The 243,793-nt window shown below is 39.0% G+C and overlaps 1 protein-coding gene across 2 annotated transcripts; it reads right to left on the reverse strand.

Annotated features, from left to right (window-relative positions):
• Nucleotides 1–12,771: 12,771 nt before the first annotated feature.
• Nucleotides 12,772–243,485, reverse strand: TPRG1 (tumor protein p63 regulated 1). Of its 2 annotated transcripts, none has more exons than XM_073231920.1 (6): nt 243,250–243,485; nt 219,970–220,200; nt 210,961–211,052; nt 184,609–184,785; nt 130,731–130,884; nt 12,772–12,926 (listed from the first exon to the last, which is right to left on the reverse strand). In XM_073231920.1, exons 2-6 carry the CDS (start codon nt 220,189–220,191, stop codon nt 12,852–12,854), a joined length of 720 nt encoding a protein of 239 aa, XP_073088021.1. In that variant the 5' UTR covers nt 220,192–220,200; nt 243,250–243,485; the 3' UTR covers nt 12,772–12,851. The 2 variants fall into 2 exon arrangements, with proteins under 2 accessions (XP_073088021.1, XP_017507956.3); XM_017652467.3 differs by lacking the exon at nt 12,772–12,926 and adding an exon at nt 120,177–120,658.
• Nucleotides 243,486–243,793: the final 308 nt, after the last annotated feature.

The following is a 243,793-nucleotide window of genomic DNA, read 5'->3' on the forward strand; positions in this document are numbered from 1 at the left end:
AGTCCTTAGTCAGCCTCCAGAAGTTCATCAAAATTACCAGTTAAGTTTTCCATCGGTTAAGGCTTCCAGGTGTTTATAGCTTCAGAGCTTCTAGTTAAATGGATCTTGGCTATATATCTCTGGATGCACCTACCTTTCCAAATATCAGAGTGGTGGGTTGTCCTGTTCTCTCACTTCTCTGATGGTTCCAAGAAAAATCAATCATTTTTGGTTTGCAGTTTTTTCTTGTTTTACAGTGATAACTTCCAAGCTCTTTACATATCAGAGCCAAAACATAAAGTTGATATACTTATTTAGAAACCAAGATCTGAATCCTAGGCGTGCTCATTGATACTGGGTTGTCACTATTTCTAGGTCATCTCAATGATAGGACTAAGAAATGTATGTAAATATACTACTTCCATATATACATACACATCTGTAGTTACTCATTTATCATATTGTTATTTTGAATCTATGTGTCTTTACATTTAACATTCTTATAGACAGCATATATTTGGTTCTCATTTTTTATCTGGTTAGACTCTCCCTGGAATGTTTATACCATTTACTGCAATTATTAATATGATGAATTTTAAATCTATTACCTTGATATCTGTGATCTATTTTCCCTTTTTGTTATTTTTCTGCCTCCCCTTAGATTAAGTGAATTCTTTTCATCTGTATTATTGCTTAATTAGCTACATTTCTGTTTTTGCTTGTTTGCTTGTTTCAGCAGTTCTCTGGGGGTTTCAATAAACAGTTTTAATTTAATAAAATATATCTTGAGTCAACAATAAATCTCTAAATGTATGGACCTCAAAGTATTTATGTTTCTATTTCATCCCCTGCTTTTTGCTATTGTGTTTATACTGCTTGGGTGCTTCTTGACATCATCAAATTTGGGGGTTTGTAGATTTCATCATTTTTGGAAAAATCTTAGTCACTAATTCTTTAATTATTTTTTTGCCACTTCTCCACATGCCCACACACTTGGAGTTACAATTACATGTCTTTCAGTCTTAATTTTGCCATAAAGATCACTAATGTTCTAGTTTTCTTCAATTTAATTATCTTTGTACTTTAGCTGAAATAATTTTTACTGCTTTATCTTCAAGTTCATTAATCTTTCTTCTTCACTAAGCAGCTATTGTAGTTGTGAGCTTTGTGACTCTCATTTGGCTTTTTTTTCTTCCATTTCTTTCCTTCTTGTGCTTATGCTTTTGTTTGTTTTAAAAATCCTAGAGCATATATATTACAAATATTTTTGAATACTTGCATAATAAATCCATCATCTTCATCATTTGGAGCTTTTTTTTGACTGATTATTCCTCTGGTGATTGCTCATATTTTCCTGCTTCTTTGTATTTCTATTTTTGCTTGAATGTCAAACATTTCAAATAATATGCTTTTAAGTGTTCAAATTTTATTATCTTTAAAGAGTGTTAAAGTTGGTTTTGGAATGCAGTTCAATTTTTTGCAAATAAGATTGATCCTTTCAAGAACTGTTTTTAAACTTAAGACAATTCTAGAGTAACTTTTATTCTAATATTTCATACTCCTAAGGCATGACTTTTCTGTGACCTCTGATGAATACCAAAGGTGTTCTATAAAGCCTCTCCACTTTGGCTGGCTGGAATTTGAACAACTTAGCCCTCTGTGAGTTTTTGCAGTAATTATTTTTCAAGCCCCATGGGATTTTTCACCCTGCAAATATAAAACAGCAGACTTAAGGGGATCCTCATGAATATATCTAGAGTACATTTTCTGTACAGATCTATCCTATCTAGTAGTCTGCTCCACAAATTCTAAATCCCTCAGTTTCCCAGAATTCCATTTGTTTTTTTCTCCTCAATTCAGCAGGACTGCTCTCTGCTTGGGTTTTCCCTCCCTACTCCATAGTCCAGAAAGTCAGATATCTGGGGCATACTGTAAAGCTTACCATATATGTTTTTCTCTCAGCATCACATTCCTGCACTGCCTGAGGTCTAATGCCTAATAGTAGTTGCCTCATATATTGTGTCTAGTTTCACAGTTGTTTGTAGAAGGGCAAATATACAAGTTACTTCTTTGGAGGTAAAAAAAGAAGTCTCCAAAATGGAATTCTGAGGCAAGACAATAGTCATGAATTCACACTTAAAGAAAACATTTTAATTTATATGATTCATCTAACTCTAACAAACATTAGTAGGCACAGATTATTATTTTTTATAATACTGAAAAAGTAACCTGTTCTTAACTATTCCATGAGACTTGATGCTTTACTTAAAAGAAAGGTAATAGAGCAAGGGGGACATTTCTCAAGCAAAGGCATATATAGAAGGAAGAGATAACAGAAGATGTCGGAGTTCAAGTACTCACTTTACTAGCTTGTTTTCCCACTTTACTATCAGAATTAGCAACTTAATGGCAATTAATCAAGATTTTAAAAACACTATAGTAGGATGAAGGAACCTAGGAACATAGAAACTTTTGAGATAAGACTTCAAAGAGCATAGCGGGAATAAAGGCTCCTGGAAGAACCCAAGCCTTCAGCAAAGAACACCTTTCAGTATCGCACATATATGTACAGGAGCAATGACATGGAGGCACTGTCCAATAGCGTAAAGAAAGACAATAAATGATGCTCTTGCTTCCTCAGTCTCAATGAAAAGAATCTGCCTGCCTTGGAAATGGGACACAGACGTACCAGGTATAAATACAAGGGACAGTTACCTAAACTTCAGACACCAGCATGTTTCTCCATTGAAAATAAAGATACACATAGAACAAGTAATATGTCAGTTGTCATCAGTACAAGAAACAGCACGAGCCATCTGACTTCACTAAACATATCAGCATGAATATAGATGATGCTACATCAAGTCATATTCTTATAGCCATGAGATTACTTAAACTATTCTTTTCTCCATCATACATACACATCATTTTGGATAGAATCAAGGGTGGGAGTGGCAGACTAAAAATCTGAAAAACCAAGCATGTTCCTTAGTCTTTTAGGCAGAGACTGAGTTCTCTTAGAGAGAATGCTTAAATTATTAAGCTCTCAAAAATTTTATTTTGGATATTTCATTTCTAAAAGTAGTTGAATATAAATAAATATAATAAATGATATGAATATGAAAAAAGAGTTTTGAAAACAGTAAAGAGTAGATGCTATAGAAACACAGGAGAAATATAAATTAAGCCTACCCAGTACACTTGGAAAATCTCCATGAAGTGGGTAGGGTCTAAAGTGGGCCTTAAAAATATTTATGATGGAGATTGGGGGAAAAGATGGCGGTGTGAGAAGCCAGAAACCTCCTCCCAAAATAGCATATAACATGAAAAGTACTAAAAGAGCAACCTTAAGAAGACTGCCTACATCTGGGGCAAAGAGAAGACCTCACAGAAAAGGGTAAAGTAGAAAAGCAATGATCCGGTGGGACCCAAGACTTCCAACAACCCCTGCTCACAGTCAGTAGAAAGTAAAATAGAGGAGGGAGGGAGGAGAAGCCCAAGACTTCTACTCACCCCTGGAGATCTGCTCTGGGAGCACAAACCCACATTACATGGTGCTCTGGAGATTAGAGGGGTTGGAAAGCAAAGAAAAGTCAAATACTTGGAGAGACTGAAATTCTAGTTGCTTATGGAGAACAGGTACCCAAAACTGGCCACTCCAGGACAAAAGAAATGTGGTCACTTTGAAAGACTTCCCAACAGCAAGAGGGGTGCTAAAGGCATAAGGATTGCACATAGCCTGCTGCTCAGGAGAAAGGACAGGTGGACAAGATCATCCTGGCACACTCAGTCCAACAGGTTAGGAACTTTCAGGAGCTTCAGGTGCTCCATTCCCTGGCTGGCAACTCAAGCGTTGAGGGATCCTAGGAATACCAAGATATATAACAATTAAAATCCAAATATCAAGGACAAGGATAGAATATGAAAGGCAGCTCAGGAGAGAAAAAAGATCACATACAAAGGAAAATCCATCAGGCTCTCTTCAGACTTCTCAGCAGAAACCTTAGAGACCAGAAGGGAGTGGCATGATATATTTAATGCAATGAAACAGAAGGACCTCCAGCCAAGAACACTCTACCTAGTAACATTATCATTTAAATTTGAAGCAGGGATTAAACAATTCCAGGTAAGCAAAAGTTGAGGGAATTTACCTCCCCAAAACCATCTCTACAATGTATATTAAAGAGGCTGCTATAGATGAAAATACTCCTAAGGCTAAATAGCTGTCACCAGAGAAAACACAATCACAGTAAAGGAAGTAGACCAATTAATTACTAAGCAAATGAAAAATTAAATCAACTACCCACAAAGTCAGTCAAGGGATACACAAAGAGTACAGAATATGACAAATAATATATAAATAGACAAGGAGGAGGAAAAATAAGGGATAAAAAAAAAGAACCTTTAGATTGTGTTCGAAATAACATAATAAGCAAGTTAAGTTAGACTGTTAGATAGTAAGGAAGCTGCCCTTGAACCTTGGTAACCATGCAATGGCAATAGGCACCTCTTTATCAATAATCACCCTAAATATAAATGGACTGAATGCACCAATCCAAAGACAAAGAATTACAGAATGAATAAAAAAGCAAGACCCATCTATAGGCTGCCTATAAGAGACTCACTTCAAACCCAAAGACATACCCAGACTAAAACTGAAGGGATGGAAAAAGATATTTCATGCAAATAATAAGGAGAAAAAAGCAGGAATTGCAGTATTTGTACCAGACAAAATAGACTTCAAATACAAAGAAAGTAACAAGAGACAAAGAAAGACATTACATAATAATAAAGCAATCAGTACAACAAGAGGATATAACCATTATAAATATCTAGGCAAACAACACAGAAGCACCTACATATGTGAAACAAACACTAAGAGAATTAAAGGGGGTAATAGAATGCAACGCATTCATTTTAGGAGACTTTAACACACACTTACTCCAAAGGACAGATCAACCAGACAGAAAATGACTATGGAGACAGAAGCACTGAACAATACATTAGAACTGTTGGTCCAAACAAACATCTACAGAACACTCCGCTCAAAGGCAGCAAGGTACACATTCTTCTCAAGTGCACATGGAATATTTTGCAGAATAGATCACATATTAGGCCATAAAAAGAGCCTCAGTAAATTCAGAAGGATTGAAATTGTACCAACCATCTTCTAAAACCACAAAGGTATGAAACTAGAAATAAATTATGTAAACAAAAAAGACCACAAACACATGGAGACTTAACATCATGCTTCTAAATAATCAATGGGTCAATGAACAAATAAAAACAGAGATGAAGCAACATATGGAGACAAATGACAACAATAACTCAACATTGCAAAATTTTTGTGACACAGCAAAGGCTGTGCTAAGAGGGAAGTATATTGTAATACAGACTTACTCAGGAAAGAAGAACAATCCCATATGAACAGTCTAAACTCATAATTAATGAAACTGGAAAGAATGAGGCCTGAAGTCAGCAGAAGGAAGGACATAGTAAAGATCAGAGCAGAAATAAGTAAAATTGAGAAGAATAAAACAATAGAAAGAATCAATAAAACCAGGACCTGATTCTTCCAGAAAAAAAAATATATATATATACCTCTAGCCATATTTATCAAGAAAAAAGAAGGTGTACACACATAAACATAATAAGAAATGAGAAAAGAAAAATCATTATGGACACCACAGAAATAGAAAGAATTACTAGAGAACACTATGAAAAATTATATGCTAACACATTAGAAAATCTAGAAGAAATGGACAACTTTCTAGAAAAATACAACCTTCCAAGACTGACCCAGGAAGAAACAGAAAATCTGAACAGACCAATTACCAGCAATGAAATTGAATTGGTAATAAAAAAAACTACCTAGGAACAAAATCCCTGGACCAGATGGCTTCACCACTGCATTTTATCATACATTTACAGAAGACCTAATACTCATTCTCCTTTAAGTTTTCCAAAAAGTAGAAGAGGAGGGAATGCTTCCAAACATATTCTATTATGCCAACATCACTCTAATACCAAAATCAGACAAAGACACCACAAAAAAAAAAGAAAATTACAGACCAATATCCCTGATGAACATAGATGCAAAAATAGTCAACAAACTATTAGTAAACTGAATTCAAAAATACATCAAAAAGATCATGCATCATGACCAAGTGAGATTTACTCCAGGGATGCAAGGACTGTACAATATTTGGAAATCCATCAACATCATAGACCATACCAACAAAAGGAAGGACAAACATCACATGATTATCTCAATCGATGCTGAAAAAGCATTCAACAAGATTCAACAACCATTCATGATAAACACTCTCAGAAAAATGGGTATAGAGGGAAAGTACTTCAACATAATAAAGGCCATATATGACAAACCCATAGCCAACATCATACTGAACAGCAAAAAGATGAAACCTTTTCCTCTAAGATCAGAAACAAGACAAGGATGCCCACTCTCCCCACTTTAATTCAACACAGCAGTGGAGGCCCTCACCACAGCAATCAGACAACACAAAGAAATAAAAGGCATCCAGATTGGTAAGGAAGAAGTTAAAATGTCACTGTTTACAGATGACATGATATTGTACATAAAAAAACTAAAGAATCCACCCTAAAGCTACTAGAACTAATAACTGAATTCAGCAAAGTTGCAGGATACAAAATTAATACACAGAAGTCTGTTGCATTCCTATATACTAATGTTTAAGTAGCATAAAGAGAAATCAGGAAAACAATTCCATTTCCAATTGCATGGGAAAAAAATACCTAGGAGTAAACCTAACCAAGGAGGGAAATATCTATACCCTGAAAACTACAAGACACTCATGAGAGAAATTAATGAAGACACCAAAAAATGGAAATACATCACATGCTTATGGTTAGGAAGAATTAATATTGTCAAAATGGCCATCCTGCCTAGAGCAATCTACAGATTCAATGCAATTCCTATCAAAATGCCAATGGCATTTTTCAATGAACTAGAACAAATAGTTCTAAAATTCATGTGGAAGAACAATAGATCCCGAGGAGTCAAAGCAATCCTGACTAGGAAGAATAAAGCTGGGGGAATTATGCTCCCCAACTTCAAGCTCTACAATAAAGTCACAGTAATCAAGACAATTTGGTACTGGCACAAGAACAGACCCATAGATCAATGGAACAGAAAAGAGATCCCAGCTATAAACCCAAGCATATATGGTCAATTAATACATGATAAAGGAGCCTTGAATATACAATGGGAAAATAACAGCCTCTTCAACAAATGGTGTTGGCAAAACTGGACAGCTACATCTTAGAGAATAAAGCTGGATTATTTTCTAACTCCGCACACAAATGTAAGCTTGAAATGCATCAAAAACCTGAATGTAAGTCACAAAACCATAAAACTCTTAAAAGAAAACATAGGTAAAAAAATCTCTTGAATATAAACATGAGCAATTTTTTCCTGAACACATGTCCTTGGGCTAGGGAAACAAAAGCAATAATGAATAAATGGGGCTACATCAAACTAAAAACGTCTGTACACCTGAGGACACCATCAGTAGGATAAAAAGGCATCCTATAGTATGGGAGAATAACAGTAAACAACATAACTGACAAGGGGTTCACATCCAAAATATATAAAAAACTCACACTTGTCAACACCCAAAAAGCAAATAACTTGATTAAAAAATGGGCAGAAGATCTGAACACACACTTCTCCAAAGAAGAAATTCAGATGGCCAACAGGCACTCAAAAAGATGCTCCACATCACTAATTATCAGGGAAGTGCAAATTAAAACCACAATTAAATGTCACTTCATACCAGTTAGGATGGCAACACCCAAAACAAGAAAGAGCAAATGTTGGCAAGGATGTGGAGAAAGAGGAACCCTCCTCCTACACTCCTGGTGGGAATGTAAATTAGTGCAACCATTGTGGAAAATAATATGGAGGTTCCTCAAAAAACTAAAAATAGAAATACCTTTTGACACAGTAATTCCACTCCTAAGAATTTATCTAAAGAAAACAAGATTCCAGATTCAAAAAGACATATGCACCCTTATGTTTATTGAAGTTCTCTTTACAATAGTGAAGATATGGAAGCAACGTAAGTGTTCATCAGTAGATGAATGGATACAAATATGGAACATAAACACAATGTAATATTATTCAGCCATAAGAAGGAAACAAATCCTATAATTTGCAATAACATGGATGGAGCTAGGGGGTGTTATGCTCAGTGAAATAAGCCAGGCAGAGAAAGCCAAGTACCAAATTATATCACTCATTTGTGGAGTATAACAACAAAGCAAAACTGAAGAAACATTAACAGCAGCAGATTACAGACTCCAAGAAGGGACTAGCGGTTATCAAAGGGAAGGCAGTGGGTAGGGATGGTGGGAAAGGAGGGAGGAAGGGATGAAGGGGCATTATGATTAGCACACATAATGTACAGGAGTCACAGAGAAGGCAATACAGTACGAAGACAAGTAGTGGCTCTATAGTATCTTACTACACTGATGGACAGTGACCCCAATGGGATGTGTGTTGGGGGGACTTGATAATATGAATGAATGTAAAAACTCTTTCCTCCCAATACACCCTTCCCCTTGTCCTCCTTTTAGTTATTGGATTTACAAGGAACATGCCCTGGGTGGGGAACCCCCTTACTCCTTAGCCTCACCTATCCCTGATATGTACCCCAAGTTTGGTGATCAGAGGGTAATAAGTCTGAAATATGTGGACTGGGGTAATGGAGCTAGCTAGCTTCATATCTAAGTTACATCCCTTTTTTCTTCCTTACTAATAGAATATTCATATCATTGGGACCAATAATATGCCCAGCCAAAAGACCAAATTTTCCAGTTTTTATAGATTAGCTATATGAATAAGTCAAAGTTGTTGAACAGATTTCTTGGAAATTTCCATGAAGATAGCAGAACAGATATCTGGGTGAAGACCCAATTTTTCTTTCCTTATCCAGCCTGCAATATGAATGGAATGTGGGAACTCTTATAGCCCTACTGGGCAATAAAATTACTTTGAAGATAGAAATCCTGCCTATACAGTCTAGATTACTAATGATGGCAGAGATACCATACAAACTCTGAATCTAATTCCAAGCTCAATTCCAAACTTCTTTTACATTAAAAAAAAAGAGAGAGAGATAAATTTCTACCTAGTTTAAGCCAGTGTTACTTTGAGATTATTGTTATTTATAGTTAAATCTCATTCTAACTGATTTGAGATGAGACTCTGAGATGCACTGAGAATCATGTATAGACTAGGAGTATCTACTTCAAAATAGACTTGCCATTTTTTAAAACATTTAATATTTTTAAGCCATTATTTCCACATTAAAGTAGGTAAATCAAACTGGCCATAGCAAATGTAAGCATTTGAAATTTCCCTCTCCAAGCCACATGGGTAAATCATATTTTTGAGCCTTCCTTGCAGATAGTGCAGCGAAATGACTGAGTTTCGATCAACGGAAAATGGGCAGAAGTGATGTATAGCACTTCCTGGCTGGCCTATACATTTTCAACAGATAATTCCATGATCCTTCTTTTTCCCTATATCAGCTGAATGGAGAAGACTATGAGGACACAGAGGAATGTGGTATAGGAACAAGATGAAAGAAGCCTGGGCTTCTGAGTGTCTATATGGATGACCATCAGCTTTAAATTTTTATAGGATGACCAACTTCCACTCTATTAATTCTTTGAGATTTAGGGGTTGCTGTTATAGTAGTTTGCCTTACAATGACCAATTCAGCTGAATTCATGCACTGGTATCAGAGTCAAAATAGTTTGTAACCATAAGCATATTAAGTGCTGTAGTGGGAAATATGACCTTTGAAACCAAATAACAATATAATCAAGGGGAAATAACTTAATCTCTCTCATCTTTAGTTTCATCATTGGCAAAATGGGGGAAATACAACCCATGCCAGAGGGTTACTGAAAAGACTAATGTAATTTTTATGCAAACCTGAAGCAATTACAGAATGATTAGTACTAAGAGAATGGTAAGGCTTATGGGTCTGAGCAAAGTGCAGGAGCCAAGGGAATGGAAAAGATACGGTGTACAAGCAGCCCATTACAGAAGCGGGATGGCCACTTTGGACTACTCTGAAGTGAACTCATGGGTTCATGCCACTTAAATTCTTATTGAAAAAATAAAAATAGAAAGTATTCTGACAGAAAGCCTTAATTTCTCTGGCTTTCTCTTGAATTTAGGGAATAACTAAAAATGATCTTCCATGTGTCGCTGTTCCAGGAAATGCTGCAGGTTGCAAGCATCAATGCATCTTTTGGCATATATGGATGTGTACAGACAGTGATTCCCTCGTATTAAAGCAAAGCCAATTCTGTTTGCTAAATATTATCAATGACTAGGGAAATAAATGAGAACAGTCACCAAACCCAGAGTACTGCCTCTTGTCTTTGGTGAGGCCAAACTGAAAACAAGGTATCACTGCCTTCAGACTGTGAATTGTGGCTGTGATATGTAAATTGTGGTGTCTTTATCCTGGCACAGAGCTACGAACATCCTAGAAATTTCCTAAGTTATGAGAACAATAAAGATGTGTTTTGTTATGTTTATAAAGCATATAAGGAAGGGAGCTAGATGCCAGAACAGCCAAGTATGTGATTAGGGAGTTGGAATTTGTAGTCTCATCCCTGACCTCTTTGGAGGATGAGGGATCAAGGGGAAGAAAGAAGGCCTGGTGATTGAGTTCAACTACCAATGGTCGATGATTAAATCAATCATGCTTATGTAATGAAGCTGCCATGAAAACTGAAAAGCATGCATTTGGCGAGCTTCTGAGTTGGTGGTACATGGAGATACAAGGAGAGCAGTGCCCTTGGAGAGGGCATGGAGGCTCCACATGTTTTTCCTATACTTTGTCCTGTGCATCTCTTCCATCTGGCTATTTCTGAGTTATATCCTTTTATAGTGAACTGGTAATGTAGTAAGTAAAATATTTCTCTGAGTTCTGTGAGCTGCTCTAGAAAATTAATTAAACTAAATGAGAGGGTCATTCTGATTTCTAGCCAATCTGTTGGAAGTACAGGAAACAACCTGGACTTGTGATTAGTACCTGAAGACTGTTGGGAAGAGTCTGGTAGGACTGAACCCTTAACCTGTAAGATCTGACACTATCTCAAAGTAGATAGGTTCCGGAACTCAGTTGCATTCACAGACACCCTACTTGTGTCCCAGAACTACTTGGTGTTGTGTGAGAAGCACCCCCCAACCCCAACACACACACTGGAATTGGGTTCAGGAAAAAAAAACAGTGGCCAAGGGAGACATTTTAAGTAAGATACTGCTTAGATTCAAAGGTCTTGGATAATGAAAGCAGATAAAATAATATATACTTTCCAACTCTAAAAAATAGTAAAAGGGAGGTAGGTGTATTAGGGTTCTCCAAAGAAATAGACCCTGGAGAATACATATATATATATATTTCAGTCCAAGTCTGAAGGCTTGAGAACCAGGAAAGACAATGGTGTAAGTCTTAGTCTGAGAGCAGAAGACCCAGGTCTCAGCTCAAACAGTGAAGCAGAAAAGGTGCAAATTCTCCCTTTTTCTGCTTTTTGTTCCATTCACATCCTCAATGGATTGGATGATGCCCACCCATATGGAGAGGGAGATTTGTTTTCCTGAGCTCAGATTCAAATGCTAATTTCATCTGGAAATACTTTCATAGGCACATCTAGAAATAATGTTGAGCCAAATTCCTAGGCATCCTGTGACCCAGTCAAACCAATGCATAAAATTAATCATCACAGAAAGCTTGTGACTTTAGAGGATAAGACCAGTGTTACACATGGTCATGGCTGACACATCCCAGGCAATTATGGCCCTAAACTCTTTCTTGGTATTCTATTCTGAATTCTCATCTTCAGGCTGTGTTGTGTTCCATCACAACACAAGGTCAACATATCTAAAAGTGAACTCATCATGTTGCCTATATTAGTCAGGTTACACACTGCAAAATATATATATATCTATATATCCAACACAAATTGGCCTGAGACAAAAAGGAAAATAATAGATTATGTAATTGGAAAGTCCAAGTAAGACATTAGGTGTGGCTTGATTTATGGGCTAATATAATTAGATATTGCTTTTTCTCTATTTCTCAGTTTTACATTGGCTTTATTCTTAGGGAGACTATATCCCTGTTGACAAATGATAAGCAGCAGCTCCATCCTGCATACCATTTCTTAGTAATGTCAACCACAAAACAACACCTTTTAAAAGTCAAAAAATTAACATGTAATGCAATAAAATTATAAATCAGTATCAGAAACATTGAACTCCCCATATATTAGTACACTGAAAACACACACACTTCAAAATAAATTATGGATTAAATAGTAATCTCAGAATTATCAAAAGTGAACAATACAGTTCTGCTTCTGATTAGGATATAGAAAGTCAAAACTTTCTAACAAGTAAAACAGGCTATATAAGCTACAAAAATCAGTTTTTGAAACTTATCAGAAGTCTAGTCTGAGGGTATAAAAATACCAAAATAAATCCAAATCCTCTAGGATAAAAGGGAGCAGCCCATACCTCTATGCCTGGTAGGTTGGCAAGAGGTGGACAATTTTTCCATAGATGAAGGTAAGCACCCTTTGTGCTTTTATGATTTATTTAATATATAATATATATATATGTAAAAACCATACTATATTATTTTTGTCCTAATTAAAAGTTTCTAAACAAATGTAAAGATAAATGTTTATATGATAAAACTAATAGAGAGTTTTCATATTTTCCTGGATATTTACCTTTTTATTTTTAATTCATTCCTGAAGATATGGGCTTCCATCTGGTATAATTTCCTTTTCTCCCAAAGAACTTATTTTTTATCATTTCTTTTGGTGCCAAAATAATGGTGTTGTATTGTTGGTTTTATAGCATGTATTTTATTCACCTGAGAGGAGCCATGGGAAAAGAAAGAGAAAATCAAGAACAGATGACCAAGATAGTAGATTTAAACACAACTATATCAACAGTTATATTAATGGTAGAGAAATTAAACAATTCAATTAAAAGGTGGAGATTGTCAGATTGAATTTAAAGTATAGGACCCACTGTTTGCTCTTCACAAGTCTATAAAGCTATAAATTTATCCCAATTTTAACTGTGTGTGTATATATATATGGACAATGTATATACAATTACATAAATATAGATATTTATATATATATATAAATTCTAATAAAATCCCATAGGAATATATTTTTTTAATAAATGTGACAAGCTATCCTAAAAGTCATATAAAATAATAAAGATCCTTGAAAAGCTAAGACAGTTTGGGATAAGAAGAAATACGAGGGACACACCCTCCCTATCTTTTTTACAGCTTACTTAAAGCTGCAAGAACAATGTTTAAGTGTTGGTTAATTAACATAGTTCTGATTTTAAAACTTCAAAAGAAGTCTGCTGGAATAGGGATAAAGGACCTGTTCTTTGCTCATAAAAGGGAAAAGATTCAAGAGGAGAGTCATATGAAGAATTTCTCCCCTTCCCCTTTTTCTATCAAACATTTACTTGACATAGTGGCAATCATCTTACAACCATAAGGTGATATAAGCATGAGGATGGAAAGACAACTTTCTTAGGATAATGCAACGTAAAGATGTCTGAGCTTAATTTTCTTGATTACATTAATGATTTGCAAAACCAATGCTAGCAACTACTTAACACCATACTTCTTATGTGAGAAAAATAAACCTCAATTATGTAATCACTGTTATCAGGAATTCTTTTGATTGCCATCATACCTATTTCTAACTATTCTAATTTCTAAAAAGAGGACTGTAAATTAAACAGCACTTTCAATTCCTCTGCCATCATATTGACAAAATTAACAAGTTTGGTAAGGCCAAAGAGTGAGGCAGAGGGCAAAAGGATTCTCATGCTGTGCAAGAGGCATGCAAATCGGCAACCATTTTAGAGAACAATTTATCAACCTTTAATAAAGTTTAGAATGATGTCTATCCTAGAACACAGATACTAGTATTCAGTTCTCTAGAGAAATACTCATATTTATGTGAGGAGATATGCAAAAAGATGTTTATTATAGATTTGTTCTTGAGAATGTGTAATTGGAAACCATCTATATATTTACCAAAGACATGTTTAAATAAATTGTAGTATAGTCCTGTATTATAGTAGTCAACAGTTAAAATGAATGAACTAGATTTATATGTATGAGCATAGATAAATCTTGAAAACCTAATTTTGAATTTCAAAAAAGTAAAATGCAGACGGATGCAAGCAGAAAGATACTATTCATGTAAATTCTTAAATTACAGTCATTATATATAATTTATGGACACATAGATTGCATTGAATTACTAGTTGTTCCTCCAAATTCATTCTCCCTTCTTCATAGTAGAAGAGTATTAGCTGGATATGGCCATAAACTGTACCCTTCATTTTACTACTTTTTCTATTTAGGATCACAAGAAATTTTAGTTATGCTGGAATAACTATTGATAACTATTATCTTCAAAAATCAAAATTGAGACCTGAAAAATGTAATTTCTTATAAAACATAACATTATCTTGTGAAAAATAACTTTAAAAAACAAGTTTAGTGAAAAAGCAGCAGCCTTACATTTTTGAAAATCTTTTTAATGTATGACTTTATCCAAGACATGTAGAGTCTCATCTCTGTTTCTGCTTTCAATGTATACTAATAGTGCTGTACACTCTATCTATATATGAATAATTATTTTTGTTATGTACATGAAGAAAATCTGCTCTCACACAGATATATATTTGGGAAAAGGAGGAGGTTAAAAAGACCTTGAAAGAGTCCCAGAGACCCCAGGAGCCCTCAATTGTACTTTGAAAACTGTTGCCTTAAGAGATAGTGAAACAACAACATCTAATGGATCAAGCTGACTGCCTACTCTGGACCTTACACCTTCTTATGAACTGCTACTTGGGAGAGGAATACTTTCTACCCTCCTCTGAGCCACTGTATTTTGGGTACTCTCAGTTACGGAAACTTACTTAACACACAGATACACAAGCAAAGTAGAGAATGAGATCTGTAAATACACATACCCACCACAAAGTATAATTTAGAAAGGGTACAAAGGGATTTTAAATGTATCTGTAATAATTTGTTTATTCTAAAAATCTATCTGAAGAAAATATGGCAAAGAATCAACATTTATTAAATATGGATAGTGGGTGCTTTGTGATGAATACGTTATTTTACTTATATTTAAACATATTTTATGAAAAAATATTCATTTTGGGGGGCTCCCAGCATAAAATGTCTGACTCTGTACTTACTGCATTTGTCATTATACTCTCAAAAGGCAGAGGTGAAGGTGTCATATTTTTTCTTTATAAATATGAATTCATTGATCCTTATTAAATAATATAATTCTAAAATATACATGGCTTTTGAGAAAAATTAAGATAATGAAAATGAAATACACACACACACATAAATGAAAATCAAATATACACATATAAATGCATTGGAAGTCTTTTGCATTCTATTATGTTTACCTTAAGTTTCTTTAAGTTAGAAGCATATTTTCCTAGGACTGGCATATTTGCATATACTTTCATGGTATCACTGATTTATTTGTGTATCAGTTTTAATCTAAAGATTTCAAAGTGATTGATAATTACTAGCAATCATTTACATATTATAGGCATTTACAATTTGAAAATTGTGTTACCATCCATTATTTTCTATAGTATTAATAATAACCTTATTAATTAGATAGGCCAAGAATGATTAATATGGTGTGATAGGAAAACCATGACCTGGAGGGTAAAGTGATGTGCCCTAGGCCACATGGCAAGTTATTTTCTCCAAGTAGATGTCAAATACATTTTTCATATTAACATTAATTCTCAAGCCCCTTTATTTGAAATTTCCCAACACATTTCCCTCACTTGCCATTAGCAAGAAAAGGGTTGCATGGCACTACGAATCAATCACGGGCAAAAGGGAGAGACGCCTACAAAATTGTTAGCCGGAAATAAATCAAGGTCCCTTTCTGGGATTATTGAGGGTTGGTAGCCACCTTTCCTAAGCACATTTCGACTTCAAACCAAAAATGAACTGTGTTAACAAAAAAGAAATATAAATGGCTGCTGGATGGGCAATCTGAGTGTCTTCCACCACAAACATAATGTACTTTTATTTCATTTAAACTCTTCCTTTCTGTGCCAGGTAATGTAGAAAAAGGATTCCATGATGCCGATGCTGCTTCTAAAGACATTAAATGAGGAGAGGATGTCCACCATTCCCTTAACTCCTTGAATTTTGTTCATTTTTCTTTAGCTACTCTAAACACACATACCAGTTTGTATTATATGCATACTAGTGTGGCTAGGATTTTGCATAAAAATGGGAGATATTACACTCATTCACATCAGTTAAATTTCATCTTCTGATTGTAAATTCTTTGAGGATGGAGTTTAATCTATTTTCTTCACCATTTTATTCTAGGAGTCTTTCAGTCAGTGCTTTGCACATAATGTGTTCGACATGCCTTCTAAATTGTCAAATCTTGTTATTTCATACCATTTCTTATCATCTGTTAGACCCTCCTTGTCTCCACCAAAACTATCCCTTCTAGACAGAAAGCTTTGTTCCTCCATAAAATGTCAAAGAAATAACCAATATTTATTTAATATTGATTTTATGCCAAGCACTCTTCTAGGTATTTTATTTATGCTGTATGTATATTCCCTTCAATTAAATTAATCAGAATAATCATTCAGAAAAGCCCCATGAAGTCACTGTATTTCCTGCCTCCATAAGCCTGGAGCTAGCAATCACAGAGTGAGGAAAACAAGAAAACACCCTACCAAAAAAATCCTACGTATGTATTACTGTCGCAGTGGGCAGACAGTACAGAAGACAGACAAATGTGATTGAGAACGATACCCCCGCACCTCAATCTATAAGCCCTGGAATGCACCCCTTCACCCTGTGATTTGGGTCCGGAGAACTCAGTGAAACAGTTACCTCACACTAGACACAGGACACCCACGGCTGTGGAAAGTCCCCTGAAGTCACTGGAACATACACAGGAGTGTGTGTCTATGGATATAAATATAAATGCTTCACTCACCCCGGCCCCCAAATCTGACCTTATTTGTCAGCTCTACCTTGGCTGGGTCTGGAGGGCGAGCGAAGAGAACATCTTGATCAGCTAATGCTTTGACAGACGTAGGAGAGGCGCACGGGTGGGGGATGCTAGGGAAGCGGGTGTGCTGTGCCCCGGCTTTGCTGTCCATGCCCTCACAGCCCTGGTGTCAGGTGAAGCCGTACTGGCTCATGGGGCTTCTTCCTCCTGGAAGTTTCGAAGACCTGTTGTTTTTTTCTAGCATGATTGTTCCTTGCGGAAAGGATTTTTTAAATGGAAAGAGGAGAGGAAAAAGGGAATTCACGGTCTCCACCACCTACCACAATCGTTCACACATCCTCCCCTCAAAAATTCCTTGTAGTCTTTCCCTCTGCTTTTAAAAATTGAATTGTGTTTTGTCTTTTGCCTTTGTTCTGGACATAAACAGCATAAAGGAAGAACGCCTCTCCTATATCTCGAATGGTCATATAATGTTCCATCCAGGACAATTTGAGAATAAAAGAGGAGCTAAAATTAATTATACAGATGTTTGAAATTTTAATTTATTGACTGATAAACTGGTTATATGACATGGATGTACCTAAAAATAGTACTATTCAAAATCTGTTTTCAATAGTAAAATTCATCCTAAAAAATTTAAGTAATATTCTGTGTACATTAAAGCATTTAAAGTTGCATTTAAGGTTACATTTAAAGCATTTTTTAACATATTTATGTTAATCGTATGAACTCAACAACCTAACTGAACAATCATTGTTTGCCTAAGTTCACAACTTTATTATCTTAGTTGTATGTACTTCTAATACCATGACTCTGGTGTTTTGATGTTTTGTTCTGTTTTGTTTTACCCAATTTGGGCTTTTGTCATTTATTTTCTTCCTGTCTTGATTTATAGGAATAAATTTTGAATAATAACATTTCTCTTAAAGTTTCAAAGCTGAAGCTCTTTATTGCTTCATTAACTGAATACTAAAATTAAAAATTCCCAGTTGATTTTGAAAGAAAGGAAAAATAAAATGTATGGGCCTCATTTACAAGCAGTGTAATACCATTGCAGGACATGTAGGTTTATTTGCAAAATACTTCTTGAAAATTCAAACATTTCAAAAATCAGTGGGTGACAAGTTGTGCTGAGAGAAAAAGCTAGGATTCCCATGCTTCAGTGTTTTTTTTATATTCACTGTCAGTTTTCTCACAAAATTCTCTGTGAAGAGGGGGCACTTCCACTTATACACTTCTTTCTTATTTGACATGTCGGCCATGTGGGCATCTTTGCCATTGTAAGCAAAAGTGTAATGGACACACTTGTGTTACCTTTGGCACACTTACCTTCCTGGGTCATCTCATCCTCACTGGTTGCACGATTTTGGAGGTGGCAGGTGGCTCAAAGCTGGAGTTCTTCAGTACATTAGTTTCCTGAATGCTATGTGTATGAAAGCAGGTCGTTGTTCCAATTGTCTTTGGCTTTCTCCATGCTTAGCAGGGTATTTCTAAAGCAATCCTCACATCTCTTTGCTCCCATCAACATAGCTGGTCCTCAGGATAAGGAAGAGAGGACTGGTATCTTACCTTGGTTTCTCTTCTTCCTCTTAGAGTCACTAGGGTTGGCAGGGAAGAGTTTCCCCCTCCTTTTTCTGGATGATCAGTATCTTCCTTAAACAAAAAGCCATCAAGTCTTTCAGGCTTTGAAGTAGGAGTTGGGGAATTCAGAAAACCTTTCTGTCTCTTAACAAGGCTTGCTTTGGATCCCACTGTCCTCCTGGAACTTAAAATCACTATTTTGGTTGTCAGACACTGAATCTTACCTTTCCCTTTCTGTGTATGTCTATTGTACCAACCCTAATTAACTTCTCTACTTGATGACTGTGCATCCCTGCAAATAGTAAATTAATGTTTTAGGCTGAGCGAGGTGAAATAAAGGCTATGAAACAGCAAAAGACAAACCTATATCTCCAAAATTAGCACCCCCCTCTTACAGAACATTATTAAAAGACAATGAGTGGGTCAAAAGCAGGTATGTATCAATGTTGCTATCTGATAATATTGACATATTGAATCACAAAAGAATTTCATATTGCTACAAGCTGTATGTGAAGCACTAGTTTCATAGCTTCATTGTAAGGATTATCATTTTGAAAAATTTTGCTAACTTAAAAGCAAAGAACAATTGAGGAACAATCTTCAGATTTTCCTTAGTTTCATTTTTTATTCTAACCTCTCATTCTGCAGGCATGTACATTTTAACCCACAAGAGATGCAATTTAATAACTTCATGTGGGATGTAAATGACAAGGCATTGAGCAAAACCAGGACTGAGAGATTTTTGCTTCTGAGATCGACAGCCTTCATTTGAAAGCAGGATTTTGTTACTTGGGCTACTTTTCTGACTATTTAGTAATGTGATAATCGTTTAGATTTACTTGAGGTTTCCAAAGTTGCTGCCGTTTCACATACATGATTTAAATTTTCCATGAATACTATGAAGTATTATTAATTGTATTTTACAGCCAACTGAGACCCAGAAATCATAGGTGATTTTCTCCAAGTGGACTGTGAAAGGCCAGAGTGGTGCAGGAGGTCATCTGAATTAGAATTCTGATTGTAGCACTAACTGGTTCTGTTGTGACCAAGAATTTCTTAACTTCCCCAAGCTGCTTCCTTATCTGCCAATGAAAATTAGCAAAGTTCACTTCCAGGTTATGAAAGGAACACAAATCTTAATACTTAACACAGGACTTCTCAGTTCAGAGCTCAGGAAGGAGCAGCCAATTAATGAATGAGTATTCGCACTGAATAACAGTGCCATATTTTCTATATATTCCACTGCTTTTTTTCTCCCCCTTTTAAATAAATCCTTTTAAATTTGGAACAATGACTGACTCCTTTGCATCTTGTTTTGCCAAGGATCAGCAGAGATAAAGAGACACTGAACCAAAAGGGATTTTACATTTGAATTTACAAGTTAATAGAAATATAAAAAGCAAGAACTGTAACAATATGTTAACCCCTCTACCTACCTATAGAAGCACAAGTGTGGAAGGGAAAGACTGGCTCAGAATTCCACGGGCAGTAAATGGCAGATCTGCATTTCTTTCAGAGCCCTGATCTCTAAACTAAGACGAGGGCTTTTCAACACAATGTGCATTTTATCCTCTTCAAGCTGGGTAAGACCCACAGGTTTTACCAATGAAAAATGAAGAGGCCTGCCAAAATACCAGCCAACTCTGAACACTTACTGGGCATCTACTGAGGGCCAGGGCCTGGGCCAAGTGCTCTGGGGGATAGATTTGAGTAAGGCATGGTCACTGCTCTCTCATGTTGTGGCGGAAGCAGGCACACACATAAGTAATTTGATTCCAAGGCAGACTGTGATAAGTGCTATCTTAGATCAGTGGAGGAGACAGGTCACACGACTGGAATAGCATGAAGTCAGGCCTGAGGCCTATCAGGTTCATCTTGCAGCTTGGCAATGGTCCCAAAACCCTGTAGCTTTGTGTCCTGGGTGTGCTGGGTCAGAGGATGCTTCCACTGCCTCTCCTGGCATCCACTGTTAAGGCCCCTGGAGTCTGAAGGTGTATAAAGACAGGTAAAGACATAAGTTTGTTCCACTTCTTAAAATTAATGATTCTAGGATGCCTGGCCTTATGAAAAAATGTCCTGCTCCAAAGTGACCTCTCTTCTTTCCTAGCATGTTGGGGAGGTGCCAAACATCAGAGCCTCCAGTTTTCAAGGCATTCAGGAAGTGAACAAAACAAAAATATTAAGTTCGTTTATTTGTCTAGGGTAGTTGTTATCGCATTCAGCTTTGCCTTAGCTGTTGCATGTCTGTCTCCCCAGCAGGGACTGTGGGGTCCTGGAGGACACAAGCCCTCTGCCCCCTCATCTTCCACAGCACCTAGGGAAAGCATTAGTGCATTAAATAATCAAGTGCAGCTGAATTGAAAGGAACCTTCTGTTACTCCTTAATCTCTTTTCCATTTCCCAACTTCAAAATGTCCTCAAATTCAGAATTAAACGTGAAAGGGAAGAAATAAGACCTTTCTCTACTAAATATTGCACTGCATTAAGTAGACTGCAAAAAAGCCAGGGTTGGGGGAGGAATTAATTTGAATGAAAAAAGGAAAGAGGGCTTGCCTGGAAGCCCAGAGGTCTGAGCTCTCCCGCCTGGCTCTGTCTGACCTAGGTCCCCCTGGGTCTCTCTGCAAGCTGTACCTCTCTCTGGGTCTCAGGCTCCTGGACTGCCACACATGAGAGCTGGATAGATTTATTGCCGAGACTTAATTTATTTTGAGTGATCTATCATTTTAATTATGGTTATTCTTCACAGTATCCTCAACAGTAATAATAATGGTACAATGACTTATCATTTACAAAGCATTCACAGATGAATTATACTCACTTATATATGTATATACAGAAATTGTGCTTTTGACATTGCAATTCCATAATTAGGACCCAGTGACAGAGAAGAGAGGACAATGTGAGCTGAGGAGTCCCCCACGCCATGCCCACTCTGGAGCAACGCTGCCCTCCAAGGCTTCCTCTGGCCTAGATCAGATTTCTGTGGTCACACTCTCATCCAAACCAACTGTCTGGGCTTTGGAATACACTCATCACTGATGTGCATGTCTCTAAGAAACCCACAGATTTGTACTTCTGCATGTGCTGGCTGCAATCACCAACCAGAATTCATGGAAGGCTTTAGGCAGAAGAACCTTCTCTCCTCTTTCTTGGGTTTACTCGGTCTTCACTGCCTACCTCTTATGTACACTTACAGCTTCAACCACCACCTAACAGTGATGATTACCCACTCAGGAATTCTAACCTGAACTGGGTATCTGGCCCTAATCCACTTTCCTAACTAACTGATCAACATTGTGTCCTTGAAGCTCAGTGTGATCCACTCCACTTCTATTGCCTTCCATCCTATCAGCACCTCTTCCTGGCCTCCCTGGCTCTTCCAACATCTACCTTGCTAACTTGGCTCAAAACTTCCATTTGAGCTCTGGTTTCTCTTCTTAGAATTCTCTTGCTGATCAGTGGCCAAGACCAGCATATTTCCCCCTGCAATTTCTACCCCTCTAATACTTAGGCTTCATCATTGCTTACTTAGACCAATTCCTATCTTTTTATTTTCCCTGAGCTATTTCACCAGGTACACACTCCTTTCTAATTATGACACATCCCTAATCTGAAACACTCAGAGGCTCTCTATTGCCTACCACACAATCTACTTTTTTAATGCTGGCTTTCAAGGCTTTCCATGATGTGGCATAATCAGCTCTCTCAGATGTCTGTCCTGACACCATGTGAACTGTGCACTCTTCTCTGTGCATGCCACTTTGCACATGCACATGCTTTTGTAACTTAAGTTGTTCTGAACGGCCTGTCCTATTTCTCTATACTATTGTTGATAAAACATGATTCCATTCTCCAAAGTGCAGCTTGAATGGTCCCTCTCCCATTACACCTTTTACATACCAGAAGTGTGTTCTTCCAAATTCCACATTTTTGCCTTTTCCTTGTACAAAAGGGTGCTGATCTTATTCTGCCTCATTATTTAGTCATTTGTGTATTTGTTTGTCGTTGCTGTTCTGCAAGACTCTCAGCAGCCAGAAGGCAAGGTGTGTCCTATACTTGTCAGCATGCCCCACTGTATATGCATTGGACTGGATGAAAACAGGCCTACTTAAGCAGAACATAGTCAAGCACAAAGAAACTGGACAGCAGATAAAAGGTAAAAGGGCTTTGTCAGCCAACTTTGGAGTCTCTAGTTTACTTGTGGGAGCACATGTCCAGAACTGGTTTTGTTATTCCAGATTGAATGTCAGTGTGCATCACTGGGGAACTTGACACAGCAAAGAGCTCAATACAGCTTAGGTTGAATGAGGCTGTAGTGAGAAATCAAAAAGATGAGGGACAAGAAAGAGACAGAAGACATCAAGGGGTAGCTTACCCCAAACCATAAATTTCAAACAGCAGCTGAACCAGGATTGGGAATATTTATCCTGATATCTGGGGTATCATATATCGACTATTTTCCTCTAGCTATCTTTTTACCAATTTACACAAGAATGCAGAAGGACAGAGTGTCTAAATTTAAATAGGATTGATCTTGCAGCAATGGGCAACTTAGTGGAACTCCAAAGCTTACCCCAGGGTCTCCCTTCACCATTGTCAAATCATTTGACATTTAGCTGTTTGTATGTTTGTCTCCCAGGCAGGAACTGGAGGTTCCTGGAGAATAGAGTCCCTGTGACTCACCTGTTTATCTCACAGCACCTTGAAGGTGCTTTGCCTTATCAAATACCCAATCAATGATCAACTGAATTGATGCACTCTTTCCATAGCTTTTGCCGACGTCCCAGCTTTTTCTTGGTCACTAAAGAGTCTCTGACTTGAACTTGCCAGGTAAAATTCCTCTTGCAAAACAATTAATTTGCTCTATGCATTCCTAAAGCTATTCAACCCCACAGCACAAGAATCTGGCTCCTCAATCCAAACACTCTGGCTTTTGGACAGGAAGTGAGTACACTGTGCCTCGCCAGCCCTCAGTGCAAGGACAGCGTGTCCCCTGGGCCAGGGCCTGGCCCTCTACCGCAGCAGCTGCAGCCAGTGCCAGAGGACCAGGACCATGGCCACCTGGTCCTTATCCTCTCCTTCCACCTGACAGGAAGATGGTTTAAGTTTTCTCTTGCACAATGCACTGGAGGCGGAGGAGGAAGGCAGACAAAAAGAACTGGTCAGGTTGATTTCACCAGCCCTAGCAGCAGTTACTCAGTATTTCTTTGAGAAAAGATGTTTGGCAGCTTAAGTACTGCATGCTCAGGCAGATTCCATTAAACAGGACATCTGAGCAGTCTTCGATCTCCTCCTTCCCTTTTTCACCTCTTCTCTTTCTCCTGGCCCTAGGCAAGGAGTTTTTCTTTTGGTAATCAGATGTTAACACAGAGTTTATGGATTTAATTTCCATTAATGTGTACTTTTCCTCCATACTGAGTTCTTAATAGCAGATCTTTAGAAATAAGTATGCAATGCATTCCCCCTCCCTTTTAAAAAATGTCTGTGCTTTTTCTCTTGACACAAAAGTAATATGCTCATTTTAGGAATTCTTGAAATTATATTATATATATGTATATATACATATACACAAGCATACTTGCTTTTAATGAATCATTTGATAGAAGCAATTTATAACTTTATACTTCAATCTATATTAAAATTTTTTTTTCATGCTAATTTTCTTTCACAGCAAAATTATTTGGTCACATAGTGCTACACTATAGAGCCATAACAAAAGGTATTAGTTCTACACTGTTAGACATTTGGCTCTATTTCTTGGTTACTATATACAGCACAGTGATAAATATCTTGTACAAGATTTTCTGTTGTGTATTTCATGTTGATTTTTTTAGAATGAGTTCTCTTTCCATTTTGTGAGATTTGACACTGTGTCTGGTTTCCCAGACTTAGCATTGGACTATGGCAGGTTTGGGAAGCTGAGCGAGACTGAAAAAGTAAAGAAGTCTAACTACAACTGCCAGGGCCCTGGTTCATTACAGACCTCACTGTATTGTTGCCAACATTCCTGCTTATTAACAACCTGCCCCAAGACTCTCTCAGACTTTAATCGATCCATCGTTTCACCCATCCCTTTAATTACAGTCCCAGGGCCCACAAAAGGCCATGTGGATCGGTATGTGAGCCATGTCTAGTTCAACCAGCAGGAATTAACAGGGGAAAGTAATTAAAGAAATTTCAGTCTCTACCTTTATCCGTATGTAGACTTTAAAAGGGGCCCAAATAACCAATCCACTGTGACACATAAAATTGTTGCCAATCTCCTTAAGTCATGCTTACTTTAAAACCACTCTCAGGCCCTTTAATATATAGATCAACTTGGTCTTCAGCAAGAAGAATCTTTCCTCCTTAGAACAGAGTACATAGGAGGACAAGTAGAGGATTTCATTTGGTAGATTAGGGTGAAGAACTGGATGTTAGTAATATTGGTGCCCTGTGACATTATCACACCTCAAATATTTACTGTAACTGGACAAGCCAGGAACTGCGCTAGTTCCTACAGGGAATATGAGTTGAAGGTGAAACTCTCCACTCTTAGAGATGTTATTCTGTTAGGTAGAAATAGTTGAGGAGGCTGGCAAATAGTGCAATAACAAGATGTTTGGTGTTACAGAATACAAGAATTACTGCTTACTTGTGCCTTGTCTCTGTTGATTCATATTGGGTCAGGAATAAGTCCCAGAACTTTAATGTTATAAACATCAATTAATTTAATAAGTATGGGTAAGGAAAACCCAATGTGGTGGGGGGAGAGTGTAAACACATTTGACCCCTAAGCCTGTACTCCAGGAATTTACAATCTAGGTAGATTAATGATAGATATCTACATGAAGTAGTGAATAAGTGGTTATTAAAAGAATTACATAGACAGCAAGTGTCAACATAGTTTAAAATAGAAAAATAACATGTTTTTTTTTGTTGTTGGGTTGGTCAGGTAGAGTTTCAGAAAGGAAAGGGAGGGAAACTGGACTATGAAGGATTTTTCCTTCCTTATAGTGCAAGTAGAGTTGCTACAGGATATGAAATTGGAGTTGCAAGAATAATCTTGAGGTGACATCACTTAATGGATGAATTTAAGCTAGACTTGGGCTTATTTCATAACTGTTCGGTGAGTACCTATGATGAGGGAGAAAATATACCAAGTTTTTGTGATATGATGATTTATAAGACATGAAATTCTCTCCAAGTTACTGTGATGGGAAGACAGTCCCTTTTGTTTTTACTTTACAGTTCACAACCTTTCATGCTTATCCTTTCAAGCTCAACAAAACCTTGGTAGGGTTGATATTGCCATCTTTATCTTAGGCATAAAAACAAAACACACATTAGGCATAAAAACAAAACACACATATAAACAAAAACAAAGACCGAGTCAGCGTTTGTTTCTTGCTGTAGATTACACAGGGCTTCACACCATGTTATTTATCCTGTACTACAGGGGCTGCTGCAGAATATTCTGTACACATGAAATAAACTTTTGGTCTTTGATCACCCATGATTAGTTATTCAGTTTAGTAATTACACTGATCATTTTCATAGTTTATTTCTTAGGTATTTGTCATTTTTTAATTTTAGAAATTCATTATTCCAACAATTAGGCAGCAGAGATCCAAGCATCTGGGAATAAATTGTCTGCTTTCTATGACATTTACTAAACGCCAAGGAGTTGGATTAGCTCGTTAGTCAGCTCTGCATAATTTTCCATGTATTTTCATTAAATTTTGTACTGAAACATTAACTTTAACTTATTTTTCAACATTTTGTAACTTTAAATAAGCTTTCATCTATTATTTTGACATTATCAAAACTATATTAACATAGTATTTAATATACCTTCAATATATAAATACTATACTGATATATGGTTATGTATTAATTGTAATATATTATTATTAATATATGAAACATGGTAATATTATATCCTACTGTTTGTTATAATGTGTGATATGAGTAATTCTCTTTTAAAAATATGTTGTTAATGTCTGATAGAAATTAAATGATTATATATGTATTTTCCAGATTTATATTAAAAAATGAACAAGACCTATGATACCCAAAGATCTAGAAATCACTGTAAAAGTTAAGAACAGGGGTCACACAACTTTTAGGAAACATTTCTGGAGAAACTATTGTTTCTCTTTTAATATTCACAGGTGGGTGTCACCATAAAGACAGTCTGAACTGAAAAGGACCACACCCTAAGTTATACAACTAGTTACTGATAGAACCTGATGCAGTCTGATCCTAAATTTAAAGAATCACTTACTAATTATAAGAGCTTAAGATAAAGCTATTGATTAATTTTCCCCAATTTCAAGCCCCTCACCTTTAAAAAGGGACTGTAAATAGTTGTCCTGCCAGCTCCACAGGCTGTTTGAGGAGAAGGAAGGAGTTAGTGGATGGAAGTGAGAATGCTCTGCACAAAGCACAAAGCACTACAGAAATGCAAGGTTTTATCAGCCTGTCTAATGCAACCCTCCTGTAATTGAGTAGGAGCTTAATGGAATAGGGGCTTTAATTGTGTTTGATGCAGCCATCTACCTTGCAAAGGAGCGCTGGGACAACAGTTTAGTTTCAAGCTCAGTTTAAGTGTAAACAATGATATATAATTAATCTTTGGTGTCTTTTACCTACCTATCTCATCCCACTCACAGTAGCTAATCTTGGATGATGTTGTTGTATTGTTGCAAACCACAGGCACTCAGTATCTCCCACACCTTCAACTATGTACAGCTCACCTCACCCTCACAGGAGATGGTGGTATTGTGGAGAAGCACTTCTTGTATAATTTGAAAATGGTTAAGTGGCTTGGACTATTAGAAAGTGCACTATAAGAGCCAAAATCTAAATTCTGTATATGGCTTTGCTATACTTTGCTACTAGTTGTATGTATTAAGGTTGTGATCCTCCTGGACTTCACTTTTCTTATCTATAAAATGAGAAGATTGGGCTGGATAAGTCATACGTTTTATTATTTAAACGTCATTTCTTCAGACTTACCAAATGCCAAGACAAATGCTTAGAATTGGTATTACAGAAATGGATGAGACGATGATCTTTGTTTCTAGGATTGCAACACCTAGTGAGGGAGAGATATAAACCAGTAATGTTAATTAAATGTGACAGGCCTTAATGACTCTTCCAGTTCAGAGTCAAATGAATGTGTTTCTCTTTTCCTCCTGATATGTGTGTGTGTGTGCATGTGTATGTGTGCACACATGTACATCTTCATACAGATGCAAATCAATTGCAGAAAAGGTCTAGCTGAAACAGACGCCACAGGAATAATTGTTCATTGAAAAAGAGCTATCACAGAAGATATAAAGATGATAATATTTACTCATTGGATTTAATTTACAGTTTCTCTGTCCATATGGAAAGAAACTGACTGTGGGAGGTTTATAAAAGGTCTGATGAAGTTCAATAAGCCTTAGTGAAAAAGTTTCCACTCTGTTTCATAATTATTGGGTCATTTCTGAGGGGAACTGGATTCTGATGCAGAGCTTTGCTCTGGGGTGTTGCCCACCATCACAGGAAACCAAGAGACGACTTTCCTTGGTGATTGTTTTCCTCGTGTGTGGAAAGGAAATTTGAAGATTCCCTAATAACAATCACACGAGAGGTTATCAAGTCCCAGGATTCAGACTCAGAATTTCTAAGGTGCAACTGCCTTTGTTGATTACTACATACATGTCAGAGCTAAAAAAAATGACCTTACAGATGTCACTTGGTGCTTCTGGGCAAGTTTTTTTTCAATTGGAAATGGTGTCCACTTTGTGTGCCTCCTAGGAGGATGGGAAATTCAAATGCTCTCAGTCTTTGCAGAGGTTCACGCATGTTAGATGGAGTGGGGGAGCATATTTATTTGGGGAGATAAAACGGGAAAGAGCCATAATTTTGGAAACATGAAGTTTCAATACATAAACTAGCCATATCTGTTCAGAGCAGACCTGTGGGGACCTTAGAGATAACTTAGTCCCATATTCTCATTTTACAGATGAAGAATAAAGCCCCCAGGAGAAGTGTTAAATAAGACATACCATATTATAGTTGCACGTACTCTAGACAGATCCTAAGCACTAGAGGTGACAATTAGTCTTACAGATACTTCATGACTTCAGGGATGTTTAGGACAGTGATTTTTTCAACATTGTCTTGTGTTTTGGTATTTCTACAGTGAGGACTTACGCACTCCATAAATTCACTGGGCAATTCACTTCCTAACATGGTTTTCTACTCTAAAAGCATATTCTCTCAGGGCAGTGAGGGATAACATTTTTTTTAATTAAAGCTATAAATATATGCTTGGGAAATGTCCAAGCTTCTGAATTCCAGTGACTAGATTTCCTCCAGCTTCTTTTAAGCTTTTACACTTGAAAGACTATGTTGGTCCTTTGCAGGAAGAGAGTCTGCCTCTAAACCACATCAGGCATTTCCAACTTGCCCTCATTCACTCTTTTCATTTATAGGCAATTTTGAGACAGAAAAGTTGCATCATTCTTTGGAGACAATTCTCCACCGGTCTCCACATTTCTGTACTGCCTCTGAGCAGATGCACTAACAGACCTTAATTCCAGAATATATTTTCATGGATGTTCATGCAGTGAACAGCTTTGGAAGATACTGAAAGTCTCTCTCTTTCAACAAAGGGAAGGCAGACTCTAGGTCATTGTAAAATATTCAGGTCCCCTAAACTGAGAATTCCTCTCCTGTGATGTGCCCACTGTGTGCAGATGTCACCTGACTCTCCTGCCCGTGGGAAGTTAAGCCCCAGGGAACCAGTACAAAAAAAAGCTGTCGCTAGTTGTTCTTTTGCTGTGAATAGGAAAATGTCCTTTGTCTCTGGGCTAGTCATCTCGTGTCTTCTCTTGGCACCCATCATACACTGTGGCAGGCTAACTTGCTAGCTGACAAGTAAAATGTCAGAGCATTTTTAGTTCTCAACAGTAGTTATGGTAAATATTCACCAACATGCCTTCCATCAATGAAACTCAACTTAATACCATTCCTATTTGACAAAGATTGGTTTACAAATATGCAAATGGTGATGCTAAGCTAGTCAAAGTAATGTTAGGGGAAGTATGGGAGAAGGTGTCCTAGATCTTTATAAATCAACGAGGAAGAGAAAGCCAAATGTGATACTTGTAAATATTTCAGCTCTCTTGCTTCAACACTGGGGACAACAAAAACCCTATGTGGAGAAACATGGGAACAAAACTACAGAGAAAAGGAACCAGCCCTGACTTGAGGAGTTACGGCCACCCAACTGTTATGTCAGAGAATATATTTCCTTATTGTTTATGCAATTTGCTTCAAGTTCTTCTGTTTACTTTTATCCAGATGCACTGTGCTGACAGGCAAGGCTATGAACAATGTCTTTTACTGACTCACCATATATTCTCTCTTTGACTTATTACAATGATGATACTCCCAATTCTGCCACTGCAATGACACAGATAACCAATCACACATTTTATTTTGTTTTAATTTGTGTTATATACATATGGAAAAGACAATAAAACTTTTAAGTACAATTTGAAAATTAAAAAGTAAGCAAACCCAAGTCACCACCCATGTTAAGTAATAGAACATTGATAGCATTCCACTCAGAGGCCCTTTCACAATTATAATTCCTCCCTATCCCCAGAGAGATAATTGCCCTTCAAAATTCTGTCTCAACATTTTCCTGATTTTCTTTATAGCTTCACTCACTAAGCATGTATCCTGAGTAAATATAGTTTAGCCTTGCCTGTTTTTGAATTTTCTATAAATGAAATCAAAGCCTATTTATTATATTTTGTATAGTTTCTTTGCCAATCTTTGTGACATCCATCAATTTATTGTGTAAAGCTTCCATGATTTTCATTTGAATTCTTGCATAGTATTTCTCTACATGAATATGACACCATTTATTTATCCATACTACTGTTGGTGGACATTTAGGTTGTTTTCATTTAGGACAAGGAATAAAATTCTGATATCCACATTCTTGTACAGTTGTTTTGGTTCTTATCTCCAAGATATTTTTTAGGTTATATATCTAGAATGGAAATTTCTGGATAATAGTATATAGATATTTTCAATTTCACTATATAATACCAACCATTCTTTTTATCAAAATGGCATACAATTTATATTGTATAAGATATATGATTACACAAAAAATTTATGAGATTACCCTTTGTAACACACTCCTTGCTACACTTGGTATAGTCAGACTTTTTAATTTTGTTACATAGTTGAGAAGGTAATCTCATTGTGTTTTTAATTTTTTTACCTCTTTCTTTGTTGAGTCATCTTTTTTTTTATTATTAAGGTGTCATGGATATACAGTCTTATAAAGGTTTCACATGAACAAGATTGTGGTTATTACATTCACCCATATTATTAAGCTCCCCACCCCCACCCCACTGCAGTCACTGTTCATCAGCATATTAAGATGCTATAGAGACACTACTTGCCTTCTTTGCGCTACACTGCCTTCCCTGTGACCCCCTACATTATGTGTGCTAACCATAATGTCCCATAATTCCCTTCAACCTCCTTCCCTTCCCTCCCTCCCCACCCCTTTCCCTTTGGTAACCATTAGTCCCTTCTTGGAGTCTGTGAGTCTGCTGTTTTTTCCTTCAGTTTTGCTTTGTTGTCATACTCCACAAATAAGTGAAATCATTTGGTACTTGTCTTTCTCCACCTGACTTATTTCACTGACCATAATACCCTCTAGCTCATTCCATATTGTTACAAATGGTAGGTTATGTTCTTCTTATAACAGAATAGTATTCCATTGTGTATAGGTACCACAGTTTCTTTTATCCATTCATCTACTGATGGACACTTCGGTTACTTCCATATCTTGGCTATTGTAAACAGTGCTGCGATAAACATAAGGGTACATATGTCTTTTTGAATTTTGGATCTTGTTTTCTTCAGGTAAATTCTTAGGAGTGGAATTACTGGGTCCTATAGTATTTGTATTTTTAGTGTTTTGAGGAACCTCCATATTGCTTTCCACAATGGTTGAACTAATTTACATTCCTACCAGCAGTGTAGAAAGGTCCCCTTTCTCCACACTCTCACCAACATTTGTTGGTCCCTGTCTTTTGGATGTTGACCATCCTAATTGGTGTGAGGTGATATACCATTGTGGTTTAAATTTGCATATCCCTGATAATTAGCAATGTGGAGCATCCTTTCATGTGCCTGTTGGCCATCTGATTTTCTTCTTTGGAGAAATGTCTGTTCATATCCTCTGTGCATTTTTTAATCAGGTTATTTGCTTTTTGGGTGTTGAGGCATGTGAGGTCTTTATATATTTTGTATGTAAATCCCTTATCAGATATGTTGCTTATGAATATATTCTCCCTTATTTTAGGGTGCCTTTTTGTTCTGCTGATGGTGTCCTTTGTTGTAAAGAAGGTTTTTAGTTTGATATAGTCCCATAGGTTCATTTCCGTTTTTGTGTCCCTTTTCTGAGGAGATGTGTTCAAAAAAATGTTGCTCTTGTTTATTCAAGAGTTTAATGGTTTCATGACTTACATTCAGGTCTTTTATCCATTTTGAGTTTACTTTTGTGTATGGAGTTAGAACAGGAATCCCGTTTCATTCTCTTACATGTAGCTGTCCAGTTTTGCCAACACCATTTGTTGAAGAGGCTGTCATTTCCCCCATTGTATATCCATGACTCCTTTATCATATACTAATTGATCATATATGCTTGGGTTTATATCTGGGCTCTCTACTCTGTTCCATTGATCAGTGGGTCTGTTCTTGTGCCAGTACCAAATTGTCTTGATTACTGTGGCTTTATAATAGAGCTTGAAGTTGGAGAGCATAAGCCCCCCAGCTTTATTCTTCCTTCTCAGGATTGCTTTAGCTATTCAGGGTATTTTGTTGTTCCATATGAATTTTAGAACTATTTGTTCTGGTTCATTGAAGAATGCTGTTGGTATTTTGATAGCAATTGCATTGAATCTGTAGATTGCTTTAGGCAGGATGGTCATTTTGACAATATTAATTCTTCCTATCCATGAGCACGGGAGGTATTTCCATTTATTGGTGACTTCTTTAATTTCTCTCATGAGTATCTTGCAGTTTTCAGGGTATAGGTCTTTCACCTACTTGGTTAGGTTTATTCCTAGGTATTTTATTCTTTTTGAGGCAATTTTAAATGTAACTGTTTTCCTGATTTCTCTTTCTGCTAGTTTTTCATTAGTATATAGGAATGCAACAGATTTCTGTGTATTAATTTTGTTCCTGTAACTTTGATAAATTATATCATTAGTTCTAGTAGTTTTGGGGTGGATTCTTTAGGGGTTTTTTTGTACAGTATCTTGTCATCTGCAAACCATGACATTTTAACTTCTTCCTTACCAATCTGGATGCCTTTTATTTCTTCATGCTGTCTGATTGCCATGCTAGGACCTCCAGTACTATGTTGAATAAAAGTGGGGAGAATGGGCATCCTTGTCTTGTTCCCAATCTTAGAGGAAAATCTTTCAGCTTTTTACTGTTAAGTATGATGTTGTCTGTGGCTTTGTCATATGTGGCCCTTATTATGTTGAGGTACTTGCCCTACTTACCCATTTTGTTGAGAGTTTTTATCACAAATGGATGTTGAATTTTGTTGAATGCTTTATCAGTATCTATTGAGATGATCATGTAACTTTTGCCCTTCTTTTTGTTGATTTGGATATGATGTTGATGGATTTCCCAATATTGTACCATTCTTGTGTCCCTGGAATAAATCCTTCTTGATTATAATGGATGATCTTTCTGATGTATTTTTTAATTCAGTTTGCTAATATTCTGTTGAGTATTTTTACATCTATATTCATAAGGGATATTGCTCTGTAATTCACATTTTTGTGGTATCTTTGCTTGGTTTTGGTATTAGAGAGCTGCTGGATTCATAAGATGAGTTTGGAAGTATTCCTTCCTCTTCTACTTTTTGGAAAAATTTAAGGAGGATGGGTATTAGGATTTCTCTAAATGTTTGGTAAAATTAGGTAGTGAAACCATCTAGCCCAGGAGTTTTGTTCTTAGGTAGTTTTATGATTACCAATTCAATTTCTTTGCTGTAATTGGTGTGTTCAGGTTTTCTATTTCTTTCTGGGTCAGTCTTGGAAGGTTGTATTTTTCTAGAAAGTTGTCTATTTCTTCTAGGTTATACAATTTGTTAGCATATCATTTTTCATAGTTTTTCTAGTAATTCTTTGTATTTCTGTGGTTTCACAGGGATTTTTCCTTTACCATTTATGATTCTGTTTATGTGTGTAGACTCTCTTTTTTTCTTGATAAGTCTGGCTAAGGATTTATCTATTTTGTTTATTTTCTTGAAGAATCAGCTCCTGGTTTCATTGATTATTTCTATTGTTTTATTCTTCTAAATTTTATTTATTTCTGCTCTGATCTTTATTATGTCCCTCCTTCCACTGACTTTGGGACTCATTTGTTCTTCCTTTCCTTGTATCATTAACTGTGAGTTTAGAGTTTCATTAACTGTTCATTTGGAATTGTTCTTCTTTCTTGACATAAGCCTGTATTGGTACATACTTTCCTCTTAGAACTGTCTTTGCTACATACCAGATTTTGGGGTGAAGAGCTGTTGTTCTCATTTGTCTCCATATATTGCTTGATTTCTGCTTTAATTTGCTGTTGACCCATTGGTTATTTAGGAGCATGATGAGAAGCTTCCATGTGTTTTTGGGCTTTTTTGTTTTCTTTGTATAATTTATCTGTAGTTTTACATCTTTGTGGTCTGAGAAGCTGCCTGGTACAATTTCAATCTTTATTAATTTACTGAGGCTCTTTTTGTGGCCTAGTATATGATCTTTTCTTGAATATGTTCCATGTGTACTGGGAAGAATGTGTATCCTGCTGCTTTTGGATGGAGTGTTCTGTAGATGTCTGTTAGGTCCATCTGTTGTAATATGTTGTTCAGTGTCTCTCTCTTTACTTATTTTCTGTCTGGTTGACCTTTCCTTTGGAGTGAGTGGTGTGTCAAAGTCTCCTAAAATGAATGCATTGTATTCTGTTTCCCTCTTTAATTCTGTTAGTATTTGTTTCACATATGTAGGTGCTCTATGTTGGGTGCACAGATATTTATAATGGTTACATCCTTTTGTTGGACTGACCCCTTTATCATTATGTAATGTCCTTCTTTGTCTCTTGTTAATTTCTTTGTTTTGAAGTCTATTGTGCCTGATACAAATACTGCCAACTCCTGCTTTTTTCTTCCTATTAGTTGCATGAGATATTTTTTCCATCACTTCACTTTTAGTCTATGTCCTTGGGTTTGAAGTGAGTCTCTTGTAGAAAGCATATAAATGGGTCTTTTCTTATCCATTCAGTGACTATATATATTTTGATTGGTGCACTAAGATCATTTACATTTAGGGTGATTATCGATAGGTATGTAATTATTGCCATTGCAGGCTTTAGATTTGTGGTTACTAAAAATTCAAGGGTAACTTCCTTACTATCTAAGAGTCTAACTTCACTCACTTAGTGTTCTTTTACAAACACAATCTAAAGGTTCTTTTTTTTTTCTCCATTTTCTTTCTCCTCCATTCTTTATATATTAGGTATTATATTCTGTACTCTTTGTCTATCCCTTGACTGACTTTGTGGGTACTTGATTTTATTTTGCATCTGCTTGGTAATTAATTGGTCCATTTTCTTTACTGTGGTTTTGTTTTCTCTGGTGACAACTATTTAGCCTTAGGAACACCTCCATCTATAGCAGTCTCTCCAAAATACACTGTAAAGATGGCTTGTGGAAGGTAAATTCTCTCAACTTTTGCTTATCTGGAAATTGTTCAATCCCTCCTTCAAATTTAAATGGTAATCTTGCCAGGTAGAGTATTCTTGGTTCAAGACCTTTCTGCTTCATTGCATTAAATATATCATGCCACTCCCTTCTGACCTGTAAGGTTTCAGTTGAGAAGTCTGATGATAGTCTGATGGGTTTTCCTTTGTATGGGATCTCTTTCTTTCTCTGGCTGCTTTTAATACTCTGTCCTTATCCTTGATCTTTGCCATTTTAATTATTATATATCTTGGTGTTGTCTTCCTAGGGTCCATTGTTGAAAGTGATTTGCACACATCTGTGGCCTGAGAGACTATGTCCTTCCCCAGATTTGGGAAGTTTGCAACAGTTATTTCCCCAAGGACACTTTCTGTCCCTTTGTTTCTCTCATCTTCTTCTGGAACCCCTATTGTTCCTTTTGGATTTGTCACACAGTTTTCTTAATATTCTTTCATTCCTAGAGATCCTTTATTCTCTCTGAGCCTCAGCTTCTTTGTATTCTTGTTCTCAATTTCTATTTCATTTATTGTCTCCTCTACTTTATCTAATCTGCTTTTAAATCCCTCCATTTTGTTTTATTTCAGATACTGTATTTCACAAAGTTTCTATCTCTTTCTTAAAGTCCTCCCTGAGGTATTGTCTATTTTTCTATAGCTCAGTGAGCATGGTTATGATTTTTATTTTGAAATCTTAATCTGGAAGATTGGTGATTTCAGTTTCACTTAGCCCTCTTTCTGGTGTTTGAAGGATTGTGGTTTGTACCAGGTTCTTTTGCTGTTTTATATTCCTAATGATTACTATGGAATAATAACTTTCTGTTGACAGTGCACTCTAGTCCCCATAAGCTCTACTCTCTGGAGCTGTGCAGCTCCTGGAGCAATGGTGCGAATTTCAGGCACACAATGCCAGTGCCTGTCAGGAGGAAAGAGCTCTTTCCTGCTTCCCAGCCATAGTGCCTTCCTCTACTGCCAGGGCCACACACGCTCTGCCCTTGTAGCTGCTGAAGGTGGGGCACCCTCTGGCTGGGCTGGCATGGGCAGCATGTTTGTGAACTCGTGCGGGTCAGGAGGAAGGAGCAGCAGGCTGTTTATCACAGTGGGATCCTCAGAGGTGCATTGCCAGCATGAAGCTACTGAAAGTTCTCAAACTTCTGGGCTGAGTGTGCCAGTACAATTTTGTCCACCTGTCCTTTCTCCTGAGCAGCAAGCTCTGTGTAATCCTTGCCCCTTTAGCACCCCTCTTGCTGTTGGGAAGTCTTTCAAAGTGCATCCTTTCTTTTGTCCCAAAGTGGCTAATTGTGGGTACCTCTTCTCCACAAGTCGCTGGAATCTCAGTCTCTCTGAGTATTCTGCCTGTCTTTGCTTTCCAACCCCTCTAATCTCCAGAGTACGATGTAATGTGGTTTCATGCTCCCAAAGTAGATATCCAGGGGTGGGTATTTAGTAGTTCTGTGTTTCTACTCCCTACTCTCTCCATTTCTCTTCTTCCCATTGGTGAGCTGGAGTGGGGAGTGTGCTTGGGTCCTGCTGGATAATGGCTTGTTACTTTATCCTTTTCCATGAGTTCTCCTTTCCCTAGATATACACTGTCTGTTGCAGTTTTCTTTTGGTCACTCTTTCACAATTAATTGCATTTGCGTTATTTTCATGTTAAACGTGGTTTTGAGAGGAGATTTCTGCCTCACTTCTCACACTGTAATCTTGCTTAATCCCATAGTCAAGTCGCCTGTTTTTTAAAGTTTATTTGTAGGAGCTCTTTATATATTCTGGGTACTGGATCCACATACTGTGGTACAAATATCTTCTATCATATGAGGCTTCCTTTTATTTTTCATGATGGTATTTTGGTGACATAAGTTCAGAATTTTAATATACTGATATCAATTACTTTTTCATTTGGGGACTACTTTTTTCCAAGTAGCCAGGGAGAACTTACCCATTAACACAAGGAATACAAAAATTGTATTTTGTCACTGAGTGTTCAATTCAGCATATGGTGCTTCAGTTTGCAAAAGCAGTGCTTCAGTCTTGGGGTTTCCATCTTATTTCTGTTACACAAGACATCTATATGGAGGTCCTTCCTCCCACTTCACAAGTAAGGCAGAATGGTCTTGTGACTCAAAAGGCCCTTGTTAGCATAGAGCTAGAATACAATACTGGTCTTCTGGTTCATTGTCTGGTTCCTGACTACCAGGCTGTCTCAGCTATAGCACCACCTATACCACATAGCATCAATCCACTAAGGAATCAAGAATCCAGAGTTACAGCAAATGCGGTACAGAGTTGGGCAGTAATCAGTGGTCTTGTGACACACTGTGTGACCCAAACACTGCAGACATAGCAGAGTCATGAAATGTATTTTTTAAAGACATAGTTGATGTACCAGCTTAGAAATGGTAACTGGGAGATAGGGGTAGCATCCTTCAGTAAGACATATACATATAAATGAATAACCATTATTTTGTACTGTCCTCAGCAGACAGAATACAAGAGTGGAGGGATAAAGAGGGAAGTAAGTGTGACTTGGCTTACCACTGTTGCCAGTGACACACTTAGGGAATTTGTATTTTATGTCTCTACAACCTTAGTCTTTGTAATTCTAGAATTAGCATCAAACAAGGTGCTATTTGAAATAAATTGTAAACAAAGAAGATATTACAGCTTATAGTGATTGAGAGAGAGCAAAATTAAATAATAATAACAATAGTAGAGAGTATTATGAAAGCACAGAGAAGAGGCTCATAAATCAAATAGATGTGTTTTTTTTTGATGGTCAAGGATGAAGGTAGGGATTCAAAGACAATTGGAAAAGGCTGGGAAGACTTGCTGAGAGATAGTGATTGAAAAAGGTACTTGAAAAAGGCAAGAAAGCAATTAATCACATAGATGTTAGGGGGTGAAAGTAGTTCAGGCAAAAGTCAGAGAAACATAAAGACAAGATGTATGGATTTCAGTAAGTGGAATGGAGTTTGAGAGGAATGTGCCAGAAGGTCAAGCTGCAGAGGCAGACAAAAGACAAAGCAGAAACCTCTAATGCTAAGGATGCCTGCAGGCAATGGGGAGTCATCAAAGGGTTTTAATTAGGAGAATGAGGTGATTCTAGGGACAATGAGCAAACTGAAGTGAGAATGCCCACTCTTGCACACCTTTTCTTCACCCCATGTAGAAAAGAAAATCTTTTGACAACAAATCCATATCTTCAAAAGATTTATAGATTTCTGGAGAAGTTCCAGTGTAATACTCCAAGTTCAGGACCAACTGTTCTTTTGAGTGAGAGAGGGAAAAACAAACAAACAAACCTTTACTTTTGAAGTTGTATGTCCTTTGCTTTATGGGGGAGGAAGATTTCCAGTCAATGAGACCCTGATTACAGAGGCAGAGAATATAATTAGTTCAATAATGAGGTTGTTTTTGCAACCAGAATTTCCATTAAGAAGAGAGAACAAGAAAAGCTACAAGAAAAATCTTCCTTGAGCCAGAACACTGGGTTTCAGTTTGTAGAATCACAGATTAGTGTAATCAAGAGCAAAAGTTTGCTAGAGATTCCACTCAGGAAATAAATAAATAAGATCGCAAACATGCACTTGTTAATAGACCCCCAGTTAAGAGTGACTCCATTTCCATGGACAATTAGCTCACAGACAGCGTTTTCACATCTACTTTGGGATTTCAGATTTATAACCCAGGATACATCAGAACCCTTGTTCTACTGAATATATTCTCTAGATATGCTGGCTTCCCTTTGGACATTTGATATTTATCATTAATTTCTCCTTTCTCACGGCTTATGCAGCACTTTCTCACAACCAATCCTGTGACTGCCTTAACTCACAGAATTGTGACCACCCTAGTCAGTAAGCCCTTTCTGTGAATTGAAAAGAAACATGGATTTTTAGGAAGGACTTTGAATTCCAATTTTGCCACTTGCCAGTGGCCTGAGGCAATGAAACCTTACTGGGTCTCAGTTTGCTACTTTATGAACTGGAGAGAAGGCTTCTGACAGAAGGTTCTTTCTGTGTTCTTTTAACAAATGGTTCTCAGCCCAAGTCAAACAGTAGAATCACTTGGAGAAGCATTTTAGAAGGCCTCTGACATGGCCTCATCTTCAGAGATTCTGATATAGTGGGCCAGGGCATTAGTATTTTTTTTTAAAAAAAGCTTTTCAAGTGTTTCTAACATACAGCCACAGTGGACAACCACTGTCTTAAGCTAAGCCATCCCAGCTACACACCAGGCAACAGGTGCAGAATAAAATGGACCATAGGCCTCATTGTACTGCTCTTGACACTGACCTGGTGAACAGATCGTAGACATAAGTTAGAGGCTCTCTTTTATCTGTCTGTTGATAGCATTAGAATGCCCCAGTGGCAGGTAGGACAGGGGGATCTACACTTCAGTCTGGCAAAGCTTTATTACCCTGAGGACAGAATACGAGAAACAAAGGAAGGAAGGAGTCAGACCTCTTTACTTCATATGTGGAGGTGGAATCTTGTGAAGAGTAGTCAAAAGACCTAGAACTGATGATTTTTGGAAGTCACCACCTCCTACTCTTTTACTGCATACAAGGGCCCCCTAACCCCCAGTGGGAAGCTTTTCCTCTTTCTTAGAAGCCTAGAAAAGCATCTCATACTAAGAATGGGAACTCATATTGCATGAATAACGTGGGTAGAGTTGAGAATTCTCCTAGGCACATGTCCAGCATTTAGACCTCCAGTGTCAATCTGTAAAGGAGACTGTCTGCTCTCAGTGGAATTGAGAGGACTTGAAGGGAAAGCAGGGCCTCTCCTAGGGACTGTAGAGCAGCCTTCCTGTCTGCCGCACATTACAATCTCTCATTTACTGCCCTACTAGGTCAAGTGGTTCTCAAACTTTAGCATGCATCAGAATTACTCTGGGAACTCCTGTTTACTATATATAAAGCCACAAGATGAGCTTAATAAGTTTCAAATATAGCAAAGAAATAATGTTCAACAACAAAATATAAAATATAAACCTGTAGAAAAACAAAAATACAGATTAAGACTAGCCTCCTGTTTCACCTCAGGATTCCTGATTCAGTAGGTTTGCATTTCTAACCAGGCCCCAGGAGAGGCTGCAGCTGCTGGTCCGGGCACCACACTTTGAGACCCATTCTTGCAGCACCCTGCAGCTGGATATCAAGGATCTGTTATGTTTGTTCCCAAATCTGTTTATGATTTTTTTAATGTAAGTTAATTAAATAATCAGTAACTAATGAAATGCAAATGTAAATAAAAGAGTTTATTCTATTTTTCTCTGAAAGTTAAGTAGAGTATTTGGGAATAGCCCATAAGGAGTGTTACTCCTTTAAAGACACTATCAAGTTAGTTGCCTGTCAGGTGAAGATACTAAAAGTTGAGGATGGCGAGGGTGAGGAGAGAGAATTATAAAACTCTTTAAATTTTGCATTCAGGGTGCTTCATGGGTGTTTCATAATTTCTTTGTTCCACTTTAAAGATATGGAATCTGGAAGAGGCCTTGGCACTATGTCAAAATATCACTGATTCAAAGTGTTTATGTACTTTTAATTTAAAGAAGTATCATAGTAACCTGAAAAAGTGTGTATATTTTATTTTCCTTCTTAATTCATATATTTTCTTCATTCTTATTCATACATGATTAATTAATAAATCAACTGACCAATTGTTGATAACTTTAACTGTTAAACTTAGATCATACTAATTTTTTGCCCACATAGAAACAACCAAGATTTCTCTTCATTCTAAGAACTATTAAGTAGAAAAATAAATTACCTTGTGAGGTATGGAAGTATTTTGTAGCAAAAGAAAAAGAAGGAGCTTTGTTTTAAGGATTTGGACGAAAGGATTTTGACACACACACTCATATACACACACATGCACCCCCCGACACACACATCCCCACACATATAATCATGTTGTATACATCTATGTCTCTGGCTACATTACAAATACTGTTACATAGGATTTTTTTTTAGTTCCTTCTTTCTCTTTTACCCAATATTTAATTAGGTAAAAAATTTTTAGCATTTCTACATGCTGTCATTTTATATTTGTTTAATATAACAGTTTCCCCTTTAAAATTATTATTATTATTATTATTATAAATGATCCTGGGAGACTTCAGAAAGCATTTTATCTCTTGTATTAAATGTTGGATATAGATTTAATAATGCTGCCTAATTAATGGCCTTGTGTATTGTATTTTATTTTATTATATCAGGAAGGATAATATTATCTCTTGCTCTATTATATATTTATAATGTTACATTAAAGTCTCTCATTACAGATGTGTCTCCTGTTCTGCCTGAAAAGCTCCAGGTAATTCTTAAAGCACTAAGTAACCCTTCTTCTTTGAGCTCCTCTAACTAAAACTCACTTCTAGTTTAGTACTATTTATTCTGTATTACATATGCTTGTTTATTGCTTATGCTTAAACCAAACCCTGTAATATATTTGGGCAAGGTTTTTCCTAATTGCCATTTGAAAGAAATTATTCTAAAAACTATGAATAATTAAACTATTCTTCAGTAAGTGTTTGAATGATGATATATAGTACTATACAGTGTGCAGTACAATAAGCACTCTTACAGATTACTATTTAAACTCTTTGGAAAATAGATTTAGATTAGATATAAAATATTCATTTGTAGTTCTTAACATTTGGGGAAATTTATCTTAAAAATTTTGTAATAAATGTGAATTTATGAAGAAAAACCAAGCTGTGCACCTGGTATTCATGCTCCTTTCCCATAGGGTAGAGTCATACTGGAAAATGACTTCCCGGCCTGTTTTGCATTTAGATGGAATCACAGGGGCTAAGTTTCAGTGAATGAAATGGGGATAGAATTAATCTAAGCTACTTCCAGTACTGGCCAGACACTAGGTTCAAAGCTTAAATTTCCATTACTGGAAACTTATCCTATGCTCCTGGCTAGGAAGAATTAATATCGTCAAAATGGTCATCCTGCCCAAAGCAATATACAGATTTGATGCAATCCCTATCAAATTACCAACAGCATTCTTCAACAAACTGGAACAAACAGTTCAAAAATTCATATGGAAACACTAAAGATCACGAATAGCCAAAGCAATCTTGAGAAGGAAGAATACAGTGGGGGGGATCTCGCTCCCCAACTTCAAGCTCTTCTACAAAACCACAGTAATCAAGACAATTTGGTACTGGCACAAGAACAGAGCCACAGACCAGTGGAACAGAATAGAGACTCCAAACATTAACCCAAACATATATAGTCAATTAATATACAATAAAGGAGCCATGGACATACAATGGGGAAATGACAGCCTCTTCAACAGATGGTGCTGGCAAAACTGGACAGTTATATGTAAGAGAATGAAACTGGATCACTATCTAACCCCATACACAAAAGTAAATTCAAATGGATCAAAGGCCTGAACGTAAGTCATGAAACCATAAAACTCTTAGAAAAAAACATAGGCAAAAATCTCTTGGACATAAACATGAGCAACTTCTTCATGAACATATCTCCCCGGGCAAGGGAAACAAAAGCAAAAATGAACAAGTGGGACTATATCAAGCTGAAAAGCTTCTGTACAGCAAAGGACACCATCAATGGAACAAAAAGGTACCCTACAGTATGGGAGAATATATTCATAAATGACAAATCTCATAAAGGCTTGACATCCAAAATATATAAAGAGCTCACGCACCTCAACAAACAAAAAGCAAATAATCCAATTAAAAAATGGGCAGAGGAGCTGAACCGACAGTTCTCCAAAGAAGAAATTCAGATTGCCAAAAGACACATGAAAAGATGCTCCACATCACTAGTTATCAGAGAAATGCAAATTGAAACCACAATGAGATAACACCTCACACCAGTAAGGATGGCTACCATCCAAAAGACAAACAAGAACAAATGTTGGTGAGGTTGCAGAGAAAGGGGAATCCTCCTACACTGCTGGTGGGAATGCAAATTAGTTCAACCATTATGGAACACAGTATGGAGGTTCCTCAAAAAGCTCAAAATAGAAATACCATTTGACCCAGGAATGTCACTTTTAGGAATTTACCCTAAGAATGCAGCAGCCCTACTGGAAAAAGACTGATGCACCCCTATGTTTATTGCAGCACTATTTACAATAGCCAAGAAATGAAAGCAACCTAAGTGTCCATCAGTAGATGAATGGATAAAGAAGATGTGGTACATATACACAATTGAATATTATTCAGCCATAAGAATAAAACAAATCCTACCATTTGCAACAACATGGATGGAGCTAGAGGGTATTATGCTCAGTGAAATAAGCCAGGCAGAGAGAGACAAATACCAAACGATTTCACTCATATGTGGTGTATAAGAACAAAGAAAAACTGAAGGAACAAAACAGCAGCAGAATCACAGAACCCAAGAATGGACTGACAGTTACCAAAGGGAAAGGGACTGGAGAGGATGGGAGGGAAGGAAGGGATAAGGGTGGGGAAAAAGAAAGGGGGTATTACAATTAGCATGTATAATGTGTGGGGGAGGCATGGGGAGGACTATGCAGCACAGAGAAGACAAGTAGTGATTCTACAACATCTTACTTTGCTGACGGACAGTGACTGTAATGGGGTGTGTTGCGGGGACTTGGTGAAGGGGGAACCCTAGTAAACATAATGTTCTTCATGTAATTATAGATTAATGGTAATAAAATAAAAAATAAATAAATAAATGAATGAATAAATAAATGAATTTCCATTACTGGTACATAACAACCTTAAACAAGTTATCTAATACTTTGTGCCTCCACTTCCTCATCTATAAAGTGAGTTTTATAATAGTGCCTACCTCATAGGGTTAAGGGTTAAAAATGAGTTAACACATACTAAATTATTAGACCAGTATCAGGAGACCAGTAGTTGGGAAGAGTATAAGCATTATCAGGTCCAACAAGAAATGCCAGCATAAAGGTTCACCCCACGGCCGTGGTCCATAGGGCAGGCAGGGGTCTCAAACTACAGGAGACTCAGACTTTCCAGGGCATCATGTCTCTGCCAAAAGTTAGGACAGCAGTGTTGAGATCCTTCGGCAGCATTCACAGTGGCTTGGAATCTGTGCTATCATCTGGAAGACCCTTTTAAAGCCATCTGGTCACCACGAATCTGGGACGACCATTCACCCTGACCTCTCCAGGCTCAAAAAAAGGGTCATCTGGTTGCAGCTTTCCAGGGAGTTTGGGTGTGATGTTACTTCCATAAGTAAAGGCCTGTAGCTAGAAATTGCAACAGGACAGCTAAAATGGAACCTCTATTTGCCCTAAAGTAACCAATATGGTTTTTGAAATTATTTATTTAACAACCAATTACATAGCATTTTGTATGCAAAAGGCATTGACCAGAGAACTCTACACACATTAATCCATTTAATCTTCATAACAAACTAGTGAGGGATGTTCTGTTATTACCCATATTTTACTGATGAAATTAGGTAGCTCACCGAGGTCACACAGGTAGTAAGTGATAAAACCATAATTCAAACCCAGTGGGACTCCCAGTCTGTTTTCTGAGCTGCTAAGCTCTCCTTCCTGTCTCACCATACCAAAGAAGAGATGCCCATTAATGATATTTTTAACACTCTTCATTTTAGTCTAGCAAAATTTAAAACTTACAGAAAGCAGTCACAGTGATTAGCCATAGATTGCCACCATAGTCCCAGGAAACATATAAGACGGTTATTAATTCTCACTTACATAAGAAGAAACTGAGGTTCAGATAACCAACATAATGCTCAGAGGAACACATATCTGAAATTCAAATCCTGGTTTTTTAACTACTGATCCATATTCTTCCCTCCACACTAGTTTTCTCAATTCTGAATTTCCACCTGGGGGAGAATTTAAAATAAGATTTTTTTTTTCTTTCTTCCCGTTCCCGCCAATGTTGGCAGAGTGATTACTTCAAAGAGGTGAACTTTTTTTCTTTTAACTCAGGAGGTTAAGTAATTCTCAAAATTACTAGTAATGTTTGATTTTGATCTTTTCAGGGAACCCATTTACTTATTAAGACTCAGGAGGGCTTTTGAAGCTCAACACAATTACACAGGATGACCGGGGAGGACATGGCAGTCCCTTTCCCCCTTCATCTTCAGCCAGCACACTGGATCTCCCCTTTGCCAGCTAGTGAGACAGGCAAGTTGGGACTGTGTACAGGCAGGAATTGTAAGATTAGTAAAGGAAACCCTGGAGCTGCCAGAAGGGGCCTTGGGTTCAAGTCTCACATGACCTCATGACACACCGGGGAGCCTCTGCAGATCACTTAGCCCTTAGGCCTCAGTTCTGCCATCTGTTGAGTGTGGGTTTTAGACCAGGTAATTGCTGAAGTCCATCACATCTCCCCAGCTCCTTTAGTGGTATGAGTCCATATGACTTGGGGCATGTTGTGCCTCACTGGCCTCATCTGTAAACTTGGAGCAATGACATTGATCATGATTATCTCTCCAGACTGATGAATGCAACCAAGAGCATGCTAAATACAAATGCCTTTAAAAACAAGTATACTTTATAACAGTGTATAACAAATATACTTTATATTTATTCAAATATACTTCATGCCATTAATTAAGCAGAAAACAAGTTAATATTTCAGCAAGCAAAAGCATTGCTACTGATCTTCATAAAGCCCTTAATGGGTTAAATGCTTGGACATCTGGTGAAATACTAGCCTCAGCTGTTTAAGTGACATCTTGTTGGGTCAAATTTCTCTCCTCTCTCCAGCCCATCTGCTCACAGCTTGTCATGATAAACACTTCTGAGTTACGAAGCCAAGAGTACCCAGCAACAGGAGAGGGACGGCATCTTGGCTCTTAACTAGACAACAATATCAGAGGGAAAACAGCCCCCAGTCATCTACTTTTCACTCTTCCTACCTTTATTCCACACTGTCTCCCCACCTCTAACTCCACCCTTCTTTGCATCAGGTGTCACAGCCACAGGTCAGGCTGGAGACAAGCTGAAGGCAAGAAATCAAAGCCCTGTGTGAGTTACTGATGAGGACAGTATTCTACTGTGTCAGAATAATGCCAGGTGGAAAAATCTAGGTGTCACTTGTCTTCAGTTCAATGAAAGTAGAATGTGTTATGTAACTGATACTCCCTAGAATAGAATGATATCAATATTGTATCCTAAGGACACTTGGCTCATCCAGGCACTGTGGCGATCTGTTCAGAGATTTTGAACACAAAATTCACTGAATATTCTACCTCAGTTTCTTCATTTGTAAAAACAAGCCAGAGCAATGAACAACTACATCACTGCCATCATTAGGCTTAAGTCCAAACGTCTCTAACAGAGCTTGGCACAAGTGAGTAGTAAACATTTTTTATTGCCTCTGAATCTGGTGTAGTGAAACAGCAGTATCGTAAGAAGTTCCTTCATGTCCAACTGAGGACTTTTACTTTTCAACTCATTTGCTGCCATCTGAGGTTTCAGAGCAAGGGAGTGCGATCATCAGAGCTGGGATTAATATTCCTAACTTTGTTCCTCTCATGCAAAATGAGGAAATTATTTAAATGTTCTGTAAATTTGCTCCTTGCTTTGCTGTTCTGAAGTTCATGCTGCTTTCTTGTATGTCTGATTACTTTTAAACCCAAAAAGTTGTGTCATTCCTTAAGCTTTCTGTGACAAGCACACTTCCAACAGCTCCTTTCTGCAGTCTTATAGGCGGTACCATCAAAATGACCTCGGTAACAATTAAGTAGTTTAGGTGCATCCATCCAATGCTAATAGTGCTGATTTCATTATGGTGCAATTTCAGATAATAATTTTTAAAATTATCCTTGACCATAGTTTCTTATTCATCTTTCATAAAATGCTGACTCATGAACTAAAAATGAGTTTAAAAAAGAGAGTATTGTCCAAATCAGGAGGAAAGGAAGAAATGTTGTTAACAGAGTCATAACACAAGTTGAACATTGACTCACTACTTAACATCTTAACAGGGTAGGTGCAAAAAATGAAATTTTGTCTACAAATGCATTCTTTATCAATAAGGCCATCCTCTCATTGGGAAAAAAAAATGTGTGCTCTATAGCAATCCCCAAAAGAACCTGCATCACCTTTCTCTGGCTTTGCTAAGCATCAGATCTCCTCATTCATTCATCTGACCAACAAATATTAAAATGTGCCCACCATGTGCAAGTGCTGTGCTATGGGATCAGAGCACATAAATGAATTAGATGTCTTCTGCTTTTGAGTATATGAAATAATAGGAATTGTGAAACACTGCTAGTGGGAGAATAAATTGGCATACCCACTGTGGAAAAGCAGCTTCATTAGTGTTGCACTTAAAGATGTGATCGTATATGTTAGGACCTAGCATTTTCACAGCTAGACAAAGTTCTTGAACATAGGAAGTCTCCCATGTGTGTAACTAGCATCACATACAAGGAGGTTCATCATTGTTTGTAATAGAAATGAATAAACCAGAAACAACCTAAACATATGTGGGAATGAACTACAGACACGTGAATCAATATTCATGAATTTCAAAAACATGTTAACTAGAAGTCACAAAAGATCATGAATAATATTGTTCTATTCATAAAAACTCAAAAGAGTCAAAACTAAACAGTATATGATTAGGGACACAAGAGAAGCAAGAAAATAAACAATAATTAACATTCAAGTTAGTGGTTACCTCTGAGAGTAGGGGAAAAGATTCTTTAATAGATCAAGAGCACTGGGAATATTTCAAGGTATTGGGATATAATGGGTATGAGTAATAACTAACTGCATTATTAGTCTTTAAGCCATGTATACAAAGTTTTTGTATAGTTTTTGTATATATAACATTTCAATTTAAAAAACTAAAATACACCAAAATGAGAGAAAGTACACACACACACACACATCTTATCTTCAAAGCCTAAAATCAAACATTTCCTGCTACATGGACTCTCTCCTGACCTCACTAATTTTCCCTCCGCCTTTCGATTGCTCTTCATATTTTTATTATACTTTTCTTATAGCTTTGAACTTCTACTATATGAGGGCATAGTAAAAATAAAGATCTTCTCTCTTAGAGACCGTAAACATTTTGAATGTAGGATCTGTTTCTTATTCTCTCTGCTTCACTGGGAGCTATCTTGGGAATCAGTTGTGGTGATTTCCCCTATAGAGTTTTTAGTTTAAATCCTGATTTTATGACTTGAAAGCTACAAGCCATTGAGGATCAGTTTCCACTTCTATGAAATGCTGTAACCTCTAAATATCAGCATCATAAATTCAGGATTTTTTCTGAGAATTCATTGAGATAATGTTTGCTAAACTGCCTTATATAGCATTATATAAATGCTATTTGGGCCCTTGAATATAGTAGGTTCTCTACAAACATTTGCTAAATGATTTTTACACAGTCTTACTTGATTATGTTTCAGGCCCCTAACCAATATATTAGGAAGAGGCATGCTGCAAAAGGTGAAATTATTTGTTCAAGGTAAGGAAGGCCTTGAGTCACTCAGGAATACAGAGATCACCAAAGAGAGTGGAAATTTTTCAACACTGAATTTTCTGAGAGGGAAGAGGCTGTTGATCACTTTGCTTCTCAACCCTGTCTGAGAGGGGAGCTGTCAAAGGGCACCACATTTTAGAATCATGTAGCAATGGCAAGTCTACTCTAAGATGTAAAGGAGGGTAGATCTGAAGCTGATGCATGACTAATTTGGTAGCAATTAAAATAGCATGAAGTGTTTTACTTGAAGTCATTATTTGTCAACACTTTTCTTAAAAAACAAAATTGGAATGTTTCAGATTCATTTTTCTAAACACTAGTCTAAAAATTTGAAAATTGAATTTCCGTTTGAAATATTTTAAAATATGTTCTAAAAGTGTATATTAATGTTTTCCTGATAAAAGATTTTAAAGAAAATAATTGGGGAATGTTGGATTCACTTTTATTCAGATCTATGTATGTTAAAATGTCTACTTTAACTAGTATTTTCTTACTTAAAAAATGCTTTAGGAGGTATTGTGTTACTGAAATATCTGTGAAGTGAATATTATAAATCCCATTCAACACAAGACAGGGCTAAGGTATAGACAGTAAGTGACCAAGCCAGTCTCCAAACCTAAGCTAACTGACTCTCATTCCAGGTATTTTTTACACTAGTATATTTGCCTCTCATTCACCTTCATCATTTGCACTGGGTAAATAATTTCTCCTTGTTGACACTCAGGTACTTTCTTCAAATGTAAAAGCTATGCCTAGCACATAGTGGGTGCGTTTTATACACTTAGTGAAAGAATGAATTCATTTTTTCATTTGACATCTTCAAAGATCTACTCTCCGTAAGGCATTGAGCTAGGCACTAAGGCAGAACCACAGCATTTTACCCTCACAGACATACCACAGTTTTCATCTTTTGTGTGCATCTTCTATAGGTCAGAAACTGCTTGTTAGTTAAAACTTCAAAGAAAAGACAAGAGTTTTAGTCCTTCACCTAGAAAGTGGGCGCTTTGATTTATTCCAGTATGCAAAGGTGAGGCTATGGGGTTAGGAGATGTAAATTGGAAATTATAATTGACATTCATGTCTTTAAAAATGTGACTGTGTCTACATGTAAATGGAAATGTCTTTTACATCTTTATATCCCCATATTTGCTGCTTCATAGTTGTTTCATAATATTTGATATAGAAGTTGAAGCCTTGACAATTTTGATGAAATTGCCAGTCAAGAAATGAAACAAAGAAATATAATGTTTGTGTGTGTGTGTGTGTATAGTAAACTTTTTATTTTGAAGCAATTTCAGAGTTAATGAAAAGTTGCACAGATAGTATAGAATTCCTGTATACCTGTTATCCAGTTTCCCATAATGTAAATATGCTTACATATTTGTCAAAATTAAGAAATCAACATTAATACAGTTGACCTTTGAACAGCACGGTTTGAACTGCACGGTATACTTATACATGAATTTTTTTCAATAAATGCAGTGCAGTGCTGAAAATGTAGTTTCTTCTCCTGTTTTTTCATAACATTTCTTTCTCAAAATTACATTATAAAAATACAGTATATACTACATATACAAAAATATGTTATTGACACATTATCAGAAAGACATCTGGTCAACAGTAGGCTATTAGTAGTTAAGTATTAGAGGAGTCAATAGTTATTGACAGATTTTTGACTGTGCCTACTAATGTGGTCACTGCCCCTAATTCTCCATGTCATTCAGGGTCAACTCTACATTACTATCAACTGAACTTCAAATCTTCTTTGGATTTCACTAGTTTTTACACTAATATCCTTGTTCTGTTTCAAGATCCAAACCAGGATACTATATAGGAATTTCTATTTACAGAAATGATTTTTATAATGTGAAGAGACTTTTCCATTTTATGAAGCCTGTTGGTGCACTGAGGAATGTTCATCAACCCAAAACAACAAACTGTCACAAAGAGGAACTTCTGTCAGGATAGAAAAAGTGGATTGGCCTCTGCTGTATCTGACAAAGCTTGAAAGAAAAGCACTTGACTTACATTTTCTAAGCCACATTTGCATGCTCAGTCTCGGTAAATCTGTATGTATAACTAAATAAATACATGAGTATGTGTTTATTTATGAAACAAAAAATTTCTTTTAAATAGTTTTTTTTTTTGAACATAAAATCATACATAGAAGATCATCTTTTCCACCACCCCAGCCCTTACAAATACACCATGAAGGAACCTGAAAAGCCTCCTATACTTTAAGTCAGCTTCCTGTTCCACAGTAACTGGAAGACATGTATTTCTATCTTCCCCTGGAGATTCTGCTTAAATTATAATATAGAAATTAAAAGAAATGACAGACTCATAGTAACATAAAGAACAGAGAAGTATGGGAAATGTTAAAAAATTTCTGGGTTATAGAATTGCGTAGATGGATGAATCAAAGCAGACAAAGCCTCTGCCCATCGTACATGTGGCAAATAGTCTTCCTGGAAGCAGCAAGAAGATTCAGGTCAGAAGATTCAGAGGTTAAAACTCTTTAATCAACTACTCAGATGATAAAATCCAGCCAAAAAAAAAAATTTATTGGAGCAATTCTCCCAAAAAAAAAAAAATCCTGGAATGACTAAGTCCTCCAGTGGGGCTGCTAGTCGACCCAGAGTAAGCTCCTCCTTTCGCTTGCATTTGGAAGTTCTTAGTTGAAAAGTTCACTTAGGCCTACAACCTAAATATAAAGATCAGCAATTTATAAGCTTTGCCAAGTATACGTCCTGTCAGATTTCTATTCAGAGAAAAACCTAGCAGGAAAAGAGCTCACATGCACAAAAGAAAATGAAATTCACACACCTGAATAACCAACTGAATCCCTCATATTTATCTATGAATAAAACAAAGTAGCATGAGCTCTCTGGGAAACTTCATTCAATAAAGGACAAGTATGAGCAAAGAACAGCAGACCCCAAAGACACAAAAATGACACAGAAAATAGGAATAATCTTTATATTTTAATGATATTGTTAAAGAGATCTAAGAAGATATTTCATCAGTGGAATAAAGAATGAAGACAAAAAAATGAACAAAGAATTAAAAAGACCTGTTGGACATTAAAAATATATTCATAGGAATAAAAGCTTAATAAAAGTATTAGAATAGTTTGAGAAAATAATACTGGAATGTAGGGGTAAAGAAATAGAAAATATGACAGAAAAATACAAAGGGCATGGCAAAACAATCAGGAAGTATGGTATTCCCCAAAGAAGTTTCAGAAAGAGAAAACAGAGAAATAATGGGAACCAAATTACCAAAGAAAATATAGAATAATCTTCCACAGAAATAACATGGATACCAGTCTTCATTTTCAAAGCATTCATGAAGTATGGAGACAGAAGGGATGAATGAAATAATATACCAACTACCTACACCACTATAATTTGAGAATATCAAGGATGAGAGAAAATTCCAAAAGTAGACAGAGAGAAAGAATGAAAAGTATACCTACAGCGCAATAGACATGAGACTGACAACTGACTTATCATTATCATCTTTGTAAACTAGAAGGCAATGGAAAAATGCCTTCAAGGTTGTGAGGGAATATTATTTTAATATGGAATATCCTGCCAAACTGTTCATTCAGTGTTCCCACACAATAGATTTTCAGGCATTCAACAACCCCAAGATTTGTACCCCATATACTTTAGCTGAACAAGTCAATGGATAACTTACTCCAAGAAAAAAAGGAAACAATGAAAAAGAAAATATGACTCCAAGAAAGATGGGTTCTGGTCCAGGGCCACAGTGAAGCCCCAGGATGATACCCTTCCAAGCAGATCAGAGAACAAGCAGTCTTGATTAGAGTGGTACGTCAGAACGCCTGAGAGAGAGGATTACAAGGGGAAAAAAGAGAACAACAGATTTCCATGTAATTGAATGATTGAGAGCCTGAAAATGTGGAAATGTGCTAAAGCCAGGCTATCTTATTTTCAAGAATAAAGGGATGTCAATAAGATGGAAATTATACAGTGAGTAATAGTATAAATACAAGGTAAACTAAATAGAGCATATGAGCAATTGATGGCATATAAGCAAAGTAAATCCAGTTACCACAGATGATAGGAAAATATCTACCAAGTAACAAGGGAAAATTACATCGGATTTTTTAAAAAGGAAATCAGTTCTAAAACATTTTAGCATATTTAGTCTTGAAATGAGAAAGATTTATAGAATAATATGAATGCTATCTGTTTACTGGTATTCAACATTTAGAGTCAGTTTATATACAAAGTACAAAATTCATTATCTTTAGTTTCAGAGGATCATGAAAATGTTAACCTTGGAATTCATGTGCAAAGGTGTGGCTGACATGAGCTGGGATTTGGCAGGGGGTGGGGGTGGTGTGCAAATGAGGATAGAGATATCAGCTTCCTGACTTTACATAGTGAGGAGCCGCACAGTACTGCCTGGAGTTGGTGAGACAAGAAACACGCACAAGTGTTTATATGACCTTAAATAGCACAACTTACACTTAAAGGTACAAATAGTGTCAATAGAAGACCTAAAAATAATAATAAGATTATTTAAATATTGGGGTGAAAGTAGAGAATAGTGTAATAATGTTAAATTCCCACCTTATAAAAATAGAGAGTCAATAAGTGCATTATTTAGGGTTTTGGTACTAACTGACAGATGGTTAAATGGCCTGGACAGTATGAGAGGATAAGCAGAGGGTTTGTGATTTTCATCAGAACTCTTTGTGTATTTTATTTTTCATGATATGCATAACTTTTTTTAAAATGATAAATAATAATAACTGTAGGCATTTTTTTGAAAATTAAAAATGATTAAAAATATACCCATAACCTTTTCACAAGGATATTGGTTTCAGTATGTTCATGAAGTTTCAAATTGGATTAAAAACTCTATCCATAAGTCAGTAAGAGAATAATGTATAGCTTTTTATGGAGTTTAATGCAGTCTTAAAAAATAATGATGTAGGGAGAATTGTAATGATATAGATAGATTTCTAGCAAATGTTGGTGTGGGGAGGGAAACTACAGAATATTTTCAATGTGATAACATGCATAAAAAGCATACATTTCCATTCTATAGATACAAATGCATAGAGGACCTCAAGGACTATGTCTGGAACTGACAGTAGTATTGACTGAAATCATGAAGGGGAATTTAAGTTGTACTGTAAATTTTTCCCATTTTATTTTTAAATTCAAGATACTTTTCTACTTTTTTATTGTGGGAAAGTAGACAGACTAGTATAATGAACTTCTATGTATGCATCCCCCAGCTTTAATAATATCAACAAAAGCCAATATTAATGCATCTATGCCCCTACCCATTTCTACTCTTTACAGATAATTCTGAAAAAAATCTGATATTATATTATCTATAAGTATTTTAGTATATTACAAGATAGTTATATAGCTTAAAAACATCATTTAATGTCATCAAATATCCAGTATTCACTATGCCAACAGACTCATGAATGAACTTTTTTACAATTTGTCAGTTTAAGTCATTATACAATATGGCTTTTTTAAATGTTTTAACTTGTGTCATGAAATATCTAAAGTGTACAAAAATACAGAAAATAATTAACAGATATGAATATAAATACCTACCACATTTATATGTTGTTTATGTTTTGCAATATTGCTTTTAGAATTTGAAAGAAATTGAAATATATTTTGGGAGATAAAGTACAATCATACTTTAAGAAGCACAGCATGTTTTTAAAGACATAAAAATACTATGAAATAAATGTCATGATATAAATTTATCTTACACCTCCCTGAAATCCTATTCCCTTTTGCTCCTCAAAGATCATGTCTTAATATGTATCCCTCCCATCATATTCTATAAGTTTCATGTATACATAAGCATTTACAAATAGTACCTTGTACTGTTTTCTTAATTTTAAATGTTACTATGTTGTATGCATCCAATTTTATCTTTTCTAAACCCTTCACATTATGTTTCTGATATTTATCCATCTTCATATATGAAGATTAAGTTATTTATTTTAGTTACTGACTAGAATTTCACTGTATTTATATATGCATTCTCCTATTGATAGATGTTTAAATTATTCCAACTTTAGTTTTATACATTCTATCACAATGATCATTCTTGAAAATATGTAGATCTCATATAGACATGTGAGTCTCTAAAGAATATTCTTAGAAATGAATTTCTCAAACATCATATAGCATTTTCAAATTTACTTGATATTGTCAAATTGTGTTTCTTAGTGATTTTTCCCAATTTACTATCCCACTAGCAGAATACGAGCTTCCTTTCACCATAAACTCATCAATCTTTCATATTTTCCAAGTTTTTAATTTGCTAGTAGCCTAATGGGTGTTAAGTAGTATTTCATTGTGATTTTAATAAACATTTCTCTGATTGTTAGAGAAGTTTCATATATTCACTTGTCTCTCAGATTTCTTTTTCTTTGAAATTCCTATATTTAACATCTGTTCATATTTCTATTGGATTATTTGAAACATTCTCATTAATTTTAGTTCTTCAGAAATCCTGGACACAAATTTATAAGTTATTTTCATGTATTGAGTTACAAGAACCTTCTTCTAGTTTTTTTATTTGCTCTTAAACTCAGTGTCCTGTCATAAATAATTTTTAAATTTTAATATAGTCAAAATTAATGTTTATCTTTTACAGTATGTGCTATTGGGGACTTGTTTATGAAATCCTTCCTAATGTCAGTATCACTAATACATTCTATGTTTTCTTCTAAAAAATTTTAAAGTTATGATATTCATATTTGAATTTTTCTAATAAAACTACATGTATCTATTACTTCTATAAAAATTAGTATCCATTTTAATGGGACAGAAACATAAAAATCACTCATAATTTTAGACCTCAGAAATCAAGTACTATTAACATTTATTTTAGTTTCTGCCAGTTTCATTTATAAATATGTATGTGTGTGTGTATATATATATATATATGTCCTTTTGCTATATAAGTGAGATGATTTTTTATTTCAATTTTATACATTTTTCATTGAAAAGCACTTGATCGTATTTTTTTCAAGTTCAATAATAATTCACAGAGAAATGGAAGCTGGAGAATCCAGAGATACAAGTATTGGAGCAGGAACTGGTATGAAATTTTCCTTTATGTTACGTACTTAGGGTATGTGCAACCCCAACCAAGTGCAGTAATTAGCTCTTGTTTTCATATAGCCTCCACGTGTCCCTCCACTGTAGAAACTTACATAATCTTCCCAGTAACTGTTATTCAATATCTTTTCCTACTCTGCTGAACCATACGCTTCTTTAGTTCATTGATTTCATTTATCTTTCTATCACTAATTGGCCCTGTACACATTAAGTGTCCAAGAAATGCAGAAAGGAAGGTGATGATATGGAATGAAGGGATCTAGGTTCTAGTTCAGTGGGTAGCTACCAGTAGTGTCTTTGGAAAAATTTCTTCTGAGATGCAGTCTCTGCCTCTGCAAATGGAGGGGAGGCAACTAGATGACCTCTAAGTTTCCTGGCTCCTCTGACATTCCAGACTCCGATTCTTTAAAAGGAAAATTATTATGGGGCCCATATATATTCTTTAAAACATTTATATCTCACGTTCCTATTAAGTAGTGCAGTCTTTCAACAGCCTATGACATCTAACACTAACAGGTGTTTACTTAAACACAGATGGAAATTGTGTGGGCCCTTAAGACTGCCAGTTTTTCAGTAGAGATGTCCTTGCAGGTTTGGATGGATGAGCTGTTTTCTGGTAAGTAGCCATCAGAATACCAGAGAGTGAGCTTAACGTAAGATAGCCACTGGAGTCCTTACCACCAATATTTCTGGCAAGATATAGGACCATGTCATTTCCTGGCTGGTTTGCCTTTCCATCTGTCCCATGGACTCCAACTTGATAAAGGGAGTTAGTGATTACATCTCCCTCTAGTGACTAAAACCTTTGCATAGTAAAATGTCTCCTGGGGCACAAGAGAAAGAATATTTGTCCAGAAAAATGTAAATAAAAAGATAATACAATAGGCTTCTAATAATTCAAGGAACAGTCTCTCACTGTTACTGTTGGGAAGAGCAAAGGTCATCAGGTATTCCACTTTTCACTGAGATAACTAATATTCAGGAGGTATCGTGTGTGTGTGTGTGTGTGTGTGTGTGTGTGTGTGTGTGTGTGTGTCCAAGAACCAAATAGTCAGGAGTCTGCTCCATTAATATAATATACCAGACCACCCATTAACCAGTCTCATATAAATATGTGATAGAATCATCTCCTGTGCAAATATACAAGAAAATAATCTCCCTTATTTTATATATAATTGTCCATGAAACTGGTTCTGGTTGAAACAGCTATGGATATTTTTTAATACTAAGGAAATTAAAATACCAGAAATACAAATTTTCAACACTATAATGTACATTCATAAGAGAAATTAAAAATAGTAATTAATCAAGATTAACTCAAAATCTATAGTTGAAGAAATAAGATAAGTAGAAAAGAAGGCAATTCATCTTCTATAACTACGGTTTCCTCCAAGAAAGCTGGCAGAAATGACACCATTTGTATTTGCACCATCCCTTCTGCAATAGTCTGTTGTAGTTCAAGGTAAACATTAGGTAAACAAATAGTTATTTTGAAAATTTTTCTCCTTATTTTATTTGTAGTAAGAACTGGACAATCAGAACAGTACTTATCACAAACAAAATCAGGAAAATATCTCCCCTACATTGGCATAGAACTTGCTAGAAGTCTCATAAGTAAGGGGCCAAACCAGTGATATCACTTTGCAACTCTAAGCTCAGGACATCTCACCTTTCACACCAAGTTCCGTAATCCCTCTATTCAGTACAACTTCAGGTCAAGGGATTAGGATGTCCTGGACCTTAAGGAAAGTATTTGCCATCACAAACAAGTTCATTTCAAGAGCTTTCTTTTCATTAAAACTGTTATGTCTGAAATGGAAGCTAGGAACTGAGCTCTGGAGAAGGGATTTTCACCAGCTCCCTGGGAAGTCCCTCCGGTTTCTAAGATCCATTTCTCAGTTCATTTTACGAAGCTCTGAATACAGCTGGCCCTGTCACTTTAGACCAGCATGGTCAGGATTTTTTGTTTGTTTCACTTTTGACCTTGCCACTGGACAATGGAAGAAGTAAAGTTTGCAATTTCTATATAGTTGTCTCTGAATTGGCCCAGATGTTACAGATTAATCTGTCAAACTTCTTAATTTTACAGCACAGGAAACTAAGGCCCAGAGTGAGTAAAAGAGTTGCCAAGATCACACCGAAAAGGTAAGACTAGAAAGTAGATCTCAAGATTTCAAGGACAGTGTCTTTCACATCATGTGGTATTGTTTTTTTCCCCAAAAATAGACCAGAGATCACATATTCAAAAATATGTAGATTTATTTTTGTCCATTCAAAATAGTTTTAGAGGTTTATAGATATTCCAATAATGCTGCTATTATCCAAAACATATTTAGTATTCCCCTTTGGGCATTATACCTAGTCTATGGCATGCCTGCCGCCAAGCTGCTAGCTCAGTAAGGCCCCAGTCTATGTTTAATTTGCCTCTATTTCCAGTGCTTCACATAATACTTGGCTCCTAATATGTCACTGCAAATGTTCTTTCATTAAAATTATCCAGTATATATCTTTTGATGAAATATTTAATTATCAGAGATATTAAATATTACAATGAAAAAGATCAAGTTCATAAAAACAGTGATAGAGTTATCTGCATCATGTGATTCAGTCCTTGTCTCAATCCCTCCAGACCAAGAATAATTTAAACATAGAATCAATGTCTTATTTGCCTCAAAATCTCACAGCACCACTCCCAATTCTTGTGCAGAAAGAAAACTCTCATAGATATTCAATAAATGTTTGATGACTAACAGAGCAGTAGTAAAATTTTGGATGAAGAGAGAGACCACTAGTTTACAGGCTGCTGAAACAAGAATGTAATGGTAATATTTATGGGTTGGAAAATAAAAGATAACTTGGGATATTCTTGAAGTTCTAGCTCTCAGCTAGCCACTTTGAATCTTCAGCTGGGGTAAAAAGACATAATGTGGACCACAGATTGTACCAGTAAATGGCACCCCAATACTTTCAGCTGTCAACATCCTCACCCCAGAGTGTTGCTCAAAAGATGGGGTTTTCTCTTTTGCAAAGATCTCATCTTGTATTCCTTCCAGTATGCAATATATACTCATCACCAGCAGATCTTATACATTAAATAAAGAGTACTCATGACTATAGTAGGTTCTCGGATACTTGCCGGTAACAGTTGTACTTGGTGTTCAGAATTGCATATATTTATGTTTACCTGAGATGTCAAGCTATTAACAAAAGCCAACTGGGAATAATGCACCATGGGAACATTTCTGGAAGAAACAAACAAACAGAACTCACATGCACTCTTAAGTAATCAAAGCCTGTTCAATAAACATGCTTGGACGAAACACTGAGACCTAGCTACCCAGGGGTGTCTCTGTTTAAACCCATAGTTGAATAATGAGACTCAGGTTCATCCTTCCATCTGATCCCATATTCTTTTAAAAATAAGAGTTGGTGAAGCTTAACTTTTGCCACACATGATCCTGGTAAGTGAATTAGCTCTGAAAACAAATAAATTTCAGGGTATTGAGATTCCATAAAGCTTAATTAAAAGTATAGAAAAAAATAACTTCAATCTTCAGAGTAATTTCCAGTATAGTCAACAGTGCCTTGGGAGTCTTCTAACCATCCAAAGGGATTGTGCTTTATGGAGAGATATGCTTGAAACATTATATTTCATTCCTGAAGGGGAGTCTTCTGTATCTGAGATTCTTAATATATTCTAGTTTAATATGCAGGACTTAATTTTTACAAGATGTGTTTCATCACTCAACTGGTTTGTAGAGGAGACCAAGAGCTGATAGCATTCATCCTGCTGATATGCAAATGTGGGTATTTGGTGGGGAAGGGAAGGAACTTAATCTTCCACACCCTCTACCCTTCTAGTTGTCCCGACAGAATGCACCATCTAAACTAAAGTTCTTAGACATATTTTGGCACATTAAAATGAGTGTTCCCACATGGGACACATCAGATAGGAACTGAACAGTGTCAGGACAGGATGAATAACACTTGTATTGAACAGTCAGTGAGGCAACTTGCTAGTTGTCTTGCCAGCTAGCTGCCAATAAAAAAGCCAGACAGCAAGCCCCTTAGCCCAGGCCATCTATATTCCTCATTTCCAGTGAAAAGTGAGCATGTGGCTCTGGCTCTGATTTTACTCCATGTAGAATCCACTTCTAAGCAACAGTCAACAAAGGCCACGTGTTGAGTGTGAGCAACAGGGATGACTGGCACTCTTCAGTCCAGTCGAATGCTGCTACTCTGTCTGCCACTCAAGATCAATTTCTCTCTTCCCAGGACCCACTGACCTCCCCACTCACCACATCTGCTCAATCTCCCTTTTTCCCCCACAACCTAAGGGATCCATAGGTCTCCAGAATGGGAAGCAATTCTCTTACCCCATCTCATATTCTCTCAAATCTGATTTTAATCATGTGAATCCTACCCAGCCCCCTAAATTATGGCTTTCAAAACTCAAAGCCAAGGGCTAAGTCTATTTTTATTTTTTATTTCTGCTATGTCATCTCTTCTTTGAGGTCACCTGGCTGAATGGAGGAGGAGTCAAATAGGAAACAGAGGACTAAAACTCACATCATAAGCTTCAAAAAATATTCTCACGATAAGCTGTACATGCATGAAGAGAGAAAAAAGGGATTCAAGCTTAGAGAAGTAGACTGGTAGTGTTTTTTTTTTAAGACTTTAGAGGCAAAGAGACGTCACCTGGTTGAATCTTTCCATTTATACCAGGATAACCAATATCCAGGGGAGGCAAGTCCCTTACTCAGTGGGAAAGTGTAAGTTACTGGGACAAATGAAATTTTAGAGCCATATTCTTATTAATTTAGTTTAGAGAAAAGAAAATGGACTTTAATAATAGTCAAATCCATATTTTAATGCATATCTGAGAGGAATTTTTAAAAAATTAGTGTATGAAATTGATAAATTCTGTCATTTACTAGCATGTGTGGTCATTGACAATTGCTAAAAAACTCTAAGGGTTATCTGTAAGTGTGGATAATAACATATTTTGTAGACTTTTTATAATCAAATTGCATGTCTAGTATCTAACTAGGTGGCACATACTAGATGCCCAATAATTCATAGTTATGATTTGTAGCATGATGCTAACTGTAACTATAATATTTATAGTTGCAGATTATCATGTGAATTTGTAGGTGAATGATGCTAATTAGATATTTAAATAGACATTTAATAATGCAACCTCTTGAAGTCTAGAATATCCCTTAAGAGGCAAGGCTAAACCAAAGTATTCCTGAACATCTATTATTCACCTCCCAAAAACATGCCTTACGTTAGGAGCACTGCAACATTCACAAATACGATTTTCTGACATTTTAGTTAGCACAGTTCAGCTGTTCAGAACACTTGTCAATTGCAAAGGAGTAGGCATAGGAAGGGGAAATTAAGTATCTAATACCTTGTTTTTACACAAAAATACTGAGCCTTACAGAGGGAACTGACTTTCTTAAAGTGGCAGAGCTAGTTCCTTGTAAGACTAGGCTCACAATCCTAAAGTCTAGGTTTACCTAAACATGTTGCCCTCTCTGTCTCTTTCATAACTAACAGCTGGGAGACATACACCTAGAGGTGCTCCAGACTCTTTCTCTGCCTTCATTCTACATCTGATACCAGATGTACTGCAACTTGCCTTACATAAATGTCGGGACTCACTCCATAGTAACAAAACATAGATTATAAAATCACATCTGGCTGCACCAACTTTTCGTCAATGGATCCCTTATTTCCATAAGCTACTTCTGCAATTCTACTTCTTTAACATTTGCTTTTTATTTGTCCAGCTCCTCAATTAAGAAAAACAATAAAAACTGGTTGATTTACCAGAGTTTCAATCTAGTCCTGAAATAAAGAAGACTCCTTTTCTGATTACTTCCTTTACTTAAGTTGAAAAGGTAAAAATAAACAAATGCTAGAGTGATTCAGGGATAACAAAGGCATTTTTACCTAAACAATACCAGTCACAAAGACACAAAAATACTAGTTAAACACACAGGACAATGAAGGGCAGTGGAAACTGCCTTTATTATAGACACACCTGAAATATTCTCAAGCCAGCCCTGTTCAACTTAATAATAGCTAATGTAAGCTGATGCATGAGTATTTTTATAACGATTTTTCTTTATTAAACCTCACCCATTTGCAAGCCATGTAAACAGACATAAAGACAAAACACACAATTCTCAGCATCAGTACCTGGTGTAAGTACAGTAAAAGTCAAGTGAACACGCACACCAATAGTGAAACTTGGGGGCAGGTTCAGATGCCATTAACTCCGCCTTTGAGACTGAGAATTGTGTCCCATGGTTTAGGGAAAGGGGATTTTTTTATAAATAAAAAAACACCTTCATCAGCATGAAGCACAGTCAAATATTATTATGACAAATGTTTTTGCTATGAAATCACAGAAGGGAATTTGCAGGGCAGGGAGGAATCTGTCTAGCCAATTATTTTTCAGTGCACATCTTCTAATTTTTCAGAATACATTCCTGCTGTGTGCATCTGGTCCTTGTCTCCACAGTCTCAAAAAAATAAAATAAAGTTGAAACTATGTCTATCTCACCTGTCATTTAGTGTAAATTTTGAAGAAAAAAGCAACAGGGATTCTTAAAGTTTAGGATGTAATGGTGAGAGAAATAGAGGTATCAGGAAAAACCTCAAAGTTATGTTTCCTGAGGTTCTGGAAAGACGGTGTTGCCATCAGTGGGGTTGGTGCTCCCCATGAATTCGGGAAATGTGTGGAGGCAACCGGATTGAGATACATTCACCTCCAGCAGACAGTGCCCCAGCTCACTGAGCACATTTAAAAGCTAAAGATCAGGAATCTGAAGCCATCAGAGTTCTATCTGATTTGTTTTTTAGCCTAGTCCTAGCACATGTGAATTTTGTTTTGTTGGATCTATGGCAACATATTTCAATGCAGCCATTTTAGAGGCTTCAATATGAGAAAAGTCTATTTCTAAAAAGTTTTTTATCTCCCTGTAAGATTACCAGCAGAGAAGTGGGTCACAGTTACATAACTGATATTCTGTTTCATAGGATTCTTCTTTTTCCTGATTATTTTATTATTTAATACATTTTATGATTTTGGAGATAAGTTTGACATGTATCAGGAATTATACCCAAAATACTATTTTTTAAATGCCATAGACTTTTATACATAATCAAGATAAAATTCCAACTGGAATGGTGGGTATAATGATTGGAGGATCAAAGTCAAAAGCAGTTTTAATATGATATTTCTCTTTTAATAAGTATAAAAACGCACAGCTCCTTTCTGGCTGACAAATTCCTTCCCTTAGAAACTGTAAAGGTGTTAAATTATTCATCTTTCCTATTAGGAAGTCAATGGATATCTAAAACGTATAAATAATGAGATAGAAATTACAGTCTGTTATTTAGAATTATAAAGGTATCTAACAGGGCAATAAAAAATTAAAATTTATAAATCTGTGAGTCGATGTTGAGAGGAAGTATAATTTTCATAGGAGGGCATCATTAGATACTATGTTAGTTGGAATCTGAGCAGAAAACAGATGGCACACTGTTGTTGAAGAGTTTAGCGAAAAACAATTTACAAAGCTGTGGACTATGTTTAGATAAAACAATGAGGAATGATAGAGTACCCAGACAGTAACAAGGAGCAGGAAGAAGGAGCAAGTACCATTCCCCGGTAGCTGCAGGCGAGGTTACCTCACAGGAGCTGTGGCTGAAAGGAGGATAGCCATAGGTGGGAGCCACTGCCCACACATGGCCCGACAGAAAGGGAGCCCAGGGACAAATCCTCTGCCTTTGACCTCCTGATGATGCCTCCCATTGGACAAACCCACTGGAAGATGTAGTGTGTGGGAGCCTAGACAGTGACAGCCGGTGGTCTGCCTCTGGGTCGCAGTGCAGGGGGGAGAATGACAGAAAAGAGACTTGGAGAAGCACAGGGAATTCCAGCACAGATATGCTCTAAGATGGGGAGCTTAAATATGTACATATAGGGTTGCTTTGGAAATCACACTGATGTCTGCAAAGAAACATCATTATTTTTAAAAAAATTTATCTTATGAAGAATTATACTAATAAAGATTGTGATGAAGAAATATGTAAATCCTTTCAGTTCACTTAAGTTGCACTGAATATCTTAGATTCAAATTCCACTGTGTTCAAGTAATATTTTACGTAGACATGTAATACCATTGCCATGCAACACCATCTTAAATGTCTTCTATCATTCTGTGTACCTACCTATTTATTATAATTATCTATCTAGCTATCTATCATCCATTTTGTATTCTACAAGAGAGAAACTGACAGTGGAGATAGGGGTCAAGATCAATTACTGAAAGAGGTCACTGGGAGATTCTGTAAGATAAACAGGAGAAAGTGACAAAACACACACTGAAGAACCTGATTTAAGGAGCAGGCAACACCAAATGGCCAAAATAACTGAGAAACAAGAGCATAGGGAATGGTCACTAAGAAAATCCAACAAATTTTGGCAATGGCAGTCATTACCTTTTGGGGTAATTTCTGTGGGTTCCTGTTACGTGTTCTATTTGTTTACTGCATTGTCCTAAAGGTCTTAGCTGGCTTCCGATACAAACTAATCTTCCAGAGCATTTGATTTGTACTTTCATCACATTTTGCCTAGTTTTCAAATGTATACTTTATGTGACTCATTAAACCCTCCTTTTAATAATTTATTCATCTCTGTATAGATTCATAGATGTTTACTTTATTTCATGGCTATAATACAATCTTATCATTAATTTGGGTGCTTAAATTATCCAAGATTTGGCCAGTGGGAACCCCCTTCAAGCTGGCTTCCTACCCTTTGGACTTACCTCCTTCAGGCTAAGAGAACCTCCTTATTTTCTAGCATTGCAAAATGTTCCCGGCCCATCTTGTGTTTTCCCTTCCCAAGACCTGGGAACAGCCACTACTTCAAGGATCTCTGGTTCTTTTTAGTGGAGAATTCTATTTCAAAACCAAAATCTAAGAGGTAATTACACTCATTGACAGCATATCACTGCTCTCAAGCCCTCTGAGTATATAGAGCTGGGGAAAGCACACTCACCCACATACATACGCACCTTATGTTGGTTTATGGATCTGTTTGAAAAATCATCAGTGCACACTGGTATCTTCAAATCTAATCTACCACCACAGTTTTCAATGTGGTTTTTCCCTTTCCATAACTATAACTCCCTTCTCTAAGAGGGAGACACTTGGCTATACTTACACTTAATGGTTTTTATTATACTAAATAGTTTTGCTTATCTGATCAGTCTTTCTGTATGTTAAGAATTGCCCTTCACGGCTGCCACACACACGCACCTTCCCCTGCCAGGGCTCCAGTATTCCACGCTGAGCTCTTCCTCTTCTCACACATAGAATCTCTCCCCAACCCTGCTGGGCTCCAGCACCTGTTCTGGGCTACGAAATGTGCGCTTGGACACCTCTCTCACACTAGCTGGGCTCTGAAATCTCACTTCGGTGCAGCACAGTTCTCCCTGCCTTCCCTATATAGACCCCATGCTTGCTTTGGACTGGATTTTTCTCCAGTAAAGAAGGGAAAGAGGAATAAGAGAACAGTTTGTTTACTATTTTAAATGCCTATATTAGAAAAAAGAGAGGTGTAAAATCAATGAGCTAACTTTCCATCATTAAGAAAAATCTCAAAAAAGGAAAGCAAATTAAAAGAATGGAAATACTAAAAAAGTAAATAAATGTGGAAATCAATAAAATAGAAACTGGACAAATAGGAAAAAAATCTACAAAGTAAGAGTTGGTTCTTTGATAAGCACTTGAACAGGAATGTTCAAAAAAAAGAAATCCAATTAACAAAAGCAATGATAAAAGAGGGAACACCACTACAATTAAAGGATAATTTGATGATGTTATGAATAATATTATGCCAACAAGTCTGGCAACTTAGATAAAATGGTAAAAATCCCTTGTTAAACATAACAACCTAACATGGATATTAAGAAGAAATAGGAAATCTGAATGCTTATATATCTATTAAGGAAATTGAGTTCTTAATCAAAAACCTTCCCACAAAGAGATGTCTGGTTACAGATGGCTTCATGATGAATTCTAGAAAAATATTAAGGAAGAAATAATATCAATTCTGAAAAATACTGAGAAGGAAGAAACTCTTCCCAAATTATTTTATGTGATCAGCATAATCCTGATACTAAAATCTGACAAAAGTTTTATAAGAAAATAAAAATTACAGACCTATGTAACTCATGACCAAAATTCTGTACTAAAACATTAATGAATCAAATCCAGCAATATTTTACAAAGACAATAAATAAGGTCTAGGTGTTTTTTAACCTAGGAATACAAATCTGCTTTAATTAAAAAATCAATTGATGTAATTTATCATGTAAATAGGACAAAGGAGAAAAATGATGCAATTATATCAATAGATGCAAACAAGCATTCATGATACAATTTTCAATAAGCAAGAAACAGAACTTCAATCTGACTACGGGTATCCACAAAATAATCTATAGTTAGCATTATTCTTAATTGTGAAGGACTGAGTATTATCTAAGAATGGAAACAAAGCAAGGTGTCCCACCTCATTCTTTCTTTCAAGTTTTTAGTGAGAGTCTTAACCAGTGCAATAAGACAAGAGAAAAAAAAAGGGATAAGAATTTAAAAATAGGAAGTGAAATGATTATTATCCATAGGTGACATAATTGTTAACATTAAAAGTCTAATAAAATCCACAAAAAATACCTTTACAATAAATGTACTTACTAAATTCACAGGATACAAAGTTAGTCAAAAACCAATTGTCTTTCCTGTATAAGCAATGAACAGTTGGAAAGTGAAATTTTTAAACTATCATTTAGTATATGTTCAAAATCTAGGAATAAAGCTAACAAAAGATGAGGAAGATTTTGTCACTGAGAACTGCAAAATACTTCTGAAATAAATTAAACCTAAAAAATAGCAGACAGACAATAGTCACATGCTGGAAGACTCAAAATCATTAGTATCCTCCTACCCCAAATTTACCTCTAAAATTACTGCCATTACAATCAAAATCTCAGCAGGCTGTTTGAAGAAATTGACAAGATGACTCTAACATTTATATAGGATGACCAAAACTTTCACACCTGTACCCTTAGCATTTGTAAGATTCCAGAATCAGAAAGTGACAGTTATCACAATGATACGGTACCCTAAGTAAAGAAGGCCAAGAAGAGAGATTTAAAAGTATAGATTAATAGCTATGTTCCAGGTATTTGTAGGTACTTGATATGTATTAAATCTTTTAGTCCTCCCAATAACCCATGAGGCAGATATAATTGGGACTACTAAAAATGAAGAAACTGTGCTAAATAACTTGTCTAAAGTCATGAATTTGTTAAATGGCCGAGCCTGGAGCACAAAGCAAGGGCTTTCATATTTCAGGTATCATCCACAATTGAGAAGGAACAGATAAAAATGACATTTATATATCCCTGTATTAACAAGCTGAAACATGTTCACCTTTCCAATGTGTTATCAATATCGCTAAATAAGAGCTGATGCTTCATTACAAAAACCTTGCTCTTCAGGGTATAGACTACACATATTTACTTCCAAAATGAGTGAAGAATATTTTTATATGAAAATTGAGTAACAATTTGACAAAAGGAATAATATTGAGAGATGCTGGAGACTGACTGAATCCCAAGTGACTATTCCCGGCAGTTATGCAGTAAAGAGAATAGACAAAGACATTCTCAAATGTCCATTCATTCCAATAATGTAAAGTCATGAATTAAAGAATTTTGAAGGAACAGATTTTTCTTATTCTGCAAGGATTATTCTCAGAAAAATAAATCATTAAGCAGGCATCTCCTATATCATTCAGTAAGAAAAAAGAAAACAGGAACAATTTCCCTGTTTTCAGTAAGGGAAAAAATAAATATATATAAATATATAATATTCACTCTAATTGTATGTGTTGAGTCTTCCTATAAAGAAAGATATTAAAGCCTCGCTATTGCATTTGAGGAATCCACAATTTAGTAAGTGAAGAAGCATATATTCCAAACACTGAAATTACTGTAAAATCAGAACTAAAAAAAGATTGTATAAATTGTCAAAGGATGTATGGACAGTGGAGACCTGAAGAAAGGAGCAATCAAGCATGGATGCAAGGAGAAGAAAGTTATGAAGGAAGTGTGATAAATCAGTAGCAGGGCAAGGAGAAATGCATTCTGAATAAGCGATCACCATATAGGAGAGGTTTTGGCCTAAAAGAGCATACCATGTTCAGACTGCAAGTAACTCAATATATCTAAGGAAATGTGTGGTAGATGGGCAGGTGATGGAGCTCAAGAGGCAGACTGTGCAGGATTTGGAGTTTTATCCTGAAGGTACAGAACCACGGGAGGCTTTATACATCGGGGTAATTTATTTGTAGTACATTTGCAGTCTGGCCCAGATTGGAGTCTGGGTGACGATTAGAAGTTCACAGGAAATATGACGTGCGACAAACCTTAAGACAGAGATGTGAGATTGAAAAGTGAATTTGAGGACATTTAGGAGGCAGAATCCATACAAATGAGAGAGTAAAGGCTGACTTAGTGACTTGTGGCCAGTAGGAGGATGAACATAAGCCTTGCTAAATGATGACTTTGATTTGAATTGTCCTTCAAACTGTAGACTTCTATAACTAAATTAAAGAGAGGCCAAAGTTCAAGGTAAGCAGAACCTCTAGTTTCTTAATAGGAATTTCACCCACACACCTTCTGTGAATTAAGCTTTGGTGAAATAAGAGCAAGCCTGAATTTTCTAAGCTTTGACTTTCACCCAATGACAGAATGGCCACCACCAACTTTGTCTGGCAGTCCCAGTTTTGCCCAGAACCTGAGATGTCAAGTTTCCTGGGCATAAGGATTCAGACATGTAATTTCTTTCTAAACATTGTGCATGATTCACCCTGTCTGCCTAGTGACTTAAGTAGGTGAAAAAGAAAAAGAGGTAAAACACAGGAAGGTGAGGCCAGACAAATACACTGAATGCAAACACCTGCCATTCCACACATAATGACTGATTTTAGAAGTTTCAAGTTGAATGAGCACAAAATCCCCTGCAGAAACTAAAGCATCTCCACCCAGAATGCTTTCCTCTTACCTCGCTCTGGGGTCTTACCCTGTGCTGCTGAAAATGAGCTAAGCACAGATATGACTGTGCGCTGTTGGCATTTGCATATAGTCCAGGATACAATGGGCAAGTGACCTTTCCTCACTCTCCCCCTTCCCTCTCCACAGTTGTCCATACCCTGACCTCATCCACAATCTCAAAACAAAAAGCTCCAGAAATCCAGCTTAATACCCTACATCTGACCTCAGGCCATTGCTTTTCAGGAAGCTCCGGTCCCTGGGCCCCTGCTTCCTTCTGAGGAACACCAGCACAGATTGGTGGTTTATTGAGAAGGTCCGGGATTGAGAATCAAGAGACCTGAACTATTATCACTTCATCTCACCCCTCGTCAAGTTTCCACTCCTTTAAGTGGAAACAGTCATGACTCGGCCTGTGTATTATAGTGAAAAACAAACAGAATGATCTTACAAAACATTGTTTGGAAGCTTAAAATGCTATACAAATTGAGGGATTATAATTGTCATCTAACCTTTCTCAGCCAGTTTATATATTTTGTCTTAATTACATCAACAAAGGACTTCATTTTCTTCCTCTGTATTATGAGGACAAAAGCACTGCCTTAACAGACTGGTCATGAGAACAAACTGAGTAAACAGCAGAACGTATTGCACAAGGTGTGGAAGTGCCAAACCTTGAATAAAAGGTGGTACTTTTGGCAGAAATGTTGTTGTTATTAGTGTTACTCCTATTGATCCATTCCAAAATAATCACTGTTTGATCCCAGCCTGTCTACAAGGTGCATGGTAGCACTTGGTGGGGGCTCCACACGAGACTGTGCAGAGCGGATGATGTAACCCCCCATCGTGTGTGGAATGTACGAAAGCCTGGCTTGTGTAAGTGGCAGGTACACCTGGGCTATGCCTCTCGCTTGGTACTAATATAGCACTACCCACTGCTAATCATCAGGGTTTGGTGAGACAGTAAAGTTAAGCTTGCTTAGAATCAAGCCTCATAAGATGAGGGCTGAAGCAGGATCTTGTGTGCATTTGGAACCATCACTGGCATTGAGGTTAAGCTCTCTCTTCCCCCTTCCCATGGGATAAGGTTGTCACAGGCAAGTATTATTATCTTTTTAAGTGTGGTGACTGCTTAGTTTGCCTTTGATTTCAGACCCTAGAACCTGAGAATTGGACATGCACCTTAGTCCACTTCCCAGATGGTAAGATTAGGCCCAGAGTGAGGAAGAGACTTGGTAGAAGGTGTACAGTTGATCAGTGGAGAAACCAGGCCCGGTCTCCTGACGCTCAGCTGGGGCTTGCTTCCTTTTCCATTCTGCACTCAGGTAATTTGGTCTGTGATGGCCCAGACCACCTTGTTGTTAGCTTTCTGAGACTGAGCTCTGGGTGGTTTCTAATCTGAGTCTTGGACAGCAGCCAGGCATGTGGATGGACAGGGGTGGCTGACTCAGACTTTGAAACACTTTGTGCTTAGGGGGCCAGGTATAGGCTGAAAGAAGGGTGTGGGCTCTGGGCGCTTCTCCATAGCTCTCGAGTTTTGTCAGGGTGACTGGATGAGTAAGGGGGAATGAGCACAGTCTCCTCCTGCAGGGCTCCTGCTAGTGAGATCTGGTATAGGGAGCTGCTTGGATTACTCACCCAACTCAGGATATGCTTGGCCCAGATAAACTGAATGGTGAACTAGATGGGCATTAATCAGCATGGAAAGAATTGAAAGAGAGCTTGACTTTTACTGGGAAAAATCCTTATTATTATTCATACATTCATTCATTTACACAAGAGATATTTTTTGATTATCTACCACATGACAAAAGGTGCTCAAACATTCAGGTAGACAAAGGCAAAGAACATGACCCCTTTCCCCAAAGAGTGAGATATGGTAAGTAAAGAGCCAAATTTTTATACAATGAGGTATATGCTGCAACAGTGGTAGGCATGAGGTGTATGGGGGGGTCTGGGGGTTCTGTTCTGTGTGTCTTCGTGTTGGGCATGTGCGTGGTTTTCAGGAACTTTTTCCTGGAAAAGGTATTTGAACTTCATCTTCAAAGACAGAGAGGGAGGGAGTGCAGCATCAGAAAGAAGGCAGCATTCAGGGAAATCAATATTCAATGTGGCTGGAGCACAGAATCAGGAAAGGATTATAGGAATGTGCTTCTCATGTCACTATCACCTTATTGAAGAAATATTCTATTTCACTTTTCTTTAGATCTTAGAAGCTTGGGTAGACTGAGCCAATCTCCCAAGGCTCAGGAGATGTCTTGGGAAATATCAATCCCCAAACCTTGGTTAAACTGGACATTAAAATTTTTGTATTCATGCCTCTTATTCTAAACTCTGAAGGGCATATTTGAAGAAAATTATCTTCAAGTTTCCTTCAATTTAGAGACTGAGCAGTAATTTGGAACTGAAATACCATTTTCTTATAGAAACTATGGCATATATGTTGGTTACGGACCCAGTTCTGTCCACCTAAAAGCTGTTTCACCCATAATATGCCCATAACAGCGTGCCAAAATTGGTACAGTAACTGTCAAGTATAATCAAGTTTGTGTGGGAAAAATTTGCTTCAATTTGGAATGCTTAGAAAAATCTCACCTTCACCCTCCTGAGTGGAACATGGAGACTTCAAGATCAGACTGGCAGGGCCCCGGAAGATAGGGAGTAAGAATGCAAAAGGAGAATATAACACCAGGACACCGGAGACCTGGGAGGTGTGGGGCAGCGCGTCTTTTCCAGAGCAAACTGCCAAGGACGCCTCTCAGCCTTGAAGTCTCCACTGTCATACTGTCCCTCCTTTTCTTCAGGAAACCCTTCCATGACACCATTCAAGGTGCATGACCATGATTTCCTCCTCTGTGATGTCCCCTAGATCCTTCCATTCCCTTGTGAAACAAGCATCTCAGAAACTGGAAATTTCATAAGGGCATTTTTACTAGAAACTATGAAAAAGTAATTCCCTTACATTTTCTTTTTTCAAGTAGATTCTTTGGAGAAAGTCAGAAGTATACAAGCAGATCCACTTTTATTTAAAGAGGCCAAGAATTCTTTGGCTAAGGATCTTGGGCTAATCTAAGTTTAGTGCCCAGTACAAAAGTACTCGGTAAGGTCTCATCTGTACTTTGAACTTATTAAAAACAAAAAACAGAGGGAGAGAAAGCCACTGTGCCTGTGCATCTTTGTTTCTGTAATCCCAAAGCATGCTGTCACCAGTCTTGGATGCTCAGGAACAGAGAGGTAGTAGGATTGAGAAAAAGCATGGCAGACCCAGATATTATTGTTGTTTCACCAATTTTATCTTACTGCTCTAATGTAACCAAAACAAATATTTGTCTTATGCTTTAGCATTTCCCCAAAATGTTTAAACACTTTTTGAAAAAATTTAGATACAGTGCTTGAAGTGTGAATTATGGATTGATCCAATATAAATACTGGAAGGAATCTCAGAGATCATCTAATCCAACTTGGTCATTCTACAGATGAGGGAACTGAGGCACACAGAAAGAACTCACTTTGTTCAGGTTCATGCAAGTGACCCAAAGGCACATTCAGAACCAGAGCGCCTCGCCTGTTCGGCCTCAGATGAAACCCCTCTGCACCTTCATATCTCCATTGAACTTTGTGCTCAAGAGAGTGCTTTCATATTCATTATCTCATCTGTATTTCTCTAAACTCTGGGTTTGCCCCAAATCTTATTGGTTTAGCTGATTTGCCTAAATTCACATAGTTAATATGACCTATATTTCTTAGATTCCAATTCCAATGCTTGCAAACTGTAAAGATGGCTTTGTGGGATTGCCCCAAAACAGCATTTGACCCATGGATAGTTGAGAACCTAAAAATAAATGATCACTGCAGAAAATTTCTCTTTTGGGTAGTCCCAGCTAGCAAAAAAAAAAAAGCCCCAAGTTAAAACTGTAGACCAAACTCTTTTTGGAATGAGTGTTAAATGAGTCATCTGCTTTTATTTCTTTATGTAGGTAATATTTTACATATCTTAAGTTGAATGTGAATCTATATGGCCTACCATATAGTAATTTAGCACACTTGAAAATGTAGGCCTCCCTTACAGGGGACAAAGGACCTATGAATCAAATATAGAGAATTATTCTCTCTGCCTTATATACAAAACTGTGAACCCATAATGTTTACATTATTTTGTTGTTAACTTTGGGTCATGCCTCCAGAAGTCATAAAAATAATGTGTATTTCTATCTTTTTTACTACAGAAATTCTCATGTAAAAAAATTGTTTTGACCCTTCTTTGGAACAAACTGTTGTCAGTGTTATTGTTGTTACTATTATCATTACTATCATTACTCCACTCTTTGGAGATGAGAATACCCAAAACTTCGAAAGTAATAAATGACAGCACAAACCTGGGTTTTCTGATTCTAAATCCCATAAGTTAAATATTACTTCCAGCACATTTTACACCATTTCTTGTTATATTTGTTTTGGTCTCATAGAGGAATGTATTTTGGCAACCACAGTCTTAAATTGCATGTATACATTTAAGTATCTGTTTGCTTCTACATAAACAGTGGCTTTATAGATCTGAGGGCACTGGATCATTACATGCTGCATAATGAAGGTTTTGTCATACACAGTATCACTGAAAATTGATTTTCAAATGTATTAAGAACTCACTACAAAATACAAGCTTCCAGTTAAAATTTTTATTTCAATCTGTTCCTCAGGTAAACTTATGAATTACAATGAGAAATTTAAATGTGTAAATTTATATGTATTTCTCTGGACAATGATGACAAAAATGGAGAGATGATAGAAAAAAGTATTTTCCTTAAAACTCTCAAAAACCTTTAATGTCCCTCAATTAATTAATAATTAATTAATTAATTCCTCAAGCTTGGTTCATGTAAAGCTTTGTAAAATTTGATTTGATTTAAATAAATCCATATTTAACCTAATTTAGTGCAGAAATTATTTATTTATTATTTTCTGACTCTGTGCAACTAAGTTTGCTCTCAAATGCTTGAGCAGATGTAGCCCTGGGTATACTCTGTTCTACTGTTCTGCCTAAATTCCACATTTTTGTGGTGTGTCCATATTAATATATGTGGCTTCTGTTTATAAGTATTAACTCTACATTCTTCGGATGGATATTATGTTGTTTCCACCTTCACCAAATGTATTGCTTCAGTGAACAGTCTAGTACATGCCTTTTGGGGCACAAATACAAGAATACCTCTTGGGAAGAAGTTGATGAGTCAAAGAAAATATTAATCTTCAGCTTTATTAGATACCTCTAAAATGGCTATATAATCTTATTTTTCCACCAGCAGTGTAGAATAATTCCCATCTTAATACTTACTCTTAGAATAATAGTATATGACATAAGGCAAAGTGCTAATATAAGCTTTACTGTTACCTCCCTCATAATATGAGTTGACTTACTTTTTTTATATATATAGTGTAGTTAATATATGTGTAAATTAATCTTTTAAAGTTTTATAAAAATAGACATAAAAACATTGGCCCTGCATTTTCCAAAGGGAGTATTTGATTATCAATTCAATTTTTATAGTTTCTATTCATTTAATTCATGTTTTATTAATTAAATTTATGAGTATTTTTTCAAGAAAAGAAAATAGTCACCTCTTTTTATTACTGATACTTGTTGACAATTTAATATTATTTATTGAATATTTAATATTGACTATTCAATATTTAGTACATTTATTCATTGCCTTTTCTCTTTTTTCTTCATTTGTTTGCACAGATCTATCCAGTTAAAATTAGTTTTTGTTTCTTTTAAAGAATCAGCCTTTGATTTTGTTATTTAATTTCTTGTTTTAAATTACTTTTGGTTCTTATCATTTGTATTTCCTCCAACCAAATTTCTTTAGTTTTACAAGGTTTCTCTTTTGCGGTTTCTTAAGTTGAATGTGATTTGCTCATTAACTCATGACTTACTTCAGAATATGTTTTTTAATTTACAAACTTGTCTTAGTGTTGAGTGTGAGTGTGGACATTTTCTTCTGTAAATGATTCCTTATTTAAATCCACTTTGGTTCAAGACACAATATTGGTTCTTTGAAATTTAGTGCAACTCCCTTTGTGTCCAACTGCTTGTATAATAGAAAAAAAATGGTTTAGATCAAATAGTTAATTTTGTCTTCAAATCTCCATTGAGTGCTAAACTTTGTCTTATTGACAGGTCAATTGCTGCTATATGTGTGCTAAAAATCACCCACAGAGATTATGAATTTGCCCTATCACCTTGTGTATTATGTATTTTTAGGCCACACTGCTTAGTAACTAGAAGTTTAAGACTGTACTCTGTTCTTGTTAGGCTGCTGTATTTATCATTATCATTACTCTTATTGTTTTGTTATTGTGCCTTTATTAGTTCCATTGAACTAGAATAATTAATGATTTGCATTTTGTCTTCTAGGAAACATCTACATAATTGTCAAACCTAGTTTACTTTGTAGACTCCTCTTATGTAGTATATTCCCAAAGATGCTAAGAAGGGATTTTATATTGTTCAGCAATTCAAAATTATTAACTGGGGTAATCTATAAGATACTGCATCGGGTTAGTGGGATGGTGCCGGTGGTGCTGAGTGGGTATGTATACATATGCATGTGAGTATAAATAGATATAACTCAAAGAATTTGAGACTAGATTAAAAAACAACAACTTGATGGACCTAAAAGCTTTTAAAGTACAGTAAAGGTGTTACATTATAACTTCTCACAATTCTAGAAAAATTATGTTGTGAAAGCTGTAGGGGAAAATTATGGAATGGTTGTTCTCATATTCAATATAAATTAATAAGTGGTTACAAAACTTTTGAAAAGCCCCTTTCTTATCCGAATTAAACATTTCCATTGTAATCCTGTGTGTGGTGTTAATTTAATAAATTCTTATTAAATTCTTATTTCTGGGTAGTTCAACAAACTTCAGTGGTATCTTTGCTGGAATTCTCATGATTTCTGAATTGTTGTGTTTTTTTTTTTTTTTGGTATCAACAGGCCCAGTGGCATTGAAGAAATTAATTTCATGATTATACATGTAGTATTTATTTTTTAAAAGACCCTGTCTAAGGCTCTAGAAAGAAGACCCTAAAGGGTAACAATATGCAGACTCCAGAAGCTCAATTCTTGAGTAGTAGTGGAGACAACAAGTAAGGATGATACAATGTGGAGAATGATACGGGAGAACAGAAAAGGTTGTAGTTAATTGGATGATGGTAGCTAGAAAAGAATCTGGTGTGAAAAGACTTCACAACGAAATGTCACAGAATCTAAACATTAAAAATGAGCAAATTTCAGCAAGAGGTTAAATGAGGGAAATTTATGTCATCGTAATGAACTACGTGAGGGAAAATAAATTAATGAGAATGTGCCTGGCTTAACTGGGAAGCACAGGTTGTCCAGTGCAGTATGAGTACAAGGGGCAGAGCAGAAACAGTAATTGATGCAAATAAATACATTAGTTAATAATCATTATTAGCATTCTAAACTTTCTAAGATGCTTATTGCCAGGCACAGTTCTAAGTTCTTAACATAGGATAATTTGTTTAAGCCTCAAAACAACTGTATGAGATACGTACAAATGAAGGAACTAAGGTTCAAAAAGGGTAAGTGTTTGCCACGGTCTCAGAGCTAGAAAATAGTAAATGTGGAGTGAAAATCCAGGTACTGAACTCCAGAGCTAGAGCTCTTAAAGACCTACACAGAATTTCACATAACTGCATATGGAGAGAATTTTTATATCAGCTGCTATCATAGGAAAGCATATATTTTTCTATTTCCTTGGCATAAATGATTCCCCTGGGACAGCAGTTATTCGTAAGTGCCATCCAGATTGAAAGGCAGAGGCAACCCAGATGGGAACTCACAAAAATCCTAAAACCTGGCAAACTTAATTGTCATTTTTTAGAATGGATTATTGGTTTTCGTTATGAAAAGCTAAACCTTCTAAGCTGTTTAAAGTAACTCCCCAGAAGTCCAGAGTACACGATGTCAGCTGCTCCCGTCGCTGTGGAAATGCAAACTTCTGGATTATTTCAAGCCCTTTCACAGCCCGAAAGCTCTTATGGGCAAATGGTTTTATTTAAAACTATTTAAACCACTTCAAGTTAATTTAACATTGTCTTTCTGAGTTCTGGCCTAAAGCCAGCATCTTCCCAGTCCTAATTTGGTCCCTAGTACATTCAGATTGTAAACTTCATGTTCCCAGTGAAGCTACCTCCAATTTCATAGACCTCCGTAGAGAAATCTCCTCCTTGTGACTTTCCCACACTTGGGCGTGCTGCACTGAAACATCCAAGCACAGATCTAATTAACTTGGCCCACGCGAAGCCTCTTTAAATGACTCCAAACCTGATTTTAAGAAACTCTGTGTCCACAGATCTCACATCGTTTCCTGTTTCGTTTAGCCACTTTACTGCTAGATAACTCAGCGACTCCCTCTTCCATGGACAAGTCCAAACCCCAGATCTAATTTCCAGCCTATCCATGATTTGGGGTCCATTGGTATCATGGAGATTCCCCCCATGCTATGTTCTACATTCTCTTTCTATCGGACTTTGCTGATGCTTTTTTTCCTTCTCTGAAGTATCTTTCCCAAAACTCTACCCAAATTGCAAGGCTCAGCTCAAAACCATTCTTCTTCTAGAACTGTGCTCTTACTCAGCTTTTCATTTGAAACATCTTTTTAAGGCCTCTCACCAAAGCTCACTTGCATTATATGGTAGAATCAACATTTGTGCCCCTCGCTCCTCAAAGGTGAGCCTACCAACTATGATTCACATAGTCTGTAAGGAAGCTTTTTTAGTACTCTGTATATAGCAGATACTCAATAATGGTATGTGGAATTGAATAACAAAATAGATTTATTGAAATGTACAGATTTATACTTGAGGCTGAAAGGAATAGTGTGAAGATAACTGAATCATAAACCAAAATGGCTCAGGTTCAAAGCCTGGCTCCACTACTATAATTTTGTCTTTCTGGGTCAGAGGAGAATCCATTAGATAATTGTCAAAATTCCTCCTAATATTTAGAATTTGTCATTCTATGATTTCTTTAGTAATATGATACACACACAACTCTGATTATTTCTATCCCACCCTTAATCCAGCTTGAGAAATTCTGTCTTAGATCCATGAAACCTCGTCATACAGAGTCAACTATTGAATCTACACCATATAGTCTGACATTCTTGGCAACCCAGAGGAAAAAATCAACAATAAGAAAACCCACTCTTAAACAGATTTTGAACATAGATTTAATTGAAGCCTCATTTCACCAAAGAAGAAACTGAGATCCAGAGAGGTAAGCTATTTTTTCTAGTCACACAAAAAGTTATGAGCCAAACACAGGCTCTAACCCAGAGTTCTCATCACCAATGCAAAGCTTTTTCCATAGAACCTAATAATTTGAATATTTAACTGACTTAGGTTTGAGATAAAGTTAATGGAGAGGAAAAATAAGGAAACAAGGATGAGTTTAGGGCTTCCTCTGGGGTCCTTAAATATCTACCAGTGATTAATCACTGAGTTTTGGAAAAGCAGTAAAATCATAGTATATGTGAATCATAGTTCAAACATGCAGTGGATAAAACTTTTAATTTTCCTTATTTTTATATAATTCAAACCACTGCATATGTTGGATTGCTGTTCTGTCAGGTAGTAGAAACACAATCTTGGTCACATTAGGGTTCCTCTCTTCTTCCTGGTGTTCATCTAAGTCCCAAAGGATTTATTTTATGCTACTATGCTTGGAGGCATCTGGTCCTCCTCTGTCACCTAACTATCCACTGAGATATCTACCAGAGATTTGACTCATGTCCCTAGGTGCACACAGGTCACTGCTCAGACATCCCTCATCCTCATAGCCAAGAGGCCTGACTACCTCTCTGTGTGTCTCACTGTCCCCTTCCGCTGTTCCTAGGCTGCCATGGAAGACTGTGTGAGGCCTATGCCCGATTTGCATACACAATGCGATTATTTGCACTTTGGACTTTGCTCTTGCCCAGGATTTCCTGGAAAGCAAGGCACAAGCCTCTCCACTCTCTGATTTCACAAATCTGTGAATTTAGAAAGACCTCTGACCCAGAAAGACAAAATTATAGTAGTGGAGCCAGGCTTTGAACCTGAACCATTTTGGTTTCTGATTCAGTTATCTTTACACTATTCCTTTCAGCCTCAAAAATAAAGCTGTACTTTTCAATAAATCTATTTTGTTATTCAATTCCAAATACCATTATTGAGTATCTGCTATATACAGAGTACTAAAAAAGCTTCCTTATGGACTCTGTGGCATAAGTCTCTCCACTCTCTAATTTCACAAATTCCCAGGGTTTTGGTCTGGGGTAGAGAAGGGGCACAGTAACTTTTTCAGGGTATCATAATATCTACATATTCATTGTAGTGACTCAGTTTTCTCCTCAAACTAGAAAATATTTTCTTTCTTTTAACTTTTTAATGACAGAAAATTTTCAACACATACAGGGTAGAGAAAATACAATGAGGCCCATGTATCCATCACTCAACTTCAGCAATTATCTACCCAAAGCCAATCTTGTTGTACCTATACTCCCACCCACTCCCTATCAAGGTTATTTTAAAAAAACGCAAGACATCATACCATTCCATCTGTAAACACTCAGGCAATTTCTAGATGATAGGATGCTCCCCAAAAAGCAAAGCATAATGCTATTACTACATAAAACCAATAATAATTCCTTAAAATCACCAAATATCTACTTATTATTCATTTATTTAAGTATCTAATAAAGATTTTCCCTTTTCAACAATGTGTTTGTTTGAACTGGGATCCAAATAAGAACTCTGCATTGCTATTGATCAATGTCTTATAAATCTATTTTTATCTACAGGTAATGGCTCCATCAATCTTTGTGTCTCCCCCACTCCCACGCTCCAAAAAATAAACTTTTCCAGAAGAAACAAGGTAATTTTCCTGTAGATTTTAAGGAAATCCTATCTGGAATTTAGGTGGAGAAATACCCTACTCCTACAAACCACATATACACATTCATCAGGTACCATCCTAAATCTATTTTTCAAACTCCTTTCCATTGCCACCTATATTTGTGTAGACACACAAAGCCCAACTGCAGCAGTTTAACACAATAGACACGTCTTCAAGTGAAGTTTAAAACAGAGCACTGCTGCTGATGCCCAGAACAATGGCTCTCCTTCATACAGTGGTACAAAGACCTAGAACCTTTACTTTCTGTGGCTCCACCAAATGCCTTTTTTAGTTCGCCAAGAAGGTCCCTTCATTCTGGTCAGCTAGCTGGTGGAAAGAGAAAAGGGACATGGATCATCCCATGCAGAGATGTTTATTTTATTTTATTATTTTTTTAAATTTTATTTTGGTATCATTAATCTACAATTACATGAAGGACATTATGTTCACTAGGCTCCCCCGCTCACCAAGTCCCCCCCACATACCCGTTCACAGTCACTGTCCAGAGATGTTTATTTTTTAATGTACCTGGCCTGAATATGGTGCACAGCAATGCTTCCACTCATATTCTATGGCCACACCTAAGTGATAGAAGGCTGGCAATAACATTTAGCCGTGTGCCAGGAGGAAAAGGAAATGGGGTTAGTGCAAAATCAGTCTCTGCCCCTTTCCAAAGGCTGTACTTTTGAAACTCAAAAGCCAAAGTAATAGCTTTATTTTACCCATCCTGCTGTGTTATCATTTTCACAGTTAATAAGTTTAGGTTTACCAGTTTGACTGGGTAGCATCATGCCATTAAAGGAAGTACTAGGGTTGAGGGAGAAAAATATAAATATCAGTTACAATTTCAAAATGTTTTCCTTCCATGTAATGTAGTGTCTTTTAAGACAGACTTATAATATAATTGGATTGAGTTTTGATCCTTGATCTACCATTATTTAGTTGTGTAAACTTGGTTAATTTGATTTCTCTGAGCTTTTCTTCCTGCATTTATAAAATGACACTAATCATACCTTCATAAGGTTGTGGTAAAAATGAAATAATTAAGCAAAGATTTTAATGCAATGCATGACATAATGTAGAATCTCAATAAATGGTAGATAGTAATAATAAAACAAATAATGAATATACATATAAATAGTAAAGCAAATACTGAATTTTTCTCAAACTGGTAAGTCATTCTCCATTATATTAAGCCTGGTATCTATAGATCAGCCTCTATTCAGACATACCTAATTTTCTGAATACAGTCATCAAAATCCACCTGAAAAGTACTGAATACCTGTCTCCCCATCCAGAGTATGAACAACTACAAAAACCAGAAGCAGCAGAGTTAAGTGAACTATAGAATGATATAAAAATATAGGTTATTTTGAATAGTACTGTTTGCATCATGTGTATTGTTCATATTTTTAAATGGATTATTTCAAAAAAAGAATGACATTGGAATAACTTTGCTATTATTTTTATGAATTCTTGTTTCCTGTTTTGTTGTGTTTTGTTTTGCCATCAGCAGTCTACACAGCGGAATCTCCAAACTGGGAATAAGAATTTGTCAAGGTAACTCTTGCCTCGCCCTTCTTCACTGCCAGGCTGAAGGATCCAGCTGGAAATAAGAGCAGCTGCTCTTGATGCCCTAGTTTAGGACACTTCAAACACAGATTTAGCTTTATCCCGTTTTAAGTACAGACATTTCAGGATCCCGTGGAATGGGACACGACCCATCTACTTTATATTTGGATGCTACATTTACTGAAGATGGATGGCAAGGGTGGGGGAGGGGAAAGAAGGGATGGAGTAAGAGCCTCTTGATGCCAGGTCAATGGTATCTGTATTTTTAGAGTATTTTTCACTTCCAAGAATGTGTCCACTATAGCTCAGAATTCTCAGTCATATCAGCCTCTCAAAAGTTAGGTGTTCTTTTTGTTTGTTTGTTTGTTTGTTTGTTTTATGAGGTTGGATGTTGGTGCTTCATTCAAATTGAAAAAAAGGTGAAATCTGTTTGGGAAACAGACCTGTCCAGCTTTGTGGATTACTCACTTCACAGAGAATCTTCCTTCTTAGGGTAAAAAGGAGTCACCATTCCACTTCTCTGCTAACAGCCTATTTTTACGTTCAGGAAGTAGCATTATTGCAGAATCATGAGAATTGGATATGGAAAGAATTCGCAAAGCAATCCATTCCAACTTCAGGCTGCTTAAGAATTTTTAGTCTGCTGTCCAATGATGGTCAAGGCCACCACATTCCTCTCACTGTGTGTCAGCTGATTTCACCCAAACCTACAATTCTGTCAATGTCTTAAACAAAAGTTAATTTTTTTATTATACAAAATTTACAGTTATATTTAAATGGATTGGCTTCCCATGAAAAAGACTATGTTTCTACAGACATTTTCTTTTATAGGACAGTCACCTTTTGGTAAACAAAACCCAAAACCACCATAGATTGATGAGAATATATAAACATGTTCAAAATCAAACAAAATAAAAATTGGATATGAGGTACTTAGTTAAAGAACAATGAAACACCAATCAAAATGTGCATGGCACAAAATCCTTACCCTTTAAGATGCTAGGACTCTTCTCATCATTATCATCCTGGTTATCTACACAGTAGTAAAATTTGAGTTATAAAGTCAGAATATCAGGGGAAACATTTAGATTTTTTAAACTGCTCTCAAAAATTTTCCAAAAATAAAATGAGGACCTAAAGAAATTAAAAGATTTGCTTAAGGGCTCCCCAAAAAATTATTAGTAGAATTCTATCTGACTCACAAACCAGAGATCTTTGCACTATAGAATATTCGTGCCAATTAAATGCTTAGGAACCCTCAAATATCTGATCCAATTTCCAAGTATCACTCTTACCAAATAGCTTCAGCAGGATTTGGTACAACATCTGGTGAGTTAGAAATATCTAATGAATCTATGATTAAATTAAATTTGTGGCAAAACTGTGGGCACTGGGAAAATTACCTGCCTGAAAATGCCATTAACCTTAAGTTAGTTACATGAAAGTAGCCTGTGAAGATGAGTAGCAAGAGTGCAAAGTCTTAGTTTCATCTCTGTCTCTGAATTGTTGGGTGAATTATGGTAATTACTGAATTTCTCTAAAATGAAAGAATTTAATTAAATCATTCCTAAGGTCTCTCTGAGAGCTCCACTAGTTTACTCAGCATAGCTGTCCTTTCTCAAGAAGTATTTATTAAAGGAATTTTTCACATATGTTCAATGAAAGATTCTTTCCACATACAAAGTTCAGAGCATGTCCTTCACTGGAAGAAATTAATGAGAAAATGTCAACCAGGCATATTAATTTATTTTACAAAAACTATACTCTTTATAATCTTTGTGAGATGATGCCTTAATACTCAAAGATAAGAAAAATACACATATAGTTCTGGAAGGAGTCAAAGACTCAAAAAACAACATGAAAAATAAGCAACACCCCCTTTGAAATGGCCTCTCTTCAGAGTGGAATGTTTAAACTGGGAATTTAGCAGTGTAACATAACTGGAAAAACATAAAATGAAGGGTAAGGAAGGAAGGGGGAGAATGACTAAAATGTTGGGGAAATTCTTAAATTGAGAAGTTTCTACACTATAGTGAAAGTCCTATGAAGAAAAGGTAACCTGCTTGCTGTAGACCAGCCTCCTAATATTGCACAGAGTGCCTTGAACAAGCCACTGCCTTACTCTTTCCTCAGCTAAATGATTTCAAAATCACATTTTGAGGTGTGTGTCACCATGGAAATATGTTTGATTTGTAATTTATGTGAAATGATAAATTATATTCGTTTTATAGAAATGGGGACCACAGTCAATATTTCTATAAGACATTTACTCTAATAAATTCTTATTAGTATGCTCCCTAAACATTGAATTGTTTGATAATAAGAAACAGAGTTAAAATAAAAATGCAGTCTAAGTATCTATCAGACAGGAACATTTCATAACTTAAAAATTGACAGAAACAAGTTTGACTTTCTTTCTGGAAGATTCCAGCTCTGTGCACCTACCATTGTATACTTATCACAGCACTTGAAATAATAACTCATCACTGCTCTTTATTTCTTCACTGAACTTGCCTTTGAGGATAGAAAGCATACCTATCTTCATATACTGAGCTAAGTCCTGTTTCTAAGATATATTAACTGTTGTTAAATTAATTATGAAAACTAAGGTCTGTATTTTGATGACATTATGGCACTCACTATCTGTTTGAACTTAGCCAAGTCCATTATCCTCTAAGATCCCAGATCTCTAATGTGAAGAACAAGAGTAATGGTGATTATTTAACTACCTCATAATTCCCATACTGCATTAATCAAATGAAGAAGACAGTGGGATGGTTGTATTGTGATTAACTCTAAAAAGTGAATTATTATTTAATACATTTTTTTCATCTTTTTTGGTGGCCACTACTTAATAACAAGAAAATATTAAGGCATAAAGGAGAAAACATAATTTGGCTTATATCAGGTTGCACTTTGAGCATTAACAATGTTTTCTTTTTTCTTTTAACCTTTATGAGACTAACCACTTCCCAGAAAGATTACCTAGTAATGTGAGAAATCAATGCAACTGAATTAAAACATTACCAAGTGGTTTATTCATTTCACACATTAAGTATTCCCCCACTATGATCAGCCTGACTCTGCTAACTACCCTGCAGGTCGATTTCGCTCAGAAAATGGGTCTGAAGGATGAAGAAAGCATAGACTCACAGTGTGATCACTTTCATTCTGAATCACAAGGATTCTTCTTTCAAATTGGTCACCTTTCCTATTTCTCTTCCAATTTAATGTCTTTTCCACCACCAGTGGAATCAGAGTCCATCAGATTGCCCCCCTCAAATCTCCTTTAGACATACTACCTGCTGGAAAAATCCTTTTTGGTTGATTTATTAACTTAAATTGATTTCACTGTCCTACTTTCTTTGCCTCAACATCCTACATTTTGTGGTTTTGCAGTTACCCCAGTGAAAGATGGAAAACTACGTGGACCCCAGTCAGGGACCATTACAGTGTATGGAACCATCATTTAGGAAGCAAACACTCAATGCAATCTGCACGTTTCTATAACTCTCATCCACTGATCATTGGGCTTTGGAATATCAAGTCCACTATTTTCAGTTTAAGGATGAAAGAGAAGAGAGAGAGACTGCCCAAGGTCACTCAGCTTATTCACGGCAGAGCCGGAATTCAAACTTTCGTTTCTGGACTCCTAATTTAGAGCTCTTTCCACTGAACAATTCTGTCTCCTTTTCTAGTGCTAGAGTTTTAAATACTCAGAATTGTTCAATACCTTTAAATGGCCTGTTGTAAATTCCAAGGACCATTAGGCTTCATTCCTCCTGGGGTCACCCTGAACACAACCCTAAGCCAGCCATTTTCAGACCGACCCAGGGATCAAGGAAGGTCTCTGTCTTACTGAATGTGTGTACATTGGTTACTACAAGTATCTGCAGTTTTAAGAACTCTCTGTGGATCACATTTCCCTGCAAGTTGCACTGCAGTGACCCAGACACAACACTGACAGCTGTGGAGTAAATAAATAAAAACAGAGTATTTTGATCCTTACGGGGGGAGGGGTAGTGAGATGTTGGGAAGAAGAGAAAGAGGCAGACAGAATGAAGCAGCCACAGCTGTGGAAAGAACAGATGCTGGCCAGGAGAGGGAGAGAGAGGAGAAGGGGAGGAGGACAGGGAAGATCAGGGTCCCGCCAATGTCAGAAATGTTGAAGCACTTGGAAAGGGATACACATACTGGGGACAGGTGGGAACTGTTTACATTAAAACCAGAATAACAAATGCCTTCCTAAATGCTAGCCAGATCGTTAAAGATCCAAGCTGACCCAAAGGAAAAGGCTGACATCCTTGCCTAGGGAGCCCATTACCAAGCGAGCCTCCAGAATTCTTTATAATCCATTCAAATTACTGGATATCAGCTGTGTGTGCTGGTTATCAGTTGTGTGCATCTACACATCATGCCATGTGCCAGCAGATCTCAAAGCGTGGTCCCCGGAACGGTAGCATCAGCGGCACAAAAGAAATTATTAGATATAGAAATTTTCTGGCCCCGTTCAGACCTACTGAATCAGAAACTCTGAGGGTCTGGCCTGAAACCCTTCAGATGATCCCAATGCATGCGCTCAAGATTTAGGACTTCAACTTCATTTGCATGATACTGCTCAGCTTCCTCAGGAGTCTCCATAAATCCACACCCCCAGTCAACAGGCATCCCCTGGACCTTACGTCCTGGTAGGCCTGCCTTCAGCAGGACCCATGCCCTGACATTACCAAGCACAAGTCTTCCCAAAGGGACAACGGAGGTAAGAGATGGACAGCTTTTGCTAGAGCAACAGACTGACCAAAGGCCAAAGGACAAAAACCGGAAAGCCGTGTGCTGAGATTCCATTCGATGAATGGTGACCAGCTCACACCCCCAGCAGAGATTGGCCCACCACCAGGCAGTAGCCCAGTCTCAAGGCCATTCGGATACCCTTCCACAGTGCTTTTCACTTGGAATACAGAACATTTTCCACTAATTTACTGAACTGGAACATAGCAGTATCTAGAGGGGATTCGTAAATTTGGTGGGAGCAAGTTCAGTTTAACAAGAAGAAAAATACATTCACTCTACTGTGATGCTATTTTTAGTTGTTGGTGATATAGTGGCTCAGAGTCAAGAGATTTAGCTTCCAGTGCCACCTCCTTTCATTGTCTCTGACCCTTGGACTGTCACTCTGACTCTCATCCTGAGCTTCCCCTCCTGTAAAATGAGGTGCTTAATTACAGAGGATCCTTAAGGTCTAACAGATAATATCTTTGTAGTGAAGCAGGCTGGTAGTAAAGCCAATTAGAGCAGTGAAGTGGGTGAGGGCTCTAAGTTCAGATCTCTGTGTGGTCTGCAGGGCTTGGCTCAGTGCATCCCTTCCTCCTTTAATGCACACTGGTTTCCAAAGGTTCACTCTGTCTGACCTGGCACCCAGATATCAATCACCATTTTGGGGAAAATGACTCACAGCTCCTACTGCTTTGTACCCAGGGGTGAATATTATGGCCTCAGCTGAAAGGAAATCACAAAATCATTATCGAAGAAGTTTGAATTTGCGTAAGAACAGTAATAGAAACGTGTGTTGGTGATTTACTAGGCATCAGGCACTCTGGTGTTGCCTAATTTAACCCTCAAAGTAACCCATTGAGGGGAGGTAGGAACTATTATTACTCCCATTTCAGAATGAAGAAATTGAGATTTAGCGAAGTTACACGACATGCCTGAATTCAAACAGCTTTTAAGTGGCAAAGCAGCATTTAATAAACTACCTTTAATTGTAGATTCCCAGCTTCTAACAACTGTTCTATATTCCCTTTGGGAATAGATGGTAATAATTAATAGCTGCACTATCCTTCAGGGTTTATAAATCTTAACACCTTCCATTTTATTTGATAATCATACAAATGTGTGAAGGTGTCATGGTAGGAACTGTGAACCTCCATGTGCGGGATGAAAAAATAGGCCATGTGAGCTTTTGGGTTTCAAAGATGGAAAATGCAAAAAGAGAACTTCAGCGTCCCAGTGCAGGGCATTGTCCCTTACACACCACAACACAGACCACAGCTCACCAAGCCGGGATCATGGAGATGTGTCAGTTCAAGCCGCTGCATAGAGGGCTGTAGGAGAATCTCCTACCTGACCCCCGGAAGATGGGGAAGGATGCAGATAGTGCCCCGAGGCTCTGGCAGTAGTGTACTTCTCAGTGCTCTTTTCTCTCTCCATTGAGTACTAAGTGCGCTGAACAGGCAGTGAGACCCTAGTTGCTCCTCTAGAAGGAGAAAAGTGTAAGTGGAGATCATAGGATATAGCGGTGCTTCCTCATAACCTGCAAGGATCTCTCCTTCTTTGGCTTCCTGTTCCTCTGTCTGTAAATGGACCAGAGGATCTTTAAGCTCTGACATCTTCTGATTCCACTGGCCCTGGGTGGTCAGTTTAAAGGGGGATTCAGGATCCTCTACTGTTTCTTTATCACACCACCTCAGTTTACAGGGTCACGGCTACCATCCCTGATGGCTCCCCACTACCGCACACACCCTCCTAGCTGTCTCCTTTTCTGCAAAATATGCCTTGTGGTCTGATGAGTCTATATAACACATTACAGTACATTTCAAAAACAGGATACAAGTAATTATATTAAATGTAATCCTCAATGGACATGGATTTTTATATAAAACATTTTATCCAGCAAAAATTTTTATAAGCAAATTTTACAGATGCTGGACTTCTCACCCTTTAAAAATAAAACAAAATAAAACACACAAAAAAAACACAAGCAAAAGAGAAAAGAAAGGTTTAGATGAACACAGTTCTTAAATTATTCAAATACGGGTTTAACTGAGAAGTTTTCATTGACTTGTAATGAAAAGTAAAATCATTTTGCAATTATTATACTACTGTCTTAAAATACCCAGAATCTGTCTTTTACTTTTTTTCCACACGCCCATATTTTTTGGCCATCAAAATTCCATATTATACATATTTGTAGCACACACACACATTTCAACACGTGTTCACGTTCTGTTGTAAAATGCTAAGCTATAAATGCATGAGCACTAATGGAAAGTTCCAAATGCAAGAGAAGATTATCAACTTCTTCTCTTTTCTATTTATATGACCTCAGGCAAGACTTTTAGCATTTCTGTTTCTCAGTATCCATGTCTATAAAATGGAAATAATCTCCACCCTGACTTTTTCACTATAGCACAGAATTTTGGTAAAGATTGAAAGGAATCATTTATATTACACGATTTGGAAAACCCTATGGTGTTGGACATGAGGCATGTTTGCTACAATTATATTTATTTGTTTTTAATATCTTCCTCAGCCTCTGCTCCATCTAATGTGAATCTGCCATCATATCATAGATGTTGCTCTCCTTATCTGTTTTTATGTCCTAGGAATATATGACCATTTAGCTTTACTGCATATTTATTATTATTATTATTATTTATTGTCTCAGCTGCTTGTAACTTGTGACTAATATGCCACCATTTCTACAACTGGGCATGCCAGGTGCCGAGCTTTATGAAGAAGATGCAGGTTATAATGTTCTATTTATTTGTTAGTGATTAAAGAGAGTCATTTTTCTTTCTATTCACCTATTACTTTATGATTTTTACTTTTTTACTGAAAATACCACATTCAACATTTTAATTTGAATATTTGTTCAAGCCGTCCATACTGCAACACCCTGGACCTAATAGTAAGTAGTTGCCCCCTGCCACACACACTAACAATATGTGTGTGTGTGTATAATATATATGTATATATACATTTCTTTTTGAAAACAATAAAGGAGGCAGGACTTAACAGGGGGTCACATCTGCCATAGCCATCTTAAAACCAACTGAATTAGTGGGTATACATACACACACACAAAGGGTAAAATAATACCTAAGGCCAACAAAAATTTCAATAGTTTTTTTTATACAATGGTGACAGCTATAAGATTTTAGGAAAGCCATTTCATCTCTCTGAATTTCAGTTTTTATCATCAGAATGAGGTTAATAATACCCCTTCATAGACCTAACAGATGACACTGGGGAACAATTATAACAATGGATCTGAGTGCAGTTGATAAACTGTAGAAAGTTGTCCAGAAGGGAGAGAATGTGCCGTCATGGATTCACTGGGCCTGTGGTGTTTGCAGGTAGACCTGAGCCAGGGACAAACTCCGGCATTCCCAGTCCATGAATCATCACCCAAACCCTTCATCACAACACTAAAGGCAAAACTGGGCTCTCCTTTGATTTGTTGTGGTTTTATGCCCTTTCAAGCCACGCCTACCTATATAAAAACCAAAAGAACTTCTGAGAAATGCATTTGAAATGCTTGCTGTATTGGGTAGAGCGACCTCAGATCCAACCTTTCATGATAAGCCAGGCTGATTTTGTTAACTGCTTGTGTCTACTTTGCAGACTTGCCCTTACATAACCCCAGTGAGTCCTAATTCCGTCTCAAACTTTAATGAAGACAAACCTTGCACATCAGCGCAAAGAGCCCTTTTCTGACCAACCTCCAATCAGCACAGCTTGGGCATCCAAAGCTACACAAAAGATGCTTGTGTGTTGCCAATTAACATCCAGGCAAAGGCACCCAGATCCCCCCAGTAGGCTCACTACCGTAACCCAATTTCAGAGCACAGAGACCACAAGACTGCTGCTGTGTGTGCCATGGCAGGTCCTGCAATAATCCTTGGCTCCTGGATCACCAGAGGGCCAGGGAAATGTTAAAAAGCACAAGGCCTCGGGTAGCCTCCAGGGAAGCTACTGGAATGTTGTTTATCTTCAGACCGCAACAACTGGTCCAGTGTTTCACAACAGGAAGGTCTGTCCTGGAGCTCAGACACTGAAGGCTTAGAGAAGCAAGGCCTGAAATAACCCCCACTTCTCTTCTACCTTCTGTCTCCACACCCTCCTGGACCCCTCTCCCGCCAACAGTTCAGATTAAGAAAAAAAAAAAAAGGGCACAGCCAGGGCCATGACCTTGAAATAGATACAGCTTTCCCAGCAGTTTGCAGTTAACTTAATACTCCATCTGGGATGGGAGACAGCCTGATCCAACAGGACTTTACGTGATAGGGAAACCAGAAACTAGGCCTTCTTTTATTGCCTTAACCCATTCGCTCATAAAAATACCCTTTCTCCTCTAGCATCTGTGGTTTTAGAAATTCAGATATATTCTCTCAGATCTCTTATACGAAAGCGTTGAGAAATGGATCATTACTCCAATTATAAAATAACAGTCAGTGCCTGGTAATGTCATTGAAGCTCCATGTGACTTGAGGAAGTTAGTTTTATAAAGTCCTAATCAGTAGCTCTGTGATCTTGGACAATTTGATTAACCTCTCTAAGGCTATGCAGATATTCAGCAAGGAGACGACAAGAGCCTATATTGGGGAGGATGCATGAACTTCTACCATCCAGTTCCTGAGATCTCTGAAACTCCCTGGCAGGGACCACAGAACACAGAAGAATCTCGGTGGCTTTATACTTTAACTTGACAGGAGCAATTGTTAAGAAAGGAATCCTTATACAACAGGCCACAGGGAGATTCCTGAGCTTTGGAAGTCACAGTAGGAAAACACTGGTCTCTGATATTTATGACTTGGTCTCACCACCTCAACTGCTTTTGTACAACCTGCTTTTCTTTTCCTGTGAAGGAGAGAGAGGGAGCCAAGCTAGATCGGAGAAGAAATACTCTCTGGACAGGCCAGGATGGAGAAGTACTTCACCTGAAGACAGATGATTAAGGGAAAACTGCTCAGAAAACTTTAACTACATCGTGTACAACTCCTTCCTGGAAACACTGAACCCTAAGCCCTCTGCAGGCCATAGGATACCTACCTCTGGACAGACTGACAAATGAAGTCATTCATTTTTTCAGCAAGCAATTGCTATGCCTGGTCTTAAGCAACAAGAGATGAACAATATTCATATTTTTCATTTGGGAAAGTCAGAGAGAGAATCAACAGTTACAAAATCAGCTCTAATGGCAGGCAAAAATAAAACACAGGTACAACTAAAGGTTGTTGGTGGTGGAATGCAGAGAAAACACAAACAATTAAGTCTGGCTGTAGGTTTCAAGGCCTTCATGAATCCAGAGCCATTTGACCTAAACCTTAAGGGACAGGAATGTTTTGATAAAGATAACATGGGAGTGAGCTCATTTCAAGCTGAATCAAAGCAGCAGCAAACACAAAAGTAATGAAAAGATGTGTGATACATTTGGAAAATAATTAGTGAGTGCAGAACGGATTGCCAACCATGCCTTCCCAATGCCTCCAGAAGGACTCCTTTTTTCAAACTGCCCTTTATATAAGCACCTGTGAAGTTGAAATTCTTCCCAGGAGCAGCATAATGAAGTTAAAAACACAGGTACTAAGACCCCATCACCTGGGTTCAAAGTCTATCTCTGCCATTTATTGTTTGTGTTACATTGTGCAAAGTGGCTAACTTTTCTGAACCTCCGTTACCTCTTCTATGAAATGGGGATAATATTATCTGTTATGAGATTAAAATAATAAAGGTAATGAAAAGTACTTGGTATGGTGCCTTGCCCATAATAAGGATTCCATGTCACCATTTTTGTGGTTATTTGCCTATTTCATTTCTTTTATTAGGTAGGTATTCCTAAAAACCAAAGAGTGATCTATTCCTCTTTACCCTCTTGGCCCAGAATTTAGAAGAGCTCTCTTCACAGAAACTGGATTTCTATAAGCACTTGAATGAACGAATGAACAATAAGTGGAAGAGCAAAAGGCAGCACTCGACTTTCTTACTGACTTTTCTCATTGAGCTATTCAACTGTCTTAAAGCTTATTTTATGGAAGCTAGCAGGGTTTCTGGTGGAGGTGACGCACACTCATGGGACAGATGGAGAGAGCAGATGCCAGGACAAGGGCAGCGCATCCTTGGGTGAGGGGTGCTGCCACCGCCTGGCATTTCTCTCCAGAGAATGTTTGTTTGGTCTGTGACTAAAATCCCAGTCGTACAACGAAAATAATTACAGTGACCACTTAGTAGGGTGAGTTCATTAGATGACCCCCAAAAAATTCTTTGGGATGGCATTTGGATAAAACCAATTATTTCCAGCTGCTGGATAACAAGGTATCACAGGATGCCAGAGAGAACTGCCAGAAACAATAACGTTTTAAACAAGCTGCTTTAAACAAACTCCTAGGTGATTTCTTACATCCTCGACAAAAAATTATTGATGAAAAAGAAAGACCAAGGCTAGCAGCTAGGAGGTAATGAGAATGTACAAATGTTTATACTGTAAATTCAAATAACATATCATAGACAAATAACTAGTTCTTTTGGGTGAGGAATTGGACACATGAACCATGCAGTCCTTCCTAAATCCCATCCAGGCCAGTGAAAGTATTTCAGCACCAGGGGGGTGTAGGAGGTAAGGATGCAAAAGATAAAGCCTGTATAGGATGGAGAGGGACGTTCAAAGAAACAAATGTAGGAACTTAACAACAACGACAACAAAAAAGTCTTGGCAAGTATATTTGGACCAATGGTCTTACAAACTGTTGTGAATATTTTTGTAAGATAGACCCTAAAGAGGAGACATGCTGAATTTTAAAAGTATGGGAAAATTAAAACTAATGAGCACTGCCAAATTCCAATCAGGACAATCGTAGCAAGTAACACTCACACTTTGTGTATGGGGACTCTCTCTCTGACATCCTTAATTCTGGATTTGTCCAGTTTTGCTGCCAGCCAGGCTGAGATACTGACCCCTCCTACCCTTCCATGCTGCTAGATCTTAGTACATGTTTCTCTTTCTGCTGGATGAAATCATCCATCTTTGCCTTCTTACCTAAAACCTGATTATAGCACCTCTAAAAGCTCTCCTGTATCAGTGCTCTGAAGCCTCCCACTACTACCATTCCCTCTCATACACCTATCACAGCACAGAGCTCCAGATATTTCTCATTGGTTTCCTGGATGTTCGTTTCCATTAAGGGCTCCTGGAGGCCAGAACATTGCTCACATTCTCTTTTAACCCCATAGCGACTAACATGGCAACTGATACACAGTTAAGTACTGAAATAACATTTTCTGAATTAATGGATGTGAAATGTTAAAATTCTGGGCAGAAAGATGATTGCCCAACTTCTAAACTCTGAGTAGCAAACTCAAAGGAGAATGGTATGCTGCTGAGATAAGATCCTGGTTCTGAGTTCTACAGGAAGTTCTACGTAAGCTTCAGTGGCATCACTAGTCTTTTTGTTTTTCAATGTCTGAGGCCAATTTAAGAGCCAGAGACTGTAATTTTGCTCTGTCAATCTTAGCTGAAACCAAGGTGTGTTTCCATGAGACAGTAATCACTTAACTACCTTACTACTAAGAACTCTAATATTCTGGCCCTTCCAGACAGGCTTGGGAATGTGATTAGGAGCCATTTGAAAAATGACACCCCACAGTAAAACAGAGCTTGTGGCCTCTTCTTCAATCCAAGCTTCTGATCCTTTAAAACCTCCTTTAGAAATATGCTTTTTCTCTTTTCTCATAAATGTTTATTAAAAAAAGCGAGTATAAGAACTCTTCTGAAACTGCCATTACCTGCCAAATTATGCAGTATTTATTTAGGCAACATTCAAGTCTCTGTATTTAAAATAAGCCCAAAGTCTTTCTCTCAAATCAGACAATGAATTCTACACTAGATTATGTGAACAGTCATTTTTCTTCTTTACCAAATGCATAAAAACGGAAGATGACTTCATGAGATTTCTTCCCAGTTTTGGTCTTCCCCACATGTTGCTAAGCCTTTGTAGATAGCATCTGTCTGAGTCGATGTTTTCACAGTGCCATTATTGATTGATAGAATCTCAGGTTTGGGTGGAAACCTGATGTTGGAACTTTCAGTTCTTTGCCAAATGGCTGTGGAATTAGTTTGAAAACTCTGTCAACAGAGAAGTTGCTCACTACTAGGAGCAGCTCATCCCATCTTTAAACAACACTGGATATTTCACCTTGTGAAATTAGATTTTCCTGAAGCTTCTGTAAGAGTAGTCCTCTCTTGTCCCTTGGAGCTGCAGAGCTCACAAATAATCTGTCCACTACACTAGATCTTCAGTTATGTGAATAAAAGGGTAATTCCATTGTCTTTTACAAGTGTCTGCTTCCTAGGAGTGGCTTGAGTCACCTACTGAGTATTCCTCTGATTATCAATGTCACTCAAAAGTCTGGTCCCTAGATCTGAGAGCTACCATGCACGTATTTTCTGACAGAACAAAAAGATCAGGACAACTGAATACCTCCCTCCTCAGTTGACATGAGCCCCACATCTCTTTGTTTGGTTTGATATTTTCCATTCTGTTTTCAAATTTATTTTTCAGTTTATTTCTTAAGGTCATACTTAAGAAGGCAGTAATGCCTTTCCTTCACTAAGGCTATTAAAACATGTAGCATATAAAATATTTCCAACAGAAAACAATATGCAGAGAAAAATTGTAATATGTTCATATATAATCTTTGCTGAAGTTCCTGTTCTGCCTAGTGGCAGAAAATAACTTTTGCCATTCTGGGTAACCTTAGTCACTTTAAATTTGAATTCTGCCAAATGATGATTTTCCTTCTATCTTCTTTGCAAGAGTGCCTCTAAGCCCTGAGAAGGCTTAGGCCCAGAAAACCTCTTGCACACTGGATTTCACCCCCTCCTGAAAGTAAAATAGGTGCCTTACCCTGAATATCTCTCAGATCAATTCCTCATCTCCCGTAACTACCAACCTTCTGCTTTTTCAGTCTTCCCAAACTCTGGACATGAGTATCCTTCTAGTTGCTCAGGCCAAAAACCATGGGCTTTGACTTTTCTTTCTTATTCATAGCCAATATTTAATCTATCATAAAATGCTGTGACTTCTAGTTTCCAAATACATCCGAAACCTAATGACTTATTTTAATCCGCACTCTAGCACCCTGATCCAAGCCATCACCTTATCCCACCTAGATTATTGCAGAAGCTCTCCTACCACTGTTTCTGCTTCCCCCTTGGCCCCATGAGCTCTTTTACTCAGACCATCTACAGTGATCCTGTTGAGTAACACCATGTCATCTCTCTGGGAAAGACAGTAAAAGGATTCCCATTTTACTAAGTGTAAGAACCAGAACTTACGAGGATCTGCATGCTTCTACATGCCATGGACACATGGCCTGCTGGACCTCAGGTTCCCCTCCTCACTCCTAACTCACCCATTGCTGCTCTACTGGCCTCCTCAAACACTTTAAACATACTCCTACCTCAGGGCCTTTGCATGAGTATTTCCCAGTAACCCCATGGTTCTTTTTCTCACCCCTTTCTGGTCTTTGTTAACTGAGACCTCCCTGATTACCATATTTAAAATTGATTCCATCCTCTGACACTCTCCACTGAATTTTATTTTTTTCATAGTACTTTTCAACTTCTTAAGTGTTCCCTCACTGTGTTCATTTTCCCTTCCTCTCCCTTTTCTCCCCATCACTAAAATGCTTCATGCAGGAAGGGATTTTAGGGTTGCTTTTTTTTTTTTTTTCCATTACTGCATCCCAAGTGGCAAGAAGAAGATCAGGCACTTAGCACTCAGCAAACAGGCACTAAACCCAAATCCCATTAGAATCTTGCCATATGGTCCACATCATGTTCTGCTTTGACCTAGCCTTTTTCTGACCATGAGAATTTCTCAGGCCACAGGCTGCTGTCTCTGAGCCCTCCAAAGAGATTCATGGGTGATTTCTGGGCAACCCTACATGCCACTCTGGGGCTGCAGACCCTCCTGAGGCTTGTCTTTGGTATTTTTGCCCAGACATGATGCAGCACCTTTCTTTGTTTGGTGCTGCCCCCTGTGCTGGACAAGGTACTCCTGACTCTGCCAGAGCCCATTCAGGAAACAGGTACCTGGCCCACTGTAATCTCAGATTGCTTCATCTGAGGAAAATGTAATACTGAACCACTCACCTCTTTTAAGTTAACCACTGGGTGGAGGAATCACTTCCTCAGAAACATTCCTCAGCTTCTTGCTAGTTTGTTCACCTCTCTTCCCCATCTCCAGATTTCTATCTTCCCATGGTCTATATGAAAGCCATTCTGGGATTATTGCTTCCACACCCAAACTAATCCACACCAGAACCTTCGTTATTTATTTCTTAAAGAACCAGGCTTTTTCAAGTCCCACAGCATTTTCTTTGAAGGCTTTCATCTCTGCCATGGTCTTTGAAAAGCTTATTTTGAAACTAAAAAGTTGAGCTTTTCCTTCCTTTATCTGAGCTCCTGCAGTATAATTCATCCTGAGGGCATGAGGCTAAAGAGAATAACCCCCAGATCCCAGAAACTGCAAGGAGATTAAAGACAGCAACTGACATTTAAAATCTTATTCAGCTTTCCAGAAAATAGAATGGTTTTGATTATTTGCTAGGAAGGAGGGTTAACAAGTATTTATAATCCAGCATTCCCATAGCTCCAGCCTTTAAATCAGCCAGGTGCTCCAGCCGCAGCATCCTAAGACACATGCTCCAAGACCCTGAAGAATACCATATTCCTATATCTCTCATCCAGATGAAATCACAGGACTTTTTATTTTCATCTGATTGATCTCCTATCCAAGTGAGTTGAGGTCTCATGTGTAAGTCACAGGAACTCCTCTCAGAGCCCAGACAGTGATTAGCAGCCATGTGCAGAATCATGGCACCACATGGACAGGTCTTCTAGGAATGTGCCCTAGGAGATAATACTGGCAGGCCCATGATGGGGAGGAAGGGGGAGGCTCGGCCAGCTCAGAATGCATTCATATGTTGTAGCAAATTGAAAACTGTTGATATCCTCCTGGGTGAAAAATGAGGATGCTATGAAAAATGCATACTAAGGTAGAAGGCTAGTCCACCTCTACTCATATATCAGCCAAGACAGATTTCCATAGAAGAGTGCCTTAATAAATGAAAATATTGAAATTGATTCATCATTATTAATCATTTCCTTATGGATTGATAAGCTATTCAAATTATATAGTGTTTTCTAGGTCCCGGCCTCAAAACCAGGTGAGCAAGAGGATGTGTAGCCACTCTGGAAACATGAGGGAAGTCCCAGGACTGGGGACAGGACATGGATGCATGGTTAGAATGGGAAACACAGTATCACAGCCCTGATGTGAAGACGCAGTGAAGGAACTGGTGAAAAAGGACTGTCTCAGTATCTGGGAGAGTCCAGAGGCCTCATGGAAGACTTCACCTGGGTGTTACTTTCATTGCATTTCTAGCACATCTCTCCTCTGGAGCCTAATGCTGCCATAATCCACTGGGAGCTCAGGTAATGCAAACTCATTTTCGTATCAGCAAAAGGGATTAGGAAAGCAAATCTTCAGAGGAAAAAAAATATCCATGCTGTTTTTTAAAACCAAATGCCGTATGAATGATGTTTCACCCACTCTTTGCATTATTCATGTTTCAGCTCCCCGCATGGCCATGAATAAATGAAATTTAACAAATGTTGATTGGTCCACAGTGGCCCAGAATCACCCTTGAAGCTGCAGGTCGGTGGCAACCTATTCCCGAGGCTCACAAAGTATGAATGTGAAGGCCTTGGAGATAATCAAAATCAAACTCAAAAGACTTCCTCAGTTTTTTCAAACTCCCTTTGATAAACAAAAAATTAACACACCCACATTTAATTGCATTTGAAATTCAAAATTCCTTAAATATTGTGACAAAAAGGCAATAAGATCAATGGAACAATGTGTGCTGCTGGTTATTTATAACACACATCTTCCTTGAACTTTTATAGAACCTCTTTGGAGAACTAAGCTGCAGACTGGGAATTGGCAAAACAGGGCCTGCAGCTTGCTTTCCTAGGGCCCATGAGCTAAGAATGGTTTTTACATTTTTAAATGGTTTCAAAAACTAAAAAGAATACTTCACATGTAAATTACATGAAATTCAAATTTCAGTGTCCCTTAGCAAGGGCCGCTGGAGCGCAGGCACACTCACGATGGTGTCCATGGTTCACTTTCACGCCCAGCGGCAGGACTAGAACACGGGCAGCATGGATCACATGGCCTGGAAGGCATAAAATAGGTACTAGCTGACATTTTACAGAAGAAAACCTGTCTATCCCTGGTGTAAATAAATGCCTTCTTTTGAAGATGAGGAAAATAAAACCCAGGGAGAAGTACCGACTCAAGACCATACAGCTTGTACGTGGCAGAGACTGTTCTGGAACCCAGTCACCTGGATCCCATCCTTCCTTGTCACACTAGATGGCCCTGAGCCGCAGGGATAGAGGAGGCAGACCAGCTAAGCAGGCTATCGGCGCCAGAGACACTGTTTCAGCATTTAGAGACATGAATGAACAATGTTTCCTAAGGAGAAGAGAAGAAAAAATAAAACAAATAAAAAATACAACAGCAAAAAAAAAACAAACCTGAAGCTAATTAGGAAGGCATTGGGGCAAAGCAATTTACGGTAGCGCGTGCCCCACTATGTGCTGTGGCTAAGTGACCTTCTAGTGTGAACTGAACACTGTAAGCCTTTCAGCCAGAGAAGCCAGTCTACAGTTTGCATTAATCCTTATTTTGCTGCTGCAATTTAAAAGCTGGAAGAAACAGGGATGTGGCACCCATTGTGTGCAGGAGGACACTGGGAAAACACAAGAAAAGGGGACTGAGTAGTCTGGGAGAGGAGTGAGCTAGGTTTTCTACTGGAGGCTACATTTTTTTTTTCTGACTTGCACACATCTTCTTTGTTTTGAATAATGGAGATAATTGTACATTCAAGAGATCACACTCTACATCCCATGAACAATTAAGAAATCTTATTGCAGGCAATCATGAGAAAATGTGAGAGAAGATTACCCAGAGAGACAATGGAAATTATACATCTTCAAGTCCCTTACCTAGCGTGCTAACCACCATTCTCTTTTTCCCAGGGCCTAATTGTTGATATGCCATGTCTCTCTCAGGGCAAGGCAATGTTCTCCCCTAAACCCCGTTCATATGAAGTCAGAAAGTTGGATGGGTTCCTCTTGGGAAACTGCTACTTCACTGATTTTGATTCCATCTGTAGGCTGCCATTTACCAAAACTAGGAATAGAACAAGTTTTCTGTATATTCAGGCTGCAAGATTCTTTGTACAGGGAGAAAGGCACACTTTAGATCATTTGCTTAATTTGATAAATATTTATTGAGCAATTACCATATGGCAGACATGGAGAAGCTAGGGATCAAACAGTAAAAAATATACAGTCGCTGACCTTAAGGCCCTATGTCATCTAGTCAAGCCAGATAGATAGAGAAGGAAACAAAAAATGTGAAAAAAGTGAGTAAAGATAACTTTGGGGCTGCTAGGTAGAGTTAAGCAATTTGAAGAGTAAGTGGAATTTATGAGGAAAAGAGTTTAGAGGAGGCATTAGTCGGGCTGATGGACAAGTGTGAAGCCCTGCATGTGGGCAAGGTCATGGGTTTCTCAGAAAGCTAAGGGGGGCTGTTCACAACTTGGGGAGGGGAGCAGTAGGCACGTGGATTGGGAGGGGGTATGGCAAAGGATCGGGCTGAGAACGTCTGCCAGCACCAACCAGCCAGGTGTTTTGAGTCCTATTCTGAGGATAAGGAACAAAGCCTTCATCTGACAGCAATGGACAGCCTCAAAAGTGTCTTAATGACATGGGTGACAAGTTCATATTCGCTTCCTTCTCATCACAGTGAAATGATGCCTCCCTCTCCAGGGACTATCTTTTTTGCCCCACTAGGCCCTCAGTTGCATGATGTAACAATCAACATAATGATGAGAATAGCCAGTACATACCGTGGTAACATGTGCCTGGCACTGTGTTAAGCATTTTACCTGAGTTATACCATTTAATCCTTGCAAGACCCTATGAAATAGATATTATTATTATTTCTGACAGAGGAAACTAAGGCACCAAGGTTTAAGAGCATGCCCAAGAATATATAACTTTTAAGTGGTGGAGCTGGAATTTCAATGCAAAACAGTCTGCTTATAGAGCTCAGGTGAACATGAGCCTAGGAATGAAAAAATCAGATACAACTTGCAGCTCTGATTCTCAGTGACTGTGATCAAAGGCTGTCACTGGCAGCAGATTTCCTTGTATTTAAGTGAGAAGGATGGGCCAATAATCCCCTTCCTCTACTCTAATATCAAGTTATTTTATTTTCTCATAGATTGTCAGCAGATAAAAAGGAATTGAGCACAGCAGTTTGACTCTTATAGTTCCTAAGGCAAAAAACAGAGTTACAAGAAATTAGCCCTACAGAAGAGTGTGATTTCTCTGAGGGGTAATTTCACATTCTCTCCTCTTCTCCCTCACCACCTCAGTCTTCTTTCCCAAGGCTGAAAATGGAAATCCAGCAACAGAGTGATTTCTATAAACACGCACTGACTGTCAGTGGGTCAGAAAACACAGTGTCACTGAAACGTTTTCCCCACACGTCTCTGTCATCAGGCTTTGTTTTCTCTATGGTCCATCGGCAGTGACGACTATCGGCTGTTTTCTCTCTGTCAAAAATATGTCAATTTCCATCTGTCAATTTCTCTGTCACTTTGAGCTGATTAGGGTGAGACTTTTCATCAAAGAAAAATAAGCAGTTCTGCAAAGGCAGGTGTTAAAAGTTAACAGAAGGATTCCATATTAAAAATGGCTGAATTATGTTTCCTGGGTTTGGAGCAGCCAGTAGGTAGTCAGGAAGAGAGTTGCCTTCTCCTGAGTTTACACCACTGTCCATAATACAGAATGGAAGTCGTGGTTGGCAAAAAAACGTCTAGAGAAGAGGAGAGAACCATCCCATTCTAGCACCTCAGGTTGCCAGGGAGTATCAGCATTTGGTTGGCTTTTGATACTAGAAACGTCACTCAGTGGTCTCGGCCTCAGAATTCTTAGACTTCCTGGAACCACAGGTTTAAAGTTTTGGCAAGTTTGAGTCATGGCTTGAGACTCTTGTTTCCTTAGGAAAAAAACTGAGGAGCAAATGATTTACGGTATATTCTTCTTCTGGAAGAGCTTTCCAACCCCTGGCCACTGAATGGACTTTGAAATATGCCCACAGGGATCCTTTATCCAGGGACAATCTCTGAGTGCTTATTATTCACTTTACTAGTGTTGAAGCTCTTTAATCATTGTCTCTACATTTGCTTTAATCTAGAAACTGTCAATTTATTAGCTCATGATGTGCCTGAAGCTTCTCACCATCCTACTGGAGAAAGACAAGTACAAATTCAAAAGATGTTTCTAAAAAAGCCAATTGATGTGAAATTAGGATATGAAGAGACAAAATAATTTAACAATTATAATACACAATTAAAGTTCATTTCTGAAAAGAAGCATTCCACATTTTAAGTGGAGTAAAACCATTTCTAACTCCAGTCAGTAATAACACTTGATGAGTGAGTAAAAGAATTATTAATTTTAAACCTGAAATTATCAATTTCAAAGATTTTTAGCACTTAAGTTTTGAGAAGTTACCCAGATGTACATTTGAGATTGGTTAAGAAACCAAAGACTATCAGGTAAATATACCTACATGTATATTTATATTTTCATATATATATATATATGTATATATATATATATATACATATATATATATACCCATATATTTTATATACCCATGTTTTTTTTTTCATGAGAATGATCAGAGCATCTAGAAAAATAATGTTCAGGATACAGGGATGCAGGAGCCCAGGAGAGCATAAAACCAAAGCAGTATATGGGACACATGCTAAAGAGAATACAGCATAAAAGAGCCTAGGGTAAAAGTACTGAAAGAATGATTCCACCTTGAAATAAAACTGTGATATTGTTGGCTTCTAGTAACCTAGAGATGGGTCACAGCTCTTCATATGGCTGTATTCACTAGGAGCTCTGCCTGTGACATTCCTGATCTGTTGCTATTTGTCTCAGATCTTTCTCCCAGAGTTGTTTTCTCAAGTAAAATGGTAACTTCTTTCTTCTTCCCTTTCTTACAGAAGAGACCTTAAAAATTACCTAGTTCAACTCATTCACTTTACAAATGAGGAAACCTGGGCCCCAGGAGTTTCAAGCAAATTGTTCAAAGTCACCCAGGTAGAGAGTAACTTGGACTGGATTAAATCCTGGATCTTCTAATTGCCAACAAGAGCCCATTCTTCCTCTCAAATAATCACCATTTTGCTCTTAATAAAAGTGGTAATTTCTGCAAAAGTAAAGGAATACTAGAGATGATTCTCAAATATTAGACTTTAAAATTAGCAGTTGAGATCTATGGTCTATGTAGAATTCTGGATACTGGGAGGAAGACAGAATCATAACCTGTCTTTTCAGGAGTCTCAAAACAATCTTCCAGCCCACTGGCTAAAATTAATAGGCTCTGCTTGTCGTGTCAATTAACCATCCTGTCTGTTATCACTTTCTTGTCAGAAGTAGAAATTAGGGATTCAGAGGATCTTAGAGATCACCAGGACCTACTTTCTTATGAATGAAAAAGCTGAGATTCAAAGAGAATATCTTACAAAATCACAAAGTATTAGAAGAGGCATATTTAGTCAACTTTATTTTTCCTTTGGAGAAATAGGAGAAATACAAAAAGTACCTACTGTAACACCTGTGTTTCCCACCACCCATAATGGACAACTATTCATATTTTGTCATAGTTATTTCAAACAGTTTTATATAAGAAATAAAACTATGATGATATAGTTGAAAAAAATTTTTTCCCAACCATAAGCCTCATCTCCCTCCATATCAATCTAGGCACATCCAGTATTAGAAATCTGTGAGTCCTTGCAGTCTACTTTGTATGATTTCATATACACTATAGATATTAATAGATGATAAAAATTCTCTGCTAGTGCCTGGGTTTAGGGATCCTTTAATCAAAGCTATTCCAATTTTGTTTGGTTGTATGTTATTCTCCCTAGACATATTTAGTAGGAAACTACTGTAAGATAACAAAATTGTGAACATTTTCAATCCAGCACACCTATTTAACAGGTCAGAGAGGTTAGGTGACTTGCCCCAAGTGATATAATGTCACAGTCCAGTGAGAACCCAGAGATGTCCTTCCCCCTATACCCAGCTCCATAGTTTCTTTTCACTACCTGATTGTCTTTTCCTCCTATTGTAAGTGCTGTGGATGTTTTCCTGCATCATTGTTAGAAAGCCACATTTCTCTCCCACACCTCCATTCAGAAAAGAAACAATTCTGGGGTTGAGAAATCTCATACCAGAAACAATATACTCTTTAACTTCACACTTTGTTCTGAACAGCAGGGCAGCCAGGCAGACACCAGGCTCACACACCATTATGAATCTGTCAGCAATTAGAATTCTAAACCTTACGCGGCTTTTACTTGCTTCAATCAACGTGTCACTGCAGTGAGGATTATCTACTTTCTCCACATAAACATCAACAGAGGTGAGTGCAGTGGCTTGCGTCCTTGGGAAGACAGACACCGCCTGGTAGAAGGTTAAATAGCATACAGTGCAGACAGGAGGGATCTGGGGCCCTAATGGGCCATAATTGAGGGGGCGGGGCCTACACAAGCCTTTGTGTGAGGCTTCAGAACTCTGCTCTTTAGGACTGGGAGACATTTTGAGAGATGCAAAGAGACTGTTCTGTGCTTCTCCTTCTCCACTTCCTGGGCTAGAGAAAGGAACAAAAAGAGAAGAAACTGTGCCCAGGCAGTATTTCCACTCAGAATCAAAGGACCTTGGAAATCAATGCCCAACTCCCTCACTGAAAGGATTGGAAACTGAGATCCAGAGAAGGGACGGTGGTGGCCAAGACTACCTCATGACAGAGCCCAGGGTCTTGGCTCCGAAGCACGTGCCCTTTCCACCTCCCCACACTGTCCCCTGCAGGGGGTGGGGGGTGGAGAGGACTGAGTAATAAGCCTCACTCTCCCCACAAATTCTCTCTCAGCTTTCCACTTGCACCCAGTGGTGTGAAAGACCAAGCAACACAATGCAAGCAGTGTGAGGCCAGGGCAAGCCCAGGGTGTCAAGCACACCTGGAGAAGAGTCTCAGCCTGCCTCAGGTCCCTTAGGAATTTAGAGAGTTTGTAAGTACACCAGTAGAAATTAATTGGATTATTTTTTAAATTATTATTTAAGGAATTTTAGAGTTAGGTAGGCAGAGACAAAGAAGGTTTGGTATCCTCTAACAATAACAGCTAACATTATAAATAGAGGAGCTTATGCAATCTTCGTAACAACTTTGTGAGGTTAGCACTATTACTTTAGTCTTTATTTTATAGATGAAGAAACTGAGGCAGAGTGGTGGGTAACTTGCTCCAGATTTGCATATGGTAATGGCAAAACTAAGATTTGAATCTAAATGGTCTGGTTCTAAAGCCTCAGCTCTTACCAAGAGTGGTGTGAGTGACCATCCTTATTTGCCTGGGACTGTTTAGTTCTTGCAATCAAAGACCCATGTCCAGGGAAGCCCCTCAGTCCTAGAGAATCAATAGTCCTGGAGACCAGCAAGTCCTGAGACAACTGACTGCCCTGCACATAACTGTACTGACTCATTTATTTGTTGACAGTTAAGCCCAAGCCTCAAGACATGATCCAATTAGTTGGGTTACTGTACCTGCCTTTGAGCCCTTGGGAGGCTGTGGTCACAGGGAAGAACTGAAATATGATTAAGTGCCTAATACTATACTCAGAAATCTTCAGGCTTTATGTCATTTTAATTCCCACCCTGGATGCACCCTGGATGAGGTAACAGATAAGAAAAAAGAGCTCAGAGAAGATTGGGTCCACTGCCCAAGGTCTCAGAGTTAGCAAGCAGCAGTTCCAGGATCTGAACCAAGACAAGCCAGAAGACTTTGAGACTTCTTTATAGGGAAATGGATAAAATGAGTATTCTCCAAATTTAATCTTACCTGTTTGGTTTTTCCCTCCCTGACACACACCTCTCTACCACTCTTCCCCTATACAGGAATTATCACCTAGAAATTTAACTGTAACTCTTGAAAATTCCCTCCGAATAGAGCTCTGCATTTCTTCCTCTTTCCCACTCAGACATGGGATATAGAATCAGCTGGTCAGAATTGGGGCCAACACTCTCAATGCCCTCCCCACTCCATGCTATGTCCACACTGACCCCCAATGAGATTATTGTTCCTCTATCACACTGTGCATGTATAGTTCCTCCCTGTCCTGTGGGACCAATGCAAATATTACCTTCCCCTCTGCACATCCTAATCATTCTCTCTTCTTTACCTATCAATCTTTTACCTTTTAAAAATAGGTATGTCAATCTGCTTTATTCTAGAGTCACAGTGTGCAGGGGTCATGGGAGGGAGTCACGCCTGGCTCTCTTGCTATGCTGGGAGCCCCACCTGGGCTTTACCGTATTTCCTTGCTCAGTACCCCCCGGTACCAGAGACAGCACCTGCAGAGTCAGTAACTCAGATGGCTTATTGAATGAATATGTGTATGCATCAGTGTATTTAGCTGTTAAATATAATGTTTGTATATGGAGATTTGGATAATGAAAACAAATATTCAGGATTTTTGTGTATGTCAGGGGATAATTTTTTTGGCACTTCCAGGCCAGGCACTAATCTAAACTGAAGCAAAACATTAAGGCAATTGGCTAGATGATTGCATCAGGGCCCTACTTACATAAAACTTAAGTATCTTCACAGAATTATTTATTGTTAAGAATAATGATTTTTAGATGGTTTAAATAGAAATAAACAGAGGGCAGGGAACCAGTTTCCACTTTCTTGATAATGACCCAAACTTACTGTGTGACCTCTGGTCCTCTTTCTGCTCAAACTACAGGATGATGGAGGTAGAATTACCTGATTTCTAAGAGCCCCTCCAGTTCTACATCCCTATAATCCAACAATTCTAATAATTAGAGCAATTTCTTCCCTCCACAGGAACATTAAGTTCCCTACTGGTATAGCCTTGGCATATAGAAAATTCTGGATGAATAGTAATATCAATAACACATTGGTAAAGGACCAGCTGAAATCACCTGAGGAAGATAAGGGTGTTCCATTTGAAGGAAGAAAGCCAGAGATTCTGGAGGGACATGATGTGTGAGATGCATGCTGGGGGGTTAATGAGTTTGAGGCGTGAAAAACCCAAGCTTCAGGGCGACATTCCCTGGCAGCGTCAGCACAGCCTGTCTCCATGCCCTCTGTAGCTGAGGTCTATTTTAGAATGTACTCATGCCTGAATCCTCTAACACAGCTGTGACTGTCTGTTCACTTTCAGGCATGGCTCTCCATTCAAGTAAATGGCTCTTCATCTTATACTGACAGACTGGAGGAAAAGCAGCTAGAGGAGGACTGGCCTAGATACCATCAGAGTTGATAGGTGGCAAAAGAAGTGGAGTTTATTGAGATTGAGATGCAGCAAATTTAGCCCAAAGGACCAGGTAAGATAGAAAACTACTCAACGAAGATCAGAAGCAAATGGAATGGGAAGTTTCACTGAACAGCCCCACCCATCATGAAATGTTTCATTCAGCATTCGTGAGCCCCTCAAGACTGCTTTGCCATTAACGTTCCTTTCTAGCTAGGACATAACCTCTTGAGACCTTAACCCATGGAAAAAATGAGAGCACAGATGAGTGGCTTCACCATGCACCCACTCTCCTCCCTTCTGGAATCCTTTCCATGGCCCGAAGTGCAGAGCTGTCAAGTCCTGCCCTGAATGCTTTGGTTAAGTGGATGCCCAGCCCAGCTGAGGAAGCTGTGTCAGGGTCGAGTTAAGCTCTCCAGCTGCTGGGAAGGGCAGAAGTGGTCACCATGGAAACAAGCCCCTCATCAATCATTTCCTGACTCACAGGAGATCATTGGGATGCAAAGGAGACTTCAGTCCCTGGAAAGGTTCCAACTTTTTTCCCTGAAAAGAGCTGTCTGACTGCATTCTTGAAAAAACAAGGCAACTGCTTCCAAAACAGAGTGGCAATGAGTAGGGTTGCTTCTGTTCCTTGAATTTAGGCCTAGGTGCTATGGGCCTTAAGCCTGCGGAGGCAGGAAGGCCCCCATCTGTGTGGATTTTGCTACTGCAGCCAGCTCTACTTGATACAACTCAATGTCTATGAGAGAAGAGAACTTTGGATGTTATCTAGTTAAAACTCACTTTTTAAAGGAATAACTGAAAAGCCAGTGAGTGAATAACTTGCTCAAGGCCTGTGAAGCGAATGGGAGAGTTGGGACTAGAATCAAGGTCTTGCACTCCAAATCTGTTCCTCCTTCAACAATTCTGGGGCCAGAGTGGATTTTACTGTGAAGCTAACAAAGATTAAATTTCAAAATACTACCTTTCATGGGTCTCTTTTGAAGGGCCTTAGCAATGTATTCCCATGGCCATTTTCCCTTTCTTTTTATTTTCAGAATTAAAATATTTTAACAGCAATTGGTTAAGAATACTGTTCCTTTTTATTCTGTCTCCCTCTGCATCTTTCTCCCCTCCAGCTGGCTGTTGGGATGGCCATGGGCATTTGTAAGACTTAGCTAAGGGGAAGTTGAGATAGGTTAACATTTTAGTTAAGGTTTCCTAGGATGTAATTATGTTGTTTCCAGTCACTTTGATGAAGAGTTATTGTTTGCCTCAATGTAAAGCTGGCCTCCAAGAACACTTCCACAACCAACTAGCACCAAGATTAAAAGGAAGGGCAAGGCCCAAGTTCAGTTCCTGTGATGATACGAATGGACTTTAAGGCATCTGGTGTAGGAAACATGAGGAGAAGGACAAGGTTAAAATATACAGCTGGAAGGCAGTCTAAAAATTCTTCCAAATCTTGTATTTCACGTGTGGAAGAAACTTGATAGGCATTTGGTGTTATCAATATGAATTGTAAAGCTGAATGAAACTTTTAAAACTATCAATAGTAATTTAAAAAACATATTTTCACCAACTGAAAAAAATTGAATTATCTATTCTCTTTACAGAAAATAATTTTTAAAATATCATAGGAAGAGGTGATTGACCAACCTGTAGTTGACAATGGGCATGGAAAAAGTGTTGTACATGTGTGTTAATTAATAAAAGTATGTTATTTTTCTGGAGTTTTAAAATATTTTTGTAGTATTTGTCAGGTTTGTAATATCTATAGATAGCATTTGAATTGATTGAGATGTATTTTGTCACCTAAAAAGATTCATTTTTTGCCTAATTTTGGATTTATAGTATTATATTCTTTTTCCTTCAAGAGAGCCTCATGTCATATAAGCTGCATGAAATTTGGGTCTTCCCCCTGCCTCTTTAATGAGTTTGCATTAATCACAGGATTATTCAAAATGACAAGATATGTCCTGGGTGGATTTTGGTAGTCAGGATTCCATCCTTATCAATCATTTGAGCACTATCATCATGGGATTTCAGCCATTTATAAGAGTGTCAGAGTCTTGCTTTGTGCACAGAAACAGTTTCCCAATACTAATCTACTTGAGTCAATTCCATTGCTGGTAACAGGAGCAAAGCCTGATAATACTTCACTATTACTCATCAGCATTATGTTTGCATACTGTCTCCCAAGCAACCATTTAATCTCATTTAATTTTACCAAATTCAATTCATCTTCTGGATATTCACAGTTGTGAGATACGCCTGGAGGACAGGTTCTTCTAGCCCATGTTTTAGAAAAAGAAGACTCAATTATAGTGATGAATTATTAAACTTTGAACTATTCAAGTTCATCTCTGATATTAGAGAGCTGATAACAGGATCACATAAGACAACATATACACAATATCCTAACCCAGACGCTAGGACATGAGTGCTCAGAAAATGTTCGTTTAATGTTAGATGAGTCTTTATCCACAGATGAGCACTTGCCAGCTTGGACTCGTGAAGCACTAAGATGCCTGGAGGCATTTCTACAGTTCCTTGAAAGAAAATGTGGTCACAGTATACAAGCTTCAAATTTCTCTGCTCCAACATAAACCATGAACTGTAAACTTGAAGCAAGAAAGCCAGCCCGTAACTTTCTTGCAAACTTGAGTGATTAGGAAACTTTACTGAGAACAGGCTGTTGAGGTTGATATGTCATCAGAAAACCTAACTGACTCTCAACTTACCTACTTCCCAGTGACATGACCATGGTCAAGTCATTCTACTTATTTCCATTTTGATCTCTTTCCCTGCAAAGCAAGGACATTATTAACTTATGCTCTTGCAAGGGAAACATTATATATATATAATAAATATTATATATATTATATATTATGTATATAATATATATGTAATAAATTTGGAGATGTATAGACAATGAGTTATTACTTTTGCACCAGCAAACTAAGATGGAGAAACCAGCAGATAATTTGTCTTTCCTTCCTTCCTCCTTTCACAAGCCCCATTGCTACTTTGCTCAGAATTACTAAGTGCAGACAAGTGTGACATGCTTTAATGACTCCAGAACAGAATGTATATATTTACAACCTGGTTAATATAGAACTAATTGCATATTTGACAAAAGACAAAAAATAAGAGTTGCTGGGGAAAAGCTAGGGTTATTATGCATCTTTATTTTCATAGAAGAGAAATGAGATGGAAACTAAAGTTGATAGAGATAGTAGTGAAATATAATAAATGTTATCAGTAGAAAAGTGAAAATAATATAACATTTCAGGAGGAAAGTGTGACGTATAGTGAGTGTGGACTAAGTTTCATTCTTTCATAGGAGGAAGTCAATAGATAATGCCTGATGATAAATAAATACATGTAAATACGAATATATTTTTCAGAACCAAAAAGAAAGGCTCTTAAAATAAGTTACCACTAAGTTAGAAGAAAAGATGAGAAGTTACTGGTTTCTAAGCTCTTCTCTATCATTTGATGTCCTTTAACATTTGATAAAATATGGAAGAAAAAAATAAACAACTCAAAAAGGTATGTGGTCTTGTTTATCTTGGGTGATGTCAAGATAGCATCAGATATATAATACTGCTTTTATTAAAGATTTCATTTTCAACCATCTCTTTTCTTCATGCTATACTTGTGCTATTCGGTGGATAATCACTGGACACATGTCACTATATGAAATCAAATTTATTAAAATAAAACAAAAATCTCAGTTCCTAAGTCTCATCTGCCATATGACATGGTTAATGAATACTGTTGGGCAAAATAGAATTATGGAATTTTTCCATTGCAGAAAGTCCTAAGCATTCTCATTCACACTTAAGAGTTTAACTGCCACTCTTTCTTGAAGGACTCCCTGACCTTGTCTCTAGCCAAAGATCCTGTCTCCTGAGCAACATGTGTTCACATATACCTGATGATTAGACAGGAGTGTTTTCAGTTGATGCCCCATAGCCTTACATACTCAACTCATCCAAATGTGAATACATTATATTTCCCATGAAAGTCATTTTTATTTTTTATATTCCCTACTGCTGGAATCATTGTCTGGAGAGTCACCGGATTCCCACTCTACTGCTTGTAGCTCACTCTCTTTGAAGCCGACAGAGGTCTGGGGGAGCCCCAGCTCATTGCTTCTTTCTGACAACACCTCTTCTGGCCAGAGTATCCATCAGGTCATCATGTTCTGCTCACTCTAGGTGTGGCCTACACTTCTGCTTATTGAGCTCTGTAAAACCAACAAGGCCCTCACTGGCACCCTGGGCCTGAGCAACACTCAGCTAGTATTCTCTATGATTTTATTTTTAACCCAGTCAAATGCCATTCCTCATTTCCTGTAACTGTGATACATTCTGTGTGTGGCTGTGTTTTTTATGAAACCATAACAAAGTCTGGAGAATAAAAAGGCTTTTGGTAAAATCAAAATACTATCTTTTTCTAAAGTTAGAGAGAAGGCCTACGATGGTCTGCTGCTCTGCAAAACCAGACCGCAAAAAGGCAGTGGTTTCACAGAAGCTTAAACATGTGCTACTGAAATGGATGGAGCCCAAAATGCCTGTGGCATCAGTATCATAAAACACATTCACTGATTGCCTAACACAAGAGAAACTGGGATACCTTCAAGGAGTTCACACTCAGGGGAGAAAATAGTTTAACAGTTATCTTTAATGTAAGTCATGTTGTACATCTAGTAGAATGGCCAACTCCACATCTGCTCTGACCTTGCTCTAGTGGGCCTTTTATATTATAAAACTTAGACAGCTAAATACTAAAATTCTGATTCTTCTGTAGCTGGATTCCAGATGTGATTAAGCTCTGACTCAATCCAGATCTTCTACCTCTGAGTACACAACCAGGGCCAAGTATCTTAGCCTCTTTGTCCTTTGCTTTCTTTGTTTCAAAATAAAGGTTGTCATATTGATATGCCCTTGAGAGAGTTATATGAAGATTCATTAATATAGTGAATTCAAAGACCTTAGCATACTGCCTGGTATCTGTAAACACTCAGCAAACTTTCACAGTCACTATGAAGAGGAAGAACAGAATGTCCGTCAGACGTCCTGCCTCAGGATCAGTAAAGAGAAAGGCAGTCCACGGTGTCCTATTCACCTGGTAGGCACAGACCCAGCAGATGCAATGTGGTTGCAAAGCCAAGCAGGTCTGGTGGAAGTTCCTAATCATTAGACTGTGGCTGAGGTGGTGTGGTCTTGCTGTCTGCTGCTGGTCTAACAGCTTCTTGATTGCCTAGCTTCCCTTATATGGCAGAGATAACTAATCCTTTTCTGGGCCAGTTTTACAGTAGTGTTCTGGGAATCATTTTTGGAGCCCCAGCCTATAGCCTTTCTAATAACACCGTAACTGTTTAATTCCATATATTAGAACATTTTGTCTTTAAAACAGTGAAATGATTTATAGTACGTGAAATTGATCCCAAGCTCATTTGGGCAGAATGGGAGAAGTGTCAGCATGCCTCTAGCACTAGCAAGCTGTGGTAGCTTCGTGAGGTCTGTGACAGTAACTGGCTTGCATCTCTCTCTAGTCAGGATCTCAGGTTCCTCAGTTATAAAATGGAAAGGGGTCCTGAAGCAGGACATGGAAATGGCATTTAATTTATTCTGCCAACTAGGAGAAGTTTCCTCCACCACTGTCTTTCAGGACCACCATGAAATAGGTGGCACAGCTGTCCAGTTTAAAGTGATAGAACTTAACATACAAACCATTTGTAAATCAGGCTCAGAAAATTTTTCCCCAGTCCATTGGTTGTAGGAAACTCACCATGAAGTCATAGATGTGGGTTGATAGAAAGAAAATGTAGCAGAAATAAGTACCACGGCTCTTAGGACACTTGCTCATACAACTTACTTGTGCCTTCAGACCTGCTTGAGACTTACCATGTATGGATCATCTCCAACTGAGATAGAGTGCTGCTGTGCGTGCCCAAATCTATGACTTGATGGATCACACAACATTCAGTTCATTACGGGCAGCTTAGGCTGCCCTGCAATGTGGTGGCCTATGGTCAAGAGCTCAGTCTTTATTAGCGTCCAGGTCCAGTAGTAATCCAAATGGAAAATTGTTACCTAAGAGAATGACATTATCTTGATTACAATTCTAAGGTCTATGTAGTGATTCATCTAGAGGAGCTGTCAAAAGTTTCCGTGCAGGATCTCCATATGCCACAGCTACTTCAGGCACCATGGGACTGCTGGATATAGAGTCCAAGTGATAAAACCCCAAGGGACAAAACAGTTTGCACAGAAGACTGGACCTAGTCAGATCCTTGTCCTGTTCTGTGCCCCACTCAAAACTAGCAACCTTTTGGATTACTTGGCGAATGGGTTCAAATAGCAGATTCAAATGAAGCATATGTTGCCTTCAAAATCCAAAGAACCCCATTTGGTATGGTGGCTCTTTCTTAGTAACAGTGGGGCAGAAATTTGTCATTTGCCTTAGGAGGTTATCTTCATATGTCCCAGACCACTGATCCCCTAGAAAAGTCAGTAGTGTGACTTCTGGTGACCAAAGCATCAGAACCTGGTGTGGGGAGGCTCTATTTCCTTACACGTGTCACACAAGTTTTAGAATAGCTGCTACTTCCTGTTCACCTGGTTAAATCAACATGATATCATCAGAGAAACAGTCCAGTGTGATGTCTTACATGACAGAGAGGCAATCAAGTTCCCTGTTGACTGAAATATGACAGGTTTAGGAAGTTGATATAGCCTTGAGTATACTGCTTTTCCTGAAAGCTGAAAGCAACCTTCCCCCAATGATCTTTAATAATATAAATAAATAAATCAGCAAGCAAATAAATAAAAACACTTGCCAGATCAATAACAGCATACCAAGTGCCAGGGAATGTATTGTTTTGCTCAATGAAAAAAAAAATTCATATCAACAGCAGTAGTTGGAATCAGCACCTGATTAAATGTATAATAATTCACTCTCATTCTGTAATGTTTCTGGACTTATAACTAAATTCAGCCTCTAATACATAAGCTAAAAGGTGTGATTCATGAGAAGATGTCATACATCCCAAAATAATTCTGAAGTTTTGCCATTTTATACCAGAAGAAAACTGGAAAACATATGGGAACTGATCCTATGGGTATTATTAGATCAGGATGGAAGAAATACAATGTTGGAGCAGACGAAATTTATTGATTAGAGCGCACCAGGCTAAGGTTCTGGATTCATTGTTTGAGTCACAAGGATGGTTCTAATAGTGTGTGTGGTTCATGTTCTACAACATGGTCCCAAAGAAAATACATACTGAATGAAGTTGAAATGTTAGAGGGAGACATCCAAATGCTCAAGGAGATTGGGTTGCTCAAGTGGGCTACGGAAGACCTTCTCACTACCCTCTAACTGTGCCTGGTGAGAAGGTCCAGAGACACTTCCTTCAGGAAAGCCATGAGGAATTAATTGGTGAGGGGAATCCCAACCTTCTTCAACAGCTCCATTGTGGCTATTGTCTGTAGGCCAAGAATGACAATGGAAATTGTTGCCACTGAATTGGGTAATCTGAATTCAATGAGGGTAATGGCATCTTGTGGTGGCAGGTACTATTTCAAGTCAGACTTCAGCTCACTTCTGCTTATACAGATGAAATAAGACTTTCCCACCTACTCTGCTTTAGGAACACAAATGATCAACTAATTAATGCCAAAAATCTCTGTTGATCAAGCCATTATGATTACTGCTTTGGTTTAGCTGTCCATCATGGCAACCATGCCCACCTTGTCCTCTATACCAAACACAGAAATCTCACTTAAAATCATCTCACTTAAAAATGTCAGTCACCAGATACTATAGAAAATTTGACACTCACAATAAATTTGAAACTTACATAAAGTGTTAAACAGAACCTTCAGCAAAAATTTAACAAATAAATTTAAAAGTCCAAAAAGAAAAGCAGTAATTACTAAGAGCTAGTAAAGGTCCACTATTATATTTATAAATATTAAAGTAGTCTCATGTGTTCCTTACATGAGCATGAAATTGCTAAATCAGAAAAAAGCATTCTATATTATATATAGAATGAAGATGACCATAAATTTCATGTGAACCAATAGCATGACAAAGAAAAACTGGATTTCATTAATAACATATTTACAAATGAAGAACCACTACATTCTAATCTGTACTAGTCAGCCTATATTTGAAGTGCCATGCCAGGGTTGAATACAGTTATTTTAAAAGAAATGTTAACCAGATAGAATAATCCACAAACAAGAGACAAGTTCAATAATGGCCCCGGAAGAACAGTTGTTATAAATGGGGCATTTGTGTCAAAAAACTAAAAGCAAACTACTTTTTTGGAAGTGTACCAGTTAGCTGCCCTTATATGAAGTGTGACCATATGAAATAGGAAATTGATTTAGTTTGGGTAACTTCAAGGAAAGATCAAAGGAAGACCAAATAGATAAATTTCCAGGGAGGAAGAATTGGGTGCAATATTCAGAGAAACCTTTTACTTGCTGAAACTGCTTAGCAGTAAAATTAGTTGCTGTAAAAAGCAAGGAATTCTCTGTCCTGGGAAGGTCTTAGTAGAAAAGGAGTCTGCTCCTACAATATATTTTGGCTGAGGACATTTCTGCAGCAAGTAGCAGGCTAAACTAGATGACTTATAAGGTCCCCTCCAATCTCAGTTTCAGTGATTCCACAAAGAGTAAGCAGGGAATGTAAAAGGAAGGAAAGGGAGTTTCTGAGATGCATGGGATAGGTACTGTGGACAGGATTTGAGACTAGGTGCTGGTACAGAGAAATTGATCCCCAAATATTCTCCATCCATAATGTGCTGTTATGATCTCCCAGGTCTACCTAAAAGCAAAAGAGTTAATTAAGTGGACCTATTGTTTTCTCACCTCAAATTAATCCAGCAACTATGATGGAGATGATATATCTTTCCCTGGGAATGTAGATGTATGGAAAAGGCAGTGGGCCACGAATGGAAATTGGAAGCTTTAGAGTTTAATCCCTGTATTGCCAAAAATTCACTATCTTCTTTTTGTGCAGTTTCTCACAAATTCCACTTGGCTTCACTGAAAAGACCTAACAAATGTTTACTAAGAACTTTTTAAAACTGAGTGTGGAATAGCCTATCACATACAAGATCCAGGCTCAGGAACAACCTCCTGACTTTGCCTCATATTTCACATTGGTTGCAGCCCTAAAATGAAATATAGCTCAGAGTTTTTTGAGTTCTTTTGTTTTGTATTTGGTTTTGAGGTTAAAACAAGGGTTTAGCAGAGGATAACATAATCTGTCCTTGTGGCTACAGAATTATCTGATGGGGCTGCTAGAATCAAGTGGAATAAAGTAAGTATTAATTAGGGCTCGGTCACTCCCCAGGCCTCAAGTGGAGTTAGTCTTCAGTCTCTGGGTAACTGGTATCTTCAAGGAGATCAGGAGGCCTGGCCGCTAACCGCTTGGGGAGCATGGGGCACGGTGTGGGAGGTGCAGACCAAAGGTGAGTTTACACATCAGTGACTAAAGTTTCCTGCCACTAAGCATAAGAAGTCACTCATGAGCAGCGTCCCTAAACCACAGCTACAGGATGTGGGCACAAGCCCTTGTAGAATTGCTGGCGAAGAACCAACAAGCATTCATCCCTGTGCAAATACTTGGGCTTTTTTGTTGTTGTTGTTGTTAACCTTTGAAAACCACAGGCATTAGTCTCTCTCTTTCTTCCCCTTGGCACGAGTCATGTTCTTTTCTCCAACTCAGTCTCTTGTGTGTAAAGAATTTCTAAGGCACTTTAAAGCCTAAATTTAATACTGTTGCCCTCCCTTCTCCTGCCCCACAAAATGCCAAGCAGAGGTAAAACTGCCTTACAAAATATCTGCTGGCTCTGCTGGCTTCCGCAGCTTTGTTTGAGCTTTTTGATCAGATAGGAAATCAGAGAACTCTATAAGTGACCTTAGCCTTAAGAAACTACAGGTACTTTCTGGAAATTCCCCCTAAACAACGGTGACCAATTGTTTTCTCATCTCAGAATTAACCCCATGCCTATGATACACTGATTTAAGTGATACGCTTTTCCCTAGGAATGGAGATATACAGAAAGAGAAGAGGTCCAGGAATGGGAAATTGGAAGCTTTAGAGTTTAATTCCAGTACTGCCCAAAAATTTACCGTTTACTTTATGAGCAATTTCTTTTCATTTTCTAGGGTTTTGCTTCCTGTGCTGTGAAATGAAAGCATTGGGTTAGATGATTTCTATGTTTCCTTAGCCCCAGGGCTCTATGAACTGACTTCCTTAGTAATGCCTCAGCTAAGGGACAACAAAAATAGACCTCGTGGTAAAAGACCTAAAACTTATAAACTGGCACCTCTTTTCTAACTCAGAGGAATGCCAAAGGTCAGGCTTCTAAAAGAGCCCCTATTTCCCACAGAGCCATGTGACCCTGGAATCGTGGCAGTTCCCCTCTGGAAGATATTAGAGAACCCAACTATGCCTCTACACCCATATGGCACACAGCTGGTGTGGAAATCCAAGCTGGACCTGTTCCCTCATTGGGATTTTTTTTTAATGAAGGAGACGGCAGGTGGTCATTAGAGTCTAAATTAATAGGAAAACTTTCTAACCATCGGAACTGTCCAAGATGTACCAGAAGACTGTAACCAATCTGTCAATAGATGTAATCAAGCAATTTCTGAAAGGAGACACATTGGGGATTTTCTAGAGGGATTTTCTGAATGGGATAAGGATCAGATAAAGACCAACAACGATATCTTTACGACGATATACTTAACACATCTTGTATCTCATCTTATTCCCAGTCAAACCTGTGATGTCCTTTTGGGAAACTTCATTGGCATAGTTCAGATGAGGGTCTGAAGGAAAATCCCAGGTGTGCATCTAGGTCCCCTGTTTTGTGGTTTATGGATGCCTTTTTTGGTTACCGACAGTCTGTGAAATGTGAAGCGGTTCTCATGTTGTCTGAGTTCACACCTGTGCATGCTAAACAACTCTGGTGTTATTAAATGCTCATTCTATCATTACAGACTGAACCCCAGGGTTAAGAGACATCGGTCTTCTAACTGATCTATTCAGAATTGTTCTAGTGATGATGCTACACTATGTCCTTCAGAAGGTCATTTGCAAAAGTCCAGCTTAGGTTACAAGGGGGACATGTGTGCAGAAAAGAAGTCAATTGTCAGGCTGATCTTTCAATGGTAACTCAAAAAAATGTACTGGGCGATTCAGAGACTTCTGCCAACAAATGCCACTATCTTGAGGCAAATGGGGATTTTTGGGCAGAAGTGTTATAATAATTTGCCAGTTATGCCTGCCTCAGAACCACTGCCAAAACAATCCAACGACTTTTCATTCCACTACTGTTGACAGGACAGCTAAGGATTTCAACATTTCCTTTTACAGTCTGAATAGAAGTTCCCTGCCTTAGGGACTGTAACAATATTTGCCATCATGGGCAGAAAAAAGTGGGTGCTGGGAACGAGAAAGACAGGGAGGGAGAAAAATACTAATGGAAGTAAACAAAGACAAAGACAAAATAAATGAGGACTATTCAAGGTTTAAGTTTTAAATGCCTGCATCAAATTGATGTTTGTGAATGAATCAGAGGACAAATCTTTCAAATTGAGGAAGTAAGCTTTATGAAGAAAAGACTTTAAAAATAGACCCTGCATGAGCCAAAAAAAAAAAAAAAGCTGGAATTTTTAACTTGAATACCAACCAAAGTGTCTCAAGTTTGGGTCTTGGGACAGACAGAAAGCTGATAATGAAAATGTATACGGTGTTCAACATTCAAAGCTTCTTTACCTAATAAATTAAACAAAATAAAATTGAAAAATAAATTTGAAGAGAAGAGAACATATGAGATCACCTCGAGCTATTCAGAATTAGACATAAGTCAGGGAGACACAAAGAGGAATTAAGAGAGAAAAGAGCTTTGGAAACAGAATGAGTTAGGACAGTGTTTTTTGGAACATGCTCCTCAAAACCCTCTGGGAACCATAGATATTCCACTGCGGTAATACTGAAACTCATAAAGGTCACAAGTGGCATTCGCATCTCCACTGGCATCCTTGTGGCTGGATATGTCTCTGCTGTATATGTTGGGTGTCCCAAACAGATTTCATTAGCTATGAAAAAAAAAAGAGTTTGAACAAAAGTGCTGCAAAAGGAAATGAGGTATTACAAGTTCTTGATCAGAGAGTGATATAATCAAATTGTGCTTTAGGAATCTGGCAACCATGTGCAGGATGGCTTAGAGGAGGGTCAGCCTTGGAGCAGATATCCCAGTTAAAAGGCTATGGCAATTATCCCGGTGAACAGTATTTAAAACTTGATCTAATATTAAACTTGTGAGAATGGGAAGGAGAAGTACGTAAACAATTTTGAAAGCAGAATCAACTCTAAGTTTGCCATTTGGGCATTGAGATACAATGCTAAGCCACGTACAAAGGTGGTACTGCTCTGGTCTGAAAGTCTGTGTCCCTCCTAAACTCACATGTTGGAATCTTAAAACCAGTGTAATGGTATTAAGAGGCAAGGCCTTTGGGAGATGATCAAGTTGAGGGCAGAGCCCTCGTGAACGAGATTAAAGTTGTTGTGAATAAAGCACAAAAGTGCCCTTGGCCCTTTACCATGTGAGGATATAGCAGAAAGGACAGAACCTCGGAAGGGAGCCCTGACCCTGACCATGCTGGCACTCTGACCTCCAGAACTGTGAGAAATCTAAGTTTCTATTGCCTATAAGCCACACAATCAATGGTATGTTGTTACAGCAGCCCACATAGACTAAGACTGATACTATATAGAATGTATTTGAGAAAGAATTTAAAGGAACTTCAGAGATGATTAACTGGAACCATAAAAAAATATACCACAGAGAAATTCAGGATTTGGAAGACACTAAATATGAGTAGATATTGGCACATTGATCGGATCAGCAGACAGAAACATTATACTGAATTCTGAAGAAATATCAGGAATGGGAATATGGACTTGGAAGGCATCCTGATTAAAAGAGTAGCTAAAATAACCCCACTGAAAGAGATCAGAATCAGAGGGCTGAAGGTCAGGACCCAGAAAATGCAAACATTTAGTGGACAGAGGAACAAGAATCCAGAGAGTCAGCTCTGAGTTTATGATTAGGTATTCATTTGATAACATTATTTGATGGGTTTAGGAGAATTTATTTTCTCCTAAAAAAGATTTTAGGAAATTTGTTTATTTTGTATATGAGGCCTGAAGTATGTGTCAAGCTTTCAGATTTCCTAAGATACTAAATATTCAAAAATCATATGACACTATTTGAAAATAATTGTTTCAGTCCAAAAATATAGTGGGCTGAAGAAGAATATTCAATAATAATATATGTATGGGTGATGTACTTATACACCAGAAAGCATCTCAAAAACCAATACTCCCACGGGCAAGGGAATAACCAAGCTTGTTGCGGTTTCCAATGAATGACATCAGCCCCATGTAGGTCTCAATCAAAATGGGTTCAGTTAACACCATCAGCCCCTTTTCTCTTCCAGATTCAGTGGAATTCTTGTGGGCACTCTGGATAGCTGGAACAAGCTTAGACGTGAACCCAGACAACTGAAGAGGAAAAGAAGGCACAGAGTTAGTGCATGTCAGACACACCTCTGCCCAGTCCATCCTCACAAAAGTTGACCAGTCTCCTAGGACTATAGTTATTCTTAAACAGAAATCATTTCTCAGAATTGTTAATATTGCTTCTGTTAGTCTTTTAATAAATCAAACAGTTAATTATGTACATAATAAAATTATCTGCCTCATCTTTATTTTTTATTATTCATAGTTTGTACAACATTAAGAAGTCAGTTTAATAAATATTTGCTGATAGTTTATTATGAATCAGACACCTGTTGGGTGCCGCTAAGTGTTTGAAGGCAAGTAGGACATAGTCTGCCCTCAAAGAAGTGACACTCTAATAATCTAAGAAATGAACTTGTAATGACTGCACAGAGTTCACGAAAATAAGCAGCAAAATGAAGCACAGATGCAAAAGGAACAGAAAAGAGGGAGAAATTGTATGAGATAGAGGATCAGGAATTACTTTGAAAGGAGACTCTTGAGACAATCCTTGAAGGATTAATAGGGTTTCAACAGGTGAAATGGGGTTAGTTAGGGAGGGCTTAGTTGACAGTTGCTGGTTTTTCAACCCAACATCCTTCCCACCATATGAGATCTTTTTCCAATAAGAGTACCTCAGTTCTCCTTTGGAGAACCACCCTCTTTCATTCAACCCAAATAGATTGCATGGAGCTTGCTTTAGCACATGATTCAGACCTAAGCAATTATAGGAACCCATTCCTCCGGTCAGAGAGATTGGCTCAGGTACAGACACATGGCCAAAGTGGTGGTGAAACTGATAAAATACAAGCCTGGAGGGAATCGTGGTCATTTTTGCCACACACAGTGAGAACCTGAGAATGAAGCCAACGAAAATGAAAGGCTAAGACACAGAGATGGATTATTGACCAAGTCCATATGCATAATAGACTCCAAAAAGCACTTAAAAAATTGTGATATGCACTTTCTTAAATTAACAGAGTTCCCTGGATACCAAAGGATACATTAAATTCTCATCAGAAACCATGACTTCAGAAAACATGAGTGGAACCTCCAAGCATCTCCCCCAAAATATCTATCAACCATAAAGGAAACAACACTAACTTTACAGAAGAGAAATTCAGCATATACATCTTTAACAGGTGGTTAAGGTTAACACCCCTCATAGTAAGACATACAGACATCATGAGTCAGCAGTATCATGTGATGAAAGGACACAGCATCGGTTCTGTAGTATTTGTGCCAAAAGAGCAGACCTCAACCTAATTATGAGAAGACATCAGGCATTTTGAGCAACATTATACAAAATAGCTGACCAGTATTCATCAAAGCGGTAAGGTCATGAAAACAAAGAAGATTTAAGAAACCATCACAAGTTGGAGGAGAATAAAGAGACAGAACCACTAACTGTAATGTGGAATCCTAGGCTGGATCCTGGAAAAGGCAGAGGACATTAGGAAAACAAAATGAAACAAAAACAAAAACAAAAGGTGACATTTGAATCAGATCTGTTGTTTAGTAAATATTATTATACCAATATTTAATTTCCATGTTTGGGTTACTATACTATAGTTACATAAGTTGTTGGAAGAGTTTGAAAGACATACACAGAAATTTTATTTTTGTAATTTTTCTGTTAAGTCTAAAATTATTTAAAAATGAAAAGCTTTCAAAAGCTGGATTAAAAGAAATCCTAAACATGAGTTCTCCAAGATTGTTGAAGTTTACAATTAATCAAAGAAAAAGATTTAAAGGAAAAGCAAGGCAAGAGGACATTGTTATTTAGTTCTTTTGTCTGTATATTTTTTATATAAACCTATATCAAAAGTATACAAGCATTAATGAATTTTCATTAAGATTGTGTTTTCTGACACAAACTACAGAGATAAATGGAATGATTGGAAAATTTCTAGCCAAAACAGTTAAATAATCTTTAACTTTTTCCATTACTTTTTCTGAATTTCCACTAGATAGATTCTTTTCTATGCAAATAACAAAAATTTGATTTTTGCCCACTTTCAATTTAGCCATTTTAGGTTTTCTTCTCAGGATATTATTGTTAATATTATTATTTTCCTGAGTACAATTTTAGTTGTTAACTTAATATTGTATTTAACTCTATTAAGATTAACTTTCCTCAGGCCAAATTTTGTTTCTTAATGTCAAAAATAATATGTAATGCTTCAGTTTGCTTACCAGCCATATAAATTTACCAAGTGCCATTTTAGTTTTAGCTACTTTAATTTTGTGCATGTATATGAATTTTGTCTATCAGTATTAGTACTGTAACCTAAATTTCTGTGTCACAAATGAATGAGCATCTAAATCATTGCAGAAATATTGATGAAGCCCTGCCCTATACTCCAGATATGTTCTAAACACACAGGTAATCAGCAAGAACCCTACTCTCATGGAGCTTATGTTCTTATGGTATGAGACACAAAGTAAAAGGAAATACAAGTGATTTGATGGTTATTTTGATTCTAGAGGGAAAATGAAGTGTGATAAAGGAACAGAAAAGAATGAGATTGAGGGTGACTTTACATATCATATTCAGGGCAAATCTTTCTGAGTAAGTAAGACTTGAACTAGACCCAAAAGATGAAAAAGAGGCAGTCCTGCTGAGAAAGCTTTCTAGGAAGAAAACAACAGCACCTGCAAAGGGTGTGAGGTAGTGATGAGCTTCATTCATTTAAGGAACATGGAAAAGTTTATTCAAGGACCTTAATTACAGTGATCAAAAGAGATATCAGAGCACTAGGCATGGAGAATCTTGTTCACATTAAGGACTTTGGATTGAAGGGATTTTAAGGAGAAGTTCAATGTTGCATTTTTTTATTAATAACCCTAGCTGCTGGGTGGAGAATTTACTGTTAGTGTCAAGAATGCAAGCAGGAAGATAAGACAAATTTGGAGGTCACTTGAGTAGTAGGTTAAGAGATGGTAGCTTGGACCAGGAGAGCAGTGGAGAACATGAGAATTGTTTGAATTAAGGATATTTTTTTAAGAGGTAGAGTCACAGAACTAGCTAGTACAAGTGAATATAGGGGATATAGGGGATGAAAAGAACAGAGGAATCAAAGATGACATCTAGGTTTTGGGTAGAGTGTAATGTCATTACTGTGTTAGCAAAGCCTGGGGGAGCAGAGATTGGAGGTGGTGAGATGTGGGTCAAGGATGCACTCTAGATGTGTTGTTTGAAGTCTGACCAATAATCCTCAGAGATTTCTAACAGGCAGCTGGATACATGAGCCTGGAGCATGAGGAAGTATACAGATGACAAGTTCATGTCTGTTGTTAACAGTAATTATAGCTCCAGAAGTCAACAACAATATTCATGAAGTGAAGCTAATAGCCTAAACAAGCTAGGATATAAAGCAAGATTCGAAACCCACATATGCAGAAAACTTTGGTTGGACAAGGTGCTAGGCAATGGGGACAATTTCCAGGGATCTCCCAGGTACACTGGGGGCCCAAGTGTTTCAGAGGTTTGTGCAATGCCAAACAGTACATAACTGCACAGGGTCTTGGACCCACGTCTTTGACTTAAGTCCTAAAGTCCCTCTTCTATAAAATAATGCTATTATGCACAGTAAAATTCTAATAATTAGGAAAGGATTTGTGTTCCTCATTTTCAAAAGGGTGTGTTAAATGGGCAAGTTATCCATCCTTTCTGAATTTTATAGTTCCTTTTTCATAAAAAAAAGGATGTTAATAGCATCAAATACATAGGGTAGTTGTAAAGATGAAACTAACCTTTAAAAAGTGTTTGCATATAACCTCTATTTTGTGTTTGCATGTATTCATGTATTTCAGTATGGGTTGGGAATGAGATGAGCCTGGAATTTGGAGTCATCGCGCAAAGGTCATAAAGGAAGCCTGCTGCCATCAATCGTGTCAATAAATCATTGATGACATCGTCACCGTCATCACCGTGGTCATCAAAGTATGATTTCCTAAAGACCAAAGTGCAGTTCACCTCAGTGTTCAAACAGCCAACACCCTCCAGGTTGTCAGGATACCTTTTCATAGATCAATAAATGTCAAATTGGATTAGTGAATGCCTCCCTAGTTCTCATCATAAGTTTCATTTTATGAGAATCTTCTATGGCCTCAGAATCTAACCACTAGGAAGAAGACATGGACACTATTTCATACACAATGAACTTGTCCTTTCTTTAGGGTCAGATGCGTTTCTTTTCTAGTCATTTCTGCAAGCGCTCTGAAAGGAAGAGGGGGTCACAAAGACAGAGTATCAAGCAGCATATTGAAGGAGAGGCAGACAAAAGGCCAAGTCCCCAAGCTGGCTCTTGAGCATTTCAAGCACCTGAACTCAATCTGTGTCACAGGAGTGTGGTGTCATCTGATATGAATGCCACCAGCCACATACTTTTCTCTAAATGCTTTTATGCACCCAGCTCTGGCTCCTTCTTTTATTCCAGTCTCAAAAACAGAGGGTCAAGTTTTAACAACTCCAGTTACATAGGGCCTGTGTGTTGGTGAGGTAGGGCACGGCAGTGTGTGTGTGTGTGTGTGTGTGTGTGTGTGTGTGTGCGCCCGCCCGCTGGGGGCAGATTGGGGGTTTGAAAGTCCCTCTTGACTTTACAGCAATTCTTTACCAGCTGAGTGACTGGGCCCGGGGGTTTGCCCCAGGAGCTGTCTGCCAGCAGTTCACTGCCAGAGTCTCAGTTTTCCTTATTACAACCATCACTTGCTTCCTGTTTACACTGGGTAAAGAGACCAGGTTTCATGCCTGAAGGCCCACATTCCTCAGCTGAGCAGGTTTTCCAAGCCTTCAGGCTACAGATTTCAGCCTCCCTGTGTAACAAGTAAAGCATGCTTGGATAAAGAGCTAGTCCATCCAATTCCGAATACTGGAAACCACTTGGGAAGTTACACAGCTGGACAGAATGTTTATGTCTCCTTGCACATTCTACCTGGAATTACCTTTATGGAGACACTGTGCCTGTGGGTATGTTCAGGTATGTAGAGAGAAAAAGGAGGATGAGGCAGATGCTTCTTCCCAACAAGAGAGGTTTCTAGACATCCTAATTTGCATCCTCATAGTATTCTATTCCCCCCACACTCCCCTGTTAATGCACACATGCACAGACACTTTAAATTGGAGCTAAAAGGAACTACTCTTCATCCAAGAGTACTTCATATACTTTTGAAATTTGCAGGTTCTAACCCTGCTTCTTTTACTTAAAATGTCTTTTCCTACCCCTTTTTTGACACTTAAATCACTCAGACCTTGAGTTTCACACCAAATAATATTACACCTATAACTTTTGAACTTCCCTGTTCTCTCTTCTGGACTCCCATAAAACCTTGTGAATACCTCTATTGACAGTCTTAGCACATTAAATTATAATTTGTTAATTACCTGTTTTGCCTTGTCCCTCTACACTGTGTCTGGAGGGCAAAATCTGTTTTATTTTTCTTGGTATCTCAGGTTACTAGCACATTGCTCAGTATGTGGTATTAAATATCAGGTAAGTGTTCAGAAAGTTTTTGTTGAATTGATGTGAAGGCAAACTAAGGGGCTAAGGACATAGTTTCATTTAATTGCTAAAACATTGGTTCATTTTTATACTTCCTCTGAAAAGAAGGGTGAAGATGCAGGAAAAGAATAATAAATGATGGTCTGTAGGTCACTTTGATTTGACTGTAGAGCAGCCATGATTATTCATCACATTATTCATCAGCTCTTGGGTCAGTCATTAGTCACTCCCACCAAGGCTTCCCACACATTCCAAGAAAGCAGAAAAACAATGGTGAAAAGAGAAGAGATAAGGCTGCAAGTTGCAAATGTAAAGTAGATGAAACAATTTAGGATAAGTGAGCCTGGTTGTAATGTATAATATCATATCATATAATGCCAATGAATATGAATACACACACACACACACACAGTTCCCTCAGTTTCCATTTTCCTGCATATTAACAAATTGTTTGGGAGCAGGAATAGAACTAGTTTATTATAATACCTTAGCAATTCTCTTCATCACTCCAAATACTCTTTTTAATACACTATAAATAATTTTTTAAAATAATAAGTGGAAATAGCTCTCCTGATCTCATGGGGTTTTTAGTAGTTGAATATCATGAAAACATGTTAGCTATAATCAATAAATATAAAGTATAATTAGATAATATTACATGAGATAATTTTTATGTCTTGTAGTAATAAAATCAATGCCAAAAAACTACTATTTTCTATTTTCACAACATCTTTATATGAGTAAGGCAAAGTATGTGCATGCACAGATTGGAAAAGGTTGGTGAGACTTAGAAATAAGCAAGGAATGTCTGGAAAGAGGCCATTTCACCATTATCTTTGTCAGATGGGAAGTGGTACAGAGTTAGTGAGATGGATACAAGGAAAAATAATGTATTTTGGCATCATATTATGTAAATTTGATAGTGATTTTTTAGATCTGTGCTAAGAGACTTAAAGACAATATAAATTTTGAATTTGAATGCAGTTGTGTCCATTAATGCTCCTTCCTAGGTTGCATTCCTGACCAATCGGCCCCATGACTCAGCTTTGTGATCTGAAGCAGCTCAACTTTCTCCCCTGAGTTTAAGACTTAAATTTCCAACTTCCTGACAACCAGCTCAACCCCACAATCTGTGGATGTTTCAAGCTCAACATGTCCCAAATGGAACCTCTAAATCTACTCTTCTTTCAGTTTTCTTTCAAATTAATGTAATCACCATGTACCTAAGCCTGTCATCTTTGACATCTTCTTCATCTACTATATGCTGTCACCTGCTTCCATTGATTCCATATCTTGAATATCTCAAAATGCCTTCATCTTTTCTCCATTCCTGCTGATCCTAACTTAGTTTAGGCCATAATGCCTATTATTTGAGCCATGACAATTATGGTGGGTAACATTTAAGACTAAACTCTAGCTAAATGGTATTACTCTGTGTCTATGAATCCTTGTCTTCATCTGCCTCCCCTCCTCTTTATTTGACCCAAAGTTATGCTTTAGACAATTAGTATTCATTGAACAGTCTTTGCATTTTTTCTGCTTCCCCTAGTAAGCAACACCTTCCACCAAGACAAGACTCTTCTCATTTATGTTTGCATCCTTAACAGTAATCATAATACCTGCCCTCTGTAGGTATCTGAAAATATTTCTTATAAAGAGATTCCAGATACTGTAGAAGAAAAGACTGAGTAAGAATAAATTTGGATTCATTAAGTTTATTTTTTAATGTAATAAGCTATTCCATTAGATCATAAAAAATTCAAAAAATATGACTGTGTGTAACTCAACTCTACATTATTTCTTTTCCCGGGCTACAATATGATTTCCAAATTGCTTCAGGTATTTGATTTAGTTATGCATTCCCCCATATTCTTTTACTTATTCCTGTTTCATTTGTAAGGAAAAGGGAAAAACTAGTATTCATCACCATTTTTAAATCTTATGTTATGCCAAAATATTCACATAAAAGGAATTCTGTATCTACAGAATTGTTTTTCTTATTTATTCTTTTACATTAATATAGCTGGTTATTAATCAAAGCCAATCTTAGAAAATGTCCTATGTACAAATAATATTGTGACATAAAAATCAACAACAAAGAGAAACTAGGACTCAAAAAACTGGATCAGAGTACTCATCACTTCACATTCCAGATGGAGATCACTTGTTTTCCTAGAGAGCTGGGGCTTGGGGTGGCCTTTGAGTAAGAAAAGGGTTGGCAAATGGAAGTGCCAGACTGTTGCCAAGAAGGAAAAAAAAGATCTTTGGAAGAATAACTAAAGGAGAAAGGCCTTAAAGGAAGTACTCTTAGCAGATCCACAAAGTGTTTTGATTGACTGAAAACCAACCAACCAACCGTTCATCAAGCTCACACACCTATGCATGTGTGCATGCGTGCGCGTGCACGCGCACACACACACACACACACACACACACACACACACACATGCTGTTCTCACTGCCATTCAAAAAGAACTGTATGAACATCAAGTTTCCTTTTTGGCCTTGGCTAATAGGAAGACTTGCACAAAATTCAGTGTTCCTTTCTATGAACTACATTTATGGGTATTTGGGGGATAATTATTCCATCCCCCTATCAACATTTTATTTTTTATTTTCCTTTTTAATTTATTTGATTGTACTTACATGTAGCAGAATAAAGCAAAGCATTGTCAGGTAATAGAGTAATGCAGTGACATTTCTCTGAAGTTAACAGAATTTGTCCTTTAATTGTCACCCTGAACATTCTCCACTAAAGACACTCAGGAAATAAGTACTTTTAGCACATCAGGTATGAGGAAAAAGAGAAGACTTGGCGTAGGAAGTGATGGATGTCATAACCGAGGCAGTTGGTATTTATTCTGACTTAAAATAAAATTTAATTACTATTAGTTCAAAAATATATACTATTTTAAAGGATAGAACCTTTAAAGGGAGGAAATGGCTTTGGAAACATGCATTATTGAGATTTTTGAACTGGATTAACAGGTTTTAAAAAAAGAAACAAACTATTCTGTACTGTTAATAAGAACAGGAATTTCAGAAGGGGCAAGAGCAAGGTAGAGAGGAGAGGATTACAGAGCAATGAGTCAGAATATTATTATTAAAAAGGGATTTTAAAAACAGGGAGATCTTATATTCATTTAAAGTTTGGGGCATTATTATGATGTAAACTCCCACTCTCTCTGCAGAGCCCCCAGTGAGTCTACTCCCACATTTAAATGTCTTTGTGTAAGTGTTGTTTTGTTCTCATTGGCTTTCATTTTGTTTTGTTTTATTGACTTTGGGTAGTTCAGAGGCTGGGGGCTGATGTTGCTGCGCACACAGAGGCACTGTGAGATGGGGGTACAGCATGGAGCCTCGCACCGTGATCCATAAAGTAGACTAAGTTAGTACCTGCAATAGCTTGGGGCTGGAAGGAAACCTTGAGACCACAAGCCCTCAGAGGCTGTTTGCATAAATCTTGAGAGGACAGTTGACCTTTCCTGAAAGTAGAATGAGATTCAAACCGACTCCACATATGTAAGAGGGGAAATGAAGACCCCCATCTAGCCTCTGATCACATACATTTGGCCTCAGATCCTTTTTAGGATAGGAAACTTAACAGTTTAAAAATGTTTGTTTACACATTTATACGTTCACTTGTATGGATTGGTGTGTTTAAAATGACACAAGAAATGTAATGTGTTCTATCCAACCACAGAAGGACTTTAGATATGGATTGCCATACTTTGAATTTATAGAAAATAAAGAGCTGTGATATTCTAAAGCGAATGACAGCATAAAAAGGTAAATGTTAAAAAGGACAAAGAAAGCAAGAATTTCTAGGCTCATAAGCACACTTGTATGTGTTTATCTGGTTTTGTTGAAAATACAAAGTTTGATCTTTCACTGCATTTACAGCCCCCCTTCTTAGTTTCCCGATTGTTTAATGTCCCAACACTAAAGTTTCCCTAGGGAAGATGACAGAATTGTAGAGGGGATACCTCCTGCCACTGATGAACTTAAAATCTATTTGGAGAGATGAGATTTAAAGACATAAAAACACTTTCCAGTGATTTACAGTTTATAGAGCATTTATATACACATTTTCACATTTAACCTTACAATGGTTCAATGAGGTTGGTAAGAAGGGCAGTGTTCATTATATCCATTTGAGAGATTAGATTACCAATAAGGCCCAGAGAGAAAACTTAAGACCAAAGAGCCATATCTGACTTCATATTTCACATTACTCCACACTCCTTCTCTGAATACAATAATAAAAATTTAACTATATACAGAATATTGTATGTACCCTGTAGTCAATAAACACAAACACAAGTATTATAATTTTTTTACAATATTACACTATAATTTCTTGCTAAGAAATGAGCAAGGAGGAAACAGTGCAGTATGGTAATCATATATTTTTTCATATGCAAAAAAACTCCACTGTTTACTAAAAAGAATTCTATAAACCTATTTAAATTTTTATCTATATAAGCCCCAGGTTACATCTTACCATTTTTTTAAGAGTATATGCTTTAGAGGCACACAACTTCACCAATAACGCTAAATTTGCTGCTTACCTTGCAAATTTCAAGGAACTTCTCAGTGGTGTATTTCACAGGGTGCTCAGTGAACGTAGCATAAGGCACCTCAGTGGACCAAGGGTTCCAGCGGGAAAGTAGAGACTGCTGCCCCGGGCTCCCCCAGAAGATCCTAAGGCCTTCTCCTTGTCTCCTACAAAGAGAGGAATTTTCCTTTGGGTTAGCCATTTCCATTAGACTAAAATAAAACAAAAAGGGTGGGAAAAGAATCTGATATCTCAGTCATCCTTTATATTGATGCTGAGATAAGTGGCTTATCTACCAACTAGTTGAATTGTTTCAGGGAATTTAGCAGATGAGAAGGATGAATTTGGTTTCAAACACGGCGAGTTCAAGGCGTTGTGGAGAACTCTATGTGAAAATGCCTAGTTGAAAATGTGACACTGGTACTCAGGACAGAGGCCAGGGCTGGAAATAAGGATACTGACCTCATGCTGATACTCTGATGACAATTGCTATAAAAGAAGGAGAGAAGGAACAATCAAGGTGGTAGGACAGCAACTGAAACAGTGAAGGTGGGAGATAGTTTGAAGGAGAAGGGAGATGACAACAGCTGCAATTTCCACAAAGCAGTAAATGCAAGCAAGAAAGACATGGAACTTCCCAAGTAGAAGGATTTATGATGACCAATTCAGAATACCCTGCAACTTCAACTTCTATACCTCATGGTTCTCTGTTCTCTGCATACATTCTGCCCAGGGAAACTGCAGCGACAAACATGTCAGAGCTTATAGGGAGACTGTGTCTTCTCTTTCCCACTAAATTCACAGACCTGACCCACAGTACACAGGAGGCAGCCACTACCTGGTACAGGCCAGGCCTGGTCATCTGGTAAACCAAAAGCAGAGCAAAAGAAAGTCAGCTTGGGAGTGATGGGTGGGAAGTGGCAGGAGAGTGTGCCCATGGTGAATAACAAAACCATAATTTCTGTGGCCTCTTCTTTTGCATGAGCCCATCAGAATTTCTGGTTTGTGGTTTTAGACATCTCTGACCACAGAGATCCCTGGAGGTTAAGCCAAGCTGAGGTGCTTTGCATTCGACAAGCTTTAAAACTAAGTTGCCTGTAATTCTAAACAGCCCCATGGAATATCACAGAGCTCTCATTTCTTCAAGAAATTAAATCCTGAGATCTAGAAAGAAAGACTAGAGCTTAATTGGGGTGCCCTCACAAAGCGGTCCCTTCCTGTATTAAGGAAGGATTCCTTTGGGGGTGCTCCTGTGGTTTCTGAGTGTTTATCCATGTGGAGAGGTGCATAAACACAACCTCACACACAGGCACATAACGTACCTCTCCCCACTGGCTGATCCCTGAGCTTCTTACAAAAGAAAAGTCAGAAAACAGTCTGGCACATTCTGCTGCCCAGATTTTTTATGATTATATTTGAAAGCTGATACTTAACTTGTTTTGTACTTAATCCTTTACTCAGAAAGAGGAGAAGGAGGAGGAGGTGAAGAAGAAGAAGAAGAAGAAGGAGGAGGAGGAGGAGGAGGGGGAGGGGGAGGGGGAGGGGGAGGGGAAAGAAGAGAGAAAAGAAAAAATAGCACATACCTCCATAAAGTTTCCTTTTTAACCCCTCACCTTCTCAGCTGTTTTACTGATATTTATCATCGCCCTCTACTTGCCTTCATTCTTTTTTTGAATTGTCGTGGCAATAAATCCTAAGCTCACTGAATATTCTACACATTGTAGTTAATGGAGCATTCTGGCTTGAGTCCATTAAGACAACGTGCACAATGGAATTATTTACTACTTAATATGTAATCAACCTATGTGCTGGGTACAGTTTTGCTTATGTCCAACGGGGATGAAAATCTGCCAGGATGCTTCTGTAGTAAGTACACTTAATAATTCTTTGACCTTAGGGAAACCCCAATGAAGTTTAAGCATGAAATTCAAGGGGGACCTTATTTCTGAATAACCAATCAATTGAGAACAGCAACGACCTTTTGCAAGGATGCAGTATACTTCTAAATATACAAGTTCAGGCAGCCTTCTCTCCTGATCTCCATTGGTGACAGTTGAGAAGATAAATCTACAACTATGTAGTCTCTCCAAAGTTACAACTAAGGTGATGTTTCTCAGCAAAGCCTTTAGTACCAGAATGCTATGAAATTCTATCATCTTCTCTTCTGTTAAATGTCATCAGAGTAAGTGTGGAGAATATAGACGCCTCTGGGACCAGAATGTTGTGCTTACCATGAGAGATGTCATGTGCAGTAGCAGAGTGGAGTAAAAAAATGTCATGAACAGGATGCCAGGTAGCCCTGTGTTAGAACCTTAGTTGTGATGCTTAATGCTGTATGACTACAGGCAAGCTCTTTTTTTTTTATCTCGGTTTCCCCACATGTTTTTTTAGAATCCCTCCATGTGGTAGCATTCCATGACCTTAGTAACTATGCAAAAGGTGTAGAGAGCTAGGTCATGAGGCCTCTAGCATTCACCCAGTCAAAGACATACAGGAGCCATAAGAAGCCCCTGGGCTATGATGTCCTTAGTTCGGGCATAAAATTACCCCTGAGGAGATTGCATTCTCTGTTGTAAAAGGCTACACCAAGTACTGTCCCATTATTCATAGGGAACTTGGCACCTACCATGGTATTTCACAAAGAGCAAATCAGCTGCCACATGGTAGACTAGTACTTTAGGCTTGATGAGCTGCAGAGTGTCAGAGCTAGAGGGGCTCCTGGAAGCTAGCACTCAGTGCCTTCTTTCTGGAGATGGGAAAACTGATGCAGGAAGCATCACTACAGACAGTGGGGAGCTGGTGAGAGCCCTGTCCCATGACTTCATTTAGGGGTCTCTTCACCATTCTGGGCTATCGTTATAAAATACATTCCAAGTTAAGGTCCTGCCATTATACAACACAGCCTTATTTTCAATAGACACAGAGTTCAAAGAATTAACCTAAAGAGCCTGCCATCATTTGTGGGCAAACAGCCTGTTCAAGGATCTGAGCTGAAGGTCAGAAAGAAAAATCTATCTCAAAAGGAACAGTCAATTTTTAGATATACTCAATATCATAAATTATGAGATTGTAGGAAAATAAGGTAGCATTGAATGTGAAAGGAGAAATCACAAAAAAGATTATGTCATCAGGGTAAGGAGACTGTCTCATTGAGCTGATTGATGGTCAAGTTAATCAAGTGAGGGTAAAGTCCCAGATAAAACATGCTGACATCAAATTATTAAGCAAAGTAAGAGTTGGTTGCTTTCTTCCCAAAGTCATATTCTGATTGTAAACCCTGGCTTTCACTAGCTCTGGGTCTGTGGTCATTTCACACCCCATTTCGAATCTCTTGGGTAACAACAATTTTGTAAGGAACAAGAGAGTAAGGACAAGCCAACATTGTGCGTGCTCTAAGGCACTGCCCAGCTAGCAAGTATTGAGTGCCTCGGGTGTCGTACAGTGCTATTATGTACTGTTAGAGACTTTACATTTTTTAAATTTTGTTTAACCCTTATGGCAATGTTTTTAACTTCTTTGGTAGAAATAGGGGAAATTAAGTGGAAATAAGATCAAGACTGTGACAAAGCTTAATCAGATCATCAAGTCAAGAACCAGGAGTGAACAGAATAAAAAGGGAGAGGAGATATATCATGATCCCTGGACATAGACAAAACCAGAAAACCAAATCTTTAGCATAGAGGTGGTGATGGAATTTTCTGTTTCTCTTCATCTATTTATCCCTATTTCCACCTGATTCTGAGCACCCGGATACTTATGTGTTTAGCTTCTGGTTCCCATCAAGGTTTTGATGTATATAATATTTCCTACTTAAACTTAACATCAGAGGAAATTCCATTCAGCTTAAACACCCCTTCAGCTCTCTTTTCTTTAGACTGGATAAGTTTTTCTTCCATAAAACCTTTCTAGTACATTAAAAAGAATATTGTAATGCACCTCAGAGGTGATTCACCAAAATGTTCCTAAATCGCCCATCTTCAATTCCACCATTTAATTAGCACATTCTCTGTGTAGTGTTTTGTCACAGGTAAAGAAACAGATAAGACTCAGTCCCTGAGCTCCAGATGCTCATGATCTGATGATCTCTGGGCCTATTTTACTCATCTCCTTCCCAGATCTAGAATAGATACAAATAGAAACCCATAGGTCTCGTTGCAGTAGAAGGTCACCTATTACCAATTATCTTGTTCCCTTTATATCCTCAAGGAAACCAGCTGGACCTGACCTCTGTTCCCCAGTAGTGGAAGGAAAAGGGTCAGGTACCCATCACTTGGGGCAAATTTCACAACTTCAGAGGCAAGTATAGAAGTAGAAGGAAGGCTCCATAAGGATTCATAAGAGCCTGGTGGAAGAAGAGGGCTTATAATAGCTGGAAATTTTTAGGATGCTCGACTGTCTGACTTGGAAGGCCCTTAGAAGTGTGTTTCCAATTCTTTCATTTTATAGATATATAAACTGAGGATCAGAATTTTCAAAGATCAGAGTTCTTCCTTTAGTCACATTAATTACATGTTCTACTTACTCAGTGACTCAGACTCAGGATTCTATTCAGATCCAGTTGTTGCCAGGGTGGAAGGCCTAAACAATTGTTGCTTTAAACCATCCTACCAGCCCAATAGATTGCCTTCCAAACACATACATGCACACAAACACACCAAAGAAAAGCAAAGGCCTATTGAAGCAATGACGTTTATATAGCAGAAAGTCTCACAGAAGTGCCAAAGGACCAACCATGAAAAATAACTATGTTGGAACAATACAAAAACGAGTTTCACGTTAAATGGAAATAAAACTTTCTTCAGGAACAATCTTTGTAAGTTAAAAAATTATTTTTATCAGGAAGGAGTCCTCTCCTCAAAGTCATTTTTGGCTGAACTAGAAAAATACACCAGCCAGTTACCAGCCTGCGTTCATTTGCTCATTCCACACATTCTTCTTTCTTGGGAGAGAAGCCACACATCCTTGTGCATCGTGCAATATAAACTGTTTCCCTTCTCCTGACTCCCCATTCTCCTTCCATCCTGGCCTTCACAGACGCGGCACTGAGGCATTAAGCTACCTGTTAGGGGAAGGAAATGAGATGCTGAGGTCCCCCCGAAAGAGAAATGGCAATTTCCATTATTACCTCCGCCAGCTGCCCCTCCTTTCTACTCTTCTCAAATCTCAAAGCTCCACCACAGAATTAAAAACATAGCTCGGGGCACCAAACTGAGATTTATGAGGAAGCACAGACATTAACTCTTGCTCTAAATGCAGGGCGTGTGCTTGTAGGTACCGGTGAGCAAACAGAGGGAGGCGCGGGGGCGGAGGACGCGCAGCGGCGGGAGGGAGCTGCTCAGGACTACACGCGGGATTTTCCTAATGTCTCCTTTTCCCTACCTTACAGCCTCTATTGTTGAAAGGAGGGCCTTGCAGGCCCCTGAAATGTTAGTCCTCGCTTATTGAATCTGGACAAAAGGGGGGACTGAGTTGGCACCCTGAAGGGTATTCAATGCTCCCTTGCTCATTGAATGACCTCAGACGAAATATTTTCCATGACAAGAACCCAAAAGACGCTGGCACTGAGTCAGACAATAAGATTTGCAGAATGTGTTTACATTCTCTGTGTCCCCAGGCTGTTCCAAACCATCGGCAGGTGCTGCCTTTATCTGCTCTCTTTGCTCACCTGGCTCCCTCCCAGAAGTTTCCAGGGCCCTGGGCTCAGTGAGATTAACCATTTATTGGCATGGGTACCCAAGATGTTCTGTGGATTACAGTACTTGGCAAGAGGTAAGTGATAAAGAGGCCAGCAGTGCCCATAAAGAGAGGGCTCGGGGTACTGCAGTGCCATGGTAAGAACCTTGAGTGACAGCTAGGAGGCTTGGGTTCAAAGGCTTGATCTGCCACTAACTGGTTGGGTAATTTGAATCATTTTCTTCTCTCTGGACTCCCATGGTCCATCTGTGAAACCAAGTAGTTGAATTAGATCACCTCTAAAGCAACTTTTCAGTCTCAATAAATTAATATCTATGCTGAAAGACCAAAATAATTTGTTTTATACTAGTTAGCCGAAAAGCCAAAAGAAAATAACTATGAGAAATTCTCAGAGAACAGCTGAGACCTTACCTTTCTTCTCCTAGAAGAACAAGAAATGATCATAAACTGCAAAATAAAACCTAGGGTTACACAGTAAACACAACTCAGAGAAAATGATGGTGAACACTTACAAAAAGGGTTACAGAAAAGGCTATGGAATCTCGGAGGCGGAAAGTCCTTAAAAGAGATGATGTGCTTGGGAAACCACAGTTGGGCTTGTCTTAAACGTGGTCATGTGAGTTCAGGGCTGAGGTGAAGAACACAAAGATCCTAACCCAAGATCCAACCTAAGATTTCATGACTCACAGTTTTGGGATATGTGGGGGTTTGTGTGCCCAAGTCCCCAGATGCATGCATAGCAAATACTTGAGCTAAAATAAACACGGACACTTACAGTTCCAGGCACATAGAAATCACTTAGTAAATCTATGTCTCATAAGGATGAATGAATGAATGAACTCACAGACCAAGTTAGGATGCCTGTGGGTATAATGCTGTATTAGGCCATACTGAGAATGTCATATGTTATGGTAGTAAGATCCCCACACTGGCAGTCAATAAAACCTGGGTTTACTTCTGGCATGATACTGTGTGGCTTAGAGCTGAGCACACCATCTCTGAACCTCTATTTTCTTTGCTCTAGTATGAATATTTGAGTCCTCTCAAAATTTTTATACTGAAATCCTAATGCCCAAGGTGATAGAATTCAGAAGCCCTAGTGACTCCTTTGGGAAGTGATTAGTTCATGAGGGTAGAATCTTTATGAATGGGATTAGTGCCTTTATAGTAAAGACACCTCTGAAAGATCCCTCCAACCTTCCACTGTGTGAAGACACAGAAAGAAGGCACCATATATGCACCAGGAAGCACTCCCTCAAAGGACACTGAGCCTGCCAGCACCTTGATCTTGGACTTTCCAGTCTCCAGAACTGTGATAGATACATTTCTGCTGTTTAAAAGCTACTAGGTCTTCAGTACTTTGTCATAGCAGCCCAAAAGGATTAAGATACCCTTCTTTTAAAATAATGGAGGCATTGGAGTAGACAGTCTCTAGAGGACACTCCAACTATGTACAGTTCTAACACTTCTAACCCACAGAGCCAAGATTATGTTCCTTTGGGTTTCACTTGAATAACACAGAGGTATTTTATTTTCCAGAACTGGTATGAAGAGACTATTTGGATGGAAGTGACTCTAAAACTTTCATATTTATTCTCTCAAACAGATTATATTTAAAATAACTAATTATTTTATAAGTTCATAAGAGTCATCACAAAACAAATTTTAAGAACTTAAAGGAATCTATTTATAATCATTTATGCACTATGTCCCTGAACCCTGAGCATTACCAAAACACAGATTAAAAGCTGGAAGTTTACCTAGATGAATACTCAAAGCCCCATGATACTCTCCTCTACTCTAGTGCTTTCCTTTATGAAAGTAAGAGTAAAGCTATTTACCCAAGTTCTAAAAGATTCTTGACTGGGAAGTTTATTGTTCATATATCAGCTGCCTCTTCCCTCACCATCAGTCTGTCATTTCTTGCTTCTATCAACATTCCTGACCCCGGCAGAGTCTTCCAGTTTGCTGTGTCTAAACTTTTATTGACAGGGAAGCTAGGAATGAATTATGATTGGAGCAGCTGGCAAATTAAACAGCTCTCTTTCTCACCCCCTTTCTTATAAGGGAAATATCAATATTATAGCAAAACCTTTGGTTTCACAGATGCCATTTAAACAGAGAGTTAATTCATTGGGGCTGATAGAAAATAACTTGTAGATGAAGGAAAAGAAGCTGTACTATTCTTTTAGTCATGGGCATGACTGTTCATGTTTTAGAAGGTCCATGCCCGTTAGAATGAAACAAATACGACCCCTGGATTAAAAACAATAACTCTCTTTCCACAGAAATTTTGTTATCCTTAGAATCATACTCTGGTAGCCTGGCACTATTACATTCTGTACAAGGAGATGCATATTCTAATCCCTACTTCAAACCCTTAAAGTGTAGCTCCCACAATATTTAGCAATTACTCTGAGTGGCAACATCATCAGCAAATCCCCACTAGCATTCCTCCGTAAAGCCCAGAGAAATTACTCTGGATAAAACTGTAATGAGAATTCAGAGGTGGGAACAATCCTTTACAGCTGAAGTCATCAAAGAAGGCTTCGTTCATTCAATATATATTTAGGAGATCTAAGAGTAGGTTAATAAAGGGGATGTTTAGTGTTATGGCTTCCAGAGGTTGCCTATTCCCAGCAATGCTCATAATAGAGGTCTGGAGCAAGACTTTGTCTGCAGTGATGCATAAGAAAGGCAGGATCGAGAATCTATCTGGTCCAGCTCTGGTTCTTTTGTGATCAGCAAAGCAAATCCAGCAAGGAAGAAGTAAGGTTTCACAAAGGACAACATTAATCCTTCTCCCTTTCTGGTAAACGGATTGAAAGAAATATACTAGATTATTAACACTATGGATACAATGATAGGGTTTTTTTCCTTCTTTTAAAAAAGCTTACTTTCTGTAGTGAGAGTGTATTATTTCTACATGATGAAAAACTACATGTTTAAGATGTTGTCCTCTATAATGATCGGAGCAAGTACGAGTCAGGGTTCAATCTGTTCTTGCTAGTCCTTACCGCAAACTCACAAAGAGGCTCAAAGCCACCAAGCAGTAAGCAGTAGAGCTGGCATTAAAACTGAGGTCTCTCTGGTCCCCAGCCCCTCAGAGTGGTCATGGAACTCCATAAGTGCACAGAAGGAATAAAGGAAACCTCGATACCAACCAGTTTTCTGTTTCTGCAGGGAGCCTAGGAAAGAGTGATTGCAGAGCTTACATTTGGATTCATAATATCTCTTCACCCAAACTAACCCATATTCTGTCTTTCTCCACAGTGCTGATCCCACCAGCTCAGAAACCCACAGACCAAATTCAGAAACACTTTCCCAGACTGACATTCAAGGCCTTGCAGAGTACAGTTCTAGCATTCATTTCCAATATTCAGTGCCACAACTCCTCAAGGCTCCAACCAAGCAATTCAACTTGCTGAGCCTGTCTGACAGCATTTGTGATAATTTCACCAATAAGGAATGATTCTGTAATCTTGTCATATCATCAAATGAACTGTGAGCTGTTCAAGAATAAGGCCCATGTCTATGTCATACTTGTTGTCCCCACAATATCTCTGTTTTGGTCAAACAGTTTTTAAATGAATAGACCCATGATCTTTACTGTAAAAAAAATACAAATCCAAACAACAAAAATACTCATTACTCAGACCAGTTTGACCTGTCTGCTGCTTTTGTCTTTCATTGATCTACATTTCTGAATTACATTGTTTAAAACTGAGCTTTTAAATTGTTTTGTGTTTGTTTAAAGGGATGGAGGAATGAATTCTTCATAAATCTTGAGGTGTACATAAAATGAGATTTTTAGAGAAACACACAGGAAAGAAAAGGCTGTACCTTCGCATGCAGAGAGTTTATGATCTTGCTCTAAAAGCATTGTGCTACAGTTGCTGGCATGCCAGGAATACTGGACCCTTCTGTGCCAAGAGGCTTCCATGTCTGGAGAGGAGAGGAAAACTCTTGCAAAGCTACCAAGAAAAATGCCACACAATAAAGGAAACAATTTCAAGGGAACTCCCTCTATTATAAATTGGGATATTTGGCAAATCCCATTGGCCTCAGGTTTGTGTAAGTTTTCATCTCCTCTCTTAAAAGGAAGTTACTTTTGAGTACCCCAAATAACCAAGTTTCAACAGGCACAGAGTAGCTAAGTTGAAAAAGAAAACCTTTTTCTGAAAAAAACTTTCTTTTTCTGAATCTCAGAGGTTTCCACTTCCTCTCATGGGAGATAGAGAGTGAATGGTCTGGACTACATACACAGGCAGGTAAGAACAACAACTATCACAGACTTCTGGCCTAACTCTCGTGGCCCCTTGGGAACAGCCAGGGCTGCCCGGGAGGCGATGAGAGCAGAGGGCTCTGACAGGCAGAGCAAGGGCCCAGCTCTTCTCTCATGATACTTCCCCTTGGGTGATGCTCCAGCATTTGTTTTTCTCCACATTGGAGGAATTTGAAATGGAACAAGTTTCAAGAAATTATATGTGATATACTTTCTTACTTTTCTCTTCATGAAAACATTTCCTGGAGAAGTTTATGATATTTCATAAAATACATTACGCAGACAAAGCAAAAATGTCTATCTTTAACTTTCACACACAGAGTCCACAATTCACATCATTTTTCCTCTAGTCCATGGTCATCATGAGCCACTCAAACTGTTCAGCAAGAACTGGGTGTTCAGAGGCTCCCTCCATCCCTACCCTAAGTAATTATATTCCAGGTATCACAGGTGAAATCCAGACAATAAAAAAGTCCAGGTTGGATGGAGCTAGAGGGTATTATGCTCAGTGAAATAAGCCAGGTGGAAAAAGACAAGTATCAAATGATTTCACTTATCTGTGGAGTATACAAACAAAGAAAAACTGAAGGAACAAAACAGCAGCAGACTCACAGAACCCAAGAATGGACTTACAGTTACCAAAGGGAAAGGGACTGGGGAGGATTGGTGGGAAGGGAAGGGTAAGAGGGGTAAGGGGGAAAAGGGGACATTACAATAAGCACACTTAATGTAGGGGTGGGAGGGCACAGGGAAGGCAGTATAGCACAGAGAAGACAAGTAGTGATTCTATAGCATCTTACTACACTGATGGACTGTGACTGTAATGGGGTATGTGGAGGGGACTTGATAATGGGGGGAGTCTAGTAACCATAATGTTACTCATGTAATTATAGATTAATGATACCAAAAAAAAAAGTCCATGTTATTTATGAGGTATTTTGATAGAATAAAAGTCATAGAATTTAGAGGATGTATACCTAGATTCAAAAAGCACCTTCACTGACCTTGTGAGCTTGGGGGAGTCACCTTAGCTATTGTAGTCTGGTTCTTCATTTACGAAATGGAGCTAAGGATGCCTACTTAGCAGAACTAGGCCTACATGTAGAGTACCTCTCAACATAGATATAAGGAGCTCTGCTAGCAGTGCTCTGAAAAGTAAATTTAAAAAAAAAAGTAATTTCTAAATTCTCTTGCATTCCTGCTAGCTTCTTTTGCATACAAATCATAAATTTGATGGAGAGGCAGGAGGGGCAAGAAAGGAACATGATGTGAAATGCCAAGCTACGTACAAAGTTAAGAAATTCCAGACATTTTCTGAAATAGAATTGATTTACCTACATTCCACAGTGCATATTTGCTTGTTTTGGGGTATGTAAGCTTGGTTTTTGTTTGTTTGTTTTTTAATCTTCATGTTGCAAAAATGAGCTTGGGGTTTATGACTTTGTTTTTACTGAAGATTTACCTGTACCACAGAGCTTTATATTTCTACCCAGGCCCAGAACAACAACACAGATAGAGACCTGGGTCTCTCCCTCTTATTTTTCAACCCTGGTATTTAGTCCCTCAGTGTGGCAGCTTTGCATACATGAGTGCAAACTGGCCCAAATCTCCAAGTCCCATCCACAGGTCCATGCCCCAGGTGGTCACCTCGTGGTCACCCATCATGTCTAAGTGTATGCCCATGGGCAGCACAATGTACCCTGGTAGGGAAGGCCCTGAAAGCAGTTGAAGGGCCATTTTGACAAAGGATTCTAGGGTCTCAGGTAGCCACACTATAGCTAGAACAATGCTTGACAAGCTTTTATGCATATTTGAATTACTTGGGGACCTTATTAAAGCAGATTCTGATTCCGTAGGTGGAGTGGGTCCTGAGGTTCCAAGGTCTGTACTGCCAGTAGGCTCCCAGGTGATCCTGACGTTACTGGTCCTAGTAATGGACAGCTGCCGGGGAGGGGCCCTGGCTGTGGGTGGTCATAGCCCGTTGGCCTGAGGGCTCCTCACCCTGGGGGGATAAGGATCAAAGGAGGGCTGTCTACAGTGTGAGCCAGGGCAGGGGTCTTGGCTGGCCAGTAGAAAGCACAGTGGTTTGTATCTGATTGCAAGGCAGGAGTCTAAGAGAAGAGGGTTCTATCAGTGATTTATGACTTAAGGGCAAAATCCAAAGGTGGCAATTCAGACAGTTTTCTTATCATCTAGTGGTATTCTTAAACAGAAGTCATCAGGGAAACCTATATTTTATTAAGAAAACAGACTAGTGTTAGGTTTGCTTAAAGATTATTCAAATGTTTACAGTAACACAATTTTTTACCATAGAATTTTCCTCTGTAGACATAGATACATAGCTTTACTTTAAAAAGAACAGCAATAACAATAAATACCTAGTCCATTCCACTATCTTCCCTCACCTGACGAAGTCAAAATTCCCAAACCTTCCAGGTCACCCTCTTCTGAATATGTTTTCCAATGTTTTTATTAAAGTATGTGGCCACAAAGGGAAAACGATACTCCAATGACGTCCCAGTCGGTGTGGAAGATGCCACGACAATGCCCCCACCCATTCTCAAGGCTGTGCATCAGCTAGTTTAGCAACAGCATTAGCTGGGCAGGTGACTTACCACACTGTTGGCTCGCCTAGAGTTCACCATCAAATATAGTTTCTAAGTCCTTTTCACACCCATTGCTGCTAAAATGTATTGCAAGGAGTTGATTTTTCAAACTGACCTTGGAGAATGTAGATATGGAAAATATAGCTCATAGTTAAGTTCTGCCTTTGGCACCTGATCTTTCATAAAGAAGCTTTTGATCAGAAAGTATAAGACAGAACAAACAAACCTTCCTGATGACTTATTTAAGCTAAATGCTCAAGGCAAAAGCAAAAGGAATTGAATGTGTTACATACTAGTAAGACAGGCCATCTCATCTTAAAATGTATCTCCATTTTAGAAATAGTTCCTGAATTAAGGGAGATAGAGTCCAAACAGGCAATAAATGAACGAATAGATGGATGGATAGATTGATAGATAGATAGATCTTTTATCTTGGCAAGAGCTTAATAAATGGCTTATGTGTTAAAAGAAAAAAAAATACATCATGTAAAAATGAAACCAAATAAATCATCTTTCTACAACATAATTAGGAGATGGCAGAACATTTCAGCATCTGGAAAAATTAATTCTACTTGCATTATAAGAATTATCCAGGAGGCTGTAAGAGCCACAGAGACAAAGTTTGAGCATGGTCTTTAATTAATCCTGCATCATGCCTCGTACAGCAGCATGCACCCTTGGGAACTTGTAATCATTAAAATGAAAATTTGCACTTACAAACAATCCCCCAAAGATGTTTCAGGTACAACTAATGGTCTTCTTCTACCATACTTCTACAGAGAGCAGAGAAGAAATTAGTCTCAGGATATCAAAGTAGCTTCTTTATGATAATTTAAAGGTCACAGAGGCCAAGGTCTTTTCTGCAATCTGAGTGATGCCCAATAGAGTTTACGTTAACTAAGCACTGAATACTAAACAAAAATGAATTATTATTTAAAGCCACAGAGACAATATAATTTTAAAGATGTTAAGTATTGAACTCTATCTTAGCAACAATACTGTTCATTCAATAAATGTGTGCTAAGGGGAATTTTGTTCAAAACACTGCCTCAGGTAGCACTCATCAGAGATAAACAAGGAAATTTCTCTGCATCCAGGTTGCTCACAGCCTCCTAGGAAAGACAAGTGTTCTAAGAAAGGCAGGAGGAGGAATCCATGAAAAGAGAAGCAATCAACATAGAAAGGGAGATTTTGCAACTAACTTGAGGATCAGTGAACCCTGAAACAAGAGGCAATTGGAACATGAAAGTATAATACGTGGGCATTCCAAGACGAGGAGAAAGGATATTCCAAGTAGAAGACATAATGTAAATATGAATGTGGGTAAGTATTAGAGTGTTTCTGCTTGCCTCCATAGGCAGGGTAATTACTGAGTATTGTTCTTGAGCTTAAATACTTTAACCAGTTCCTCTCTGCTCTAGAATGAAAAGAAATTCTCTCCTCCAACTTTGTGTGTGTGTGTGTGTGTGTGTGTGTGTGTGTGTGTGTGTGTGTGTGTTGAGGGGCTAGGGGTGTCAGAGAAAGGAGAGAGTATTTGTGTTCTGCATGAAAGCACAGAGTTTGCACATAGCAAACTCTCTCTGGTAAGTCAAGGCCTAGTATGATAAGAACCCTAGTGGCTATTACACAGAAACTGTTGAATATTACAAATTGTATTTGTAACATCTTGTTGGACAAATACACTGGAGTCAGGTAATAGATGGTATTGAAAACCAGGCTTACGAATTTATCCATATCCTCTAAGATGTTATCCTATAAACAATTAGGGGCTGAGAGAAGCTTTTAATAAGGGGAGAAATCTGAACTTGACCTCATCTCTTTAATTAACGAAGACTACATGGTCAGAACTTGAGAGACAGGATGGATTTTGGAGAGCATAAAGAAACAGAGGCCAGTTAAAAGCCTCTACGTGGAGAAATCATGAGGTCTGGATCACAGCAGTGACAGGGAAATAAAGGACAGTGAGGTAGACTTCAGAGTCAAAGACAATAGGAACTATTTTTAAAAACTTTTAATGAAGTATTGTTGATATACAACATACTGGTTTCTGATGAACAATCTGGTGATTTGACAATTATATACATTACTAATGCCCAATATGATTAGTGTAGTTACCATCTGTCACCATACAAAGATATTACAGTATCATTAGCCATATTCCCTTTGCTGTAGGATCTTGATCACAAGTTTGCAAATATCCTTGAAAAACCATTCAGTGCATCATTCTCTCAACTATTCCAGGGTTCTGAGGTATTCGTCCTCAGTGAGTGAGAAGACAGTGGGGCCCCAGGCGGGAGCAGTCAATGCAGGTCTGGGAGGGAGTCAGGTTTATTTCTGGACCTGCAGAGTTTGAGGGGACTGTGGTGCAGCAAACCCATCCCTGGAATTTCCCTGCTGCCCTTCCTGCCACATCTTAACCCCCCTTCCCTTCTCAAAACCCTCTACAGGGGTGAAAGAGCTCTTTAATTACCCATGCCCAGATCAGGGGGCTCTCAGTTAAGTGCAGGAGGACAGAGGAAAGGATTGGCCTCGTCAGGAACATGGCTGCGGGTGCCCTTCCCAGTATGTGAAGGTGGATGCGGAAGGTGAGATCCTCCCACCCAATCAGCCCCAGCCGCCACCTCCTTGGAAACTGGGGCCCAAGCTAAAGACACTGCCATGGCCCCCACATCACCTCACTTAAAAACTGCTGAACAGCAAAACAGATACGGGTAGTATGGAATCTCTCCTCACAATCCAGCTTCAAGTCTCCAACTTTAAAGAAAAGGAATTCCTCATGGATGACATAAACCAATTAGAGCGCCGCCTAAACCAAGCCCCAGCTCTGGAACCGGCTGCAGTTTCTATTAGGCAAAGTCATCTGAACAAGGTCCAAAACAAGCAGATGTGGGACGCAGGGATGCTTGAATCCTGGCCTGTCCTGACCGCAGTCCAATACTCCACACTGCAGAGGCCACTCTCCTCTGTCTTCTTGTATCTAAGATTGTGCTTCCCAACCTTCCTTCTGTGATAATCTGGCCAGGCTTCTCTGCTCATTGCCACATAGTATTTAATTACAATATAATATCCCATCACCAAGGGACATAGGAACATGTGGAAAAGAATTGAGATTTGAGATAATTCATAACCTTAAAGCTTTCATTAGGTTGATTTTGCAAATGAGTATGTTTTAGTCTATTAAGAATTTATAGTTCTCATCTAATTTTTTTTTTCTGGCCTGAAGCCATTGTAAGTTTGAAGAATTGGGAGAAAAAAGTAAGGGTAGTGGTAGACATATTAATTGATCATCTACCATATGCCAGGATCCTTACATTGCAGTACTTTTTTAATCCCCACATAACCCTATGAGTTGTCTATGATTATTCCTATTTCATAAACAAGGAGACTAAAAATGGGGCAGGCAAAGGAAGTTTTCCAAGATTACCCAGGTAACAAGTGGGAGAGATACATACCAACTCCAAAGTGTAGCACTATTGCCAACTTGATATAATTCCTATTTTACAGAAAATTTAGTGGGGGGTAAAAAAGAAGGAAGCAAGTACAGATAAGCAAAAAAGCAGAAAATAAGGAAAATTACATCTAATCCCACCACCCAGAGATAATCACTCTTAATATTCTATTGTAAATCCTGCAATTGCAGGTTTTAACTCCCTTTTTGGAGCTTTTACACTGATGCTGCAGAAAGCTTTTGATCAAATTACATCTTTTTGTTATACTCAGAATTATCAAAAAAAAAAAAAAAACAAGGAAGACATCTTCACATTTTTAAAAAGTAAATCTGAGAAGCAGTCCTCAAGTTCTACTATATACTTGCATGCTGCTTGGTGTCTGGAGAATCAGAAGGCATGTGTGTTCTTGGAGCTGCTGCCCTCCAAAAGCCCACCTGAAATGGCAGCCATGGATGAGCAGAGACACCGCCAGAGCTCTGGAGGCCCCTCACATGGCAGCCAGAGGGCTCCACTGCCTCCACTATTAAGTTTACTTTGTGACCATGGCTGACAAACAATGCCCCTGGCTTCAGTCTATCCATCTCCCTACTGGTGTTTATCACTGTTACCCTGCTTAGCGATCAGGGTTGTTTTCAGGAGCTAATGAAATAAATATTTATGAAAGCACTTTGAAATAAACAAAACACTATGCTTTGTTTATGGGGAATAATTGTCAAAGTATCTAATAATGAAGGACTCCACTTCTGAAGTGAAGATTTTTGCCAAGGGGATAAGGGAATCAAGACACTACCCCTTTATAACCTTAAGCCATAAATAAGCAATAAAAGCATGATCAAAATGCTATTATAATAAAATCATACCTTTACATAAGTGTAGAATATGAATAGTAATAATGATGACTAATATTTAGTCTCTTTGGCATCATATTTTCAAATGTTGTGTAAATGGTTTGCATGGTTTTCTCATTTTATGTGGAGATATGTCATTACCTCTATTTCATAGGTAAGGAAATTCCATTAAAATTTATAAAGTGTTTTTACATGTAAACACATCACCTCACTTGATTCAAATGTCCCCATTATTATTTCTATTTTTTTGGATGATGAAAAGTCAATTTGCCGAAGTTCACAAAACACGCAGCTGTCACATCTTGATCTAGAACTAGGATTTTTCACCTGAACTGTCATTGTTTCTGTTCAATTACAAAATCAAAGAAAACTTCCCCATCTAGTTTACTCTCTGAATACCCAAAGGTCAGCACATGTGCTCCCCATTTTGAGATGGGGTTTACTTTAATTCTTGTATGTATGAGTCAAAATATCTGCTAAGGTTTTCCAAAAGGGCTCCTTCATTCCAAACCTCTTCTCTATCTGTACAGTCTACAGTCAAACATGGCCAACCCCCTCTGCTCTTGAACCATTCAGAGATTTTTTTTCCTTCACAAAATTGTATTCCTTCCAAAGAGATTAAAATTAATTAATTTAATTAAATGCTCCCACTGAATTGCTGATTTTATTGATGACAATGTGTCTATGTGTTCTATTTATCAAACAAAGCACAAGGCATAACTTTCTACATTAGGGTGCTCAGTGAAAGCAACTTTTGAGTCATCTTTCATACCTCTTTTTTCTTCATCACATTCTATCATTTTTCATCAAAACTTGGGCTTTAAGACATGGATGGATTTCAACCAAAGGAAAGTACAAGGATGGTGGTTGAGAGATTTAGGACAGTTCAAGAGGAAGGAATCATGTCAGTCCATTTACTGGCAGAGGAATGATGGGGACTTCATGGGAAACATGGATAGATTTTTGAATTATATAAAGGGAATCTAGAATGAACAGACTAGAAAAGCAGTTTGGAACCATACTTCAAAGGTCTTGTAAGTCAAGACATGAAGATGTACGTTACTGTTACTCATACTTTACCAGTGGAGCATTGCTAATGCCATAAGGCAAAGGCCACTTGCTATAAACACAAAATTTATTTTCAATCTCATATTTTACCTTTAAAATCATATAATGATGTTTCCTACTGCATTTCATTTACATGGACTGATTTTAACAACAACAACAGAATGTTCTAAAATCTAAACCATTTAACATTAGTTCAGCCTTTAGACTCCACATAAATATCATCCTGGGCCTTCTCATAGCCCCTCACACAACACTGTTACCTTAGATTTTCTGTAATCTAGTTTGTAAGACAGAAGAACATGACTGATGTAATTCTGAGACAAGAGATGAATTTATCAGAGTGATATTTTGAGAAGATAATCTGACAGAGTTAAATCAAATGCACATGAAGACTGGTAGAGACTGGAGGGAGGAAGATTTAATAATCTCATTATACTCAGTATTTATTTAGCAATGTATTAGATACTTCAGGTAGACTCAATCCTCCCAATCCTATGAAGTACAAACTACCATCACCTCCATTTCAGAGATGAAGAAACCAAAGGAAAGAAAATATAAGAGACATTCTAAAGATGATGTAGCGCATAAGTGGTGAGCCTGAATTTTACCAGCACAGAAGGTCTGCACAGTCCAGGCCTGTACCCACTACAGGGAGGTGCTGTCAGGAAACCACCATAGGCACTGAAGTGAGAGGTAATAAAGATCCAAAGTAAGTTCGCAATAGTAGAAATGGAAAGGGTTGGTTTTGAGAAATGTGGCAAAGATAGAGTTGACAGAATTTGACAACCTGATTAGGTTGTGGGGAAATAAGCAGAAGGAGCCAAAGATGACTGATTTTTCAAGGCTGGATAATTGGGAGATAATGAGGCCATCTTCATAAGTAAAGGCCTGCAGAAGAGAAGCAGGTTTTCTGGGGAAGCCTGAGATAGGGGCAAGATGACGTGCTGAGGTTGAGCTGCCCGAGGGGCACACAGGTGGAGACAGCCAAGGGGAAGAAATGCAGGTGTGGAGTGTTACCCGGCCCTGGGCCCCCAGACTTACTGAAGGTCTAATCAGCTATTTTCTGTCTAGATTTTCAGTCTTATACCTATGCTGCACATTGGTGAGTGACACAGGATAGAATTTTCCATAAATTCTTAGAGATGGAAAAAAATCTGCTCATACACAGACACAGGCATCCATAGACTCAGCCACCCCATAAGACGCTGGAATCATTTACAAAACCATCTTTGCTTATTTTTCAAATTCAGAGCATTAGGCACACACACCAGTGGCTTGAGAATAGATGCAGTAGCAACTGAGTAACTTTTTCCTTCCCCACAGCAAGCTGCCCTTTCAACAGGCAATTTCCTTCTACAATATAATATAGTTTATTTAGGATTTTTGAAAGTGCAGATTGGTTCAAAATGGTTTCCTCTCTCCAGGTTTAGGCCTAAGAAGGCCCCCAACCTAACTGAGAAGGAAGAGAAAAAATGGTCAGGGATAATAGAGAAGACATGAAGGTTGGCAGGGGAAAGAAGAGATGGAATACAGAAACCCCAGGGTCTGTTACAAAGCTGACTCTGTTTTAGTTACTGGGAATTTAGGATCATGGGATGATTTGGTTTGCCCTTTGTAAAAATAAGTATATTGCCCTCAAATTGTATGGTGAATAGCATACACCTTTTCACAGTAGTTCTGTATGTTGTGCTACACATTCCTTTCCTCCTGAAATATTTGACTTTTGGAATTTTGATCTTCTTTTCCACTGCAATCTCACTACAGATTCCAGAAAGAACTAAACAGAACATATAAACTTTGCTATCCCAGTTTCTCATAAAGAGCTACATCTGTTTGTTATATACAACATATTACTAATTTTTTCAAAAGTGGAGCAGCAACATTATTTGTCCAAATCTGAAAATTTGGAAAACTTATTTTATTATTTAGTTGAACTTTGATTGTATGCATGTACACACACAAACACATTTTTCTCTCTTCTCTCGCTCATGCATGCTGCTTTCTTGCTCTTTTTGATATAATCTCTGTTAAAAATCAAGATGCTCATTTCTACAGTTACAGATTTGGGTGACAAAGTCTATGTTATCATTGTGGATTCAGTTCTCTAAATCTTGACCCACACCGCAATCTAATCTTTTTTCCTTTCAAAAGTGTATCTTAGACTGGGGAAACATGCACAAAGACAAACACATTGGAGTTATTCTTCAAGAGTGACTGTTGATTGAAAGTTTTAAAGTCATGAAATATTTCAATATGTAATAGCCATTAAATATTTGAAACAGTCATTCCAAAGTCTCAGTAATTTTTCTAGGCGGCATTAACTCGGGATCCTCAACCAAAGTAACATTTGTATTGACGGATGCTGTGTTGCTCACAGCACCTGAACAGTAAAGTGACACACAGCAGCCACGTACACTGCTGCTCTGAAACCATCAGCATCCAGAGCAAATTGCTCAGACATTAGAGACACATTCCTAGAAAAGCCCCTTTGAACTGCTTAGGGCCTCTAAGGTATTTCTTGTTTCTTTTTTCATCCTACCAATCGACTCCACTTCCCGTCTCTTGTGCTCCTACCTGAAGTCTACCAATCACAACAGCATTTACAGGTTAAAACTTAAGTCATCCATTTTAATAACTCAGCAAAGTTTATAATCTCATTCTTTTTAGAGACACTGAAGTGTTTGGTGATATTTATAGGGACATTACACACATTACTTCTGAATTCTAGAAATCTGAATTCTAGAAAATATGCAAACAAATGAAATATTTCTAATAAATTAGAAAATAACTGACCCTCTGACAGAGAGTTTTGAGATGTAGCATTCAATACATGGATGTTCACTGGCTTTGGATTCCCTGAGCTCGGACTATGAAGGTAGCCTCACGCTAGGAGTATAAAAAAGAAAGTCAGGACCCAGCCCATCTGAAGGTGCTTGCAATGGGGCTGTGGCACAGTCAGGATGTGAAGTCACACAAGCAATGCTGTTGGAGTTAGAGAAGGTGGCAGTTGATATAGGTTGGAACTGAGCCTTCCTTGGTGGAAAATAAGATTTGCAGACCAGATTAAAATCCATAATCACATTTGCATATAGATACATGCCATGAGCCCAGCATGTTCTGAAGGCTCCAGGAGAAGCATTAGACGGGATCCCACTCTAAATGCCCCAAATTCAAATTGGAAAGATAACAATTGAGATCAAGTAAGACTGAACCCTGGGATACATAGCAGTGTCTTTTGTCTGCCATTTGTGTCAGATTCTGTTAATAAGCTAGACAGAACCCATTTACAGACTTTTTTTCCTTTGCCATCTTTATATAGAAATCTGAAAAAACTAAAATCCTTGCTTTCTCTGCTTAGGGATGGGACATTGTTCCAGACAATGAAATATAAGTAGAATTCCCTGAGGAAGACTTTCTCTCCAAAATGAAAACACAAAACCTCACCAAGAAGAACCCCTCTGTACCACATCCTCCTTCCCCTTTCTTCCTGTCTGATGCGCAGAAGTGCAGCTGAGAGGCACAGCACCACTCGCAAGCCTTTGGTGACCAGCATGAATACCAGGGTCTGCAAGCGAGGGCAGTAGAATGGCAAAATGAACAGAGGCTGAATCCTCAACGGCCTCAGTGAGCCATCACCAGATTCTAGCCCTCAACTTTCTCTTAAATAAGAATTTAAGCCACTGTTAGACTTAACAGTTATATACAATCCTTACAACTTAATCACTCAAGCTCTAAGTGAAAAAGGGGAGTTCATTATGTGGACACACCGATCTCTCCCAAAACCTAGTAGGGAAATGCAGAAATTTCTATCAGAGAGAACAGAAAGTAGATAGCTGCCCAGGAACTCCGACAGCTATCCCATGTCCCTCTCCGGTAGGCTGCATGGTCTCTTACGCCTGAACTTCTCTCTGTGCATCATTATTCTCTCTTCAGAAGGAGAACAAACACTATTCCCTGCCACCATGTGCACATGGCTGGTACACACATCTATCTGCTCGCTTGTCTTTTCCCATCCTACTCCCAACTCCAATTCCCAATTCCCAACTACTGTCTCCCAACCCCAGTTCCAAATACTAGGTCAGAGAATATGATTGGTCCTGCTTGGGAACGGGACCTGCTCCCACTTTCTGGATGTGCAATAAATATGTATTCACTTAGTGGCTGTCAACAGCTATTTGCGGAGCTCCTCCTCTGATTGGCTCTGTTCTAGGTCCAGGGGATATAGGAGTGAACCAAAACAAGCCCCAGCTCTTGTGGAGCTCACCTTCTGGCTCATTAGGACAGGCAAGAAGCAAACAGATACATAATATGTGGCATAAAGGCAAATAAAGTAAGGTAAAGCAAATGATTGACAAAATGGGGAAAATGACTGTTTTCTACAGAGTGGTCAGGGTTCCAGGGAGGTGACATTTAAACAGAAATCTGAAGAAAGTTAGAGAGTGATTCATATTATACCTGGGGAATAATGTTCTCAACAGAGAGAACAGCAAATATGAAAACCTTGAAACCAGAGCATTTACTTGACTTTTTTTTTTTTTAAAGAAACACCAAGGAAACCGCATATCTTCCATACTGTGAGCTAGGGGGCAAGTTGTGGCAGCTAAGTCAAGTGAGGAACCAGACCATACCACCTTTGAGAGCAGAGCCCTCACTGAAGTAAGACTAAGATGGGTTGGACAATATTTCTCAAAAATGCTTGCTACAAACTGATGTAAGTGGAATACAGTATGTACTTGGAAAAGAGAAATCATCACATGTGGAAAGTCAGAGAAGTCTCTATGGAAAAAAGACAAGGCAGGATTGCATAAAGGGAAGATCATGAGCTTTGGAGGCAGAAAGACCTGAGTCTGAGTCCTACCCTGACCACTAGACTGGCAAAATCTTGGACAAGAGAACTAACCTCTCAGAGTTTCAGGTAAAACACTTAATAACTACCTCAAAGAACTATAGTGAAAAGGAAAGGGGTTAAATTATACACAATGCAGAGAGGCTCTATGAAGAAAGAGTTCTATGATGAAAGAACTTCTGGAAAAACTTCTCTCTCATAGACATCCACAATGCACATTAGTCTAATAGCATTCTGGAAGTGTAGAAACCTTTGACTTCATGCAGTCTGATACGTCTTCATTTACTTGAAGTACTGAACACCTTTTTGATGGGTGTGATCCCATGGAACACACTGGGCCTGACATCCTCGGAGAGCCTTTCCCTCTCTGATCCAGAAAGGCTGGGTGCAGTCACTTGGTGGAGTCCTGGAGAGAAAGAGTCACAACTCAAAATACACCAACACTTCCCAAACTGCTTGTAACACCCTTCTTCTCCCAGTGATGTGGCAGCCAGTACTTTAGAAAAATAATGAAATTCATTCTTTAAAAAAAGTGAGGAATTTGAAAGGGAAAGAAAAACAAATGGAGGGAGGAGACAGGCAGGAGATTTTCTTCCTGCAGTTAATGGAGGTTGAGAAACATTGATGAGGAACAAAGGAACATTTTACGGGGACCACATGAGATGCCTGTCCTTATAGCTGTGCATCCATCATTTGTTACATGTCCTTGATCTGTCCCTGCTTTTAATACAATTCTGGTCATAGGAGGAGGGAATATGGTGAGTCTCCAGTCAGCTTGTCTATTACAAAACATGAAAATAGAAAAGCAAATGTAAAGTGTTAACCCCTCTGTCCAGATCTTTGATTTACTTAGCTCAAGAACATGACTTGGATTCTGGCTTTGCTAGTTATTAGCGCTATGATCTAGACAGTAACGTAATCTCCCCATGCCTTACTTTTCCCATTTTTAAAAAGAAGAAAATATTTTTTACCCCAGCCCAGGGTTATTTTGATGATTAAAAGAAACAATGGGTGTGACAGTCCCTGGCCACTTTCAGTTTATTGAGTGAGTGATGGACTGGTCACTGCTGACCTTTGCCCCTCATGAAAACAATTCTACTCTTGGCTTCCATGATTCCATCCTATTATTTTTAAGGTCACTGTTGAAAAGATCAATATCATAGTGAGTAAATTCTGTGTTCAATTACTCTTCATTAAAACATATTCATTAAGAAAGTAAAGAACTCTAATTTCATAGTATGAAAATTTCCCAAAAAAAGCCAACAATGATTTCATGTCATAATAAAATCTTATTTTGCTTATTAGTTTCTGATTGATCTAAAAGAAATGATTAGTTGAGTTTTTTGAAAGAAAACACAGAATAAAAGGAGCTGAATGCTAGAAGCAGAATAGATCTGAAAATTACTACCAGTCTATCAGATCTAAGATATCTCATTACTTAAAAAAAAAAAATAAGCAAAAACATGGCACATATATAATTGATATTTGATATAAAAATTAAAATGAGTGGTCAAGAAACTTCAAAGTCTTTAATAATTAATATATAAACATTGTGGTCATTTAAATTAGGGGCGAGGTAATTCAGAACCAATACATTAATTCACCTTGAGAGTGGATTGAGTGGAAGTTTCCTTTTTAGATATGCATGGTTTACTCAAGAATAAAAACAAGAGCCACAAAATTCCACACTTACAGCATCACTCCCTCTAAAGCAGCCCCAGCCAGGTTGCAGAGCACTTAGACCCACACACCAAGAGTCTAACCTGAGCTTGGCTGGCGGGCTTGGATAGAACTTCCACTATTCAGACACAGAAAATATTAATTATCATCAAATCTGTCATTATCTTCCCATCCTCATGTTGCCCATCTGATCCTTTCTCCCTCTAGCCAGGGAAATGAAAAGCAGTGATTTTTACTGAGTGGACTGGGTTTTATTCAAAAAGAAAAGGGGCAGCTGTGCATGCCTATTCAGGGTAATCAAAACAAGCAGATGGGAAAGGTATTCCCTAAAGCCCCCAAAGACATTTTCATAGAGAAATCAGAAAAATACTATTTCATTAAAACACCCAGAGAAGAAAGGTAGAGAAGAAGAGGGGAAAAGGAGAGAGGAAGGCAAAGACTGAGACAAAGGCAGCAAGAGCATGAATGACAGGAGACGGAGGGGGGGAGGAAGGGGGAGGGAAGAGCAAAGAGAAGGAACACGAGAGGAGAGGGGTTGAAGGAAAAATGACACAGAAACAAAACGAGGCACAGATCATGTCTTTAATGCCCCGCTCCCGCCTTTCAAGCTGCGTGTCCAGGCAGGTAAGGCGGAAGGAGAGGGTGTAGAGGCGGCACCCAGAGTGACCTAGCCTGCTGAAAGAACGAACGCCTTCAAGACGCAACTCCAGGAGCACCACGATGACTGCTGTCCCAAATAACACCACTTCATCCCCTGGCTGATGCCTGAAATTCCACTCTGTGCTTCATAGATTATGGGAAGCCCTGCTATGACTACTGACATTGCCCTGGGTTGGGGTAATCTTTCAGCCTTTGGCAACCCATTTATAATCTCCTTGTTAGGAGCCTGTCTTCATTCCTGGGTGCTGGTTTGGACCCGGAGATAAAAGGAGAAAATATGAAGCTGTAGGTACCTGAGCTGGAAAAAGAGTCAAACCAAAAAACTAAAGTCTTTGAGGACAAAATTTATTTACTCAACTAGAGCTCAATCCTTCTGAAGCCCAGGCTTACAATGATATTTTGTTTGCATTTAGAAACTAAGGCAGATGAAAAATACCAATTACATTTTGATTTCATATTTATAAAATTGTATGTGTTACCTAATTAAGATAACAAAAATGCCCAGTATCACACAGAAACATACAATGTATGCACATGCAAATCCATAACAATATAGCTCCACAGTTGTTTGGCTCAGAAGCTAAGTGTCATTTTTAAGTCTTTCTGCTTCGCTGTCCTCTGCATTTTATCTTAGTTCTTCTCATGGTAGCAAGATTGCTAAAGCTATACCAGGTTTCCATGTAGATCTAACTATGTAGAGCTTTTTCTTCCCACTTAAAAAAAGTCAATGAAGAAAATATTTCCCTGAAGTTCCCTACTTTCACTTATGTGAGAAGCAGATTGGCTTAGGGGCTGGCACAACAGAATACAACAGACTTTGGGGACAGACTCCTGGGTTTGAACCCAGTTCTATTATTTATTAAGTGCATTTCCTTAGACCAGTTACTTAAACTCTCTATTCATTAGTTTCTTCATTTGTAAAATGAAATTACTAACAGTATTTACCTCATATGATGTTAACTGATTTAATGTAAGTAAAGACTTTATAAGAGCACCTAGCTTATAGTAAGTCTTATTATATGTTAGCTAATGGGCCTGAATTGGGGTATGCTCAAGCCTAAAGAATTAGGTGGGACAAGGAAGGGAGTTTACCAATCACTTATCTCCTGGGGTGGGATATCCCCTTCCTTGAATGATATGACTTCTCAGAGAGAGTTGATACATAAATAGAACTGGTTCTAGTTGGATGGAAGAATAGGGTATGTGGTTGTGGGGTGAGCAATCAACATTGCTACATGTATTATAGCTATTAATCCTTATTAATCCTATGATGCAGGGAGTATCATCCCATATTACAGAGACTCTAAGACTCAGAGGTGTTGACTTGCCTAAGGTAATGGAAATAGCAACCGTAGGGTCTGTACTTCAACTGTTTTCAAGACCTGTGTTCTTTTCATTATGATTATCAGCTCGACTTTAATGGAAGATGCAAGCCTTCTTCAAGTCTCCATTTGCATTGCTTTCCTTTAACCCTCAGGAGGTACATGCAGAAAGGATTTATATGCTTGTCTCTGTATTACAGCTCAGGGGAGTGGAAAAATGAAAAGGAAGTAAAAAAGAATGAAATAACAGGAGCTCCAAGTTCCTAAGTTCTTATCATTAGCACACTTATTAAATGAACTGTGAATCTCCTCTCATTCATGACACTCGTGATTTTAAATTCACTTTCTCCTATACTCTGCTGGGCTGCTGGGATGGAAAGCTAAGCAAGACCCAGTTTATCTCCTGAGATATATTCCAGTCTAGACAGCCCTGCAAACCTCTGGTGCTGAGAGGGGATTTGTGTTAACAGCAAAATCCCTGAGCAAAAGAGAAGCTGTAATAGTATCACAACTCTCTCTGGTCCTTAGCAACAGGAATCCCACCCAACCACAGAGATAACACGGAGAGGCTACAGATCCAGCTCACAGATCTTCCAGATAAAACCTATGATCTACCAGAATATTCTAACGCCTTGTTTAGAGACCCCTTCCTCTAATTCCTCTGCCTATAAGAAGGACTGGGTCCAGTTGACTGTTTTTATATGTCTATCCCCATAACTTTCCTTAAACACTTCTCTAGAGAGGGAATCCCCTCTCTGCACTATTCCATTCAAAGTCACAATCTACAGGTTTGATAATGACTCTCTAGAAACAACATGGGGTGCTAGTTGGAGACTCTGCCTCTGTGTGATGAATGAGCTGTCATTTCTCCTCCAAATCAAAACTACTTCCTTTGTTTTATTATTGATTTAGTGATGTTTTTCATATTATGTTTCACTGAGGGCCTACTATGTGTCAGTCATTGTTTTAAACACTTCACATACATTATCTAATTTCATCCTTGCAACAACCCTCCAGAGTAAGCAAAATTATGCCCATTTTACAGATGAGTAAAATAATATCAGAGGCTGAATAACTTACACAAATAGTAAAAATTCTTTCAAACAGAAAGTGGCAGAGCTATAATTTGAATGTAGGTCCATTTAAGTCCAAAGGCTATGCTCTTAGCCACTAGGCTGTACCTGTCTTTTTCTGCATATTAATCATGTTGCAGAAGTATTAGAGAACATTCTCGATTTCTTGAGATCTGCAGATTTGCCAGGTGTGCCCTCTGCCTTCCACTGAATCACACACAGGAATGCTGAACAGGACCGAACACGGCCTTGTTGTAAGCCGCCAAGGACTGTCCCCCACTATGCCAACTGTCCACGCTCCAGGGCAGGGATTGGCAAACCAGGGCCAGCACCCAAATCTGGCCCTCTGCCTGTTATTTAAAAAAATAATAAAAGCTTTATTGGAATACAGCCACATCCATTCCTTCATATGCTGTCTACAGTTGTTTTCACTCTGCAAGAGCAGAACTGCAGAGTTGTGATGGATACTCTGTGGGTCATAAAGTCTAACACATTTACCATCTATTCCTTTATTGAAAAAGGTTGCTGACCTCCATCCAGCTGGTACATATCTTCAAATATGGCCTGAAACATTTACCTCATGGTATTTTTATTATTTTTACACTATGTCCAAACTTCCTAACACTGATCATAGGTGTTAGGTACTTTTCTCCTTCCACAGTGCCACACACAACCTCAGGTAGTGAGAACACAGACCATATGAGACGGACAGAATCAGGCGTTACTCACAGCACTGTGCACCACATTCCTGAGATGGGACTGTGCATCTGGGTGAGCAATCTGTGCAGTCTGTAAATCAGCCTGTTGCCCAGGGCCAGCTTCCAGCTACAATACCCAGAGCTATGAGAGTCCAGATTTCTCCAACCTCTGGGCCCTGCTGCTCTCTCCCCACCCAAGGGTGGTGCCCACTACCCAAGTGCTCACCTTGGGAATACTTGATCTGCCCAGGTAATAGGTTCCCCAGGCCCTCCACTGCTTCTGAGCCTTGGGGACACAGCATCATTTTAACTCCACAAAGACAGAATGTTATGGAAAGAAAAAGCACTGGGTCTAAATCAAGCAACCAAGGGTCTGAAGAAGGGTATTGTGGTAATGGTCTTGATAGAAGTGAACGTCCTCTGTCAAGAGGGTCAATCAGCCAGGAGACACGAAACCTGAGAAGGCACATGTTTCACAAATCTGAAACATATTTATGGATAGGAGGAATTAAGCTTCTGTGTGGCTCCAGAGGTAAAGGAAGCACTGGTGGGGCAGATTTGGCAAAATAGAATTTTCTAAGAGTTACAGCTCACTAAAAAATGGAATAGGCTGCCTGAGGAGTGAGTTCCCCATTTCTGAGCATGTTGGAGCAGACACCAGTTTCCCCTTTGCCAGCTAACACAAAAATGATTCTAACAGAGAATGTGGAATTAGACTAGCAAAGCTGAAAAACACATTCTAATTCATAGATTTATGCTCCCCATGCTCCTCAATATGTTTGCTTGAAGTTTTCTATACTATACATGGTTTTCTAATAACTGATCTCCCTAACTGATTACTTGCCTTTCAGGCCAAGTACTCCGAGGCCATACACTTCCACTTAGTCTTCTATATTCTGTATGCTGGTCAAACATGTGCCGACTGCAAAGACTGAGGGAGGTGGCACCTGTTAATTTTGAGAGGCTTGAGTCCCAAATGAAAAACCACATTAAAAAAAAGAAAGAAATAAAGAATCAAAGCTTGCTTCTAACAGGATAGAGCTGTGTGATTTTCCCATTCATAACTTCTCCCTGCTACCTTCATTCTTTTCTCCACCAAACTATCAGACCACCCAAATCAATCCCTCTCCTTGCTTCTAATACATTGTTTTCTGAAATATGTATGTGGTTTTGAAATTCCCCCAGGATCTCAGGGTATATGTGTGTGTTTAAGGTGCCCTTTCCACCACTGGATAATTATTCCCGGGTAAATGCAGCCCATGGGCTCACCCCTTACTGCACACTCAGTCCTTACAACCCTGGGAGAGCGGGAAACCGTAGGGGAAGCTGTAGGTTAGGCAGTAAGCTGCAGGGCTACTTATTTCACACAGACCGCCTGCCCCATGTTATTTCCTCCCTGTCCTTCTGTTGCCAAACCACCACAGTTCAGCTAATTCCACCTGGGGCAGCGTTCTGCCTAGTGCTGCAATTATAGTGGAGACAGAAATGGCACTGGAAATGAAGTAATGAGGAAGCCAGGAGAGGACACTACCGTGATTCATCCCTAAAGCATGTGGGGTCATTAAACATATATATGGAGTCCAGTAATCATTAATTTTACCCACTAATTAAAATAAAGGAGGAAGAAATGAAAATTAGGTATTCTGAGGAAAGCCTACTTGTGCTGGTCTCTTCCCAAGGAAGCAACTTGCTTATGTGGCATTTATATGCTCCAAGGAGAGTAACAAAGCAGATGTCATAAACAATCCCAAGGTAGGATGCGGAACATCCACAGGCCAAGCCAAGGAAGAGTCTAGGAATTGTTAACATGCCTGGTTTTACACTTTATAGTTAATATACATGTTTTGGGTGGTGGTGTTTTTTTTTGCCTTAGACATGAATATTTGAAAGTATGTTTGAGGCAATATGTGGGCACATGTTCTGTGGTCTCAATGTTTACTATGTCATCATAATCCATGAACTTTTGCTCATGGCCCAGTTTTAAAGGAATTTGCTTATTCTGCTTTCTAGCAGGGACCCTATGTAGGACCATATGTAGAAACACTGAATTCTACATATTTCCCCTGAAAATGGCTTTTCCTGAGTGCTGTGCTCCAACCTATAGTAGTATCATTCTCCCTGTCTTCCAGACTTCCAAAAGCAGCCATTTTTAACCCTCTTTCTCATGCTTGTCCATCTGTGCAATTCCCACCTCCAACCTCATTTCCAGGATCTCCTGTCCACTGCTCCTGCCTCTTCCAGAGGGTCTCCGTCTCTCCGTCCTCAGCCATCTGAACCATTAGGTTCTCACCGAGTCTTACCTGTTCCACTAAGGCAGTCTCCCAAGTGCTCTCCAAACCTCCACCAACACCCTGTCCCCGTCCTCCCACCCAAACCTCTCCTCCCAGTGTTCCTTATATTAACAATCTCATCAACTCTTTCAAGGATCTTACTGGAGACACAATTCTCATTTTCTCCTCTTTGGCAGCCCATACTCAATAATTAAGATTCATTTCCTTTAAGAAACTTTCCATGATCCCCTAGTTACCTGAACAAGATGTCCCTCTTAGTACTTATAACTATATTAAAATAATTGTATTTGCTTTTTTCCCCCACTGAAGACTTTGAGGTATGAGAGAATGTCTATTTTTTTATTTGAATTCTCAATAGTTTACATAGTGCCCAACCTGTAGAGGGCATGTCAAAAAACCTAGCTGTTAATGGTTGCATTTCACTATTTACAATTAACAGCAGCTTAATTGCCACAAAGAAAGTAAAAGATTTCACAAAGGCACTCAAAGACTCCTTTCTTTTCTGCCCCATTTGTAGCCTTATCATCCACTCCTCATTCATGACACTCAAGCAAAACCACCCCCAACCACTATTCTCTGTTTCCATGCTCTTTCCTGCCCATGTAACTTCATTGTTGCTATGCCATTCCCCTGGCCCACCTTTTTTCCCCTAACCTTTTCTTTACATCTCAACATCCACCGCTACCCTGGACCCTCCTTCAAAGGTTGTGCTCTAGACTGCTTTCTCTGTGTTCCTCATGTGCACACAGCTGTATGGTACTGTCTTTGGTGTCAACTCCTCTCCAAGGGCATAAGCTTACTGCACCTACAAGCAGAGCTGTCAATACACTTGACTTACGTCTGCTGTTCAAATGTGCACTATTTATAGCAGGGAATGTGTTACTTAGCTCTATATCACTCCAGCACCTAACCGTGATGTCCACATTTTCATACCCAATGCACACTTTTTATATTTGAACAGATTGTTTGAACCTGGCTTAAAATTCTACTTTTATGTATGCTGGTTAGTGTTTGTGCCAAGCTGTCAACTAGAAGCTTGATCTGGAGAAACTCAGTCAAAAAAGAAAAGACTTCAGACTTCCCTACAGGTAATAACATTTTCCATCCTCTCCTTCCTAGAGAAATCAGAAGGCACAAATATGTGCAGTTCCTTAGCCTTAATAAATATTTGATAAGTGAGTGGTTTTGTGGATTATGATTGTAACAGGGAATAATTACTTCATTTTTATGCATTCATCAATATTCACTAAATATCTAAGATACAATCTTGGGAAAATTTAGTGGTACTTATTTGTTTTAGAAAAAGCACAGATCAAAATTAAATTTAAGGTAGGAATTGAAGACTATTTGTATACTCGCAAATATAATTTACAAATGTTTTTATATTGGTGAGAAATTCTTACTGAAGTTGAGGAACAAACCCCAATTCCTTTAGTTTAGGAAAAAAGAGGAGGTGGCAAACCCTGGGGATTCTTTTCCACAAATATGAATTGATGATTAAAGTTTACTAAAATTACATGAGAAAATCCACACTTTTACTCTAGTCTCAGATAATTCTCAGTGCTGACACTTGGCCTCCATGCCTCAGTTACTACTCCCCCACCACACAAGACAGTTATTCAAAACCCAAAACTCAGTGAGTTCAGGTCCCATTGAGTCCACATCTGATTTAAGTTCTGGATAATATTAAAAACTCCCAAGAAAGATTGGCAATGACCTTGAAATTTATCCAGACAGGCTGAACAAATGGCAATTACATTTTTTCCTATTCCAAGGAAAATAATATTTATGTAATGGGACTTGGATACTGGATTCCATATCCTACCATTAAGGGATTTCCCTCCAGTGATTATGAGATTCCCCATGAACCCAACATTTTCATTTCACTTTAGCTCTAAGAAAATTATCAAAGCTTGGCTGAAGCAGTCAATGCCTATGTCAGTTCAAATAGACTCAGACCTTTGAGTCTGGGCCATTAGCTCTTTCTCTAAAAATCCCTCCAAGGATCAGTGAGGAAAAAAATTGAAGTTCTTGAATTTAAAAAAATAAAAGATTTGAGGTATCAAGGCATTTAGGGTACAAAATAACCTGTCATCAAGCCATTTTCAACATTTATTTTTTTTCACTGGCTTCTAGACAAATACAACATTATTTCCACATGTGAGTGGGCATACACAGCCTTAGTCATCTTTTTTGTGCTGGTCAATGGAAAGATCCCAGGGGCAACTTCCAATCTGCCTGGGCATGCTCAAAATTTCTGTGGCTTCCTCTAAGTGCGCTTTTAATTTGATGATTGCTGAGAACACTTCAGGCACAAGCCAAGAGTCACCCTAATACAGACCCATAGTGTAGAAGAGGGGGACTCACAAGGGGCTCACAGAGACTTTATAAAACCAGATGCAGGGACAATTAAGTGCTGATGTAGGCTGACCAGTGAGGAGCAGAAATAGAGAAATAACCTGTCATCAGAAGGCTAGGCCAGATTCATCAGGTAAGCGCACTATTTATTTTACAATTCAAGGTCTGAGAACATGAAAGGAGGCTATTTGCATCTTCTACTATAGGAAATGGATTGACTTGTTCATTGGCTCATAGGGACAATGGCAGCAAAATGGGGATTAGAATTCAAGTCTCCTAAGACTGTGTCTATGACTTCCAAAGTCACACTGCCTGGCATATCTTGGAGGTACAGTCAGCCTGGGGAGAATAGAGATAAAGGAGGACATGAAAATGTTTGATTTTCAAATGCTTTGGAATATTTTTCCTGTCCCCCCTTATCTGAGCAAGAAGTACTCCTCTGCTTACATCCAGCACCCTTTGTCACATCACACTGCAGCTGACATTTTACTTGTTCACCTCTCCAACCATACTGTAAGCCCTTGAAAAGAATGTCCTATTTTGCCTCTCCAGAACTTAGCATAGTGTTTGACATACAGGAGGAACTCTTGATTCCATGCAGCTGGAGAGAAAACTACTAGGACCAATAGATGATAGCTTCAAGAGGAGCTTACTTCGACTCAGTACAGGAAAGATCATTCTAAGCAGAGCTTCCCAGAGTGGGACCGGTGAGACAAGAAAGTGAATTCTCTTTTACCAGAAGCCTTCAAACAGAGGCTGGATAACCACTTGTCAGGGCTGGTTACTGGAGGGAAGATGTCAGCTTTGGGTGGTCTCCAGTTTAATGATCCCATGACTCCATTCCTTGCCTGACCCCAGGTCTCATGATTTATCTGACAGAAGTCTCTAGTGCCACCTTCCTGTAACCTGGCGCACTTTATAAAGGTCTACCCTTGCTAAAGCTGACTTTGTGAACTTGCTGATCCTGTTTAGTATTTAGCTTCTGCAGTTAAGAACAAAAACAAAACACACACCCAGTGTAGCAGAAGAAGTCCATAGTTGGGAAATTCAGATTAATTTTCCATGAGAGAGTTGATTTGAGTTAGAAGAATGGCATTTGCCCCAATCCCACTAGAAGCATTACACAGACATAATAAACAGGGGTCTTAATATGGACTAGTAGAAGAATATATAGACAAATCAAATATGAAAATGGATCAGAACCTTACAGATCACCTGATCTGAAATACTGCAATTTAGGCCTCACAAGGAGACATCTATAGTCACATAGCTAATGCTTGCCTGGTAGAGTTGGCAGAAAACTCCACTGATTACAGGCCAGAATACTTTTCATTATCCAATGCTGTAAAGCCCACTATAATATGACACTTAATTATACAGATTCAAGAATACAAGTCAAAGCAGATCCCAAATGTAATAATAGATGCTAAAACTACGTATGGGAAAAGCATGCTATAACATGGTTAACCAATGACGTGAATAAATTATAAAGGGACTGATCGCACTGTATTTTTCCCATCAAGGACTGAGTTGTACTCCTCTATCATGTGGGCCATCTGTGCTATAAACTCTAAGACACATGATCTCATTAGGATCCAACCCAAAGAGGAACCACTGTGGATAGAAACAGCGAAGTACACAAGAACTACATGAGGCTTTCGAATATACTAGTTCATTCAGACTACCGACTATCCTACAAAGTAGTTATAATTATCTCTATTTTTAAAGATGAGACTGGGGCTCAGAGACGTCAGCTGTTGAATCAGTTGTCATATTACCAGTAAATTACAGGATTCAAATCCACATTTGTTTAGTTCCCAAGCCCCAGCCCCTTCCCAAGGGATCAAGATCCCTCAGTAGTGCCTGCCTCTGTAAATGAGTTTGACTTTACTTAAATAATTTTCCCTCTTTGGGCCTTAGATCATCTTGTAGGTTCACTCTAGTTACAGAAGTTCTCTGACACAACCTCAAATATTCAAGATTCAAGAAGAAGTTTTCCCTAAAAACAAATAATGTAAAACATGAGCATGCACAATACCCACAATATCTAGATGACTTCCCTTCTATTTTCTGCTTGGGCACATTAAGTTAGGCTTGTCTAAATGTTGACAACAAAGAATGGTCTTCAGTAAAGAAGCAACATATACTAGTTTCTTTATGAGCATGTGAGACACCTACTATGCACAGGGCTCTGTGTACAGTGCAGCTTTAACAGCCATCAGCATAATCATAGGCAGAAGTTAGCTAGTGCTGAACAGGAGGCCACCAAGTCAACAGGCTGTCTTAATTCTGTGCACTAAGGCCTAGGATTATCCCACTATCTTTGAGCCAAATGGACTTAAAGGACTGTCCTTGTAGAGAAAACAAGGCATTTCTTCAAGGCTCGGTGGAGCACTGAAAATTTCTTAGCCTAGTGATCGTCAGACCCAAGTGTCTGCTATTTCCAAGGACTTTGGTAAGATGACTTTGCCTTCAAGTGTGCCTGTCTCTTCATTTATAACTCCCAAATTAACCCCATACTGTATTTACTATGGGATGGTGTGTGTGTGTGTGTGTGTGTGTGTGTGTGTGTGTGTGTGTGTGTGTGTGTGTGTGTCCAAATAATGAGAATGAGAAGGCCTTACAGATTCTAGGACACTAGAGTACTTAAAACTGACATTAATATCCTCTCTCTCTAGCCCAAATTTTGCCTGATACTTTCACTCCCATGGATTGGCTTACCTCAAAAACAGAGTTGAGATGATTGCTCTTGGTTTTATCTTTATTTTTGGGGAGTCGATGGTAAGAAAAGCATGGAGTTTCATGTCACAGGGATCTATGTTTTGTCCCAGGTAAACCACTGGCTGGCTTTGTGGTCCTGAATAGGTTTGTTTATCTTTCTCCAGTTCCCTGATCTCTAAAGTGGGGATAATAATACCTTGCTAGTGATATTTAATTCACAGTGACATATCTGAAGAGCCTGATACAATATCTGGCCCACTGTGGCTGTTTGATTAATTGTAGCAGCTACTGTAATTATTTACTGCCCTTTCCAAATGGCCAGTGACAAACAAAAGGAAAGCAAAGACCCACCCAACCGGCCAGCCCCAGTCCTCCCAGCCACTCTAGCTGTGCTGCTGGCTACGGGGACAGGGCACAAGTTCGGTGCTAAAGGAATACGGCACCCTCCAGCTTGGCCACTTGGCTGGTTCCCTGGGCCACCACCCGAGCGCTTCTGCTGCCACCCAGCAACTGCCCAGGGGAACTGCGTCAACTTCAGACAAGCAGAATTTAAAGTGATCGTTACTTGAAAATTCTAAGCAGCAATGAGGGGAAATGTTTTGAAAGCCCTTTCCCAGCAGTGACAATTTGCGAAGGCATGAGGAGTTAAGTGCTCATCATGGGCTGGGGTCAACTCCACCTAATAGGCATGATTTCTATAAAACCACCTGGAACTTTTTTCCTCCTCAGTGTATCATTTTTTATTTTTTAAGAGTGCCCAGGTAGCAATTTTAAATCAGAGAATTTTAGTTCTACCACATCTCCTGTCTGCCTGGACGTTGCTCCACTCCCCAAATGCATCTACAGAGCAGATTCCCTATTCTCTGATGACATAAGGAGAACAAAACTTTATAATGATAGAACTTACAGATTTAGGTCAATGAACAACCCCTCTAAGCTGTTCATCTATCTTTGAGTTCTACTCTCAGCGTTGCCCCTGGGGCCTTGATTACAGTTCTCGAAGACCACAGTTTGCATCTATACAATGAGAGACTGAATCAGATACTCCAAAATACCTTCCAGCTCCAAAATCCTATTTCTTATAACACTTTAATTTATTGAATTATCATAATAGCACCTTGGAAGAATTTAAACACACCATAATTAACTTTTTTTTTCTTCCAATCAATTGGAAAAAAACAAACCCTGAACTTTGACTCTCTGCCAAGTATCCCCCCATTTCCATGCTATCCCTCCAAATGGGTTCTCAGAGGACATACCCCACATGGCCCCAGGGCTTAGCACAACCTGTTCAACTTGTCTCCACTCACTTGTAGGTTTTAAGTCTCCCCTCTCGGGAGGGGATCCACATCAGTGAACACTAGTGCACCCCTAATGAAAAGGGGCCCAAAGAGTTAAAACCAAAAACAAATTAATATATGTCTAGTGATTCAGAGATGAGTCAGAAAATCATGGGGAGAGCCACAGCATCCGACCCTGATGCCACATGCCGTCAAGGAGAATGTATGTCTAGGATGCATCTTGATAGGACCAAAAACAATGAACCCGGAGTCAGAAAGTTAGGTTAATAGTCTTTTTACTAGTGTTTTTGCCTGTGACCTGCTTTTTGCTGTGTTTTATTATTCATGCTTTGTTCTGCTCTTTTATTTAAAAAAAAAAAAAAAGGCTGAGGAAGTTCACTGGGTGTTTCTTAAGACAGATGAACCAAAAAGCAGTTCTAAGATTTCATTGCTGAGTCTTAATAGTCTCATTCAGTGAACATGGTAGGAAAATACATAAAAGAGGTGGATTCTCCCCATAAAGTAAATAGAAAATCTAAGCTAATGGGGAGTGAAAAGCCAAGTTTAAAGTACTGATTATAAACAGCAGAGGCAAAGTCAAGAGTCCCTCTATCTGAAAGATTCAAATTTTCTAGCTCCCCAGACTGTGTGCTTTGGCTTCCAGAAAGGATCAGGCTCTTTTTTCAGTGAATGAGTTTCTCTCTTTAAAGCCAAATCCCCGACTCGGATTCCATTTGTGCTTCAGAATCCCGTCATCCTGCCACTGAAGACCAGAAGCACTTCCCTAAAGAAATGCTGGGTCACAAACACAGATGAGTTTCTTGTTATTTGGAGCAACAGATTTTTAGAAGCTCACACTGTATGCCCTCACACCAGTGCCTAGCAAGGGCCCTATAAGTTTTGGGGTGGCTCTCAATCATTTACCAGCAGGAATACAAGATACTGCCCTCTGTAGGAATTCCTAGGCAATACAACCTAAGGAGGTATTTCTCATTTAAATATAACCTCCTGGCAACCAAATATTTATCTGGAAGAAATGGGGAGTGTCCCTGTCCCATCAGGCACCTGGGTTTAGTCAATTACTCAAAAATAACAGGATTGTGGCATTTGAGGAACTCCTCCCAGGGGGTTGCCAAGAAATAGCTCAGCAATCCTCCACCCACCACCCATCCTTGTCAACACTCCTCCCTAGGTATCATGAGTGAGTGCACAGCACGCCACCCAGGATCAAATCTAGGGCATTCTTGGCACAGATCCCCAAAGGCAAGGTCAAGATCCTTGCCTGCTGCCCAGTTCATCACAGTATGTGATGTAACTTGATATTTGTTGAGGATTGTAGGTCCATAACCCCCAAGGAAATTCTTGTTCAGATTTTCCCTCCATCCATGCAAATCTTAAGTGACTTTGCTCACGTAGAGTCTGAGGCCATTGATCAGTGTTGCCCCGAAGAGGGTGGTGATCTCAGAATTTCATATATGACCTCTCCTTGCCACACTTAGGTCAAGCACCCAGCGCTTTTCACCAGGACTGACTCAAAGATCGGATCAAACTTCTCTCAGTGTCCACTCCATACTAAATACCACAACCTGTTCTAACCATTTACTCACCATTCACTGAGTACACAGCAATGCACCTGCCACATACTAATGTGCTACAGGCTGTAGGGTCACAAAGTGCGTAAAACTCTGCTCTGAAAACTTTATGAATCCTGTTGGCCCATGAAAATATATAAACCTCCTTATCCTGCTGTTTAACTGTCCTTTCTCCCCTTGCTCCCCCCATGCCCCCTTAGTGAGACTTGTCATGGTTTCTGAAACTTTTCATACTCTGAATCATGTCTTTTGATAATACTCTTCCCCCAAGCTAGGAGGCACCTTACTATTCTCTATCAAAATCCATCAGTCTGTTGTGTCTTTAGCAACAATTTCCACCCTTAAAAAAAATAGTTGCCTGATCTGTGCCCCCATAATACAATGCTCCTATCTGTCCATTTACGGTTTGTCATATTATGACAAACCTACGAAGAATAGTTTTCATTATTTACTTTGCCAGTACCCAATTAGATCTCAAGCTATTTGAGGGCAAGGCCAATGTATAATTCATCTCCCTTTCTCTACAGCAGCTACTAAGCCATTGTCCTACATTTACTGAATAACCACATACATCAAAACTATCACAACTAAATATTTTTCCAGGCTCTGGGTGCAACTATATTCATTTACGATGACAGAGGAAAAAAACACAAGTTAAGAGCAGAATGATGGTAACTATATGAAACAGCTGAAACAAATGTTTAACTAAAAAAAAATTTATTAATTTTTTAAGGAATATTAATTACTTAATGTTCTTAATTATTATGTCAGGTTTTGCACTAGAACTAACTCCTGCCTGCAGCCCCATCATCAAATGGTTCAAAACATCACCCTAGGTCCTGCAGAGGGCCATGCAACAGGTTTAAGATCCCATCTCTGTGTTTGCTTGTAGACTCACCCCTTCTGACACACAGTTCCTTAGTCTGAATTGAGGGAAACCATCTTTTTCCTATGAGCATTTTAACACCTGCTTTCCCTACTCACAAAACCAATCCCCTGTCTCCCATTACTATGGCTTAGGCTCTCTTAAACCAACTCATAAAGTTCTTGTTCCCATCACAAAACAGGCTCCACATCTCCACAAGTTTGCTGCTTGTAACAGGCTTCAGGTTGGGTGAATAACATTCCTTTCTCCTTGTACTTGCAGCCCAGAGCCGCTGTCCTAACTGCCTCACTCAGTGACTCAGTAGCTTCTCAGCGACTGGCTGTCTATTAGCATTTTGCAGTATCGTAAAGGATACATAGGGAGTGTCATCTTCCTAATTGAGCAGAACAAACTAGAAAGCAAAAGGAAACTAGTATGCTCAGAGCCTCTCTGCAGTCACCAGCTGGTCACTCCTCAAGTGCACTCACAATTCCATGGGGTGGATATGACTGTCCACATTTCAAAGATAAGAACACAAGGCCTCAGAGAAGTTACATAGCAAAGCCAGTAAGTGTAGATTGGTCTGTGGATCCTGAACCTTATGAATGTTCCATCACGTGAAATGCCAGCCCCACCAGCCCCAGCCTTCAGGAGTTGGCATAACCACTTTTGTTATTTTATGGCTCTTTTAGGATAAGGTTTGGCCGTGTATAACAGAAAAAAAACAACTAATGATGAAACACATCCTCTCATGGTAGGAGAAGATCAGAGGTGGGCAGAGCAGGAGTGGAAGGATAGCCCCACAGAGTCACTCAGAAGCCAGGCTCCTTCCAGCTTCGCCCTCTACCACCCCTGGGTTCAGTCTTTGGATCCACTGCCCAGGATGGTCCCTGGATCATTACATCTACTTACAGAGGGAAGGAGGGGGAGTGGAAAGCACGGGGAGTGCTCGCCTGCCTTGGAGGGGTCTTCCCAGCAGGCCCCCCATTCTTCTTCTTACATTCCATAGACCAGGACTTAGTCAAACAGACATACTCAGCTTCAAGACAGCCTGAGAAATACAGTGTTTCAGTGAGATAACATGGCTCCCCCCAGCAACATCGGGATTCTGTTAGATGGGGAGGTGGGAGAATGTCACTGGGAACCAACATCATGACATGTGTGCTCAGCGGACATTCCTTCTACTCTGAAGGCTAATTTAAAGGTTTAAAAACTGGGTTCTAACATAGAAGGGAAAAGGTAGAAAAAGAAAATTGGGTTATCTTTATTCATGCCTGACAATACAGAGAAGATAAAAGTTGCTACTTTTTGCCTGAGTGGAAAGAGAAGATGAACCAATCATATCACGACTCTCAGTTTGATGCCACTCTTCAGAAGAGAGGACTCAGTTTACCACCACTTTCACTGCACACTTAACACTGACTGCCAACCTAAGACTTTGTGACCCTATGTGCTGTAAACATTATGGCCTCCTCTACTCATGTATAAGTCAAAATATAAAAAAACACTACATCAAAAGGCAAAAATGTTCATGAATGCTGAAATTAAAATAGTTCTCTCAAGATTTGTAGATTTAAACTTTTGAGTAAATACATTCAGACTGAACCTGTTACTCTTCCGTGGCTGTTCTTTGCTGGTGCCATACACCTGTGCTCATCTGCCGGGGGGGTGGGGGCAGCCTGGCGCTGTTTACCACTTTTCTCCAGTTTCAGTTGCTCCTAGGGCTTCTTCTGTCCCCTGTGGTGCAGAAATATTCTAAAAATCATAATTGGTTTGGGGAGAAAAGTACTGTGCCACTCTCTCTGATTTACTGAGAGAATTTTGGGATGAGGGGCAGAAGATTCAAGGACCAGAAGCCAGGGAGCTACTCCTCAGCAAAGACAACAGACTCACATTCAGTAACCTCTCACTTCAACCCCACCTCATGGAAAATCTTTGTTTTTAAAAAAATACCTTGTTTGGTGAGGTAAACACTCTGTTGCATGGATAATCTAGCAGTGAGGCATACCTAACTGAAGACTAATTTAACCTACTTCATACTTGGCTGGGTGTTTTTAAGGAAGAGAGAAATGAGGAATGATATGAAATAAAAATATGAATTATATGGGTGGGTCCAGGGAGTCTGGACTAAGGAGAATGGCAGGCAGATAAAAAAATAAAAGGAGGAAGCAAAAGCATGTATCTGTAGAAGTTGGAAAAAAGTGGATCAAACACCAGCTTTGGCCTATTTTCTCTTCTCGTGTTCCCATGGGTCTGCAAAATAAATGCACAGATATTCAAGTCCTGCCACCAGTGCTAAACTTGTCCCCAAGGCAAAACAGACCCTCTCATTGGCCAGAGTATTCCTTGACCGCTGACAAGGATTTCTAATTTTCTCAGTTCATGGGAGCCAAACAGGAAAATATCATCTAATTTAACCCCTTTCATGTTACAGAGGGATAAATTATGGCTCTAAGGAGGGGAATGTCCTTCCAAAGATGTACAGCAAAGTAAAGATGTACAGAACAGGGATGAGAACTCAGATTTTCTTATTCCCAGAAGTAGAGAATTCACATGGCATATCTAAGGTCCCATTCATAAAAGTAGGATTAACAAGGGCTCTGCTTTATTGGAGTGAATGTGCTAAAAAGTACTCCTCCACCCTCAACCTGCCCACACCCATTCCAGTCACCCCCCACCCCCTGCTGCTTCCAGTTCTTAACCTAAAATACTTCTGAAGAAGTCAGGAGAACTTCACACGTCTCTTGGTTTGGAGGAAAATGCTACAGCGTTAAAATGCACATCTCAATTTAATCCCCCAAATCTGTTTCCATCATCACTGAAAAAGCCTTGTGTTTATATAATACCTTTCCCCAAGAAGCCCAGGGTGATTTATGGACATGACCTCATTACGTAGTAAGTAATTATCCTAAGAGGTAAGTGGGCAATTTCATTATTTTTATACACTGAATGAGACCCATTTCCCAGCAGTTCCAAAAACAGTCACACAGATGAGAGCAAAAGGGCTTTCAGGCTAGTTTTAACTGTGAACCCCTTCAGTGTCTGGTAAATGCCAGTGCAAGTGACAGGTAAAAGCACAAGTACCCTAACTCCCTCGTCAAGACAAAAGTCATCTCCACTTGGCGTCCCTCAGGCCCTTCATACTGAGCAGGCCATGCTGGCCCCTGAGGTACCAGGCTTTCTTCCTCCTTTGCATTTGGTCTTCCCTCTGCTGGAACACTCTCTCCACAATCCCCTTCAGCTTGTTAGCTCCCACTCATCCTTCCAGCTCCAGCTCCAAAATCCCTCCCTCAGAGAAGTCTTTCCTGATCTTCACCCTCTGACGTAGGTCCAAAGCCGGGTGTAAGCGCCCTGCCATCCTTCATGCAGCAGGCTCCTCCCCTCATGTGCACGTCCCACCTGGAGGGTGGGCTGGGTTAGCCACTGGCCTCTGGTGAACAGAATGTGGCATACGTGATGGGCTGTCACTCTCAGGACCAGGTGACTCCAAGACTGTGGTTTTTATCTTGCTCAGCCTCTCTTGCTACCTCTCTCTGACTCCATCTCTGTCTGTCTGTCTCTCTCTCTTACTCCATCTGCGAGAAGTCTGCAGCCATGTTGTCAGTAGCCTTGGGGAAAGGCTTACATGGCAGGAACTGATCTTTCTGCCCAATGACCAGTGAAGCCCTGAGCCTACCAACCGTATGAGTGAGCTTGGAAGTGATCCTCTTCTGGTTGCATGACAAGATGCCACACCCCCAGTGACCTCAGTTAAAGCTTTGGAGAGATCTTGAACCAGAGAACCCAGCTAAGCCACACCCATATTCCTGACCCAGAAAAAGATGAATAATAAATGCTTGTTATTTTATGCTACTAAATTTTGAGTCAAGTTGTTATATGGCAATAGATATCTGCACACCCTATATATCCCTCCTTCAAAGCACTATCACTGTGGCAATTTTATACCTACCAGTATGATTATTTGATTAATCTGGTTGCCCCCTTGACTGTGAGCCCTGAGAGGACAGAAACTCTCCATCAGTGACTTCACAGTGCCCAGAACAGCAACTGACAATGGCGAGTACCCTCAAAGTTAGTTGTGTGAATAGATTATCCCAACCATCACTTTTCATAGCCCATCAGGCACCCTAAATAATAAGCGTAAAGTGCATTTTCCACTTGTAGGCTCACAGTACCACCCCCTTTTCTCTGCCTCCCACACCAGGAAAACCCAGTCCAGTCATCACATGCCAGAGACTCAACACCAGTCAAGTCTTCTCACACCCATGACCTCCTTTTCTCACCCACTGGCCCAGTTCAGGTCACTATAATGTACCAACTCTATTACCACAGAAATTCCCTGTTAGTCAGCCCTTTTCTCCAGTTTCTGTTTTCTCCAAATAGTCTCTTTCCACACTTCTCTTTCTGAAGCAAAATGCCAATCATTTTAGATTCCTCCCCCAAATCTTAAATGTCTTACATCCCAATATGACTAAAGCCCAAACTCTTTACATTATCACTCAAAACCATTCTGACACTCCCCTTTTACCTTCCCAACAGTTGGGACCCAGGTCCATGAGAGAAATGGCATGATCCCACCAGTTGGGCAATTGTCTACTTATGTCTAGGCATGACTGCTTCTCTCTATTTCTGCCTCAGTTTTGCTCATCCTGTAAAGACCAAACCAGAATCCACCTCCTCCCCAGACACTCCCATACCTCCCAGCAGAAATTCTCTCTTCTACTCCTGTGCCCTTGACAGTGCTTTTCATGGTGCTCTACAGAAAGCCTGGTTAGAGCCTGAGTGAGTATGGGTCTGCCTTCCTGTGAGCCAGTGAACAGGCTGGGGACAGTGTGCATGATTCGGCACTTTGTCATGCACTGTGCCTACCACTTGGCCAGGGCTCAAGAAACACTTGCTGAAGGTAATTGAATTACTACTTGGTAGGAACCTACCTTTAGGGGGCCACTTTCTATTTTCAAAATGCTGCTGGGAAGGAAGATAAGTAAATTAGTGGCTTTTTTTTTTTTTTAAGCAAGGACCACTAAGCACCTCTGAAGGCAAGATGAAGATGTGACTGGAGGAAAATAAATTGGTACCTTTAATCCTCTGCTGACTTTGGAAAAACAACAAAATGCCAGTTTCCACCAGATCATTTCTTTTTAATTAAAAGTTAGCTGGATTCTTACGGAGCACTCAATTTTCTGGTCAGGACAACACAAAATAACCAACACCATTCTCACCTCCTCCCCCGTCCTCCTAGAGTTAGGCAACCCTTGGGGGTGGCCTACACTTCAGCTGTTTGCTCTGAACTCATAATTAGATTGTCTAGACAGATGTTGCTGGAGCACCAGGAAAATATTTTACAAGGTGTTCCACAGAACCACACTCATCACAGTGATTAGAATCTACTGACAGACATGGAGCCAGCAGAATTGGCCTTAGCCATGAGCTGGTTTCACCCAGAGTAAAGCAGAGGCACTTTGAAGCTGTTGTCTAAGGAAGAGATGCCAAATTAGAACTCCGGAACATGGAGCTGCTCACCCCAGGGAGCAAGGCTGGGTGATGGAGAAATGTCTGGATGCCCTCTTCCTGCCCTCCACGTGCTGACACTAAGTCAATGGGGGCAGTGTCTAGCTCCTACTTTCCCCAGCAACTCTACAAAGGAGGGCTGGTGACCATTGCAAGTTGCTTCCTGAGGCTTGCTTCTGCAGCATTGTCTATCCCTTACATTTTGCAGAATGCATGTGGCAGCATGGAGAGCTAAATGTGAGGTGCCTACCCTGGCAGGAAGAAGGTTTTTGGCTTGACCTTCCCACTCAGCTTTTGTTGGCATATCAATGTGACAGCAACAATATTTTCCAGCAGAAAACCTCTACAGAGACATTTTTTACAGGAGTAATTGATTAGGTAAAATCACTTATCCCTCCAAGATGAATGACTTTTGGAAAATTGCTGCACCAAAAGAGTACCACAAAAGGTACCACAGACAGGATTTCAAGACCAAAAAAACAAAAAACAACAACAAAAAAGCCTTTATCGATTTTGTGAGCAATGAAACTAGACTCAGTAAGGGGAGGTGACTTACATCAGGAAAGTGGGTCAGGCAGGACCTTGGCCCTAAATCCTAAACCAGTATCTTTCTATTAGACCCATTAAAGAAGTTGGCATCCTCAAGTGCTTATTATATACCACAAATTTTTCCAAGCACGCTATATGTATTATCTGACTCAGTGCACAACACAAACCAGCGAAACAGATAACGGTTACCCTCTCCAGTTCACAAACAAGGAGGCTGAGGCAGGGACGGTTGTGACTTGCTCTGGGTCACTCAGAAGCAGGTCTAAGATTGGCTCCCAGGCAGCCTGACTTCAGACCCTGCTCTCTAAGTTCCAGACAGTCCACAATCTCACTCCTTAGTAAAGAGTATAGATGAGAACAGAAGTAAAGAAACTGGACTCATTTATTTAAAAAAAAAAAATCACAATGTGTTTGAGGACTAGTAGGACTTAGGTACACGTCAAAGGGAGGATTTGAAATCAGGAGAGCTCATGTTTCAGGCCTAAGCACCACCCCGCTACATGATTACATACAAGTCACTTGACCACCTAGAGTCACAGTTTATTCATCATTATCTCTTGTGGGCATATTAAAAAAAAAAATGCAGAGTTGACAAGTGAATATGGATTCTTAAAATTCTTTCAGTGACAACTTAACTTTATTTTAGCACTTCACAATTTATAAAGCCTTTTCATATCTGTCATTTAAATCTACAATGACCAAGGAGTTAGGCCTGGCAGGGATTTTACTTATTGACATTTTATAGATTGGAAACTGAGAGCTTGAGAATTAAAGCCAATTGTCCAAGTTCAAACAGCATGAAGGTCAGTGTGGTTAAAAGTACTCATAGCTTTAACTGTATGGTTAATCTCAGAGAAACCTAGTCTTCCCCCTACCTCCTCCACTTTTCTGGGAGGTTATAGCTACAACAGGATTTTGAGAATTCATTTTTATTTAAAATCTGGGAATTAATCTAATTATGATAGAAAAAAAATTTAGGGTTCCCCACTCAAATAAGGAATCATAATAAAAGCTATGTACAAGCAACTAGTTACCCTAAAAGGATAAACCAGGCCTTATACCCTGTCCTGGTTTTGTGTATGGTAAATGCTCTAATCCAAAGAGAATCTGCCTTCATCTCATAAATAAATGGTCTACAGCATCTCCTTGTCTCTTGCCATTGCATTCACCCTTCACATTATGCCAAAGGCAAATAGAGAACAATGCAAAACAGCTCTATTTTGGAAGCACTTGTATGTGGGATATGCTGGCACATGTTCTGCTAAGGGCCAATAGTCCTCTTCATGGCTTCTTAAGAGAAGTAGAAGCTATACTAACGGGAGAGGTTATCCTCACCCGGGGCGGTAGGTGGGGTCAGGCAAAAGAAGAGAGAGAGAGAGACAGAAGAAACACAGTATTATTTATTCTAAGAAAGAACACTGGCCAGGGAGTTGGAAGGATGGATTTTGACACCCAGCTCTAGTAGTAAACACTGATAGTGTCTGAATCCCTGAACCCCTTTTTGTCTCACTTATCTCATATCCGAAATGCAGTCAATCAGCCCTATTTAATGTTGGGTGTGGAAGGTCAAATGGCACAGGGGAGGTAAGAGTTTTTGGTAGAGTGCCAACATTACCACCTATAGACTGTAGGTACTAATGTTAAGCCACTGCATTTTCTCGGTCCAGGCTGTGTCCTCTGGCTTCAGCTCATGATTATGTATGCCTCCTCCTCCTTTCTCTGCCTGTTGCTACCTAACCTCTGACCTTATAATGGTGACTTAATGCCCAGCCCAAAAGGGCCAACTGATTTGAAAATAAAGTTAACCATCAAATTAATCTATTTAGTTCCATGTTAATAAAAGCTTTTATCTAGAAAAAAAAATCAGAACTTGTTGACACCTGATAACCATGAGGCATATTACAAAGTGCTTTCAGGCTATCTCATTAAAGCCTTACCATAGGACTGGTGATGAAACCTAATGATGGTTAATCTCACCTTTTGGTAGATGAGGAAACAAAGTTAAATGTTATAAAGCTAGGACTGAAACCCAGTATTCTACTCCAGAACTCTACTGTGGAGGTTTGCTGAAAAACTGAGCCGAACTTAGTGTGAAAGCACTCTTTCATCACACTATGTTCCTTATTCTTGGGGCCCAGAGAAAACCCTTGAACATTTACCAGTATGCCAGCTGCTGGCACAGGCTTCCCCACTCTAACCCCACAATATGCAATTCTGGATAAAGCCCTTTGCACAAGGTAATTAGGATTGCTGGAATTACATCAACTCCCTGTGGTAATAACTGGGTGCCTCATGGGAAATAAAATAAGCCATAAAAATAAAATTTGTCTAGCAAAATTAACAAAAGAAGGCATGTGAAGGATGAGAGAATGTGGGAATAGTATGAATATGCAGATTTCTTATTTTTCACAATGGAGATTTAACATATACTATTCAAGATAACACCTCAAGTGGAAGCATATTATTTAAATAACCACTTAAGTAACTAAAAATGACCATGATAAGCAACTTCCTAAAAAGTAAATAATAAAGAAGTATGAAAAGAAGAAGAAATAAGTGGGTTGTCAATGTACATAGGTTTATATGAAGGAGTCAATAGGTAATGCTTTAAAAAAGGTAGGATTAAGAATATGATGTTAAATTACATTTATAATCACAAGTGGAAAAAGGTAGACTATAAACCTTGTTAAAAGAAAAATACACTTAATGGAAAGCAAAGGAAATATAGAAATTATGGTGCTTTATTTAGAAAAATGCAGTAAGACAAAAATCAAGATGGTAAAACTAAAAGACCATATCATATCAATATATATAAATGTATTAATCTTACCAATTAAAAGAGACAACCCCCCCCATTGGATCATGAAGTAAAATTCAATTATATTCTGTATACAGGAATACATCAGAAACAAAGAAATTCAGAAAGTGTACAGTAAAAAATAAACAAAGATATATGAAGAAAATTCAAAGAAAAAAGACAAAAGGTTTGCAATATTCAGCAGAAAATATAAAAAATAGCAAGTCACTGAAGGAGATAAATTTTATAATGAAAAAGATTATAATCTAAAACAAAGATTTAACATGTATAAACATTCCTACATCAAACAAGATGATATCACCATTCATAGTTTAAAATCACAAAAATAAAAAAATCTAAATTTATCACCAGATTACACTACAAGGAATTCTAAAACATAATTTCATGTGTACAGAAAATAGCAATGAAGAGAAATTTGAATCTTCTGGAGCAAATGAAGAGCACATGCATAAATATGAAAGACAACCTTATAAACTAATTTCTTTGAAATACATACAGTTTATTATGGAAAATTTATAATGTTATCTTATATGGTTTAAAATGCATGTGGAAGTAATATGCAAGACAATGCAGAAGGGCAGTAAGGAAGGGGTGTAAAGGGAGCTATCTGCATATTAAATATATATTTCAAAAAATTTTCTGCATATTAAAAGGTTTGACATTTAAAAAAAAACTTCCTAGCTGAGGAGAGACTACCCTCTTCAAGCTAGCCAATGCTTAGAGAGAGCACAGGGCCAGGCCCAGGGCACACCTTTGATATGCAATTAAACAATCTAGAGTCTTACCTCTTCTATCTGGCCTGTACTTCCCAGGAGGCAATATTCCTCTGCCTTAATCAATCAAAGGCCAGGCACCAGGCAACAATGGATCACCCCTAAAGCTTAAAGCTCCCCAAAAATCCTCAAACTAGCCAATCCGAACCTGCTTGCCCTGCCTTGCTTGCTTTTCCTCTGGAAGCTCAAGTGAACAGCATGGCCCAAGTCCTGCCTTTGTTCCTGCCTCTTCTGCCTCCTGACTGACATTGTCATCTTCTAGTATGACATGCTGTGACCCCTTCTCTGGTACCTGTGAATATAACAACCTTTTTCCTTCCAAGCCTCATTGTTTTCTCCTGTGGCCACACCAGTTGTATCATACCACATCCAAAATTTAGATTTTTAAAACAATATGTTTACAAGGATTTTATGTTTTAAGTATAGTGTTATAGCAATAAGTGTGAAAGTTAGGTATTTATATCATAATTTCTAGAGCAGTGGTTCTCAATCTGAATTGATTTTTGCCACCAGGATACAATTGGCAATGTCTGGGGACATTTTTGATTATCATAACACATGTTACTGGCATCTAGTGGGTAGAAGTCAAAGTTACTATTAAAAAATTGTACGATGCATAGAACAGTGTTCCACACCAAATGTCCTATCCAAAATGAAAATAGTGCTGAGGTTGAGTCACTCTTCCCTAAAGCAACTGAAAAATTATTTAAAATGTTATAGCCAAAAAGTCAGTAGATTGATTAAAATTGAATTATAAAGATATTCAAATAATTAATAAAAAGGTTGAAAAGAGAACAAAGGAACAAAAAAATAGCAGGGGAAGCAGAAAACAAATAGGTAGTCTTAACTTCAACCATATCAAAATTATATAAAATGTGAAGGGACTACACACTCCAATTAAAAGAAAGAGATGATCAGAAAGGATTAAAGCATGACCCACTATGTCATCTGTATAAGAAACACACTTTGAATACAAAGACATAAATAGTAAGTGAATGAAGAAAAATACATATATTATGCAAAAAATAAGTATAAAAATGGTGGAGTAGGTATAATACTATAGGATACAAAATTAGACTTCAAGACAAAATATTGCCAGAGGTAAAGAGGAACATTTCATAATGAAAAAAGCTCAAGTCATCAGGAAAACATATCTATCATTAAATGTGTATGCACTTATTAATAGAATCTCAAAATATATGAAGCAAAAAAAAATATTATAAAGACAAGAAAATCCCATAATGATAGATTTTAACATTACTCTTTCAGTAACTGATAAAAAAAACTAGACAAAAATCAGTAAAAATATAATCTAAAGCATACTATCAAATACAATAAACCAATTAATATTTAGGAAACTACATACAAAATTCTTTTCAAATGAACATGGTGCATTCACAAAAATATACTATAGTTCAGTAAATAAAGTAAGTCTCAGTATATTTTCAAGGATTAAAATCAAAGACAGTATGTTCCCTAATTTAAAATTCAGTAATATTTAAATATCTAGGAAAACTAAAAATATTTGGAAATTAGCCAATACATCTTCTGAAGTATCCATGGGTCAAAAAATCACAAGAAAAATTCCAGACAATATTTCTAACTGTATGACAATAGAAGCACAACATATCAAAACCCCTGAGCTGCAGTGAAAGCAATGCTTAGAAGGAAATTTGCAGCTTTAAAATGATCATATCAGACAAGAATAAAGGCCTAAAATCAATGTCCCTAAGTTCCAAACTAAGAAATTTCATGAAGAAAAATCAAAGTAAAGGTAGAAAAATAGAAAAAATAAAGAAAATAGCAGAAAGCAAATAAATACAAATCAAACAGTAGTGACAATTAGCAAAGTGAACAGAATGTTCTTGTAAAATCTGATAGACTTTATAAAACTGACAGATTCATCAACAGAGAAAACAGAGAGAACACAGGTCATTATCAGAAAGAAAGGATGTCCCTAAATATCTTAATGACAGTAAAGGGATAATAATGGAATTTTATTAACAATGTTATTCTTTCAATACAACTCAAACTTTAGAAAATCCTTGAAAAGTACAATTCACCACAATAAACACAAAATCAAAGAAAAAATATTAGTAATGCAACACTTACAAAGCAAATTACTTTTATTATCAAAACTATCTCACCAAGAAATCTAAGGCCCAGAAGATTCCCCTGTAAATTCTTTCAAACATTCAAGGAAGAGATACTACCACTCATATACAAAAGTAAAAGAGGAGGGAATATTTTCCAACTTGTTTTATGAAGCCAGCATAACCCAAATACAAAACATGGCAAAGACATTGAAATGTCTGGCAAAAGAATGAAAATAATAAACTAATGTCTCTCATGAACATAAATACAAAACTCCTGAATAATATATTAGCAAACTTAACCCAACAATGTATGAAAAGAATAATACATCATGACTAAATGAGTTTATCTTAGTAATATAGGGTTGATTTAATATTTGAAAATCCTAATAAAAATGAGATTTTTTAAATAAGGCAAGCTGATGGAAAAATAAATGTGCATAAATAAACATAAAGTCTTTAAAAAAGATTAAAAACAGGGGAGTAATCTACCAGATATTAAATATAATAAAATATGATATTAAGACAATTTTATACTTTAATAAACAAATAAATGAAATGGAATGGAGAATAGAGAAATAGACACAAATACTTGAAGTAATGCAAATATGATAAAGAGGAAAAGATGTATTACTGAATATATGATGTTCAGATACTAGCTTGTTATCTGGATAAAACAATAAAGCTGATTGCATATTTTTTTCCTTAAGGTAAATTCAAGATGAAACATAAACTTAATCACTTTTTAAAATAAAATTATAAAAACACCAGAAGAAAAATTGGAAATATATTTTACAATTTCAGCTTAAAGAAAGCCATTTTTTAAAAGATATAAACTTAGAAGCCTGGCAAGACTGGTACCTTTGGCAATCTAAAACTCAAAGACAGTAAAAGAACTTAAGAGATCTAATAAACCAGGAAAAAATATTTGCAATGTATATGGCAGAAAAGGAACCAAGTTCTTTGATATATAAAGAGCTCTTAAAAATCAATAAGACAAATTCAATATTCAAATAAAAAAACTAAATTATGGGCTATGGTCAAAATATGCAGTACATAGAAAAAATAAAATAAAATGGCTTTCTCCCGTAAGAAGAAACATGCTCAGCTTTCTTCAAATTCTAGTGATGGAAATTGAAACAAAAACATTTTTTTTTATCACACTGGCAAAGCAAAACAGTTTCATAATATACAATGTTAGTAAGGATGTGTGGTAAAGGACACTCTGATACTTCGTGGGAGCATAAATTGGTGTCACCTATTTACATGGCAATTTGGCAATATCTATCTGTTGAAAATCACATGACTTTTGATCTAATAATTCCTATACAGTAACTTGCGTTATAGTTATATTTGTATATTTGTGCAAAATCCTAAAGGCAATGGTATTTTATAGTAGCATTTTTTATACTAGCAAATGTAAAAATAAGTATCCATTAGTAAGGGGACTAGACAAAGAGAGTGGGCTTAAAAGGGAATATTTTGCACTATTATAAAACTGAGGTTGGACTATAGATGACCATATAATAAAGTCTCCAAGGTGTAACACTGGGTAAATTAGCTTGTGGCAGGACAGTTTATAACATGTGCTTCCATTGGGTAAAATCATTTATGATAAGTGTCTGTGTGTAAATACATACTTAAAATGTGTATAAACACACATATATTCACACAATGACATTTGTATTCTTTTATATTTATGGACTATTTCTTTAAAAAACAAATACACATAACTGCTGACTATCACCTATGGAATTAATGCTGGAGAACTGAGAGCCTGGGATGGGAGACAGATTCCCTGAAAATAAACTTTTTTATGATGTTTAAATATGTTTAGAATGTGCTTATGTTTTTGAAAAAACCACCAGTTCAAAAAGCTAATGAACTAAGTTAATTAAGCACTTCCAGTATCCATGAAAAGAGTAAGATAAAAATAGGCCTTCGACTGGGCATGCTTGTATGGAAAACAAATCACTACATCACACTGCACCTTTTCAGTACTTTAGAAAACATTTTCAGTTCTTACTGTGTAGCAGGTCCAACGCCAGGTGCTTAAAAGACAAAGGAAAAAGAAAGGGTACCTGCCTTCTAGGAGCTCACAGTGCAGTAGGAAGAGCTGACACTCAGAGGCTCAGAGGGATACTGGTGTCCTGGCTTAGATCTGAAACATTTACCAAAGAGTTTCTTCTGAAACCATAACAAGAACTTTCTCAGTTCAGTAATCCTCCTCTGTAGCCCCCTCCAGGACTCTTCGTAAGTGTCAGCATCCCAGAGACAGTTCATGTCCCCTCCATGAAGCTTTTTAAAGAGACTTCTTTAAGAACTATTGTGGATTCTGTCCACTGAGCTTTACAGAATAATTTCAGTCCCTAAAGGCAACATGCTTTTTCCACCTGCACTCCTTTGGCTGGGCGTTCCTTCAATATGAAATGTTCTTAAACTTTTGTTCTCCCCCTTTGGCTACCTACTTTCCCAAATCAAATACTGGCGAAAGTGTGTCTCCAGGAAAGCTGCTCTGATTCTCTGCCACACGAATTAGGTTGAGAATTTTTTCGCCATGCTCCCTCACCTTAATGCAACCATTCATTTGTCAGGGTCTCATTTTAAAGGACAAATTTACTTCTAATTGTATCCCTGGAGTCCAGGAGGAAGTAGGAATTCGATGATTGTCTGATGAATCCAACCGTAGAGCTTCCCCACCCATCATGGGCTCTCCCAGCTGACGTTACTGAACTGAGTGAGCTTTGTGAGTGATTCCCTGTATGGGCCACCCCCACTGCACCACTGGCCCAAATCTAAGATCCTACTCACTTGTCCAGTGACATGCCAGGGAAGGCAAATTTGCCCAAGCAGACGCAAGAGACAGCACTCAGGGGAATCCGCTGCAACTGCACACAGCTGAGCATGATGAAGTCGTACTTGCAGATCAGCAGAGTCTTGTCTGTGATCAGCAAAATCCTCTCCTTCTCGTTGTTCCAGTGGTCTATCCTGGAGGAATCATCACAGAAAAGAAAAGTTGATGACATACCTTTCCAAGTTAAGGATAACAGCATTCACTGAAACATCTCAACCAACACAGAAGATGGTTTGTCCGGCCCACGACCAAGGGAGAATGAATGGTCAAAGATCACAGGGAAATGTTTTACGGTCACAGAGCTGAGAGATGATTATCAATGAAGGGATCACCAGGGACAAGCAAGTTTGTATCATGCCAGCCATCAGAAGTTTCATGCTCCTCCACATCTTCCCAGTTCTCAAGGAAATTTGCATGGAGCACATCTTCCTCCACAAAGACCAGAAACATCTCTTTGTTCTAACTCAAACTGTACTACATGCCTTACTCGCTACACACTAGTTCACACTAGTCTCCAAAGGCCCCATTGCTGACCAGAGATAAAATGGAGACTTGAGCTCAGTTCCATTGACCCCCATGCCATCAGTATTCCAGCTCATTCTGTCATATCCTTGAGGTAGAAACAGTGAAACAACTGAAGTGGGACTCTTATGAGCCAAGGACAAAGTACACATTAAAGAAGTGTTTACTGAATTGATTTGCTTTGGACTTGAGAGCCTTTAAAGGCATGCATGGAAAATTTGGAGTTAAGAACCTCTTCAACAGAGAGAACAAGAGGGAATCAAACACATGCTCTGGTTAGAAGAAAGAGAGCATAATCTATAATTCCTCTCACCCCCAGCACTTGTGTCTACAGTAGCCTTTGGGATTCTATATAGCGCTCTGTGACTTTTATTAGAATTGTTTCAGTACATGTTTGTTTGCCCTAAAAGACTGAAAAGGATGCTTTATGACTGATTCATATCTTAGTCTTCACTACACAGAATCAATCTAATGTAAAAATAGTACTGGCATCCCATTCCCATCCATTCTCACACAGTAACCACAGTGCTATTTTTAAAGTACAAGCAGAATGATATCACTCCCCTGTTCACTTTATGAGATTTATAGCATCCATTTAATCTTAGGATCAAATCCAAGTTAGTTAACATGGACTGCAGGTCCCTATATGGTCTGGCCTCCACCCAATGTCATCTCATACAAGGCTGAGAAAACTCCTTGTCCACAAGTCATGGTTCAGATGCCTCATTCAAAGAGAATTTCTTAAACTCCTATGTAAACTTTCCCCCTTATTGCATTCTCTCAAAACATCCTGATCCTTTTTCCTTTGTGAGACTTACCACTGTTTGTAGGAAGGAATGACTTGTAAAATGTTTAGCAACAGGTGCCACATGGACACTGACTGATCAGAACGGACACAAAGTACAGAAGATAGGGCAATGCCAGTGAGGATGGGCTGAGGGTCATCCTTGTGTGTGCATGTGTGTCTGTGTGTGGGGGGGGTGTTCAGTGAAGGCAGACACTGTGTCTATAGGCTACTCACTGTATCCAGGTCCTGTCAAATAGCCTGCACTGAGTAAATATCTGTTGGTGAACAAATGAATACCAATCATAATCATTCTGGAAGTCTCAGGGCTGGGTGAGGGTGGGTGTGGAAGCTTCCAGCTCTGTCATTTACTAACTCTGTAAGATTGGACAGCCAACCTGTCTCCAGCCCATGTTCCCTATCTGTGAAATGGGGACAATACCCGTTCTCATCTCGTAAGTTTGGGAAGAGAGTTTAGGGAAATGATTCTCTATGAGTGCTCTACAAATTAGATATTATCACCGATGGACCTAAGTCACTGAGTAATTCTGGGTAACCCAAATATATGCCACTCCTCAGAGTAGCCTAAAGACAGACAGGCAAGAAAAATCAATGGGGGGAGGGGAAGCAGGAGAAGTGAAGAAGAGAAAAAGGGAGATGAAGGAGAAAGAAAGAGGGAGAGGCAAAATGAAGAAAGTAAGAAGGATGAGATCGTTGACGGAGGCCCTAGTCTTTGCTGGTCATTATGTACATATAAGTATTAGCTCTGTATCTCCACACCACCCTCAGAAGAAAGTCACATCTAAATTCACCCAGCCAGAATATGACAGCAGACAGAGGGACAGCGCCTGAGATGTGGTTTAAGTCTTGTTCTGTGGTTTACATCCACTCCGACACAGCAAACACTCAACTCCTGCTCCACTGCGAGAAGGAGAGAATTCTTGATAATCTGTTCATCACTCTCAGTCTTAGTCAGAAAGAGATGGGGACTCTGAAATATCTTATCAGATATCTACATAAGTGTCTCTAAATAGATTGCATCTACTTAGCAAGTATAAGCTGCTGCCTAATAAACCAGTCTTGTTTTTAGTCTAAAAAAACCCACAGCTTTCGGTTGAATGGTTTTACTGAAAATGTCAGCACTCCATAATGAGATTTATTTTAAAAGGTAAAGGATGCAGGAAAAAGGAGACTTCTTTTTAGGAACACAAAGTGCTCTGCTGTGACACACACTTTGCATAATTCAAATTGGGCAAGTCTAAATTCAAGTAAACACAGGCTTATAAATAGTTCAGGGCCACCATCTCCAGCTCTTGGGTGGGATATTTATTTATTTAGATTTCAAACACACCTTTTTTTCCCCAAATAACTTAGTGGAGACAACACTGAAATTTGTGTTCCTAATACTAATATAATTGAAGTTTGGCTGGCAATAATAACTACAAAAAATATAGGATTAGAAGTGGCAACAATATTCTGTGCCTGTATAGCTCATGGAGATGTACAAAGCCTTTGAATATCAATATTCTCATTCAGTCCTCACAACACCCCTTTGGACTAGATGCCATTACCGTCATTTTAACAACAATGAAACTGAGGTCCAGAGACTCTTAAAAAGACTCACCATTTACACCCAGCCAGCAGTTAAGAGCCAGCAGGGACCTGGAGCAGAACTATGACCCCACATCCGGCCATGGTGTTGGCTTTCTCCGCAGTGCTACCCACCTTCACACAGAAGACCCTTCAGCATGATGTGTCAACTGGGCAAGATGCACCTCTGGAAGACGCTGATGGGATCACGTGGAACACTCTTGGAGTTGTTCTCTCTGGGAAGCCTGTCCCCTGACCAGCACTCATCAATGTCCCCTCCAAACCTCGTCCTCTCCCAGAGTTCCCAATCCTGAGGAAGAGCCCTCCTTCCATCCCATTATGTAAGCTAGAGACCTAGCAGTCATTCTGGACTCATCCCGTCACCCTAACTCACATCCTGATTCCTAAACATTCTACTCCCCACACCCCTCTCAGAACCACCCACCTCTCTCCATCGTGGCCTTCGCTCTCCAGACCCAGTCTTCCCTCATCTCCTGCCTGCACGATGGCATCACCCTCTCACTAGGTTTGGGCTACTCATCACCTAGACCTGGTTTACCTACATCTAGTTTTGTTCCCTTCCAACCTCTTTCACCATACTGCAACGAGGTGGGCCTTTTGAAAAGACAAATCTGGTCTTCATTTCTCTGTTCTTGCTTAAAACACTTCAATAATTCCCCAGAGGTCAGGGGAGAAATAATAAAAATTCTTCACCTGGTCAAAGATGTTCTGCCGGATCAGGCCCTACCTAGCTCTTCAACCTCACTCCAGGCAAAGTTTCCCCACTGCATTCTCCTTGATCCTCTTTCAGTTTCCTGCATTCACCATGCCCACTCCTACTAAAAGGACTTTGCACACACTTTCCCTCTGCTGGCAGGGTTCTTCTTGATCTCCTTTATCTACTTAGCTCCTGTAGTGCTGAGCTCAGCTACCCATTACTCAAAGAAGCCTTCCCAGACCTCTGAGATTACTTCTTTTCCTTCTAATATATTCTTTTATAGCACCACACATTTCTCCTTCATATTGCTTATCCCAGATGCAATTTTACAGTTATTTCTGTTATTATCTGATTAATATTTGTCTCCTATACTATAAACTCTACAGTCAGTTCTTAGCATTGTGTCTCCAAGGTTGTGGGTGTCCAAAAAATATTTCTGAAATGAATTAGTGAAGAATTAACAATCCTTGTGCTGTGCAACCAATATGCCTTGGCTCACACTGCTTGGAGATTCCTATCCTCAGGTTTACACATTGATTGAAATACACCCCCTTAAAATAGCACATTTACAAAAAATAATGAGCAATGCTGGGGAAAAGTTCATACCTTACAGTGAGAAAGAGCAGGATACAAAATGCAACCTGCAGTATACTTCCAGTTTTGTAACAAAAACACATGGGTCAAAATGTTAACACTGTCTCTGAGTAGTGGGGTTTCAAATGACTTATTTCTTTCCATTCTTTTGTTAGCCAGATTTTGCTGTTGTTGTTTGAGACAATGAACATATTCTACTTTTATGATACAAGAGATAGTTTGAAAATAGTAAGTCTTACCCATCCTTCAAGTTCACAGTTGAATGCTATCTATTTCGTGGAGCCCTGGCCCCACCTCCCTCACCAGAGTGGATGCCATCCTTCCTGCCTTTAAGTACACACCTAAGCCTTCATTGGTGCCTCAGTTGTGATGCCAGTCAGTCTTCTTTATAGAACAGTGATTTCTGCACTTCTCCTATCATTCCCTCCACAAGTGATGAGACCCTCTAGTGCACAGACAGTACCATAGTCTTATCCGGGTCCCCACATTGTGTCCAGCCCAGAGCCCAACAGAGAGCAGGGTCTTAGTAAGTGAGCAGACCCTGGAATGAAAAACTGAAACATACGATTCACCCCTCCAGTTATGAGAGCGAGTCTCTCCTGGCAGAGGACTGACCACATCTCCTCTGGCCACTGCTGTTCCTCAGCATCACTGTCATTCCATAAAGAGCAAGGGTCCTAGCCCTCACCCCCACCCCGCTATTATAGGATTATAGGAGGGAATCTAAGAGCCCTGAGATTTGCAGTTTCCTGGGATGACATCAGTTTCACCAGCAGAGGGCAACAGCGAACTAGCAATGACAGGCAAGACCTTAAGAGCAAGTTTCCAGGACCCCCACACACAGTGTAACTCAAACCATCCTAGACGCTTTCCCAGTGGCCCCAGCCCCATGCCTAGCAATACTTTGAGTTGCTCTTTTAAGGTTGTGTCAGATCTATTTGTGATCTGAAAATGATTTCCTTCAAAAAATAATTGTCTATTATTATTCACACACACACACACAAACATGCAGTAGTCATATCTTCCCTGATACTGAATAGAGTAACTACCTGACTGACACATCAACCTTCCTTTGGATGCCTTCCCAGCCTCTGAGCATTGCCCAGACTTTGCAAGAAGAAGCCAGTTTCAAGCTAACCAAAAATCAGCAACCCAGGAGGAGAACACTAAATCATTCTTTCTACACATACTCCTTGAGCACCCACTGGGTTCCAGGCCCTGAAGAGAATCCAGCTTGGATTTGCTTTTCAGACAACAAACATGAAAAGTGCATGGCATTGAAACAAGGTATTTCCCTTCCCCTGAGTTAAGTGAAGTCCTATAAAACCTTTAGCTAAATAACGCACATGCAATTCTGTCAATCATTTGGTTACTCCTTCCCTGGGTCTTGCCAATTTGTATAAAATAGGAGACCCTCCAAGTGAACACAATTTTCTAATAAAAACCTGATGTCCACAAGCCTCCCTTGTGCCCAGGTCCCCTGATGTAACTTCCTGTGGTTCATTTCTTTCTCCCCACTACCTGAATAGCTAGCACAGAGCCAGTCATGCCCCAAGCTCTGTGCTGGCTCTGGGGAATCCTGAGTGCATTCTGTACTCAGGGAATGCACAATTCTCTAAGACGTGAGTGTGAGGTGAAATCAAGTAGAGAAGAGCTAATGTGGCCAAACATGTGATAGGACTTGAAAACAATAACAAAGGCCCCTGACTCAGGTCTCCAGGCTCCCATTCCTCTGCCCACAGGCTGAGAAAAAGGAACCCTGGGCACTGACTTGAGACCCTCAAAGAAGATTCCCTCAATACTACATTTCCTCCTATTTGGTGAAGATCTCAGTGTTGGAAAAGCACAAGTTGCAGAGTCCAGGTGATTCTTTGGAATGTACACAGAAAAAGGTCTCAGAGTATTTATTCATTTCTTCAACACTTTTTAATGTGTACCCCTGGAGAACACAGTGTCCCGTAAAACTTAGCAAGGCCCTGGATACATCCATTAATATATCTCCAGAGTCTACTTTTTCTCTGAAAAAGAGAAGTCCTATCCTGGAGTTCCATATTGTTCGAGTTGATTGCAGAAAAACAAATGGTCAACTTTTCCCTCAGAACACAAAGAGGTTTGTGACTTCTAAACAATATAATAAAAAACTAAACAATCAGTTTTAGTTGGGAAATTGTACATATATATTATTATATGTATGTTTTATGTGTATGTATGGCCAAGATCAGCTGTATGTATGTGTATATGTATATACACATGCCAAGCCTGAAGCTTTTGAGATCTCCATGCACCTATGAATTATTCTGCCATGCATTGTTTTAGGTTACAATCACAGAAGCCTCCATTTATTGGGTTCTTCCCTGGCTCATGTGCTGTGCCGGATGCTAAGTACATATTATACCTCTTTAATCCTCACAAAACAATCCTGATGAATACAGGTGAGGAAACTGAGGTTCAGGGGGGTCTTATAGACTGAGTGTTTGTCCTGCCACCAAGTTCATATGTTGAAGCCTTAACCCCATAATGTGATGGTACTAAAAGGTGGGGCCTTTGGGAGGTCATTAGATTCAGATGAGGTCATGAGATGAGAGCACCCTTATAGAAAAGAGGCTTCCTTTCTCCAGAAATAATCCCTCTTAATGGCCCATCAAAAAATGTATTGAGCAGTGATTATTCTCTAGGCTCTAGTGGTATAGTGATGAACCAAACAAGACCCTTCCCTCTCATACTTATGATCTAGGAAGGGCCACGACAAAAGGTAACAGACACTTAAATATACAGACTGAGATAGAAAAGGATGCAGGGGAATATCTGTGGCAACAATATTCAGGTAAAGTGAAAAGCTAGCGCAGAGTCCCTGGGATGGGATCCGTCGTGCTTCATAAAACAGCAAAGCAGCTGGTGTGAGCAAGGGAGGAAGCAGAAGGAGATTTAAGCAGAAGCCACAGCACATGCTGGAATGACCACAATTTCTTTGCAATTTATGAATGTTTTTCTCATTAAATGATTGTTATCCCCACTTTACAGACAGAGGAAACCAGCCTCAGTAAAGTTTTGCACGTCTAGTCCTAAGCAACAGAGCCAAGGCCAGACAGAATCCAGTTCTTCTGCCCCCATCCCCATCCCAGGACATATACATTCCCTTAGGCTGATTCTCCCACTTATTTTTCCTACACAGCCAGCAACACTGTCCCCCTACTGCAGTGCCATCCATAAGAATATTTGAGAAGCTACCCAAAAGGAAAAACTGGGCACACCCATCCTCTCTTTTCCACAAGAGGACTGAATAGCTGTTGAATCGCTCCAGACCCCACAGCACACCAGGGGCTAACAAGAGGCCCACCCCCTGAGGATCTCTCTCCTCCCCTCAGTTCACTTTAGGGGATTCACTTGATTGAAAGCCAAAGAAGCTGGCAGGAGAACAAGGCCTAATTTTGAAGAGATGGCAGAGAGGAAAGAACAGAGGGACAAGATACACTAAATGCTCACATCTCGCTACCTCCATTTTTTATTTTGTAAAATGGGAGAGATACCTGCTTACTTTACTATGTGAGTTACAGCTCTTAGGCATAGGAGACACAGCCCAGGAAGGCAAGCCCAGGAAGAGGAGATGTGTTATACAAATACTCTGAGGAGCCCCACAGAAATCTAAGAACGGGGACCATAGCACATCCGGGATTTATAAAACTTAGAAAGCCACAGGGATGAAAGTTTCTCTCCGGGACTGTCTCTGCCATGATTTCTGTGTGTGTCTCCACACATCCCGTCTATTTCCTCATGACCCGTGTGTTCCTTCTGCCTACTGCCAATGCTGGCACCTAATTCCACCTTGTCTATGACCTTTCATGCTTTCCTTTGTCCTGATTATACATGAATTTGCAACCCACTCTCATAGCTCATTGGCCCCTGGCTCTTATCTCCCAGTTCAAATTCTCAAGAGCAGGAATTCCTTTAGTCTAAATCATTCCTTTGAGCTTTTTGGGTCACAGGCCCCTCTGTGTCCAGTTGGCTGTGGCCAGGGGCTGGAGTTACAGGAGAATACAGGAATCACCTTTTCAGAATTGTTTCAGCTATTCTAATTCCCTTGTCTTTCCATACAAATTTTAGAATAATCTTGCTAAGTGTTTGAAAGGAATCATGTTAAACCTGTATATCAAATTTGAATAGTTGATGCTTTTACTATGTTGATTCTTCCAAACTATGAACATAGTTGTTTCTCCATGTATTTAGATCTTTGATTTCTTTCATCAGCATTTTGAAGTATTGAACACGTAAGTCCTATTTTGTATTAGTTTTATTAGTATATAGTCCATATTGTATTAGTTTTACACCTGAATATTTGTTCTCTTTTGGGTGATTATAAACGTTATTGTATTTTTAACTTATTTTCACTTCTTTAATGGTAATGTATAGCAATACGATTGATTTTGTATATTGATCTTGTAACCTGAAACCTTGCTAAGCTCACTTATTAGTTCTGGAAAATTTTTGTAAGAGTTCTTGGAATTTTCTACAAAGACTATACTACCATCTATAATTAGGATTGTTTTTTATTTCTTCGTTTCTAATCTGTGTGCCTTTTATTTCCTTTCCTTGTCTTATGGTGCTGGCTGTAATTTCCAGCACCCTGTTGAACAGTGGTAGTGAGAGTGGACACACTTGCCTTATTCCTAATCTTAGGGGGGAAACGTTAGTCTTTTCCCAACAGCATGATGTTAACTATAGGTAGATGTTCTTTATCAAATTGAAAAAGTTCCCCTCCTTTATTGTTCTGAGTTTTTATCATTAATGGGCACACTGAATTCTGTCAAATGCTTTCTCTACATCAATTAATCTGATAATGTGATTTTCCTTCTTTAGGTTGTTAATATGGTGCACTACATTGGTTAGTTTTCCAATGCTGAATCAGTTTTGCCATCCCTGGAATAAATCCCACTTGGTCATGTGTATAATCATTTTTACATACTGCTGAGTTCTGTTTGCTAACAATTTGTTAAGAATTTTTGCATTTATATTCATGAGGAGTTGGTTTGTAGTTTTATTTTTGTACTGTCTTTGTCTGCAGTTAGTATCAGGTTAATACTGGCTTCATAAAATGAGCTGGAAGTGTTCCCTCCTCTTCTATTTTCTGGAGAAGATTATGTAAATTGGTGTTCATTCTTCTCTGGACATTTAGTATAACTCTCCAGTGAAACCATCTGGGCCTGATTTCTTTTTTGGGGGAGGTTTTAATTACAAATTCAATTTCCTAATTGTTATAGGGCTATTCAAATTGTCTATTTCATGGTGGTTGAACTGTGGTAGTTGTGTGTTTTGAGGAATTGGACCATTTCATCTCAGTTGTCAAATTGATGTGTGTAGAGTTGTTAACTATCATCACTTATTATCTCTGTTGTTTACAAGGTGTGTAGTGATGTCCCTGTTTCAATCCCAATATTGGTAATTTATGTCTTCTCGCTTTTTTTCTTTATCAGCCTTCTAAAAGTTTGCCTATTGTATTGAACTTTTCAGAGAACCAACTTACTTCTTCATTAATTTTCTCTATTGTTTTGGGGGTTTTTTTCATTGATTTTTGCTCTTATTATTTTTTCCTTCCTTCTGCTTAGTTCTAGGTTTGTTCTTTTTCTTGTTTCTTAAAGCAGGAACTTGGCTTATTGATTTGAGCACTTTTCCATTAGTGCTAGAAATTTCTCTCTCAGGACTGCTTTAGCTATACTCCACATATTTTGATATGTTGTGTTTATATTTGCATTCAGTTTGATGTACTTCTTATTTCCTTTGAAATTTCCTCTTTAACCTCTGGATTACTTAGTTCTATGCTGTTTGTTTCCATGTGTTCAGAGATTTTCCTGCTATCTTTCTGTTATTGATTTCTTGTCTGATTCCACTATTGTCAGGGACACACTCTGATTTCAATTCAAGTTTGGTAAGGCTTGTTTTGTCATTCAGGATATGTTGGATCTTCTGTGGGTGCTTGAAAAAAAACATGTGTTCTGCTGTTACTGGGTGAGGTGTTCTATAAATGCTGACTCGTCCTGTTGGTTTTGAGTTCTCTGAAATCCTGGCTGACTTTCTGCCTATGTGTCATATCAATTATTGAGAGAATGGTGTTGAAGTTTCCAACTACAATCATGGATTTATCCATGTCTCCTTTCAGTTCTAACAGTCTTTATTTCACATGTTTTGGAGCTCTGTGGTTTGGTGCATACACACTTAAGCTCACTCTGTCTCCTTGGTGAGTTGATCCTTTTATCATTATGCAATTCCCTTCTGAGCCTGGTAATTTTCTTGGCTCAGGAGTCTACATTTGTATTAATTCACATAGCAGGACATTTCAGAAGTCTCAGCAATTCTTAAGCTTTGTAGTTCTTTCTACTGAACAGACCAATGGAAGCAGACATTCCCTCCTCCTCAGATTGATTCTTCTTCCTAGACTCACCCCACCTTACCTACAGCAGAGCATTTGGGGACAACCTAAAGCAGAAACAATTTACTGTTTGTGAACCAGACAGCATGTTTATTCATAAGAGTCTACAATAGTTGTTTGTATAACAGCTGTAGTGGCCTAAATGTGTTGATAGCCTCAATATTAAAATTACAGTCTTAGTTTCTTTAATAAAATACACATTGGCAGGCCCCTAAATAATTAAGATTAAGTGTAAATGATTGGGAAATTATTTCCAGAGCCTACTGCTTTTCTAAAAAGATCAACACCCTATTTGGTATCTTTCAGCAACTCTGGAAAAAAAAAATGTCTATAGTGGTCATGAAGGAAATATAAAGGTGGTGGTATGCTACAGATTGTAAACACATTCTAAAATAATAATAATGATAATGATGATGTCCTTGGCCTAAATTTTCCTATCACAAATAAGTTCAAGCTGCCAAGGTCAGGGTACTGGACCTATAGTTAGAAGAGATACACATAGTTGGATCCCATGAGTGGGAGAGCCCACCACACACCACTACATCAGGCGAATGATGAAGGCCAGTGTAAGGTGACGGTGTGGGGTGGGGCGGGGGGAAGGTATTGGCAGACTGTGAACACATCGTCCATCTAAAAGCATTCCAATGGCCTATGGATCTCCAATTTATGACTCCAGAAACAAATATGATCCAAACTCTTTTGACTACCATTCAAAATTATTGATTTTCTGCTTCCTTTCTACCTCCCCAGCTTGTTTCTACTCTCTCACCCTTGATCACTGTCACCCAGCTGCACCAATCTGCTTGTGGTTCCCTGAGCCTGAGTCTGTTACTCTGCACATACTCTTTTCTCTTCCTGGCATATTCTTTCCCATCTTGTCTCTTTTGAAATTTGTCTTCCTTCTTTATTCTTGGGTATCTTCTTTACCTAACTCAACCACACAGACACAGTGAGTTCTGTGCACCCACAGGATCATTTGCAGGACTGTGTCTCAGCACATATCATACTCTGAGATGGCTTCATTTACATGTCTCCTTTCCCACAAGACAGAGAGCTCCTTGAAGACAGGTATCTTGTCTTATTTGCCTCTGTATTTTCATCACTTTAGTCTGGCTTATGAAAGAAGCTTGGCAAAAACATTAATGAATTCGTGTATGAGTGAATATGAATCAATAATAATAATAAAAGCCAACTTTTATGTGGCACACACCATGTGGGAAAAACTGCAATAAAAATTCTACATTTATTAAGTAATTTAATCTTTAAATTTATCATCTTCTCTACATCCCTATTTTGTAACTGATAAACTGGGGCCCAGAAGATATGAGATTTGCACAGCCACCACGGTCACACAGCTACAGGGGATGGAGCTGGGCATTTAGCTGCATCAGACCTTTTTCACCTCTAGGGTCCTTCCAGCTCCTCCCTAATTGGTAGCAGTCTTGGGAAACAAACACTTCCAAGTACACTTGGGACTGTAGCAACTAAACGCCCTCACTGTCCTATAATCCAGGTCACTCAGGGACCATTAGCTCTCTGGATGAGGCTGCTGCCACGGGGAATTTATAGAGAAAAGCAAAGCATTTAATTAAGTGGTTGTCGAAAACACCCACCCGGTATAAATGGATCCTGGCAACAGAGGTGCTTTTTTTGCTGCCAGACTCTTGCCACAGGTCATTAACATCTTGATAGATTTGAGGCACTTTTCAGCCTGAGTGCTTTCACCCAAGGACAGAGGAAGTCTCAGGCTCCAAGCTGCTGGGAAGCCCAGGAAATAGAGGCAGGATTCGATAGACAGACCCTTCTAGTGTCACTGAAGTTCTTCAAAGATTAGATTATTCTATGGGAATTAAATTCAAGTCTGTGATAGGTTCTGAGCTGGTACCATATGCCAGACACTGTACTAAGCCCTGGTAGGTGGGAATTGATCGGCTTAGACAAAAGCGATCAAATCAGGCCCTGCCTCCAAGAATGCTTTCCTCAAAATGTGCACAATGAACTATACTATGATGCATGACATGAGCACAAAGAAGGGAGAGAAGATGAGTCAGGCTAAATTAAAATGGAAAGGCTTTATGGACATAACATCCCTGAAGGGCAGGAAAGGTCTAGATGGACAGAAAGGAGAGAAAGGCATACATATAGAGCAAAGTAGATGATTCCAATCCTAAGGCCAAGGCATTGTGTCAGGAACTTTTGGGGAATAGCAGGCAGTTCAGTTTGACTGATAGAATTTGTAAAAGGTCATAACAGTCACTAAGTCCAGAGAGAAGTCAGACAAAGACACAAAGGATCGTAAAGATACAGTGCAAGAGTATGAAGGCAGTGACCATCCACTGAAATACTGGGATGATAGACAATGGGTAAGTGATCTAGGTAAGTCCTTCTCAAAATTTCATGTACACTACAATCACCTGGGGATCCTGTGAAACTACAGATTCAGGTTCAGTATGTTTGGGTTGGGTGTTGAGGGTCAGCACTGGTTGCAAATTCTTAGGAGATGTTGGGGCTGCTGATTACAACACCACACTTGAGTAGCAAGGGTCTAGAACATATAGTAGTATATAAAAATGAATGGGGCTGAATAGGTGTGGGGAAGCTGGGGTTCCTATGGCCAGGATCCTCACTGAATTTAAACCACCTGATGATATAACTGGCCTGTTGCTAGGCTACTGCTTCCACACATTTAGGCAATAAGCATTATAAAAAGAGCTCAGCCCAGTGCTCTGGGTGGAGGCAGAGATGCTAGTGCTCAACCTACCACCCAGAGAACAAGCTGGGTAATAAACCCTTTCACCCCAAAGAACACTTTGCTATCAGTTTCTTTGGTCACATTGAATCCACAGCAAACTTGCCTGGGGCTGAAACCCATTGGCAAGACAATTGGCGAAAGTCAGCAGGGTTCATTGTTGATCAAGGAAAAAGGCTTCCCTTATTGGAGAGGTGCTTCAGTGGGCTGCCCCTGTGAATGGGGAGACAGTGGATTGTCCCCCAATGGGTATGTGGTCTGAGGTGGCTTGCCTCCTAGAGGACTGGGCCCCACCCCAGGACTGGAGGCAAGTGGAGGTGACACCTGAGGCAGTAAGGATAGCTCTTGGTATAGTTAGGAAGTCTTTTGAGAGCCAGAGTGCCCATGAGGCAGTGGGGACTGTGGGTTGGCTGCTTCTCACAGTATTAAAATAGTCTGCAGAATAGAAGGACACACTTCTGAAAAGGACCCAAGAAATGGTGGCATGAGAACATGAGCTGCAAACTGCTGTGGATTCCCTGAAAAAGGAAATGGCATTGATGCGAGAGGAGACAGCACGAGAACGCCAGCAGCAAGGTGCCATGGAAGAGGTAAAAAATTCTCTACAGAATGAGATGGCAGTACTGCCAGGTGCTCTGAAGGAGGAAAAGACCATCAAGGAAAAAGACGAACTCCTGAGGGAAGCACAGACGGAGGTGGCACAAGAGCGTCAGCTGCAAAGCATTGAGGTGAAGCCAGGCATAGCTCTGAAGAGAGAGGTAGCATTGCTGTGAGGCACAGTAGAAAAGGTAAAGGTTGTAGCAGAGGAGGCACTCGGGGAAGGGCAGAAAAAGGTGCCATCAGCCCCAGAAATGAATGAGCTGGGGAAGGATGAAGGGGTAGTGCCAGAAGCACTGGCCCCTTCTGTATTGAAAGCACACCCAGTAGTTGTAAAAAAAATAAAGACCCAGCAGCTGAAAGTTCCCCAAGGAGAGGAGCAATTCCCTCCCCAGATTGTGGAGCACTCTATGGTCCGCCCCTATACTCGGGCTGAGCTGGTGGATTTGAGCAACTGGTTTAGGCAGAAGCCCTTGGAGTCAGTATCAGCTTGGCTCCTGCATCTGTGGGACTTAGGGGTGAATGGAATTGTTCTGTTGGGATCATAGATGGGAATGCTGTCTTCCCTGACAGTACAGCCTACCTTGAGGCAGTGATTACAAAATGCACATCAGACCCCAGGGAATCACTCCCTCCTTGATTGGCTTATGGCTGCACTTCATGCTAGGTGGCCCAATCCAGGTGATCTGCCATCCTCTCCTGTTAGATGGCAGACATATGCTGAGCTCCAACAAGTGCTATGAGAGCTAGGCATAAGAAATGCCATCTATAGCACAGAGAATTATGGCCCAGATGAAGAGATTTTCACTACTGGGATGAGAAATATTTTACTTCAAACGGCTCCCATATCCCTTTTTGGGTCTCTACTGCCCATTCTTTCCCCTCACTTAGGGCAGCCTATAAGCAAAGTGACACATACAGTAGCAGACTTAGGAGAGGCTGAAGCAATGAGAACCCAGAAAGAAAGAAGATCTGCTACTCACAAGAAGAACTTAAAGGGCCCCATGAAGGTTATGAGGACTCAGATGTGGGTTGATTTAATATGGGCAGGAGCAGATGGAAGGAAATTAGATGGGAAGTCAGATAGGATCTTACTAGAGCTGTGACAACAACTGAAACCAGAGCAGCAGTTCCAGCCATTAAGACCAGAGAGGCAGAGGTCAGAGACAGAGCCACGAGTCCAGTCTGTGTGTTTGCAAGACTTCCTACTAGAGAGCGAGCCAACCTCACTTGAGCCACACAGGAAGGTGATTGGGGAACACGATTTGACTGAGGGGAAGGTCAAGGTATCTGCCCTGAGGGACCATGGGAGGACCAGAGGCCACATGTTGAAAGAGCTATCCATTGATCTCCAGTGAACATACAATGTGTCCTGGCTCTGGTGGACACAGGGGCTGAATGTGCTCTGATTCATGACAACACTGAGCAGTTCCCTAGGACCCCCACTATCATAGATGGATATGGGGGTAAGGCTATCAGAGTGAAAAAAGCCCAAATCCCTTTGGGAATAGGGTGTCTACCCCCAAAAGAGTATACTGTATATATATTTCCTATCTCTGAGTATATTTTGGGTATTAATATCCTGCAGGGTCTATGGTTGCAGACCACTGCAGGTGAGTTCAGACTGAGAGTACGTGTGTGAAGGTAGTTCTGAGGGGACATGCTAGGCACCCACCCATAGCTTTGCCTGTGCCTTGGTGGGTGACTAATACCAAACAATACAAACTGCCTGGAGGACATAAAGAGATTGGAGGAACTCTCCAGGAGCTGGAAAAGGTGGGTATTAGAAAGCCCACCCATAGTCCTTTCAATTCCCCAGTGTGGCCAGTAAAAATGCCAGATGGCTCCTGCGTGTGACTGTGGATTACAGAGAACTGAATAAAGTCATACCCCCTATGCATGCTGCTGTCCCCTCTATTGCAGCCTTGATGGATACCCTCAGCCATGAACTGGGAACATACCATTATGTGGTAGATCTTGCTAATGCCTTCTTTTCCACTGACATTGAGCAGGAAAGTCAGGAACAGTTTTCCTTCATGTGGGAAGGATGGCAATGGACTCAGCATCCTTCTACAGGGATACCTCCACAGCCCCACCATCTGTCATGGACTTGTAGCCCAGGACTGGCTACATGGGAGAAACTGCCAACAGTGCAGCTGTACCATTATATTGATGATGTCATGCTCATGTCCAATTCTCTTTCAGATCTAGAAGGTGCACAACTTAGACTGCTGCAACATCTACAGGAGAAAGGATGGGCTGTGAACAGTACCAAGGTTCAGGGACCTGATTTGTCTGTCAAATTCTTGGGGGTTATCTGGTCTGGTAAAACCAAAGTTATACCAGAAGCAGTTATAGATAAAGTCCAGGCCTTTCCTACCCCTACAACTGCAGCATTGCTACAGGAGTTTCTGGGTCTTCTAGGCTACTGGAGAGTGTTTATCCTGCACTTGGTACAAATTCTGAAGCCCTTATAATGGTTGGTATGAAAGGGCATCAGCTGGGACAGGGATGAGACATGTGCACCTGCCTTTATGACAGCAAAATGGGCAGTCAAGGCCATGCAGGCCTTGAGTGTGATAGACCCATCAAGGTCCTGTGAGTGGATGTTCATGTGACTGAAGACGGTTATGGCTGGGGTTTCTGGCAGCAGCTTGAACGAACTGGCCAACCTATTGGTTTCTGGTTACAACTCTGGAAAGGGGCAGAAGTAGGATACATTTTGATAGAAAAACAGCTGGCTGCCGTGTATCACACCTTGCTGGCTATAGAACCCATCATTCACATGGCCCTGACAAAGGTAATAACCACCTATCTATCCCATCTTGGGGTAGGTATGAGACTGGGCCCAAAAGCCAAGAAGTGGTGTGGCACAAATGCCCACACTGGCCAAGTGGGGTGCTTACCTACAGCAGTGTAGTGCCCTCTCTAGTAGCCCCTTGAGTGAAGAACTCCAACACTTATTGGGGCAGGTGACATATACTAGTGAAAAGCAGGAAGAACTTGCTTTTGAACCACTAGTAGCAGAGAGTCCCTATAGGGAGGGAGGGAAGAGCCCCTATACCTGAAGATGCATGGTACACAGATGGCTCCAGCCATGGGCAGCCCCAAAAATGGAGGGCCATAGCTTTCCTTCCTAAGACTGAGACAATATGGATGGAAGATGGTGAGGGGAAGAGCAGCCAATGGGCAGAGGTGTGGGCTGTGTGGCTTGTGATCAGCCAGGAGCCCTCCCCTATAGTTGTCTGCACTGACAGCTGGGCTGTCTATCAGGGCTTGATCTTGTGGCTACCAACCAGGTACCATACCAACTGGGTGGTTGGCCACTGACTTCTTTAGGGGCAAGAATTCTGGCAAGACTTATGGACCTGTGGTCAGACTAAAATAATTACAGTATACCATGTGATAGGTCATTTGCTACTGGCATCCCCAGGAAATGATGAAGCAGGTAAATTGGCCCAGATACATTGGTTAGAAGGAAAGCTTGCCTCTGATGTAGCCCAATGGTTATATCAGCATTTGTTCCATGCGGGGCAAAAGACAATGTGGGCTATAGCCTGTCGGTGGGGCTTGCCTTTGACCTTTGAAGAAGTTAACAGAGCCTGGCAGGAGTGTGTCGTGTGTTCCCAAAGTGACTTACACCGAGTTCCACAGCAACATGGGACAATAGCTAAGGGGCCTATACCCCTCGTCAGGTGGCAAATAGACTATATTGGGCCTTGACCTGTGTCAGAAGGATGTCAGTATGCCATGATTTGTGTAGACACAGCTACTGGACTTCTGATTGCTTTTCCTACCTGTTGTGCAGACCAGCAGATGACCAAAAGAGGCCTGGAGTGTCTCTTTCCTGCCTATGGCTGACCACAGGTAATTGAGAGTAATCAGGGCACCCAGTGGACATACACTGCAAGGATGGGTGCGACAGCTGGGAATCAAATGAAAGTTTCATGTGCCATACAATCCTCTGCAGCAGGCATGACAGAGAGGCACAATGGCTTGTTAAAATCCAGACTAAAGTCAGATACCAATAGTCTGTGGGATGGTCAGTCCACTTTGGACCGTGCTATGGCGTTTGAATGAGAGATCCCAAAAGGGAGCTCTGAGCCCCCTACACATGTTAACACATATGGCTGCCTCCCCTATACAACTGCAAGTGCAAACAAGGAAGAATCACTGAAGCCAAGGTTCAGCCACCAGAATAGCATCTTGCTGCCAGCACCAACTGCACTGAACCCCAGAGAATCCATTGAGTGGCCATGGCCTTGGACCTTTTGACACATGTACCAATGATGGCTGGCTTTCCTGGCACCTTGGGGACAAGGCCTGGAAGTTGGCCTTCTGTGTATTCCTGGAATAACCTCAGAGTGGCCCCCAAAGGTCACAGTAGTATATGGCCTGAAAGGCCAGAAGGTAGGAGCACCTTACCAGGGAGTTTTGTTTTATCATTATGGCCAGTGCATGCACCCCCAGTAGCACTATATAGAGACCCTTCAGTAACACCTCATGAAAGGTATAAAAGTATGGTATACTAGACCTGGAAGGGACCCCCTTCCTGCTACAGTCCTACAACAGGACCACTCTCTTGCATGCATCCTACCTGATGGACAAGATTTGCCTGTGTTGGTGTCATTAAAACATGTGTCTTACCACCCCTAAAGTCTTTGTGGATTGGGAACTTCCTCTGGCTTGAGGATTATTATAATTTTTTGTCATTAGGAACCTCCTCTGGCTTGAGGATTATTATAATTTCTGTTACCTGCATCAAAATCTTGTTGTATCCTAATTTTTGTTATTATCTCTAAGTTGTTGTTATCCTCTGCTGCTATTGTGGAATCTGGTTACAGTGCCCCAGCTTTCTTGCACAGGGACCATTGCAGAAGATTGAAAGCATGTAGATTGTAAGGCGAGAATCCTGAAGGGGTGGAGTGTGGGGAAGTTGGGGTTCCTATGGCCAGGATCTTCACTGAACTTAAACCACCTGATGATGTAACTGGCCTGTTGCTGAGCTGCCGCTTCCACACCTTTAGGCAATAAGCTATTATTGCCCTATATAGAGAGCTCGGACCAGTGCTCCGCGTGGAGGCAGGGATGCTAGTGCTCCACCTACCGCCTGGAGAAGAAGCCGGGTAGTAAACCCTTTCACCCCAAAGAACATTCTACTGTCATTTCTTTGGTCATATTGAATCCATAGCGAACTTGCCTGTGGCTGAAACCCATTGGCAAGACAGTAGGTGATGTATCAGAATGTTAACTTATTTTGCATGGTATGTTTATTGTTCATGACTAAACTGATTATAAATCCCTGTTTTCTAGGGTTTGTTTGTTTTTTGGTCTTTTTATTTTTTAATTATAAGTAGCAGTATTTTTTATTACAGAAGTAATTCAGCACTAATTATAATAATTAGACTATGAAAAGATAAAGTATGATTTGCCTCAGTTCACCAGCAGCTCCCACCATCTCTACAGGTACATGACTTTTTAGGTGATTCTGGGAAAAGACTAAATAGGATCAGAAAGTTACATTCCAACAGCACAAGGCAGGGAACTATCTGGAGCAGAAAAGAGGGAAAGGTCTCTGAATCTGCCCACTGTTTCTCTGCCCTTCATCTGCAAACAATAGACAATCAGTGAAGAAGCCAGATATAGGTGCAGAGATCATTTAACTAATTCAAACTGCCATGATCACTGTGCAGGGAGATGAAAAATCACAACATGCAGTGAGAACAGTGCAATGAAAAGACAGCTGGCCTGGGAAAGAGGTCCTGTGAAGTCAAGCCTGCCTGTGACCCTTAATAACTGGATGCCCTAAGATGGGTCACTTAATCTCTGGGTTTCTTCATCCATAAAATAAAGCCAATAGTTCCCCTGGCCTCCTCCCATGGGTCTGTCTGAGGATCAAAAGTGAGACAGGTGTCAAAGCGGTGACATGCACTGCTGCTCTGGGCTCAGTGCACCCCGAGGTGCCCTGTGTCTGGGATGTAGTTCCCAGGCGCTGTTCCTCGACTTTCCCTTCTCTCCCGGGAGACCTTTCTTTCTAATTAGCCCCCAGGATAGCTCTTCCTTCTAGGAAAGCTTTCTAAATTAATCTGAGATGCTATGTATACTCCATTTACCCCACCAAGCCCAAGAAACAGAATTCTCAGTTCAGCCAACATGTTTCTGCCAGAGGAACCAGAGGCTGCAGCCTAGTAAGGTGCACATGTGGAATCTGGGTGCAAAAGCAAAAGGGCCATATTAGCAAAAGTCAGGGCAACATTGCACATTGGAGCCCTATTTCTGCTACTCTAGAGCTGTGTGACTCTTCTGAGCCTTCATTTCCTCATCTGCAAAGTGGAAGCAGTGTCTTTTACCTCAGACAGTTGCTGTGAGGATTGGATTAAATAAAGAAGCAAACTGTAAAGTCATACAGAAATAGTCCTTATTATTTTTTAATAGAAATTAAATGGAGAATGCCTTATATATTTTCATTTCTCTTTCTAACCATGGAGCCTTCCTCTATTCCACTGGTCAGTACCTCTTACTTGGTACTTCAATTGGTATGTATATACATTAATATATATATATATATATATATATATATATATATATATATACCCTTAAATGTGTATAACTATTGACACTTTGGAAAGAAACCGTCCAGTAACAGGTGAGTGACAAAGTAACTTTACAAAACTACATGGTAACCAGGAAATATAGACAGAAACATCTGAGAAAAGTGCCATTAAGAGATCATCACAACTGCATCTATTATGCCAATATAATGGCAAATACATGTAAAAACACTTATCACACCACTTGGTACATTTTAAATTCTCAGTAAATGTTATCTATTAATATTATGACAATATTTGGCAAAAAGGCATGGAGAAAAGCTGGAATGATATATTACAAAATTTATAGTGGCTCTGCTGCTTTCAATAGCAATGAATTTCTAAGGGACTAAAGAACATACTAAAACAAATGCACTGATTTAAAAAAATGGCAACACCTACTCAAGTTCACTCAGCTACACTGATAGGAAGTAGCCAAGCTAGGATTCAAACCCAAGTTTCTGGGTCCAAGTTCAGAACTCTATGACACCAGACTGCCTCTTCAATGTCACTTTTATTCTACTGTCTATATATTCAATGTAGACAGTTAACCAGATTTCATGTATTTATTAATACCAAATTTCTAGAATAAAAACCTAGGTGAGTTTAGGGGAAGGTAGACAAAGAAATATGTTGTACTTTCCCCAAAGATGAAGAGCAAGAGTTACTTAACTCCCACCACTCGAGGCAAGTCTTATTTAGGAGAAAAAAGAATGAGAGCAACAATTCATACTAATGTATGTGGAGGGAAGATCCCATCTCCTCCTGCCTGCTTAACCACTGCAGACAAAGAGATCTTAAGTACATTCTACTGAAGAGCCTCTTCATTGCCATTATATCACACTCTCTGAGACTCCATAAAGTGTCAAGATGTTCTCCTTGTTGTTTGCTCATTGAATCACTTTTAAAAGAGTACAAACAATTTCTTTAAAAATGATGAGACCGTTGAAAAGATTAAGTGAAATGATGTGCACAAAGTTTCTTCTACAATGTTTGGCATGTTGCAGTTTCTTAATAAGTTGAGTCATCATTTCCTTCTAAACCTGGACTGGTGCCACAGTCAAGCCATCAGGTTCCAGGCCAAAGCCTAAAGTTACCGTGGCCTCCTGCCTCATAGACGGTTAAGCACAAAGATTCACAAAATCCAGCCATGGCAGTTGTCAGTTTATTGCCTCTTAGTTCCAATGCACCTTGCAGCACTGTGATAAACAGAATTCCTTTAAGTATTTCTCCTTTAAAGTGTGAGCCATGTTATGCTTTTGCAATAAAGAGCACTAGAGGGATGTAGCAGGAAGAAGAGGGTTGTTTTTTTTTTTTTTTTATAATTTCCAGCTTGGGCTGGGGGTCAGCAGTATAAGTATGAGAATAGCCAATGACTTCTGCCCAGCCACCCGCCTAGACCTCTGTAGCCTTGCAGCCTCTACCGGGCTTTAACCTTTCCCCAGCTGCCTGTCCAGACTTTACCATTCATCAGTGAAAAAGGTGACTTTGCTGAACTGGGTAATGGTTTTGAGAGCTGAAAGAATATTTCTTCATTTTCTTGCATGTACTATTACAATAGCACAGCCACAGACATGACACATGTTTAAGTTTAATCTTCACTGTTAACGTGTTCTCCATTACTCTCTTAAATTAACGCAATCAACAAAACAATACATCAAGCTTTGATCTCTAGTGTTTGCTGATTTCCATGGTGTAATTGCTGTCACCAGGGTCAATTCCAAGCTACCAGTGTGACATCACTGAATGTACAGCTGGGAAGAGACAGGCAGTACCACACTCCCATAGAGGATTGCTGCCACACAATGTATACAGAAACAACCACAAGGGACATACACAGCAGGAAAACTAAGTAAAAAAAAAAGAAAAATTTCAGAAAATGAGAAATTTTTTAGTGTATTACCTTCGTTTTAATTGATTGGTGTGGAACTTCATATAATTTAATTTTCATAATTAACAACTGACTCTCAAAATTCCTAAATTTGTACTGTTCATCTCTTCCAGCCAGTGGGAATCAGCTCCAGCACATCCCTGGATCAGACCCTCCCTGATGTTGAGCAAGTATTTGTCATTCAGACTCCTATCCATTCATTGATCCTCTACATTTCAAACATGTACAGACCACAGACCCTCATCCACAATTTCAAATTCAACAAAGCTCTGAAAATGGCAGCTGTAGTGTCATTCATTTTATTTTAAATATCATGCTTCCCTACAAAAATATTAATATGCTTGGTTATGGGAGGCTGTCCAACACCTCCACTTGGAGCATAAAATAAAGATCATGTGCATTGTTTTACCTTTGTAAAATCTGAAAATTTTTCAGTCTGATTCACATCTGTTCCCAAGAGTTTTGGATAAGAGATTGTGAATCTTCAATGACCCTCATAATATATATAGTCACCCACCAGTGTCTCCGCACCACCTATGGGATGGAATCTAAGTTCATGAACATGATACCCAAGGCCCTTAAGCACTTTTTAAGTTGCCTCTCATTAAAGTTCCCACCTTGCCCTCCAATATCAAACAACTTCTGGGAATATGACCAACAATGGGTAAAGGCTAAGCTGGGTTCAATCCCACATCTACACTTTACATCATTTGGGAAAGAATCAGAACCCATCTAATTAATGCAGGGGTGAGCCACCTTCCAGCATTTAAGCAATCTTCGTCTGGCTCCTTCAACTTCCTAGTCTCCATTTCTCATTGGTAAAATGGAATCATAAAACCAGAGAGGCTGTAGTGAAGATAAAGCAAGTTAATGGATACAAAGCTATTTTGTAATATGCCATATTCATTGGAAGAGTTTTTACTCTTATCATTCCAAAACTGGAATCTTTCTTTGAGAGCAGACATTCTTTAGTGATCCATTATAGACCCAATCTTAAGTGATTAAAGAATGAAAACATTCTTCAAACTGTTGGATGAGTAGCCTGGGATTTCTCATCTCCATAAGAGGAGCTGAAAGTTGAAGTACATAAAGCCCAGTCATTTCCATTACACACTATACAGTGTTATGCTTGAAAAGAGCCTTGTGTGATTGGTGGCATTGGGGAAGTGGGTCTATATAACAGCCTGCCTAACTCACAAGAATTGAATGGATGGATCTCATTCCATTAGAAAAAGAGGACAGGGAACAAGAAGGACCCCCAGCTCTCACCTTTCTGAGCCTGTGTGCTTATGTTGGTTTTGTTTAGGTTTTTGTTCTGTTTTGTTTTGCTATTGTTATTTTGGGGGATTTGTTTCTTTGTTTGATCATTTTTACTGATACAGTTCTTGCCTTTCCCTACATTGATGCCCTACAAACAAAAATACTGAAATGTGAAAGGTCATTCTAAACCTCTATGCATGACACTCCTTTGACAACAGCCTCCCATCTTCTGCTTGAAAAGTCAGAGTGGCTTGGGAGCCTATTTATTTAGTCCAGATATCTGAACAATCTCCTTTACAACTGGGAGCTCTTTCCATTACAAGAAGATAGTCTGGACCAGATAGCGGGCTTAACAGGTAAAGAAAAGAAATTGTCAAATTCTTACTATGGCAGAAATGTCTGGAATCAGATATTTTCTTGAAAGTAGCTTTAGATGGAGGTTGGGGGGAGAACAAAAGAATTCTGGCAGAAAAGAAGACCAAAAAAAGCACAATAAGATCTGCCACTTAAAGAAGAGAAATGGGGTCCAAAGTGCAAAGGAAGAAAGTCTGACAGCAAACAAGCAAATATGATTGCTTGAAATTCCACATGAATAATATAACTCTCGTTGTTTTCCTTAACATAAATGGATACCACAAAACAAGATAACAAGAAAACTAGTTTGTAGATAGCCCTTACCAACTCTTTGAGTGTCTTGCTAGGTTCAGAGCCAGGTGTAAAACTTGGGTCTTTAGGGCAAAGTTTTTCAGATTTATCTGCAAACTGCTGGTTTCACCAACTATCCTAGTTGAAGTTAAATTAAGCACAGGGAACTATGGTGCCAAGCCTCAATGCAGAACACACAGTCTGGTTTATCTTTGGGCAATTGATATCTAAAGCCTCTGTAATCACTGAAAAAAAACATTCAAATAAATAAACATTAAAAATAGTCAAACTTATATACTAATAAAACCAAATAATTCAGACATGCACTATTAAAGAAACTACTGATCTATTACTTGAGAATCAACAACAGCCACTACCAGATTTTGAAAGACTGCATTTGTGTGTGCATTCTTATAAATAAGATGCATTATAGAATCAAATAGGTAAGTGTTTACTTCTGATTTGACCTTCAGAATTTAAGTAGACATCTGTCTTAATCAAAGCAGACTTTTCATTTGCACAAGCCAAATTTTACTCTGCAGATAGGAGGTAGGGAATGAAATGTGGGTTGATAAAAGTGAGTAAGTGAAAACCTTGAATTGCAGAATTTTTTTTTCATTATAGGTCACCCAAAGATGATAGAGATAGAGATGGATAGGATAGAAATAAAGGCAGAGCTACCAAAAATAAAAGGCCTTTTACTACTAGTTAGTGCTTGTGTACAGAGAAAGGACAATGTCTATTGAAAATCTAGCATTGCATGCTGGGGACTTCGCTAAGAATTTGACACTGTTATCTCATTTAGTCCCCATAATACTCTTCAGGTACATATCATTATCTGCAATACATAATGAAGAAACAAATGCTCAAAAACTTTCAGCTCATTTTCATTCAATTCTTAGAACCCATTTGAAACAATAATATGTGGTTGGTCAGATGGACTCCCAGGTGATCTCGTTCTACATTCCATTGACTGAGGGCTTTTTTTATGCTGGCCTGAATGGTTAACAATCAAGTCTTACTGTCTTAAAACTTAGTCAAAGAAAATGTCCTTCCCAGGGGTGAAAAATTATATGACTCTTCACTCAAGTACAGGAATTAACAAGCTTTTCTGCTGGAGCCTTTGGTGATCATGTTAGCAAACCAGAAAACTTACTGTACTGATTAAATATCTGAAACAGATTTCTAATTGCATTTTCCATGGATTTAATATTATGGATTCTCTAGCAAAGAGATACCTTTTTCCCTTACTATGTGACTATTTTATTTATCATTGAAAAGTTCATAGTGTTCCTAATATTCTCCTAGTAAATGAAGAAAAGGTCAAATAGACACCAGGAGTTTCAGGGCAGGACAGAGAAGTAACACTCTTTCTGGTATCATTTGCAATGAAAGCCCTTATAGCTAAGATAAACCTCAGTTTTTATTCTATTTCTGAACAGGTGCTCAGAGATTCTCTATCCTGCATGATATTCCTGGTTTTGCTGCTCATGTTATTATGCATAAGATAAAATTCAACTGTATATGTTGACCTCATTCATCCCCTTCCCTAACCTGCCTTTCTACTGTACCCAGAGTGGATGGTCAGTAGCCTGATGTGGTTGGAAGTATAGTACTTATAAGAGACAGAGACTGGAACCAGAGAGATCAGTTAGGAGGCTAATGCAATAGTCCTTGAAAGCAATGATGAAGGGCCTAACCTACTACAGCCATAGTGACGGTTGAGTGATGCGACAAGCCTGGAAAACAATTGCAAGGGTCAAACCTAGTCATACCATCAGCCACAGGGCACTACAAAACTTTATTCTCTGATGGAACATGTCAATTGTTATCCTACACAGCAACCAGAAGAAATTGTTCCACAGATTCACCTCCTATTCTCTGATAGAGGCATCAGGAAAGCAAGTGCCAGATTTCCACTGCTCTTCACTTAGCCATAACTACTTACTCTGTCAAGAGCCAGAAGCCTTGAATTATCTCTCCAGAAGTCTTGGCTACGTGGCCTTTCAGGTCATCCACAGCAGTCTCAATGGCCCCTGGCTGAGTGGAAAAAAGAAAATACCTAGTTTAGAGAATACTGAGTCCTCTTTGTGTTTATGATTAGTAAAATCCAGCAGCTCTCCAGAGAGCTGATGGGAAAGATAGTTTCTGTGTTTGCCTGTTTGTTCTAGGCACTGCCTGCCAAGAAGCTTAGTCTTGAACTTTGGTTCCTTACCAAGCTGCTCTCCTTGGGTGGGACAGTAGTGATCCAGATCTGTGTTCCATAATCTTATACTTTCTCACAGAAATGAACACAGCCATTTTAAGAGACCAGTTTTTCCAAACAAACATGCTTTTCAGAAAGTTCAAAGCATTAAATCTACATAACATTTTTAAATCAAACCTTTCCCTTTTCAAAGAGCACACAGCAATTAAACACAAAAGAGACACCTCCTTCCAATATTCTGACTATAACGTTTGCTGATTCTGGGAAGGGAAATGAACTTTTTTATCTCCTTATCTCATTTTCTTCACCCTTCTCCAAATAGGTGTTGCTACTTAGGGGCGTATCTCTAGCTTAAAAATTGATTAACCCCCTTCCTAAGAAATAATTCATAGACCCTCTAGCTCAGTGATTCTTAAACTTCAGTGCACATCAGAATAAAAAACACAGATGTCTGGACACAGTCCCAAGAGTTTCTGATTCAGTAGGTCTGGAGTGGGCCTGAGAATCTGTATTTCTATCAAGTCCCAGATGGTGCTGCTGGTGTAGGATTGTACTAGGAGAAACACAGCTCTCTAGACAGTTATTCTCAACCCTGGCTACATATCAGAATCATGAGGGGAGATACTAAAAATCCTAATGCCCATTCTGTGCACCAAGCTAATTATATCAGATATTCAGGGGATGGGCCCTGCATATAAGTACATCAAGATTTGTTAAAGCATCCCAGATGACTTCAGTGGGGAGCCAGGGTTGAGAACCACCAAGGGCCGGGGCTGACCCAATCTAAGCCATTTCATTTGATAGGTGTGGCAACAGGGGCCAGTGTAAGGAAGTAACCTGTCAGGTTCATTCAGCTAAGTGGCTGAGACAAGAAACCCAGACATTCCATTTCCAGGCTTATAAGGCAGTGCTGGCCTCCCAGCCCTGGACTACTGACACGTAGTTCTCCTAAGTCCTCTATATAATAGGGCTTTAGTACCAAACACCCAGTCTTCTCTAAATATTACCATTCCTCATCCACTCAGCCTGAGACCCTTCTCTAAAAAAAGGAAATGGGGATACCAGCCTGGCTAGGACCCATTCAAATACCTTTCCTCCCAGAGGTGGGTGGTAGTAAGTGAGATTTAGGTTTTTCTTGTTTTCTCAGTCTATGATAAAATATTTTAAAACATTTTGGCCAGAGTCCATTGGTCAGGAAAAATCTTTGAGAATCCATAAGTGAAAAACAGGAAAAGAATGAAGCTCCTTCAGAGGAAGGGGTGGTCAGTGGTGTGAAGCTTTACCCATGTACCTCTCTCCCTTCCTCCAATTCACGGCCCAAGTCATCCAGGAACCGACAGGACAGAACAGATTGAGTGATCAGATCTGCTGGAAATGAATTCCATCATGGAGAGCCAATTAGCTGACTTTCCTTGGCCTCTTCCTTTTCTAGGAGATAAATAAGGAGACAGCACCAAAGCTCTCTGAGCCACTCGGGTGATCAAACCTCCCAGAAATATTTAAGAAAACATGGTTGCAGCCCTTATGCTGAGGGATCCTGATTTTCTCCTTTTAACAAGTTCCCTGTTGAATTGGACAGTCAGTCAGTAGACTGAGTACTGACTCTTGTCATCCCCCACTGCTGGCTTAAGGGTTGTTAGAAAGATGTATGGCACCCCATGCCTGATGAGATGTGTGTGTCATAAAATCAGCAAGTTTTGGGACATTAATCAAATTTACCTCGAGTGCCCACTAACAGGAGAGGCTGTGCCAACATGCCTGGTTTTGGTGATCCCAGAAGGACTGGACGAGCCAGAAGGGAAATTCCCTATGACCCCATGACAATTCTCCTGTCAGCCAGCCTCAGCACCCCCCGTGATTCAGCCTGACTATACCAGACCCACTGGTCAAAGTTTTCTAAAAGATGCTACTTTCTCTGATGACTCCTCATGGCTATTTTTCCTATCTCTCTTCCTGTATTCACATAATTTCTGCCTCAGCAAATATAAGTTGGTAGTGAAACTTATACTTTGCAGAAGAAAAAACTATAAGTGAAATTGGAGAATAATGAAATAATCCTAAAATAAGCATTTTTGTCAAATGCTTTATGCCAGGCACTTTGCCAAAAATATGTGAGGATGAATATAAGAACACAGAGTTTTTCAAAACCTTACTTGTCTTCCATAAGTAAAGCAATTGGTAAAATCTATCAAAATAATGTATCTTTTGATCCACACATTCCACTTCTGGGGTTATTTTATAGGTATTCTTGCAAATGTGCAAAATAACATATGTATAAATTGTTCTTTGAGGTCTTGTTTGTGGACGCCAACAATTTGGAAACATGAATAGCTAGCTATAGGGAACTTGTTAGATGCATTATGGGGCATATCCTTATGAGAGTGTATGATGGATATGTGAAAAAAAATGAGGAAACCTGTATGGAAAGATTTCAAAATACATGTTTAAGGGAAAGAAAAAAGTGTTCATAAGAAAGGCCAAATATGCACCTTTTGTGTAAAAGGGAGGAAAAAGGGTAAATAAAAATATTTGCATTTGCTTGTATATACCTAAAATAACTCTAAAAGGGATCCACAGAAAATATCAACAGTGGGCCTCTAAGAGTGGGGAAAGAACTTGATGGCTGAAACAGTGGTTGGAAGTAATGTTTTATTGTACAACTTTTCAAAAGTTAAACATTCAAAATAAGATGTGCTCTTTATAGAATGGTTTGGAGGTCTCTGGAGTTCTGTCAGTGTGCTCACCATCTATGGGGTTCTTGCCTTCAGTAGAAACATTGGTCATGCCTTGATGGAACAGGTATGCACTGTACCCTGATAGAGTGTTTTACCCTCCTCTACCAAACTCCAGCCACTTAGTGCTGAAAATGAAATAAGGTGTACAAATACTCTGACTTGTGTTCAAACCTCAGTCTTTCTGCTTATTGTGAGACCCATATTAAGTCATCTCGCCCTTGCATACATTAGGTTACTTATTTGGTAGATGGGTAAGATAATATTAACTATAACAGAGCTGTTAGGAAATGCCAAAAACATTTTGGTAACACCAAATACTAAAAGGCTTTATTATCTTTCTGATTGTTAATATTAAATAGAAAGGAAATAGTCATACCAGGACTTGGGGATCAAATGGTTACTGCAGTGGAATAATTAGCGCTGAGACTCTTTGAAGCCTAAAACTAATAAAACAGTATGATGGAATAATATCCCCTCAACATCTGATAAAAGAAAGCTTAGCAAGGCAGTACACATATATTTCTTATTCTAAATTTTAAGAAAAAAATCATTAGGAGGGAATCTTTACTTATAAGTCATGACATAGCACAGTGGGCAGTACCTTTTCTAATAGTCCAACAGTGAATATCTTCAGTCAAAACAAACCTCCTGGAAGAATTTCATAAGCACGTGTATTTGTTGCCTGGCACTTCCTTGAGCTAGACTAGCCTGGAGTCATTTGTCGTACAAACACCACTTGTATCCTCTGCTAACATTTGCCATGCACTGGACTCCTTAACTGGACAGTGACAGGCAGAGCAGTACACGAAGTGATGGTCCTAGGGACTCAGACACAATAAGATCTCTCTCGTGGGTGCCATCAGGCCCAGATAGGGATGGCTTTGTGGCGAACACATAAGGTAAGAAAACCAACTGTAAATTGAATGTTATTTGTAAAGTGCAGGCAAATTCATGTCTTCCTGAACATGAATGAGATCCATCTTATTTCATTAAATGTCTTTCCTCAGAAAGAAACATCAACTTCGTTACAGTCTTCAAGGGATTTCAGTGCAAGGAGGGGAGCTAAGAAATCTTTGCCTCGTGAGACATATAATTTCCAGACAGAAAGCAGCTCACACAGACAATAACAGTACAACTCATATATTTAGTTGTTCACAGTGCAAGACCGAGACACAGGGAACCCTATAGTAAGAGAAGAGAGAAAGGGGGAGAGTATGAAAGCCAAATTAGTGTCATGAAAGCAATGACATCTTGCTACACAATGGGAAGTCCCAAACCTGCTTATTAAAGTCTCGTTGCTCACAATAGAACACAGACTATAAAAAGGCCATGGGGAACCATTAATTAAATATTAAAAGATCAAATAGTTTTAGTCCCATTAGTTTGTATGCAATTTACATTCTCAAGTATAAATTTAGAGATAATTCCCCATCCCTAATCGCTTTCAACTTTCTGATAAGGAATCTGCAAATATAGAGTCCTACAGGGAGTTTAAAAATATCTTTCCCTATAAGTATTAAGTATTGTTCCTTGCATAAGAAGTTGCTTTTGAATATCAGTCTCCACAACTAAAGTGATTATCATAATATACCTCGAGTTATTAGCCTTGAGGGGTACTTTTGTTCAGAAAAGGCACTAGGCCTTTTTTTAGATATGTCAGAGCAGTAATAGCAGGTGAACAAAAACAGGAGGAAAAGGTTATCCAAGCAGACTGATGGCTAGTGGCTCAGATCTTCATTACTATGATCTCTCATTCACTGTCCAAGGTCAGAGGCAGTGGAACAGCAGTGACCAGTGTAGTGAATCCTCTCCCAGGCCCAGCATGGCCCTTAAGTTGCTGCTTGACCTTGGACAAGGCATATCCTCTTTGTATGTTTCAGCAGTTGGGCTAGATATTCTCTATGGCTCCTTCTGGCTCTGAGCAAGAATTTTGTCAAGCTACGTTGGAAGTGCATAGTTTCAGTAAATAATTTTAGGCTGGGCATCTATGAGCAGAAAACAACATCCTAGACGGAGCCATAAAAGAACACAAGAGGTTAAGGAACCAGACTGACTTCTTTTATGGTCTGGTATTCAGAAGTGTGATCTAATGCATGAGGTTATGGTGCTAAAAATGCCTCTTGTTGGTCCTGAATTAATTAATACTTCCAGAGCAGTTACACCTTTGCATAGCCAGCTTGAAATGCATGTAACTGATTCTCCTTTTTATTGGGTATCTATTCCTAGCACCTAAGAACCTGAGTGCCATTGTGCCTCAGCAAGCCAAGGAATGACTTTCCTTTCCAGGTTAAAAGATATGAACAACCTAAACATCCAACAAAAATAAAATAAATTGTAGTACAGATCCATAGTGGGATGTTACAGAGCTTTTAAAAATGGTGTTAGGAAAGTACAGTTACTGACAGAAGAAATATTTGGCACGTAACCTTGTTTTGTACAACAAAATTGTACCTGTAAGAAAAAAAGTAAGAAAGGAGATAAACCAAAATGTACAAAGATTCACATTCAATATGTTTTGCTTAACTTTGAGCAGTGGGATTATGGCAACCTTTATTTTGCTTATCCTAACTTCCCAGTTCTTTTCAATAAATCTGTGAAATGCTGTTAAAATGCTTATATTTAAAAATGAAAATATTTGACCAAGGAATTCCTCCAGTCATACTTACTGCCCTTCTGAATTTGCAATATATATGCTTTAAATTCTTACACTGTAATAAATATTAATTTATTTTTAATTGCCACATGGGCTCATACAACTGAGAATCAGGAACTGGGAAACTTTGGTTCTAACCCAAGCTTTGCCACTTATTAGCGTCTTGGGCAAGTCAGTGCTCATTACCTATTATGAGATTGGGCAAAAACTCTTCTCAGGGCCTTACTTGCCTTTGAAAACAAGAATGTTAACTAGCTTTTTGGTGCTCAAAGTGGTCTATGAACAGACAGCATCGTTATTGTTAGAGAGTTTATATAAATGCAGACTCTAAGGCCTCACCCCAGATACTGAATCAGACCAACATTTTAACAAGATTTCAGATGATTCCTTTTCATGATAGAGACTGAGAATCACTGAACCAGATCATCTATAGATATAATTTCAGCTCTAAGAAGTGATACTCTATGTTGAATCATTCATAGATCTGAATCATTCACAGTCTCAGTCTTATTTAATTACCCCTGGAGAAAATGAACTAGTTTCTTTCACTCTAACTCTCTACTGCTATAGGCCCTATACATCTACATTTATAGCTTATCCTAGGAATCATGGGGAGGTCATGGGCATCTTAATGTCATTCCCTATGAACAATTACAGAAATGTGAATGTCAAATCAGCAACAAAAAAAAGGAAGAAAGCATTTAATACCAATGAGATGACACTTAAAATGTTAATAGATGTGTCATGCACTATATCAGAATGTTTAAAGTTAGCTTATTTAAACCTCCATATAAAACTGGTGTTTATCCACATTTTGCAGATGAGGAAATTATATATACATATATATGGCCCCCACATTTTCTCAACTACTTCCACATCAGCAGATTTGTGGTTTACAAGAGTTCAAACTGGATCATTCCTTTTTATTCAAAAAAAAGTTCATCATTATAAGGTTCAGCTGAGCATTAAAGCATATTCTATACTCACATTCTAAAAAGAACTCTTTATATTCTGTTTTCTTGGTCTGAAAGAGAGTAAATGCTGAGGATCTTGGGAATGTAGCCCCCACAGCTCCTAATGAGTCCTCAGGTCTACTTCAGACTCCCTAGTAAGAGTAGAAGAATTTCCCTCCCACACTCTGGAGAACCTAGGGCTGTTTTTCTACAAACCTGATGGAGAGATCTTCTTCACATGGATTGGAGACAGTCATTAACTGACTTTAAAAGGAGCCATAAATTCAATGATACATTATTATAGGAAGAGCACTGGACTTACAGACGGAAGGTAGAGATTCTAGCTACAACTTTTCCACTAATATGATATGATTTGAACAGGTCCCTTCATTTCTCTAAAACTTCAGTGTTTACTATTAAAACCAAAGTGGTAAGCCCTCCCCTGCCTACCTCATAGTGTTGGTCCAGGGAACTTGGCTTTATGAGCTACATAGAGTCACACAGGTAAAACATTCAAGTAAATAAATAAATGAATCTTCTATGGATACTTCATACTGTGTCAATTTAGCTAAGCTGGAACTACATTTTCTAGAATCCCCTTTCCTGTTTTCAAATTAGGGTTGACCACAAGAGACATCTGTGTAATATTTGAAAGACAGAAGTAAAGCCTCAGTTGTTTTCCTTCCTGAAGATCAGTGCAGGCCCCCAGGTACTGTCACAGCTCATATTCCCAGTTGCTGATGTCCAGCACTACAGCTACTTTTGTTACAGGCAGTCCTCTTCCTTCATATTCTCCTTTTCCTGAGCTGGGTAAGGGTGTGCTCAATGGAGAAAGGCACCAGCTTCTCCTGAAAATGACTCATATCTTCAGGTTTTGACTTGGAGGGAGACAGACCCAGGTTCCAGTTTTAACTCATGAGGTCAGCTTGGTCATCAGGAATTCTAGTTTGTCCATACAGGTTCCAGTTTTTCCTTATTCCCTATTCCCACTTTGCAGCTGCCAATTGGTTATTCTATGGCAACTTCAGGCCCATCACCAGATGCAAAGATAACAGCTTTGCCTAGACTTCTGAGCCAGCCCTCATAATTGCACCAGCTTCCAATGACAAATTCCCTGTTCTGTATCACTCATGGTTGTTCTGTCATCAAACCCTGACTGATGCATCATCAATAGAAAAGATAAGAAAACTTATTTATTTCTTTCACACCTATATCTTACCACTTATCTTTACATATTCGATAAAGTTCACATACTTTGGAAAACAAACCAAATGCTCTACATATGCAAAAACACTCACAGAAACACACAGATAGTGTAGCACCTACCAAATCATTGTGCGCATTTGAATCACTGAACATAGGTGTGTATTAGCTTCCAACACACACCCCACACACATGTACATGGCCTGCACATGTACACACCCCACACACACATTGAGTCACTTTAACTAAAACTTTATCTTAACCAAGGTATATTGTAAAAGACATCAGAGGGGACTCATTAGTTCAAGTTTCGTACAGTCACAAGTCCTTGGCTACCATTTATTTGTGAGATTGAATTTAAAAACTTTTTTTTTCAACAAAGTGATGCTCCATGTATACTTGAAAACAGATGGTCTCTCTGCCACAGGGCACAGTCTCCAGTTTTGCCCACAACTGACTGTAGCCCATGAGCTAACCACTACTGTGCTAACAAGATTGCTAAAGGATTGGAAAGGAAGATCTTAAGTGGGAAGGAGAGTTCAAGAGAAAGAAAGGTACTCAAAACTCAAGAACCTCTCTCCACTTGATCCAAATGTTGGCAGTTTAAAATATAATTTTTGACATGTGGATATATAAACGCCATCCTCCTTATCCACCTATCCATTGACTCCCCAGATTCAATGCACTGGTCGAGCAGCTCAGCTCCATTCTGCAACTGCAGGTTTGGGGTGTAAAGTGCAAGCTTGCACCTGTGCTACCAGCATGCTGACGTAGACTCCTGAGGTTCACCCCATTCTCAGCAGGCCTTTTCACTTCACCTCCCATGTCCTTAGCAAACATATAACTAACACCTGCTCTGGGCTCACAGCTTTATGGCCTAGCTGCTCAGGTTCTCTTTCCATGCAGCAGGAATCTGTGAGGTGGTCTTCAGCATGAACACAGCAACAGGGAGCCAGAGGTCCATGGAGGCTGGAGGACCTGCATCTCCTCAAAACTACCTGGTGGGCAAACATAGACCACAGACTCTTAACTTCTCTGAAATTCAGATCCTTCACCTATAAAATGGGGATAAGGAACCCTACTTCATGGTTATTATGACTGTTACATGAGAATTTAAAAACTTGATGAAACATGGTAAATAGAAGGATATTAGGACTTTTTTAAAAAAGAAGTCTCACATAGCACTTAAAAGCACCAACAACTTTACCCGGGTAACAAAGTACTTCCGTGAGATATACGGCTGGTGGTAAGGGTTGGGGTAGAGCGTTGACTCAGTCACACTTGGCTGCCTTGACATCTGCGTGGGTGCTGGGTCCTCGCTTGGGTGCCTCTCCTCTGTGGACAGCTGATCCGTCTCAGAGGACTGGTCATCTTCCTCTTGCTTCAGAGACACAAGCTGGAATCCTTCGGAACTCCCAATCATTGACATTTCTTCAGCCTAAAATCAAGGGAAGAAACAATCTTCTCATTTGGAAAGAAAAAAGAACTTCCTGTGTCCTGGCTGTGGCAAAACAAGCTACAGCGAGCCAATGATGCTCCTGAAGCTAACAAATCCACCCCAGGGTAACTAAATAAGGTGTTAATGAGGCTGCTCAACTGTAGGGCCATTTCCAGGAGAGAAGCCGAGACCCCAGGACTGAGAAAAGGAGGCTGCAAGAAGTTGCATTTTCTCATCTTTAATCTAAGGGGACATCAAGCTGAATAAGGGATCCTAGTATGAAATGATTACCAGACAATTTTTCTTCAAGATTTCATAGGATTTTTGCTTAAAAACACACCAGCCTGCTAGCTTATTTATGAGTTAAAGACAATGAGAATGCACCTGGCTATGTGCTCCTTGGGTGGTAGTCATAGGGCACAAGAGCACTTAGAACTGAGCACATTTTGTAACTGAAAAATTGGAATTCTAAAAATTTATCCTGAGGAATTAACTTAGAAAAAAATGCCCCAAGGCATCAATATAGAAGGTTGTTCATCACAACATTATGTCTAATAGCACAACATTGAACACTATAAATATGCAACTTTACATCTAATAGCAAAATATTGTGTACAATAGCATAAATGTGAGACACACAACATTGTGTCTAATAACAAATATGGTGAAACTAAGGATCCAAGTAGGGAGTTGATGTAATACATCATTCCATACAGTGAAATGCAATGTTGTTTAAAATGTCATTACAAATGGGAATGTAAATTTTTATCATGAAAAGATGTACGAAATATATTGTTCATGGAAAATGTAAGCTATAAAATGTGAATAATGTTATTCAAATTTGCTAAAATAATTCAAAATGTAAAAAGAAAGAAGGAAGGGAGGAAGGAAGGAAGGAAGGAAGGAAGGAGGGAGGGAGGGAGGGAGGAAGGGAGGGAGCGAGGAAGGGTGGACTTGCATATGTATAGTATGACAGAGGTTTGAAAAAGTCTGAAAAGAAGTAAAATGTTAACAATGGTTATCTCTAGATGATAGGGATACTGGTGATTTTTATTTTCTGTTTTCATAAGTCTTGATGCTTACAGTTATATATGACAAATAAAAATAAATTGATTCTATTCTGTGACTACAAAGGTACATATAAATATATACAAATTTTGTACATAAAGTATAAAACAAAACAAAATAAAATTGAAAACGCATGCTAGCCTCGTGAAAAGCACCCCTAAATCAAGTTGCCATTCTCAAGCTCAGGCCAGATAGTCACCGACCCCACAGTTACTTGCAAGGAGGGTTTCATGCCCAGCTTCCCCTTGTGCCTGAAATGCCCTGTGTGCCTCTTATTCTCAGGGCTTCCTCAGTGGTTTTAGTCAGACAAATACAATTTCCTTGGTCCTTGTGAAAGCCCAGAAAGCAAGACACAGCCCCCAGCAAGTGTTCATTCTTGGAACTGGAATTAATTAGAGTATTCAAAAGAGGTAAAAAGAGAATGACCGTATAATTTGTTGTCTAAAGCTGGACATTTTTAAACACAAAAAGGGTGCTATTAACAATTATACCAGGGTGATAGGAGTAAACTGGGATTATCTCAGGCAAACATGAGCATATCCAGTCACTCTGAGGGGTTTGAATGTAGGAGAAATAATGGAGGCTTAGGGGAGCAGCAAATGAAAAGCTGCCACAGATCACGTCACAGATCATCCCAACTGATCCTCCCAGAAACACTACAAGGATGATCGTGTCTCCATCTCTGGGGGTCAGAGCTGATGGGACCCACCCAGGGTACACTTGGAGAGTTGTGGCAGCATCTGTTCTCCCACCAGGGACTCCTGACCTTGCAAGTCCAGCACGCCCACCGTGACACATGCAGTCTTATAAGGGGAAGGCTGCCCAGAGCTTTCAGGTAATTTTTTTAAAGGTAGGTGTACAAAAGGCAGAGGTTGGCCTGTGAGAAATACAAGCGCACATGGAGAAGCAGGAGTGTGTGTGTGTGTGTGCGCGCGCATGCATGCGCACACGCACTTTGGCCTCCGGAGCTACACACTCTATTTATGGAGGTCTGCCACCTCTGTCACAGTGGGTGCTGGAAGGAAATGCATTTCTAGAGTTCCCTGCGACCTGTGAAGGAAAGTTTGTGCCTTTGGGGAAGGAAAGCCTGCTTCTGTATTTGCCACACTCTGTGAACACACGCCCACCAACAGACATCTGCAAATGGCTCCGGTGCCTGGAAAACAGAGGGAGGATTTAATTAGCACCACTTCCTCTCCCTCAGGCGGTCTTCTCTGGAAACACTTGGGGAAGGGAGTGAGAGTGCTTTGAGACTGAGCTGTTTGAGATCCAGGAAAGAAGGAAACTTGCAGTTCCAGCTAGATTTTTATAGCCACGAACTGTAGGAAAGTTGAGCCCAGCCACCTTCATGCCAGCTCAATCCCAGCTGTGTTCCAGCCATGAGGACATCTTCGCAAAGACAGTGAATGTAACTCCGTTATCAATCTCCCCAATATGCCAGGAGCGCCAGGTACCTATGCAGCCCACTCACTCCATCCTTCACCACCCTCTGACCAGAAGATGTTTATTACCCATGCAATAAAATGTGCTCTTCTATCCCTGCAGAAATAAACTATATACATTGAAATACTAAAAACATATTAATACCATAACAAACCCAGTGGAATTCAAATGTGTCCATTGCTTTACATGGGTAAATTAAGCCTTGCACCAGATCCATCCAGAGCCACTTGGAATTGAAAAGGATCACCATTTCCTAAGGTTCCCAAGGCGTCCGTACTTTTTGACCAATCTCATTCCAGGGAATTCATGTTATGAAAAATTATCCTACAGAAGGAAAAGACTACAGTATTAATTGCTTATTCTGGGTGGTAATGAAAAATTGTAAAACAACTAAATGCCTAATGTGCAAGGAATCACAAAGTCTAGCCAATTGATACCGTACAGACATTTAGAATAACATGTACAAGCACTACAGCAGCATGGGAGTAAAGAGTGGACCTTCTTATGTGAAGAGTTAAAAAAAGCAAAAACAAAAGAATTTTGCTGGTAATGATGATTTGAGTAATTTTGACACTGGTGAGACCAGAAGAGAAATATTTAGATTAATGGAGGTTGTTGGATTTTAAGTTATTTTTTTGCTTTAAAAAAAAGTTAAGTCTGTTAGTGTTGCTTTTGTAACAAAATATGAAATGTATAACTATATATATATATATACACATTAATTCTCAAACTCAGGAGCTTCCTGGGTATAAACTGAGATTGGTTCCAGTACAAAGAGGGCAAGGAGAGCTGGAGGAAAGAGGCAGGCCACTCCACATTGCTACGTGGCAGCTTTAATAAGCAAGGGAACTTAGTTCCCATGCTTGATTCGAGCAGACCTCTGTGCCCACATCCCAAAATCTTAGTTTCTGTAGAAGCCTTAAAGGCTTCACTCACATATTCAGTCCAGATGGTCTCACAGAACCTCACCCTCTCATCTCTGTTCTTGCAAAGGGATCCCACTGTGGGCATGGTAGGTGGAGCATACCTTCCAAGGACAGGGAGACTTAAGGAGCTGCGGATTGCCCCAGGCCAGGCTTGAAGGTCAATCGGAGGCCACATCCTCCAGAAGACCTCATCCAACGTAATGCAATATAAATACTAAAGAAGTGCTACCTGGCGTTTGGTCAGGAGATAAGAATTCTTATTTCTCAACTACCAGCAAATTTAGAGCTGAATTTAATATAGTATTGCAGTAAATAATTTCTGGATCCTGGTCTAAAGATACCTGCCTCCCTTTATATACTGTCATCTTTTCCTAACAATATTTCAGAAGCATAGAGGACATAAACTACAGCTAGAGAATTAATGTCTAGTCTAATTCCTTCATTTTGCAAATTTTGAAACAGAGGTGAAGGACTTGCCTAAAGACAGACAGCTGAAAGAATCATAGCGTGAAATCAGACTCCTGGACTCCAGTTCGCTGCTTCAAGTAGTAGCGTTTAGAAGAAAAGCAAAGAAGTAGTCATCAAACTGGAGCACAGGTAAACCAGAGGCACTTTTGCCCAGTATCTGCAGCAGGCAGCTGTGCTTTGCTCTGGGCTTAGAGATACAGCCCCCATGAAGTAGGACTCATGCCCAGCTTCCCCCAAATCTGCAGTCCCACAGCCAGGGCTGCAGGCTGAAGCTTTGTCCTTTACTGGGCCTTAGGATGTATCCAGTAGGTACAGGAGGTACTGTGCCGGGAGATTCACAAAACTTTTAGGGGCTGGGGAAGTGTTTTAATTTATTTTAAAATCAGAAGAGGAAAATGAAATTTTATGTTTGAAAAAATATTAATTTTTTCTCATGTCCAGGAAGAAAGTGAAATTTGGGAGTCACCAAAACTACTACATTTTGCCTAAAACCAAAATAAAATAAAAATGAATTATTTAAAGTTTTAATATTTAATAAGTTTTAATACTGATATTATTGCAGTAGAGTAGTCCAGAAAGGCAAAAGAGTTTGAGGCCCATGGAAGTTATAATGTGGCCCTGACTCGAATCTCTATCCTACTACTCACTTTCCCTGCGTAATATTCTATTCTGGGGCTCACTCAGAGACAGACATATCCCCTCATTCCAGCCCTTTCCAATCTCTTTATCCTGGGGGATTCTGTTCCACGAGGTCATGAACAATTTCTGTCCTGTAGACAAACTGTGCAATCCAAGAAATTACTCTCACTTTCTTAAAATCAAAGAGAGACCCCGCATAGTCACCCCCCCTCCCCCTGTAAATACTTGTTTCGCAGAGAAGCAGATGAATAACTACTCTGAGAACCACCCAGAAAAGGAAGAGTCTGGGGATTGTGTTTCCCCTCTCACAAGAGTCCAATAAAGATCAGCTTGCACAAAACGAGAAGTATCATAGTTCTGGCCAAGAAAACAGGATTGACGTCAAACACAGACACAGGTAGGCCTCAGGGCTGTTGCAGGACGACCCTCTTCCTGGGGGCCACGCCACTCCCCTTGACTTCGGCACTACCTTCCCCTTCTTGCACCCAGGTTTAAGAAGTGCTTGGCTCCTTGCTCTCACTGCCTCCCTGGTGAGCCGGCACAGCCAGGATCTCCCTCTTTCTTCACCTTCTGTGTCTGTCTCTGGATATATCCATAGGTCTCCATGGGATATTTTTTTTTTCTTAACCCATGTAATTCTATTGCAGGTATCTCTGGTATCCACAAAGCTTTTGAAATCTTAATAGCTACTTGCGTGTTTCCACTGGTACCTCTGCAGGTCCTTGGGAAGACAGGATGCCTTGTTAGGAAACATTCATCTATTCTAATGTCCTCGCTAGCTAATGAGGAAACTGAGGCCCAGATGAGTGATGTGTCTCCCCTGAACTCTCAGTTTAGTTAATTAAAAAGAAGTCAAACATAATAAAGAATGAAGTTATGGCTACCACAGGATTAAAAATACTGTATCCAGAGGAATATCTGTGGGCCCACCAGGAGCTTAGAAATGTGTGTGGTTGGTCACCAAGCATGGCCACCCTGGCACAGGTGGGGTGCTGGGCTGGGGTGCACACGCAGGAGTTGGCTCCTGCAGCTTCTGTTGCACCCAGAAACGTCAACTGTGTTTTTCTGATGGTGACATCTCTCCCCACATGAAGGGGTTAACATTCTGGAGGCACATCCCCAAAGTGAAAATCCACTTTTAATTCTGACATTTCGTAAAGGTAATTTATGTGAATTTATGTGTGCAGCCTTTCCTGAGTGTCTCCGTGAGAACAGCAGAGGGATGCGCCGTGGATAAACAACAATACTCTAACACCTTGCCACTCTCCAACAAGCCCTTCTCTGTGCCAGCTGAGATAAGAAAATTGGCAAACAACTCTTCACAATTTCACATTTCGTACCTTAGTGATAACATGCCTGCAGGGCTGCTCTGGGTCCTAGGGAAATTTGAGTTGATGGAGGGTCTCTTCCCTGCCATCCCCTGTCCTGCCAGGCAGGATGCGACCAAGAAATGTGGATCCCCACTCCCTCCCTTCCTCACTGGACATCCCTGGGCAAATGGCTTCACCTTTCAGCATCACACGCTCCTCACCTACAAAATGAGGTCCTGGATTTTGTGGCTTGCAAATTGTGCTCCTAGAAATGACTAAGCCATTTTGATCAAAACATATCCACCTATCTGTTTCTGGATTTCTGAAGCCTTCATTTGAAGAGAGAACTGCTTTGATGTCTGAAAGCCATTGGACTAAATTATTCCTAACTTTCCTTCCAATTCAATCACAAGATTTGATCAATTTTTCTCCAGTATCCAGAGTATTCTAGACCTAAGGCTATAGAGGCTCCTGATATACAGTTTTCCCCATCTCACCTCCATTAGGTGACCTCCACCACACACGGTAGTTCCCTTGGGTGTAAATGCTGTGAGGATTAAGATGACAGTCACAGATTTGGGGTCCCTTTGTGGAGGTTCTGTGGTATTTGGCCTCTGACCTCCCTCTCAGACAAATGGAGATCCACTTTGACCAGAACTGCTAGGGACATCCCCAGTGGAGCACTGGGGTACGTCACCAGGCCAGAGCCAGAGGCCTGCTAGCCCTTCAGTAACTATTCTTGAATTTAAGAAGGAAACAATTGAGGGGTTTGCTGAGCTCCTCACAAAAGATTATTTATTTTTAGAGGTGTTTCATCAAAAATCTATACAGAAAAGAACTGCTAAAGACAAGGATACTGACTAGAGAATATTGGGAGGTCACAGATCTCTTATGACTCCCTGAGATTAATTTTTGTGCACATTTCCATGAATACTTCCATCACTGACCTGTTTGGAGCTATAATAGCGCTAGAGTATACTGTTGTTGTGTAGTCACCACTTACTTTCCTGTCTTCACTCCTGGGCTATGAGCAGCTGTAGAGCAGACTCCATGCTGTGCTCATCACCATGAGCAGCTCGTGGCATGGGCACACTGCAGAGCGGGCAGTGCAAGCTCTCACACAGACAAGGGGGTGCCCTGCTTATTTCTCTGTTGGATCTGGTATCTGAGGCCAAGGCCTATGTCTGATCCATTGTTGTGTGTACCTTACCTCATACCTCATACTTGGGAACTCAGTGAATGTCTGTGGGCTAAGTGACAAAGCTCTGTGGGAGGCACAAAAGGAATCATCTTCTGTGTACACACACTTACAAAGACATGCATAGAAACACATACCACGGTCTATCACCTATAGAAGCTCATAGTCTAATGGAGGTGATAGAAATGTAAGTGGATAATGGCAGACTTATGTGGTAGAGCCATAACAGGAGTATGTGCACAAAATACAACAGGACAGAACAGGGGTGAGTGGAGACGGGATTGAGAGTGTGGGAAGTTAGAAGTGTGGAGAAAGACACCTCAGAGCTGACTGCATAATAGAGGATGGGTGAGGACATTCCTGGCAAAGGTGTGAGGTGTGAAGAATGGGTGTGTTTAAAGGACGGTGGGTACTACGGTATAACTGAGATGGCAGCTGCCCGCCTCCAGCCCCCACCCCTTGAAGAGCTGGTAACACTCAGTTAGACTACTGCTCTCCAACAGGTTGAAGGTCTGAAATCCTCCTCACACCTCCTCAGTATTCTTCTCTCTGGATCACACCTCCATCCCTGCTGACTCGGTTCCTGCTCAGTCACACTGAATACCATCAGCCAGGAGTGTGAGGGTTCCATTTGCCTCCAGAACTTCATGAGATTAACAACTTCATTAAAGATTCAGAGAGGTCATGGAGAGGGGAGTCACACTGTGTATAGCTCAACTTTACACCATTCCTCTGTTGCGTCTCTTTCCAGGGTAACAGTTCTTCTTTGTGTGTGTGTTTGCTTATTATTTGAAATACATATCTATTCATCCACTCAGCCAGGTCTCTCAGACTTTCCCTTTCAACACCCCCAAAAAGTGAAATTCCCCCACAAAGATACATACTGGAGGTAGCTAGCGATATAAAGCTGTACAAGTCAGGGGAGAGCTGCCTGGAGAAGGGTCTGAAGAAGTAGCAGGCAGCCAGCCTGTGCACCAGGCATCAAGCACACTGACTTATCTCAGGCGGGAGCAGAAGTGCCCTACTTTGAAGGTGTCCCAACCATGAAAGTCTAGGGCATGGAGGGAACAGAAAAGTGGTGTCATCCTTCTCCTTAGGAGAACAAGGCTAAATCACTAGCCTTCCCACACCCTCAGAAGGAAGAAAAAATGAGCATGCAAGGAATTGATCAGGAAAAAGGTGTTGGTCCTGATGATACATGTCAGGGGGCCTCTAAGCACTCAAATATTTTTTCCATGTATTAGTAAAAGAGAAAGGAACAAAGAAACCAGGGGAAACAACCAAGGCCAACAATTCTACCTGTAGTATTCCTTTTCTTCTCTCTCCAAAATAAATAGGGTTCCTGATTTTGAATCTGCTGAATTAGAGACTAGATGGTGACAATGCTTAGAAATTAGAAGAAGCCTCTTTCCCAGTTCTTGGGCCATCCCAGGGGAGGCTGTGGATAGTGTTTACTAAGGGTTGCTACCTACCCGGCATGAGTCCCGGTGCCAGGGAGGATACCAGCACACACATGCCACGGCCAGATGTTCCTGGTAAGGAGCTTTGTTTAAGAAAGTTCCCCAAAGCCTGGGTTTCCTGCTAGGCCAACTGTTACTTCTCACGTACAGATTTCATGAAATTCAGGGAAAAGTATTCATCCAAACGCTGAAACAATGTTTTTCTCTTGAAATAGAACTATGGCCTGTATTACTTTAATGACATTTTTATTATAAATATTTTTACTGAAGTATGACATGCATTCAAAAAAATCATAAATATGCCGATCAATGAAGCATCATAAAATAAACATACCCACCTAACCAACACATAGGTCAAGAAATACCATATTACTGGCACCCTGATGGGATTATTTTTCTCAAAGACATATTCAGCTGGTTTCACATGCTGGAATCCGAGAGCACTGCCAGACATTTTAGATATCATTTAACTCAGCGCCTTCATTTCACAAATAAGAAACCAGATGCTCATATGGAAGCGGGAAGGGATTTGCTGCAGGTCACAAAGCAAGTTAGAGGAAGTTCCAAGTTTCAGGCTCCGCCTTGTTCTTATTGCCTCAAATTCCTAGGAAGATTAGGCTGGCCTGTGATGCAGGAGAAACCTGCTCTTCGTGATGACTCCTTTCTCAAAGAGTCTGCAGTTAGCTCTCTCCTGTCCCCATAAAGCCAGGCTCTGAAGAGCTATCCCAAAGACACCACTCTAAAGCCCACACAAACCATCACTGTTCTCTGTCAGGGGTACCTGACATACATGCAACACATGGTAAAATATTTGTTAAGCGAATTAATGAAGTGACACTTCGTTGTTTCAACAGATGTTTTTCATATTCTTCTTTTTCTATTTCCATTATTTGTCTGGTCATTTTGACCCACAGCCTGTGAAATCACCTTCCTTTTCTAAAGAAGTTATCACGTGGAAGGTGAGGGAACAATAAATGTCACATGAGAAACACTAGAGGGAACTGGAGAACAGAGAAGAGAAGACAGCGGGATCACCCTTTTCAGATATCTAAAGGCTTGCCAGGAGGGGAAGAGAATATTTATTCCATTTGCCCTTGAAAGAACAAAAAGGATAAATGGATCTCATGTTTCTCATGACCAAGCTTCTTAAGAAATGGTCCATCCTTGCTGTCTCTACTTAGTTTTATCTAATTCACACCTTAACCCACAGAAATCTGCTTTTTAGTCCCAACATATCTTTGAAACATTCTCAACAGAGCTCTGGCGACTGAATCCAGTGGATATTTCCCACTCTATCTTTCTTGATCTCCTTGGCACCACTGATTGCTGACATTATCCTGTGAAGTTCTTGTTTCCTTCTGTTCCTTGTAGCTGCAGGTTCCCAGTTTCGTTTCTACTTCCTTGTTGCTGGCTTGTACTTTCCTTCATGGAGACCATCTCCTCATATCTCACGTACACCCTGGATGCTCTCTGCAAGCAACCTCTTTCATTCTCACTGGGTAAGCCTGATTTACAGATCTAGGACTCCCATAACTGTGTCTCCAGTGAGACCCCTTTCCTAAGCTCTAAATCCATCTACATAACTGTCTACTAGGCCTGTCACCTTCATTGACGCCCCCCCCCCCAGGTACTTCTTACTCATCTTATCCAAAGATGAATTTATCTTTCTCTTAGCTCCTCCATAAACTTGCTCCTCCTTTTTATTTCAGTCTAGGTGAATGACAACACAACATACAGTTGCCCAGGCCAGAAATCTGCCTGATTCTATCTTCATGATCAATACTTGTCAATCAGGCATTTAGTCCTATAACTTTTAATTCCCTAACATCTACTGAGTTGTCTATTTCCTTCCATTTCTATTGCCACAGCCCTAGTTTATCTCTTGAGGAGCATTATAAAGATCTTCTAACTGGTCTTTCTCCAATATTACTCTCTCAAATTTACGCAGTACATTGAAGGAAGACTAATTGTCCTGTAATACAAATCAAATTGGATGACAGACCACTTAACCTTCAATGAATCCCCACTGCATTTCAAATAAAATCTGAACTCCTGAGCATGGTAGGCAAGACCGTTGTGATATAAACTCTTACTAACCTGTGGAAGTTCATGCTTCACCAAGTCTCTTCCCTGTCTTTCCTTTTCCACCTTCTCCCATCTTCCTTGCCCCACCATAGCACTTACACCCTATCTTCAGCCAAGGCAGGTCACATAAATCTACCAAGCTCCTCATTTCCTTTACCTAGTGACTCTCATTGCCCTTCTTGTCTCAGCTCAGAAAGCAGCTTGAGGCTTCCCTGGCCAATCTTGTCTCACAAGTTAGAATTCTCTCTACTGTGTGTTTCTCCTTGTGGACCATGTTTATCATTATGACTGTACTCATCATACTCTTTTACAGTTACCTATTCTTTAACTTTTATGTGCTCCTCACAAATTGTAAGATCCTTGATGATAGGGCAGGATTTTTTTTAACCGCAGTAGCCTAGTGCTAAGTAGAGCACATAAACATAATTCATTAGGTACTGGCTGAACAAATGGATCAGTAATAAATATCTTCACTCCGTGGAGCATCCATAACAGAACACAAAGGAGACTCAGCTTAGGATGTCTCTGCTTAGATGGGATAGAACCAGACCTGAGAAGATTTGAAACCCCTTCTTTGAACCAAACCCTGAACTCACCAGCTCCCACAAACTTCACGTAAATGGCAATTCAAAAAAGCAATTTTTCCTATACTTTGCAGACACTATGATCTTTTATCAACCAGTTCTTTAGTCATTGCCTGCAACTGGCATAAATGAGTAGAAAGTGAGCTCTGTGAGGGAAGAGGCCATGCCCCCATTTGTCCTCTCGGATGCCCACAGAATGCACAACACCGTGGGTCAGACAGAGCTCAGTCACAGTGGATGTCACAGAAGATATCTGCATCACTAGAGTCAGAACAAGAAAAAAACCCACTTCTGCCTGACACTTACCCTGAGAGGTAAATGGCAAATATGAGAACATTTCTTGAGAGCAGGTCTAGGAATGGAGGGAAGAGAGGGGAGCTTATCCCAAAAACAAAGTGCAATATTCAGGAGCAGGCACTTGAAAGGGTTGAAATAGGTAGAACAAGAACAGAAAGGTGAGCCTAGGGTCTTACGTAAACAGATACTGCTGACTTCTCAACTTCGCTGTCACCATAGCTGAAGAACAACCTGTGTTTTAATAGCTGGGATATGCATTGAGCTTTCAAAATTCTGAATGCTAAACAAGACGCCAAATTGGACAAAATAATTAGATATAAGACAGTATTAGAGTAATATCATTCTAAAGTAACTGACCCATTTCCTCTCCTCCTACGTCAGAATTTTAACAGCTGGAATTCAGCCTGTTCTACAGGATACCAAGAAGATCTAAACAGGTGCAGAGAGCTCCACCCAGACAGGAAGAAAAGGCCAGAGCTGTAGAGAAGGGCAAGCTCTCAAGAAAGTAATGAAGGCCAGAGTATAGACTGTAGAAATGAAAGCTGTTCTATTTCAAGAGTAACATCTGAGTTCATTCTATGTTGATTTTTAAAAAGTGGACAGTTCAGAATGCTAACAAATAAAAACTAAAAAACAAAGTTCTTATTAGCTTGCTGAAGTTACTTAGGTAAGAGACACAGGTAAGAACAAGAAATTCTGTCACAAAAGGCTTTTTCTGTATGTCAGTAAGGAAACAAAAATAAAAGTGCCTAATATAATTGTATATGCACATAGGTGCAATAATGTGCATATATAAATCCAGAATATAAGAAGGTAAGGATAAACGTGTATTTATGTGTCATGTGCTACAACTACCATTAAAGCAATGAGAAATATTAGCCAGAATTGAAGTAAACACATTGATAAAATCAAAGTGCGACCTGTGATATTCACATTCCCTTGGTTCTGTGAATGTGCGTCTCAAGGCTGGCTTGCTGAGGACAGATGCTGTTTGGCTTTGATCAGTCTTTCTGTTAACATATGACTTCACTCACAAAGTAATCAAGAGAGGAGGAGGAGGACTACAGACTAGGAAAAACTCAAAACAGTCATTATTAAGCAGTCAACAGTACCATCTTCATATATAAAGTGTACACATATAATAATAATACCCCTCAACTTCTTTATCTGTGAAAATGTGTATGGTGATGCCTGCCTTGCCTATTCGATGAGATTGTTTTGTGAAGATCAAATGAAAACTTGTGAAAGTACTCTGTAAATGATGGAGTGCCTTGATCATCATCTTTTGAAGAGCCATTAGCATATGATTATAGAAGAAGGAGGAACTCTCAAGGGAATAATGAAATAATATCTGGCAGGGGATGTTGGCAATCCTTGAAAGATGCCAAAAGGAAGGTGGCACTGCTGAAAGCTTTCAGGGCAGTCTGACTCCTATCCTGATGAGGTCACATATGTAACATACGGTAACATATGTAGGGTGATAGTGAGGACAGTCAGTGTGTCTGGACTGGGGATGTGCCAAATCATTCTAGGAAGCAAGTGTTCCACCTAGACCAGGGCACCAGGTAGAAACTGAAGCTCAAAGGACCAGAATTTGATGCTGATGTCACCCAAGTCACCCATACACACTCGTTCTATGTGAATTTCTGCCTCTAAAGTATCCCTTCAGATGGTCAAAGCAGTGAGAGAACATCTGTGGCTTATATGTCTTATTTATGAAAGGAGAAATTCAAGTGAATGAATAAGGTTGACCACTCCATAGAGCTTTTCTTTTGAGGAAAGTATCACTAAAAGTTAGCTAGCCCTCCGTATTACTGTTCTGCAGTATCTCTGAATCCAAGAACTTCAACTGTGACATTGCATGGTATTTGAAGAGATTGCTGAATTGTTCGACGTGTCTCTAAAATATATACCCTAGTAACTATAAGGGAAGTTCTATCTTCCCTCTTTAATGAGCTGGGGCCTATCTGTAATACCCAGTACTATTTCTAGCTACTATTAGTCATTACTTCCTCTCTTGAATCCTACTTAAAATAGGCAAGGTCAGACTCCAAATGATATTATTGTTTGTCTGCGAAACTCTGTAATTCTCCCACCAAAGTCCAACCAGCGGATAAACTTATTAGAAAATGCTATAGAGACTAGCTGAAACCAACTCTCCTTCAGAATGTAGCCTCTTCAATTTAAGAGGTTCCTTCCATGTAATAGTTCAACATTACATCCAGTATAGGCACCTCTAAGATAATTACTTTGGTTCACTGATAATGTTACCGATCTATAGATATAGATCTTATGATAAAGAAAGTGGGATTAACCAGTACATTTTATAAGATATGCTGGTATATTTGAACATATGAAACACAGAGAGGGATCATTTAAAATAAGTAATATCTCTACTATTTTTTTTTTTACTTATTGTCTTCCAGGGCAAATCCAAGTTCATTCTTCATCCAACTTCCTTTCTAAAATGACAATACTATTTATAATAGCTAAACTACCTAAAGGTACCTCAGGAAGAATGTTACACAGCTCTTATAAATGACATTGTACAAATACAATAGAAACACATCCATGGCATATTTTTTTTAGGTTCTAAAACAGGACATAGCATGATCTCACTGTTTATAAAAATAAAATATGGATCCATGTATAAAAGAAAATTTATAAAGATATCCACCAAAATGTTAACACTTGCTTTCTCTGGGTAATGGAATTATAGGTTTTTTCCTCAATTCATATTTTCTAATTTTCTTTGATTAAAATGTTATAAAAGGATGAAATGAGGAAAAAAACATTAGCTCTAGTCAAGACATTGAAAATTGAAAGTTTTTAAAACACCCATATTTTCATGACAGATTTCCCATTCTCAAGTACCTATCATCAAGGAAAAAACTAATTCTGTTTCATTCAGAAAAGACATCAAAATTTGGCCTTCAGAAATTGTATAAAAATTAAAGTCAGAAAAAGGCTAAAATTCACACCCAGACACTACTTCCTATTCATGAATAGTTGGGTTATTGGGCATTGCCTTTCCTCTGCTCACTTGATAGCAAAGGCTGCATTCAGGAAATAAAATCGAAAGAGCTTTGAGAGGTGAAGAAAAGCAGTGTTTCTTGAGCAAGTTTTACCACAAGAAGTTATGAAATTGCTATGAAGCCAAGAGGTTACAAACTTGTTATGTAAATCATATAAGGGGAGAAGAAGGGGGAGATACTTATCCTGGAAAGGTAAGTTCAATGTACTTCCAAGGAACAGATCACCGAGAAGAAAGCCTTAGCTACAGATAGACAGGACAGAGCAGTTTGGAAGAAGTTCTCATTTTTCCAGCAAAAGGTCATAACAAGTGCTGTGGAGTTGGAAATGGATGAGGTGTCAGTGACTTTGTTTTAAAGAGTGGCCCCAGGGGAAGGAGTGGTGAGTGGTAACTGCGTAGGGGAGCCATTCCACACCAACTTGACCTTCACAGAGGCTAGATTCAAAAGCACTGATCTGGAAAAAAAAAAAACAGAATAAAATACTTTTCTTCTTTCCTCCCGCATTATTCCAAAAGAGTTAAAGTCACAAAATAGGCCATCTTTCTTTGAGAAGAAGTCAAGCCTGGCCAAGGGACTCCATATCCCAAAACATAGCCCTAAATTTCCTTCCCATTAACTCTTCAGTGACTTTTCTGCCATCAGTGCTTCTCTCTGAAACACATCCTCTCTTTCAAAGCTGACATTACATACCTACATGGTACTGAAAAAGGTTTTTTTTTCTTGTCTTCTCATGATTTTTCCTTCCTTTAACTTTTACAAAACTTGAATTCTTGTTCATTTTCAGTTGTGAAGCTTCATTCCTGTTTGGGAGTTCAGCCAATAAGTAGGAGTGGCTAAGCCGTACAACTCGGCTTCCTCCACTGGAGCCTGAAAAGATGTCTCTACTTTTGATTTAAGCACTGCTCTGTGGGCAAGGTAGCTAGATTACTCACCTACAACTCAAAGGCACACATGTTTGGGGAATTAATTAAGCCAACCCTTCCACAGGATAATGGACAAGGAACAGTAAAGACATAAATTGAGTCATTTCACATAATCAATTCCTATATCAGGAAATAGACTGTTGCAGTAGAGAAAGCTTTGAAGTCAGACAGACCTGGGCTTTAATCCAAACTCCATAATTTACCAGATGCCTGAGGTAAGGTAACAATTTAAAATTTCTTAGCTTCAGTTTTCTCAGATGTGAAGTGGATCCAATGTTTATTTACTGTGCAGGGCAGTAATAAGAATTAGAGGGGCTAATGGATCTAAGGGCGTAGCTAAGTGCTTACAATACAGTACAATTTCAAAACATAGTTTTAGAGGTTTGAGGAAAAGGAAGGCTAGAAGGAGTCTAGTCATCAACTGAGTCTATGTCAGAGGAACTTTTACACTTGGGAGCAGAGTATATGATCCCTAGTGATGGTGGGGAAAGCCTCGAAGTAGGAACCAGGAAATCTGAGTTCAGATGTAACTCATTTCTCTTCTCCAGGAATTATTTCCTTCATGTAAACTCGGAGGGTACTGAACTAGTTGGTCCTCAATTTCCTTCCAGCTTTGCTAGTCTAGCACTCCATGTGGGCCTGGTTTGGAACCCCCATTCTAAATCAAGGTAGAGAGCTAAGAGGCCATTTATAAACCAGTCAAATATCAAAAGTAAAAAGGGGGGAATATATTTATTTTTATTACCTTTATCCCACTACAAATGACGACTCTCTTGTCTTTGGTTGTATTTATAGAAAATTACATCGTAAAGAGCAGCAGGGATAAGAAATCAATAAGAAGAAACATTTACTAGCTTGTTGCTATTTTACTTTTTAATTCTGCAAGAAAGAAACACTGAATTGTAGGAATTCCTTGTCTGGTTTCATTAGCTGGTCCCTCCACCCAATGGAAGTGGCACTTCAGGGAGGGCTGACCTTCCTATGTTGGGGCTTCATGCAGCTAGACCTGGTCCATTCGAAGCAGAATTCTCCTGCCCACACCAACCAACCACTGTGGGTCATGGCTTCTTCTCCAGCCTCTGAAACAACCTAGCTATAGCTCCCTGGGTAGCTTCCCATAGTGAAAGCTTCCATGGAGAGTTCATCTCACCTAGCACAAAGGATTTTATCTTTCTCAACTGACTACACAACTACAATTCAAAGATGAATCAAAACTAGATCTTCTTGCATGGAGTTTACAGCTTAGTAGAGGAGATAATGATTTAAGCATCATTCCTAAATTAGAAAGATTTGAAATTAAATGTCCTTATTGAATCACACTATATGGACACTCCCATACTGGAATATAATGCAACCCTTAGAAACCATATTTTTAAGAGAATTAAATGACAAATAAAAATTCACAGAATAACACTAAGTGAAAAAGTATAGTCCTAAGCTACACATACCCTGTGGTTTTATTATCTAAACCTAAAGTAGATATAAATAAGCAAATAAAAATCCTAGAACTTAACATACTGAAGAATTAAAAGGAGTTCATGTCTAGGAGGCAGAGGTTGTAAAAGATGTCATAAAATAATCCAGTAGACAAATACTGATATGAAAAATATATTATGAAACACAAATACAGATTATAAAATGTTATATTTAAAAATACCCACACATGCTTTGTAAACAAATGCACCAAAATTTTATGAATGATTATCTCTGCGTGGCTGGTTTATGAATGACTGTTACTGTCCTTTTACATTTTTCTAAATTTTCTATTTTTTTTCACTAAACATACATTATACTTACTTTTGAGGCAAAAAAATGTTAAAAATAATGAGTGAATACAAGTCAGTCAAAGGACTACCAGACAAAAGGAACTGAGTGAAATATAAGAATAAAAATCTAAGACCTCAGAAGGTGGTGGGAAAGGAGGCAACCATACAAGAAATCTCATCAAAGGTAAGGGTGACCCAAGGAGCTTGGAAGGGCTTGTCCTACTCAGAGATCACTGTACTCTGTGGGCCATGGAAATATACTTATTTTTTAAAGTTCACCTAATAGCTCAGTCCTACCTCCTCAAGGGAGCTTTCCTTAGCCACTAAAACTCACTTGAGACAGATGGACCTCCTCAACAAGATGAAGCATTGCATGCACCATAAGGTGAGTGCCCTTTCCCTCTAGGGTACTATTAACACCTCTAGGTCAGACAGCATCCTCTGTGCTGCACTGTGACCCCTCTCTGCCACCACTGAACAGAACAGATGCTTAATAAATGCTACCAGACAGTCATCTGTACAGAAAGCAACAAGGTCATGTAGAGCTGTCCAGGTAGGTAAGTATCTAAGAGCTCTTGCACAGTAAAACAGTAAGCAGATACCAAGGACCCAGTGCAACTGGCTGCTGAAGACAAGTGTTAATTTTAGTCTAGTAGTTGCCTTTTGGTGCCATGAATGATGGCAGAGAGCTGCTGTCCCTGGCGGGTGACAAATGGTATGCAAAGCTTTTTGTTGTGGGAATGCATTATCTAGGGCTGGGCCAAATAATATGTGTTTCAATGTATTGCTGCTCTTAGAATAGTGATGTCCCAACTGTGAACCAGGTAGGGTTGAATACCCAGAAATGTATGGTTGGAGCTTCATATAAGCAGAAAGAATGTTATCAGTACATGACCCTCAAGTAGAAAGAAAGCAGAAGAGAGCATTAAGGAAATGTCAATAAGTAGATATAAACTCACTGCTCAAGGAAGAGACTGATGTGAGTCCAAGATTATAAGCCTAAGAAATCGCATTCCCATCGTCCGGCATGCAAATGGTTCATCCTGAAGCCCTGTGCTGACCATACTTAGAAGATTCTTTCCAAATAGTGCAAGTTTCACTAACGCAGATGCTGAGTTTTAGTTCCCTCCCATGGTCCCAGGTACCCTGCCTCTGGTATAACCACACCTGCAGTTTAGAAGATATTGCTGGGAAGGGTGACTTTCCTGGGACTTGTGAAAGGTCCTTACACAATGACAAAGTGAAAGTTTTGTAGAGGTTTATGAAGAGTTCTAAACTGTAAATGATCTCCAAATTATCTGGCTAGTATGAGGCAGTGGGAGTGAAGAGAACAATGTACTGGACATTTGGAACCCAGGTTTGAGTCCCATCTGTTATGAATCTGTTGTATGATCTTGAGGCAGACTACTTCAATCCCCTGAGCCTTATTTTACTGACCTGAAAAAGTGTAAGGTTAAAAACCCTTACAGAGACTAATTCACAGGGGCAAAAAAGATAAAATAAAATAATCAATGTGTATCAGTAAAGTTACAATTTCTACAAAAGTACATTTCTATCATCTTTCATCTTCATGGGTAGGAAAAGCTCCTCTCTTTCCCTTACAACTTATGCCCATTTATTCTGGGTCCTTTCACAAATAAGCTCTTTGGAAAGAATATTTATGTTCGCCAGCTCCAGCCTCAGGACCTTTGCACTTGCTATTCCAGTTACTAACATGATTCACGCTCTTGTGTCATTAGGATCTTAACTCAAATAACAACTTATTTCACCCTAAGCACCCTCCCCAAAATCTCGACTCTCCAACATTTCCTATCCCTTCCCTGTTCTATTTTCTGCTATATCTCATATATTATATATTTCATTGATTTATTTTGTTAATTTTCCATGGGTTTCATTAAAAGTGTCAGTTATTTGACATCAGAGATTATTTCTTTTTGTTCATTGCTGCTCTTTTCCCAACCCTAGAATTAATATTCAATATTTCTGAATGAATGAGGTATGAAAAGATGTTTGTATTGGACAGACATTGAATAAATAGTTTTAAATGAGTAAATCTTATTCAAATATCTCATTTTATTCTGTGCCACATCACCTACCTACTTCCATGAAGCACAGACTTTTGAGATATAGGTAGAATTCTGAATCAATTTCACATAAAACCATGTGCATGAAAATGAAAAGAGTTTCGTTAATTACACAGATACCTTAGGCTATGTGTTTAACATTGTTCTGCTGACTGGTGGAGCCCTTCACAAGACCAGACCTTCCCTTCAACTCATCAGGAAGGCTACAAAACACAGTCGAGCATTCACACATTTGTGGAATTCTCCAGCAGTGTTTATTATGAATGAGGGTAGGGATGGGACAGCCAAGCACCTTCCATAACTGTTCCTTAGTGGGTGACTGCTTCCCAGACCGCAGGACAAAGCTTCTCAACTAAATAAAACCCTCTACATCCCACAATTAAGAACTTCTGCAACATCACTTCTTTAAGTTTCAGAAAAGCAGAGGAATAGACGTGCTTTACAAATAAGAAGTCTTAATCATATTTTTTCCAAATATTCCTTACAAGGTTCTCAATGTATTTAAAAAACATTTTCATCTGTATTTCTAGTTCCACTATATGTGAACCACCTTGCTTCCCTTGCTAAGCATCTGATATAGTCTGTTGTAGTTAGGAGTGGTCCATTCTGTTTTTCTTCCTCGTAATCATTCTGAAAAACTTCAAGCAGAGTGAAGTGACACCTTCACAGAGGTTCTGTCACTGCCAAATTATGGACTGGACAGCCATGAGCCTGGAGTAAATAAATGTCCACTCAGTAGGTATGATGCTCCTCAAATCCACTATGTCATGTCTGACCTGAAGCTCTAAGCCTGCCACTGAGCACCCAGGACCTGGTGTGGACCCAAATTCTCAGCCCCACACCCCTTCTATACAGCCACAGCAAATGCTCTCTATTCCGGAAGTATGCTTCAGACAATAAGACTTATGAGTTAACTTAAATTCTTCTTTTGCTAGAAACTCTTCTTACCTCTGTATGTCCAAAGCCCAGGTCAAATGTTATTTCATCCTTACAACCACCCCTGATAGCAATCTGCCTCGTTGCCATGAATATCTCCACTCAGTAAAACCAACATTTGCTTTCTTCTTCTTGTAGCACTTATCATATCTTACCTTGTGTTGTAGGTTTTTATGTACATATTTTCAATCCCCAAGCTTAGGATGACATACACTGTAAGTGATAATGAGGTGATTATTTTATTAGTGAATGGATTATAGAAAGCATATCATTGGGTTTGTTTTCAGGATTTCAGTAATTTATTCTGTTTTCTTTGGGAATTCAGGGCACTGTGCTATCATACATTCTAATTTCTTTTCTTATTTTTATGTCATCGATCTATTGAGCAATGAATTTTTTTTTTGCACTTGTCAGTTTTTCTTCCTTTTCTCTTGTAGGCACCTGGAGAGTGTGCTAGAGCTGTGTCATCTTGCTAAATACTCTAGCTTTCAACTCACTGAGCCTTGATATCTGGTTCAATATTTTGGGTAGGTATCAAGGCCAATGGCATGTTCTGCTGATGTCATTATTTCTCTTCCTACTTCTTAGATAATGAGAGGTTAGGGACAAAGAATTAATTTTACCTCCTCCCTGATGATATTGATCTGTGGCCTGGCCTATCAGTACGTAGAATTATGTTTCCCTTGAAAGAGAATGATTTGAAATTTCTTCCATAAGAAATTGGAAGAAATCAGTTGACAGACTCAAATACCTAGCGGCCAAGCCAGATCCCATAGCGACTGAGCAGGATTAGGGAATGCATGTTCCGTCTATAGAGAGCACATGCTGCCCGGCCCCAGCCCATGTGGTTTCCATTTGGGAATATGGACTCACTATTACCAGTTCCTCTTATCTTCCTAAAAAATGAGGTATCTGAATTTTTACAGGAAATTTCCTGGATGTTAAATATCTGGAACTAGTTCAGTGTTGTTTAACACTGCAGCATGCACAAAACACACCTGAAAACTGGACTCACCTATGGTCTGAATCCCCTGAATGAAAGGAACTCTTGGGCTCAACCCTGCCATTAGATTCTACATTTCTGAATCAGCTAGCATTCCAATTAGCTGAATTAAGTGACACATGTTTAGAAGGGTTCTAGAAGATACAAAGATCCAGATGGGCTGAATAAAATGAAGACACTAACTACTGCTGGCCCATCTATCAACCCTATCCCTAAGGAGAAGTTCCAGAATTTGGTGGAAAGAAATTTTCCACAAGAAGCAAGTTAATCAGGAAAGAAGCTTCTCTGGAAAAGTCCTCTACTCTACAGGTATGATATTTCCACTGGATGCTAAGAAAAATTCAGAGGCCCTAAAATTTTCACTGAAAGGAATCTTAAAGGACATCTGGGTATAACTGCCCAAATGACACAGCTTATGCTTCCACTTGCAGATGATGCCTGGGACCACTCACTACAAGTCATGGGAAGTGAACAAGTAAGAGACTGACATCTGACTTGCAGCTCCCATAAATGCTGGCTGTGTGACCTTGTGCACATAACATTGCCTTTCTGGGCTCCAGTTTCTCTATTTGGAATAAGGGAATTGGTTAAGCAGTTTCTGCAAAGCCCTTACAATCAGACAGATACTAAGAATACACAGAAGTCTGCCAAGATTGTGTAGCACTGCACTGAGGCAGGCCCACGGGGATGAATACTAGCACTGTCACAACAAACTCAGATGCAACACATGCACGTGCACACACACACACACACACACACACACACACACACAGAGGAAATATTTCCTTCCACAAACTAAGAATGATATAACCTTCTGAGCATGAAGGGGAAAGTGATAGCTAAAATTAGCATCTTAAAAAATACACTACATAATCACCAAAGATGAGGTTTCTTAAAACTGTAGAACAATGAGATATAATGATCACTGTCATAAGAGAGGAAATTGCAGGAGTCAGTTTGAAAGGATTTGGGGGTGTTTTTTTCCCCCTGGTGAGATTGGTTTTTCCACATACCACAGTAAGACTGAAAAGCTAAAATATTTCCCCAGGGCCTTTATGATCCATGCCTCATAATGCTGCTGCTCTTAAGAGAGTGTCATTCAGCCTAGATGAAAGCCTTCTGCTGCAGAGAGCAGAGAGTGGGTCAGCATCCACGTAGTCATGCAGTCTTTTTCTCACATTTGCATGTCACTTTTCAGTTTAAGAGACCCCTTTACATACGTGTTCTCATTTGTTCCCTAAAATAGCCCTATTTGATGGCGTCTATGTATCATTATAAAATCTCTCTCAGATGAGTTAAAAAACACTGCACTCAAACTGCCTGTAAGGAAATAACACCTTCTGTTTGCTATTTGACAGCTCAGGAAGCCCTTTCAATTCTTTTGGCTTTTTGAGATAAGGTATGACCTGCTGGGTAGGATAGAAGAAGGAGAGAAAGAGGAATCAAATCTAATCTTGGCCTTAGCTTGCTGATCAAACGAACAAATCACTTCAATTCACCAAGCCTCAGTTCACTAAGCCGCTGAATAGAGAAAATTATACCTATCCTACTGCTGTTATAGGGCAGTTAAGATCCAAATCAATATAAAGAAAAGTATGTCAAGTGATTCTATAGGCTGAAAAATACAGGTCTGCAAACCTCATCAACCCTGGGAAGTAAGGAAGAATAGAGGATTTTGTATGGTCATGGAAAACTACGAGCCTAGATGGAACTGCAGGTGTATGGTGGGGGTGCCCAGAAAGCCAGGCCGGGGCACAGGAGCAGTCAGGTACTAAAGAGAAGCCCATCTCTTCGCAGACATGGTGACAAGCCATCTGACCTTACCTGACTAGGCTGTGGCAAGTCCTCACGGCTCTTCTTTTTCTTCTTGGACAAAGGGGGCCAAACCACAGATAGCTAGCAGCCAGTAGAGATGTGACTGTCTCTGATGAAGACAAACAGGGTTGACCTTGTGCTGTCAACTTCTCAGTCTGAATCTTGCCTCACTGAGTGGACTCAGTTACATGCTCAGTCTCAAACAAAGGGTCAAATGAAAAGGCTGGGGATGTTTACAGGGTGGAACTCACCCTGTCAAAGACGGAGAACTGGGTTTGTGGGTGGGGCCTTTCTTGTTTTAAAATGACACACCTCTCTCTCCTGTCCTCTCCCTGAAGAAGTCTGGATTTTGCTGCCAGCTCCCTGTTTAATTGAAGTCTTTTGATGGAGTAAGTAGGAGCAGCCTTCTGTCCATTCCTCCATACTGTCCATATGCTCCCCATGAGCCATCAGCAAGCTTAAGCCTGAAGCTACATTCCTATTACTAATATTCTTTTATGGATATTTGTGATTGTTGAGCATCATCACCACTTGTGTCTCAGAAGTGTAGAGG

Source organism: Manis javanica, chromosome 3 (genome assembly GCF_040802235.1).
Source record: "Manis javanica isolate MJ-LG chromosome 3, MJ_LKY, whole genome shotgun sequence".
In the NCBI taxonomy this organism is placed as follows: Eukaryota; Metazoa; Chordata; class Mammalia; order Pholidota; family Manidae; genus Manis; species Manis javanica.

Bases quoted from the DNA above. Each gene is read 5' to 3' on its own strand.
- TPRG1 (XM_017652467.3), bottom strand. From the start codon at position 220,191: ATGTCAATGATTGGGAGTTCCGAAGGATTCCAGCTTGTGTCTCTGAAG. The intron at 211,053-219,969 runs GTAAAGTTGTTG...TTTTCCACTCAG, and splicing joins GGAAGTACTTTGTTACCCGG to CCAGGGGCCATTGAGACTGC. The intron at 120,659-130,730 runs GTAAGCAGCAAA...TTTCCTCTTCAG, and splicing joins AGTTCCTTGAAATTTGCAAG to TTGTCTGGGTTCACGTCTAA.